The following is a 288,358-nucleotide window of genomic DNA, read 5'->3' on the forward strand; positions in this document are numbered from 1 at the left end:
TGCTATGTTTTAAAAAAAGGTATTCAATGGTGTGCATTTGTTTATTATTATTATTATTATTATTATTATTATTATTATTATTATTATTATTATTATTATTATTATTATTACGGTTAGGCATTTGTAAAGGAACTCTCGGTTGTGCCTGGCACGGGAGTAATTAATTCAGCTGCCTCTGTGTTCTGTCTCCAGAGAACCCAGTGATCAATGGTCTTGTTCAACAGACTGCCTCGCAATGACACATGACGCTTGGGTTTATTTATGACTTTTCAAAATAAAGTCACACAAACGCGTCGTAAAAGAACGGTATTTCATGCAGCGATGGCAAAGGGAAAGGTTCCGGGGTTTTTGTTTTTGTTCTCCTCCAGCATGGGAAACTTTGCACAAAATGCGATCGGATGATATTATGAGAATGCTGTCCTTTTTTGAACCATTTCAAGAAGCCTTAGAACGTTTTCAGAGAATGGAGGCCTGCTGAGAACCTCGTCCAGCGGTAGCGGTTTCCTGCAGCATTGGCGTCGGCTTCAACAACATGGCTGGGTGGCTTGTTCCACGAACTGCAAAGAAATGCCTCTCGTTCTCAGCTTGAAATAAAATGCAGTGACTGTTTCTATACACTGCTCCGCGTTTCACCGCTGACTTTGTCAGTGTCTTTAGGGAATTTGAATACTTGTGTATGTCCTCTTGTGGTCTTTCCGTTCAAGATAAAAAAGGTTTACATCTTTTTATTACAGATCATATTCCTTTAAATCTGAAACCTTCCTGGCTGTTTTTCTTCGGACTCTAGTTTACAAAAAGGCATATATATATATATTTTGCATCATGGTGACCAAAAGTACACAGAATATTACAAGAGGGTCTTAGTCTTTGTATTGTACCAATTTAACAAAACACCCCTTACTTTAAATTATGTGCCTTTAACTTTGCATCCTAACATTGTTTTTTTCTTGTTATTACTCAGATTAACTCCCATTTTATATTTGTAGTTTGTTTTTTTTTTACCTGCAAGTAACATGCTGTGGTTTTCCTACATGAAGTCACTTAATGCTTTCCCAGTTTTAAATTATATGTATATTTTGTGCATTTCCTGCATCTTCAGTAGTCTTTAATAATCCTCCTGGTTTGGTATAATCTGCATATTCTACTTGTTTACCAACTATACCAGATTATAAACATAAAGAAAGACTAAGAGTGTAAATAAACAGTATCATCTATTTCCATCTTCTCCTTAACTGTGCTGAACTTCACCAAACGTCTTTGCAAAAACTATATACACCATATTACATGCTCCTTACGTATAAATTACCTCTGTTGCTTGCTCAAAGAGCATTGAGCTAGTTAAGGAAGATTTACCATTTCTTCAAATTCAGTTCCAATTATTGTTTCTGTAGCCTCATCTTTACACATTATGTTCCGGATTTCACCATTTAAGATTTGATTTAATGGCTAATTGTAGCTTACCCCTAAAACTATTTCCTTTGAATGTTTTTCATGAGTCTGACGCATGAGACGCTTAGTTTATTACGTCCATGCAACTGAATGCTCTTTTTCGTGCATAAAGGTACTGTACATCTCTACTACTGTCATCTCTCCTTCTGTTCGGATCGCGATCGGCGGAGTGCTGTGCCATGTCTCTCTCCATGAGGAAAAAAAAAAACTTTCTGTGATTCCTTTTACGTGCAGCTTCTGTTTCTTCAGTTGCTTTACTAATACTGCTGCATTTAATCATCAATTAATTTCAATTTTGCAGGAAAGGCAGGGCTACTAGATTATTCTCACCAAAGTGAAGACCTTATTTTCGACATGGTTAACAGAAATCTTTTAAGCACGTTGAGAAATGTTAATATTTTAAGTGACTTGAACGTTAGCTTGCCAAGTAGTCATAGTGAGGTGATTAAGACCGCATGGTCCCTAGACCAATAAAGACGGGTACCTGCAGTATATAGGGACATGGAGTGTGCGCTTGCACTATATGCCTGTGTTTGGAGAGAAAATGAAAACGCGAACTAGCCGCGAAGCAGGAGGTTGTGAAAGAAACACGCTTTCCACAGCGAAGACGCTGCCTAGTTCCGCTGAGAATCAGCGGGTTAGCACATTTTCCTGTAGGGGTTTTATAGAATATTACTCAGATTACAGATTCTCTGGTGTTTAAGAAGACCCCTGCAGTTCTGTAGTAAATTGGCCACATTGACGTACGAAAAAAAGATTTGAAATGCACAAATTCAGAACAGCGGGGTTTTTTGAATGGTAGGGCTTGCAGGCAGCCGCAGCCGAGGAATGACAGCTTCAGGACTGTAGTATTGATTGGATAATTATATGGAAATATGATGGCCGATGTCTGCGAGTATGACTTGCTGTTAGAAAGCTGACACAACGCACAGACGCGAAGAGGGGTGAGTTTTTCAAGCAGACCTGCAGATTTCAGAGCGTCACACGTCACCTTTGAACTACTGTATGGTGAAATAACCAGGTACAATAGCAGTTCTTCATCGCCGTGCTCGAATTTTCCAGTCACTGGAAATTTAATTTATAACTTTTATCATTTTGGTAACACCAGAATAGGGTCTGTAATTTAGGAACCCTTATAATCCCTCATACACGAAGAGAATGTTAATACAGTGTGAATAATGTGGTAGTAAATTACCTTTAGTAGCGATTAATTGCATGGTTTTTAACTTGCGTCAGATATTTGTCGATTCTTAATGCTTTATTAATGGCAACTTCATCGATGCAACTGTTTCTTAGGCACGTATAAAATGTGATTTACACTCCCTATAACGTGTTCCCATTTTGTGGGAGTTTAAGTAGTGTTTTAATTTTTAATGTGAAATTAATCATGGGGAGTTTTGTACCTCTTTAACTTTTAAAAATTAAGTTGAGTTTCTAGTTGTGTATTAAAGAGGCGAATTTTTGAGAGCAGGGGATATACGTTCTTCAATGCGCTGTTTTGATCAGAATTTGACTATTATATATGTAGAAATAATTGCCTGCAATATGTTTATCTGAATAGTCAATAACTGATCACGTTTAAAGATCGTTGCCAATTATTTTCTTAAGGAGAACAGTAACTTTTGACTTTTTGGAATGCCAGTCTTCATATTCTTATGATACACATGATCGACATATCTCTTTTGTGTAAACGTGTCGTGAGACGCAAGTTCGTTTTGCCCCCTCCTTTAATTATAAAGTTAAAAGCAATTAAAAAAACTGTCGCTGCCTTTGTCGCTCGATCCGAGTATTCAATCTTACTGCAGCGAATATCTCTTTTGAACACCAGATGGCGATGTAACATCGTCAAATAGTCGCAGCACTGGCGATATGGACTTGACACAGGTCGACGTCTCTACCTGCGGATCTTAGCGCAGGGCAGGGCTTGTGTTTTGCTCAGACTTTAAAATTCGTTCCTTCGTCGTTGTTTAGTGTGTGCGTGTCCCTATTTCTTAAGTTGAATTTAAGTTTCTTTGAAAGCACGTTTAAATGGTAAAACAGATTTTTTTTTCTAATTTTGTCTCCCTTGAAGATTCCAGCGAGGTGCCTTATTAACAAAAGGCAAACAGTGTATTCACTGTTGAATGGTTTCTTAATTTTTTTAATGATGTAATCAGTATGGGAAAGTACACTTGCAAACACACTGATAGGCACCAATGTGGTATGGTGTGTTGTACAATTTAACCCCAAGCAGAAAGAGCCCAAGATCCTCACCTCACCTGGCCCTGAGTGGAGGTTCTCTGGTACCTCTGTTCCCTGTGGCCAGTTCAGGGGTTGGGGTGGCATAGTTGAAATGCATTTCTACCACATTGCTCAGTCCGAGGGAAAAAAAACACTGCAGGAAACAAGCTTTAGCCCTGTGATATTCAAGCTTGGCCCCGAAGGGCTGCCTTCTAAACCTCTTCTGGTTTTATAAGTCGCTTATAAATCACAATGTGTAAAAACCTGGAACCAGTGGTAATACAGGAAAAATTCATTTAACGATTGATTGAACTGAAAGTCATTAAGAGTCTCGGATGGAATTAGACCCCGAGGACACGGCGACCCACGAGACCTGGAATGATCTACAGTAAGCCATTGGTCCGCAGGATATCGCCAAGGTCGTGAATCTGCTGTTTTCCATCCTTCCTGCCAATATTGTACTGTAAAACTCACAATGGGCTCGTTTCCTTGTGTTCTGCAATGCAGATCGCTAGAGAAGGTGTGATGTAATAACTCTGCGCATTTGGCATTCTAATAGGAAAGTGAGATGTTATTACTTTGGCATTCTTCAGTCTAGAGGATGGCATGTGCGGGACCCATCCGCGGGTGGACGGGGCAGCGCTCTGGTGTGCGCTGGGCCGGTGAGCTGGAGAGGCCCGTCACAGGCCTCATCAGCTGGCTCTTCGCTCTGTGTGCGCTGAGAGAAGCCAGACAGGCAGCTCCCCCCCTGAGGACACCTCCCGCACGCTGCCTTCGACACGAGCGCGAGCTGCCGGATTGCTAATCAGGAGCTGGTCTGGACTCCAGCACGGAGGTGGCAGCGCGCCCGCATTCCGACAGCCTGGAGCTCGGGGAGCTCAGGAACCACCCTCAGGCTCCACCGCCGTCGCGGCCTGCTCTTTTCAGCCTGCTCGCGGCCAGGCCGCTGCGCTGGCAGAGACGCTTCGTGTCCTGTGAGGTTAGAAACCAGACGGGGAGCGCTACTGTAGCCGGCGGCTGTATCACCCTGCAGCTCTCAGCTAAGCTCCGCAGCTGTGAGCCTGGTCAGTACCTGGATGGGAGACTCCTGGGAAAGCTAAGGCTGCTGCTGGTAGAGGTGTTAGTGGGACCAGTAGGGGGCGCTCACCCTGTGGCTCGTGTGGGTCCTAATGCCCTAGTATAGTGACAGGGACACTGTACAGTAAAAAGGCGCCGTCCCTTGGATGAGATGTGAACCTAAGGTCCTGACTCACTGTGGTCATTAAAAATCCCAGGGTGTTTATTGAAAAGTGTAGGGGTGTTACCCCGGTGTCCTGGCCTAATTTCCCCCTGGCCTTTACCAATCATGGCCTCCTAATAATCCCCATCTATGAATTGGCCTCATCACTCTGTTCTTCTCCCCACTGATGGCTGATGTGTGGGGAGCATACTGGCACACTCTGGCTGCCGTCACATCATCCAGGTGGGGCTGCACATTGGTGGAGGGGAGTCCCCATTATCTGGAAAACACTGGGAGTGGAGGGTCCAGAAAGGTGCTATATAAGTGTAATGATTATTATTACTTGACACTAAATATCTCTTTTCTTCTGTCAGAAGTGTTGCATGAAGGTGTTCAGTAGTAAGGGTGAGTGAGTCTGGGTGCTACTCCCGCCACACACACATCCTCTTTCTTTTGGTATCGCACTTGAAAAGCGTGTGTGGCACATATGCAGCATGTCTTGGAATCCATCCATCCATTTTCTGACCACTTTATCCAGTACAGCAGTATTGGATACTGCTGGAGCTGGAGCCTGTCCTGGCAAGCAACAAGCAGAAGGCAGGGCGCACTCAGACACACACATGCACACTCACACCAGAGCCAGTTTTCCCAGAAGCCCATGAAGCTACCAGTAGGTCTCCCTGTGGGAGAAAACTGTCACGATCGTCATCCCTCCTCTTAAGGGCGCTCCGACCCTTTCGGATTTTAGTTGATTATGGTCACCTGCCCCGTGTTCAGTCTGCCACTATTTAAGCCTGGCGCTCCTGCTATTCTTGGCTCGGCACTGGGAGATGGACACCGGAAGCCCGCCTACCAGCGGTTCCAGGAGCGACCCGACGGCATCGGCTTCCTCACAGTGTCCTGACCGTCCGAGTCCTGGACTCGGAGCGCCTGACCTCGTTACCTTGGTTTTACTCCTTGTTCCTGTTCCGGATTTTAACTTTGTCTGTCTCGGATGGATCACCCGGTTCCTGGATTCTGGACTACTCGCTGGATTTCCCCCTTTGGACTGTCTGGATTGTTTATCCTTGCCACACCCCCCGAGCACCGGATCACCGCCGTCGCACCCCCCTGTCTGTCAACCCGTCCTAACCCTGATGTCCTTCTCCACTTACTTCCGGATTATACCGTCTGCACAGGGTCCTGAACTACGCTTCGCGGGGAGAACATACAAACGGCACACAATGCTAACCACTGCAACACAGTGCTGCCCTGCACCCTGGACCGTCTGTCCCAATTCAGAATAAAACAGAGCTGTTGGTTACAATTCACACACAAGTTCAAAGTGGGGGGGATTCCTCTTTGATTCTGCGGGAAATAAAAGAGTATTTCCCACATTTGAAGTCTTTCTGACAAATACTTTGGAGTGCATAATTAGAAAATGAAGGGGGAAAGACCCGTTTGTCCATTTCAAATGTTGCTCATTTTGCAGGCTCTTCAATTTAGAAAAATGTGCAAAAAAACAGAAATTCTATCTGTGCCCTGGGAAGCACTTAACTTTGAATGCTGTTCTTTCTCCATAAGGAGCCCTGCATCCTAACATATCCTGTACATTAATCATCCATTTCAGAGGGGTTTTGCAATATCTCCAATTATCATTCCCATTTCATCTTCATTTGGTGAGACGGGCACTGCCTACCAGTAATGACTATGCAAAATAACCAAATGAGAGTCAAAATCCTTACTAAATGTGATTAAAAATAAAGGGGAAAACAGGAACCAGGAAAGCACTATACATATACATGTATCATTAAGTAAAACAGTACTGATAAATGAACAACAGAGATTTTATATCCAAATATGTTCTTCTGCTTCTTCTTTGCTGCTGATGGTGATTATCACTGTATAATAGTACATTAGGTTCAATCTCTAGTAAGACTTTATTCACAAGCTGTGATTAAGTAGAAGCTCCAAGCATTCTTGTGGTAAGAGAGAGGTTTTGATGTCTTTCCTTTCTCTCTTGGTTAGTGCTAAAAGACCCAAGGTTGAAAGATCTAACTAGCTCTCATCACGTGACAGGCAAGAGACCATTTTTAATGAAGTGCGCGAGGAAACACGTTGCTGGATATAAAAATAAAGGCAGTAAATGCTTGCCGGAGATGGCAGCTTTTTTGGATCTTGGATTTGCCATGGGATGTGCCTTTCTCACAGTTAAGACTTCTCACAGTTAAGAGCATTCACACACTTCACTGCTGCATAATCAATTAGAGAAAACTGATGTTTCTGTTTCAAATCAAGCGTGCCGTCAAAGCAATTCCATTCTGTGTCGCTGTACATGTGTATAAAGCCTGTGGCTGTATGTAAGTTCTTTTCAAAAGCATCCCACTCTTGCGTCTACAATGCACACAATTGTTTCTCTCTGTTCCTCCCCCAATTTCTCTCCCAGACAGCCCTGCCAGTCCAATTCCAAGCTTTAATGAGCCCTGAGAAGAAAGAGTGATGAGCGAGATAGGAATCTGTAAACCAGGGAGACAGCAAACTGGGATACTAATCTTGTTAAGCAAATTACTGTAGCTCAGCAGTCCGTCTGATAATCAAGAGCATGAGCATACACATAGTGCCTGAGTTCCTTGCTGTTTAATTGAGAGAAAAGGGTGTTTTTTTATAACATTTCTGGAACCTTCTTGCCCCATTTAAGGGGGAGCTTATGTTGTTCTGTGGTAACCTATTTGAGGCGCTAGTCGGATTTAGGTATTGTACACACACACAGCATCTTGTATTCAGTATCATTTTGGGTGCTACAAGTCTTAAAATTACTATTGTTTCATTTGTGCAGCATGCATTACCAGACAGACTAGATTTCAATCAAAAATGGGTGTTTTGAATAAACATTTCTTCTCATAATATTGTTCAGTCTGTTTCCCACCAACCTGCTGTTTTGCTAAAGAGTGAGGTGGCAGAGCACAGTATACCGTAGGTTTAGAACAGATTGAGGTCCAGTATATTAAGGTTTAAAAACCAGGCTCATGTTCAAGCCCTACAGAAAAAAATAAATGGCCATAAATCATTTCAATTGTAATGAATTAAGCTGCTACTCTCACTCTATTTTCTGCCTCTGTCTTAATTAAAACACAATAGTTCATACTTTTTTATGATTTTGCAAAAGTTTGTTTCCTTTTAGAGAATAAACATCTGTCTCTTACACCACAGGTTTAATGCTGATACTGCACTAGTTCCTGGTTACTGCTGATAGAGGTACAGCTCGTGTGGGAATTTTGTTAGAAATGAGCCAGGTATCTTGTTTTCAGAAATTCCAGTTGAATTCTAAGCAAATGAGAAGGTGAACTTAAAGCTATTTTTCTTTAAATAAGGCAAAATGCAAACAATATGAAAGAAGGCAGGCGTACAGTGTGTGTGTATTGGGAGAGACTGTAGCTGACCACCTCGAATACCAGATCTGCCTGCGTCTCTCTTTGGTTGCCATGGCAGTTACCGTAACAATTTCCCTCTCCACAACAAAGGCCACTGGTGTTCGCAATCAGAGACCGCGTTTTCCTCTTTCCAGCCCTTGAGCATGTTAAAGGGCAGGCTCGGGTTTTCACTCAGCGGTGACTCTGACTGTAAGTTATTTATTAGCCCTGTTTGAGTCGACAGACAAGGCACACTGCAATGTTAATTTATAACGCTGATAAATGAGGTGAAACCTAAAGCGCTCGGCGCTCAGCTGGAAAAGAAAATAGATGTAGCAGAATGATAGCATTCCAGTCATATGGTTTCAAGTACGGAGGGTACTGTATGTATGTGGATTTCATGGCGAGATCATTGAGCTGGCTTGTCCTTCAGGGTAACACCACTGCAATTATAGATACAAGAGCTACACCAGTAAGCATCTGATTATGGGCACCAATGACATTCACTTGCCTAGCCCTGGTCACCAAAATGATGTCATTTTTCTTCTATAAAAATTCTATGATTTTCGTCTAGGCTTTTGTCAAAATCTCGAGCTCGGACCCTGCGGACAAATGCATTCTGTATTGCGGAGGACTATGCACTGCACTTCTGCTGTGATGACTCTCTGTTAGCTCCTGATTTGGAGTAGCAAAATGACTGTAATTAAATAAAAAAATCCAAAATAGTTAACAACAGCCGTAGATTGTGCCATTATGATGCCTAGGATTTAGATTGATGAAAAATTAAGCAGTTACCCATTGCATTTTTATCTTCTTTCACAGCAAAGGTTAGATGCAGTGAGACAGATAACTGTTTTACTCTATCAAGCCTGTGCTCTTATTTATTATGAGATGTGTGTATGCAGTACTAATGACACTGCTACTTATAATTTCAAAATCTGTGTGCAGTGCAGTGCAGCAGTGCAGCTGTCTTCCTGAGCTCCGAGGATGTATTCGTTAATAAGCGTGCAGGGATGATGAGCACACTCAGCGACGTCCCCCGGAGCGGAGCACGGAATCCGCTGCGTGCACATCTCCAAGCACAGAGACTGCTCGGTTTTCACGGCTGCTCTGTTCAGCTGGTAAGAACCCTATTAGCAGCCCTTTAATCCCTAAATCTTTAATTGCTTTACTCCCTTGTGGCTCTGTGACATCACTAATAATTACCAACTGATCTCTGCCTTGCTTTGCGCTGGGTTTGTTTTCCCTCCCAGTCACATTGCTGGGACAGTCTTGCCAGCTTTCCCCCTTTGAAAATGGTAAGGCCACCAACATCCCTTAGTGGCCTGTTCGGAAAACAATTAACAGTCCCGGCTGCCAGTGAAACACCTACAAGAGCATTTTTTTTTCCAGGCGTCAGAGGATAGGTGCAAATTTACCATGTGTGTAGGTGCCTGTTTCTCATGCCTGTAGCTAATGTGCAAGAGCATTAGTACTATTGGGTTAGGGTGTAACTGGAAGATTGTGGTTTAAAATTCCATGTTTTTCTCATGGGTGTGCATGTAAATCGGTTTGGTTAAAATGACTCGGTTAAACTGATAATCTGCCACACCGGAAACGAAAAGGCTGCAGAAAACAGTTTCTCTTTTGTAAAGAGCCCAGTTTTAATCACAAATACAAACCATGTGCTTTTGGAAGAGGTCCTTGGTGTATCCTGTAAACTTGCAGGCTATAAAAACCACAATAACGACCACTGCAGAGAAGAATTTACAGTTTGTCATATAGACACATGACTGCCGACCTCTAATGTTAAATGCTATTAAGGCGTTAATTCATAGAACTCAAGCCAGAACTCAAGCTTTCACCTCTTGTCGAAAAAACGTATACTGGCATAATTAGATCTGTTGGGGGCCACGATCTATATTTTTTTTACGATAAGCCTAGCCTATTTTAAGATGCACCTGAAAATCTTCATTATATATATTTTAGCTCCTACGTGGGGAGCTTACAGGCTGCTCCGTTCCCTTTGACCATGCACAAGCAAGGCGGGCTGGGAACAGCGCCTGAGGGGCGGGACTTGGGGGAACCGGACTGTGAGGCGGCTTCTTCTCTCCTGTGTGTGTGTTATTATAGGTGCAGCGCTGTCCCCACGTGTGTACCTTTCCCCAGTTCTGGTTAATAAATGTTGTTCAACCCCTTTTCCTGAGTCCTACGCCTGCTCCATTCCGTGCCGAACCTCGCGGTCGTTACATTGGTGTCAACAGTGGGATCGGAGAGGAGTTCTGAGCGCGGAGAGACGCCGGTGAACGCAGAGAGAGGCCTGGTGTGCCCCAGCGGGAGCGGCGCAGTGAAAGGCTTGGCACGCGGAGAGAGGCCTGATGGGGAGAGCCCCAGCAGGAGTGGCGCGGCGCGGTGAAAGTCCTGGCACGCAAAGAGAGGACCAGTGCGCGGAGAGCCCCAGCGGGATTGGCGCGGAGAGAGGCCAGGCGCGCGGAGAGTCCCAGCAGCACGCTCAACTCTCAGGTGGGGGCAGTGTAGCGCCCATGTGGGTGCTTAACGTCTGCTTAATTCCCTTTGGTCATGCGCCCCCAGGGCGGGCTGGGAACAGCGCCTGAGGGGCGGGACTGGGGAAAACTGGACTGTATGGGGGGGGGCGTGAGGCTCCCTCTTCTCTCCCGTGTCAGTAGTAGTGCAGTGCTGCAACCCCTGTCCCTGTGTGTACCTTTCCCCGGTTCTGGTTAATAAATGTGTTGTTCAACTCCTTTTCCTGAGTCTTACGCCTGCTCTATTCCGTGCCGAACCCTGCGGTCGTTAAAATATCTTGCCCATAAGCGTGTTTCAACAAGATGCATCACACCACTCCCGCCTACGTAGTCAGCACACGCCTAAGATAAACTGTATTACGGAGGTGACACACAATGTGCACTCAAAACACTTCATTTCAATAAAATAAAAGTAATCCTTAATATGTTTAAATACATATTTAATTAATAAATATTGCACTCATTGACGAGCTACCCTCACGTTGCGACTTGAGAACGAACGCTCTATATACTTTGAAAATGACACCCATATTTACCTGAATCTAACAACAGCTGTAAGTAGATTCTGTGGAGGTAGGATCCGAAATCTACCATCTCTGCCTTCTTCAAAGTGAAGCACGACCGCTAAACCATCATAATCTTGAGCGTTTTGACGTTTTGTGCATGCTCTAATTTAGCCAAGCAACGGCGTTAAGACATTTATTAGACCCCTCTGATTCCGTCTGAATTGGACACAAAAGACGATAATATAACTTTTTACCATAAATTGTGCATTAAAACAACACAGGGGTGCAATAATTATTACTCAATTAAAAAAAACCAATTTGATGCATAAGTAACATCCACTGTTCAAAGAACCATATTTTCACATCTCGGTCTGTTTTGTGCTTGCCGTTGAATAACTGAATTCAGGAAAAAAACGAATAATATTGAAAAATAGTTATATACTTGGACAAAACGAAAGGCACACAATTGATGTACTTCGATGGGTTGGTGGGTTGGCAATAAAAAGAGAGGTTGACTCCAGTCTTCATCTGTATAGACCAGGAGAAACATACAGTCGTTTCTTTATGGGGAGAACACTGTGAACAACACCATTAATTAGCATATTTAAATTAATAAACGCGCCATTACAAACCAGCAGGAGACCCCAAGCAATGAGCCAATACTCTTCATTAGGGTGCCGCAGAAATGGGGCTGAAACTTGAGTTATCTTTTCTAAAATATCTTTTATTCAGCCAGTTTTCCCCCCCTCAGAATTGTCATGATACCAAGCGTTTTTCGGAAACTACGGCATCTAACGAGCCACTAAGGGCGTTCTTCAGGACGTGCAGTAGGTTGATACAGGGTGGCGAGTCAGCTGAGCACCCACTCTCTGTTCTGCAGACCTCCAGACATCAAAGTGACGAAGGACATTCAAGCATCGCAGCATTTCGGACCCTGTAGGGTTAAACGTGTTCCGGGCTCGTAGTTTCCACTGTAACTTGGCAGAAGGCCTGTTACCAGAGACGCAGCCCTCAGACAAGGAAGTCCCGGCTTGACTGGCCAATCAGGGCCCAGCCTCGGGCCGCAAGTCGACCGGCTGAGCCGCGATTGGCTGAAACCGGAGGTAAGGCTGTGGGCTGATGCCTTTCTCATGCATATTCATCACTGGGCTCAGTTACGCGAGTGCCTGTACCGCATTGTCCGTGACTGAGTCCTGGGTCCTCCCTGATGCTATTTAGGCGTATTGTAGCCTTGATAAAGTTCTTTGAAAAATAAAAAAAAAATAGCTGAAATCTGTTCTGGGATACTACACGGAGAACCCAATGTATCACACCCTGAAACACTGAACTGTAAGCTAATTATACATTATTACAGATGTGAATGTGTGTGTGTGCTTGCGACGGCTTAACTAACCTTCATGTTTCCGCTTAGACGGTTTTTAAAATTTGGTTTCTTCACTCGGATCCGGACGTTTTTTAGTTTTTGTTTTTTAAAAAAGGCGTGTGGTGTCTAATCCGTTTCCGAGATGTGTTTTTCAGTCTTTTAATATTTAGCTTTGTAGTTGGCCGCCCAGCACTGCAGGATGTGTGTATGTCTGGCACGAATTTACTTGCCTAACCCACAGCGTTTGAAATGCCTAAATAATATCGCGCTGCTGAGAGATTTACGACCTGAACCCATCATTTGCTGCATAATATTAAAGGGCTAGCTGTTTAAAGATTGCATTTAAGTAATTGCCGATACCTTTCTACATTATACACACAACGTGGGTTAATTGCGAACAGGAGGGTATTGCATCATAGGATCGGTTTAACAAGCGGGGAAAATAGTACAGGCAGACGAGGAAGTGCTGTGTCACACCCAAATATGTAAAACCTTTCTTTACAAAGCCCAGCCGGCACCCAGTGATAGTTACCAGATCCTGTGTGCCTGCACAGAGGAAGGGCTTTCAAGAGTTAAACACGACTAACCCATTCTGTGTTATTTCAGGTCATTGACTGGGATCCGGCTGCAAGCTGCCAAAGGGTACCTGTTTCCCAGGGAGGATAAGGGTTTTGTTTCTAGAGAAGAGACTGAAATTACCGACAAGGCCAAGCCGGACAGCTGGAGCGCCATCGCCTCGTTTCACGTCACCATCACCAGCAGGCAAGCCCGACGCAGCTGTGGAAAAGGAAATATTATCAAGTGGTGATTTTTTTTTTCCCCGTTGGAGGTGGGGGGGCTGACAGAACCAAGAGACAAACGAACTCCACCGTAACCCCCCAAAATTCAACCCCACTAAAGGCGCGATCCGATTGGAGTAAAATAAAATAAAAGCCAAACAGCCGCAGCACAAAATACCCTTCACTGAGTTGTCACATAAATAAAAAAAAAAACCCTACTACAGCGCTGGTTTGAATCCAAGCAGATGATTAAACAGCATTAGCGGAGAGCACTTAAGCGCACAGAGGAAGAACAAAAGGCTAAGGCGCTTATAATCATAGCTGAAGGGCGGCTGCGTGCGGTTCGCGTTGAAGCTGCCTTCCCTATCGCCGGATCAGCTCGTATCCCACAGCGGCTGTCAAGAAGGGTGAAAATAAGCGAATTCCCGTCGAGATGATGCAGATCGCAGATTCCTACAATCAGAAGCACTCGCTGTTCAATGCCATGAACCGGTTCATCGGCGCGGTGAACAACATGGACCAGACTGTGATGGTGCCCAGCCTCCTGAGAGACGTGCCTCTGGAGTACGAGGAGAAGGACGAGGTGAACAACTCCCTCAGGACAGGCAGCCCCGGGGCGGCGGGCTATTTCTCGGACCGGGACATGTACAGCTACTACGTCCTCCTGAAGTCCATCCGGAATGATATCGAGTGGGGGGTCCTGCAGGGGGAGGAGAGGAAAAAGGACAAGCTGGGCGCCTCCGCGCTGGACCTCTCCAGGATCGAGCCCGAGGAAGAGGAGGAGGACCTGCAGAAAATGTTTCACTTCCACCTGAGCGGACTGCACACGGTTCTGTCCAAGCTGACGAGGAAAGCGAACACCCTCACCAACAGATACAAGCAGGAGATAGGCATCGGGAGCTGGGGCCACTAGGCGCCTCAGCCGGCCACCTTTCTGTCTCGCTGGTGCTGCCTGTGAGCCGAACCCAGCAACTGGGTTTGACAAGACGGCGGATGAAGTTCGGTCGAACGGATCAGCAGAGCCCAAGGAAGAAAGGCAGATTAGGGCTTTTTTCGGGGGGTGGTTTGGGTAACCTATTTTTTTTTAAAGCTCCGGAAAGAAAAATAAAGTTGACTTCTTAGGCGTGGGGTTGTTCTGTACTAGTTCGCTTGGTGGAAAGATAGCATCTTGTTTTATGGCTGATTGCACTACCGCTGTTACTGTTTCTGCTAATGTATTTCTTGAAAACGCGAACTGTCTGTATAAAAAAAAAAGTTTAACATTTTACGTTTGTTACGTTGTCTCAGAATTTTATTTAAGCGCCCGGACGCAAAAGTTATTTTATTGTGTTCCCGATACGGGAAGGCAGTGCAATGAAGACTAGTCGAAAGGCGCTCTGACGCACTTTGCGGGCTGTCGTAGCACATGCTGTACCTAACTGAGCACATGAGGCCTCAAATGCAACGCCGATGACTCGTATGGGCCAGTGATGTATAAACTGTATGGAATCAACTGACTATTCTATGTAGCTGTATGGAGTAATGACGGATTCCACGTGGTGTTGTATGTTAAGACAAAAATCTTTATCGTTTTCTTTATTATTTTTTTACATTCTGTAAAGATAATGTACAGAAAATAAAGATTTTTGAATCTCATGTTTACATTGCGAGGATATTGTTCACTGAAAATACTCATATTTCCAGGAAGTTAAGTTTTGTCTAGGTGACTAAGAAAGGGCGAGTCCAACGCAAGGGGCTGAATGAAAATACGGGGATGAATGTGAAAGGTACAGAACTGAAGGAACAACAGAGGCTGCAGGAAACCCGGAATGATTTCGGCAGCTGAATCGCCATTTAAAAATCCCACCGTTTCCTTTGCGGTGTAAATATTTATCAGAGTCACTTCAAATGTGTCCAGAAGGAACTGAACTTTGCTTTGAGTAACGGTTCAGATGGACGCTGAAGTGTACAGGTAAATAAATGTGGCCAAAGACGTTTATGGTCATTGTGGATTTTGAATATTATATAATCATGATGTAAAAAAAATAAAAAGACTAGTTACAAAGATTAATTAGACATCGTTTCAAGGCAGCTGCTTGTATTCATACCAGAAAATAGTTCCAGCAAAATACCTCTGGGTGTGACGTAGGAGGTCATTGAACCTCTATAATAGGATTTTAGCTAAGGGGATGTAAGTTTCCATCATCTAAGGCATTACAGAGTCTTATTAATATTTGGTAGGTTCATGTTTTTATAGGCGGCATAGTGGTGCAAGCTAGGGCTCTGCAGGAGTGCTATCTGCCTGGAGTTTGTATGTTCTCCCTGTGTTTGAATGGGTTTCGTCCAACAGTTCAGAGATGTGCTGGTAGGTTGATTGGCTTCTGGGAAAATTGTCCCTGGTCTGAGTGCCTTGAAATAGACTGGCATCCCCTCCAGGGTGTATCCTGCCTTGCACCCATTGCTTGCCGAAATAGGCTCCGTCCCCCACCCCCACCCCCACCCCCGTGACTCTGTGCTGGATAAAACAGATTAGAAAATGGATGGATGGATGTTTGTGTCGCTCTCTTGAAACACAAAATGCAATTTCCACCTATACGAAAAAACAACAGGAATCGTATGACTCTATTTTTCCCCCTGTGGGGGGTGTGTCTCATTCAGCACATTGTAAGTATTGTGCCTCTGCCATCGGCGAGTGTTTGTCGTGCCTGAACGTCTGCGTCAGGCCTGCTGGAATGACTGAAACTTGAGTGGAATGTTAGTCCCGCAGGAACCCTGACAGGTTCAGCTGGTTTGACCTACCCATTGTCTCAGTGACTTACACTTTCTCACACTCTTTGGCCTGCCTTCTGGCAGGAAAGTTCTGGAAAGTTCTCCTGTCTTGAAAGGAACGTGGCTGGAATTCCACCACAGAAGAAAAGCTCCCCTTAGTCTATTGGGGGAAAATACCTGAATTTGCTTTAGTGAAAGTATGAGTACAGAGGGATAAGAGGATTTGTATAATAAATTGCAACACATTGTACTTACTAATAGGAAAAAGGGGGCAGAATCCCTAGTTTTTAGTTATTTAGAGATCCAACTTTTTTTTAGCTATGTACTGTAGGTGCAGTTTTACTCTGGCCCTACCATCCTTAGTTGTGTTAGATTAGCAGGTTTTGCCAAGCTACTATAATGAGATGGAAGTTCTTCTCTAATCTGTACTTGGCCTTAACTAGTGCTTAATCAGAGGGAGTTTCTGTGTTGTGGCCTGGCCAGTCAGTTCTGGGCAAAGTTACAAACTGCAGTTTCAGCGCTGACACAACTGTCTGACCATCCCAGGAACTCTGTTTCGCGTGTATATTTCTTCACAAGGAGCACCACAGCCCCCTCGGTCTTTTCTCATTTTCTGTAATGGACCAAAGTGGGCACACCTTTCTCTTTTCTGAAAGAATAATCCATATTGACATTGTTACTGCTTCAAAATGCAATACCTGTGGTTTTCAATTAACATGATTACACAACATAAAAAGGCTTATTACATTGGAAAAATAAATGTAAAAAAAGGCCAGAAAGTTTTTAAACACACATATGTCTTTCAAGTAGCAAATTCCCTATTTTGACAGGTTCAATTAAGGAGCTATGGCAGTGTGTTTTGGCTACAAAGCAGCAATCTGTCGCTAAGGATCTGAGCCTTTTGCTGGAAGGTTGCCGGTTCGTATCCCATGGCCAGCAGAGGAATCCTACTCCGTTGGGCCCCTGATCAAGTCCCTTAACCCCTAGTGCTCCAGGGGTGCTGTATAAATGGCAGACCCTGCGTTCTGACCCCAAGCCTCTCTACCTGTCTGTGTGTCTCATGGAGAGCAAGTTGGGGAATGCAAAAAGACACATTTCTAATGCAAGAAATTGTATATGGCCAATACAGTGATCTTATCTGATCTTATCAAGTTGAGCCGCCTTGATGTGGACACCCACCTATGTGCAAGGAACCTCACTTCAGCAGATCGAGAAGTGAGAAACTGTCCACCAATTGAATCAACGGGGAGGAGAGATACATTTAAAGAGCAAGTCCAGAGTGAAATCTAGCCAGGACACCAGGGTTAAAACCCCAACTTTTACTCTTAAGTGTAGAATAAAACCCAATATGTTCAATTGATTGATTGAATATCAATTTTTTTCTCTACCACTTGGATGACTGACCAGTTAAATTATATGCCATTCAAAACAACAGGCCAAAATAATGTGTACACCTTTATGCCCGATCACATATTGATGTATGTCACAATCCATTTATATACGATCACACGAGAAGCAGAAGGATTTAGTTTTTTGAAAGCTACAGCAAATTCTGAAAGATGAAAACATAGCTAGTAGGGGAATAAAAGTTTTTAACGCTTTCATAGTTATAGAATGTCAATGCCAGGATATTGTTAGAATAAATGCTGCTGAGGCAAAGAATGGACAGGAATCCTCCCCCTCCTCTGATTTGGTTAGCTAGATAATATACTTGCATAAATTGAGAATACTACTCAAATTATTCAACTTAAAATTTAATAAAGAATTATTTCACCTTCCAGTCATGCTGTGGATCCCACATGGACTGCTAGTACTCTTGAGCACCCCACGCAGCTGTGGCCAGTGCAGTATAATTGCATTCCTTGCAAATCATAATCTACTCCCATAGTTCAGAAGTTTCCCACTCGAGACCTTGGCATCTGGAATCCAGCAGCTTTTTCTTCCTCTTTAAATTGTCAACAGCTTTAGTCTGTGGAGAAGAGATAAAATGTATCAGTTAAACCTTAATTGGATCAATTTGACACCTCCCCCAGATGAAGAGCTGTTTAAAGCTTAAGGAGACACAGAAAACCTGTGGGACTCCAGACCCTAGGGAGCACAGTTCAGATTTCCTGTAGCATAATACATTATTTGCAAGTTGAAAACTATACACTGTTTTATTTGAGGATTGTTTGTATCCTGGGTCAGGATAGTATTGGACAGAAATATTATTGGCTCACAAGTATTTAAGAGTTTAAATTTCAAAGAAGGGGGACTGAGTGTGAGTTAAACTGTTTTTTCCATGATCATCAGTTTCTAGCACTGTTCTGATTTTAGAAGAATCATGTTGTCTCTCTGAATTACCCTGGAAGGTGACCAACAGGACTGCATCCAGCAGAGTGTCAGCTCCCAAGCCTTCCCAAAGGCTCTTTTTAATGAAAAGCACATTGGCGCCTCCTTAAAATGCAAAGGGAGACTGGCTGGCAGATTCTGCCAGTTTTTCCAGCCCAGGATCACTTTAGCACCCTTTTCAAAGCATTTCAATTCTAAAGGCATTTGGCCACCTCCATAATTGCAATAGTTATTGTGAAGACAGAGGAATGTTAGAGGAAGGAAAATGACATACGTTGTGTCTTGTTTTAGGTTTCTCCAAGGAACTGAAAGTAATGGGTTGTGTTTATCTCATCGTACGTAAGAAGTGGACTGATTCTCCTGTACAGCTGAGCATGCCAACATGCACTACAGCTGGTGTGGGCAGGAGTCTGCTTCAATGTGGTCATTAATCATTGTGCTGCCTTCAGTGCAATGCAATGCTTAGAACGTATATTTCCTCTTGGCCCACAAGCCCACAGTTTTTTAGCAGATGTCACTGAAAAAAAAGTGCAAGATGCTGTGAATATTTTTTTATTTATTTGTTTGTTTGTTTTTTATTACTGACAAACTCTGGCATCGGTATAAGGAAATCTGTCTGCTGCAGTCAAACATTATCCAACCTTCATGTTTTGGCACTGTCATGACTTTAAACAAATACCTTAAACAAATTGTATGATTTAAAAGGTTTTAAAATAATAATTGATAACAATTCCTTACACTTACAGTGCTTTTCTGGACACTCTTAAGTTCTTTATAGGTAATGGGGAATCCCACTACCACCACCAATGTGCAGCCCCAACCTGGATGATGGATGGCAGCCAGTGCACTAGTACATTCATAGATGGGGATTATCAGGAGGCCATGATTAGTAAAGGCTAGGGGGAAACTTGGGCAGGACACCAGGATTATACCCCTATTCTTTTCAAGAAACACCCTGGCATTTTTAATGGCCACAGAAAGCACGGACCTCTGAGACCTTGTCTCATGCGAAGGACGGCGCCTTTTTCCAGTATCGTGTTTCCATCGCTATACTGGGGCATTAAGACCCACACAGAACGCAGAGTGAGAGCCCCTACTGGCCCCACTAACACGTCTTCCAGCAGCAACCTTAGCCATGTAGTGGCCACGCCTGCTGAGCTTCTGTGGGTTGCCAGTTGTGAGTTACAGGGTGATATCGCTGTTGGCTAAAAAAAGAATGACATTTTGATTTCAGTTACCAATAATGCAGAGATAAACAGGACTGTGGTCTCTACAGTTAACCTTTCAACCAAGATTCACAAAAAACTGTTTCGTTTAACTATGTGTTTAACTAATGTTGTTTACCTTATTTTTTTAGAAAACAAGAAGGTTATTATTCCTGTCCAATAAAACTCCCCAATGAAGTGTTTTATATGTACATTCCCAGCTTAAAATAAGTGTATACAGGAAATTGACTTTTTGTGGTGTAAATTTGTCATATTGCAAATCCAGTTTTATTGTGAGCCATATATAGACGAAAGATGCACAGAGTAAAATAATAATAATAAAAATGTTGTTGTCAAATTCCTCTAAAAGGCCATCTGTTAAAATGCATTTCATTCAGCACTCAATTCACTCCACCTTTGTGTTCAGAGATGCATTACCTAGGAATAAATAAGGTGAAAATATGAGGTTATTAGATAATATCCATGCCGAGAATGAGGATTTTAAAAATGGTGAAGGATGGTTTTAAGGCAGAAAGTGAGTATTGAAATCATTACTTCTTTGTGATTCATAAAAACACCCTGAGATTATGATGACCTTTAAAAGATGCAGGGTACATTAAAATAAGTATTAAAAATACTGCTGTATGCATTTTTTTCATATACCGTTTATACTCTCAGCATTACCTTAATGCAGGTTCCATCAGTATTCCACCAATTAAGACAAAACTACAAGTAAAAAGGCAAAAAAGACCAGCTCAAGTCAATGATTTAAGGTCTTACAACAGATCGAACTCTGGCAGCATCTTTATATTTTGTGGAAGAAATGTGTAAACAATCAAATGGTTTATGCATATTACGAAACATACAAAAGCATATGTCTGAGAAGTTGGAATGCAAATCAGCAATGGTTATTATGAAGCAATCTAGTATGCCCAATCTAGTTGCATTCTGTATTTGTTTCTGATCACCACATCATACCAAGGACACTCACAAGTGCCAGAGAAGGACAACAAGATATATCCTGGCTCTGATTTATGAGCTACCTTAACAAATTGAACTATCAAGATGACATTTTAAAGTTTTTTTTCCCCTCTAGAAAAAAAGCTGTTCTGACATCACAAAGGCGTTTCAGTGACTAAGTGGGAAGCAGACAGTTCTGTGAAGGAATCATGGTGGAAAGTGGTTAGCATAGTTGTCTTGCAGCTTTGGGGCTCAGTTCCCAGGGTGCTCTCTCTGCATGGAGTTTGTATGTTCACGTGTGTTTCTGGGGGTTCTGGTTTCCACCCACAGTCAAAACACATACTGGCAGGTTAATTGGCTTCTGAGAAAACTGGCCCTAGTGAGAGTGTGTGTCTGTGTGTCTGTGTCTGTGTGCCCTGGGACAGGCTGGTATCCTGACCAGGATACTGTATATCCCACCTTGTACTCTCTGCCTGCCAGGATAGGCTTCAGCTCCCCCATGATTCCATACTGAATACAGCAGTCAGGAAAGGGATGGACAAATGAATAGTGCTCTGTAGAGCAACAGCCTTTTTTACTTGTCCACATCCAAGTATGGTGTGTTTTCAGTCTCTTCTGATGCAAATCAAGCTGAGACTTGACCAAAGTCTTCAGGACATTTAAATACATGAAAAAAGTTTTAAAACATTTATCCAGTAGAGTGCAGGAGAATAAATGAAAACTAAACAAAAGCGGATTTCTCCTAAGTGGAAACCACTTTCATACAGAATAAGTAAACAGTTTGTTAAGATTCGCCAAAGACCCTGATATTCCTCTTCCATATATGTGTTCTTGTTCAAATTACTCACCTATTGTACATTTTGCTGGATCGTGTTTTAATTGTGCTAATGCAACTGCAGATGTAATGCAGATTGAGCCAAATTTTAAAATTAAATTCTGTCTATGGAGAAGACACTTATCACTGGTGTTTCCTATCTATCTATATACAGTATGAGTAATGAAACAATTCTTTCCTTTCAGCAGATGGTTAGGCTATTCCCCGCTTAAGGAAGTGGTGTTCACCAGTGACATAAGTGAAGCTGAACTCCAGGAACATGAAGATAAGAACAGATGTTCTCACATCTGACACAGACTGGCATTCAAAAGGAAGAGCCCCGAGAGAGGTCAGGCATGAAGGTGAAAGCACAGAGCTTTCAGAAATGTTAAACAGTACCAATGAGCAATGTCCTTCTGCTATTTTTGCTATATGGTGTAGAACTTTTTCTTCATCGAATGTTTACAAAAGTGCATGATCTCTCATTAGTCTTCAGCGTGCTCTTTTCCTGCTTCACTAATGACACTGCTAATGATGTCAGTATTACCACCTTTTAACATGATCTCATAAACTCTTGGGAGGTGAGGAAAGCTAGACCTGTTTAATAAGACATTGGCATACCTCTGAGGAAAATCGTGCTCCTGCTGTAAATAATGCTTGTGTACCTGTAGGTGGCACTCTTCCATCTGAACCATTTCTCCATTTTCAAAACTGCACAGTCCAGGGGGCTCCAGTTCTTGAACCTCAGAGCTGGTGTTTCTTCGAGGTTTCTAGGTCTCTTTATGGACCCAGCACCTGTAGAGATGACAGTTGCTACATTGGTCCGGTTAAACCAACAATGAGCTGATTCTGCTTGTTATGAGCCCATCAGGACTGAAAACCTGTATACACAGATACACTGACTGTCCAGGACCTGGACTGGGGACCCTTGATTTAGTCAAATATGCGGTTCTTGGACCTAGTCCAAAAAGCTGTTGTCTAACTTTGCAGAAAATGGAAAATGCAGGATACAGTATATCTTGGACAGGACAAATCTGTAACAGATCACAAACATATTCACGTACATACATGTACAGGGGACCATTTAGAGATGCCAGTTAATGTAGACAGCATGTCTTTGGACTGTGGAAGTAAAATGTAACATAACACTGGGAAACGTGCCCAAAGGGAGAGGGAGGATATGCAATGTCCTAGATGTTCTACACAAATGCCCCAGTATGTGACTGGGAGATGCCTTTGAATCCTTTTAATCTGACGTTAGACTCAGGTCCTGAGTGCCTGATCGTTAGACAACCAATGGCATCAAATGGCTTCATAAGGTACAATCATAATTTGACTTATTATTAGTTTCATTAGGTCCTCATAATTCCGCACAGTTCCTCCTGTTTTTTTATTATTTATGTGCTTCCTCTCAGTCAGATCATACACAAGCATGCTCTTCAATTTCATAGTTCTGCACAGAATACACAGATCTACATTAAAATCTCTTCCCCTTCTTATATCCTGCCTCCGTCACATATCACTTGTTTATGTGACATTAAGCTCTGGTTGATGGTTGACCTAATTCTTTGAAGCTAAATAGTGACAAAACAGAAATGTTTCAGGTGGGTAGTACAGGTCTGGAACCTGGAGATTTTCACAGTAATGGCATATGGCTTCCCCATTCAGGTGTCAGCCCAGAATTTGGGAGTTTTTTTCGATCCCCTCCTGTCATTTGAGCCCTATCTGAAAAATATCATTTAGTTAAGACCTCTTTTTTATTTTATATATACTGGCCGCATTAGGCTATTTCTGTCAATGTCCAGTGCTGAGTGACTGATTCATGCTGTTATAACATCAAGGCTTGATTTCTACAACTCTTCGATCTTTGGGTTCATAACGCTCTGCTCAGTAAGTTGCAATATGTCTAGAACACTGCAGCCTGGTCACTAACTCACAGCAGACCCTGGCAGGACGTTACTCCTACTCTCAAGTCTCTACTTTGGTTGCCCGTAAAGTCACATATTCAAGATCTTGTTACTGATTTATAAGGCTCTGACTAATCTGGCTGTGTTCATCCCTGAGCTCCTTCATGTCTACACTTGTTTTTAAATCTAAACTTAAAATTAACGTTTTTAATTGAGGCCTGTGCTTGACTGTCTTAAAGTTTGTCTTGTATTATTGTTTATTGTTTTTTATGCATTATGTACATCGTCTTTGGATTTGCAAGTAATAAAATGACTCAAAATTATTATTAATCATACTTTTGTCATTTTAAATCATAACTAGAGTACAAAAAATGAAAGGAAAGCAATAAATATTTTGGTAAGATATTGTTCTGAGTTGTTACCTGTAAGTTAGAGCATGTTTTTTATAAAGCAAGTGTTAAACCGCAGTGATGGGGTAATTTCCTGTTAGATATGTGTTCACGCCAGAAGATTCACCATAAACATCTGTGTACATCAAAGAGCTTCAGAAATATATATATATAATCTAAATGTTACAATGAAAATCATTTTGACTCCAAGCAATTCCTCTTCTGAAACAAAAAAAAATGTTTTTGTATTATTTTGTTTTGAAATAGCGATGACGATGTCTGATTCAGGATCGCTACCTTGAGCAAAGATATTGCAAAAAATAAATTAGCCTACATAATTTAAAAACTGATCTGCGATTTTGTATTCTGCGGTCGCCGTCTTGTAAACATTTTTGTCCTTCTTCACGCGCTGTAGGAAGTGAGTGTATATTGTAGCTACACATGATGAGTGATTCTTACCATGAAAACATTTCAATTAAATTGTAGTTTACCATGGGAAATCAATACTTTACGGTCAGGATGAACAATAGCAGTCGCTGCACTCTGTTTAATACAGATTCTGACGACTACAGATGTGTAAGTACGAACTAAGCATGCTAAAAACTCAATCTTTTAATAGTGTACAAGCACATAACGGGCCGCTTTTCAGATATTTTTTATTTTTCTTACCTATGCAAGTGTAAAACGCCTGCCAGTGTGGATAAAATCTGAATTAGGTTAGTAATATATAAATTATTTCATTTTAAAATATCTTGAATATATATATATAGATATGTCTTGAAGAACAAAAAATGGTGTTCTGAAAACAACGTATAATTGGCCTTAACAGAGAAAAACAATGTATAGCTTTTAAAGTACAGGCTAAAAGGGAAACGTTATAATTCGCATTTTTAGCATAACATCATCTTCAATTCGCGGCAATGAATGTTTAAAATGAGACCGCGAAGTATAACAGTTTTAAATACAGATGTTTGGAAATATGACTTTCTAATCACAGAGCTACATTTTTTACTTACTGTACAGTATACAAATGTTTGTCGAAATCGTCTTAGAACAGATTATGTAGAAAACACTGTACAACACCTTTGTTGTGCATGGGACTTTGATGTAAACAATGTCTCCTTTTCTGATTTATGAACAAGGGTGTTTATCTTCGAAAAAATAGTGTGTAAGCAGTTGATCATTTTTTAAAGCGTCTTTCATGGCAGATTGATCTCGCTGAGGATTTTCTTTGCAAATATTCTTCGAATAAGTTGTTACGCATTTTGCGGTCTCCGAGAAAGGATAATGCACTTTTCATTTAGTCTAATTTCGCTTCCCTAAAATTAAATTTTCTTCCCTTATATTTCTAACGGTCGACCGTCGACATATTATTAGAGGATTATAATGTCAACAAATTGATTTGCATTATCCTTTCTCTTTTGAGTATGCTTTTCTCTCTCTTGTTTTCTGTTGTTTCTACTTTGTGAATTTATGGTTAAAGAAGTCAGGGAGAGGAATGGTGTGTGGTATGACCTGTTAACTAAGACTTTAAACTGAAAACCTAAGTACCAACAGTTATCTATGCTATCATTAACTGTGGCTGAAAAGCTGATCAACATATTTGTATTCTCTCGAATTGACTACTGCAATGCTCTACTCCCTGGGGTATCTAAATCTACTCTGAACAAGCTGCAGTATGTCCAAAATTCAGCAGCCAGAATCCTGACCAGGTCTAGTGCAAGTGTTCACATTACTCCTATCCTGGAGTCCTTGCACTGGCTTCCGGTCAAATTCCGCGTAGACTTTAAAATCCTCATGCTCACCTACAAGGCTTTACATGGCTTGGCACCTCAATACCTGTCTGAACTTTTATCGCCCTACTCCCCACCTCGCAACCTCCGCTCTTCAAATTCTGCCCTCCTTACTGTCCCCCAAGCCCGTCTACATTGTATGGGCGACAGGGCCTTCTCCTGCTATGCCCCCAAGCTCTGGAACTCCTTGCCCAAGGATATTAGAGAGTCACCTTCTCTAAAGTCCTTCAAATCTAGACTCAAAACCTTCTTCAGAAAAGCCTTTACTTAACTGGTTCCATTCTTCACCCCTCTGCTCTTCTTAATACCACCTTCCACGGTCTCCTCTATTGTTATTGTTGTATTGTTGTAATTATAATTGTGTCCTGTCTTGTGAAATCATCTTATTTATTGTTATTGTCATCCTGTAAAGCGCTTTGAGAAGCCACCTTTAAAGGCGCTATATAAAATAAAGTTTTTTTTATTTTTATTATTATTATTATTATTATTATTATTATTATTAGTTATTTAAAGAACAGGAGCATCACTGGGTTGGAATCAAGCATCTGTACAACTGGTCAATGCGCAACAATTATAATACAGCAGGGAAGACAGTAGAGAGCAAGGTTTTACACTGATCTTCGGTCTTTTCAGGTCAGTCACTGCTCAGAGATCCAGATGGTTAAGGTGTGCTGTTAGAGTAGGATTCAAACTTGCAAAAATGTATTGTGGAAAACTGAAAGATTTTAGTAATAGCAACGACAGGATGTAGTTTTAAAAGCTTCTCAAGTTCCCAGATGGCCCCATTTTCTGTAATAGAGGTGGATTCTGCGGGTCATTTATAGGAATTAGATGGGATGCACTAAAGTGCACACAGAAAATATTGAATCACAATACACTGTCACTGAGAGCATTAAGGGTTCCAGGTCTTTGTGCAAGGTGAACTGCATATAATAGCTGCAAGCAGTGATTCTGGGTAGCGCATGTCCTTTTGCTTCCAACTCTTCCACTGTTATCAAAGGCTTTTCATGTTTCTGGCTGTGAACCCTATTCATGACTCTGGTAACATAAAAATGCTCTATGATTCTGTCACCTATACTGTCAAAGCCGAAGATAAAAGATGACGCGCTAGATAAGTTTCAGAAGGGTCACTGCTTTGTGATCTGAAGGCTTGTTCTCGCTTTGAGCTAGCCCTTTCCTTTGGAGAGGTGGTATATCATTTTTAATGCACGAATGACTTATTGTGCATATAAATGAAAAATAAATTATCAAGATTTTGTTTCCTGGGCTGTATAGTAACAGGAATACAGAAACACCCAGATCAGCCTCTGTTGGTGCATCTTGTAAGACTTAGCAAGGTATGCATGAAAATTAAAGAAGAGCCTGTTCCCCATCTGGTAACAGCTCTTCCTTAACTTCAAACACTCGATCATACAATCATAATGGATACAGTAATAAAATCAGCTAAGTCTGGGTAAGCAGTCCTAGCATCAGTCTTTGTAAGTGTTAGGAGCAGCCGGCCACATTCAGATAAAGGCGTCTCATTCTGTTGTTAAACATTCTGTAATGTAGTCTCTCTCAACATTATTCTTTCTCTTCCCTACTGATTCATTCTGACCTGAACACTTCTGCTTTGATGAACAAAGTTTCAGTTTTCTGCCATCACATTTGTAAATGGTAGCAGTGGTGAGTGCAGTGCAAAAGCATTATTGGAATTTTAGATGGGTGGGTGCTCTGGGGATTGAGGTCCTTATTTATTTTACGTTCATGAATTAGGTTTTGTCATTTTCCGATCTTTCCTGTATCTGTCTTCTGTGTTTAAGTATGGTGCAGTAATCCCTTTATTTGTATGGCATATCGTGAACAGTAAACAGCATTAAAACCACCTGTTGGGATTCTTAAATAAGTACTCTTTAAGATTTATGTGACACTTCAGACCCTTGTTACAGTATGTCGTTTTCTTATTAGGGAAATAAAAAACAGGTGTACGCTTTGCAAGGGGAAGAAGGTTTTATGTGCATGGTTGTGATTGTATGAAACAAGCCTGGCCTTGTAACAGGCTACGCTTGATACTTCTTACTTGTAAGCCCATTCTTGTTATCGTACAATTGTGCCACAATCAGCCTAGATAGAAGGCTTTAAACCGTCCTAGTTCAGGAGGGCTTTTAGTTGTCAGACCCCTAGTATTTGTAATTCTAGACGTTGTATGAATGTTGTTTTAATGCTGTTAAATCACAGCTGAGCTGAGCATTCTTTTACTGTTCTAGTAAAGATTTGGAATGAACTGTATTTTTCATTACTTCCAGTGGCTTGTTTTGGATGTTGAATTCTGAAAACAGCAGTTTTACTCTATGCTTTTGAAAAAGAAAAGGTAACATAAAGCAATCTTAACTGCTACTGCTGTGGCATATATAATTTAAGATTTCACAGACGTAGATAGAATTTTAGGCTCCCGTCATATTAAATGTATCTAGCTTAGTAGTTTAATGATGAGTGGAGGTTATGATTGTACAGAGAAAGTGACATTACTGAGCTCTGCAGTTTCTTCAGAAGATGATAATTCTTTAAGGCAACAATGGACGACTCCAGTACTTGATCACTGCAGGAACCTCATGTTTTCTTTGCAACTCAGTGTTTAATTACTTAATTGAATTGACAATGAGGAAAAAACGCAAGTCACCTATTGTTTAAGGTTTTAATTGGTTGCCAATTGAAATATTTAAAACCTGTGGAATCTGATCCTTCAAGAACGGAATTCAATGTGCTTGCTGCATCTAAACATCTGGTGTAAAAGTGTGGTTAGCTGAAGCAATCTATACAATAGTACTAATGTTTGCAAAATATTTTATTTTTATTCTTTTGTGCAAGTGTCTGGGTTGACTGCAAATTAAACACTAGGTTGTCTTCACAACCCTTGTTCCCTGGAGAGGAATGCATTCATCACCAATGGGGAAATGCTTCATTGCAGGCGTTTGCTGAGACAGAGTAGAGATCAGACTGATGGGACCCTGCCAGGTTAGCTAAGGCTCACTCTGCTTTTCCTGGACATGGATTGTGGCGTGGTATCATCTACGTCAGTTCTTAGGCAGAACAGGTGGCCGTCTGAGGGAGAGCCAGAAAATTTGATGACTGCCTTCTTATTCAGGGAACCAGGATGTGAAGGCGACCTAGTGTTCCCTTTCGAGAACGGTATGCAGTCATCACCAATGTGGATAGGCTGTTGTGAACAGGTGGGTGGCTGGCTGCCCAGCCAAATGGGAGGACAGGCCTCAGAGAGGTCCAGAACAGCCCGCAGAACCCGGGTGCCAGTAGGCTGCTGCTGAGAATCCACCACTTCTGAAGCTGTAAAATCTGGCAAACATAGAGTGGTCAGCCAGCATTGCCTCTGTGCAGATCTCCTGCCAGGGGACCCTCCAGCACAGAGGGCCCGTGGTGTGACTTGAATCTTGGTAGAATGTACTTTAGTAGGTCTTGGAGGCAAAAGGCCTCATTCTCCAGGTAGGTGGAATTTCGTCAGCACAGAGGCCTTCTACCGAGTAGCGAGTGCAGTGTGTAGAGTAATTGTGGTGACAGATCAGCCTGGTTCTTCTTCTTACATCTAATGATACCGCCTGCTCTGGGATGACTATTTTCATGTCAGACAAAACTGAGGCCAGCAGCCTGTCTGGTAAAACGCACCAGTTCTAGCAAATGAATGTCAACTGACTGAGCTAGTGCCTACAAGCCAAAACAGTGGCCACAGAGACCTTAGATGTAGCCTTAGGCTTAGATCACCTTGGGGTGGTTGAGGATGGGCCCAACCAGACAACACACGGACATGGATGCCCTCACAGACCTCAGCTGTGGGGATGACGCAAGGCGTCCGTGCCTGAGGACCACGGGTAGCGAAGGCGGTGAGGTTGTTGTGGTGTCCCATCTGAAGTACCATGCCTTTCAGGTGGTTGGGTCGGTGAACAACTGTGGATGACGGTATTCTTGAGGAGGAAGGCTTACCTTGACTGGCTCTGGTTTAGGGCATGTCTGTGTCCTCCTTATTGGAATGCTTACTCCCACTGTGTCAGCTCGGGAGACCGCAGAGGCTGAGCAGTTACAAGTGAGAGAAAATTAAACTCTCTTGTCCAGAAAGGAGCAATTCGTAAGAGGCCCTGGTAATGTCTGCACTGCATGGACATGTACGTGTTCATGTACTTTGGAATTGTTATTTGCGCCATGCACAGTACAGCAGATGACACAGTACACAGTACATAATAATTTAGACGGTACATAACAAAAGCTTCAACAAAGTATGACACCAGGTTCAAGTCTGCACCTGAGGCATTGGCTCCAGAAAGCCCAGGAGCAATTGGGAAACAGGCAAGTTCCCATACAAAGAAGGAAACTGGCTCAAGCAAAACACAGAGCATAAAAAAGAAAGTGTTGAGAATATTTGAGGTCCTCATGAAAGCCTTACACTGTGGAATGAATTGACTTCAGGAAGGTCCCGAGTTTAGAAAGCCTTTGAGTATCTGAGTATCTTCAATAGTTATCGAGTTGTTTGAGGCCAGTGGAAGTTGAAAGGTATTGTTGAGGACTGGTGGAGCTCTTGAGACTGAAAGACCCTGCGAAGCAAGGGGCAAGATCCCGGGAAAAAGAGACCCGCCAGACGAGTAGCGAAAAAGCCTAGGAGGAGGTTCCTGTGTATCTTACCTGAAAGAGTTTAAGGGTAATCTGCAACATGGAAAGGGAGAACAATTCCTCCTCTGTGCAGGGAGGGGTCTTACTGATTAAAGAAGCGATCTAGTAACATTCAGCGAGAAAGCTGACTAGTCAGCAGTGATGCTAAAAATGGCTTAGATTCTACCATCTCGCTGTGACATTGAGGAGAGGAAAGACATACTGTGCCAGCGAAGGTCAATGAAATGGCTCTTCTCCATTGGTGAGCACTGCATTGCATTCCTGATGGAGAACTAGGGTTGAGCTTTATCTTGTTTTTATTCTTGCATGTGTATTTCATAAACAGAACATTTTAGATGATAAATTATTATGTCGTAAAAACATTGTATTTTGCTTTTAGTTTGTGACATTTACTGGCTTTTTCTACTTTTTACATACCGTGTACAAATACTAAAGTCTTTAAACATTGTATCACATCACTTATTATTCATGACCTCTCTTTATTAGAGTGCTGTCATATATTTCTGCAGGTGGTTTCCTTCTCCGGTCAATAGGACTCTCTATTACAAAGGTTGCTGGTATTCAATACATATGCGTGTGTATATAGTTGAGAGATTTGTCATTTTCAATTTCAAGAAATCACATTAGTTTTGTTGAAAATATTTATGAACGATGACTTTGATTGCATCCTTAGGTGACAATAATTGCAGTGAAACGGGCGACGGCAACCTTCTCCTTGATAGGATGGTGAGTTTCCTTTTTTGGTATAGTTTGGGATGTTCTTTACTTTTTAGACTTGAGTAAAACATGTCCTTTTGTGACATTGCACTTAACTGTTGATAAATATATTACAATGAACCCTATTATTAATATGATGTCAACATTCATATAAAAAACATACCTACCAAACATACAAAAAATGTTTTTCATATAAAACCTGGAAGAAATTATTCCATAATATCTACATATACTCCAGTGAAATGGTTAGTTTGCATGAATTTCTGAATGCTGCTTCTACACCTCAAAGTGCACTCCTGCTTGCTTGCTTGCTGAACATTGACCCTTTCCCCATTAACACTTCCTGGATGTCAAGAAACAATAGCCAAAAGCAGACAGATTAAGAAAAGGTCAGGCCGGCAACTTGTTGAAGTGTATAAAATGTTCAAAGTCACTGTCTCTCTCGCATCGATTGTGTTGAGCAGTCTTTTTGTGTTGTGTAACCCAGAATTGCCTGTAAGAAAAACACCTCTGGCAATATGAAAGTTTCATCTTGTCTCCAGCTCTGCAGTGCAGAGTCTTAGCAAGTGTGGAAAATGCACTTGGCAAGGATTCAAAACAAATTTCTCTAGTTCTTAAGTTGTAAAAAGCAAAAAAGAGAGAAATTGAAGGTCCAAAGGAAACTGGCAAGCCTAAAGAGAATACTTCCTAAATATCTGAATCTCGCAATCGAGCTGAATTTTTTCAAGCTGTGCATTGCACAGGAACTGAAGGCTGATTTTGTATTTGCATGGATACCTAGATAATGGGTCTTGAAGCATCCTTTAAATGTATTTTGAATGTCATTGGTTGTTTTTTTTCTCTTTTATTTTTAGCCTTTTCATGCTGTTTGTGATCTGGCTTCTCCGGAGGTACAACTCCTTGGCTCAGGTAAGACCCTGTGTGCACACCACCGTCCTGCTTTGCCAGGCGGGTGCATCTGCACTTCTGTTATTGTTTGGAACCTCTGTTCAATGAAAAAAATGTACTCTGTGAGTAAAATCTTATTTTCCCTCCATTTTTAATTTCACTTTTGAATGAGAAATATCTTTACAGGTATGGTTTTATAAAAGATGTTTCTGCCTTTCACTGAAAAGATCAGGGAAGGAGGTGTGTATATATATGCATGATACAAGTCTTTTTTTCCCATTTATAGAATGAATTGAGAGTCCTTCAGCAAACATAATTAAAATATTGCTGCTGATGCAAGTGATTGAGCATTAACCAAAGTAAGGATAATGAATGGCTTCAAATGTATTTAGGTGGTAGATCTGGGAGCAAATAAACCTTGGAATGAAATCCAGCAGCGGAGGAGTTAAAGGGCTTAGGCAGCTTTTCATCTCACTGTGCTCCACAGATAAATGAAATACTCTGATCGCTTTCAGCCCCTGAAAATGGGCTGTGTGCTTTTTTTTTTTTTCCTGGAGGCATGCAAAAAATATTAATAATATTGGCAGCTTGAGTTGCGCTGCATTTTCCCCGCGAGCCTGGCTGGTTTACAAGAGAGCAGGGAAGAGGGAGGGAGGGAGGTGGGTGGGCAGGGGAGTTGTAATTGCTGCCTCTGCAGAGGCGTGAGAGTGCTTTGAAATCTCATCCCCGGCGCTCTCAGCATTCAGGCCCAGGCTTCCAGCAGCGCGGGGCACATTAAAGACATTTCCCTGCGCTCCCTGAGATTGGCGAGGAGCACTTAATCTTGCGCAGCAGCTTTCGGGTGGCATGGGACTGATAAGAGAGGTGAGCGGAATGCGCTATTGTAGCGGCGTGCGTTTAGGAAGCCGTGAGTCAGCACTGGAGCGCTCATTGTCCTTTGTGCTGCTCCCGCGTGCTCCGCGGCGCCAGGACCGGATAAAAAATTGATTCCCTGACACAGCGGAGAACATGATTTGCTCGTAAGCTTCCTAATCATCCCCATCGAGCCAGGTGGTCTGGAGCGGCGCGCGGCACTGCGGAGAGCCGCAGAGATGACAGGTGCAGGGGCTGATGAACAGCTCGGGCTGCTCAGGCTCATTAGAGCCGCGGGGCTGGGAGCAGGGGCTCGCCCGCCGTAGTCAAACACCGACGACGCCAGGCTGCTTCAGAGACCCAGGCACGAGACCCGCGCGCAGGCCGTGGCTAAGCGCGCCTTCACACCCCCCCGCCCGGGTGGACGAGCCCAGCCGCAAGCGCAGGAGAGCGTCACACGCAGGTCTCGACACCTCAGACCTCAGACGTTCACAGAACCAGAAAGCACAAGGCCGCCTCAGTCCTTCATTACGCCCCGTGACATAACCACACATAAAAGAAAGCTCTATCTCTTCATAGTCTTGAGCACCTAGGTCCTGTGTACCCATAGTCATTTTTATTCAGTTGCTCTCAGAACCTAAATTGCTTGCAAGTCTTTATTCCCAATGTGCGGGAACACATGCACAGCTGGACCACTGTGTTTCTGGCCTTAATTTTCTACCTAATTAGCTTTTAATTAACCCTTTACCTCTGGAATTGTTGATGAAATCTCCCGAGTGTCCCCTGCAGCAGAAATTCTGTTCTGTGATACAGCTCTACTGGAGTCCCTTTCACACACTACACTGCCTTCTGGGTGACTGGAACATATTTAGATTATAATAAATACTTCACACTGAGTTTTGTTTTTTTGCCTGTTGTTTTAAAACCGCATATACAGTCTGAGCCCGCAACAAAACAAATTCACTGGATGACAGCTTTTACTAATGCTGCACTGCTTCCATCACATCATTTTTGTTAAAGCAAGTAACTAAAATTGTTTAAGTTCAAGCACATTTAGTTGAAAAACAATGTTTGACATTATGCTGGAAGATGCTATAAAGATGAGGTTTCTATATTCATGTGAAATTACCTGATTTTCCCTGAGTGACTAAAAAATCAAATAATGGAAATCCCCATGAAAGGATTTAAACAAAACAGGTGACATATATACGTAAGGGCAGTGTAAAAAACCTATTAAACATCTCCGAGACATGACGAACACTCTGAGTGCTTGAAGCCTGACTCTTGAAATCCCCAAATTGCAGAATGGCATCATGATGTTTTCTGCAGGAGCAACGTCTGTGCAGACATAAGACAGACACGTTAAAGTCACGTCAAATGAAAAAATAAATGCTACATCACTACTTAATATCCTCCTTATAACAGCAGTTTTGATTGTGGTTGATTTTTTTATTGAATATGTAGAAAAGTGTAACTTTTTCACTTTTGAGGCTGAACAGTGCGCAGATTGTTTGGATCACACACTGGAACTAAAACTCCTGTGAGGGAGACCTAACACTCCTGTGGTTTACCAATGATTCTGTCCATCTATATGCAGTAACTGCACAAATTTCATTAACGCAGGAGATGTTAGCTTTTGATTGATTCTTTCAGAACTGGCGGTGAAAATGCAAAGCTGCGATTTGACTTCCATCTGGAACAATGACCAGATTTCTGGTACGGAGCGTTATTCAATCTGCATTCTTGACCAGGTCTCCCGGATGAATGCCACTGGGATCCCCTTGTGAAATAATGGTTAAGTGAGTGACATAGCATATCAATTATTTAAAGTAGCGCTGCACTGCATAGCAGCTCATCGGTATGACAGAGAGGTGCTGAGAATTTTCGAATATGCTGAGACAGTGGGTGCAAACTTTCTCTTTCATCAACAAAAGTACTCTTTCCTTCTGCTCTTGATTAACACAACACAATTATATGCATAACCCTATTGCTTGAATAATCATGTGCCCTAAGAAAAGGGCAGCGTGAAGCTGGTGATGAGATAAGCCAGTTCCTTCTCCAATCACACGTCCAAAATTATTAACATCTTGATTATATCAAATTCCAAATATCTGGCCTTCGCATGTAAGTCTGGTGGATGGCAGATATCCTTCTAAGTTGTTTCTCCTCGCCAATATTGTACAATCTGTAAGGATTGATGTAACCCTTTACAACTCCAGTGGCCTTGTCTTTTTAAGCCTCTGTTTCAAACCAGATTGTCAGCCCAGTAACAGACAGCAGCGGTCGGCTTCTCCAATGCTGAGAATGTGTCAGTCCCCTGACTAATGGAAGCACAGCAGGCACCTATCCGCTCCCCTGCTGAGCCCTGCTCCTCACCGCGAGCTCTGTGTGGCTGCTGGCAGGGGGAAGTGAAGATTGCTCCTGCAATGTGTGAGCCACTCGTCCAAGAGTCCCTGCCTTGCACTGCTGCTCTAATTGTATAGGGACTCCCAGTCGAAGGCTGGTGACTGCTATGGCATATGGTTTATCTGCTTGCTTTCGGGGCAGCATGCTTATTACAGTCCTGGCGAAGCTTTGGACGGTGTTCGCCGAGTGTGCTCGTGCATTAGGCTCTGCTTACCACAGTGTGAAACTGAATCTCGCTGTGGCCTTGCCTCTTTGAACCCTGTTTGTGTGCGTCCACGTGCAGATAAATGTAGTATATCTTTTAAATAATACAGACAAAGAAGGACCCCGAAGGAAAACCCGATGTAGTTTGGTGTGTCTCAGCCCCTCACATTTGAAGGAAAGTGAGTTAGCAAGCGTTTCCTTCAAAATTGCATTTGCGAACTGAGTAGGCGAAGAACACAATAAAAATGCTACAGCGGCAAGGAAAGTTTTATATCTGCTTAGTTATTCTAGTGCAGATACTGTATTTTTGTTGGTGGCGATTTAGCACAACCTTTAAATTTAACAGGAATTCTTTTGTCAGCACTCACCGAAATAACATCTAATTTCAAACTGGTCGTTTCACTTGTCTGATAGAGACTGTTTTGTCTTGATGGAGTAGGGCATGTTAAATGCCGATCTGTACATCTCCTTGTACTGGATCTTTATACAGTACAGGGACTCTAGAATGCCCTTAGCGAGGAAAATGTAATTTCTTTATTAAAATTACTGCCTTTTTTTTACTTCCCCATTTATAACGTGTGAAACCAGGTGGGGGATTTTGTTCTGAGAGCCATTTAGAAATTCAGAATTGTATTTGTTAACCACTTCCAAGAGCCAGGTCTGAGCGAATATTATAGATCACTGGAGGATGCCCCCACCTCGCAGGTTTGGTGCTCCGTCGCTCAAGGCTGATCTATCCTCGGTGCCTGCAGATGAAGAATTGCTGTGATAACTGCACTGCCCTTCTGGCGCCAAGGAGCGCTGTGCAATCAGAGGTTGTTTCCAGCAAATACCATGTGACAGCTGGATGCCTTGATAGTGAATAATGGGGTTCAGTTTTGACATGAGGCCTTGGCACCAGGTGTGCCTTTAGTAAATGTTTTGGGAGAACTGTGCGCGCTCCTTCAAACCTCCATTATTTATCGCAGAAAACAAAGAAAAGCTCTTACCACGTCCATTGCGTTTTGCCTTTACAGCTTTGTTCCCATTCCGTGCCTATCTTTCTTAAATTGTTTTTTGAGCTCCGACGCCTATATCTAATCAATGACGGCGCAGAAAACATTAATAATTGGGATATTAGGATGCCCTGCGTAGTTATCGATCGGTTAATAAAGCCTGATAACGTGCTATTTTGATCTACCGCCCCCCTCCCATTGATGTCATTTATCACTGGAGGATTCAGTCTCTGGGGAGAATCAGCTGTGAATCAAACCTGTAATCAATTCTGGCTGGGGCTGCCTCTCTGCGCTGAGGTGCCACGTAATGATTATCTACAGCCTTCCATCAGCCAGCCACTGAGGCAGATTGCCTTGACAGAAGTGGGTAATTCAATTAGCAATGACCTTCCAGTTGCTGGTTGTGTGACCAAGTTACTCTGCGGCTCATTAATGTGATTTGCCAGCAGTAGGACTCTCTGGCTGGGCTTTGCCACCAGGATTCAAATTGCAGTGGATGACTTTTTTTTTTTTCTTTTAGTAATCCCAAAATAGACACGGCCTTTGCTGCAGTCCTTACCCACTCTGGCAGTGACTGTTTTATGAGCTTATAATTGCAAAGGAGATCTGCTGCTCCTCGCTCTGCATTGGTAATTGTGTGGAGACACCATTCAAGCTTATCGGAATTCAGGTTTCATTTTTTTCGTAAGCTCTTTAGCTTTCTACCTCTTATCAGATCATCTTTTCTTTTACTCGGATCCTTTAGCTATCTCTCTTGTTTTATCCTTAGAGTAAGTGCAATTCAGGGGTTCTTTTCACAGGCTTTGAAAAAGAAAAGTTTTTCTCTTAATAATGCACTCCACATCGTCTTTCAGGTGGCAACTGTACAAAGTGCAATAGGAAATAGGGTTGCTGGGAATAGGGTAATTCTGCTGGCAATGGATATGGATTATAGTACTGATGGGTGATGCCTAATGGTGTTTGTGATGCTGGCTTTCTGAAAAAAAAAACTCTAGCCATGTTTTGTCACGTTTCTCTTATGTTAAAACATTTCCAGGTGAATTATATCATTTGCTTCATTAATAAAAGCCTTCTTCTCTAATTCTGCTGATGTGCAATGAAACTTGAACAGCCTTTACTTCACTAACTCATTGAGCTGACATACAGTATAAGGCCCTCTAAACAGATGTGATTAAAATGAATGCCTCTTGTCTTGGGGCAAGAATGCACAAAAAACCCAGAACCATTTACACTGGAAAGGAAAGAGGGAGATGAAAAACCAAAGAAAATTGAAAAGAAAGTTACATAGCGTGCAAAGAGCAAGGGAGAACCAAAGGGAAAAACAAAAAGAAATGATCAGGTCATTAAGTGCAGGTTTACATATATGCTCTATCATCAATTATGATGTTATTGGAATAAGTGAAACATGGCAAACCAGGAATGATGGAGATGCATGTATCACTGCAGTGGATGCATACTGTTCTGGATAGACATGAAAGATTGAAGAGGAGAAGGTGTAATGCTATATATCAAAACTTCTTCAGAATGAATGGTGAAATATGAACCAGAGGACACAAGTAGAAACTATGTGGAAGTACTTTTAATACTGAGAATAGGGAGCACGTTTTTACCCTAAAGGGGTAAGGGAGTCTGGATGGAACAAGATACCCAGCCATGTTGTTGAAGCCATTACAATGTCTTTTTTGAGAAACAGCTGGATGAGGTACTCCAATCAATTAGCAACTAACTGCCAAATGATCATAATGAGCCAAATTGTCTTCCTGTTTTGGTAGTCTTTTTTTTATTTTTTATACAATGTAAATTACATTTTAAACAGTAAACAGTTAGGTAACACTATTCTTTGGGATAGCGAAATGACTGAGCTTAGGTCATGTGAAAACGGCCACAACGAGTTCCCTAAAAATTAGAATTTTCCATTAAAAGAAAGACCTGATGAGAATTAATGCGAGCAGTGGAAGATGGACCGTGCTCCATCTCGGTAATGAAAATTGCATGGTTTCCCTTGGCATGATTGAAAGTTACCCGTGAGATAGAATTGCCTGGGGAATGAGATATCCTGCTTCAGCATCAGCAGTCCAGACCACAGAAACCAGGAAACCAGCTCTGCGAGTGACAGGCCACGTCCCGGAAAGATCAAGGTCGCCAGGACCGACGTGTCCATGTGATCCACCTGGGGAATTGTTCTCAGATGTTCCAGGGAGAAGTAGCCTGCTTGTTACGGAATGACTGTAGCTCACCATGTGCACGAAGATCCGTGTGCTTGGAGGCTGAGTGGGGGTAACATTGACAGCTGAGAGATTTATTTGCTGTCTTTGGGTGGATCATTTTGCCCTTGGCGGTAGTGATGGAAATCAGCGTGTCTGGAGTTATTTTAACTGTTTTATTAAAGCCAAGCAGTGGGGCAGTGCAAATCTGATGATATACGGAGGAATCTCCCTTAATTCCAAGTTTTCCCCGTTCGTTTCCGAATATACGACAGATATGAGAATCTTCTACAGCAGCGACTATGATCAACCAAGGAGTAGCTATGTTGGCTCAGAGTTGCTGAAAAGCTGCTCCACTATACTGCAATATCCAAAATGTTACTCTTATAAAAAAAAAAATATTTGTAGTCCTAGATGAGCATGTCTCTTTTGGGCAGCACTGGTTTCAGCGTTTTTTCCCATGCCCATGTGTTCATGTCCTCCTTTGGCTTTACATTTATTTGGCCTGACCAGTTTCGTGCTTAGGGACTTGGAAAAACAAGAAAGTTTTAAAGTAAAGAAACACCAATCCAGACGGTTACCAGAGCGGCGAGCCTTCTGCCCGCCCTTATGTTTCGGTTGTACGTGAAAAGAGGAAGGAAATGTGTGAGAGACAGTGTGTGTGTCCTTTGCATGTTTGTGCATTTGGGTATAATAATAATAATAATAATTGCTTACACTTATATAGCGCTTTTCTGGACACTCCACTCAAAGCGCTTTACAGGTAATGGGGACTCCCCTCCACCACCACCAATGTGCAGCATCCACCTGGATGATGCGACGGCAGCCATAGTGCGCCAGAACGCTCACCACACATCAGCTATCAGTGGGGAGGAGAGCAGAGTAATGTAGCCAATTCATAGAGGGGGATTATTAGGAGGCCATGATGGGGTAAAGGCCAGGGGGGAAATTTGGGTATGTGCGTTCTTAAAGAGTGCTTCAATAAATGAAGGTTTTCTGGTTTGTGGCCTGATCAGGCAACAGAGATTGCTTCATAAGTGGCTCAGTGGGAAGCTGTTGCTGTACGTAATTGTAGGATTCAGGGCTCCTTGTATGAATGCTGTTTGCTGTGAAGAGAACAGCCTGCGCGCACATCCAGAAGCAGAGAGGGAGTCTCTAAGGGAGAGGGAGAGGGACCGCACCGCACTCGTAGTCATTTAGAGAAGGACAAGGGGGCGAAGGAAGAACACCTTTTAAACCCGCACTCTTGGTCCAGAAAAGCTCCATGTGGCAGGGATATATTAAGGTGCCATCACATCACATCATAGTTGTCCACCAAAAAAAGGAATAGGGTGTAACAGCAAGACCTGGGTTTTGGAGAAGGGTGTTGGCAATGTGATGCATCAAAAAGAGTGAGCTTTCATTTTTCAGATGTGGTTTAGTTGGAAAGCCCAGTTTATATATTTTATTGATGACCCGGTTATATACTGTATTTGATCGAGGAGATGATACAGTTGTGTTCCCTGACCTGAAACCAGGCAGGAGCTTTAAGCCAGATCAGTACTGTTCTGACATCTTTGGGCACATGAAGACAGAGCTCATCATAGCCACTTTTGGCTTTAATAAAACTGGTTAGGTGGCAGTTTAGGACTTAAATTGCCAGAAAAGAAACACACACTAAGCAGTAAAAAGGGTTTTTTGTTATTGAACTTGTATCTTTAAGAAAATCTCAATTCTTTTGTCTTTGATTGGGGCATCTTGTAAAACCAACACTCAATATGTGAATAATTTGGATGGCAAAAATGATGGTTTTATCTGAGTAAATTAAGTTAATTTTCTGCCTAATTAAAGCTGCAAAGCTCTTAAGCATTAATAGTTTTTTTAGCGAGGAAATTGTAGATTTCTCTCATAGAAAAGAGAATTGGTATGTTTGGTGTTCTTAATCTTAAGGTTGGCTGATTTCTGTTGGAGAAGACTGTGGATTTCCCTTAGCAGCTGTAGCTCAGAGCGGACTGGCCTTTTGATCCTGGAGAATTACTAACAGTGCAGCAGAGCATTTAATTTTCCATTCTCTGTGAAACAGCCAAGTTTTTTTAATTCAGCAGTGCTAGATGTACAAGTCAGGGGCCTAGCTTTTAACTGTGTTCAATGGTTAATGTCAGTAGAGAATCGGGCGCTTCTGTGACTCTGAGTTGTCTGGAGGTGTCTGGCACCTGCCGAACTGCAAGTGTGTGTCATGTTGTTGTAAGTACTCGTGTGCGTTTGAAAGTGGGCTTGGATCCTTATGAGGGAGAGAGACTCAGAGACTATTGCTGAGAGAGTAGGAGTGAGCCTTTAAAAACTTGGAGAAGCAGGGGAGGCTTGGAGGTAGGAGATTAACAAAAGTAGCTGCTTAAAATTTAACAATTGTCATTCATAACCTTGTGCTGAATAATGATGGTCTCAGCGCCAGACTTGTTATTGTTTAGAGCTCCTAGAATAACTCAATAACACCTAGAATCTGCTGCTGTGTTCACCCAGGCATTCTTCTGAGGTGTGTTTGTTGAAGAGTCAGAGAGCTGCATTGAAAACTAGTATAACTTTCTGTGTATAGTTTAAAGGGGAAGTCTCAGGCAAACTAAAAATCAAATATAAACACCACCATACCACAAGATTTTCGTGTGCTCTGAAATGTCTCCATAATGCCATACTGCCAGTCTCTAAAATGGCTCGTCACTGTAGCCCTTGGGTCAAGAACAAAGACTTCTCCAGCTCAGTGGTCTCAAACTCAGAACCTGGAGGGCCTTGGGTCTTCTGATTTTATTCCAACCTGAATAATCAATTAAACATTTAACCTATTTTCTAAATGAGACATGTATAGGATTTTTCTTAAAGTGTTTTTTAGTTGAGTACACAGAGTGTTCTCTTCATTAAAGGCACAGTTACCTACATATTTGCCTCTGGTTAGAAGTTTTAGATTTATGCAGGTAATTAAACAGTTTAGACAGGCTAATTAGGAACAAGAACCGGAAGACATGAGACCCACCAGGGACAGGGTCACAGACCCTTGCTCCAGCACAAGGACAGGTACAGGACATGTACTGACACATCACACCCATTACAGGACCTCTGGGCACACTGTGACTTTTGTGTAGAAGCATTCTGGGCTGGGAACATTCAGGAATTTTATTTCTGCTCCCCTGTCCTTGATTGTTAAATACACAATATCTACCTGTAAGGGAGGGGGTTGGTGAATATTGTTACTAGCTATGGTGGGTGACTAGACACAATGGATAACACCTAACTAGTGTCAACATGTCAACATTACCATTGCCTAGAACTTCAAACCATGGGATTACTTAGTTGTGCTGGGTGCCAGACACTGATAAACATAATCTTCTGGTTTATATAATAATAAACTTTATTTTATATAGCGCCTTTAAAGGTGGCTTCTCAAAGTGCTTGGGTACAGTAAATCTTCAAGAGTGTCAGAGGTGTAGGGTAAAAGACACAGGGAGAAGAGGGCAGGCAGAAGGACAGAACACAAAGCGTGTGCCAGTGAGAGTTTCTTGTCCAGATCAACCATACAGACCAGATTGGAGCTGCGTATTTGAACCTTGCTAAGAGAGCTTGCTATTCTGTGTTTTTTAGTTGATTTCCTGAGTGAAGAATCCCTCAGTTAAAAACGTCCCCTTCGGGTTCGTGGGTCTATTTATAGAATAGAGATAGATTCCCATTTATTTTGTGGCATCCGGGTTTGCAGAGAGAGAGTTTTAACAGTAGGTTGTATTCTATTTAGTCTCTGAAGGCGTTACTTGGGAGTTGAATACATGGTAACAGTCTGCGGTTTTCCTGGGTGGTTAGGATGTCATACATCTGGGACGCCTTGTCTGTAAACTTGTACATAAGGTATGTTGTTTGTTACATGTGTGTGCTTTGTAATTTTAAAATAAATATTTGTTTAACCCACTGTGCCTGGATTATTACTCTTTTCATCAAAGATGTGCCAGAGAACAAAGAATTTATGTTCCTCTAGCTATACCAACTAGTGCACGGAAGTATATTCTTGGTAAAACCCTTACAAGTTGAGGGTTGCAACAAATTATTTTACTTGTTGACTGAAGCTGAGGCTGCTACACAACACAGTTTCATCATCCTTTGAACAGTGATATACCAATGCAAGGCCATTTTCTTTGTGAGCAAAAGTGCGTTTAAATTGTAATCATATCATACATCCTCCTTTTGCATTCATTTATTTAACTGAGATTTTTCGGTCCCAAGTGACTTGCATGTGTCCCCATTTGTTATGGGGAGGATATCTTGTGTGAAGTACCTTGCTCAAGGGTACAGCACCAGTTTCCCCACGGGGGATGTGAACCCGCAACCTTCCAGTCGCGATCCCAGAGCCCCTCCCCTCTCCTCCACTTCAGCTGCCATTAGCTGTTTCACATTTTACTTTGATTACCTGGCTTGCAGAGCGCCTTGGCTTTTTTTCTCTGCGTGCTCTCTCTGAGTGTGCCAGGCAGCTTTTGTAAAGCTGCAGCCCTGAGGGAGGCACCAGGTGGGCCAGCGTGTCTTTCCTGTAGCAGTGAAGCACAGTGTGTGTCAGCAGGGCCAGAGGGCAAGAGTGCAGTAATTCCCACTTCACCCTTCCAAAGGCTGAACTTGTTCTTTTCCGGCGACAGCGTTTCATCACCAGCGAGGCGTGCAGGCCTGATGAAAAGCTGATTCCTGTGACTCACAGATCTACCCAATGCGAATACACACTAGACAGCTTTTTTTTTTCCTTGCATTGATGAGCCGTAGGATCTCTGTTTTCTTTGGCAGGGAAAGCATGAATGTTCGTCGTGTTAAAAATGGAGTTGGACACGCACGGTTCGAGGAAGGCCTCCCAGCTGACGCACTTGCAGCGATTTTTGGCAAAGCGCTGTTGTGAGGGGTAACAAGCAGTATAAACAGACACGTTCATGAGAAGAAACTGCAGCCAAATGTGGACAGAAAGATGGGAGGTTTCTTGTTTGGTTCATTTCATATCAAATTAGGACACCTCAACCACAGCGCCATCCGAATTACAATGAAATCTGTTTTCTGTGGTATTTATTATGGAAACACAAAATTTCAGATTCCTTCATGACTGGTTCAGAAGTCTGGAAGACCTCATCTGCTTGGTGCACCCCACTGAAATATCATTCTGGAATATCGCTAGCCAGAGAGGGGTGCTTGCTGAGAGTCTTCAAATAATTTTCTCTGTGAAATTTAGAGTCTCAGTATGACCTCTTCCTCTACCAGAAAATACAGCAGAAGTCAGGGACTTACTAAAAGTGTTTTACATGTCTAAGGCTGGCTACACCTTTATACTTTTTGGCCAGATTAAGGAAAACTATTTGTTTCTAAAAACAGTTTTTAAGATAGTGAAATAATGAAAATGGTCAATTCTGTGAATCGCAGGTTAGAGATTAAAGCTAAATATGATCCGATTTAATTATGGACCAAAACCGAAAAAAACAAAAACAAACAATTTATGAACAAACACGAAAGTCCTTTCTGTAGTTCAGACAAATCCTGTTATCTGAAGTTCAGTGAGTCTCACCTACAGTAAAGTGAGAAGTGAAGTTCTGCTACTTCAGTTTCCGATCAGCAGTGAAATTTCCCAGTTCTGTATTAAAGAAATGTCACTGTACCATATATTACTGTACCACAGGTTTCTGTAAGTAAAGTATGTTAAAAGGACAGTTGCCCTGATTTGTGATGGAGTGGTCCACAAAGAACTGGACTAGCAAGTATGATACATTCAGTATTCAGCATTCACTTTAGAATCAGAATCACTTTATTTGCCAAATACATTTAATGCCAAATAGAAGGAATTTGGTCTGGTGTCACGGTGCAAAAACATAGAATCAATTCAATAATACAAGTACACTTCACACAAAAACATGCACATATCCACAATCATATACACACTACATCCCATATTCATGTGTTTGGTTAAACAGGGTAATGGCCATGGGGATGAAGCTGGTCAGATGCCTGGTGGTTTTGGTTTTGATTGACTGGTAGTGTGTCCCCGAGGCAAGGTTTTGAAACAGATGGTGTCCTGGATGAGAGGAATCTTTTCTGCACATGTCTGAGTTTATACAGGTCTTCAGTAGATGGCAAATGGCAGCCAATGCCTCTCTCCGTACAGCAGACAGTGTGTTGCAATTTGCCTTTAGAGTGAACAGACACATTGCCAAACCAAACATATACAGGAGCTGTGAGAACTCTCTCAATAATTGCTCTATATAAAACTGAATGAGAATGAGCTGGGAAACACTGGGATTTTTCAGTTGATGCAGGAAACAGGTGTGCTTTGTTTGTGATAGTGTTAAAATTTGCATCCCATTTGAGAAGGTTATTCCTAGGATCTTGAAAGACACCACCTTAATCACTAAGACTGTGAGTTTCTAGGTGAATGACACTGAGACTGCAAGTTTTTGTTGACACACCATGCCACCAGACAGTCGAGTTTCCTTCTGTACCTGGTCTCAGTTCAGTTGCTCATTAGACCCAACAGGGTGGTGTCACCTGCAAATTTGAGTAGTTTGACAGTGGCAGAGAGGTTGCTGGAGGTACAGATGTTGGTATACAAGGAGTAAAGTAATGAGGAGAGAACACAGTTTTGAGGTGCTCCGGTGATCACAGATAACCAGTCTGACAAATAAAAGCCAGATATACTGTCTCAGTGCTTTAACATTTTGTAAAGCACTAATCGTGATGAAAAAGTAGTTGGTAGTGGTAGAAATAGAGAAAAAGAGTACAGCACAAACTGAAACAAGGCTGAATTTGAAACCTGTTGCCAAAGTTTCATTTGTGGAAATGTTTAGCTAAAGGTTCCTTTAAGAGCCACACAGTGGTCATTCTCAGTTGATTTTAATAAACTGATATTTCAGTAACGGCTTTTAGGGCACCATAGCTTATTAAAAAAAACGAAAAGGCTGCTGAAAAGCTGTACTGTTGTGGAAGAGTGAGTGACTGGGGCCAGGTCCCCAGTAGCCTTTGTCCTACCGCCTGGCTGTGGGGAGAGTGTCACGGACAGAGACTGGGGAGAGGGAATGAGGCAGAGAGTGGGTGGGAGACCGGCTTAGGGTAGAATTATGTTCTTCACACCATTGTCTCTGCACAGAAAACACATACCAAGGGCAAGAAAGGAATAGTCACTGTAAGTGAGTAATACAGATCCATTCTTTATATGAAGGAAACAGACATTAATGAAGAGAGTACATCAAACTGGTTCTGTATTAGTGAAATTAGTCCAGTTTTCACCCGCAGATTTAAAGATTTTTGATTTGTGTGTGTGAATGTACATCAGCTGTAGCTATTTTGTTATTTCTTTAGTTGTATTAATAACGTTACAGTAAAGAGCTTATTTCGGTTGTAGTCAGATATGAAATCACCCCTATTTTTTAAAAGACTTCTGTGTGTAGCTGGAAGGAGAATTGCTTTTTCCAGGCTTGACAACTAGTGTAATCAGCGTGCTAAGTGGACAGTTCTTTTCACGGCCGTGAAAGAGAGGCCGTGCTGTCTGGTGTCTAAATTTAATTAGTAACAATGAAGGGAAGCTGTTTGTTTTGGAGCACAGCAGCAGTTTTGTCTTGAGCAAACCTCCGTTACTAGGTTACATCACAATCCGTGCGCTCCCCCCAGTTTACTGTAGCGATAGTAAGGTTGAAATAAAGAATACCTGCATAAATTAAATCCACCCTGCCTGACAGGCTGTTAGTCTGACTTTTCCATTTTTGAAGAATAATGAGATGACATTGCTGTGAAAGTTTTTTTTACAAGCTTAAAAAAAACATTAAGCTGCACATTACTGAACCTTGATTTTCCCCGTGGTAGCAGTGAAAGGTGTCCCAGACACTTGTTTGCAAAGAGCCTGTGTGTTATCTTTCACAGCTGCAGGAAGGGAAGGGAATTGCTGTCTTTAAATACTCCCTTCTGCCTTTTTTTACCTTGAGGCAAAAGTCTTGTGAGAGAATACTGTGATGGTAACTTGGATGACTCAAGAAAATGCAGTAAAAGAACATTCTCTGTTTCTTTAAAGTTGTTTCTTTGGGCTGCAAAAAAATCTAGCCAGTGTGATCAGAGAGTGTTTATCTTCTTCTTGTACAGGATGTGAATATCTTACACTAACGGCAGATGCCTTAAATTTTGTCAACTATATTGAGTCCAAATCATTCTGGAGGCCAGCTGGTTGTTACATTGTTTTCACAGGTCTTAACAGATGCAACTGAAATAACTGAAAGAAAATATTTTATTTTTTCAGTCCTTCTGTTTGTGACTCACTGTAAGGGCTGTGTACTGTGCACTGTTAAACTGAAAACTGCTTCATTATCCAGCGCTGTGAGTGTAAACTTTGCTTTCCGTTTTCCCACCTCTGGTGAATAAAATCTTCTCAGAACTAGACTCATGCTGTTTTCTATTTTTATTTGAAGTTTTCTTTTATTGGGTAAACATTACACCTAAAATAATTGAACACACAGCAGCAGTGACTAGTTGGACAGACTGTTAAATCAAAGGCAAACAGACGGCACTTGATATCAATGAAGGTCACCGTTCAGGAGTTTGTTTTTGATAAGATCCTCATCATTCCTATAATAGGATTCAGTTTTGCAATAGTTACAGGCATGTTGAATAGTTTGTGTTGTGATTTTTGGGAAGGTATTTTAATTTTGTGAAACAATACAGATACAGCAGTTTTTCAGTCTTTCCTGGTGTCTTAGATTAGAACTAAGTGAGAGTGTCACTAACCTGCATTTTGTTTGTTGTGTTAGTAAAACAATTTACAGAAACCAGGTGCTCTCAATGATCATCCACTTCTGTCTTTGTGTGCACAGATACATTAGGGAAGAGTGCCTTGTGAGAATGAAAGTTCTCAATAGATCTGTTCTATATTTAAACGGGAGTCATTGACTGTGTATTTATTTTATGTGCATTTTGCAATCATCAAGCAGGCCTTTGACATAAAAGATAAAGTGCTCATAATTTTGCAGTTCTTAAAATTAAAAAATGTGAAAGTCATGCTGAGGTTTTGTTCAGAAAATAATTTGTCTGTTAAGCTATTGTAATTATTGAGCTGATTTTTTTATGATACAACGAGGTTATTACAATACATTTTTGTGTCTTTTTATTGCAAATTTTAAACAGTCATTTTTTTGGAACATATTATAATGGGCAGGTTTCAGTATGCATCTTTTTACCTCCTTAAAATCTACGAGGTAGCTGGGCAGGAGAAAGGCAAAAGAACTGGAAATGTTTGATCACAGTGACTCTCCTGATAAGAGCTGATGTGTGATTTCAGATCAGAAATCACGACTGAAAGTGAGTCTTTTCAATCATGTTTAGGGATCAGAAAAACTGTTAATTTTACTTTGCTCTAGAAACACAAAGAGAAACACAGAGAGGGGCCCTCCGTATGATAGTTACGTTGTAATTTTACAACAAGAAGACGGATAGAGAGAGCTGAACATCAAGACAGAAGAAAGGTAGAGAATTAGTGCTGTAAAAAATTTACAAGTATTGTTTCTGGCAACCAAGAGTTAAACCTTGGTAGAGTGAATTTATTTTTCTTAGTTTTACAAAAAGGAAACCGAATGGAATAAAATAGATTAAAAAATGTTAAAAGAGTAAGCTCTTGCCTCTTGTCTGCAATAACATTTGTTGTCCTCAAGCTGTGGCAGAGAATCGATCTTCATTGATCTCCAAATGCGAGGCGAAACGGACCATCTGCTCGTTTTATAGAGCTGCCTGCTTTAACAGGCCTGCCTGTAGAACAGGTTAGGAGTGCAGGAGTGAAGCGTGTGTAATCATTCTAGGAAATCCTAAGATCCGTCCTGACATGAGGCGAGCCACTTGTTCTGTAAAGAGGCTCCGTTTAAAAAGGAGTTATTCATTTCAAAGGTTTGTCCATGTATTCTGTTGCAACGTGCTGAGAGAGATTTCAAGAGAGATGCTCAAAAATACAAAAAAGTAACTACAAATGACCATATAGACTTGAAATACTCTTTCACTGTGGCCTGAATGAAGTCTGTAGTTTAGAGACTTACTGCTGTATAAGGCCCCTTTTCTGCACACATTTACAAAATCCAGTAGTGAGAATGGCCTGCCGTGCCTGTCCAAGACAATATTAATACATCTGTGTTCATCTCCCTTCTGTATCATCATATGTACTGTATATACACAAATAGTGCTTAGATGCATATGTATCTATACGGTATATACATTACTACAAAATATTCAAAATAATCTGAAAGACTTAATAGTTTTTTGCATTTATTAGTCCAAGGCAAGTAACCATTTAAAGCTGTTTCCCCATTATTAGGGCTTATCAGCATGGTAAAGCTGTACCTTGACAAGTTAAATGGAGCATAATATGGTGGCTTTAATAAAGATAAGTTAGTGATTTAAGAGCAAGCAGAAGTAGAAATAGTTGTGATGTTGTTCCTTTCAGAAGGTTTGGAAATCAATCTGATTCATTTTAGTTTTGTTTGAGATTATGAAACTGACCACCTCTTGCTGGGATCTTCTTTTTTAAATGTCCATTTCTTGCAAATTTCAAAACGTTTTTTGTGATTCTGTGAGTGTAATTCGAACTACTCTGCACGTCCACTGCATGCCTTGAATTGTATTTGTTGGCAAAACCGTCTCGAAGTCGAGAGCCATGTTTCTATCGGATGAAAAGAGATGTATTCACAAGCCAGCTTGTTTACTATGTACAGTAATAAGGCTGCACATGCATGGAAATATTGTCTAATTTGTAATGTAAATTAGAGGTTTTACACCTTACTATGTACTGTACATTTTACTTTCATTGTGGTTTGAAATGCACTTGTCAATACCGATTCTTTCTAATTCCAAAATATATAAATAGCGTTACAGTTCCTCTTTAAAATTAATGTTATTTAAATAATAACACATTGTTGAGTTCTAACAAGATTGCTTTCTTTTCCATTCTGCAGTTTGTCTTTTTTAATGTCCTATATATCTTCTTGAATGTTGTCTTTCGGGTACTTGGTTTGTTCCAGTGAGTTGCTCTCTTTCTTTCAGAAACCCCCATTAGGGAGGTAAAGGTTCTCAACCAAGTGCAAGTTTTCTTCTACAATCACAGGCTCTGTTATATCTCTAGGCAGCTGCGATTCCCTAGGTGGTGATAGACAGTTGGCTGCATACCGCCAAGGATACTCAGCCCGGACAGCGACTTTGACCCCTCTGTCCTCCTGGGTGCTCCTCCCAGCATGCATTGCTGTCAGTGAGGGGTGTGCCTCTCCTCCAGTCAGCACTAAATCTCCAGTGTGAGACTGTGTAGCCTGTGATGTATAAAGTGACCAGTGGCTCAAAAGGGGGCAGTTTGGAGGAGTCAGCTTACATGTTCTCATTCTGGGTATATAATTATACTAAAAATTATTAGTGATGTTTGCACTAGCGTGCCACAGGGCTCATTGTAGGGACACAATATTTAGTGTTTGCACACCTCCATTGTGTCAACTGCTTCTGTACTTTTGGATTGTCTTACAAATACCAAAAATTGTTAAAACAATATTTATTTTAGATTAACTGTGATTAAAAAGAAGTGATGTTACTAGTTTCTCCTGATCATGCTTGTGCAAACTTGGAGACTTATTTTCAGTCCCAGTCTTTTTTTTTCAGCCTTTGTGTGCCATATGTTACGACTATAATTTTAACAATATTGCTCCATTATGAGCTTTTGTCTCTCGGTGTGATGCAGTGCTCTTATTTGTTAGCATTTCTGTGTCCTAAATCATGTTACAGTACAAGCAAAATACGCCAACCTTTTTTAAACTTTAAAGATTAAGTGTTTAAAAGTTTATTTTAAAAAGCAAAGAGGCTGTGATGGTAAATATGTTTTATCTGACCTAGAGTTGAAAACATGTTTTTCTCACATTTGAGAACATTGCATTTTTTATCCATGGAATTGGTTAACAAAATTAGGCATCTGGCAAGTAAGATTACAAAAGTCTGGGAGTCTGACTGCAGTTTGATCAGAGAAATGTTCCTGGGCACAACACCAAAAAGTTCCAGGTGTAGGGTTAAAGCCAGTTCACGTTACTGTAGAGAAAGAGCTGACTAAGTCTTCCTCGTCCCTTAAAAAGGATGAGGCTTACAGAATCACTTATGTCTCCTTTTCAGTGTTTTGCATTGATTTCCTGTTAAATATTGTATTGATTTTCAAATTCTGTTTCTATATTGTTACAAGTATGATGCAGCAGAGGTGTGGCCATTAGACGGGTCGTGTCAAAGACAGAACTCAAGACAAACCACACCTAGATTCAGAGTGTCATATTTTATATTACAAAAAAATATAATAAACGCTCAATCCATGACCTGGGATTTATTTTAGCTTGTCTCACTTGGTCTGCTAAGTAAATCTATCAGACACACGAAAAAGAAAATAAACCACCATATTTCAAAACACAAACATCTTCTAGTCTTCATCCACAGTTGTTTTCCCCTGGCTATCGTCACTATTCAGTTCACTTTCTGTTCTTAGTCCATATTTCCTTATTTGGCATTTTTGTTTTTCTTCCTCCTTTTAAGATCATTTATCTTTCAAGTCCATACAGTTTCCCTTTCCTCTTCAATTCTTAATTTTTCAAACAGTTCATTTACGTTGCCCCATACACCATTTCAGTCTTCAGTGGTTTTTAAGTATTCCACAAGTATTTAAACAAATATAATATATAAATATATAATATTTACAACACAGTGCAGCGATTATGGCTGAACAGCTTCTACTTAGGTTCACAGCGTTTCCTGTTTAGGGACAGGCCACTCACTCTACATTCGCAGTCGGCTTATATTGTCTGGAACATGGTGCTCACCTGTGCCCTTTTCCAGGCATTACGTCATGCCGCCATTTTGTGTGACCGTTTCCTTCCCCGGCCATCTTGGGGCAGTCAGAGGCATTAAAAAATCCATGCCGTAAATATGAAAATAACACCCATCCACTATACAGCCCCTAGTGGCATCACTTTAGGTCTTGAATGGCCTAACTCCAGCTAGCTCCATCCCAGCTAACACCAGTGTACCTGACAGAACTACTTTAAGCCTTCTCTTCTGCCAAGCACTTAACCAAATCTGTTCTGCTGTGCATTCCTAAATGAACTATAAGTTCTGGTGTTGTGCATCATATTTGTAAAACTCTCTCCTTAAGACTGTTGAGAGTCAGAGGTGGGAATTAAAAGAAAGAAGGTTGGATGAGGATTTTAAAGTAGAGTTATTGTAGTAAATGTAATATGGAAGTCACAGTTTTAGTAGCAGGGGATTTTCAATAAGATTTTGATCATCTGCAGTTTGATAGTGTTATGGAAATAAAGGGAAAAGTTCATTATGGAGCATTTGTTCAGAAAACAAATGCTTGATTGTTGCAGGTAACATTCATTACACTCTTTGTTTGCTCAGCCGGATCGCCATGATAGAATGCCAGTTTTAGAAGTAGCTACGGACTATTTAGCCAGACCTGTGTGGAATAAGGAACCTTAAAAATATGTTTTAAAAATAGATCAAGTACACAATTACCTCTAAACAAACTGTTTATTGTTAGAATTGTAAAAATGTTGCGTGGGGAGCCGTGTCAGCATGCATTGGCAGCAAAGGACCATGTAAAGGTTAACGCTGCAAAATAGAAAGGAGAGCAATATTTCAGCTGTAGAGTCTTCTTTAGCCCTCAGTTTTCTGTGTGGAATTAACCTTTACTGGGTCCCTTGTTGTAAAAATGTATTTGCAAAATAGACAGGCTTATCCAGCTTGAACTACAAGTGTAAAATAGGAGAGGAGGTGGAAGCATTGATTCGGGTATTGCTGTATGATACATTTATCCTTTGTGATAAAGCTGCGTATTTCTGGTAAGGGTTGCAGTCGCCTGGAGCCCGTCCCACAAGAGTAAGACCTTGGACATCAGAGTAAGCCAGTCCATCACAGACACACCACCTGACCTAGTTGGTATGACATTGGAAGGTGGGAAGAAACCAGTACACCTCGCAGTAAGCTGTGAATACAGCACACCACAACCACCCCCCCCCACATTAAAATGTTAACTACTTTGTATGCAACTACTTTTTATATGTCAGGATTCATATATTCAATATTTGTATTAAATTTATGTAATACTTCAACATGTTTTTTTATAGGGAATATAAGTAGAACCTCCATACAGAATATACCTCAGACCAGAATCAAACCCTAGTACTTTAGCTGCAATACAAAATTCTCTAATGTCTAATCAAATGTTAAGTTAGATCTGGTAGCCCCTTTTCAGTGGGAGGGTATAACTATATACTCCTGTCTGTAAAAACCCTACAGGGGAGATCACAATGTACATAGCTAGAGTTCATGCTATGTAATATTCATAGTACGAATTTTCCAATATAGTAAGTAATATTAGATTGACAAAATCAGTGTATCATTTCAACAATATAGATGACATTCCTGAAGGTTAGTAAAGTAAAATAGGGGCATACATTTAATTAACAATAGCAATTACCTTGAAACGTCTGGATATTGTTTTAACATTTACAAATCAATATGCCATTTGGAGTATGTGGTCCCTGAAAACAACAGAAACACCAGGAAGTTTGTGCATCGGATTCATCCCAGATGTTATATGATGCGTCTCAAATCATCTGAACGTTTAGAGAGTGGATCCCCTTCCTGCTTGTGTTTGGATTTGCATGGTATTTAGACATTTTGAGTACAGTTTATGGATACCTGGGGTCTCTAAATTCAGCAATAAAACAGCATAAAACTGGCTTCTGATATGTTGGTGCGGCTCCTGATTAAGTGGGATACCTGCAGTGCCATAAAAGGTTGTGAACCCTCAATCTAATAATATGAATTGCACTTTCTTTCCATGGAGCCCTTTTTTAATCAAATAAAACCTAAATTTGGAATGGCAAGACTTGAAGAGAGCTGTTCAGGCAGTGGACCACTCAAATAACATCACCTTAATGGCAAAAACATGTGAATACTGTGCAAGGATCCAACATTTCTTTTGCAAGGGACTATAATGGTCAGAAGGTTTGCGAGTTGGGCCTTCACCAGACAGGTTAGTGGAAACACTTCATGCCACATACAGATAAAATGGAAAATATTCAAGACCACAGTGACTTTTTCCAAAGACAAAGGGCACAAAGGTCACCAAGAGCTCCAGAGTAACATCTAATGATCTCGCTAATGTCAGTGTTCATGCCTCAGCTTTAGGGTAAAGACTGAATGGGAATTCATGTTAGGATCGCCATTGCTCTCTAAAAAGAACCTTTCTTTTGTTCTTTTTGTACCAGAAATCATCAGAATTCTTGAGCAGAATGTCAGACCATCAATTCACCAGCTGAAGTGAGACTTACAGTAAGATCATGATCCGAAACATGCAATCAGATCTACAACAATTGGCTGAAGGTGGAGGAATTTCACATTTTGCGTCAGCTAAGTCAAAGTTCAAAACTAAACCCAATTGAAATGTAATGAAAGGGCTTTCAGCGAGTTGTTTGTGCAGGAAACCTTCAAACGCCATTCGTTTGAGGTAGTTCCATAAGGCCAGAGAGACAGACTAACAGTAACAGGAAGTAGAAGTCATTGCTGCTGAAGGAGGTGCCACCAGTTAACGAATCTACGAGTTCACACAAATGTATTCACACAAGCATATTTACTGTTGGGACATTTTGTTAATCCAAGTACGTCTGATGTCCTTGTATTAATGGTTATCTTCATCTTTTATTAAGACTTGCATGAAGATTTTATTACCTTTTAGGTTTAAAATGTTCAAAAATATGGATTCACTTACTGCTTCTAGGCACTATATACTGTATAAGGAAGGCCAAGCCCATTTATGACTGCTGCCATAGCCTGATGTGATAGAGGTGGATGTGGTAGATTGACTGAGTCCCCATAAGACACTTTTCACCTTCTGAAGTGACAACAGAAGAGACGCTACTCTAGGAGTTTCAAGATACACATTGCAGAATTGGTCTGAGGTCAATGAAACCTGCACTAACCAGATTTCCAATTATCATCTGGAATTAAAATCTAAAATGAAATGGTGCCCAGTCCTGTGCTCTGTCTCTGCAGGGGTTCCTCAATGTCGACATGTACATTTGCATCTGCAGTTGCTGTTCCCAGAAACGCCACTATTTTATTTTTCATTGAAAAACGTCCACAGAGTGCTGTTTCAAGACTAGCGATACACGCATACATTAATTAAAACCATCCTTTTCCAGGAGCAAATTAACACCTGAAGAACAGTGATGACATTGAGTTATTTTTAAATTACCACGCAAACAAATATTACCATATACTGCTGATTCACCCATAACAATTCATAAATCAAATTTCTTAATGAAAGATACATAACATATTGAGAATGCCAAAATGTATGTAATTAACATTGGCTCTGTATTTGGAAGTTTTCAAATCCATTATTGTTTTCAAATCAGAATTTATATCTTCTCTGTCCATTTTTGTAGTCTTTATATTTTAAGTTTATATTGGTATTCTGTTATTTTTTACTTTTATGTTTCAAAGATTTTGCAATTGTATTTTGTATGCAAAGCACTTTGATTTGAATTTGTAAAGAAAAATTGACATGCAAATAAATGTTACACCTGCAGTATTAATCTCATGAAATTCAGGAACGTTCTGCAGTATAATTTGATTAGGAAAGACATTGTGCTTGAGCTGGTTTGATATGATGACAAGTCTGTGGTGACCTTTTCTGCAGTTAATGTCTCAAAGGTCCCTGCTGATAACAGCAGATAACAGGTTGACACTAAACAGTGAGAATCATTGTGCTTTTTCATGCATATGCAGAAAACAACAAAAAGAAAATAGTATTAACCTCGGGGTTTAGTCAAAAGTAAATGTGATCCTTGTAGTGTTCATGATTAGGATATGTACGAAATGGTGATTGCTATTTTTTTCTTTGTTAGAGATCTGTATTACCAGAGTTTTTTTTTAAAAACGATGAAATCAAGAAGGAAACTTCATTCATTCTGAAAGAGAGTGAGAGGAATTTCCCAGTGTAAAAGTTGGGATGACCTTTTATAAGCCATGGAGGCTACAAAATGTCAGCCTTTTAAATACAGGAAGAAGCCATCTGATATTTTTCAGATGCATTTACTGTTTTTCATTTTCTTTTTCTATCAGTTTCTGTCCACATGTGTATGTAGCTGTTTGTTTGGTTATTTGAAGTATGAAGTGTGTGAAATGTTGTTGTGTCTGAAAGGGTTCCTTGTAAGAATAGAAGAAAGGTTACAGATGAGATGAGTTCATCTGGCCTGTTTGTAAGGTAGTAGCTGATCTACACGGAAGTGCATTTAAAGGTGAGAAGACGAAACATGTCTTCACATTAAGGATCGTGGGAGTGTTGAACAAGCATGGTCCTGGCCAAATTTCCCATTGGTCTTTACCAGTCATGGCCTCCTAATAATTCCCATCTATGAATTGGCTTCATCACTCTGTTCTCTTCCCCACTGATAGCTGGTGTGTGGTGAGCGTTCTGGCGCACTATGGCTGCCGTCGCATCATCCAGGTGGGGGTACACACTGGTGATGGTGGAGGGGAGTCCCCATTACCTGTAAAGCGCTTTGAGTGGAGTGTCCAGAAAAGCACTATATAAGTGTAAGGAATTATTATTATTATTGTTATAACTGTGACTGTTACTGTAACTTTGTTGCTTTGTGTAATAATCTCTAGACCTCCTGGCCAACTTCCGCTCGTAAAAGTGTGTATACTTCCCTGTGATGGTAAAAAAAGCCCTCATTATTTTATTTCCAGTTTGACTGTAAATGTCACATTTCATTCCTATGAAAGCCCTTTGTCTTATTTACTTTTCCCCCTCAACTTCTAGTACAAACAGATTTCAGAATATGAATTGCATTGCGGTCATTCTTGTCTCTGGTGCCTCTCAGTAATTTGGTTATAGTCATCTGTGAGCCTAGAGATTGGAGCAGCAGATATGTTGTTATCTAGATAGATTGTCTATCTAGTGCTCTGACAATCCCTATTCTCGTAACTAATGGAGGTGCTGGGAAGTCACAACTAAAACCTCTAAGATCATCTTATTTTGATAATGATAGGCAGTTTATTTTTAAATTTGTAATTTATTTAACTTTTAAAATTTGCATCATTCACTGGGATCTGGATTGAAGGCTGTTCTCCACCCTCTTCCCTTCAGTACGTCAATGTCTTCTGTAGCCAAGAAGCCAGAGTTGCTTTAGATATCAGCTTTGTCTGTGAAAGTTCACCCCAGAAACAAGAGTTATTCCCGTGCATTTTCACTGTTGTAAGCACAATAATGCCATTGTTTGGAACAATACAAATCAGAGGCCTCCTCTTTTTTCCTATAATCAAGTGGGTTCAAGCAAACACCGAGTGGCATAATCATTTGGCCCCAAGACATTTGTCTGGGTTGGAAATAAAGATGCTGATTTGAAAGAGAAATGGCTGTGTGTGGGAGTCTCATCTGTCAGCCATGATTCACGGGAAAGGCTGAAGAGTGCACATTAATTTCTTGGTTAGTAATTTTGATCCAACATCATACATAGCACATGATTGTGAACTTGGCTTTTGCATTGCCAGTAATGAACAAAAAGTAGGAACCCTGAGTTACATAATTGTTTTTTTTCCAGATGTTAAGTATTTGTTTTCTTGGGTAAGAGAGTCTTTGTTACCATGGATAAACAATGCCAAAAATGAGATGGATGTCTTGCACATCTGTATGCTACAGTTCTGCATGCTGCTTTTTTCTCTGGTCTGCTTGCTTTGTGTTTGGCTGGCTGTTGTCGAGCCAGGACACCTGCCTGGTTCAAGAACAGCTGCAGATTTTTTGGGTGAATTTTCTTGATGCTCACTGGTTGGCTCACTTGATTTCTCCTCTCCCCTGCAGAAGATGATCCTGAGTCTGACTGTGGCTGCTTTCTTCGACAGTATCGCCTATGTCATGGTAAGGGCAGCTGCTGCCTTAGCTTGTCGTCTGCCAAATCCTGAACAGTAGGGTGCAATAAACGTGAGCCTCTTTTTGAGCGCTGTTTCCGTTAAGCAGAATAAGTAACAAGCGCAAAGGCCCATGACTGCATTAAAGTTCAGATGTGTGAAAAATAATGCAAGACTGTTTTAAAGGATGATTCCAGTGGTTCTTTCTAAATTAATTATTTACTTTAAAAACGGAACTTGCCCTTTTTAAAAAGGGCAATTCTTTTTATTTATCAGAACTTTTTATTTATCAGAATCTGTTCATATGTAATACTTTGCTCATTTTGGCTTTAGGGTGAGGTTCATCCTGAAGGTGCGTTGTGTGATTTCCAGGCCTGGTGGCTTACTTACTTTGGTGAGTTTGAGTCAGATTTTCCATATTAGAAAAGCATAAAGCATGATGTACACTAACTGCGATTGAGCCATTGACTGATCTACCACAAGTTATGGGTTGCAGGAAGTATATTGCACTAGGATCTGCAATATTTTACGTTATGTGTAGTAACAACAGCATGCATTTTCACCTCAGACTAGAAACTACACAACACTAAATTGCTAACTTATTAAAGCGTGATATTTTGATATATGTCTGTTTATGTCCTCGTTGCCTGCTGGGTACGAAATAAGAAAAACCTGTGAGGCGGCTTGCCTGTTAAGATATGGCGTGAGTTGTCTTTGAAAATGCACGCAGATTGACCAGGTAATCATTGCAGTAGTGTTTTGGCTCGTTGAAGGAGCACTCTGGAAATGCTGCTGGCAGGATGATCACAATCTGAACAATTCAGAGCTCTCACAACAGGGATTCAGCAGTGCTACTTATTGCTACAATGCACCCTGGACTGACCTAGGCCCAGGTACTAATATCACTGGGCATCTTGAAAGATCTGTAAGTCTGATTGCAGTGAGCAGGTGCCCCTATAAAGGTAACATTGCAAACACATCTTGCACATCAGTACAGGAATTAACTCCCCATATGTTGACAAATATTAGTCTGTTTTTTGTCAGTTCTGTGTCAACCGCAGTTTGAGACTTCTGCTCCATCCATTGTTTCAAGTCAATGTCATCCCTTGAATTTGTTCCATTCAGTAATGCTAATTTCAATGCTTTTTTATGGATGGCAGTGTGCAGAAGTGGTTAGGGTTTTGGCCTTGTAAGTGAAAGGTTGTGGTTCCAATCCCTTGTGTGACACTACAGTTGTACCCTTGAACAAAAGTCATCAAAAGAATTGGTCTAGTGTATAACCCAGCTGGATAAATTGATGCTTTGCATAGAAGTGTCAGCCAAATAAACTAGAAAGTGGTATTTTCTACATTTACATGAATTCATACTATATGCAAAAATAAAACCTAATCAGGCTACACTGAGCTTCTGTGAGCCCAGTCAGAGATCAAACTAAATATTTACAGAGTTCACACAGCAAAGACTAAAATAGAATTTTGCTTCAAGGCCAGTGAACTCAAACTCTGAAATCACTGACAAAGTGTCTGTTAGCTTTGTGTGGCTGTGGCACAGATCAGAATGCACAGTCAAGATCTCATGTAGCATTCAAATATCATGCACCAGCATTTCACTTTGCTGAAGGTACCCTCCTGTAGTGCTCACTGAAACACAGAAGTGCTGTCTGGTGCTCAGCTAGAAAACACTGGTGTCTGCACATCTAAGCGTGTCATGTGTTTGAAAATACTGGGAAAGAAGGAGCTGGTGCAGAGGTTTCTGTATTGCTCTGCTTTTTTTTAACAATTGACAGGAAACTAAATATGTGTGTAGTCAGAGGGCTGAAGGTCAAGCTTCTTAGCATCTCACCAGGTTTAAATTAATCACGAAATAGTCGTACTTATTTTAGCCATTCAGTATTTTTAACTCTTAATAAGCCGTCATTGTTGCTTTTTCGCTGATGAGCTTAAGTGTGATACCTCTGACTTGCAGCTCATTTGAGTTTTTTATGCCATACATCAGTCCTGAGGCTGTTCGTACAGAGAGTGCTATTATTTTGCTTGTTTCTCTATCTTGTATTTATTTCAGCTGTAGGTTCACGCTTAAACATGGTAACTGGCTTCTTCTCAAATGTCATCTTGGCATTTTTCATAACCTAGGCTAGGCATTAAAAGGACTTTGTCATTGTTAAATTGTCACTGCCAGTGTTCACACAGGTGTGGGAAAACAATCAAAAAGGCTAACAGTGCCAGGATACAGAAGAAAGTGTTGAAGTCTGTTTTTTATTAACTCGTGTTCACTGTGCCAGTCATTAGCGTCTATGACAGATATACAGTTACAGATGTATTTGCTGCTGATGTGAGCACCAGCTATCATCATCTATTCTTTATGAAGTGACTCAAATTTCATGGTTCGTGGGAATTTAAAGCAGCACTTTGGTTGCTTGGTTTTTTTGTACTGTGTGCACGTGACTTAAAAACGTTAGAAGGGTAAACGACTGGCAAACTGCTCAGTCATGCATGGTGGGAACTAAGATTAGACCACCACATTCTTCCCAGGATCCCATTTTAAAAAAATCTAATTTATGCCACAACTGAAGAAACATTGTGGCTGTCAAGAAGCATGAAAGAGACAGTGTGTTGTAAAGTGTAACTCTGCGCTAGGAATGTGCAGTGTGGTTGTCTGAGGAATTCTGCAGGTCATGCTTAACCTGCTGTGTGGTTGAAACATAAGAAAATAACATTCACAGGCAAAAGGAGGCCTTTTGGACTGTCTAGCCTGTTTGGTAGTTAGTAGTTAATTAATCCACAGATCTTGAAGGAAGCCACGATATCTTAGCTTTTATCATTTCAATTACATTGCCATGTAGCTCTTAGTCCATACTTTCTTTTCTTTTCCCGTTTACAACCGTTTTTTGTGCAATATATGCCAGGGACCTGTGCAATACATTTATATCTATATTTATATCTATATCTATATCTATATTTACATCTATATTTATATTCATATGTGTGATATGATTTTTCTGTGTACTGTTCTGTTCTAGTTTGTTCTTTGTGTGTCCTGACTGTGAGTAACTCTTTAAGTGAACCCCTACTGTACTGATTGTATTGTATGTATTGTACTATTATTATATCATTCGTTACACTGTGGCTGTGCCGTCTGTGTTAAGCTGCTGTTGCACTGCAATTTCCCTCACGGGATCAATAAAGTATCTATCTATCTACACCCCAGAAACCTTTGGGGAAAGAAGTGCCACCTTTTCTTGGTTTTAAATGGACTTTCTGTAGTTTCACGTCGTGCCCTCTGGTTTGTGTTTCACTGGACACTCAGAAGTCCATGGGGTTGACTTTTATCAATGCCTTTGAGGATGATGAACTTTGAGAATGTTCTATTGCTTGTTAGGATAGGCTCTGGCTATGTTCTGTGATCCCGAGTAGGTAGAAGCAGTTAGATTATGGATGGAGAGGTGGAGAAGTTTGTATCAGGTCCTCTGAGGGAAGTGACTACAGGGGTAGTCATTGCAATCCTGAATATACACATCGTGGTCTTTCCTGCCTTATGTGAGTTCAAAATGAATCGCAGGTTTTCATGCTGACTTGTAGGTGTGGAGCCATCTGGCTGAGAAATCACTGTATTTCTAAACTAAAATGACTAAAAAAAGCGCTGCACTATTGAGTGGAACCAGTGCGGCTGAAGTCTATCACAGGGTTAACAGTGCCAGCTGTTGAATGTGGATGACTTGCTTTTATCAAGAGATTGCAAAGTTGTTGATAAGAGATCGTTTTATTGGCCTGCAAATTTCTTTTAATCTGTTTCGAGTTGATTTATAGCTAGAGCACATCAGAGCAGTAGGCTCTAATGATGGAGAGTAACATTTCTTATTACTAAAAATTAAGCCCGTGAGAGGCTATTATCACACAGAATGACTTATCAGCAAAAGGCATTTATCTTTAAGGGTGAGATGCAACAACACTGCCACATTCTAGCCTGATACTCTCATATCTCAGAAGCTAAGCAAGGCTGGGCCTGGTCAGTACTAGGATGGGAGATTTACAAGGAGAACCAGGTTGCTGCTGCAAGTGATACTCTTCCTCTAGACCAAAATTTCTGAGAACCCCCCCCCCCCACTTCTGTGACCCAGGACACTGGGCTATAGAAAGTGGTGCCCTTTAGGTGAGGCGTTAAACTGAGATCCTGACTCCTTGGGCATTATCCTGAAGGATTTTTTTAAAAATCTTTTATATAACACCATGATAATCTTAAATTATTGCAATCATAACATTTGTTAACCTTATGCATGTACTTTCAGTGGGTATGCGAAGCACCAATGATCTTGCTTCTGTAAAAAAGTTATTTTTCTGTGTAATTCTGACATGATGCCTAGACTGCAGGCAGCTACAAACTATGTTTTTGAGAACAGAAAGGAGAGACGGGAAATCTATCCAGCTGCCGGAGAAGGGGGTTTGTGTGGGAATGAGAATTGTGCCTTCTGTTATCTGGCTACGAAGGGAGCTCTGCCAGGGGAAATGGGCAGAGAAAGGAAAAGGAGAGAAAAGCCTTTTCTTCCTCCCATGCTCACCTCTGTAGCCTGGACTCCGATTCTTTTCCCAGGTCTGCTGAAGAGGGGTTACCCTCACCCTTCTGCCTTCAATCCCAAGGCACCTGCAAAAGTGGAAGAGCGTTAACCTCATTGTCCTGGCTAAGTCTCTCTAAAGGCTTGTGCAGACTTTCCCTTTTCTGACTTCTCTGCCTGAACTGCAGTGTAGTGGCGAAGAAGAAGGTGTGTGCAGAGGCTGGTAGCTCATCATGGCAGCTGCGTCTCATCCAGGTGGACTCTGCACAACAGCAGTGCTTGAGGTGGGTCCCCCTCTATTTGGCAACATGCTTAAGGACGTTTGTGGATAGAAGCCCTATATACTGTAAATGTAGGGAATTGCATTTATTGTTACGTTTTCTTCTTCGTCTCATGAGGGGGATTGAACTGAAAAATATTTGGGAAAATGACAGCTACATCCATCCCAAAGAGTCTGGAGCTCCTTCTGGCTTGTGTAACAAAACCTGAAGTTCAGGAAGCCATGAGGAGTTAGCTAGTGACATAGTTCAATTGTTTTTGTCAGATCATACCTTCCCAGAACACTGCTGTGATGCACCAAGGACAGCCTTGATAATAATTATAATTTGCATTTAAATACTGTAGCCCTTTTCATTCCAAAGGATCCCGAAGTACTTTACATACAGAAGGGGACTTACTTCATCCACCACTGAGGTGCCCCCGGCAACAACCACAGCTATTGAGCACAGGCCGTCCCACCACAGAGCATAAAGCTAGAGAAGTGAGGAACTGTTTCACCAGTTGAGAAGAATGGAGGGAGGAACTTCAGATAGTCAGGATTCTATAAACCCACAAGGGAATTAAACCAGGATACAAGCATTAACACAGCCTAGTAGTCAGGTAGTCAGGCAGTCAGGCCCTTGATTTGGTGTCTCATCTGAAGAACGACACCTCCTATAGCACAGTATCCCAACTTGCCATATTGGCTCATTGGTTTGGAAATTTTGGTCCAGAGGGAAGAGTGACGCCTACTGTTCCACTAAGTCTGCTTAGAGCAGCTTAGAGGTCTTTAAACCCTGTACCTATCAGGCCTAACTTTATTTTGCATCTAAGCCTGTCAGAATTAGGCTATGAGCTAGTAATGTTGCTGTCGATGTAAATACAAATTGATCTCTATTTCAGTGATATAGTAATAAAAACGTTTTTACTTTTTGTGATGACTTGGCACAGAAATTCTAGCTCTGTGTAAACTTCTATGGTAGCTCCCAGTGGAGCTCAGTCCTTGCTTACAGTCGTCCGGGAGTTGGGAAGTGTCGTTTTAGAAATCAATGTCCTTGCAACCCTAGTCCTTGCCAAAAAGCGATTATCAGTTAGATCTCTTTTATTCTAAATAAGTAGATTGCTTCTCTTTTTACAGTGTGAATGTTACTAACTTGTACAGAAGAACAAAAACCTGTCTTAACCTTTAGTAACCTGGTGGTAGCTAGGAGACCGCAAGGGAGGAGCTTGTTGTGAAATATTTGTAAGCGGGGAGGGAAAAAAAAATATTGGCGTCTTTTTTTTGTCTTTATTTGCAGTTGCTAAGTGAGCTGTAGACGTGAACGTGCAGACAGTTGTGTTTTACTTGTCACTCTGAACAAAGCTCAGAAGCCTTGATAGATGGAGTAACATAAGCAAGCAGCACGCCAGACCTTTGGCTGGTCGTCCCCTGACTGTTGAGTGTTGCAATTCCACTGTTCTGTTTGCCAAGTGAAAATCGGAGACTACAGGAAAGCTGGGGAAGGTGGGGGAAGCTAAAAGCAGATTCCAGAGGAAATTATTGGAAATCAGCAGTGGCAATGAAATCAAAGTGTCTGGGCCTGCCCGTCTAATGTGGTTGCGATGCATTAAAGCATCGCACCTCAGACCCTGGAGCCAAACTATCCATTTCCTTTAGATCTCAAGGCATCTCCATCTAGTTCAGGTTGCATTTGTGTCACCTTGATTAAGAGGCAGCTATTAGCTTATGCAGCCTCCACCTGTCGCAGTGTAACAAAGCTCAGTAATGCAGGGCAGTAACCCCAGAGGTGGGATGTCAGTGTGATAAAGAATTGAGGAGCTCCTCCATGCACAGTAAAAGGGAACTGTTCGCTATGCAGTGCTTTGTTTGTATAAGTTCATTTTTAAAGCGTGTCTAAGATACAGTGTCATTCCGTTCAAGCTGACTGGAGGTGCCTTTTCGCATTACAGCATGAGCAGCTCAGTGTGTCCGGTAAGACTCTCTTAACCCTTTACCCGCCACTCGAAGAGGGGATTCAAACTCCAGCTACCCTGAGAAAGTATCCAGTCCTACCGTTTCCTGTTTGAAGCCTCTTCTTACCCTGAGTTCAGCAGGTCCAGACATGGAGATTCAAGCTGTCTGGCGAGGCCTTGTGAAAGCTCAGACCTGGATGAGTTGTTTGGATAAGGGTAATAAAATCACTGTTGGATTTAACATGTTGTCATAAAATCTGTAAAAGGCGGGTCTTTATGTAGTAACAGATTCCATTTTTCAAAGAATGCCATTCCCTAAATTGACCACAGCCTCGAATGACGATACATATTAATTTAATACTGTTTTCTGCAATTTACCTGCTATGCAAAGTAATCAATTAATTTTTTTTCCAGAATTAGAAGTTGCAAATCCCATGTCTTGCAGATATTAAATGAGGCAAACAGACACATGTCACATTGTCTATAGAATATGTCTGGTGTTTAAATAAGTTTTAAAAGACCTGTTTTTAGACGCATATGATTATATAACCAGCAATGCTGATTGCTCTTAATAAAAGACAATTTTCCATCTTTATGTTTTATACTGTATCTTAGGTTTTTGTCTAAGGCTCTGAAAAAGTGTTGCTGGGCTTTCTCTCTATTTTGGAAGCCTTTTTTTTGTATTTAATGCTGAGCTGACAGGACTTAAAAAAGATAATACTTAAATCAAATCCCAACAGTGTGATGACAAAAGAGGCAAATTCAAGAAAGCCAGGGCAGAGCTGCTTTGTGAGGAAATAAGATATAATTTCTCCCAGTGAGTTTGTAATTTTCTGGGTGCACCCAGGTAAATTGAGCCACTTAACCCCTTTATGAGAACTATTGCACCTTGCGTAAGGCTTTGTCAGGTTGCACCATTTTTAATCCGTACCTACAGCATTGCCAAAGTTTGACTCACAGATGTCTACAGTCCTAGGTGTGGCAGAATAGCTCTTTGGTTCTAAAGAGGGCAAGACACAACCTGTATTCCTACTGTATTATTAAGAGTTTTGGCGTTGAACTTGTCATTTTTTAAATCAGTTTCAGCTAAATAAATCAGAGCAGTATGATTGGGAATGGAAGAAATGTATACATTCATTCTGGTAACTGTAACATCTCTGAAGATTTCGTTTTTTAAAATCAGTTTCAGCTAAATAAATCAGAGCAGTATGATTGGGAATGGAAGAAATTAAAACACTGAAAAATGTACACTTACAGCTATGGTGTTTATAATGTTTGTTTAAATACTTTTGTTATATTTTTGAAACATGGAGTACTAAAGTAACTTTTACAGCAGCACTTTATTAAATAACAGAGATATTACTATACCTTTTAGTAACAACGTACAACTTGTGTTGTGGTTCCAATTGGAAATATTAACTGAAATATAAATAAACCTGGAAGAATTTACTCATACTTACAAAAACCTAATTACTCATTAACTACAAAGTTAAAATGATATAAACATGAAGGTGTCTTTTTAATAATAAGGTCTCAAAAATAATCATTTAACATTGCACAAGTCAGGTTTATGAAAGTTACGACTTAGGCCTTGCAAAAATGCATCATGATTTATGTTTTTTATGATGTCATAAATCTTGTAAAAACCTGCACTGCGTTTCATTGACTCTTGTACTTTACTTTTAAGGCCTGGAATGAAAAGTAACTTAGGACCACATTCCAACTACAATATACTGCAGTTCAGACCATTCTGATGGTGTCTTATTTTGTGAAACTGATGCATGTGCAGTTTTTTAAACGTAATGTTTTATCCAAAACGTGATCACGTCTAAAGATAGGTTGCAGTAAATGTCAAGAAAACTAAAGAAAAAAACTGAAAGATGTTGATCGCATAAGCATTCAGACCTGTGAACAGCCATTACAGCTAAAAGGCTTTTTAGATAAGGCTCTACCACCTGTGCACCTGTTGCCCATTCTTCTTGACGAATTGGTCTACCTCTCTCAAACAGCAGTATTGAAGTCTTTCCACAGTTTCTCAAAAGGATCCGGGTGAGGACTTTGACTGGGCAACTCAAGGACGTTCACTTTGAAGTCGGGGTGAATTTTTGGCCTAGATTTACGCATTGAGCAGACTGAATCACATTTTCCACTAGTATTTGCCTGTGCTTTGCTCCTTTTATATTTCCTTCACTCCCAGCAAGCTTTCCATTCCCCGCTGAGGAGAAGCCTCCCTCTAGGTGATGCCTAATTGAGGGTGTTGGCTGGATGATGTGCTATGTTGGTTTTGCACCAGATATAAAACTTTGTAATTACACCAGAAAGTTTCAATTCAATCTTCCCTGACCTCGCAACCTTTTGCCACACGATCACTGTATCACTTAAATGTTTTCTTGCAAACTAGATGTGAGATTTGAAATGCATTTGCCACTTAATGGGCTCATCAATATTTTATTACTCATTACTCATCTTAGCCATTGTACTCCAGCTCTTTCCTAGTTATCGTTGGACTCACAGTTGCAGCTGTCTCTCTCCAGTTTCTTGCCCGTTGTTACGAGACTGAAAGGAGAACCCTGTGCAGGTCGGTCTCGAAGAAAATGGAGAAGGCCAACGATTCCAAGAGGGCTAGGCAGAGTCCGTATCCAAAGCAGTCACTAAGAGATTTAGGCTGATCTAGGCAGTGTCTGGGTGGTACCCTCCATTTCTTGACGATTGCCACATGGATATTCAGAGCATTTTTGGTATCCGTTTTCTGCTCTGTGCTTTTCAAAGTCTTTATTTCTGACTTGCTTTGAAAGCTCCTTAGTCTTCATAGTTGAGTCTTTGCTTGAAATGTACTGCCTGACCGAGGAATCTCACAGAAATAGGTGTTTATATTTTGAAATTAATGAGATCAGGTATTATTACACACAAATATATGTGTGGCTTGTAAAGGGGATTTTGTTCTCCTGAATTAATTAAGACTTGCCAGAGCAATCGTATGAAATCATGATTTGTGCATTATTCTTTCATATGAAGTATTTACTTCTATTTTGTGTTGAATGTGTGAAAAAATGTAAGAATTGCATACTTTTGCAAAGGCACTGTACCTGCCAAATTGATTATTATCTCATTCTCATTCCATTTGACAGAAACCTTTTACTTTTAGCTAGTGGAGATCCACCTTCAAATACCAGGCTTGTGCTGTATTTCTCAATTGGCATAATTTGGAATTTATTCTAGGACTAAATCACCTAGTAGTGCTTGACCCAAATCAGTCTCTGCATTGTGTTCTTTCTGCCTCCTAGAATTTTTCTTCAAATACATATGCATAAGTTACACTATTTTATATGCATTAAAACACTTAACTAACCTGGGAGCTAGTGTGAGTGAGTGTTGCGTTTTATTTTTTTAGACACATTCAGTGGTTTTGTAGCATTGGCTGTGGGGTGTTTTTTGCTCTTTTTGTATCGCTTTAGACTCTGGCAGCGATCTGGAATGTGACTGAGATGTTCTGCGCCTCTGTGCTCAGAGGCATCCCCTTTCCCCGTTGCTGTCAGCTGCTGCGCGTCGCAGGCGGTGCCGGCTCTTCCCCGAGCTCGGTCGGCGGTGTCACCGCCGGACCGCGCCGCCTGTGCAGGCAGACGGGTCGGGAGGGGCTGCCTGTCAGAGCTGCTCCCTGCGGTCACAGAGGGCCTTGCCGCTGATAGATGGCTCTGCCTCCCCCTCTCTCGCTGGCAGGCTGGATTTCAGCAGAGCGGGAGACGCAGCTTTTGATGTCTGGACTTTGTCCTTGAAGCCGAGAGATTTAATTTCCTGCTCTGTGTTTGCATGCCCAGGTCTGACAGCGGAGACGCTTTCCCACACTGGGCCAGATGGAAAGAGTGATGGGGGAACCCCTCCCTCCCTCTGTCCTGCCCAGTCCGGGGAGGGGAACTGCTTTCCCAAGTGCGGGTAGTTGTTTCCCCATATAGTGACACATCCTAACTAAACTCCTTACACATCATCTTACCTCAGCTGCACTTATCAGCCACTCCAAGCTTTCTGTTTTCAACAGTCATTAATCATGACATTATTATGACTCCGAGGTACTTAAATACCTGCTTAATCTGCTTGGTTTCTTTAATTAATAGCTGTAGAAGTCCCGCGACTGTGTGATTTTTTTTTTATCGATGTCCCTTTTGCTTGAAGTAGAATGAAAACATCGAAATTCTGTTTTGTTTTCTTATAAAAATGCCCATTTTGCAGCTGGGAACATTCTAGAAACCTAAAAATGCCCCTCTCCACAAAATACCTCCTTTAGAGTAACTCTGTTTTTCACAATTCAGGGTCTCGTAACTCAGGAATAAAGACGGAAAACTGAAAAACTGAGGAAAAGAAAAACTTCTGTGTTTATAGATACTCATTTTTATAAATGAATTTGAGGTGCTAGCAAGCCATGCTGCTTTGGGCAGAAACTTCAAAACAAATATTAGCATTTCTATGCTGAACAGAGAATTGCTGACATGCCACACCAATGAGGAAAAAAGCCTAAACCTGATAAAAAATGCGCCATGGATGCCTAGAACTTGTCTCAACAGCAGTCACGTGCGTGCCTCTTTGTGTCCTAAAAGAACATCTTCAAATTGCTTTATAAGGGATATGTGCCCTGTTCCTGGCTTTGAACCGGTTATTGCATGACAGATTTTCGTCCTGACCTGGAGCCGCGGCGCGGTATCCCAAAAATGCAGGCGTCGCTGCCCGAATCTGAGTAACAGCAGGGGCAGTCAAAGAGCTAGGGCGCCACCAGTGTGGAGCAGTGCTGCTGCTCTCTCGAAGGGTGCCAAGAAGAGCCATCTGAATGAGCGTCGCGGTGAGACAAAGGCTCTCTCTGTGCTGGAGATGAAACACGATATTCAGCATCTCCTTGCACCACTGATGTCATGCACTGTGAGACAGATAAGTGATATCGTTCGTGCCCTTAATGCATGACCACCTAATGCACCCAGCATTACAAGGGCATGGCGGATTTAATGACAGTCTTTAGGCAAATTAGGCTTTGAACGTGGCCACTCTGGCATTTCTTTTAAGTGACTTGGATTGCAATTCACTGAATGTTTAATTGATTTTATGCACTGATGTACAATGAAAAAACGTGCCTCAATTAAAATGCAGTGGTTAATTGCAGGGTGCTTATAAAGTTGCTAAGCTAATTTGAAGCATCCTGCCAAACTGTTCAACAGTGACCCACAGACTTTAGTGTTGGAATGAAAAAATGCTGATTGGTTTTAGGGGTTTGGGTTTTCCTCCAAACTGCCAAAGCCAGAGGCATACGTGAGCATTTGAAAGTATTGTGGCTTTGAAAAGGTTTGAAATTGGAAGTATTTCGGTGTGGATGTCACGAGCCGCTTGTGGCTTCACAGCTCGGAATGATTTAAATTCTGTTAATTTATGTGGCTGCCTTCAAATATATTCACAAAGTGTAGTTAAATGCTGATTTAACAAAGTAAATGTGGGCCTTTCAACATTTATAAATTAAAATGTGAAGAAATATATCAGTACTACTTCTGTTTAAAAATGACATATGTTTCTAAATCTTCAGCGCTCAAATTCTTTCATTCCCTGTCAACATATCGAAAGTTGCGCTGTAAATGTAATTCTCTGTCAGTGTTTTGCTCAGACTGCTAGTTTCTTGAAGCCTCTGGATGTTTATTGAAGCTTCTGGAGGTCATCTCTCTTTGAGCCATTGGGTCATAAACAAGGCTTCACACTGAAGCAGCCCAGTCAGTTCTGCTTATCAGAAGGGAAGAGTCAGACTAATCTGACCATTTCTGGCAAAAGGTTATCAGCCTCCACAACTCTGATGACAGCTCTAAAATATCTGGAAGGTGCCGAATATCCCACCTGGAACTGTGGGGAAGTTGGGATATGAGGGAAGAATGCAATGGGAATAACCTACTGATATACTATTTAATATACATTATTTGGACTCTATAAACTTTGTTTTACATATTTTTTGTTGTTCTTAATATTTAAAGAGCTCCAGACACTATTATCCATCAAAGACTGAGTTGTCACTCAATCCTGCTTTTATGTCTTTTCTGAAACAAAATAGGTTTTCACTGTAATAACTACTGGTAGAAAGCTAAATGTATGCCCAGATATAAGTGAAGGGTAGTAGGATTTCAAAGCTTGTCATCTCTTTTTTTTTACTTCTGGCACATAGCTCAAGCTTGGCTGCAAATAGGCTTTTTTTTGACACTGCAACAACCCCAAGCACACATTGAAGTCTACAGCCTTCAGAAGCACTAGTGTACCTGTGTGGTCTCACAGCTTTCACTTTCAGCAGGAGCAAGAATTGGCCACTCTCAGCTCCAGAAGTTCTCAAGTTCTCATGGTGAAGAAGTGGTCATAAATCCATCCTGGGGCGAGTCTGAGCCTATGGCAGCAGGGAGCACCTCCTCCTCATCAAAGCCAGAAGAAGAGCCGCTGCAGGTTGACAGATTGAGGTGTGAATAAATCTGAACAGTGCATTTAGAAATGCGCGTAAATGAAACTTTGGTACGAGTGAACTTTTTTCCCCATTAATGAGACTGCCACCCAATACCCACTCCACACCTTACGGTTTAAAATTGCCCACTCCAAATGTTCCTACCTGTGAGTCATAGTTTCAAGATCTCACTCTCATCTCCTCCAAGTCAATTTCACAGCACTTCTACAACTCGCAAAACAAGATCTAGGCAGGTGGTCCTCCATTCCCTTGTCAGTTCTGGGTAGAATCAATTCAGTTAAAATGACTGTACTTCCTAAGACTTTTATATCTTTTTGGTCCATTCCAATATTTATTTCAAAGCTTTTTCTTTAATAAGCTCAATCAAATACTTTCACCCTTCAATTGGAATGATAAAACCTCATGCATGTTTAAGACTTTTTTACAAAAATCAAAAAAAGATGGATGTCTTTGTCTAATTTTCCATTTTATTCTTATGCAGCAAATATGAAGAAGTTTTAGTATTGGCATCCAGCTCAACCATTGGCCTTGCCGTGCTCTTCCCTGCCCCTGATTATTGCTCAGTTCACCAAGAACCCCACGGTGTAGCATGCCCTTTGTATTTGGAGGCAGTTTAGGAAGCGGTTTTGCTCTCTATCTCTCTCCTTGCATTCCCCTCTTACTACTAATCATTTGTTTCCCCCTTCCCTCAGTGAGCAGATATTTCTTTACAGGCACAGAAGTGGACGTGTGACAATTCAAGATCTGTTGAAAATAACATTTGAATGTAATTTAACAGCTTAGAAAGAAATTTAATCTACCCCAATCTCCCTTTGCACTACAAGGCACTTGCAGTACATTCCCACTTCCCTTCACCTCCTCCCCGAACTGACATAGATTCTCTTCTTGAACTCTCACCTGATGGCATCCGTTTAATATCTAAGATGTATTCATTATTTCTTTCATTTTTGATGCCTTCTCTCATGTAACTCATCTTGAAACCAAACCCACTCCTTTTATTACTGTTCTTGGTGCACTGCCTGTTAACCTCCCCCTGTCAGTACTATAATCTGGCAGCGTTGCGTTTGCACCGCTGCTTGCAAGGTACCTTATCGGCTTCAACTGGAAGCGAGCAGCTCCTCCCACATTTCTTGTGGATCTGAATCAGAATCACTTTATTTGCCAAGTGCAATTCGTGTACTGAACTAGGAATTTGATCTTGTGTCTTGGCACAAAAACATAGAAACAATTCAGTGATACATGTTGACATCACACGAAGAACATGCACAGGCACCAGTTATATGCACACTACATCCCATATTCATGTGTTTGGTTAAGCAGGGTAATGGCCATGGGGATGAAGCTGGTCAGATGCCTGGTGGTTTTGGTTTTGATTGACTGGTAGTGTGTCCCCGAGGCAAGGTTTTGAAACAGATGGTGTCCTGGATGAGAGGAGTCATTGACAATCTTTCTGCTCACATCTATAGTCTTGAGTTTATACAGGTCTTCAATAGAAAGCAAATGGCAGCCAATGACTGCACAGCGGACAATGCAGTGCAGTTTGCTTCTGAAACGGACAGACGTGTTGCCAAACCAAACAGATACAGATTGTGTGAGAATGCTCTCAATAAAGGCTCTATAAAACTGAATGAGAATGGGTAAGGAAACATTGAGATCTTTCAGTCGATGCAGGAAATACAATCTGGTGAGCCTTCTTTGTGATGCTGATAACATTTGCATCCCATTTGAGGGTGTTAGAGATGGTTATTCCTAGAATTGTGAAAGATTCATACCTCGATACCTACTCCGATCTTTCTAAGGGGATGAGTTTTGGGTTTTTTTCCTAAAGTGATTTCCAGGGTTTTGAGACTGTTGAGCTGAAGCGTGTTGTTAATACACCATGCCGCCAGACGATCCACTTCTGTTCTGTACCTGGTCTCATCTTCGCTGCTGATAAGGCCCACCAGGGTGGTATCATCGGGAAACATGAGCAGTATGACAGTGGGGTCACTGGAGGTCTTGTTATACACCAGTTTTCACAGATAAGCAGTCTGACAAATTCGCAACAGATTGCCTTCTCTTAGGAAGTTGATGATCCACTGGCAGGTGGGGAAGGGAGCAATCAAATGAGACAGTTTGTTGTGAAGGCGTTGAGGGATGACGGTGATCAGAGATTCTTAAGGTAGAGAAAATTAGGAACACACTGAGCACCATCAAGTTTTTTTAAAGCTTGGCAACAATTTCTGAACTATTTTGAGACTTTGAGCCTCCCTCCTACACCCTAGACTTTAATCTGTCACTAATTGGCTACTCAGATGTTACCTGATAGGACTGTCTTTCCATTATTTTTTGCTTCCTGGAGACTGTTAGCATAATTAGTGTTTTGTTATGGTCCCTTTTGTTTTTTTTCTATCTGCCTCTTTCTTTTTTAGTTTTTTGCCTTTTGTGAGGGAAGATTTGGAAGGAAGGTGGGAAGGGAAGGTTGTTGAAAGAAAAATGCATAGTTGTTTACAAGTATAAGAGAAAACAAGTCTAGTTTTGTGACAGGATTTTTCATTATTTGATCAATTATAGTGCGTAGAGTAAATGGTTTAAACTGAAGATGTTTTTTCTTGACTCCAAGTAGGAATGGTGAAGCAGAATAATTGCGTTAGACAATATCTCACACTTTATTTTGTTTTGCAATGTTCTACACATTATGTTTGAATGAAGCTTGTCCTTCTAGTTGATTTTGTAGGCCATAATGAATCAGATTGATGGTGTTAAAACATTTGATTATAAATTGTGCCATACAGATGCTGTTGTTTTTGATTTCCATTTCAGTCCAGGGATGTGTTTCAGCCAAGTCAATATCGGGCTTAATTAAATCATTAAGAGCTCTTGTGTAATGAAAGGCTGTCCTTTAAAGGCTCTCATGTAGGAAAAGAAAGGTAGAATCGTGCTCTACAGTCAGTAAATTTCCATTGCAGATGTTTGGATTTTGTTTTCATTATAATCTCCAAGTAGGACTGACTAAAATATTCCAGATACAACCTGGACATCTCGTGCTTGATGGTGTAAACACGCTTAATGCGGTTATGAGCGCATTATCAAGTTGAACAACCTCGTTAATATTATAAGATGTTCCCTTTCATGTACTCCAGCAAAATCTGTCTTGATTAATTTGAAACCTGTAAAAAGCATCGGGTCTGGCATGAACAAACAGAGAACAAGGCAGGATTACACCTGGCTCAATGGAGGATTTCAGAAATCATCACAATTTATGAAGAAAAGGAAGATATTTTATTGTGGAAGTGTTAGCTTGTGGTTTGTGTTTCCCATTTTAGCGAAGGAATGGTTCTGTAGTTTAAAACAGTCACCATGCACGGCAGACCACCAGCACACAGTCTTTGCTTTCCCAGAGCTTCTCTTCCTTGTGTTACTGCAGGCCGTACAGGGAGGTATGACAGATAAAACAAACAAGTCGAGAGCAGGCGGAATGGTGGTTAGACCGCTGCCTTTCACATCTAAGATCTTGAAATAATTTAAAATAATTTCCCCTGACGTTATGACTTCGCGCACAATTTATTACCCTCTTCCATAAAAAGGCTGTCAAAATAATTTGTTTGAAAACTGGTGAAATGGGTCTGTAAGTGCTTGCATTTTCACAGTCTTGCCTCATTCTGATTTCTTTTCACGTATATCTTTGTAAGTGGGAGGGATCTCTCAGAATTTCATCATTAGGCGCTCATGTGAATAGGCCTGTGTGCACTGTTTGATGATCTCATCAGACCAGATCTTCATTATTCTGGATAAGCTTAATCAGCAGAGACTACCGAGTTGCTCAGTCCTAGATGCTGTAGCTTTCTGCCTGGCCGTACCTACCCACTCATTTGGGATTTCTGTAGTTGTGAGAAGAGAGTAAGCCCAGCTCTTGTTTTTTAACCTATGAGATAATATATTTTAACCTATGAGCAGGAATTTTTATTGGTCCACAAATAATCCTCACACTTTGTTTATGGTTGACTGATAATCTTTAATGCTCATACCCTACAGCAACGTACCATTTGTGATGTAGGCCTGTGTTTTTCTTCTGTTTAGAATAGTACTTCCCATTGAAATAAGCTCTTCTCATTTTTCATCTCGACAGCAGCATTACCGCTATGCAGTCTGACCATCAGATCTCATAAGCTTACCAAGGCTAGGTCTGCTGTGATTGAGATTGGAGACCTCTAAGAAAAACCAGGTTACTGCTGTACTGCTTACCTGGACCAGTAGGGGGCGCTCTTCCCACTGGACCAGACTTTTCCAAAACAGCAACCCAACTGGCTAGGAATAGTAAACATAAATTCAAGTCACATTAGTGTTTTTGAAGGTACCCAGCCACGGCAGCTACATCAAAGTCCTTTGTGCTCATTGTTGAAGTTACAGTACGTAGACAGACATCAACCCGACAGTTCTCAAGGCGATTCCTTCTGATGTTTTGATTGAGTTCATGTGGCTAAAGCCTTGTTCACAGCATGTGTCAGGGCTCAGTGTTCCAGTACTGAGAGCCCTGCCAGGTCACAGTATTCAGTCTCACTTCACTTAAAGACACCACGATCTGATAACGTTACTGCCACAGCTGTCTGACTTGAAAACTGTCTTGACAGCATTGTCGTTGCAGGATAAGGCTATATATTGCATTTTGGCCTTTCTGGAGTCAATGTGATTTGTATGTTTTGCAGAAAGTTGTTGGATTTCCGAGAGTGATGGTTAAAGGTGGTGTCAAGTAAAGTAAAGCGTGCATTTCACTGTTTGTGTGTTCAGCAAGCCGGGCCTTGAATGCCTGATCAAGTAGGCATAGTCAAGCGATCTTGCTTTTACCTGAGCAATCTTCTTGTTTGTGAAGGTGTGCTCCTCACCTCCTGAGCATCTCTGTGACCTACATAGTAAAATGACCTTGCAGTACTTCTCCCGAGAGTAATGTATGTTGTAGACTTCACAGGCGTCTCCTGTGGTGTAGTAAAACCCAAACTGGGGAAATTGTAGCACTTACTATATACCGTAATCTTGTAGCATATTCTGTATAAGTAACCTGTTCCAAAATGCTACATGTTACATTAGAAAATCTCCAAAAGCTTGAACTTCTCAGCACAGGTAGCGAAACCTGACCAGCAGCAACAAAACCTCCATCAGTCTCTCAACACTGATGGGTAGGAGATGGATCATTCATGGATAATACCCATGTAGTACCTATCAACTGGAAAATTTCCCATGTCGTGCCCATCCATAAGAAGGGTCATAGAACTGAACCAAGTAATTATAGACCAATAAGTCTGACTTGTATTACATGTAAGGTTATGGAAACAATTAGAACTAAATTAAAGGATCACCTATATGGGAATCAGATACAAGAGAAGGGAATATCACCATGAATATAAAATGTAGGTCTTGCCAGACCATCACATAACAGTTTTTAAACAAAAAACAACAGGAATGGATACATTTTAGAAGGCTTTTGATAAATCTGATCATAAATGTTTCTTTTTAAAGCCACAGCTGGTAATTCAGAGAAACAGGTTTTTAGATTGAGAATTATGTATTAAATAGAAAACAGAGAGTACTGATAAGGGGTGAAGACACCCCATTAAATAAAAAAATGTGTGTGGATCCTTTTGTAACTTCACAAAATGGAATACTCAGTACTTCCGCAAGGCATTGTATAGGAATGTTGAAAAGGCCACGGTTGACTATAATTATGGGAAGCACGGCTGCGAAGAAGAGACTTCACTGCCTGAAAGATGGGTGTGTTTGGCAGAAGCTCCAGACACAAAGATATTTCTTTTATTAGCTTGCTGATGTTTCAAGATCAGCAGTGTATAAGGTGACGTCAGCACGGAAATCCAAGGGAAAGACACCATCAGCAAAGGGAAACAGTGGGGTGGAAGCTAGGATCCTGATATCCGTGCATTAATTCAAAGTGCAAGGTCAAACGTTCGAGCAGTTGCAGATCAACCTGGAGCACAAGCATCCAGTCTCATCAAACATGGCCTGCGGATAGTTCCACAGAATGGGATGTCATAGTGGGGTTGCAGTGCACGTTTTGCGGGTCTGTTGGTACAAGGAGCAAGGGCAGTGGACTACCCAATAGGGGAAAAATAACACTTGTCAGATTAGTCATCCTTCACCAAGTGCTCGTGAAACAGATGAGTACATGTGTGGCGACAACCTAAAGAACTCTACCACCCTGATGGTTTGGCTCCAACAGGGAAGGTTTGTGGTGGTTTTGTAATGTTTTAAGAGGCATTTTCCTGGAATCATTTTGTTGTACTCATTGTGTGCAAAGGTAAGGTCAATGCTAATCACTAACTTATGGTACTGAGTGATGGTCTTCCAGAATGACAACCTCCCCTCTGCCCCCCCCACACAGAGCACGTGGTCATCCGATGGTCTAATGAGCCTGACACTGATGTTATTCATATGTCATGGCTTTCACAGTCACCAGACTTGAACCAATTCGGACATTTATGGGATGTTCTGGAACAAAGCCTAAGATGGCAATATCCATCTATATCAAACAGGCATGTGTTGTGATGTACCATATCCCTCCTGCAGAATTTCAGATGCTTGTAGACTCTATGACAGGGATTATACAGGCTGGACTAGCCACATGTGTTGGTCCAGCACCCTGCTAAGTGACCTTACATTTATATTTCCATTTTTCTATTCATTTCATGGAATAGAAATTTAACAATTTCATGCAATTTAAACTGAAAACAGGAGGCACTGTTATGAGAGTATGGAGCAGTATCCTGGCTTGTTTCAAGAAACAGTTGGATGGGCTTCTCAATGAGCTACTAATTACCAAACAGACTAGACTGGCTGAATGAGCATATCTTCTCTGAAACTATTCTTATGACAAGCAGATTTTGTTGGAGGTAAGGAGATTTAAATATTCCTCCTCATTCAGTTCAAGATCTGTCTGAACTCGTTTTTTTCTCCCTGCCCCACTGCAGTGTGTAAGTGTCACTTTGATCATATCTTCCACAAAGTCATGTGTGACTGATGCGATGTCTTTATCCATTATATCTTGTCGGTGGGTCATACAGTGGTGGATGAATAAATCACCAGCGTGATCTTTCAGGCAATTTGAAATGCTTTCACGTTCAGCTAGCATTACAGATGTCCTGTCCGATGCAGATCCCACAGTTTTCTCTACAGGGTTCTTCTGTTTTTCATTTTCCAAACATCCAACGAGGTCTGCATTCAGATTTCCAGCATTACGGTGCTCAGCTATTTCAATTAAGCTTCACAACTTTATTCAGCATCCATTATATCAATAAGCTGACTCCAACCATTATACTCTCATCACACTTTGTTAACAAAGGGACATTTTAGTGTACCTTTAACAGTTTCACTGTAAAGGGAGTCACTTACATTATGGATGTTTCTTGCCACAGTGCTGGCACTGCAGGGACATGTTTTTTGGAATTTGGGTCACTTTTTTAGCAGTTTCTTTGAAGATGCCTTCTGTAAGTGGTTGTTTGGGTTTTGCTGAACTGTAGCAAGGCAAAGATCATCCTGCGCATCCCTGACATTCTGGTTTCAGAAGGGCAGTTACTAATTTTTACTGTTTTCTTTGGCCTGCTCAATGAACTTGTCCTTCTCCGCACTCAACACACTTGAATTCTTAAATATTGTTGTGCATCACTTCCTAGAATGGTGACATGACACAGCTGACTTGGTCACATCTATCACACTCCATTAAAGTATCCGATGCTCTTATCAGCATAAATTATCCCCTTTTCTTTTTCCAAATTCAGTGCTGTGTTAGGTGTGTGTTTTTCTCTAGTGGAATTAGAGGGAAATTCATGTGCGGCAGTGAATAGACCAAACGCTTTGTCTGATTGGATAACAAAGCCTCAGGTTAAGTGTCATCCAGGTTCTGCAGTAACCATAGTGACTGTTGATTCTTGATTTAAGTAGAGGCCAGATCTAGTCTGTTCACATCGGAGTATAGATAAGTCACACACTACACTGTAATATAAATGTTTCTTGAAATCTCAATATCAGACCCCCACATTTTTACCTTAGACATGTTCTGGCCCCTGGTGACCGGGGATGCTGTGTTGTAGGGAGGGGACCTTCCTCAGATGAGACTTTAAAATGAGGTCCTGGTTACCTGGTCAGTACAGATCCCATAGTACTGTTTACAAGGGATGTGTTAACCCTGGTGCCTTGGCTTTGTACAGTCTGGCCTGTCTCAATTTCTACCTTAATTCAGTTTGTGAAGCAATTTCTCACTTCCTCTGACTGTGTAGTGACCTGCTGTGCGCCATTGGGCTGTGCGCTTGCAGTGTGTGGTGAGTGAATTAGGTCATCCTCTGTATGTGAGGCCCATTAGGAGGCACAACAATAAACAAATGCCAGAAATTATTAGTAGTAACTATTCAAATTAATTAATTTGTGGAAGGGTTCATGTATTAAAAAAAATGTAATGGATTTCCTTGTCAGTGTGATTACTGTGATTGCCTTGTCCACTAGGACACTCTCCCAGCCTAGCTGACTCTGTAAGGAGTTAGTGTGCCTCACATCCTGAAGTCCAGACAAATTCCTTTCCCAGCTGGTGAGTAATTAGTATAACGAGTGCCTGCTAGACCCTTAAGAGGGAACCAGCCCTAGAGCACTTTCTGGGTTCTTATCAAATAAGACATACACTGTAGTCATACTGCTAGGGGATTTGAAGTTCAGTGGACAAGATCACAGCTGTTTTTAGGGCAGGCAAAGACTTTAGCCGTAGTTCAGCCAGTGACGCTGCAAGGAATCCCCTGAAAACCGCTCTGCAGATTAGTGGGGGCTCACTCCTGATCTGTTCCGAGTAGGGGTTTTGAAGGAAGTTAAGAAAAAGGCTCAGCATGTTATGAGACTGCTACCTCCACTAACCTCACTTGATTGAGCGATTGCGTGATTGTTATCCTTGAAACCTACCAGCCATCAACTAAATTATTCAGTGAGCCAGCACAGGAGATTTCAGTGTGTGACCTGCAGCAAGAAAACAACATGCAGCTGATGCATTGCCTCTCTTCACATCGGCTACAGATGTGGTGCTGCATTCGGGCCTTTAACAGTAGAACAAGCACATGGAAATGATTGTGTAAAAATCCCCTTCTTATACAAATATTTAATTTCACAAATAAACCCTCTCAGTCTGTGCTGTATAGGCCAATAGTGCCTCTAGACACTTCTGGTCTCCCACTGCCTGTTTGGAATACGTTCAGTAAACATTTCTGAGATTTTGTATCCCAGCAGGGAATTTGTAGCTAAATTAAGACCTTTAATTTGGGATAGCTGGCTTGTCATTTGTAGTCTTTGCGTGTTTTAAGAGACACCGCTTTTCTACATTTATATTTTAGCACCTCTTCTAAAAAGGGCATTTTAAATGTGTGAAAATACAAACAGTAGACCAAACATTGTGCGGATATACTCTGGCCAATGTTTTGTTTCGGTTGCACAAATGCATTTAGTTGAAAATAGACCATAGACAACAAGCTGGTGTTGAATTTTCCAGCATGATAAAACAAGATAAATTCAATATTGTCTAATGAAAAAGGAAGACTTCAGACTGAGGGGGGGTTTATTTGATTAAAAGACAAGGACATCTTTCCCTAGCAATCCCTGAGCTGGCTACTAACTGCCTTTGCGCTTGTTTCTCCGTAATGAACTGTGACATGTGGAAGGTCAGGCTGGCATGTTGGGTTGAACAGTAAACACAGCATTTGTGTGGTTAAGAAGCGGAACACCACCGTCACACGGAGTCTGCATTCAGCTGCAGAGGGGAAGCACCACACACACACACACTCGCTTTCATTCACACGCGGCTCCTCTTTAGAGAAACAACATCACGTCTTCCATGCACATAGCACAGTGGCTGCGACTGGATGTCGTACATTGGGAGAAATAATAAGAAAGCCGAGCAGCGAGTGTTTCTAGTTTGTAAATGGAGCTGGACCGGAATGTACCTGCAATCGAGCTGTTAATTGTATTTCAACATATCATTTTAATGACACACTTGAAATTGTCCATTTTTAAAGTTGAATTCCCCCCCCCACGCATCCCTGCAAAAAAAATCATCTCTTGTATTGCTATGCCAGCTACTACAGTATATCATGTCATAAATCACAAATATGCTCACGACTTCCTCCTTTATCCTAGGCTCTGCCTGTCCTGGATACAAGCAGAGGTTATTAGATGCTGAAAAGAGAAGAAAAGAAACACAACGCTGTTGAAACGTTGTGTTTCTTTTTTTCTCTTTTCAGCATGGAATAAGCCTTTACTTGTTCCTTTGCAGCCTAAGCATGTTGACGCAGCTGCCTACTTGAGTTTATTAGATGGTAAATTGTATTTAGATGTGCAGACGACCTTTAATAATGATCTGCATGCAAGGCTGCTTATAAAGCTAAAAGGTGAAGGATACAAAGGCAATGTACAGGATGAAGAAGACTGAAAAGTGGTTAAAGTATTGAAAATGGAGCGTTGGAGTTATTGGAGTGCCACAGGGTTCTGTTTTAGGCCTGCTGTTGTTCCTTAGCGACATCAATGATCTTGATTCTAAGATGTTTAGAAAACTACTTCAGAAAAACAAGAAAGATGCCAAAGGTGCTATATTACAAAGTAAACTCTTGACTTATTATTTGTCCAGGCATTGTGAGAAAATGATTACAAAAGTAACAGAATCCAAGGCTGAAAAATGGAAAGTGTAGAATTTCAAGTTATGTTAACAATGTTGGCTGCTGTACTACAATGCTAAATAGGCTTCACTGTTTTAAACAATAAACATTTTGGGTCTAAAAGCTGAGAGGAGCTGATCCTCGTCAGCCCTATTTGGGGACTTAATAGAAGTATTCAAAATCTTTAAAGGTATATTCAGGGTTAACTCAGCGGATTTACTTAAACTTGGCAATGAAAAAAGAACATGAGAACTCACTTCGAAGCTACAAGGAAAGTACTTGGAACTGAGAATGGTGGGTGGGTGTTTGCCAAACCTGATTCTCTGGGACCATCAGGAAAAGTCTGGATGAGATCCACAGGTTGTTACGCTACCTGTCACCAAATAATCTCAGTGCCTCAGATGGTCCTTTCTGGTTTATAAACTTCTTGGGCCTCTTTGGCAACTACTTTTGTGAGTTCACATACAGGTGTGTATTCCACACTATGAAGGACATGCTCCGTGCTGGTCTGACATCACGAACCCTCAGTGAAATACAGCAACTGACTGTGCTTTTCAGTTGCGCCTGCCCAACAGACAGTGTCAGCTTCAGTAGTCAGCCCTTCTTCTGTTTCTACCTTGTAATGTTTTTCTTTGTTTTCTTCACAGACTGGTGCGCCCTGGCCTGGGTTTGCCTCATCACGCTGAACCTCTACCTAAACTTAGTGAGGGAGATGAGAACGGAAAAGCTTGAAGTGTAAGTGTTTACAGCCCTGAGGACGGGCTGCAGCGGCTCAGTGTTTTTGGCAGCGTGTGATTCTGAGTTTGTTAGTTTGTTAGGGTGCGGCCTTGCTTAAGGCTGTCAGTCTGAATTGAACTCATGGTTCCATTGCGGTGCTTGTCAGGATATGTCCAAGGAAGTCTTCACCATCATTGGTCACGTGTGCAAGATGTTTGTGGAAGCGCAAGAAGTTTCAATGTTGCATTTAATTTTCGCCTAATAATCAATCAAGCATCAAACAAAGATGCTGTCGAAAATGTGTCATTCTCTCCTAAAACAATATAATTTGTTAATTTGTCAGTTGTCAAGTCTGAGAGTTCTCTTCCTGAAGACACGTCTATTCTATTTTCTATTTATTGTCTGAATTTCCTTTTTATGTATCTGAATGTTTCCTTTCGATATTTTCATCTGCCTTCTTTCGTTTTTATTTGGATGTGGGAGGTTGGTTAGCTCAGGGGTTATACACTGCTCTCTATCCTCATTCCTAGTGCTGGCACAGGGCTATCTGGCTTGACCAGACCTTGCCAAGCCAATAATGAAATGTGTTCCTGAGCTTTTCTTGAACACAGCCGAAGTCAGATGTTCTTGCCCTGTGTTTACATGATGCAGAGGACATAGTATTGTACAGGAAAAATCCTGGCAATCAGTGCTTACTTACTGCTATTTTTATTTCATGTTTCATAAGTGACTAGATTGTTACCAGAGGATTCTAAGACATGACTCAATTTTAATATTGTTCTTAAAATTGTGGGAGGGAAATGTATGTATAAATTAAGCATTGCTATGGAGTATAATTACAGTATGCAGAAAACTTTTAATGCTGATAAATTGTTCACAGTTCTTGCCGCATGGACACTTAATCTGTGTTACGGATTTGATCAAGAGAGTTATTTCAAAGTATTTTATGAACAATTTATTTAATAGGATATAGATAGGAATAGTAATTTAGTCAGCACAAAAAATAACAATCTCTAAAATCTCATCCTGTGTTTGCCAATCCCAGTGACTTTACAGAATCAAATTGGTCATCCTTAATTACACAGTTAAGTGTTTTGTGTTTTTCATCAACTTGAATTTTACTTGCGGATTAAATAAAAGCACCAGCTTAAGTGACCAGAGGATGATAATGGAGTATTTACAATGAAATAAATTTGTTTTTTGTGGTAATGTTTCACCAAAATACCTTATACTTTGTGAAACTCTTGCTACATAAAAATGCAAGAGCATTAATATATTTGCATAACAATGGATCAGTTAAAACTAGCTCTGACTTTGCATAAAGCATTAATTATGTTGTGATGTTATTTGTGGAGTACCACTGGGATCTGTACGAGGACCACAGCTGATCTTCTGTCAGCTGATTTCTGTCAGTGATTTAGATTCTAGTATAGTAAGTAAACAAGTCAAGTTTGCAGATCATACCACATTAGGAGGATTGGCAAACACTGGAGAAGCAGCAAATGAAATTAAAATACATTTGGATAAAATTCAACTGGGCTGCACCTTGCAAATGATGTACAATGTAGGCAGTTGCATAGTTTTGCATGCAGGCAGCAAAAACATAATCTAGGAAAAAACTGAGATAGAAGAGGCCACTTATGAAAAGACTTACTGTAGGTGCTTATGTTGACAATGTGGGGAAGAAATAAAAAGCCAGCAAAATATTAGGCAATACTGTATAGTGTAAAATCAAGGAATGTTATTAAAAAATTGCATAATATCCGTGTAAGACCACATTTAGAATACTGTGTATAATTGTGATCACTTAAAAGATATTTCAGCTCTGGAATCAGTCCAGACAGGAGCAACCAGATACTTTCCTGGCTTAAAGAAATGACAGAGAGACGGAGAAAGAAATGAACCTTTTTCATCTTGAACAGAGAAGACCATGTGGAGACCTGCTTCACTGGGTTCACTATATCAGTGCCTTTGAGGCTTTTGAATTCCTGTATCAGGTCCCATCTTAGTCTCCTGTGTTCAAAAGTTCAGGGGGCTTCTTTCAACCTGTCAGTGTAGGACATTGCCTCAACCCCAGAATGTATCCAGCAGTGGAAACCCCTCTTTATGGCCTGCCTGGCCAGCAGTGAAAATGGCCTGTTTCATTGACATGCAATAGGTGAAGTGTGCACAGCACCAATCCTGGAAGACCACTGTGTCTGTAGTTGTATTTCCAGTTGAGCTCTTAGCTGTCTGATTGGACTAATTTCTATCTTAACCGGACCAATTTAACGCCTTTCCCAGCTCTAGATATAGTTGCTGGACGTATATAGATACCTATAAATACAGCAGGATTATAGCCCCTGTGGAGTTGCTCTCTGCTGTTTTTCTTATTTACATGCTTTGTTGAGTAGTTAAATAGCCCTGGAAGCTGCAGGGTTACAAGAATGAATGCAGTTTATCAATAATGTGAGACGTTTCCACGGTATAAACATAAGCATTTTCTGAGTACTTGAAAAATCCAGCTTTAATGTAAAGGTTAAATAAAGTGCTTGAATGTGCAGTGTTTCTTCTGGTGTGGTGTGTTTACTGCATGTGAGTGTTGGGAAAAGGTCCGATAGTTTGTATAAGTGTGAACCTTGCGATGGTGCTAAGAGGGCAGTCTGAGCTTTATAAGAATTCAAGTTCGAGCTACATAATAGCTGCCATATCACCCTGCAACTCACAACTGGCAACCCACTGAACCTAAGCAGGTGTGAGCCTGGTCAGTACCTGGATGGGAGACCTCCTGGGAAAGACTAAGGTTGCTGCTGGAAGAGGTGTTAGTGGGGCCAGCAGGGGGCGCTCACCCTGTGGTCCATGTGGGTCCTAATGCCCCAGTATAGTGATGGGGACACTATACTGTAAACAGGCGCCGTCCTTCGGATGAGACGTAAAACCGAGGTCCTGACTCTCTGTGGTCATTAAAAATCCCAGGGCGCTTCTCGAAAAGAGTAGGGGTGTAACCTAATTTCCAATTGGCCCTTACTAATCATGGCCTCCTAATAATCCCCCTCTATGAATTGGCTACATTACTCTGCTCTCCTCCCCACTGATAGCTGATGTGTGGTGAGCGTTCTGGCGCACTATGGCTGCCGTCGCATCATCCAGGTGGATGCTGCACATTGGTGGTGGTGGAGGGGAGTCCCCATTACCTGTAAAGCGCTTTGAGTGGAGTGTCCAAAAAAGCGCTATATAAGTGTAAGCAATTATTATTATAATTATTATTATAATAGGGAAAGAATTTGACAAGTAAAACAACAGAAAAAAAAACACTTTCTTCAATTCTTTTTGTGCCGAGTTTGCTGCACGTCCTCCATTAAAAGGTACTCTTTCTGGAAGTGATGTCAAAGTGCTTTTTGATAAGTTAATGATCTACTTTATAATTACTTGACTGGTGTGAGGGGGGGTTCCGTTCAGTGCCAGAGATAATGCAGAGTCATCAAGGAGCCGCAGAAGCCCTGACTCAGCCTTCGCATGCTCTGTTGAGTCATTAAAGAGCAGGTAATTCAGAAGATAACTGGAGCTCCGCTGTCTTTTGACCCCTCAGTTAGATCTTGCCTTGATTTTCATTAACCCACAAAAGAAGCAGAGGAGTGTTAAACCCATCTGGCTGTGCAGCTAGTTGACGTCTTCTGTTCCATTTTCTTTCCTTTTTTGAAAAAATAAGGAAGAAGGCAGTCTAGAGGTGACTTTTCCTTGTTAGGCAAACAGCCTGGAGGTCTTAATATCTCTGCAGTTTTCTAAAAAAAAAACGTATGACATTGCAAAGGTCGGGTTTTTGGGTTAACTTCAATAATTTCCTGTCCTCCAGGTTCCTCAATTACACATGCAATTATGTTTAAAACGTATTTGCTGCAACATTAAGCATTGAGGTATGGCAGTAATTTGACGCAGTGTTTTCCGTTGATTTCATTGACACAGAATTCAGTTTGGAGGTGGGTGCCAGTTGCTGCGTTGTCTCAGATGATTTTGATCAGACCCAAACGGAGCTGCCTAATAGCACAATAGGCTTGTTGAGAATTTAATAGATTGTTAAAGTGGTGATTGGGGTTAACAGTACAGATGCGTGTGGAGTTTGCATCGCGCCTCTCACCTTCAGGTGCCAGGCGGTTTTGTGCTATCTTATTGCACAGAGAGCCAATATCAGTATGTCCTTTGTTTAATCTGGATAGCTGCCAAGGTGTTGCCTATCAGAGGCCCTGTGCTGCAGCAAAAGCCATACAGGATGATAGAATCTTAGGCCCTGGCTTGGGAACTGTCTTGGGTTTGGTGCCAGAAGGCTGTGAGCCAAACCTTATAAGGAAAGAAGGCTGTTTTAACAGAATGCCTGGCTGCAAAATTGTTTGCTGGACCGATTGTTCCTGGTCATTGGGGAATCCTAGCACATTCACAGCTAGCCTTCAATGTCTCTGTACCTCGGGCTGTGCAGTACAAAACAGACGCCCTGCTTAAGCACTGTTCCTCTTAATGCTTTCACTTCACTCCGTGTTATGGGTAACCAGAATGCAGCAAATTGCACACTATGGATGGAGTGAAAATGTATTCTTAACATGTCGATGATATTTTCTGTATTTTTGTTAAGAGCTTGATTTGCATTGCTGCATTGCTTTGTTTATTACAGTATTGCAGAATCCCTTGATAGATGGCTGCTTACAGACCATACAGCTTTGTGAAGTCATTGTTTTTTAACAGGAATGGTGTTACGATCTGTTAACAACACTTTGAGGTTTTACTGTTCTTATTTGTAAGTAACTCTAAATGCCTTTAATGGTAGATATATTTTTACAGAAAAAAAATAGCTCTTGGACAGAGCAGCAATTTGTTTCTGTTTTCACCACGAAACTCCTAGCAATAATCACTTCTTTATCACTTTTACAATATAATGCATGTTAGGTATCCTTTTAATGTGAATAGCCAAGTCATCCAAATAAAGAACTAATACTTCAATAACTTCAGAAATATTTAAAATTCTGTTTATTTTGTGAGTTGTATATTTACTTTTTAATGCATTTAAGTAAAATGGAATGTATTAGCTGTTCTAAAACAAGATTTCAGCAGGGTGCTTTACAGTGGCTCTCAGCTGTGCGTTATTGTGAGCCTCACTGGTTTACCATTAAAACCCTTTGAGTTCTGCCCTGAACAAAACAATTCCATATGTTGGTTTTGAATGCTCTTTGCACCACGGTGAAAGGACTGTCATTAACATCGAAATGCTGCCACACAGAGACTGGCCCCCGGTTCCTTTTCTTTTCTTCTTCCTTTTTTCAGGCTGCGTTTGCAATAAGCTGTGCCAGTCTGCTTCTGTTCAGAGAATCTCTCAGCTGTGCGTCGGTGTAGGATCAAACGCTCTGTGTCAGCGCTTAGCCTCCTGTGCAAATCACAGGACTGGAGATGCTTGGGCTCATGACGGCACTGTGCTGGCTGAGCCCCACGCAGTTTAAAAAAAAAAACATTTTTAGTCCTATTGTGACCCAGAGCGTTTCCCAGCCAGGCCCCTCCTTGTAATGAGCACCACATGGAATTCCACCATCAGATTCTCCCCTGCTCGTGCTGAGCTCTCCCACTACCGTTCACACAGGGCTGGGCGGGCTCGACTCCGCGTGCCCATGCCGTGAACACCTGAAGATTATTAATTATTTTAATTAAAACATCTTTAAAAATGAATAAAGGAATACAAGTCACATTTAAAAAGTGCTGGCAGGGTTCGTCGTAATGCTTTATGCTGCCAAATGGTGATAAATTGTTTTGCTGCTGCTCGATTTTTGTTTTGTTTTTTACCCTGCACACCAATCAGCTTTCGCGTGGGGATGTGGAAAGAGCTTGGTTTGGTTTAAAAAAAAAAAGTGAAAGCTGTTTGAGCTGGCCACATGTTCGCTCAGGTCCAGTGCTGGGCTCGTCTGTTCTCAGCTTTCTTAGCTTGCACCTGACTAGAACGGGTTTTGGCATTCTCCTAAAAACAGTGAAACTCAATTTGGCTGCTAAAGATTGGGAACAAGCAGCAAAATAAATCATGTTCTCCACCTTATAACCCCTAAACCACTTTGGTCATTATTGTCTGTCCGGTAACCTGAGTCTGAAGTCATCAATCTGCAGAGTCAGGTGTGTTGTATATCCTCTGTTACTAACAAAAGTGCGCATTAATGATGTGTCATTTCCTCAGATTTCGAGGGGAAAAAGGGTAATTTCTAAGTGCACTGCCACACAGGCCCTTCTGGGGCAGAAACAGGTTTTTCTGTGTGTTAAACAGTGATCCTGAGAACAGTAGAACAGATGCCTTCAGTTCAGAGCTCTCAGGAGACATTGTTTGGGATTAAGTGTGAAACAGCAGTATGACATAGTTCGGATCTTAAATTGATATCTTACTATGTGGAACAGTTAAAAAAGAACATTGTTTTCAAGGACATGTTAATAAAAAGAAAATAATTACCCAGTGTCTTCCCTTTTCCTTCAGTTCCACTTAAAATGCATCAGCCGTACAGATACACTGAAGTCCTGCAGTTATTCATTTTATTTATGGACACATAAATGTTTCTTTGGACGTCAGTGACATCAACCACTTAGTCACAGTATATGCAGAGTAGTATAGAATGCAATAAAACTAATAATGGGTTGAGACGTATTCTGAGGGAAGTCGTCCGCCGAACGCCAGCGTGTTGTGGTTTGAAGCACTGAAACGCTAGTGGGGAGAAAGATGCGCGCTGTGCTGGTTGAGCTTGCCGAGCTGTGTGGGAGAGAAAGGTATAACCCGCAGTCCCACTGAGGCCGGCAGACGCGCGTTTCGGATCGTCTCGTGGCCCCTGCTGCTTATTTATACAGAGGCAATCGCGGCTCTCCTGGAAACAGCTGCATTTCCAATTTCACTCGGGAGATTCGTCAGCTGGCAAGGGCTCCTGTCGGGAGATAATGTCTGATTATTTTTTCAGCTTCTCTGTGGCGCTGGGTCAGTGGTGTACAGGGCAGCCTCAGCCGGGATTCTCCGATAGTTCAGGGGCGAAAAAAAGTGTTAAATATCACTGCACCGATGTACAAAACAGCTGTGGTGTGGTTGCTTTAAATAAAAAAATATCAATCGACTAGTCTGCTTGTGATACAGATGACAAACTACGGCACTTCAAATGTTTTGCGCTGTAACATTGTCATTTCTGTCCGACTGAGATGTTTTTTATAGGAATACAACACTGACCAGGATGAGGAAGAAACGCTTGTTCAGATTAATGTGGTTGTCTCCCCTCAAATCGCACACTGTGGGGGTGCTGGCTGGGGGCCTTCAGGGAAGGGGCACGCTTTGTATTCCTTTGTAAAAGAGAGGACACTCTTTTTTCAGGGCGCTGGAAGGCAGCTCAGCGAGCGCCAATTCAGCCTCTCTCTAGCTCTACTTTTGACAGAAAGGTCTTACCTTAAATGATCACTAGTGCCGTCAGCAGCTAGCTTTAGCAGAGCAGCAGCTTGTGACTGTCTGTCAGCAGTAGGTTGTTTGTATTGGGCTTGTGACAGCTTTAAAAAGCAGCGTGCAGCAGCAGCAGCAGCTACAGAATTAACAGCTCCTCTGTGTGCATCTGTTACCAGAGGCCATTTTTAAAAAGAGGCCGTAGCTAAAACAGATGTTTGTGCGTCCTAAGTGAGAGTCTGTGCAACCTGGTGGCTGTGATCTGTGTCACTGCGTCTGGGTTAGCAGTCTTTGCAGTGTGCCGCAGCTCGCTACAGCAGCAATTACAGAACCAGGAGAGAGTTGCTTGAGGACATGTTTTGTACAAAGCGTGCCCCTCACACGGCTTGCAAAACAGGAAATGCTTTTTCTGTGTTGCCTGCGTTTTCGAAACCACAAGAAGAGGTTCACTCCTCCTTTAAAAAGCAGGTTTCTTTTTTTCTTGTCTCTGCTTTCGGTCAACTGGGGACATTCTCCGTCCGTTGCTATAGCGGGAGGTTGTTTTGGATGCAAAACAAATTTAAAAGATGATGAGGCTCTTTGTGCGTTGGCTTGTTCCTACACAAAGTTCATGTGGCTGGGAAATTCAGTAATAGCTACTTAAAGAAAACTTCACGTGTCGCCTTCAGGTGGTTCCGTCAGTCTGAAAGGAAGACTAAAATTAAGCTTAAGCTGAGACCTTCGCTTCAGGAAAAATCTAGAGGCCTTCACTGAATGACACTGCGGCTCCACAGATGTTAATGAGTCATGACATGCTTGCTGGAATGGGATGCGGAAAAGTAGAACATTTTAAAGGAGGTTGCTCACAGAAAAATTTAGCTTCGGTGTGTATGCAGGACTGGAGTATGAAGTGGCTTGATCTACTTCCGATCAATGTTCCCTTTGAAGTGATGTATTGATCTGAAATAAAACAGACAGCATAATGGTTAGATAAGTCTGAAGTCCCGTCTTTATCGACAGGCTGTGTGTGAGGTGCACAATCTGGCCCCTTTCCTTTTGCTCTGACAGTACCTCATTCCCCCGCATCTTTTCCTGAAGGCGCTTTGTGACTCATAATTTGCTTAGGGTGGGGCAGCGTAAAAAGGAAATTCTGCACAAAAACCCAGCGCAACTGGACAATGGGCCTTTGTTTTTCCCAGCGTGCATCTGAGCACAAAGCGCGCGGGGGCCTATTTGCTCGTGCAGCAGAACCACTTTTGTTCCAGGAGGCCGGCTGCTGTCGGCCCTGGCGGGGCCGGCCAGCCCCCTCGGCGTTCGCCTGAAGCGAAGGAAGCTGCCGGAGCTGAAAGGTGCGATTTGATGTTTTCCTTCCTTCGGCGAGGAGCCAGTCCCCGTCTACGCCCCGCACCGCTAGTGTAACACAAGCAGATTACAGGAAAGAGAACTGCTCTTTGTGTTTAAGCTTCCCTTGGTAGCTGCACGTTCATTCACCAGTAATTTCAAATCCCTTCCAATCGCTGCGTTCAGATCTGCGCGGCACAGTTGGAGACGCAGTGCCGTGGTGCCCTTGGGTACCCCTCTCGGCAGGAGCATCCTGTCTCCCTGCGCTGTCTCGTTTCTTCAAGAGGCTTTGAGAGACCTCCTGCAGAGAAGCTGTAGTTATTGGCAGGATAGGCAGGGGGGGCTACTGTAGCGTCGTATGTTGTAGAGCTTAACTCAATAAGGATGCACTGTTTTTTTACTAGTATTACATTAATACTCGTCCTGTTTTCACCCGTGCATTGGCTTATCTGTGCTCCTCTGCATGTGTGTGTAATGTATCCATCTATATTTTCAAAGAACTGTTATGACAAAACCCGCAACCATTTTATTTTTTTTTACATTTGGTTTCATTCTAATGCCTTATACGCACAGCCACAGTGTGCCAGCAGATAACATATTTCACAAAGCCATGGGTTTCTTGTTGTTGTGCAGGATGTTAGAGTGCTACATAAAACCCATTTACAGTGACAGCTTCCCAAAAATGCTTCTTTTCTGATTTATAATAAAAATGAGACCATCTGTTAAATGAATAACTGAAGATGATGAAATTACACCTGCCTGCAAAGCCCCCTTCATCTACTGCCTCAAGCTCCCTGAAGATTAATGATTATGTGTGTTCGTTCCAGTGGCTCTACAAGGGAGTATTGTGTGGTATCAGAAACAGGTGACACACCGGAGGATTGGGAAACACGAGAGTGCAAATGCTAATGGGTTTTATTGCCACACTGCACTCCTGCGCGCACACTTCACACACACACACAGGGGAGTTAGGGAATTGTTGGAAACATGTGGAAAAGGGCTTGAGGTAGAGAGGATCAGGGTGAAAACCGTACTAAAGCAACACAAAAACGTCTTCCTTTTATTTTATTGCCACACTGCACTCCCGTGCGCACACTTCGCACACAACGCACACAAGGGGGAGTTAAGGAATTGTTGGAAGCACGTGGGAACGGGCCTGAGGTAAAGAGCATGAGGGTAAAAACCGTGCCAAGGCAGCACGAAGTTCACATCCCCTTCCCTCTTGTTGGTGCGCAGAGGTGTAAAGCACACAGCGCGCTGCGAGAGAGCAGAGTGGTGAAAACATTCTGCTCTGTGCCGACGGGGTGCTGGCCTGGTGTTTTGTGCTTTCCCTGCGGCGGTGGCTGCTCTGTGAACACTGTGGCTCCGCTGTCGCGTACCACCGCTGAGGACAGACTCAAAATGGGTCATTTTCCGCAGAAGTTCTGCCCGTCCCCCATATCTCTTGATCTTGCCGACGGTTTCTGAATTTGTTTACGGCTCAATAGCGGCGGGATGAGGAAAGGAAAGGGGGGAAATGACAAGAGTAAACCAGCAGTGAGGTGTCCTTTCAGTCGCCTCTGCTTCTCAAAGCACACCTTACGGGGAGGCCATTGTATATGAGCGGAGCTCGTCTTGCGATGTGCCCAAACACACTTCTCAAGCCATATGGCAAAGTTTCAGGTGTAGATTCATATGTCTGCCGGAAGCTCAACGCAAACAGCACATTTTTGTGACATGACAGTTTTCCATTTAATAATTGTTGTTTTGCTGATCTTGCTGTTTTAGTAATTCAGTAATTGAACTTGAGGTTTATGCACTGATGTAGAAAATCATACAAGAGCACTCTCCACAATTCATTGGTTTACCTACAATCATCTGACTTTGATTTAAATTCAGTAGAAAAATTGAAATGTGTTTGAAATTACTGTGTTTTTAGGTGACATTTTCTCGTATGAGTGTTGTAGGAAAATGTCTGTATTACACGGTAGCTGCATTTTCCCACCCGGCCATGCTTTACACGGTAGTATTGTACTTCTGTGAAATCAGATGCTCCTGCTGGATGGTTAGATGTGTTCTGACAATTAGTGTGCGCCAAAACCATCTGACTAACTCACCAGCATCACATTCTCGAAGAAATGGTTCATGATTTTATTAAATGGAAGACTGTCATGGCACAAAAATGTGCTGTTTGTGTTGAACTTTCAGTAGAAGTAATAATTGCTCCTACAGTACCTCTGGATCCAGAAAACAAATGTTTAGTTTTTTTTACTAACAAGCAAAAGTAGAAGAAAAGAATTGAAGAAAATCTTTTGTTAGGTCTTTCAGAATTCTTCCAAATTCTCAATTAAATTGACATATCCCCTTTTCTGGGAAAAGTGTTCTTTGTAGTTTTAAAGCCCACACTGATCAGATTTAGGTTTTAGATTTAGGAAAGATGAGAGAGAAAGACACAGCTGTAAGCATGAAGCTAGAATACCACATTCTGTTATGAGTGAGTAGCGCAAATAGCCACTTTAAAAGAGCTGTCTGATTGAGAGAAAATATTTCACTTTCGGTTTTGAGCCATTTAACTAATCACTTTTCTCTCCAGTGGACAGAGAAGCTCTCGTTTTCTTGTAATGCACTAATATTATGATATGCCAAGGCGCCCAGTTTATGACTCTTCCAGTCAATTCCAGTGAAGAATTTTGTTACGACCAGCTCCTTAATTATACACCTGACATGTCGTAAAATAAACGCAACAGGGAAGGTATTTTTAGGCACTGCAGTTGAAGAAATTAAAGAGTGATGTGGTGAATGGGCCTATTGTGTTCTGCACCTACCTAGACGCATCGCTGTTGGGATTAATCTTTGGAGCAGTTACTTTAAACAAAACACCAAAAGGAAGAATGTAGAAAAAGACAAAATTTGCTGATAACATCACAGGAGTTGTTCAGATTTCCTAGAACCGGAGCACTGCTGGCTGACATGCAAATTGATTGTCTTCAGAGTGCTGCTGAGGGTAGTTATCTGGTCGATACTGAACTTCATTGGAAGGGAGATATTGATACATGCTGCTAATAGCACTGCAGAGTACACACGCGTACCGCAGGCCCTGTACCTACACGCTTATCCTCAGTGCCGGGTAAGCCCCCAAAATACTGGCCGATGCATTCCTCTTTCTGGTGTGTGGGCTGGACCTTTAAACTCTGATCCACAAGTTTGTCTGTTAAGTATTTTCTACGGGCAATTTCACACAAAACATACCAGAGGAATACAATGGTTTACATTAGTGCCGAGTTCAAATTACACTCCTGCAAGTGTAACCCGGTTTGCAGTTCGCAGAGGTGCAGTGCCAGGCTGATGAAAATGTAAAGGTTTAGGTAAGAGAAAAAGACTGAAGGGGCAACAGGAAGCACCCGTCCTACATTTTCACGATGTTCTGTCCTACACTCCGGATGTGAGGTTAGGTTGGGATCCTTCCTTCAAAACATCTGTATTTTTTCTCAAAACAGGAACTGCCCTCGATTTCTGTAGTGGTCTCCAAAGAACTGAAAGGCCTAAAGGGCTGAGCTGGCCCTTCTATGATATAGCTGTAAGATAGGCAATGCAAACAGGGTTGCAAAGGTTTCATACAGTTAACAAATCCACACTTTCAGTTTGTTTCTTTGCAGTCCGTCCAGATATGGAGACAGCCACAAAAAGTGTTGAGTGTGCACATTTAACAAATATGGTTATAAAAGGCATTTGGAGCGTTTTGTCTTGTTTAGTATTCGATTTAAAACTGGACCTCTGGTTTAGCTTGTAAACGTAGAGATGCTATGGGAATCAGATAATGTGGCATGTGTAAGGCGACTGTAATGTTAATTCAAAGGGCTCACTTCAGGCAATGATTTCAATTATACACCTCTACCAGAAGGAGAGGATAGCATACTGCAGGTAGCTTGCAGAACAGAGCACAGATTTATTCAGCTGAGGCTCTTGGGAGCCTTAGAATCTCCATAATAATGTCGCAGATAAATCAACTAATTTGTGAAGGCAGCCACAGCAAAGATTTTCTGCAAAATCTAAAATGGATGGAATAAATCAAGTGCTGGAGGGGAAGAAAAGCTGGCTTTCCTCTCCCAAATTGTGCACTATGGTGTCCGTTTGTGCGGGGGGCCCGTTTCGCCTCAGCCGGCCTTCATCAGCCAGGCCTTGCTTTGTCCTGGCTCTGCACATGGCCGTTTCAGCGGCCGGCCCCGCAGGGGGCTGGCGGGCTTTGCCCTTCCCCGGCGGTGCGCTCATACAGGCTTCAGCATCTGCCCGCGCACTCGCCCGGCTCGCCAGCCCGCCCTCCCCGGGGCGGCCTACAGGCAGCGCGCGCCGCTTCCCGAAGGCTGGAGGCCCTGCATACGGCGGCGGCTCATTAATCCGCTGATCCACTCCGGACCCCGTCATCTCCTCGGAGGAGCGCGGGCCACATTGATTTCCTGACAACCTTCAGTTTTCACATAGCACTTAGAGTGTGGCAGCTCTGGCAGCTGCTAATTTCTGTATTTACAAGGCCAAGCAGAGTAACGCGGGGGGCGGATCGCAGTCAGGGAGCTGCAGAGCTACCGTTTCTCGATTGGCCTCTCTTCTGCAGGCGTTCTGCACCTGGGGCTGCTTTGAAAAGGTGCGCACTTACAGGGACACATTTAACGGCAACATCTCATTTGTTTCTGAATGCGGTGAAAGAGAAAGCAGTCGTACGGGCGTTCCGCATGCTGAAAAGTGGCTCAATCTCAATGCCCTTGAAAGATTCATGTTCAGGATCTAAACATTACACTATATCAAATATCTCCATATGCCTGTCAACGTGGCACTGCATTTTAAGCAGGAGCTTTGCTCCTGGTGTATTTTTAATGATATGAGCACTTGATTAGATCAGTTTTGTCTTTGTATTTGGACAATTTTATTTCAAGGTTTTATGACCAGAATAACCTGAAATAACGGGGCACACCAACACTCGACTTTATTTTCAGCCCACTTTGAGTCTGACCCGATGACTGAACAACAGTATCTCCAAAACCCGCGACGCTTGTGTTCGGTGGACATTGACAATGCGATGGGACATGATGACTTGGGAAACATTGAGAGGCTCCTACTCAAAGCCCGCGAGACCCACTTATTTCTTATTTTGGTAGGCCCATAATCTGCTGCAGTTCTTAAGTAATATTATTTGTTAAGCAAGAAAAAAAGGCCTTGTAAGCAGATAGAAAGGGACCGTTACTGTTTTGTCTTTCTGCACAAATGTGTATTTTAAGCGGCAGATGTGTTGATTGCAACAGCCTTTTAAGCACTGTGTAACACTGGCTGATACAGTGCCCTTTTCACATAATGTGCTTGCATCGTCGTTTACAGTCCTTTAATGAATGGGTGTCATCCATTAAGTAATAATGTAAATAAGGCATTGAAGGGCAAACTACACGGCCACGAGGACTAAGGATGGCAACATTCTGCCAGTAAGGAGATGCTGCTTAAGAGGCCAACTTGCTGTGCCAGGAATCCATTTTCTTTTATATGGGAAGATACAAAATGCAGACATTTTTACAGGATATTATGGGTCATTTTTACAGGATATTACTGTGATAACATTGTATAATCACGATCACTGTATATATAGTCATGATTTCGCCTGATTACATGATATGAAGTTAAAGCACCGCTCACCAGAAAAAACAGTTCCAAGTTGTACTTATGGATGATCGAGAGATGTTTAACTGATGGGCATCTGGAGATGCAAAATACGAGGGCCAGATGTTAAAACCAAACCAGCCACATCTGGAACTTTGTTCTAAACTCTGTTTTGCTTGGATTGTTTTAAATGGCCAGTTAAGATGCAGAAATATGTTAAATGTGAAACATGTCTTTGAAAATCAAAACATACATTGTAAAGTAATTATTGTTTAACCACCTGCACCCAACAACCAATAAGAATATAGCTTTTTTTAAAAGATAGGTTTATCCCATGCTGAAAAGAGAAGAGAGAAAACACAATGTTTCGGCTGTGAAGCCTTCTTCAGGTGTGTGTTTCCTCTTTTCTTTTCAGCATGGAATAAACCTATTACTTGTTCCTTTGCAGCCTACGCATGCTGACGCAGCTACCCACCTGAACTACTTTTTTTTTAAAGATGCCCGTTAAAATTGGCTGATTAATATCAAAGAACATATCACATGTTGAACTGGTAGCTGGGGGCAGATAATCCTTTAGTGAATGATTTAAGGAATCTAAAGCTGGATTGATCATTTCATTGTGAAAATGAAAAAAAATACTATTTTTTAAAAATTGGAAAATGAAGAAAGTCAGCCTCAAAAGGTCTGAAGCCTACAGGACAGCTCTTGAAAAGTACTGAATTATTCCATTTTTGTGCATGACGAGTAACTAGCTAGAAATGGATGGGTATGTTTTTTGCAGCCTGCTGATGGAACATGTTTGACTGTCAGATTTATTTTAACCTTATTAGATGTTATTTAATGAAGTGGTCAAAATGCACATAGTACATTCTCCATTTTGAGGTTATGTTGAAGTTTGTTATTTGAAGTTATAAATAATAGAAATTGCAACCCTATTTTTTGTTCAATTTGTCCATGGAATGCAGCCACAAAACTTTTTTTACTTAAATAATTGAAAATACCACAATTGTACCTCATCTTTCACAATTTTTCACGTAGACAGTCTGCGTTTAGTGTTTTGTAGATTTGATTAAAGATTTAGTTTCTAGTGCCAGAGAGTTTTTTTGGGCAAATAAAAATTCATATTTAAATTTCAGTGAACTAAAAGCAGGGCAAGTGCTCTTGACAAATAAAGGCCTTATTAATAAACTATTCACCACATTGATTTCTGCTGTAGCAGTGTGCAGTGCAATAACAGTGCCACTCCTATTTTGTTTTTTTTTTCCAGCATTTAAAGCAGTTGCATCTAAAAAAGCGCAAAAGCTCAGTTCGTTTTATGCGGGACCTGCATACGAAAGCTGGGGAAATGAAGCTGTTTTTTTAATGCATGTTAAAATATGACGCTACAAGTTTGAAAAACAAACAAGCCCTGCACGGACAGAGTCAGGGAGGGATGACGGGGCTGACCCGTGCACACGAAGCCCGGCGGGTGTTTGGGCAGAACGATCGCACTGGTCACCGCAGTGAGAAGCGCCGACAGGGTCACGAGTCTGACGCCACGGATCAGCTGTGGGGCTTCAGCTCGAGGCACGATGAAGTTCCGAAGGGCGGCGGGCTGCCGGGAAGCAGGTTGTGTGATTGCTCACTTGCCCCGCCTGCGCGCCGCGAGGGTCGGAGACTTCCTGCAGACAGCAGGCCCGGGGCTGCGCTCGGCCGGGCTGCGGAGTGTGGGAGGCCCGCAGAGCCCCCGGGGCTGATTTCTGAGCCTGGAGCTCTGCCAAGCTCCTCTCCACGGGGCCTCGCTCCGCGCTGCCCCCTCGGTTCCACTCGGGCGAGCGCGGCAGCTGATTTTTATTTGTTCCCAGCCCTGACGCGGGCATGTCAGGCTCTCCCGCGCCGCGGAGCAGTGGAGGGATCATTAGGAGATCACTCTTTCTTCACATGGCTGCAGGGGCAGTCACTTCCTATCAGCCAACTGTTCGCTTTTATAAATAGCACTCGAGCGCCACAGGAAACGCACTGGGTGAAGATGCATGCAAAGCTTTAAACCCTCTGTCACACAATTCTTCAGCCATTCTAAAGGAAGATGAACTAGGGTCTGGTGACAAACGTTTCAACGTCTTTCCCCATCAGTCTCAAGCAAAGAAGACATGCACAGTGACAGGAGTTTTTAGATGTGGTGCGGTTAAGTGCAAGGTCATGGTCAGCTACTGCTGACCTTATGGATGAGGACTTGGCTTTAATTGTGCATTCATCTGAAAGAAAGGCTGGTGACTGTATGAAATGAAAGGACAGCAAACTGGCTTCACACAAGTCAAACTGTAAACAGGGAATGATTTCCCAGAAGATACCAGATTAAGTTGTCTCTACCCATACTCGGCAGTATTCGTAAAATAAAATCTGTAACTCTGTACCCTATGCATTATCGGTATATGGTGAGTCAGTCTACAACAGGGAAACAAATCTTAGCTGAGGAATGTAAGTGTGGACTTTACATGTGTGATTCTTTGAGCTTTCCAATTTCTGTCTGCATTCGCAAGAGTAGGACTGTGTAAGCAATGGTAGACAGAGTAACTACCTGTGCTTAAAGCTGTGAGCCTTGTGTGAAAAGCATAAAAATCTCCAGTTCATCACCACAGTTGGGCAGATTTTTATCCAGGATCTACTTATGTCTGAGTTACTAGCATACAGAGAATGGGCAATTAAAACGTCTATAGGATAGAACAGTAAACCAAGCTGTGTATCGTGGTTCAGCTGCCAGCACTGTGCATTACTGTCAGATGGCATCAGGGAAGCCGAAGACAACTACCACAATTTGAAGATTTGAACGTGCACACAGTGCTTTGTGTGCATTCTGTGCATGACTGAGCAATTTAAATCTGCCTTTGGTAGTATGCACCCCTTATACAGCACACACCCTTAGATAAAATGCGTCATAAAGCATACCATGAGGGGCAGAACTCCTTATTTATTTTCATGTATGAAAACTCTTGTCTAAATAACACTTGTGTATAAGGCACATCCTGTGCACAGAATGCTTAAATTCCTGTAAAATGGAAAAGGACGCACATTCAAATCTTCAAATTATGATTTTGTAGTACATCAGTATTTTGCATGTGCTTCTTTATGACACCTGTCACTTGTTTTCCAAACAGCCTTGAATACACACAGAAATTTGAACACTCTTATTTTGTGTCAGTAGTCTCACAGCAGGTGACACAGTGAGACGTCGGCACTGCCACCTCACAGCTCGTGGGTCTTTCGTTCTTTTCCAGCCTGCAGCATTCACTGTGTGGAGTTCTCCCCCCGTATGTCTTGGTTTTCACCAAGTATTCTAGTTTCCTGCCCCCTTCCAAAGTCACGCTGGCTAGGTAAATTGGTGTCTCGCAATTGTCCCTGTGTGTGTGAGAGCACATGCGCTGCATGATGGATTGGCTTTATGTCCAGGCTGTATTTTCACCTTGTGTCATATGCTTCAAGCGTAAGGTTTGTTTGCCTTGACCCTTATCAGGAATGGATGCGTGATAACATGGCGAAGGTTATTTAATGGGCACTTACGTGTGACACAGTCATTTAGAGATAGAAACGGATTTTTAAGAACGAGACCAATGGTATCTACAAGCGAATCCCTGGTCGTATAGAATGGATTAAAAAACTTCACCTTGTAATCTTGCTCACCCTTTCCGCTACGCAAAGTACATGGGAAAAACAGGAAAAAGTGTTCCAGAGTTCAAAGCGGATTGCCTTCGTCAAATGGCACATGTGCGTGTGGGGGGCTGTTTTTTTTTTGTGTGTGTGTGTGTCTTTTCTCAAGTTGAAAGTCGACCGCCGCCCGCGTTGTTGTAGGGCGGACAAGGACGGAGAGGGAAGGGCCCGTTACCTGTGAGGAGGAACTGCGACTGCGAGAGGCAGAGCTGGCACGCTCCAGGATGAGCAGCGGCAGGCAGAATCCGAGACGCTTTCTTGCCTTCAGGGCTGAAAATAATTTCTCCTGGGATGTTTCGGCTCATGCTCTAATGCCTTCAAAAGAGCGAAGGCAAATCCGTGCTGCATGAAAGACAAGACTATAGCAGAGCTCTGGCTCATTCTCTCTCTGTGCCTGTCGGCCTGTCTGAGTAATGATGGGGTGTGATGTGGACCTTCATTTCCTGACACTAGCTCCTGAGTTGGAACGTGCCTGCTCTCTTTAATTCAAGAGCGGAGCTTGGCCGCTTTTCTCACTGAATCAAAAACCAGCCTGATTGCCTTCTAATAAAAGGGATCTGTCCCTTAAAGAATATCGCTTCATTTTCATTGTTGCAGCATATCTGAATGGGTAGTTTTCAGCAGAATTTGTTGTGCGCATATATGCAGTAGCCTTTTTGGATAACTGGCATATTGCATATGCTTTTTTTCCCTGGGACATTATTTAATTCCAAACAAAATGATGCTTTGGGATATCACAAGGAGACGCTCTGGATGTACATCTTTTGCACATAAAAGGATGGCTGGAAAATCAATCTGACAATCTGTGAAGACTGAAAAGGTATTTCAAGCAGAATCAGGCTTGTGTGCAGTTGCAAGAGTGCTTCAGCCACTGCCTCCACTAACGAGGATATTTCCTGTCAGTAATTTAACGATAAAAAGCACTAGGTGCAGCGTTTATGGAGCCCGTGTCATATTGTCTCATAAATGAATTCGCAGTTAATCTCCTCATCCTTTTTATACTGATTCTTTTCTCTTTTTTTTTGTTCCAGAAAGTACCATCTCGCTGCCTGGGGGGTGCCCTGCTTGATGTCGAGTCTTCCCCTTTTCGGAGGGTACTATGGCCCAGCTGGCGCTTGGTGGTAAGTATCTAATCATGGATTTTAATATCATGCTAATTCCTTTGGCCAAACGTATTTGCAGGATGCGATAAAAAGGGAGCTTCTGGCGCCAGTAGCAGGGATGCATTGAGGGTGAAAGCTGCTTTCCGGTGATGGAGAGCAGATTACTCCCAGCCCGTGGCCCAGCCTGCCTCGCTGCCCGTTGGGCTCGCTTAAGCAGGAGACGCAAGCAGCGCCGTATCTGTACAGGGTGTTTACCTGCCTGTTTCTGTCACTCCCGCACAGGCCTGACAGAAGTAGCGCAGATCCTGATGAAAGTTGCCAGACCAGCTGTGAGACAATGTGGGTCCTTTGTCACCATCACTCTCTCAGTCCCCCAGACAACGGCGTTCCCACTCAGGAACGGAACGATTTGACTTTATGATTTGGAAGGGTTCTGTTTTCAAGCCAGTAAACAGAACAATAGGGTGAGGTTCATTACAGTAATGCCCGCTGAACGAGGCCTCGCAGCAGGAGAGTATGGTAAAAAAAAGAAGCTTTCGACAGTCTTCTCTCAGCTCTTACTGACAGTTGACGTCTCATCACATCTCACATGCTGTTGCCTGCTGTAATTGCGATTATCGAATATTTCTAATGCAGGGCACTTCTTTCATTTCCACATTAGACGGCCTGACCAGTGGTTACTCTGCTTATAGCAGCTAAAGGCCCTTTGGAATGCCGCTGCTGTTGCACAGATTTGTGTTCTATTTAAGTTGTTTTTAAATCAATTGTGTGACTGTACCCTACTTCCTCTACGCTTTCCTTCTGCCTTTTTGTCCTCGTGCCATTTGCTGCTGTTGTCTTGGCTTCCTCGCGAATGAAAGATGGTGTCGAGCGTTGCCCCTCTGACCCAGCTGGCCTGTTCTCGTCTAGACAACAATCAGACCTCTGGAATTCTCCTCGAACCCCAGGTGGAAAGAGAGTAAAATAATTGACGCTCACTATTTGAGTAACGGAAGCCGGGGAGAGAGATTGCGGAGATCATAAACGCAGTCATATGGAGCAGTATAACGCAGTGCAGCTGGACGGGGATGTAGCCAGCAGGAAATTACTAGTTGCTGCCAGACTGAGGTGCCCTGGTACTGCCACTGTCGTGCCACTGCCTAGAATTGATAGGGTGCCAGTTGTTCCGTTTCTCTGCTCACCACGTGCCCCTGGCAAGTCCTATGAAATATAGGCAATCAACGCTAGCTGTCCCTTTGCTCGAGGCCTCAAGGACTTCCCTTGACAAACGACGGGCAGTGCTGGAACAGTACGCTTTGAAGCCGTGAACCAAATCTGTCCTGCTGCTGGGATGTACACGCCACTCCGCAGCCTACTCTGTCTAAGTCACATTGGGCTGAAATTATGGTGTCTCTGTCTCCGAGGTGCCTTTCGGAGCAGCAGCCTAAGCCGGCGCATCGTGAGGTGTGTGCGCTGAGCTGTGTCTCTGCACAGCCTCCGTTCTGGTTGCAGAGCTACTTGCTGCTGCAGAGGTCCTGAAGTGCTACACCCATCCCACGATATTACTACATCTTATTTTTGTGCAGTTTACATGCTTTTTTGTGCAGTTTATATGCTGTACTTCCCATGAGCAATCTTATACTCTTAGGCTGTCTGTCACAATGTCATCCAGAGATTCCATTCATCAGATGATGGGGGATATCCAGCAGGACACTGAAATTAGGGGACACTTCTCTGTCTTGTAAATTTGATCTTCAGCATTGGGGCTTTTTCACAGCCTTAGAAAAGTGCAGGTAGTTAGATCCATGGGTGCTGCACATACTGAAGATAGAGATTTTGTTGATAGGCAAATGAAATGATTTAATTTTTACCCACATTGCCATCAGCAATTCTCAGCATTGCATTTGTCACGACTGATCATATATTGTTATCTGTAGAAAATGACCCTCACCTTTCTCACATACTATTTCTGACGATTTTAGTGCTCAGCAAGCATATGAAACGATTTAGTTCATTTTTGAACAGGTAGACAAAGACTTAAACAGATGGACACGTTTTCCCTTGTGACATTTGAGTTTGTGTCTCCGTAACAGAAATAAATGCACTTCCTTGCTTGAATTGTATTAGTTCTACCATTATGCTTTTTCCTCCTTTATGATATTGGGATAGGTTAGACAGGTGAGTTTCCAAATCCACGTCCATGGAGAGGGAAGCAAGCAGATGTTACATTCTTCACACTGCAGTGTGAAAGATCAGCCCTTCAGATAAAGAGGCCTAGCTCTGCCAAAGTTTCATCTGTTATTTCTATTGGTCTGTTAGAGCTGTCTGTTTGATTTAATCCTGGTACGCTGGCATCATGTCACACACCTGAAGAAATTCTGGTTATTCCATGAGGCTGTCCAGATTTCTGATTCTGTTGTTCCCCCTTACATATTGTTTAGGCCTCATAAACCCATGAAGACGTGATGTGTGGATGAAAGACAGATGTCTGGAAAACATGGCACCTCTCCTAACAGGAAACTCTTCTTTCTCAGCTATTTCTAATGAGGGTGATTAATTGCAGCTCAATCTGAGCTTCCTGTCTTCACCTTCTTTTTTTCCACGTAGGTTATCGTTCTGCAGTGCAGACGTGTGGTAGCTGCTGCAGGCGAATCTGCTGGACCTCAGGGCCAAAAGAAAGACCTTAGCTTCCACTCTCTATATTTAATCAAGTTAGAGGTTTCATACAAACCCTTAGAAGCCGCTTCTGTTTAAAACTGGAACTTGAATATCACCAACCTGTTTCCCGGGATCACGTGCTGTAAATTTTGCCCCTGAACAACCAAACCATTTAAGTCTTCACATTAACCTTAAGAAAATAAGAACAGTTAAAACTAGACCCATCTGGCCTGTTTATTAGCTATCAGTTAATTGATCTTTATTAATTGTCCATCTTTAACAACATGGCTGGGTAGTTTGTTCCATACTCCCACAACCCTTAGGGGAAAGACGTGCTTCCTATTCCCAGTCTCTTATGTTTCCATGCCTTTTCCCACTCTGCCCTCAGCAGCACTCAGCCAGTTGGTGTGGCGACCCAGTCACAGCCACAGTGCCATGGCTTGGGCTCGAACCCGTGACAGCCAGATCATCCAGCTCAACCTGCGCCTTTACCATTGGAACCCTAAAGAAGTCCCCAGAGATTAATTTTAAGTGCTAAGGGAAAATAGTAGGGCAGAAAGCATTTTAGGGTTAGGGTTAGGGTGCTGTAACCCACAAGACATTTTTAAACTTCTCCATTAATTGCTTGTAGGTCTAAATATCGAAAATCAGTGCTATATATGACTGCTTATGGCCAACTGGTTTAAGGTAGTTTTTTAATCTTCCTGAGTTCCTGGGCAAACAAATTCAAATAACAGGAAGGAAAGGCTTAGTAGAATAGATCTAGGATCTTCAAGAGGCCTGAGCTAAACTTGTGCTACAGAGTGTACCTCAGTGGTTTTTCATTTCCATCTCACCACACTGTTTGGATTGTTTCGGAGGTTCTTGTGACATGATCTCTTATAGCAGCGGGTTCCTGTTTGTCCCAGCCTTGAACATCCACAGTAGGAATGAAAACAAAGTTCTTGAGGAACACCACTGCCTGTGCTGCCTATACCACAGGTCATAGGCTCCTAGATCTGTCTGTACAAGTCTTGACTTCCTGAGCTATTGCTTTCAGGTTGGATTGATCACCACAGTACTAACAGGTGTGCAGTTAATACTATGTTCCGAGCAGGGTTGTGGGCCTGTAGATGTGCTAAAAATTTGACCGAAGCAAATGCATTAATAAGGGAAAATCTATCTAAGCATGGTTGTTGATTTAACATGTGGTTTATACAGCTAACTTTAAGCTTTACGAGGGGCCCTTTGGCAGCCACACGTTTCTCTGGATTCTTTGACAGTTTATGTGCTGTGTGATAGTGCACAATGAGCAAATAAAGTAGCTCACCTCCTTGCCTCACCACATTCACGCTGCATCAGTCACCTGTTTTTATAAATTATGGTAGAAAAATTTTATGCTTACACCAGAAAATCTCGATGAGGCTAAGTACAGCCAGCCTGCTCACCCTCCCCTCCTCTGAGAGAAGGCATGACTCCGAGGAGCCCTACTTTTTGACAAGAGGGCCGTCACTCTGGTGTATTAATAGCTTCAGCTGTGCCCTAATTCCCAGTATAGTAAAAGAATTCTTCTTTCTTTCCAGCTGGATTACAGACGATCACGTAGCCTGGAGATTTGGCATGTAAGTACACTCGAACCCTGGGATCAAAGCCCACAGCCCGCCTTGGGGAGCAGGGCTCAGTCCTCGAGGATGGTGGCGTGCCTTGAGAAAGCATCCCGCCGCTGTAAATACCTTCAGTTAGCGGGAGTGTCAGAGTGCAGCCACACAGATGAGATCAGCTCTAAGTGTGCGGAGTAAAGAATTCCTACATCTTGTTAGGTAATGGGAAAGAGGCCCCACGCTGGCGATCAGATCTGAGCCCTTTGTACTGGGGCTGGACTTCCAAGACATGGGCCATGTTGCTGAAAGATTGTATTTACGAGCTTGTTTCTGTTCATTTGAAAAGTTGTGTTTACCTACAGGTGGATAGCTTGATCACGAACATGTCTGAAAAAAAGCCAGTATAGTTTAAAAGCGTGTTCCTGTGTGCGCTGGGAGCAAGCTGTTTCAGAAAGACATGTAAAGCTCAGTTGTCTGTGTACTGCCTCAATGTTTTGGGTTGCAAAAACTGTAGTGTTTCAGGCCAGTTTTGCACATCTGGTGCTTATTACAGTACAGTTGCATATTCACTGTGGGTTGATCTGGGTTGTTTCTGTCACTACTGATTTTAGCACTTCTTTTTTTTTTGGCAATAATGCCTTTCCAGGAAAGCTGTGGAGAATCTTTTAATAGAGATCCTGGTCTGTATCGAATGCTTTTGACGGACAAGTTCAGGAGACCACAATTAAACAAGTAAATTCTCCCTAAGAAGCCAAGTGTTGCCAGACTTCTAGAATATACCTCTGCTTTCATCGCTCCTATTGTGTGCTTTGCCATGGGCCGAATTTTTTCCTGTATGCCCTCACAAGTAGGTGGAACCGTGGTTGTGCTAAGCTGTCAAAGTTATCCATCTTTAAGAGAAGAGGAGCTATGTGTCTTACCTTATGGACATCAAGGGTCTTAATGACGTAATTGCACCCGAACTGAAGCAGATTCTTCTTCAAAGCAAGTCTAGTTCCACGCATGACTGTATTTTAAATTCAGTAGGATTTGGACATTTTATTTTGGTGGAATATGTGGTTACAGCTCCTCTTTCAATCTACACTTATGTTATCTTCAAAAGGACCGGGTTTATATAAAACGTTAATATTCTCATCTTTTTTGTATAGTGGAAAACATACTAAATATTTTATTACTCACACAGAGAGAAACAAGTGTATTGTAACTCCAGTCCCAGTGGTTGGAACTCTGAGAGAGAAAACGAAATACCTTTCGGGGCCCTTGTGTTTTTCTTTTCTTCGTGCTTTTTTTTTCTTGTCCTGAATGTTGTGTGTTGCTCAGCATTCCACTGGGAGAACTATACGTCTGTGGTCTGAGAAAAGGAAGATGTGTGTGAATTGACCTTAGCTTAGAATGCATTTGCCAGTATAGCAGCTTAACACTGTCTGCTGCCCACTTCTCTCTCTCTGGAGGCCTGTGTGGAAAAGGCGCAGGAAAGACATTGCTTTTCCTCTCTGAGTTTCTTCATCCTTTAGGTTTCTCAGTGTGTGAAGGGCAATGTATGAAAAAAAACAGAAACACTCCCCATTTTTCTCCTAAAGTTGTCACAATTGAGGAAAAGGCATTTGATAGCTAAGTGCACATGAAAAATGATGCCTGGATTGTGTGTATGTGTGTCCGCACATTTCTGTGAGAATATACACTATATATATTAAAGTGTCTTTGTAAAGGGCACAATTTGAAGTGAATCTTTTAAACACTGTATCCAAATAGTATTTCATTTTCCTGTTATGGTAATAGTCTGTTTTCACATTTATCCCACATGATGATCGTTAGAGACTCCCTTGTAAACATAACAAAATACTTACATATTTGTTGGGCCTTAGAAACCTAGAATCACAGAAGGTGAGTGGTGCTTTCAGAGGTCTCTGCTGTATCCATGAATAAGGGCACATGCATTTAGCAGCGACTTACAAAAGCAGTTGCCTTGGGACAATAAAGGCTCTAGTCTCTGATGGAAAGCCCCTTGCCCTTCTCCGATATTCAGCTTGTTGATGTGTGGCATGGCAGGCGTAAGCTCTATCCAGGAGCAGTACATCAGTCCCCGGTGACAGCGGAACCTCTCCTACACGCAGTCCCTGTTGTAGAAGGCTGTGGGAGTGGCTTCTGTTTCATATTGCTCCTTAACACTGTCAGTGTCGTTTGATCTGCCTAGCGGTGTTGCGCTGATCCACTGTGCTGTGGGAAGCAGGAACAAGACTAAGCCTAGAAGCAGGCGTGTTATTTCAATAGGACCACTGTGCTATGCACCATCATGAGAGGTGATGTTGCAATGTCAGATGCTGACGTTGGGACTGTATAAAAGCCACGTGGAATTTATTTCGCGGTTAAAAACAACCATCTTAAAATTAGCTGCATTGCCTGTTGAAATCACATATTATTGAATCTTCGTTTTGGTCGCAGTTGATCCAGAAAAATAAAGCCAATTAGCAGGTTTAAACAAATTCTCTTTTGTCTGTGTAAAACTTTCATTTACGTCAGCCGGGTCTTTGAAATTAATATACCCTCGCTCGTGTCTTCTGGACACGAATTAGTAGTAGAAGGAAGAAGGCAAAAAATCAAGCCTTACAGCTTGTGAAACGGGGGCAAAATTCACTCTTCAGCTGGGAGCGCGTAAAAGATTCCGCTGAGTTTAATTGAATCCAGCACTTCATTTTTCACGCCGCGGCCTTTCACGAGGAGCACAGCTCATCCCTTCTCTGTGCCAGTCTGGAAGGCTAGCGGACGATGAGAGAGCTTGGAGTGCAGCACAGCCTCAGCTGAGGGCTGCCAAGGGCTGCCAAAGGCGGGTGATCTGTGTGTTAACCTGACTGTGGGGGAGCGCTGTGGGGAGGGACGCAGACAGATGAGAGGCTTTGGAACAGCTTTCCCCCCCTGCCAGAGCAGCGTTCCCTGCCACATCAAAAGCCGCGGAATGTATTAGTGCCGGGCTCTGCGCTTGCCTGATTCCCACAGCCCCCTCCCTTGTAAGCTCTGTCACACTCTGCTGCTCGCAGTCCCATTGATCAGTCTGCCTCTGCCATTGCCAGGGTGTGATTGCATTGAGCTGGGGAAGTTTGCACCGCTACAGTAGGTGTGTTCGCCTCCCAGAGAAAAAAAAAGGGGGCCGTTGATCTCCATTAACCAAATTGCTCTTGACCAAGATTGGATGGGGAAAAGTTTTCAGCCCCGTGCTATACACATTGGTGCAGCTACCTTTGTTGAGGAACAATAGAGTCTAATCCTGCGCTTTATTGCTTTGGAAGCCTTGCAGCTGTGCCCCTGGGTTTGAGCAAATATTAAAATCTGTCTGCCAAGTTGGCATTGTCTTTGTGGGCACCGACTGGAGCTGCTAGTTCCAAAGGAGTAGGCGTCATTTTCACTGTTAGTCTGGAGGCCTGGTGCAGATAAGCTGACAAGCGCATAATGAAGCAGTTGTTCTTTCTTAAGATAAATGCAGCCCGAATGTTTTTCAAAATGGAAAAGGGGAAAAGAAAAAAAATAATATTCACATCAAAGGGATGTATTTTCTGTGCGGTTAATAAGCAAATTCAAGTTTTACTTTTTTTCTCACCATGCGGTTTCACACAGAGGAAATAAGGTGAAGATCTCCCTTCTTTTTCTTTATTTTTTCGTTAGTTTCATTTTCAAGGACATCGATTTTATTTGTTCTGATTCTTTCAGCCCTTTTTGTTGTCCCCTCCTTTAAAATGAATGTCTCCTTTGCATAATCAGCTCTTTACCTTAAATAGACAGGATACATTCACTTGCTGTACATATCAGGCTTGTGAAGCCAGACCTAGTGTGCCTGTGGGTCCTGTAACGAGATTCTTTCAGCCTTATATTCACATTCAGTATGAATTTGTAACAATACTACATTGTAAATCTTTACCACTAAGTGACCCTTAACAGCTGAAGTATGATATTTGCTCACCACTTACGATAAACATATTCGAAGAGACGACACAGAGTAGATATATGATATGGAATTTTGGATTGGAACTTGTAGTGGTGTGCTTTTGTTTGATGCTGTTTTCTGAGTCTATTGGTACATTAGAAGAACAGTGTCTTTTTTTTCCGACATCCTCCGTCTCTATCTGCCTTCATTCCCCTGTCATTTGCAGGTGTAGTTCAGCAACATTTTTCTTCTTGGCATTCAATATGATTTCATTACCACTGGTGCACTAAATGTCTTGCAGCCTGATCAATGAGCTTTAGTAGCCTGCAGTCCTGTGGTCGTAGATTCTTTTTAAACAGCACTAGCTGTGTGCAGCTTCTGTTCCATGCAAGCTTGTTTGAGAGCTTAGTATAGATTCAATTTGGACAGTTTAGAAAAAAATTCCTTCTGTCTTATCGCTCTTTATAGTGAGTACCTCCATCTCCAGTCTGTCTTGATGAGCAATGGAGAACATCTGAGCTCCATTCGTTTAGAACTAATGTATTTCTCAGTTTTTAAACTCCTAATGCACTGGCTCCATTGCATATGTAATTGCTTCATCCTAATGAAGCGTGATTCAATCGTCCTTCGCCCTGATGTTCAATATAAGTTATCGAGCTTGAGTAGTTTTCAGTTGTTTTCCCCTCAAAATTTTAACATTCCCTCAATGTGGGCAAGTGCAAACACTCAAAAATGAAAAATGTATTTTATCCTTGTGCTTTATAAAACAAGACAAAGTTAGGAGTCCACCCATGTGAAGAAGTGTACACATCGCTACCCTTTTTAAAAGCAAACTCAAAATATAAGTTTTAACTAGCGGTGTATGTCTAGGTGACTTCTCATTTAATTGTAGTTGCTCAACAGATATTTTGGATATAGTTTAAAAACATTACAAGCCAACAGTTAGCATGGTTCTGAACAAAAAGATGCAGGTGGTATATCCCTAAATTTTTGCCAGATTGCAGAAAAGGACGTGAAGGTATTGGTGCCTGGGTCTGCTGGACACAGTTCTGCCGCCTGCCACTGAAAGGAATATTCCGCAGCGGCCTGCTGTTTCTGCTCCTTTTATTTGACAGGGTATTACTGACTGGAAAAATCATCAGTAAAAGCTTAGCTGTAGCTGTTTGCCACCGGAATGAGATGCTATCTTAGTGCTAAAGAGCTCGGCCTTTTTATAAACAGAACACCGGTCCTTCATGCTTTAGGAGCTACCTTGCTCAAGCTCCGCGGCCTGTTTCCATAGCGCTTAAAGGATACAGGAGTGTGCTCTCCAATGATGGAGATTAGGTAAGGGATTAAGGTTTGACGTGATCTGTGAATCTTCATTAAGTCTAATTACATCAATAGAGAATGAGGATTAGGAGGCAGACAGCGTGAGGGAAACTCTTGCGTGCGGCATTAGATTGGGAGATACAGCTCCGTTAGCCGGGTGTAGCAGCAGACGGTTGGAAATGAACCCAGCCCTCTGTAATTTTGAGAATTTATGCAGTAGATTCCAGGCTCCACTGCTCTTATTTTGTTCTGGACAGCCTTACAAACCACACCAGTCAGTTTGCCTTTTGTAAGAGAGACAGGAATGTGGGTTTCAAAAATGAAATGTGTGGATGAAGTAAAAATGAAAAGGAGCAGATTGGCCCGAGACTGAAATGATGCTTTTAAGCAGTTTAACTGTTTTCCCCCGCCATTATTTTGCGCGCTGCTTGCAGCAGCTTTTTATATCAGCCTTGTGCTCTGAAAGACCCTGCACAGACGACACATGTTGCTACTGTTACTAGCTTCCAGCGGGGTGCTGCATCCTTTTTCTGCCTGATTGACAGCCAGCCGATAGGCGCTGCATCAAACAGACGCTGAATACGAAACTGAGTTTGCAAAGATCGGAAGGGGCTCAGCCTGTTGCATTTTAGAAAAGAACGTGTCCTACCTACAGCTGCTGTAATCCTGTTTCTTTGTAAGCACTTGCCTGCAGCAACCTGCACAATCAAGCGCCTGTTTAACAGGATTTAGACTGATCAGGGGTGTTAAAAGAGTTCCCTGACAAGGTGTATGTCTTTGTTGGATCTGAAACCTATAGAGATTTTTCACTCCCTTGATTACTAGCAGTTGTTTTTTTTTTTTTTTGGCCGTCTTCAGAGCTCCTCACCACACGAATCCACGTCCCTGGTTCTTCTTCGACTAACCAAAGCCTGTGGTCAAGTGTCGCATGGAGTATGATATTGTACATAAACCGTATACATTTCTGCCACTAGAAATTTAATTTTTGAAAGATTGCTGCCTGGATGGGGAGCCCAGGGGACACATACCAGACACTCCATGGCTTCTCTTTAAAAATGAGCAGTTCCTGCACTCATACCTCAGGTGTTAGAGCAGCATGTCTAAGTTTTCATGTTGATTTATTGTAGTGAAATATGCATATTTAGTCTGAGGCAACTTTGCTTCCAACCAGAAATGTTTGTAGCAATATAATTGGGAAATATATCGAATTAAAGTTGCAAGAAAAGGAAATAAAGGGTTGTTTATGTTTTTTCCTGTCTAGCCAGTTGCTCTTTAGACCTGCAGACTGGAGCCCTGACCCTCAGCAGTGTTAGACTGCCTGAGCAGCGTGACATTCTTCAGCTCCAGCTGAAACTCTGCCACCTGTACATCTGGTATTTCAGCTAGAGGCAAACGAAGCGTGGCTGCAGACTGAAATATTTACACAGGGCAGTGCTTCTGAGCAGGATCGACTGCAGGGGTGTCCAGTCCTGGTCCTGGAGGGCTGGTCTGTCTGCAGGTTTTCTAGGGCTCTTGAAAACAGCAGCACCTGAAGAGTTCAAGTAATTCAAGTAGGACGCTGCGTCAGCATGCGTAGGCTGCAAAGGAACAAGTAGAGGTTTATTCCATGCTGAAAAGAGAAGAAAAGAAACACAATGTTTCGGCTGTGGGGCCTTCTCCAGGTGTGAAGAAGAAGAAGGCTCCACAGCTGAAACATTGTGTTTCTTTTCTTCTCTTTTTAGCATGTTAAGAGCTGTGCTGGACTGAAAACCAGCAGACACACTGGCCGTCCGGGATCAGGATCGGACACCCCTGTGGTGCGCATTTTAAACACCATAGAATTCCACATTTTTAAAATGTTATTTTAAGATAGTACTTGTGCTGTTTTTAGTTCACATGTTTCAACAGTGTCAACAAATGTCACACTATACCGCCACACATGGCTGCCAGATGACTGTTCGTTTGACTTGACCATGTATTTGCCTCTGCTGGTACAGAAATAACAGCTGTCCCAGTGCCTGTCCCCACAGAGCAAATACTTGTATAACATGTTCGGAGAAAACTTTGGAGTGGCAGCACTTGTCACTGTGTCTGTAGCACTGGCAGTAAGTGTGTCTCTCTGAGATTAGGAACACTCTTCCTTATGGTTTGCTGTCACTGTGAGTAACCTTGCTGTCAGATTCCTTTGTATTTATCCATTTTTGTAGAGTGACTACTTCGAGATACTTTGAGGTGCCTTCACCACTAGAGTTTCAGTGATTTCAGTCACTGCTTCTCTATTGTTCTTTGTGGAATTAATGCAAGAATAGGGACAAGGGGCAATGTCGTACTTGGAGGCAGAGCTGTCTCACGTAGTAAAACCATCCCACCTTGTCATTAATTAGAGGAAGAGCACATGGCCTGCTCACTGCTCCCCCACATAATCTGTTGTCACTGATAAGATTTGCTAGAATATGGCAATTATTTGCATGAAAGAATTCGTTTTAGATACCAAGGAATTTAGATGTTTTAGAGCCAGAAAATTGGCTCCGCGTTGTTTACACCACCTGAATTCCCTATCACTGTTTTATCCATTTAGTTGTTTTCGAACCACCTTATCCATTACAGGATCTAGGAGGAGCTGGAGCCTATCCTGGCAAGAAAAGAAATAAGACAGCATACCCCAGTCCAACATAGGGCACACATGACCTGTTCACTGCACGCATTCATACCAGGGCCAGTTTTCTTCCCAGAACCCAATTAACCTACCAGTATGTTTTCTGACTTCGGATGAGACTGGGACACCCAGAGGAAACCCACACAAACCTGGGAAGAACTTACATACTCCATTAAAATAGCACCCCAGGCACTGAACCCAGGATCCCAGCATCGTAAAACAGCAATGCTAAATACTGTTTAATGCTAAAAAACAGTCTTGCCCATCACTGTTTTATATTTTCTCCAAATATTTTTTTAACTATTTGAATTGACTAGCAATAAATGAGCTGTATCATATTACACTCTTAAGAAAGCTTACAGTTTTGGGAAGCAGTCATTTTGTCATAGAATGAATGATTTTGGTCATTTTAAGTTCAGACACACAGATATAGGGACAGATACTGTACCTCTTTGGAAATGTTCAGTTTTCACTGAGGCCAAAAAGGATACTCCTTTATAAATTAATGGGGAGAGCAGGCGTCGGCAACACCCAAGGAGACACCTGCCCTGGTGTCTCTCTGGCCTTCTGTCTCGCACCTTGTTATGCCAGAACAGGAGCTTTGGCCGAAGAAATCGCATAACTGTCTTCAAGAATTTTTTTGCGGCCTAACTCGTTGATTTAGCAGGAATTTACCACAAGGCAGGTGTCATAGCTAACGTATATGAAATATGCCGATTTCATATTGGCTAGTTTGGTATTGCAAGAATTCACCAGCCGCTGAAACCTTTATCTTTGGGTACATCTGTCTCAGCTCACAAAGGAAGCAGGATCAGCGTTCTCAGCTTTGTCCGTAGTACAGACGATTAATCCATGTCAGGGGGCTACAGTTCATTTCAGCTCAGATCAGCAGTGTAGTTTAAAGAGGGGAACAAGCCCAACCGACAGAATTCCTGCGTCGTCATTGCTCAAATTGGAAAGCTAAAATGACTTAAATTACTTAAAAGCTGAGAATTAAACACTAGGCTGTTCAGGCTTACCCTGAACGCTTTTCCTTTGCAAAGCAGTGGAAAAAAAGACTAAATGACAGATCATTATCATGCTAATGAAGGCACTTTGTAACTCCTGCTCATTATTGCCCTACACATTAATGGTTCACGAAATAAAATTTGAAGGCATTTATTATACTTTACAGGCTAGTTAAGCATGTGTTCTTGATTGTTTCTTCCTTTTCAATTTCTTTTTTTGTTGTTGCTATTTTCTTCACATACCTTGCTGATACTGTTGCACATCATATTCTCAGTAATTCTTTGTAACTAATGTAGATGTATTCGGTATTATCGAAATAGGTTTGTCATACACAGTCATTCCCTTTGAGTGAGTAGTGAGGAACATGCAATAAAAATACTGCACCTAACAGTCAGAGCCCATGGGAGGTTCCTGTGATAGAGTCCTTCATCCATCCATTTTCAATAACCACTTAGTCAAATGCAAGTTTCCAGTGAGCCAAAGGCCACACCTAGAGGCATATCGTGCAAAGCTGGCTAGACCATGTATAGGACACCAGTCCTTCACAGAGGACACAGAAGAGGGACAATAATAGAATATCAGCCTGGGTTTAGAGTATAGGGGAAAACCCTTGTACCCTGTTAGAGAACATGCAAACTCCAAACAAAAAGGTAGTCCAAGTCAGATTTCAGGCCAGAACCCAAGAGATAGCAGCACTCACCACCAAGCTGACGTGAGCTGATTGTAAAATTATTTTCAAGTTTAGAACAGAGGTACAGTTTGATTCATTCTGAATGACCCGTCTTTCTGTTTCTCCATTTTTTCCAGAGTCTGTATTAGGCCATGTCTTTTACATTCCTCCAAAACTACTTCTCAGGACTTTCAGGGTAGAAACAGGCTTATTTTGTGTTAAATGTATTGTGTTTTGTTGCGAGGCTTAAGGTTTCAATTCATTTGCATTTTATGTTTGACTCTAAAGAAAAGCCTTTCAACTGAAAAGGGGACAATGGTGCAAGGAAACCCCATTTTACTCACTGTGCAGTAGGTAGTACAGTCCTGGAATAGAATTCAGTGCTCAGGTAAGTGAGCAAGCCCTGTTCAGGTTCACAGTATTAATGACTGGAAGAGGGTCTTTGTCTTGTGAGTTTGTGCTTCCCGCTGATGTGAAGCAAGTTTGTTATCAGCGCTGCACTTTAGGAGTTTATCTGTGTCCTTGCTCCTGGTGCAGTGTGCTTGTTTTATAACTACTCTTTACCGCATTCCCAGCCAGCTGATAGTGTTGGAGTATCACAGAAGCCATGACCAGACAACAGCCTGACAGCAATAAACCCTGTGCAGACCCTCGTTGGCAAAACACAGGGTGCTATCTGAGATCTGTGGAGCTCATGTATTTTTATGGCTAATATTTCACCTGCTGCCGCCTTATCTGTGAAACACAAGAACCTGTGGACATGGACCTGGCTTGTTTGTTATTAAGAGACTGCTGAGGGAATGAGTGCTGTTTCTTCTCTTAATAGTTATTCCAGGGGCTTGACTGCTTTTCATACTGCAGAAAATCTGCTCTGCAAACCTCCTGCAGGGTCCTTCTGACTTGTCATTTTTATTTTTAGGTAGTGTTCAGGTTGTGATCAGCGGCTTTCACCAACTGTTTTTTTTTGTGAAAAGTTGTGAAACCTGTAGTTTTTTCTGAATATTTTTTGTAATGAGCATCCCTTAATTGAACCTTTTAATTTAGATGCAGGACAACTGCTCAGCTATCTCTTTCTTCTCATGTTCATGTAGCTTTCCTAAGAAATGAGCAAAGAATTACCAAAAAATAAGTGGTATATTCTGCTTTTTTCCTCCTGAATGATAAATTTAAACTTTGATATTTTTATGTGGAGGAGACAAAATGAAGATGAATGTGAAATAAATTGTACAGGTAGAAATAACATACTCGCTGTAAGTGTGATGGGGAATTAGAACAGTTGACTACATAGCGTCATTACAGAGAGTTAACATCAGCGAAAAGGAATTTAATATTTCTTAAAGAGTACCAGTGTTTATGGATATCATGAGAGTGTGCACTGGTGTGTCCCTCTCTCTTAAGACTCAATAAAGAGTGCAGTGTGGGGCTGGTCTGTACAGGCCTTTCATTTGTCAGAGTGCAGGGCATGTTGCCCAGACTTTCTGCTCTAGTCCCTGTACTTATAGGGCACACAAGTCGTAGGAAGTCCTCTTATGCCTGGCTCTGAAATGAAACAGGGCTGCCATAAGTTTAGTTGTCCTTTCCAGCGTTTTGCTTAATTACAGTTGCAGTTACTCACTCTGACATGTGCTTAACCTCAGCTGCTATTACTGATGTGACCAAAGCAATGTCTGTGAATGTCTTATCGTTGTAGGCAATTAGAATTGGCCACAACTCAGTTCTTGGTAGTAGTTTGGGATGCATCACAGTACATTTTGCGCTGTTTTGGACTGTCACAGAACAGTCATCTCTTTCTCTGCAGGAATGCTGACTAGATACTGTATCTTTAGTATAGATAGCGGTTGATGTTGCAGTGTTTGGTCTGATGGCTTTTTCCTCTGTTGATCTTTGAGTCATTTCAAACTCCCACAGGTTCAGAAGGAGTTCACCTAGTTTTGCTTTTTCTGTGTACGTGAAAGACAAGAAAACCTTCTATATTCTTCTGCATCCCCAGACAAATCAGGCTTTGCAAGTTATATTTACACTTTTGTTCATTTTATGTGCAATAGAAGTTTGTTTCCTATACAGTTAATTGTCAGTGTAGTGTAGTCAGTTCACTGATATGTTTTGTAAATGTGAATGAGAGTTTAGTTACTTTTTTCCCCATTATCTTAAGAGGTGCAAAATGTTTTTGCTTGGTCAATTGTAGGAATCATTGTCCTTGTTTATTGGCTGATGATACAATTCTGCAATGTTTCTTTTTGCCTGTTTCCTTGCAGATGGTATATCCCTTTGTTCACCCTCATCTTCCTGATGATGTGCTGCAATGTCCGCATCATCTATGTGGCCAATAAAAGGGTGAGCTGACTAAATTATACAATTATTAGTGTGAAAGTGAAAAGTAGTGTATGTATGATACAAGGCACTTCTAAAAAATGTAGGTGTACCCATGGATGATTTCTGACTCCTTCATGTTTTATTTACATTAACTGCAAAAGCACCACAATGACTTACACAGGCATACCAAATCAGAGATGTGTACCAAGGTAAATGGCAAAATATGTCTTGCTATTTGGAAGGACGGTTGATTTTGTGCTTCTAACGAAAGCTTTCACATTAGGCAGAGGAAAATGACACTTAATGGTTCCTTGCATTTGTGTAGCATTTTTCATCACAAAGAGTCCCAGAGCACTCAACATATAAAAGGGAGCACACTTCATCCACCACTGAAGGGCAGCAGCCATTAGGCATCAGCACATCAGGTGGAGAAGTGAAAAAAAAACGTCACCAGTTGAATTTAGCCAGCCTATCCAGGGAATAACCCTTCTAATCTTACAGACAGTGCAGTGCGATCTTTAAAGACTTACAGTAGTTGTCAGCATATTGTCTTAACATCTCATTCAAATCTCATCTATCACAGTGTACTTGTCCTTCTACCATACTGGGCCTTTGGTTTGGAAGTTCTGGTCCAGAGGGAACAGTACCTCTCCTGCTTCACCAACACTACTCACAGCAGCTACATGAATATTAAGTAGAGGTCTCCCATCCCAGTACTAACCAGGAATTGGTTAGTTTCTGAGATCTGACAAGACCTGGCTCTAAAGTAGGAATGCTGGAGTAAAAAAAAAAAGCTATTCAGAGCATGGGGCTAACTGATTTAGTAAATATGATTACAGTAGGCCTAATGAATGAAAGAATTTCAGGGTGGTGATTCTCAATGTGTCTGGTATGTGCATTCGTGTGAGAAGGAAATTTGCTACAGTGATTTCCACCATGTGATCGAGACTCTGCTGCACCAGTGTGCTGGAATCTGGTCGCACCCAGTTACTCGTTGCTACGACCGTGAACGTACCTTGGATTGTGACTTCCCCGATGCGGCAGTAACACTAAACCACTGATAACCACTCTACAAAGATCTGATCTATCCTGCTTGACATCCTGTAACCTGCTGGAGCTGAGAAACCAAAAAAGCATCTGGACTGTTTCCAGATAGCTCGAGCATTTAAGATTTGACACCCCAGTGGAGTTCAAACTGAGTAGGGAGGATGTGGCACATTCACAGCATACTTTAAAAAAAAACAGGATGATGCCGAGGTCTCAGGAGAACAGCCTGAGGAGGAACTAAAGGAGAAATGGATGGCTTAGATTACCCCGCAGTGCTTGGGAATAGGGCTTCATCTCTGTCCAGAGTCCAGACCCTACTAGTTTGTAATTATTTTTATTTGTAGAGGAAAGAGAGTTAAAAAATGGCATTTCCCTATTTAGCAGTGGAAAAAAACATGGAGGCCCCTCTGTAGCAGATTTAATAGGAGAAATCTAGTAACAGTATAAGTGTTTCATCTTTGGTGCTTTATTTCTCCGTCACATTTTTGTCCATGGTGATGATGGTCGACTTTCGTTTTCCCAGGGAAGTAAAAATGGTAGAACGAGACCCCTTCGTGATTTCAAACATTCACCAAAACTAATGCTTAAAGAAAATATGACTTAATTAGGTGGCAAGTTTTTTATTTCTATTTTAAAATACGACAGAAGAAAAGCTAAAACAATGAATCCATGCGTGCATGTTTGTCGAGAACCTCCTCCAGACACCATGTGAAAATGTAAGCATGGATGTGCCAACAGTAGCTTCTTCTCCTTACCGGACATCCACTTAGTACCTCATTTTTATACTCAAAACATGTTACTGCTTCCTTGACGTGGCCCAATCCAATAGCAAGGATGTTTAGGAGACCTAGACTAAACATATTTATTAAGAAAGGCTTTACACCTGAAAAAGGTCATCTTTTTCTGCTTGTCCTGGTACTGCGGAGTCACATGGACCAGTCACATGGTGGCAAAGTCAGCCAGTTGCTGAATCCTGTAACTTTGACATGGAAACAGTGTCATGCACTCGCCACCTGAGTTCACAGATTACTTGCCAGATTAAATTGATCAGAAACCTACTTTCCTTCCAATTCGCTATGAAACGAATGGTTCTAGGTTACCAATAAAAACCCAACTGTTAGGAAAAAGTAAAGCATCTTGCTGCCTGTTGGGTTTTGAGTGTGCTCAGGACTTCTGCACATGAGACTGGTGAACAATAGCAACTGCCACTAACCCTCTCCCCGTCAGTTCTTACTGTTTAATTAATATTTACTTTTGTTCCGGTATGATCTTTGTGCACAGCAAGAGTTAACGGCGCCTTGATATTTGTGCATTGTCATGTGGCTTGCTATAAAAGATGAAATATTAAATACGCATTAAATTAAAATGATAGTGGGTATTTACTGTACCCAGGGAATACCGACAGGATTACATAAGAAAGAAAGAACATTTCACTGGAAGTGCTCAGAGATACTGTATTAACTAGTTTCTTTGTGGAATGTAGTCAGAGAGGTTGGGGAGCTGAAAGACAGGTTTTCTTCAACTTTTATCTTGGGGCCTTAGGTCTCGCCCTCAAATACCTCATATTTGTCAAGATCTTTTTGTCTGATCGAGACTGCTTTTTTTTGTCTTGCTCTTCTTACACTCTGTATTGTGACAGATAAAAGCTGTTGCTGTCCAGAGAGTTCTAGTCTGCATCAGACTGTAAAGCACAGTAAATCTGTTCCTAATTGAGCAAAGTAGTTTTAAAATTGCTCCTCAGCTGTGTAAAGTGAGAGACTTACCTTGTCAAAAGTGTTTCTTCAGAGAAGATTGTAGATTGTTCCAACTTTCATTTTGCCATCTTTTATCAGTTGAATTTAGCATCTGTTCTTCCATGCCCTGGAAGAATAAAATGAGCACTTATTCAAATATTTCACACAGGGCACCCACCTAGACTGTTGTACTAGATGTGGTACCCTATTTATGTGTATATATATGACTCAGGACGTTTTATTCTGCCATGATATAGTAATAAGGATGAATACATTTCTATAGAATGAATAAATTGCAAGAGGATCCACTACACCTGTCTAAGTGGCACATTGTACCTGTAATTCCATATTCTGCATTCTATACACTATTATTAATATTCGTCCATCCATTTTCTAACTGCTTTATGCAATACAATGTTGCAGGGGAGCCAGAACCTATCCCAGCAAGCAAGACGCACAAAGCAGGATGCACCCTGGATGGGACGCCAGTCCATCACAGGGCACTCACAGACATAAACTCACACACTCACACCAGGGCCAGTCTTCTCAGAAGCCAATTAACCAACTAGTATGTCTTTGATCTGTGGGAGGAAAACTGGAGCAAATGGAGGAAACCCACACAAACATGAGGAGAACATATACGCTCCATGCACATAGCGCCCCCAGTCTGGAACTTGAACCCAGGACCCCAGCTCTGAAAGGCAGCGATGCTAACCACAGCGACACCGCACCACCCTATACTGTATTATTCAAATATTTCCAGCCAGCAGCCATATCACCCTGCAACTCACAACTGGCAACCCACTGAAGCTCAGCAGGTGTGAGCCTGGTCAGTACCTGGATGGGAGACCTCCTGGGAAAAACTAAGGTTGCTGCTGGAAGAGGTGTTAGTGGGGCCAGCAGGGGGCGCTCACCCTGTGGTCCATGTGGGTCCTAATGCCCCAGTATAGTGATGGGGACACTATACTGTAAACAGGCGCCGTCCTTCGGATGAGACGTAAAACCGAGGTCCTGACTCTCTGTGGTCATTAAAAATCCCAGGGCGTTTCTCGAAAAGAGTAGGGGTGTACCCCGGTGTCCTGGCCAAATTTCCCATTGGCCCTTACTAATCATGGCCTCCTAATAATCCCCATCTATGAATTGGCTACATTACTCTGCTCTCCTCCCCACTGATAGCTGGTGTGTGGTGAGCGTTCTGGCGCACTATGGCTGCCGTCGCATCATCCAGGTGGGGCTGCACATTGGTGGGGGTGCAGGGGAGTCCCCATTACCTGTAAAGCGCTTTGAGTGGAGTGTCCAGAAAAGCGCTATATAAGTGTAAGCAATTATTATTATTATTATTATTATTTAATTTATGGTCTGGTACCATATTGGCATTAAGTTGGGGTTTTTCTACAGTGTTTCCAATTCTAATTCAAGTGACAGTGGAGGAAAATGGAGAACCAGCTTTCCACATTCTTTTGATGCAGTCTGGATCATACCTTACTGCTGAATTCCAAGCATTGTGATCACAAAGGTATAATTAAAGTAAGGTGCAATTTTCTGTTCAGCACTACAAAATATTTTTTAATGAATTAGTGGCATGAACAGGCAACAAACACGCCTAACCCGGTTGTGTAACCTTCCGAAAAAATGGGGGGTTGCACTTTTAACACTTCAGATTTATAAAGACATTTTATCAGTGAAGCGCCTGCACTCTGGTTTATGGTCCTAAGCATAACAAGGGGTAGAGCTGCTTACCCCATGACATCATTTGTTATACGCATTCTTCACACAGGATGTTGTTTGTGTAATTAATGTAATTCCCAGAATGCTGGAGAGAACTGAAAATAATCCAGAACCCCATAACTGAGTGGCATGTAACTCATCTCCCAGTTTAGAGCTAGAGTGTGCTGTAAAGGGTGGAATAAACAGAATAGATTGATGGTCTGTGTTGATTAACCAGACTCTTTCCATTTGCGCAGTCAGAGCCTCATAACTCATTCACTGCTCTGCCTTCTGAATTATGTGCTCCCGTGGTACTCAGGGAATAAATATGATATTTATGAAGAGCTCATCCCTTATCTCTGTAAAGATACAGCCTGCCGCACATGAAAGAATTTTTGAAGCATCAAAAAAAAAGGGGAGTCTTCCTCTAGATCGAATATCTTTTGATGTGTCCGTGGCAGGCTTTTGTGCGTCCAGGTCCCGGCCAGTTTGTAAAGGGAAAGGTGCCGTTTAGGCTCGTGGCTGAGCTGCGGGAAGCAGATTTGTGCTGGGCGGGCGAGCAGACGGGCATGTTGTAGTTCCTGCCTTGAACTGAACCTGACACCACAAAGGCCAAATTTCTCCCTGCACGGAATTTAATTCTTAACAGCATGGCTCTAGGGCACGATTACTGTTTGCACCATGGTAACCCTAGCAAGGCTGAAGACGTGAGAGATTGTTCTCTTTTGTTTCCGTTAGTATGTGGGGTCATTTACATGCTCCCTCGTCTCTCGTGGTCTTTTGTTTTGCTGGAATAGAAACAGAGACACTTTCGTGTTCTTTGACCATCTTTAAACCTTGGAGCGCATAGGCAGGAGAAATACGTTTTCAACCTGGATTAATAAGACCTAACAAAGCGCATCCTATACAGTGCCTTACTTGGCGTTCCTTTCATTGTTAGGATTTAGCCAAAAGATGATAATTATTAAAATAAAGGCCGTCCAGTCCACAGGCTGGGAAGGGAGGTGAATTTCACTTCTTCCACACCCAGGCAGCAGTGAGGGCGACCGAATGCACCTTTTCCAGCACAAAATGTAATACACCCAAACTGTCAAGCCTTGGGATTCATTGGCTTGGCGTTTGAGCTGTAAAATATAATTATTTCATGAAGGAATGAGTAAAGGTTAATCCACCAACGCTGAAAAGTAGAAAGAAAAAATATTATTTCTGCTGTTGAGCTAGAGCCACACCTGCAGAAGCCACTACTCTTCAACTAAGGGCAGGATTACCATTTACCCTTTCCTCTGAAGACAACGTCCACTGACCCTCTCCCTACACGAACGTCTTGGAAGGGTTCGTAACAGCGCTGCCTTTGAAGAGTGTATTCAGCAATGCCATTGCATTACCTATGACCTGTGTTTTCACTGTTGTTATACAGTTATTAGCAGGTGAGATTTAAACCGTTGAGCACGTCTCTTTAGCGAGGAAAACGTGTTTTTGTTTCGGACGTGGTTTTCGTGCACGGCGCTAGAAGACGAATTGTAGTGTCCTGCGCTAAAAAGGAGAACCTTAGTCTGAAGGGGAACAAAGTGCGAGTGTTAAAAAGCGTGGTGCAGTGTAGCGCTTCAGAGGCTGCTAACGTTTGCTGAGGGAGCTGTTAAGCCTGCTGTCTCGCTGTCAGGAGAGAGCCATATTTGCTGCTGCTACAGCGAAGTTACTGGCTCCTGGCTTAATTGGTGAGCTGTAATTCGCCAGCGCTCTGGCACCGACCGCTGCTGAGCAACGATTTTCTTTTTTTCCCCCCTTTTCTTTTTTTTGGGGTCTAATTGGTGGACAGCGGCGGCCCTTAATGGAAGCAGTCTCTCTTGAAGGGTTTCCGCTGCCTGTACAATCAATCTCCCCAGCTGCGCCTCTGCTCTCTGGAGTTTCTGAAAGCCCTTTTTGTAATAATAGATTGCTGTGGGTTACATAAACCCTGCCTCCCGCTGAGTCAGCCCTCTTCACATGCGCTGACAAATTGATGCTTTTCTTGAAAAGCCGCGTGGGGAGCCGCCGGAGAGCGCTGTGGGGTTTTCATTTCCCCACCGGGCCGCGGCGGCGGCTGCTGCTGCTGGCGGCTCTGCCGCTGACATCTCCCCGCGGCGGGAGCGAGCCGGGCTGGGCCTCCGCGGGCGCAGAGCGGGGCTGCGAGGGCGAAAGGCTCTTGCTCCGTGCTCTGCGCGCTGTGCTCTGTGGCAGCAGGCAGGGAGCCGCTTTCCCTTTCCAGACCTGGGCTCCTGCCCGTCACACAAATAGCGTCATGTGATTTGAACGATTTTTTTTTCATATTTCACCGGACCGATGTTTCTAATCATTTACCCTTGCGTACGTGGTTTAGCGCGAATGCAGCGGCATATGTGAACTGCTGAAAAGTGGTGGGTGATTTTAGAAGTGGCTTTTTGACTACAGATCTGGCTGTGGCCTTGTTGAAAGGCAGGCGTCCCGGCCAGAGGGCATCCTGATATACGCGTATTGTCTGCGACCCTGTGGTGGACCAAGCGGTGCTTGAAAATTGATAGATATTAAGAGTGAGAGAACAGTTCAACATCTGCCCTGGTCGTTGGGTTTGGTTTCTCTAACCGTTTCAGAACTACCGAGAAGCATTCTGCACATTGCGTATACTTTTAACTCTGCGAGCGTTAAGTGAGACATCTCTGAATAACATCACGAATATAGGTATTTTGCCGATGAAAAAGAAACCGCGTAACTCTTCAAGTAAACACTGAAGACTGGTGTTTTTTAAAATCTTGCCATTGTAGACGGTGTGCAAATCACCCGCTACCGGGGAATCACCGGAGTTAGAATATACTTTCAGAATGACTCGTTGAGGTCGTTACCGTCCACATTGTACAGAAAACAATGCAGGATTGTCATCTGGCACTTATGTCAGCTTTTTTTCGAATACTTGTAACAGGAACTTGTTACCGGAGAACATAATTCAGCAGACTTCCTCAGATAACTATAAAACACATCAAATCTATTGTCACCTCTTTATCCACTTTCATTGTTGTTTTGTTTGTTAATAATCATTAATTAGTAATGCAGACGGCATTATCCATGTTGATTAACTGAATCTGAAAATGCAGAAACATTGAATTGTATTTATGCATCATAATCTTTACATAATAAAATCTATAGGAAACGTCACAATGTAAGGATCTGCAGTTCAGGTAATAGTGGTGTATTTACAAAGGTTCAGTATAATCACAATACAACTCATGTTCCTCAAGGCTGTGGATTAAATTAATGGAATACAGTTCATTCATAACATACTGTATATAGAATTAAGCAAGATATCTCCACTTCTTTAAACCTACTACATTCACATATTGAACTGTCTTGGTATTATTTCAACATTACTTATATGCTATTTGCACATATGCTATAAACCATTGAATCAAGCATGAAGAATTGGGAATTGTGCACATAATCTACATGTTGCATGAAGCATGATGAATCCTCAATGTGTTTACAGAATTGAATCTGGATCAAGGCAGAACTTAAAACTACCTTCAGATTTGTTGTTGCTCCTCCTGTGAGGTGAATAGATATCGATCACCCTTTTATTTGCTATAACTCCCTTTGCAACAGTTTTCCACTTAGGCCCTTTACAGAGTTCTATAATTATAGATATCATACAGCAACAGTTGACCATGTGGGAACTGAGGAGAGAAAAAAAACGCAAGCTTCCAAATCAAGAAACCTCTGGGGGTCACAGGCCTGGTGGTTACCTCGCTGGCCATGACTTAATGGTTCATTAATCAACACTACATAATGCACAGTCTCTGCAAAGTTAAGGTTATGAGGAAGGTATAATGTAAGAAAGGTTTGCTCTTCGTATCTATGCAACTATAACCTGTTAGAAGGCAGTAGAGACCCATCAAGTCAGCCATGATTCTCCGATATGACACAAAAGGACTTATTCATTTGCAGAGCTCTTCTACACCTTTGTGGATTAGATCCAAGATGTTTCTGTAGCATTTAACCAAGGCTGGCAATAGCTGACCTATCCAGACTGCACACTGTCATCTGGTAAATCCAAAATAATATGCACAGTCCTTTGCACGCTCTCTGGCTGATGTCCACCATGGTTTATTTTTCTGAAGTTCTTTATCCATAAACAAATCCATTGCGTCTTCATTTGAGGCTTCCCCCAAAAATAATTGTTTTCTCTTAAACTAGTCCAAAGTGTGCACTTTCAAGACCAGTGGTATGTGCATACTATACATTAATTCAAACCATCTTCATCCAGGAGCACATGAACTCCTAAAAAGCAAGGATAACACAGATATATCTTTTTTCAAATTCCCACGCAGACATGGCAAAAAGTCCAGAGCTTCTACCAATCGTTAATATATTCATCCATCAAAATAAATTCATTAATCAGATTAGCATGATTTTTTAATAAGGAAGTACACGCAGCAACCTATTGAGAATGCCAGAATCGATGCATTGTTAATTAACATTGACACTACCTTTTGAAAATCCTTCCCTTAGCCTTTAATTAATGAATGATTATTTACTGATGCTGGTCCTTGCCATATTAAAATGAGCACCTCTAGATATAACTGTCTGATCTTTCCACACCACATTCACACATTCCTGATATGATTTTCCAAACCATGCTTGCAGTCACAGATGGTCTTGACATGTTGTTGTATGTTATATTTTTATGTCATGGTAATTATCTGAGAGCAGAGCCCTGTCCTATTAAATTGTTTCCTGCTACTAATCTAATGTAATGCGGTCTAAACTTTACTCTTGTTACAGAATTATCTTGCTCTTTCCAGTGGATTAAAAGATAAGTAGCTGTAGAAATAAAAGTAAGTGTATTGCTTTGTGCCTTCCTGAAAACCTTTTTTTATTTTTTGTAAATTTCAGAAGGCTAATTTAGACATTATAATTACAGATAAATAATTGCAATTTAAAGCCAATCATTTGCTATCATAAAAATGTTTTTAGTGTATTGTTATCGTTTCCCTGATTATTACAATTACTTAATTTCTAGAATTTATTCAAATCAAACTATTGGCAATGAAAACATAATCTGACCAGAAAAATGTTTCTATATTTGTTATAAAAAACATTGTGAAAATGTGCATCAAGGATGAAGGTGTTAAAGATTCGTTCAACTTGATAGCATTAATCTGAAATGTTAAAAAAAGATGATGATTGCCTTACATCTCCAGTGCAGTCTTTTATCATATCAGTTAGTATGATTTATACTCTGTTGAGTGAAAAAACAGTCTTCCTGAAGTACAATTCACAGAAAGAAGAAAAAAGGAAATCTGTGCCCTTTGCAGACAGTGGTTGTTCAGCACAGCACACTGCACATGACTAATGAACCTCAGAGCACTGCAGGCAGCCCTAATTAGCTGTGCACAGTCGGAAGGCCTTACTCTTGAAGGAGTGAAATAGCCTCAGTGTTAATAATGTCCAGGAACAACATTCTGCACAGAAAAGAAAGAACATTTTGTAAGGTAGCTGAGCTCTCCAAGAATGCTTTCTCTGAAGCAGAAAGGCAGAAGGGCATTTCGAACCAGGGCAGGCAGCGGATGGAAAGGGGCGCAGCTGTCCCCCGCCTGTGTTCGTGTGTGTGTGTATCTCAACTCTGACCCTCTGGGAACTGGCTCTCCGAATCTCAGCCCGCAGAAAAAGAGAGGCGCCAGCAGACATTGTTCTCCTTTGTCAGTAGTGTTTGTCTGGCTACCCGTCTTTTAAAAAATAAATGTGACATTCAAGTCTAGATGACCAGGCTTGCTTTTTAAAAAAAAAATGTAGTTCAAAGTGAGAGGACCTTGCAGACACTGGAATACCTGTTGAAGTGAGGTGGAACTTTCTCTGTGTTCTGCTCATCTTTCTGAGGTGTGTATTGCAAAAAAAATCATATTTGATTTCAGATATTTCATACGCAGCAGTCCGCAGTCTTAGGATACACTTCCAGCTGATACTCTAGGTTAGGTGGAAAAACGTCTGAAGTAAACTGTGGTTGAAGGAACTCGACACAAAAATGCTTCTTTTCTGTGCTACTGCAGAGATGTCTTTGACACGTTCAAGGTTTTGGTTGTTTGGTTAAGTGTCAGCACAGTGCTGCCAGACCTTCAGTGCACTTTCTTCAGCGACGTTTGTGGTCTGTGATTGCAGGGAACAGCGAACACAGCAGTGTTGCAGACCTCATTGTTTGGTGCTTTACCTCTTTGTGACAGAGAATGGCTGGAGTTTAACCTCATTTCTCAAAGCTTTTAGTTCCAGGTCTGCCAGTGAGGGGAAAAAAAAAACAACCAAAGAGGTCGTAATGCTTCATCTCCAGCAGCTTTCTTTTTTTTTCCCTGCGTAGTCTTTGATCCCAGCAGTACAAAAAAAGACAAGAAAGCCCATTGAGCACCGCATTACCTGTGCCAACAGAGGCCTCCTGCCTCCCCTTGGCCCTCCCTCTCCTTGTCTCCCCTCGCCGAAGTCCGACCCCCGTGTTAAACTTCAGTTCTCCTTCAGTGTCGCTTTTTCCTTTCAAGGCTCACAGAGGGAACAATGGACCGGGTTCCTAGTTAATCCTCCGCCGTGGCCCGGCCCTGCCTCTTCCCCGTTGTACAGCCAGAGTAGTGGGAGCCACTATACTGCAGTGTGGAAGCCCATTGAGGATTAAAGGGTTTTCCGGCAGCGTGAGGAAATGTCGATGGTTTCATCAGTTAACCAGTTTCGACTTGGCACGCGCGATGATTGCATAAATTAACAGCTTCCGTTAACAGGGAACGCAGTGCTGTGGCTGTCCAATTATCATTTGTACTAATCCTCCGGCGAAATGAGCGCCGGGGGCTGGGAAGATCCGAGCCCTTTGACGAGTGGGTTTCCACCCGTGTTCTTGAGCCGGTGTGCAGTCGGCACGGAGGAGTTGGTACGGTATAGGCTCTCTTGAGGTCAGCGTCTTGTTGAACTGGAATTAGAGAACCAGTTTCATCTCTCCTTTTATTACTGCCCGGGTATGATGTCTCTGCAGAGGCTGCCTGTTGTGCAGAGTCAGTGCCAGCTCCAGCAGTTCCCGCTGAATACAAATAATGTAATTAAATTAATTTGCTCTGTAGAGTACCTGCTTTTTAATAGCGCTTCAGAACTCATTAAATTAACATACTGCAGCGTCAGTTAGGCACGCTTTCAAATGGGAATCGAACTTTCACTGCTCATTTGACCACAAGGTCCTACATTCTGAGACCTGATCTAATTTGACAGCTAATATTGACCTGTGTGCAGAGGCAATTAAAATCTGGAGGCCTGGCCTTTTTTTTTTTCCTTTTTCTTTCTCCTTCCTTGGAGAAATCCGAACCTGTCTGAAGGCTGCGTCTTTGCGTGGACAGCAGGATAAGGTCTTGCCATCGAAAAAACACAAAAATGCTCTGTAACACTGCAGTCCATTTGTGTATTCAACTGTGATTTTTCTGTAATTCAGTGCCCAAGACAGCGGTTTGTGCAGTAAGGTATTCTTACCTTGTATATCGGAGGTTTCTTACAAAACTGGACATAAACATGGTCTGTCGGCAAATCATTTTTGGTTGAAATCAGTTTGGAAGTAAAAAGATCAGATTTTTCACTTATATTGTCTCTAGCAGTTTTGACAGTGTGAACAATATTAACTCTTCTACAGCTCATAACAGATTTCCTATTTAAGCATTTTGAAACATTGTGTATATCATTTCCCTCATGATTTGTATCCACGGGAAGTCAAGACACTACACACAGTGCTTTCTTCTCTCGGCGTCTGGAATAATGCTCCTTTCTGGTTGGTTTTTCTATCAAGTCTTGGCTGTTAACTCTTTCAGTTGGCATTGATTAGGAAATTTTTATTTTAACAAGAACTGCCCCTTGAGAAAAAAATGAAGCGAAAATTAGGATTTGGTATTCTAAGGGCTTATGATTGCGTGGTGGGAGTAGTGCGTGAAAAAGCTCCATATGTTTGGAACTGAGGTACATCTGTAGGAGGAAATTAAAAAAACTATGTGTTTTGCTGTTTCAGTCCTTATTGCATTTTCACTTACCATGTCATTTTCCACACAGATTTCCTTTTTCTTGCACTATTTGCCATCCTGCTTTGCCACAAATAGCCTGTAGGAACTTTTCCCTTTGATCTTCGATTAAAATGTGTGAAGAGTTTAGCAGCATCGCGAGGAGTGGAGCTTATAATGCTGCCCCAGTGATTCAACAGCATTATGAAACCAACATTTGCTTACACTGCACACTTTCTCAGAAGCCTCTTCAGAGGCTGTGTTTTATTCCAGAACTCTGTTAAACATTACAAGGAGAGACTAAACCTTCACACAGAACACAAAGAAGATATTCTTAAAGAAAACTTCCTTCCATCCATTTTCTAACCACTATATCCAATACAGGGTCTTGGGGGAGGTGGAGTCAACCCCAGCAAACAACGGGCACAAGGCACAGACACGGGACGTCAGTCCATCGCGTGACACACACACAAACATGCACACACTCACACCAGGAACAGTTTCCCCAGAAGCCAATTATGTCTTTTGGCTGTAGGAGAAACTGGAGTACCTGAAGCAAACCCATGCGACTGAGGAGAACATACAAACTCCACACAGACAGCACCCCAGATGCAGAATTGAACCCAGGGCTACAGGGCAGCAGTGCTAGTCGCTGCACTGCCCCTTGTAGGAAGACATTAAGAAAATTTGAATAATAGATTCTTTTTACACTAATTATTTTCTGCTTGGCTTTAAAATGCTTTAATAGCAACATTTTTAATAATATCGCCTATATTTTAAAAAAACGCAGTTCTTAATGGAAGACTGCAGCTTTAAAGCAGTTAAATCTTTGAACGTTTTTTAGAGCTTATTGTTCTCTATTTCTTAGGTGCAGTCCTGGTCTGGAACATTCAACCCAGAGAGAGAGAGATGGAAGGTAAGTCATCTTTTCCATTACTTACCAGGAGCCTGTCTAGCAATTAGCCTCAAGGCAGTGGGTTTTCAGGGCTAAGAGAGCGGTATATTGCTCATTTTCATATCTCCATCTCTGTGCCAGACTTCCAGTGCATTCTCAGAAAGGCCAAATCCTGTCCCACCCCTTTCCTTTATAATAAGAAAAGACATTTTCTAATTGGAGTCATGACATTTTTTAATCACAATGCAGTAAGAGCAATTTAACTGATCTGTGTTACTCTCTCATCTGATTGTGTATCTGTCATGTGGATTATTTGTATATATTCACCTATCTGGCTGAGGAAAGGTGGACTGGAGGTATGTGGGTGTATGTACTAATTATGGGCGTAGATATGGTAGATGCCGAGGATGCCTGTACTAGTACAGGAAACAAAGGGAAGAGGAGGCTTCCATCAGCATCCAGACCAGTTGTTGGGAGATTAGCAATCAGTGCGTGCAAATACAATCCATAAGTCCTTGTTAAACTAGTCTGTCAGTTTACCAGTGAACTTCTGATAAGTCACTAATTTTGGAGACCTTATTATAACCAGTAGCAGGGAAGCTCCGGTTGATTTTTGTGCTCTGTGAAATTCCTGTTGAAAGATAATACTGTAGCCTGTGTTGGTTGTGGGCAAGGCCAGCAGTCAGCAGCAGCAGACAGCATGAAAGAGTAATTGTCTTTTAATAGTCACACTGTGGGAGCCCCTTGCTCTTAACACCATTGAAGAGGAGACACCGTAGATAAAAGGTCACCGTGCCATTAACCTTCAGCGTGGTTCTCCAGCTGCACAAATCTGAGAATGTATTTCCTAAGCTTGGCTGATGTTTCTCTATTTCTTGAAGTTTTTAAAGACAGTTTATATTTGCTAATTGACTTGTACACTCCTGGGCATTTGCACATGTGACACAAACACAAGATTGTGCAATTTTAGAATTTCTAGGACATAGCTGTGTCAAACACAAGTGCCCCTCGAAGCACTCTGTTCTTGTTTTTACAACTGGACAGAATTCTGCCAAAAGGCAACATGTACTGCAGGTACGTGCAACCAGTCCCTTTTGATTGAAGAATGAAATATATTGACACTTAAACCAAATAAAAATGATGTATACATCTTGACATTCAGAAGGTGTGAGGAAAAAAATAAGTATTCCTCCCAAATTTTCTGTATCATCATTAAAAGACGGGGAGCCACAGTAGCACAGTTGCTGATGAATTTTAGTGGCATTTTTCACAATTAATCCTGTAGTTTGATAGATATAAAGATTCCTTATTCATGAGCACTCCACTTATGCATAAGTAGCACGTGTTCCTGGATATTTTTCTAGAAATTATTGAGGATACATTTTTTTTATGGGGGAACAAGTTGAGTTTTTGGAGAATGGTTATATACCGCACTGTCCAGGGCACTGGCAGCAAGCCTGAGCGTTCCCTCGTCTGCAGGTGCTCAAGTTGAATACTTGTGCAGTGCAGAGGTGGGCCCAGCAGGGGATTGCAGAAGGCTGAAACACTTGACCCAGGTGGTTGGCTTGATCAGGGTGTCGGCCACGTCTGTCGGGAAACCCAGGCAGGAAAGCAACAGAGCGTTCCAGGGAACCGGCTGTTGGCATTTTAGTGCGCGCTCAGGCACTTAAGCTGTTAAAGAAGGAAGTAGCGGGCTGATGCTTTGTACGTTTCTCAGCAAGGGTAGTTTAAAAGTAATCGCTGCTCCATTTTGCACTGCATCCATCTACTGTACGTAGCAGTCCTCGTAACACGGACTGAGTTGGAGTTCAGCGCCGGAGAGGCCTGAGCGTTTGATGTGTGTCGACAGCCATACGCTTTTCATGTGTTCTGAGGAACAGCTGCCGTGTGTCCGCAGGCTGACGGCGCCTTTGAAGGGAACAGGTGCGTGCCACTGTTTGTGAGCTCTGCCTCCACCCTTCGTTCTTTGATATCACAGAGCCTTTTTGAAAAGGCTGAACCTCGCAGATATTCATCAGCCAGCATTGTGCCATGAGGGTACTTTATATTAATGTTGACAGAGGGGGTGACCTTTTATTTCTAAGGGAGAGATATGAGAAAACTTAACCCCATCAAGACCTTGAGACAGGCAAGTATGTGGAAGAGGGAGGCAGGCTGGTACAAAGTAAAAGACCGGTCATGTTGTCCATTTTGCCTCTGGTTTTTAAGATTGAACCTGGGCTGATTTTGTCTAACTAACAGCCACCGAGACCAAAATAAAATTCCATCTCCTTAGGAATGGTGCAGTTTCACTCCCTACCCCCGGCCTCTTAGAACTCTCCCTGAAGATACTGAAAGCAGAGCTGCTGAAAGATTCAGCACTGGTTTCTCTCGTGGAAACAGGAGACCCCTGATGAGCGCTTTTTACGAAAGTGTTTTTCCAAGGCAGTTTGAACGCCACCCCCTAGCCACGGTGCTCTTCAGTGACAAGAATATTCCCTGGAAATGCTGATCAATACAGAGGGCAGGAGTGACAGGCAGCTAGGTGTAATAAAGTAAAGAACAGGATGAGCTGGTGTCATGGGGGGATGAATATTAGATGTGGAATAGGTAAGAGAAACAACGGATGTTGTTCAGTTTGCATGAGTATTAATGTAACATAAGTAAGTGCTGCAGAAGCATTTGTCTGAGGTATGTCAGCCATATTAAATGATCTGGCTCCATGCAGTATGCAGAATCGCCTCTTAAGAACATAAGATTGGTTATAAGTAAGAGGAGCCCGTTTGGTCCACCCAGCCTGTTTGGTAGCTAGTACCAAACTATTATTGATCCAAGGATCTCATCCAGCTATTAAGCATTCAAGGCGATAAGATCAAATGTTTGCATTTTTCAGAACTGTATACATTTTATCTTCGGTAATGAAGAATTTGCCATTTGTTGTTGGGTCTTGCAGGTAAGGAAGCTAAGGGAGTAAGTAAAAATCACACGCTCCTTCCTGGTCTGGAGTTTCGGACTCCCTTTCTTTCCCCCACATATGCCCAGTAAAAACAAGGCCCTTGTTAACTGTAGTGCCATGTCACTGCTGGTAGACCTATGTCTCACGTATTGCAAAATCAATTGCTTTATTGATCGCTCACTAATTAGAATAAAAAGAATACAAGCAGAGAATATCGGGCTGTACGCAGGACACAATACATTCCAGGAATTAAGCTGGTAATGAGACTAGCAGGGGAAAAGGCTGTAATTGGAGGGCACTGTATAGAGGCAGGCAGGGAGGTGAGAGGCAGTCTGCTGCTCTGCAAGAGATGAGCGAAGTGCAGCTCCTCGCTCTGTGTTTATTTGAATAATGAGGGACTTTAATTTGACTGTAGCCCACTCACAGCTCCCCTGCTCAGCACTGAGGGTGGGACTCTAATTGCCTGCTTGTGTGCAGAGTGTGCAGGTTCTGCCTGGCTGAGCTGAATTCCGATAGTTCCCCTGGTATTTTGTATTTGCAGCCTGGCCATTTCTCTTACCAAGCTGGGCGTTCCTGAAATGCACGGTGCATCCTTTGTCTTTCCTTCCGGGAGTTTTGTCATCCAGGCTTTAGCTTTCATTTTCTTGTAGTGGCATTAAACATGACTAAACGTACCCCCGACGTTTCTTCCGATTCTCCCAACCCCAAGGAACAAAGCCCGGCTCGCATCTGTGATAGAGGTCAGCACCATTTAGAACTGCAGCAAAAACATCTGGAGTGGAATTTTTCTCATTCGTTTGGATGGTCATGTTTTCAGTTGATGTCCTGGATGACACCGCTTAGGGTTCCTTTAAGAAGAGGTGAAGGATGACAGACATTCCTAGTGCCTCATTTTGAAGACTGATAAAATCATTGAGACACAGAAAATATAGTTGAATTCTCCTTCCTGTGTTGTAGTTTGGAATCATACTCTCCCAGTAGCAGCTGTTCAGCAATGGAAATATGTGTGGGCTGGACCCTCGTTAGACGAATCCCATTTTCGCATTCCTTAAAAACACAAATTGGTTTGGTCCCAAAGTGGGATGTCCTTGTCTGCACTAACAGAGGGATGGTCCGCTGAGTTCCCGCGGTGCGTGTTCGAGTGTTTCATTGCTTTCATCGTGCTTAATACAATCTTCACAGGCAGTGCAGAGGGCAGCAGGGTTGTCTAATTGCATGTCAAAGTGCTTTGGTGGTTTGGCTGCATTTCCAATTGGTTACAAAGTTTATGTTAATGCTGCCCCTAAGTGGTAAATGTAATTATTGCACACCATATTGGAGCTGCAGACAACATTGGTAATGAAGAAATTAAGTGGCGCTTTGCAGATCAAAATACAAAATACTCCCTTTTCTCTCCTCCGATCAGTAGAGCGAGCTTCTAAGCCTGCAAATTCCCAAATCGAGGATCAAATGAAACCTTTACGACAAAGCTTTTTGAGTCAGTGCAGAAACTCTTCTTTTTTTTTTATTGTGGTGCCCTAGTCATGCAAAAGGAACCAATCTCACAGAGCGTACAGCTGTCTGTTAATGGCTTGTTGGCTAGTGTCTCACAGAAATTAAATTCTACAGGCTTGACACCGGCTGTCAGCATTGGAACATGGCTCCATTTGATACCGTGCAGGTAACAAGTCTTTGTCAGGCAGATAATGGTTGTGTTTCTTTTGTTACCCCTGTGTTAATATGTATTGTTCATTCCACATGCAGTTGTTTGACTTAAAATGCACCTTTTACCTTCCTGCCAGGGCACTTGTACTTAGGAGGGACAGGTCTTGCAGTGCAGCACACTGTCTAGGATTTTACAAATCCTCTGCTTGCCTGGTAAAGTTGTCAAGATGGAAACAGGGTGGTAGTTTGAAAGAACATGTCATGCTTTTTGCTGGACTGTAGGAGCACTGCCTGGAATTGCTCTTGCTGAAAGATATGCCCTTTTGTATGTGCCTGTGCGCAGTAAGCTTTAGGGAGGCGCTGCGTGTCTAGACTGAGACAGAAAATCAAGGTACTGTCTTCCTGTGGATTTTAGAGATGCCAGTGTGCTTGTCAGAGCTGAGCAGAGTGTTAAGATCTTGTGGCGACATCCCACACTATACTGAATAAGGTGTGGAATTCTTAACTGGCAATCAGTAAGGAGTAAAAAAAGCATCATTTTTTATCTTGCTGGTGATTATCGTTTAAAAACTCCATCTGATTCTAAGAGAAATAATTCTACCCTTACTGGCAGTTAAGGGCTTATTACAGTCAACGTATCATTCCTTTAATGTTTTATGTCAAACCTAAATATCCTTTTCTTCCATTTCATTTAAATTTTCTCTGTTACCAAGGATAATTTCATGAGCTGGTAAGGAAAACTTAAATGTGAATAGAGAAACATTTTTTTCATTTTAATTCACGAAAAGATGCATTCCATCTTTCTCAAAATCTTGTGCATCGTGGAGATTGTCCTTGGTGTTTCTGTCTGAGTTTAGCTCCAAGATTTTACCTTACTGAAAATTTGTATGTCTCTGAGCTGTAAACGTCTGTTGAAGTCAAATATATGTTGGTGCCCTAGTATTTTTTAATTATTTTCTTGAAAGAATCTGATCATTTGATTAATGCGTAGTTCATCTTCCATATGTTGTTGTATCTGAGGGTGTTTTGATGGTGTGTGAGCCAGCCTTTGATTAGCAGTCTGATTGTTTCCCTTCGAGGTTCTGCTCTCTTACTGTACTGGCTCCGCTGTCTTTGAGTGCTGATCTGTAGGAAACCTGTGTGCCCCTGAATCTCAGCACAATCAGCCTGTCTTTGTAATTCTCTGCTTTTATCCATCTGCAGTGTAGCGCTTATGAGCTAAGGACCAGTGTTCGCACAGCACTAACAGGATCTTTTGATGGACTGAAATAACAGTAGTCATTGCAGTATTACACTGAACTCAGAGCTGCTCTAGTGAAGCATTTGACCAGCGCATTCAGTTTAAGTATTGAAAACAGAAATGTTGTAAATTCATAAACGTGCAAGTCTGATTTTACTGCACATTCATGTAGTGTAGTGGCAGAGCCTAGTACTGGAAATGGTCTGAGTGTTGGGCTTTGAGAGAGTGAAAAATCACTGCACCAATATTGACCAGATCTGGCATGTTATTAACCTTTGACGGTCTTTTTAACGTCAGTTGTACAGCAATAAAAAATAGAAGGAATCTGTTTGTTTCAGGTAGGGGTAAAATATAAATTGGATTAAGCAAAGCTTGAAAGTAGCCTATAGCTTTTTGCTGCTTTCCCCAATAAAGGTCTCCTTTTCTCCACATCAGCAAGTATTATTAGAAAAAAAAACTAAATACAACTGTACCCGGGTCTACTAGTATACACACAGACCTCTCACACAGCTCACCCAGTTACAGTCTTAGAACTAACAAGCTTTCCAAAGACGCCAATTGGATCTGTTAATTAAGAAGTAGTTCAGTTCTATAGCAGATTGTATGAGGTACAGAAATGGACACAGTGGGCCATTTTAGCTCAAGGTTTCAATACCCTCTCTTCAATATACATCAATATCCCAATAATATGTGGTTCACATTTCGAACTGTGGTTTAAGGCAAGCACAGTAAACATAATCCAATGGTAAGAATAACAGTACGCATTAATTACACAACTGCAGTTTTTGTAAGTTTAATTTAGACAACTTCTGGCTCTTAGTCAAAGCCGGCCTGCTTGCCGTCTTAAAAAATACACATGGTGTCATGAATTGGAAACACTTGAAATAACATTGATTCTAAAACTAGTACATTCTAAGTGCAGAAATTTGAGTGTTGCTTCTTTTTGATTAATGTCTGTAAACCCCTCATCTAAATTAACAAAAAGAAAACTGACTCTTGGTTGCGACGTTTCTTATCTGGTAGAAAAAAAAAGAGCTTCAAACTGTGCAAAGCCAATCTTTGAGGGAGTGGGCTTTTTGGAAATAAGCATGTATGCAGCACCTCAGTGGGCTACACTGTATAAATATCATCAAACAGTAATAAGAGTAATAATAATCCTTGGGAATATTTGCATAGAGAAAAATTAGCATTTGGCTTCAGAGCGCAGGCAGCAGTGTGCAAGATAAGATTATTCGCTGCACACGCCGGGAAATGTATTCAGGCACAGTGGAGTAGAGCTCTGCCAGGGAATACTAATGTCAGGCCTCGCAAGGACTCCAGGTCTTGGGCAGGTGATGGAGACAGTGCTGTTTCCCATTTTGATCACCCTGAGGGATCAGGATGTGATGGATCTGCAGGGCTTTCTAATCACAGCTTAATAGCTTAAATACCACTTTTTAATGAAACCTTACAGGTCTGTGTACAGTGTTTCGGCCCTCCTTCTTTAGTGTTTTTTTTTCCCCCATCGCTGGAGCAAAATGCTTCCTTGCCTGCTCCTCCTGTTTGTTCCAGGTTTGACACGAAGGTAATAAAAAATGATTCAAGGTAGCGTCCCGCGACAATATCAGGCTGAGCTGAGGTTAGACAGCCTGAGATTTTTTTCCTGCTGTTTTAGTTTTGTGAAGTCCTGCCTAGAGCAGAAGGCACGCAGATCAGACGCGTTGACAGTTGGGTACAAGTGGGCTCTCTGGGGGCGTTCCAATCAGCAACAGGTCCCCTGAGCGACTGCCACAGCCGAGGAGGCTGAAGGCAGGAAGTGGAAAGCACAACTCAGGTAACCAGCAAGTCATGACGGCTCCGGCCCACAGAGCGGTCGGTGTGCAGCATTGTGACAAAGGAACAGACACATTAAACTTGACAAACCGCTAAAGCCTTCAGCGCGGCCCAGCTGTTTCCACATTAGCGGTGCACCGGGAGCCACACAGTGGGCCGGCTGGCTTGCTCTGACCTGTTTCTCTGTTCTTGTGTAATTCGGGTTGTTCATGTGATGTGCCGAGCGGTGTCAGCCCTCCCACGTTAATAAAGAATGGCACCTTTCTGGGCTGTCTTATCAGAGGCGGTCAAGGCCAGGGTTCTCACAGAACCCTTGTGATAGCGGAAGCGTGTTGAACTACTTGCCAGAGTTACAGAGGGAGACTTGATGGTGGGGTGCTTCTGGACACCAATACACCTCCTGGGAGGCCAGGGCAATGGCCAGCTGAGCATCTTTGCTTAACGCTGATGAACAGAATCAAATTCACTTCACCGTGTGGACTGCATCCTGCTCTTTTGGGACCCATCAAGTTAAGACGGTGACAGGACCTAAAGCAGAATCCAGGCATAGCAGCAGTTCTTGAATAAACTCATTTTCCATTCAGAGTACTGTGAGGCGCCATGAGATTCCAGTCCCATTCATATGGGAGGTGCGGTGGCTCTGTGGCAAGGATCTGTGCCTGTGGCTGGAAGGTTGCCGGTTCGTATCCCGCGGCCGGCAGAGGAATCCTACTGCGTTGGCCCCCTGAGCAAGGCCCTTATCCCCAACCGCTCCGGGGGCACCGTATAAATGGCAGACCCTGTGCTCTGACCCCAATCTCCTCTCTCTGTCTGTGTGTCTCATGGAGAGCAAGTTGGGGGTATGCGAAATGACAAATAAAGTCTAATACAAGAAATTATATATGGCCAATAAAGTGATCTTATCCTATCTTGCATTATGGCTGGTGCTCCCTGTCAGTCGGCCTGCGTGCAGCCGGAGGGGTGCAGGGCGCTGTGCCTGCGCTGGAGATGGCTTCTGAGCTCTGTCTGCAGAACACAGGTGGTTAAGCGCAGCTGTGATGCATTCGCTTAGGCGTGTTATCTTTAGAGCTCGCGGTTCGCTGCTGTTGAATCTAAATTATTTTAATTGGGTTGCCAACCCATCAGTGATGTATTCATCAGAACCAGGTCAAACGCTTCTTTTTTTTTGTCGGAAAGAAAGGGTTTAATTTTACCCTATTCACTTCTGGAATACGAGGACGATAAAAAGACCCTTTTTTTTAAAGGTAGTATAAAATGAATTCCCATCCCGTATTTATGTCAGGCTTGGCTTGATGACGTTCTTGTTGGGAGACGTCGCTGGCGCACTGAGAACTCCTTGGCTGGCTGATGGGGAAGGTAATCTGATTCCCTGGGGTCTGATTAGAGACTTGCTAGATTTCCCCCTTCACCACTCTGGTTCAGTCCAGGGTCTCTGGAGAAACTCTGTGACAGCAAGTTGACAGTTTTACTTTAGCCTGATTTTTAAAACTTAATTGTCCACTCCAAGGGTACTTGTGTCCCGATGGCATTGGTTCGGAGACAGAACGGGAATAAAAATAGTTTTAAAAACTTTTGGCGTGTGCATCCTTGAATAAAGAGCAATTAAGACTATTAAGTATATATCTGCCTATTGTTAAACATCCATGACTCCGGTGAAAAGGCATATCTGCATTATGACCCTTAGCAACATTTCATCAATTAATATGTATTAGTACTGTCTTCTGTTTAGAGGATTTGAAGTGACGGTTCTTGTTTAGCCTGATATTGCTGTGAAACCTTTGCTTCCAGCGCTTTATTAAAACACAGCAAATCTAAAATAAGCAAATAAATTCAAAACGTTCTTATTTATTCTTTTATCAGTGCCATTCTAGGGAAATTATGGAAAACTATTTCTCTATCTTAATTAAACTACAGTTTGTGATTGAAAATAGATTAATCATGACTGGAAGCTCCCGGGTCCCCGTGTGAAGATGACAAAAACATTTGTAACGTCGCAGAGAAGGGAAAATGTTCTCGCGCTGTGTGAGATTTTGTTCAGACCTTTCAACAGCCCTAGAATTGATGCTGCTGGTGCTGTCGGTGAAGCGTAATGCATTTCCATGGAGTCTGTTTTCCTTCTAACTGCCAGATTAGGAGGAATTATGCGTCTCAGACGTTTTAAAGAAAATGAGAACAGGAGATGAGTGTCTGTAAAGGCCCATGCGCCAGCCAGGGCTCTGCAAATCCTGACATTAACACAGAACAGCGAGGTCTCGTCACAAAGCCAGTGGGACAGACAGCTTTGATAGATAGTAATCTAATGCCTGCCTTTATGACTGTAGTTATTAAAGAATGTCAGCAGCCAGGGTTTTTAATTGATTATCTCATTTTCTTCTGAAGGGAGTGTGCTCTTAGAGACCTTGAGATGTGATGGTGGTGAATGGAGTCCTGTCAGACCACTTTATGTGCTGACCAGGGATTGCACAGGTGAGTCAGAGTTTAGATTGGAGCATTCCCTGTGCTGGGAAGAGCAGAAGAAATCCTTCCCCCACTCCAGGACGTTCTCTTTTTAACCAAACGGACTCACCCGGAGGCCTATCTGAACTGCTAATTGGATTGGCTAACCCAGGTGGAATGGACAGAAACCGAGGAATGACTTTAAGACACATGCACAGAGGTTTTTGTTTTAAAGGCAAATTTAAAGCATTGCTTGAATATATGTGATACATATATACCTATATATATATATCTTTAAATTTAGAAAAGTAAATGCAGATCTCATAACCTGAAATTCCTGATTTGAAGACTTTTGACGGGCTAAAGAGATTAAGCTCTTTCTTGAGTACCTCTAGGCCTTGAGGTGTGAACTGTGCGCGCTATAAAACCTGATAGCTATGTTTTAGCGCATTTTATCAAATGCTTTTCAAATTGTAAGCGTCAGTTGAAATCGAGTCAGTGCTGTGAGATATGCGTGGAGCGATGTCTGTAGCTCCCAGTGGTTTTTAATACACAGCTGCAGCCTGAAGGCGTTTTGCCACCTCGTCCTCGCTCTGAAAGGGGAGCTTGCTGGGGAGCCGCTGTAAGGAGCCGGCCTGCCTGGAATCAAAACAGGAATTTCCCCCCACAGAAAACGGCGACAGCAGCAACCAAAAGCTGAAGAAAATCTGTGCCCGCACACGGGCGCGCCGCGTGTGGCAATGATTCAGTCGGCAAGCGAGCAGCCGCTCACACACACCGCCCCAGAAACTCCTCCCTGTAGAAACCGAGAGGTGACGAAAAAGCGAAGCTGTGGGCGCTTGCGAAACTGCTGCTGCCTGCTGTGGTTTCTCTCTCTGCCTGTGCCTGCGACGCGACCGAGGCTGACGCCGAAGAGTACTGACATTCACAGCATTCGCAGGCTGCCACATCGGTTATCAGCCCCATCAATCGCGGGGCTGTGACACCGCCTTGCCTGAGCTACTCCCGAGGGAGGCTCTGTCTCTGCGGCTCCCCCCTACCGACCCCCCCCCCCCAGCTGGTTCCCGGCTCTCCAGGGCTCTCTCTCCTGGGAGGCCGAGAGACGCAGCTGCGCCTGGGTGCCTTTCGCCGAGCCGGTCAATCCCAGCGCGCACCAGGGTCAGGGAGAGGGCACGGAGAGCGCCCCCCCAGGGACCACAGCACTGCGGAGGAAAAAAAAACACACTGAAGACCAAAGCGGTGCTTCATTTTTTGTGTGTGTATCTGTTGGGTTTGTTGTTTCAGAAATCCATTCTCTTTTTTAGTCGTTTAATTACAGAGCATACGCAGAGTCTAGCAGGATTTTTTCCTTTTTTTTTTTCTAATGGCTTTTCTCTCAGACAGTTCTGAAGATGATTAATTGAACCAGTCATACACTGATTGTGTGCTAAGTAATAAATAATACACGCATAACGAAAATACCTGGATGTAAAATACAAACAAGTAATGAAACTTTTGTATTTGCCAATGGCATAGAATTGGGCTTTTACGGTATTATTTTTTGTATTGAACCGCTGGTTATCCCCTCGCGCCTCCTCATGTGATGGAGCTCTGAGGGCTGGGCTCTCTCAGTGGTGCTGCTTTTTATCAGATTGCAATACAGGTCTGCAGCACATACTGCATAATTCCGATTGAGCCTTGTTTTTATTTCCGTTTTCAGATTGCATGCACCCTAACGTGAGCGTGAATTAATACCTGCTTTTAAAATGTCAGGCCGCTTGTACAGAAAGGTGACCTAGCTTCAAGCGGTTGAGGGATAGTGTTTTTCAGCCCCCTCGTTCGGGAGAGAAATAATGGCCTGTCTGTGTTCTCACACTGTATGAAGACGTCACGCCTCTGAGCAGAACGTAGCCGGCGAAGGCCTCTCTGGCTTGAAGGGGCCAGTGACCTCTCCGAGGGGGAAGGCAGCAGCCCCTCACACTGCTCTGAAAGCAGCCCCCTTGAAGAGGCCGCGATATCGGCACAGGGATCTCTCTTATCTCTCTCCATTGTGTGTGGAGGAGACAAACACAAAGACAGGAGAATAATGCCCTTCTTTTGCATGCAAGCTCCAAGCCTGTGTTATCGTTCGACTTTCACTCCTGTGGCTGACGGTATTGACAAAGTAAATAAATAAGTAAATCCGCGCGCATTCGCATCTGTGAAAGCCTTGCTGGAACAGCCACAAAAGGACAGCACAACCCGCCTCTGATATGTGGGGCTGGTGCAGTGCAAATCACAGTGCGATCACTACCGATTTAAGCAGCGTGCTTTATTTCAGCAACCATTAGGGACAACCGCTATACTTAGAAGAGCCCGGAGTCTCTGAATTGCCTCTGTAGAAGAAGTGGGGGAAAAGATCTTGCTCTTTCTCATCAAATATTCTAGCTGCATGTACAGAAGGCAACCCATAAGCAATCCACAGACATCCCTTATTTCCATAATATGCTTGATAGCTGTTTTGCTTTTGTTTTCTGTAAAGTAAAATGAAGCAGGGAAGAAGGAATGTGAAAGCATTCAGATTTGAAATTTCATTCAAAGGGTGGCTGTGTGTACCTTTTAAACCATGATATTTCGAAAATTACTTTTCATGATGAATCTTGACAGCTTTTCTATTTATTCATAGGGCTGTATCCCCTTTCTTGTGTTACATTAGTCACATTTCTGCATATGGGAAGTTCTGATAGTTTAGGGAATATATAAAAATATCAAACCAAAAATATGTTTTTTTTTTCCAGTACCGAGAAATAGCATTTGGCAGATCCTTAAAGTTAACAGTATCCTTAAACGCACCATGTTGTGCATAGAGGAATCTTTTAAAATACTTCAAGAATGGAAGGTGTAAAGAAGCTAAGTCTTCCATCCACTTTTTTCCATCTGGAATTTGCAGTGTAACAAAGTGGTGCTTAGACTGAGTTATTTCAATACAACATACTGAAATATTTTGTCACTCCTAAGAGAACCCAGAATATTGTACTCTCAGTTTTATGTAACGCAGATCTAACGCTGCACGCTTGCATGGAAAACACAAAGATGTTAGGAATGCAGACCCAGATCAGAAATGGAAATAGTAATATCTTAGTCTTCAGTGCAGAGTGTGGTGTGTCTTGTCCTTCTGAGTGTTGGCCCTTCTGTCTCCTGAACATGCCAAGTGTGAACACCATGGCTGCGTACTTACTGTAGATCCTCTAGCTTTCTGCTGTTCCAGACTGGAGAATGAGTGAAGTGATTAGATTCATTAATGTGCCCATTACAGAGTCCTTCAAATGTGCCCTGAGTAATTACCATTTCATTACACTCAAGAGAAGAGCACAGGACCTTTGACGTGAAAAGTCGGAATTTAGAAAAAGAACTTGGTGCTTCTGAAGAGTGCCAGAATATTTGTTAGAGGAGCTGTAAATCTGTGATGAAGCCTACATTATGTGGTAGTATATGCAGGAGAGTCTTTGCAGATCTGTCGAGACACACTTGCTTGGGCACCATATACATTTGATACTGAATCTACAGAGGGCATTTTCTACAGTGTCAGCAATTCTGCTAGTCAAGATGTCTTCTCATCCTTACTGAGTAGTAATTATATATATGAAGCACAGCAGCATCTATTTGGTTACTAATACAGAGTGAAGTTATAAATGTGAAATAACTGTTGAAACATGTCCTTTTTTTCTAATTTAAGGAGAAAAAAATGCTTCCTGTCCATTTATCCATTATCCATTATCCTGTCCTATTAAAGTATTTTCTTTCACACATCAAGAACAACCTTGGCAACTTAGCTTCGGACTTGTGGAGCTGTTGCAATCCCGCAGTCATTTCGTTATTAAGGTTTAGACTTTTTTGACTGTTTTTTTAAAAAGTCGACTATCGGAGTGGTACATCCCCCCGCTGACAGTACCACAAGCCTGCGAAGGTGTCTGGGAGGCCACAGGGGTCACAGTGTCTCTGGGGGCCAAGAGGCTCCGGCCGACCAATCCCAACACGTCCCTTGGCCGCATTCAGCCAATCGCACACCGCCGCTCGGAAAGTCAGTCTGCTCGTGACCTCGAAGCGGCAGTGCCTGGATCCTGGAGCTCACACCGAGCTTGAAGGGGACGCCTGTACCGGTCGAGCCGCTGGGGAGCTTTAAACAGAGCCCAGGACGTGGTTTTTATTTTGTTGTTCTTAGTTTGCTTTAAGGTGATCCCTGTTGCTGGGGCAGGGCAGCTTTAGCTTTACTGTTGAAAGCCCACAGACACAAATAGGCATGCAGGCGTTATTGACTCCTGCTCCCTCGCAGACACGCTGGCGGCCTGCTGTTTCCATGAGGATGACCCTGTTATCACATTGCTTCCAGGGAGGCCGTTCCGCGACACAAAGGCCCCATATCTCTTCTGTGTGCCTGACACATTATTATTATTATTCCTGGGCAGACAGACAAAGGCAGGCTGGGCTCGAACGTCCACTGGCTTTTTCTCTCGTTGTTGATGTTTAATTTCATCATAATCTTGTGCTGGTGTGCAGCGCTGTTGGCGTTGTATGTGTTGTGCTGTTGCTAAACTGTGAGTGAGGTGCCCCACGGTGTGCACGCTGGGCTGCTGTGCTGTGGCTTTGTCCTCTGCGCTCCGTCGGCGTGCCCTGACGCGCTTCTGACCGATCGCCGGCAGTGCGTCTTCACTGACTGCCCTAGAGATAACGTCAGGCCCCAGTGACCACTGGCTCATTTCTAGCATCATTTCCTGCCCAGGTCTTGGCTACAGTCCAACAGGATTAGTCAGGAGGGACCAAAAAAGCAACTCTAGTTCTCCTAATCATAAGCACACAGCCTTGTAGTAGCAGTTATTGGAATGTGAAAGAGAAATGAGAATTTTGTGAGGCGAAGTTTTCCACGTCTTCAATCTGCTCTGCTTTTTTAATTACCAACAGAGGTTTTACCAAGAGGTTCAGTTGGTGAGGAAGAAAAGAATTATGAGAGCTTATTCTCTGATTAGAGCAGTGCACTGCCTAATCTTCTGAACAGCTGTTTGGAGCAAGTGCAAGAATGGTATTTGCATTATCTAATAAAATAAGAGTCCTGGATTCCTTGTAAAGTACTGTTTGACTTTCACTTCCATCTTTGTACACATCGATTAGGTCAGCATAATAGGGACATAAATAACCTAAGTGAAAGAAGTGATCTCCATTTATTTGTATAGACAGTTGAAGTCCTGCATCTGGGCTAAACGTGTTATTGCACGCTATTTTCTGTTTTTCTCTAAAAAATGACCAACAAGGTACAAGATGGCTAGGACGCGTCATCTAGGATGTTCTGCGCGTTGTAAAAATGTTGCTGTTTTTTTTTTTACTTTACAGTTTGTCAGTGTGAACGTTAGTGTGTGTGAGAGCATGCACCTCCCCTTTATAATTACTTCCCCGAGTGGTGGGAAGGGTTGAGGAGGACGTGGTGTACAGCAGTCAGCGTCAGCAGCAGGAAAGCCGATTCCCTGTGTCTGCGCTGCTTCTCCAGATCAGGACAATAGCGGCGGCGGCAGCGCTGGCCTCTGACAGCCACGGGTTATTGCACTTCCTGAGCCGACAGCGCTCTCTCGGAGGAGCTTAATCTAAATCCTGGAAGTCAGATGCCCACCCACTGGCTGCGCCTGCCACCTGATTGTTGCTTTAGCTGGGGAATGGTTGTGACGCGCTGTGTCATCCCAAGATTTAATGAAAGGCCCCGCAGTGGATGTTTAAAGTCTCTGAAGAAGTGTAATTTCGCTTCGTGGTTCTGGGGTGATTTCCTTCCCTGCATTTCTTTCATTTTGCTTCGAGGTGGAGAGTAACAAACACTGCAACCTGAAGCTGTTTCCCTGTTTTTTTCTCATAGGGTTTCAAAACCGATTTAGAGCTCCCAAATAAAGCCCTTTCTAAGATAACAGACTCACAGGAAGTTGAGCTGCGAGAGCAGCATAAAATATGTAGCTCAGTGCAATACTGTGCATGACTTTGGAGGGCTGAAAGTAGGAAACAAGTGCAGTTTGTTTGTGTGCGTTCGATGGAATGGCTCATTTTCTTGCGGAAGAGTTCAAGGAGAAATGAGGCGCTATTACCACACTCGTCTGGCTCAATATGAGGGATAAGCGTTCAGTGGTTTGGCTTACTGACAGATAAACACGTCTCATCTCCTGGGGGAAGTGCCTGTAAAGGAAAAACAAAATCCTCTTTTTTCATCCTGCTTGTGCTCCTCCACTTCAGGACCTGTCTGCACCTGCCTTTTGGCAGCCAGCTGATAGCCGTCTGGGTTCAACCAGCCTCGATCCCAGGGACCCGGGGTCAGTAAAAGGACTTTTACTCAGGAGGCTGGTGGTGTAAATGTTGATCTGGGGCTGCTGTGTCAAGGGGCAGTTGTACCCTTAGAATGACAAAGTGAATCAATCCATGGTATCTGGACCTTTTGAAAGTATTCCATGTTGTTTATGCAAATGGGAGTACTACTTGTAGATGACATGCAGAGGCATTTTAAGACCTCTGCGCTTATCAAAACTGGATACAGGAAGGATTTGAGCTCCCATCATGTGGACAGAGGTAGAGTGAATACAAAGACAGACATGCAAGTGCTCATTACTATATGTACTTTTTTTTCCTTTTAGAGCCCAGAGTTGAAAGGTAACGTCTGTCTATTCTTAGTACCTGTTGTTAAAATGACAGCCTTTCGGTTGCTAATTGAACTTTAAGGACTTTAAGCTGCATTAATTACAACGGCAGACACTTTCATCCGAAGCGACTTTCGTTTGTTGCTTGTATTTACACAGCTGGAGTGCTTTGCCCGTGGGAAGAACAGTAGTGTTGACCATCTGGGATTTGAACCCTAAACCTTCCAGCTGCAGACGTCAGTCCAGACCCCTGATCGCTCCTCCACATTGCTGCCAACCAGCATGATCTGGGGTTTGTCTTTGATGGCCATCTCTCCCCACCCCCGGGCCTGTGTGACCCCCCCGACTGACATTCCCAGGATGCACTGGGGAGTCTGTGCTGTACCTTGTGAGACATTGTTGAGGGCTGGAAACGCACGATCGCTCATGCCCCCTCCCTGCCAGCAGGAGGCAGCGCAGAGCAAAACTGTGGGGTTTGTAGTTAGTTGGCAGTTGAAACGTGCTCAACAGCTGTTTTCTGACACTCCACACACCTGCAGGTTACCAATCAATCCAGAAGGGTAAATACACACAGGAATTGCGTGGGCAGGGCTACAGGTCAACCTCCAGTGTGACTAATGTTCCTTTGCTACTCGCTGCAGAGAATAACAGCTCAGACTCGGATAAGTGTCCTTTTCAAGATGCAGCCCTGAAGAGTACCCTTTGATTCTTCAATTAAACACCTAAGAAACTCATATCCTTCTCATCTTACTTCCTTCTATGTATTCATAGATTTACCGCACCCTGGAAATTAATTTCATAATTTCAGCTCTAAATATGCAAAATGTATCCTTCTAGTCATTTTTCTTTTTTATGGTTGAATAATAAAACTCTAGGGTGTCAGCTAATCTGGAGCCATAATTTTTAACTGCAGGTAGGAAACGGTGGTGCAAGGCTCTCAGTGATTGAAAAAACAATGGCACACCAGGGGGCCTTTCTGAGCTGTTTATTTATTTCTTTTTTTTAAGGCCACCAGTGTGCCTGGCTGGCTTTAATACGTGCCCTCATAAAAGGAAATGGAAAGCAGCCTTCAGTCTGCAGCACAGAGTGGAGAGGAGAGAGGCCGGCTGAGTGCTCTGAACGCAATCAATAATTCAGAGCTGTGTGGTTCCTCGCCCACAAGAGTGCTCAGTGCCTCTCAGACGTTCGGAAACTGAATGTCCTCTCCTTCAGCCATGTCATTCCAAACACGTGGTGAAGTGTGTGCATAAAATCTGCGAGGTCAACCCCTCCCTTCCCCCCTTCCTCGTTTGAAACGCAGGAGCAGGAAGGTGCATTGGGAATTTCAGTAAAGAGGCTGAACTGCAGGACCGCGTCTTGTACTGTTGTCTTGCCAGACTGGAATCCTCAGGACTTTCAATCACCGGCGACTGGAGATGGCAGCTCACTCATGCCCCCTCCCTGCCAGCAGGAGGCAGCATGGAGCTAAACGGCAGGGTTTGTAGTTCGCTGCAGTTGGAACATGCCCAGCAGCTGTTTTCTGAGACCGCACGCACCTGCAATTAGGGAGGTGCAGAGACTCCAGTCTCCACAGGCCTCCTTTACCATTATTTTTTTTTAAGTCAGTAACGATCTGTTTGACATATAGCAGCCGTTGACTGAATCTGCTCCAATTATGTTAGTCATAACCGACCTGCCTTCTGCAGAAACTAAAAACAACTGCCCTGCAACTAGTGCGATGTCTATGACTGCTTTCTGTAGGTAATGTAATCACCTGAGTTACTTGTGAAGAGTCTTGTTCTGTGTGGCGTACCTGCTACTCTCTAGGGTTTAAAAAGACAATCACGGAAAGGTGACTAGACAGCAGGCACTCTGTGAATTTCACGTTGCTATGTATGTATGCATGTTTTGGGGGCAATTAATGAATAGAGAGGTGGGAAAGTTTTTAATACTCTGCTACCTAAGTGTTTAAATTTCAGTTTTCTTCCTGTGTGCTGTTTGATGTACTCCCAGGGTTTGAATTCTAAGTAAAAAGGGTAAAAAATAATCTTAGCGAGGCGGATATGCCGTCTGCTTTCTCTGATACTCCTTGTTGTAACCAGCCACCTTCATGGATATCTGTATGAGTGGCAGGCAAGTACACATAGGCACATATACAAACAGTGAGACGGGTGTTTCATTCATAGATATGCAGTTATAGTTGAATATTCATCTGTGCTTTGTTGTGGTACTTATCACCCCAGCACAGTGTGTATATGTATGTATAAATCAATCTGGAGAATATGAAGATTATACTTACTGTACAGACATTCTGCCTGACTGTAGTTATGGGTATGATTCAAGCACAGGGGCGGTGAGGCAGAAATGAGATATTGAGGGGTGTTACAGGTTATTAAAACAAAGCATTCCTGGTGTCAAACCCGTTGGATTAATGGCCAGTCTATGTCTTATATTCATATTCTTAATCATCCTGGTAATGTATAAGAATATTTTGATGGATATTTTCTCCACTTTAATTAAGAAAAAAGGCTTGTGTCAAAGTTTTGTGGTTTTTTTTTTCCTGTGTCTAACCAAATGACGCGGTGGTCAGTGTTTCTCTCATGCCGATATAAATTGGAAAGGACCGGTTCGTTTCTTATGCAAACCTTGTGCTACGCGGTGCAGCAGAAACTAAAAAAAAAGGGCAGTACAGATCTTGCATGATATGCACTTTGCAAACTAAATCAATTGATTGGTCCGAAAGACGTTACGATTAATTGCTGGTTAACAAAATCCCGCGTGTTCCGTTTGATGCAAAAATTGAACAGTCGTCACAAGTTTGCAGAAAATCGGGACTTGTACTGCTCAGTTTCTTTTTCGGGGTTCGAGCTGTGGAATTTGCGCTCCCTGTGCTGCGGGTTTTTTTTTCTTCATTATTACTTTTTTTTTTGTACTGAACAAAGGGAATAGTTTTGCAAAAGCCTGTCAGTGTTTGATGTGCTGCTTCACCTCCACGGCGCTCCGCTGAGTGATCTCCTCGGAGCCTTTCCCAGCCCTATTAATAATGAATGTGCTGGCTGTAGGGGATCTGCGGCTACCGGGTGGAGCTTTCTCTGGGGCGGCCGCTGCGCTCCTAATTGGCAGAGTGTTTGTGTGTCTGTGTCTGCTGCCGCGCGTGTGTGTGGTGTGCGGCGAGGGGGGCTTTATTTTTCATTCTTTTTTTACGAGCGTCTGTTTGGATCTGTGTATGTTTGTGCGTGTAGGGTCTCTCGGCGCGGGCTGCAGTTTCGTACGCGTCAGAATGTATGGCTATTTCTGTATGCGTTTCGGCAGCTGCTTCTTGCCTGTACAGACTTGGAAAACGAGACATTTCAAGGGCGAAAGATTTTACCAGATGTGCCAAAGATGCTTGAATCCGGGTTTTTCCATCCTTTGGCTTTTTGTGTTGCTTTCGTTGACGTTCAGAGAAACAAGTAACGCCAAAACGCCACACCTATTTGAGAATATAGCTTTGGTTTTCAAATGGCTATAACAGCATCTTTGTGAATTCGCTTAGGAGACGTTGATACAGGTTTATCACAGGCATTTCACGTCTTTCAGAAGACAAGAGCGCATTGAAGAGACTCCCACACACTGTTCGGGATCTCCTAATGGCCTCGCAGTAACAGCCTTTTACAAAAAAACACTGCGCTCAACACGTGTGGCTGACTGTTTAGAGCAGACACCGATATTTCTAATGGGTGCATTACGTACGGTCTCCCTCTTTTAAAATCATTTATATTAATGAAAAAAATTATCAACTCAGAAATATCCCAGTTCTCAACAGCCCCACTGTTAAAAACAACAGCAAATATGAACAACTGTTATTGTTTGATAAAGCCCTCAGGAGTTGTGTATAGATTGTGTATTCACTGATCCCTCATGCTCTCGAGTTCTGAATTGCTGTCTTTCTTCCAATCGAGCAGGCTGTCAGCATGGCTGGGGCAGTGCCTAGCGGTGCCCATCAGTAGCGAGAGGTGACAGTTTCTTGTTTCTACAGGTCTCGCTGGCAGAGGAAATCAAGCCCTTGAAGTGGTATCCATCAGTGTATTTGCTGGTGTCTCTCTTCCCCCTCATTAACAGGTAAGGCCTGAACATGTCTGCCTCGTTCCATTTACCCAAGACACGCACGTCTTCCACACTCGTTTTCCAGCGGGCCTTAAAATAACGGCGTTGAGTTATTCGTTCCTGTAGTCTGCCGGCTTATGCCTTTCGCCCCCCTCTGCCAAGATTGTATTTATTGCAGTTCAAAGATTGCAGCCGGGTGGAGAGAAAAGCAGTTGCAAATGTGGATTGTGTAGATGCACTAGCCTGTTGTTTCCATGCTGTTTTTTTGTTTAAGCTTTTCTGGGGGCTCTCATCCTCATGTGCCAACGTGACATTTTCTTAACAGTCCAGCGCTGCCTTCAGTGGCAAGTCTGCATGTGGGATTCACAATTTTCCAAAGCAGCACCAAAGCTCAGAGAGTCGAGGGGTGTTTCCTCAAAGCGAGCGCCATCACACATACCTCCTTCAGCTGCCTGGCTGGTTCCTCTTCAGTCGGAGCACACTCTGTCTTTAGGAACAGGCTTTTGTCTGTGAAAGGAAGCAAGGATTTTTATCTTTTCTCTTCATTAATGCTGTGTGTGTGTTTTTTTTTTGCTGTGTTATTGCCCATAGAGCATGTTAATAATGTTTCCCCAAATCCTCTTCTTGCTGCTTTGATGATTTTTTTTTATGCATTTGACTTTCCTGGCCGAGCCCAGTACGTTAGCACCGTCAGGCATTGCTTATTATGTGGAGCCTAATTCCCAGGCAAGATCCTCCAAGGCTGAGGTCTAGGTAAGGTATCTGCTCTGTTGTGATTGCCGCATTGAGTGCCTGGCCAAGGGGCTGCCTGTTTTTGAATATTAATAGTTCTTAGCATGCACAGTGCCGCCTCACTTCCCCCCAGGGAGTTTGAGTGACAAGATGAAGGGTAACTAAGTGATTAGCTCCAGTGGCTCACTATTTATAGGCAAATGTTAATCTGGACTTGGGTCAATTGCAGGGTCGCAGCTCCCCAAAGCCCCTGGCTGAGTCCCACAGCCGCCCGGCCACCTCACTCCACATCGCTGGCTCCTCGGCCCCTGCAGTCTGAGGGGCCGTTCCAGGGACCTGCCATTTCCTGAGCACGTCAGCCGCAAACAGGAGGCACAGCAAAAGACGCCAAGTCGAGTGGCGCGCTATGTAATTCCTAGCACAAGGGATTTAATCCAATCGCGCTCTCAGTGTCTGTATTATTCATTCAGGCTGCTATTAATAAGATGAGTCCGGGCCGTGGAACTGTCCGACTGGCTGCGCAGAAAAATCATTGCATTTGATTTTTCCCCTTGAGGACGCTACCGATTTGTACCAGAAAGGGCCGACGCGGACTACACAGGCATGCACAAGCAGCAAGAAGAACACACACACGCTCACAGGCAGTAAGCAGCCTGCGCTGATGTACAGACATATGACACTCTCTGCACAGATTGCGTTCTCCAACACGCAAGGCCCGCTCTGTTACAGCACACTTTTTCCGATATGCACAGACACGTCCTCCTCCGTACTGTGGTGCAGACGCTCCCCACAGACACCGTTTGACATTTGTGAATTCTTCTAGAGCCCCAAACGTTTTCCTTCGTTTGTTTCTATTACACTTGGGGGGGGCAGTTGGTTTGTTTTTGCATTGCGGGGGGGGGGATTTGAATCCATCGCCTTCCATTATATACATCTGATTCCGTCATTGAAAACGAAACGAAGCGAGAACCTCTCGTCACTAAACACCCGCCTCGCTTGGCAGGAAAGTGTACATTAAAAGAATTGCCGTCCTCCACTCCTGACACGGGCCTCTCAAAGACCTCGCTCTGGTAGGTGTTTCCTGTCTTTCCTGTCAAAGTGAGAGCTTTCAGGAGCTCAGCGTGAGTGACGGACGAGCCCACGCACACACACACATCCGCAGGTTCGCTCGCACAGTGCGCAGACAGGCAGCACGCACCCACAGAAAAAGGCCACTTGTTCCTGGTAGCGCTGCACTCGGAGCTGGGAAACTGAATTTGATCAGAAGGAGCAGAGGATGCAGTGCTAATTCCTCCAATCAGCTGCTGCTGCCTCTTTAATTTCACAATCCCAGCCAGAGCAGGAATTCTAAAGAACAGCGGGGGCTCCTAACAGGCTGAAAATTAACTGTGTAGCACCACCGTCCTTCAGAGAGAGTGCGAGAAAGCAGGGCCAGTTTCGCTTTTCCTCCTCTCTTCTGAATCTGCCCTTTGGTGACGGTGCCATGAGGCACTTCAGAGAGCGGGCACACATTAGAAATGGTGGCAGGTGCCACACACAGAATTGGCAGGCTTTTGCTCGGCTGTTGTCCCGTGCTGCACAAGAAGAAAGTCTGTTCTGCTCCGGGGCTGAGACTGACAGATCTCTACCCTGTGCTAGTAGTCACTGTAAAGATCTGGAGGGCGTGCATTGCTGTAAAGCCAAGTTGTAAATCGGAGGTCGAGTCTTGTAACTCGTTTTTTTCAGGTCACCCTGTTAAAAACAGAAGCTTGAGTGAAGTCTCGGCCTCTAAGTTGCTCAAAATATAAATATTGTGCTGTAATCTCGTTTTATGATTTTTGCATTTTAGTCACTCTCCACTAAAGTACATATACACGGTATAGAATATTGAGTTTTCTTTGATGGGCATTTTTTGCTTTTGAGCGGATCAGACCTCTACAGTGCAAAACTGATGTAGCTTTCAGAACCTCACCATGCTCACAGGAATCGCTCTCTGTGGGAGTTTTCTGAATGTGTTGTCGTATCCCTGTTGTTACTCTCAGTGTTTTGTGTAAGTCTTTTCATAGTTAAAAACCTTGTAGCGTCTGAATTAGACTTAACTGTTCACTCAAAAATTACTGGTTTTAGGGTGTTTACAGTTCTGTCTTTAAATCTGTTGGAAATGTCTTCAAGTCAGAAAGTTAGATTTTGGTCATCTTAAAAATGTGTGGCACTTTAAGTTACAGACAGTACTTGCGTGTTGGTACTTTTGTTACAAATCCACGAATATGCGGCAGGAACAGAAGATTATATTTAATTAATTATCCAACAGTTTTTGCTGCAGTGATTTGCTGAGTCTTTTCAGTTCACTTCTTAGAGCCTTTCAGTTGCATGATAAAGTGTTTGAAATAGCAAAAGCCTGCAGGAAAGCCAGCGACATACAGGAAATGCACTCAGTCAACCCTGGGACACACATTACTCTCCTTCCAGTCCAGGAAGTCTTTTCATGCCTCTAATGAGGCGTTCATGGTGTGTGATTTTCAGACCCAGTTCTCGTGCTGTAGCTGCAGCTTTTGCCAGACGGGGGGCTTAGCTGGAATTCAGTGGTCGGGACTTGTCCATCACCCCTCCACAATGATCAAATTTGGCATACTTTATTAGCAGTGTTCGAATTGTCCTTCATGAAGCAAATTCTGTTTGTAATACCATGGCCTTCTTACTTGTACAGTGCACCTTGGAGTCCTCTTGATAAAGTCCCCTTTGTAGCGTATCCGTCTGCCTTTGTCCTATACGTTAGCCTCTCCTTACTTGTGCTGCAGTCATTTAGTGTCTTCACTGTTTGTGGCTCTCGTATGTGCTTTGTGTATCTGTACTTAAGCAAAGGATGGCTTGCTTTTAGATGGATATGCATTTTAAAATGAAATGGAACATTACCTCAGAGTCAGGTCTGATAACAAGAGGAGGCCATACATCAGGCCTTCTAGCTCTTTTGGGCCTCAATCACTTGGCTGGGAAGACTGTTCCAGACACCCTCATTTCTTTAGTAAAATAATCTAGTCAAATAATTTCCTATTCCCGGTTCCAAACAATTCCATTTTCGATTTCACTGGTGACTCTGTGTCCCTGATATGGAATGTGAAACAGTCCCCTGGATGAACCATAGCTTTGGATCTTCCTCCAATCAAATCTCCCGTCTCTTGTCTTTATTCTAGACTGAAGAGGCTTAGTTCCTTTAAGATTTCTGTATATGATAATCCCCTGAGACCAGAAATCTCATTTCTGAATCTCAGAAATCATTCCTGTTCTCCTTTTCGGGCTATAATATCCCTTTTGTGTTATGGTGACGAGAACTGAACACAATATTCTTGTTATAGTGTATTTTAAAGCTTGAGTCTAGTAAGTAAATGAAACATTTTTGCATACTTTTGTATAGACACACGTCCGTGAGTACTGTACCTTCAGCAGCTGTGGATCACCCATGCAGTATGTACAGTGCATCCTACTTCCAGTTTGAATCGCCCTGCACTTTCACCCATCTATCCATCCTTCCACTTTCTAAACCATTTTATCCAGTACAGGGTCGCAGGGGAGCTGGAGCCTATCCTGGCAAGCTACAGGTGCAGGCTGGGCTACACCCTGGAGAGGACACACAAAGATACACACACTCGCACCAGGGCCAATTTGCCCAGAGGCCAATTAACTTGCCAGTATGTCTTTAGACTGTGCAAGATAACCACGCTGATAGCACCCCAGGTCTGGAGTTGAGCCCAGGGTCCCAGCAATGCTCACCACAGCTCCAGCCCACTTTGCACTTAATGTTCAGTGTCGTTTGCAACGTGCCTGCTCAGTCACTAACTTTAAGGCTTTGCTAATTCCCATTCCCCTGTGTCTGTGTTTGCCACTGGCCTTGTTTCTGTATCATCTATAGATTTAATCCCAGCTGGTTAGTGACATGAACTGGGCTCGAACCTGCAGTCACTGAGCTCAGCCTGCTCTTGTGCCACTCAAATGAGAGGTCCAGGATGTTTTTGCTTAACTATAGCAAATGTAACAGTTACATATTTTAGGAAGATATTTTTAGGAGTTTAAAAATCCTTTTTAAGATTAAATACATCACTGGATTAAAGGAAGCAGTGCTTATTGTTTTTTTTCTTTGATAATAGTTTGCATGCTATAATGGATGCAGAACCAAACGTTTCAAATTGTCACATAACAAATAAGCTTGAGTAGCATGTGACGTTCTGTTCATTCAGTTGATTTGTTCACACGTTTCCTTTAAGCAGCCAATAAAAAGACAAGGGCAAATTTCACCATCACGAAACTTGCGAGACAGAGCCTGGCATCGGTTATTTAAGCAATCATGACTCATGTTCTGAGCTTCACATCACTAAAAGTGTTCATCTTCCTTTATGAAACAGCAAACTTCTGGTCTCCACACCCCTAGTTAAATATGGATCACTGCATTTTAATTTGATCTTGAACACGCTAGCCGTTCCCTTTCTGTGGAATTTCCTTAAATGAAGCGTTAAATAGACACCTAGCCCTTGTGCCATATGGTTCGAAGCCCCACAGGCCACCTTGCGCAGGCTGAGGTCCTGTTCCAGGGTCCCTGCGGGAGCTGGCGATCTCTCTGCGAGTCTCTCTCTCTCTCGGGGGCCCCTTCGCCTCGTCTCCTAATGAAGGACAATTTACAGGCCAGCTGCACAGGCAGCCACTCAACCTGAGAGCACTTACACTCACGTCACGCCAGTCCTGGCCTGACACTGAACCCACAGCCTCCCCAGCCAAGCTCTGCCTACGCTAATGTCTCTCAGACCTTAGGCTGACATATCCAGTTTTCGAAATATAAAGCCCTGATTGCTCTTTTTTTCCAGTCAATAGACCTTCTTGTTTAAAAAAAATCACATAAAAATGAATTGACTTCCCTCCTCAATCTCCTCTTTCTCTCTCTCTTTTCTCTTTCGCCGTCTGCCTCGCGATCACATCGAGTTTCAGGCCTCCCAAGCATGTAAAGCAGTTGTCACAGCCCCGCAGTTCTGTTTGCGTGCCATTCGGGTGCACCAAAGGTCAGCTCTCATCAAGAGCACTGGGGGATTATTTTCACAGTAATTTAGATGCAGAAAGCTCTTCTAAACAGGGCTTATGGAGAGGATGAAGAGCCGGGGCTGTGCAGCGATGAGACTGAGCGCCGAGCACAGACACAGGCGCGCGCGCTCTCACACACTGACAAACACATGCAAATTCAATACCAGCTGTTGGTCGCATGGAGAGAAAATGCTTCGGTTTTTTTTCCCTCTGACTGCCTTCCCCCCCCCAGCCCCAGCTACCCACCTACTGTGACAGCTGTTCATTACATTGTTTCGTTGGGCGAGGATTTGGGATTAACCCGTGCGCGGACTCGCTCACCCCCCCCCCCCCCCCCCACACACACACACACACACCCATGACTCCCCCCTCTGCTGCTGCTGCGCAAGCTTGGACTCGGGGCTTGACTCTCTCTGCCGTGACATTGTCCCACGGGGTTTCAGAGCTGGCAGGGCTTCAGCGCTGAAGCGCCAGGCTAATGCAAGTCAGAAAGTGCTTCAGAAACTGGCACGATCGCAGAGGTGAGAGACATACTGCAGTCTGTTTTGATCTAAACAGCAGGAGATCTAAATCCTGCCGCCCAACGATTGCATATTAATCTCTGCGGTGTTGCTCCCTAAAGGGGAATTACTTTGCTCATATTCCTTGGTTTTAGCTTATTAGCAGTTGCGAGCAACTGAAGTTCGTTTAAAAGCAGACAAATCTATAGTCTCTCTCTAAAGTCTAGGAGTAAGAAAACTCCTGAAGGTCACCTGATTCTTTTCCCCGAGGCCCAGTAGCTGTACTGATTTTTGTCTTCCCCTCACTTGCCTTTCTTTCATTGATCTCTTTAATCACCTAATTATTTCATTCTAACTTAAGGATCTTAATGCTTTCTACTCTTTAACCAGAGGAGCATTTAAGATTCACTCTTAATACTAAAAGATGAAGTTTACTAACAAACAACTACCTTCCTCAGGGCTATTAAAATACTAAATGGCTGGAGCTTTGAACCGCAGAATCAGCACGGACAAGGACAGTTTAATTGAATGGCTTTTATAAAAAATAATTGTGAGTATTTTTCTCCTTTTAGAAAAAAAAATGCTAATATCTCTTTGAAGTGGTAGGCTTTGTGAATTCCCCTTTCATCTGGTAACAACCGTTTGCGTGTCAGTTCTCTTCTTTTTGCCCCCTAGATTGTCTCTTTTTTTTGCCACACGTTGTCTCTTGGGTTCGTTACAAGAGCAGATTCCCCGGCGTTCCGAGATCTCTCCAGACCTGTGGGAGCGTTTCTGCTCATTTCGGGTTGCGCTTTACTCTGGCTGGTCATCGCAGGGCCTGTTCGAGCACGCTGGCTGTAAAACCCAGGGCCAGCCAGACCGGTAGGCTGCCTCACCAAGGGGATTTTTTTTTTTTAAACCAGAAGCCTGAAGCACAGTCAGTGCAGAAGATCTTGCGCTTTTCAGAAGATAATTTCTCGGCAAGGCTGTGAAAAATGAGGAACGGAGGCTCTGAGTGCTAGTAATTATTCATCTCACAAAGCTAGGAAGGATCGCAAACAGGTTGGGGGTGGGGGGAAACGGTTTCCATTAACACTCATCTCCCTCACTTTGCTGTTCGTACGGTTCTCCCTCTGCCTTTCCTTTCTGTTTCCTCCTCTCTCACGCTGTCTGTCGGCCGAGACCTCAAATATCATTTTCACTGTAGGTGCAGACCCTCAGCCATGCAGTGATTTTCATCACAGCCCCTTAGAACATAATAGCTACTGCTGCTATTGACATGGCCATGAAGACATTTTACAATACGGGTGCATTAAGGAGACCCATGTTTCTTTAGAAGCCAGCTGTTATTTTGTGCTGTTAATGGCATTATCTTGCGAATGTTTTTTTTTTCTATTTTGTTTTCCTTTTATGTCAGTTTTTTTTTAATCAAGACTACCACATTTATAATTCCACTTCTTTGAAATTCTTCAAATACAGATTTAGCTTTAAGAACAAGGCCATACAGCAAGTGATATTTAGTCATTCTGGAAACCCGTCTCTCTGTGCCTGCAGCAAACTCTAGCATTAAAAATGTCAGCACTGTCATTTATGGGCTCTTGAGAGTTCTTTTTTTTTCAGTTTCTCAGATGTTATGAACAATCGTAATCCTACCTGTGCCTTTTTTTACAGGAAGCCCACCCTACCTTAGCCAAGACCAAAATGATAACATTTGTGGAGTTTTATTGGTCAGTCATGGGACTTTTACAGAAGAGGAGTGTGTATAATACAATGCACTTGGGAGTCAAATACAAGCAGCTCATGAAAAATTAAAGCAAACATGACAAATTATAACACATGGCGGGGTGTAAAACGACAGGCAGGCATTAACATATTATGTGTAGGAAGGAAGCAGAAGGGTTGTGGTCAGCTACAAATAGAATTAACTGCGCTGTTTGAGTTGTAACAATTAAAACAAAATGTAACCGTGATTGCATTAGAGATGACAAACAGTTAAGAGGAGAAAGTAATGGTAATTCTTCACCAGGTGCAACGAGCTTGTTCACGTTTTCAGGGTAATGGTAGCAGAAAAATGAAAGGACGATGCAAAGCAAATCCTGAAAATGAAATGTAGAAGCTCAGGGGTGAGGTAGCATATATTTTCTGGTTCAAAGGTTTTTTGATGTTAATTACAAAGGGGCTGTCAAGAATTAGTTGGTCGGATTCTCTTTCTCTGACAAAGCGAAGCTCTTGTCTTGCAGTACATGCCCATAGCAAGCTTCAGCGATTCCGGGTCTCTCCTACCTTTCAGCAGAAGATGGCCGAAACGCTGTCTCGTGTTTCTGCGACAGTGCCTAGTGGTCTTCCTGTCCAGGGCTCCTCTCTTCCCTGTGTCCCCTTTGGTTAATTTGTTTTAAGGAGCAAGGGAGAGAGGGTATGCAAAGACGGGCACGTGCTTCAACCCCTCATCGGCACCGGATACTCTGATTAATAATGGATGTATTGTCTATATTTAGAAGCAGTCTGACAAGAATGCTGGGCTTTTAAGTGATTTGGCATTTGCCTGTGATATCGCACGCCACTGCTGTCTTCTGCAGCTGAACCCCGCGCATACCAGCCACCTCTCTGTGTTGTGTACACAGCCGATCTCTTTATCTCTCCCACTGCTGGTATTAATAAATTATACCAGCCTCACAACACTCTGGTTCACAGTCTCTCGCAGGCTCCTTCATTTAAATATTCATCGTCCTGGCTGCACTGTTAGTCTTAGTCTGCGTGTGGCGTGCCGTAACTTCCTTAAAGATTCTGTTTAACAGATTAGACATGCAAAAATCTGTTCTTTTTATCTACGGGGTGCCTGACACGTGAAGGAAAGTTGTCTCATTTTTAGTAACTGGGTGTTTTTGCTTTCACGTATTCAAAGACCTGTTAGCATCCTTGCTTCGCTAATGTGAAACACAGTTTGTTGTACTCTGCGTATCGATGCATATACTTCCATCCCCCGGTTTAAAGCTGTGCAGAATGAGCTCAGGCGGTGTTCTGCAAGTGAAAGCCAAAAAATTAAGGGTGGGTACCAAGACTCCTTGGTTACTGTGAGTGATAGTATTTTCCATATTTGTAGATATGAATCTTAATAGGCCTCTAAGATTGTACCTCTAAAGACACTCCTGCATTATTTATTGATGATAAAATATTTGATATTAAGTGGTACTTCTAATACACTCCAGAAGAAATGAATGAAGCCAGGAATAAATAAGGGAATTAGTTGGGAATGATTGGGAACTTTTTTAGAAAAAAACTAAAACATTATTTTCATAATGTAGGCAGACTCTGTATTTGCGCCCGTGGATAGATTGGAATAAGGGTAAATATACAGATAATCCCTTCCAGTAGGACTGGAAGGTTTCTAGGAAGAAAGCCCAGTTTCGGAAGCTTTGTTGCTCTTATGTAACGAAGCGAACACAAGCCTGTGTACGTGTAACCACTGCGGTCACGGCCACGAGGGAGGGATTCACGGACTGCAAGCGCCGGGGTCAGACCTCGGCGAGTGTGACCGCTGTTTTCGACGGCCGGCGTCCGTCTTCCTCCCTGGCATTCCTGAAGCGAAAAGGTGGGGAATATCATTTCTTACATGAGCCGGCCTTCTTTTGCTTCTTTTTTTCCCCGTGCGTTATCAGCAGCAGAAGTAATCGCCCCTGCAATAATACCTTACACGAGTGGAATTCTTTTCTGTAATCCTGCGCTCCTCATTGTGTGTCCGGTCTTCCTACTGATTGGGCACTAATCCCATTGGTTCCTGTCAGCTCCAGCGAGGTACTCCTTCTCAGACGCTTAGTAACCAAACAGCTATGCGCGCCGGCCACTTAGTATTTGTGTGTGTGTGAGGGGGGAGTGTGCGCGCCTCGGTGTGTGCGTGTTAGCGCAAACACTCCGAAGCTGACAGAGCCTTTCCAGTGCCGCAGCTTTAGAAACTAAAGAGAGACTGAAAGCCAGTGTTTCCAGCAGCCTCTGAAATAATTTATGCCATGTTCCAATCACACACAGATGTTCCTTGGGAATGAGGGGAGAGAGTTGATGGGGGGGCGGCCGCAGCAAAAAGGGGGGGGGGGAGAGAAGGGAAAACAGAGCTGGACGGAGGACATGCGGGCCGTGTGATAAATTTCTCGTTGTCAGCCTTCGCTTGGACAGCCGCCTGTCAGCGCTGACCCCACAGCGACCCCAGCTTTGCTGATCAAAGGGGATTATGGTGCAGACTGCAGCGCTGCGAGTGTCGTCAGGCAGCCTTGGCTGCCCCTGTGTTGTTAGTTCAATCCAGCTGTGTTTGCAGTGTGGCTGAGGGCGGCGGCGCGGGTCTGATCTCAGGCCCCAGACGCTCACGGAGAAAGGGGAATTCGGGCCCTCTCGCGCACTCCGGAGCGCCCACCCCACCCGGCCCCCTCCCCTCCCTCTGACACGCACGGGAGCGAGAGGCGGCAGTCACTCAGCGCTGTCTGTGCGGCGAGATCAGGGGAGGAAAGGAAGGCTTAGGGCAGCCTTAGTAGAGTGGAGAGATAAGCAGACGGACAGGCTGAGCGTCAGTGAGGCTGGGGAGGTGGTGACAAAGCGCTGGGGATTAGCAGGGCCGGAGGCTCGCTGTGGGAGCTGAACAGAAGCATGAGACTCTGATGCCTAGGGCGACTCGGGAGGCGAGGCACAATATCAGAGGGTTTAATGCTAGACTGGAAGGCCTTTTACTCTCGTCTTACTTTTTTTATTTAGTTTAGTTTAGAGAGAATCAGCATTTTAAATCCCCCTTACTATTGTTTTTTTTTTTTCCGTGCGCTGTTTTTTTTTTTTGGGGCGGCGGGGGAACGGCGTGCTACTTATGTGAGAGGTGGGGAAAAGGCACTCCGGGAGAGAAAAAAAAATAAGAGTATTGTAAAAAAAAAAACAAAACGGAGCGAATCGCTTCAAGAGGCGTGAGAGGAGGCTCGTTCAAAGCGCTGCCGTGGAGCGTGGCGGCGGAATGCACGGAGGATTACCGTGCAGCTAGGGGCAGTCTGCTCATCCCAGCCAAACAGTTTGAAGAGCTGCTTCCCCTAGAGGCGAGCTCGCGTTATTTTGAAAACAAAACCCTCGTTTTTAATAGGTTAAAGCACAGAAGCCAAGGCCGTCAAAAAAAAAAAACATTAAAAGGGCTAGCATGAAAACATTCGTGAATTGTAATGAAGTGAGTGGATTTCCTTAATAAAATGTTTCGTCTGTGCCAGAGGGCAGCGTAGGCTAATAAGAAACGAGTTTATTGAAAACCGGGAGTGCAGGTAAACATTTGATAAAATCAGCAGCAGGGTATATCACGTAGTGGCGTTCTCTGTCACGCAAATGCACGAAATGCAAAAGAGGACGAGGGTGAAATTTAAAGTGGAAGAAAACGGGTAACGTGTGCGAGTTACGTGGCGTGGGGGTACGTCTGGGGAGACAGAGGTGAGAATGACTTTAATACGTCAGGAGACTTCTTCCCGTTCTCTCAGACTGGAGCTCCGAGCCCGTGTATTTATAAGCACGGATAGCGCTCTCTGGAGACCCTGCGCAACACTGAAGACGTCGACAGAGCTATCTCCAAATTGCCTGTTTTATATTTAGTTTTCATTCTGAAACCAGGCTAGAGCAAGGTTACGGCTGTTGACATACGTAATATAAAATCGCAAGCGTTGTTTAGACTCCAGCCCACCAAAAGCACAGTGACCGGGGCTGAGTGTGCAGTTCCTGCCCCCACGACAAGGGATTGGGCTTTCCAAGTGCTGGGAACTGACAGGATTTAAGCTCTCCCCTGTCGCAGTGGCACTGGGACTGGAGCTGATAGAGACAGATAACGCTAACGCGCGTTGTAAAACTCCTATTGCCGCCTGCGGGATGTGAGGGGAGGGAGGGAGGGTGACGTGCGATGTCTTGGGCTGTCTGTAAATGAGGGTATTGAGTTTCTCAGCTGCCTGGCGAAGGTCTGTGATCCGAAGCGCAGAGGAGATGAGAGAGAGAGAAAGAGACGGTGGCGGAGCAGGGCCCGAGGGAGTGGCACCGTTAATGGGGAAAGTGTGCGCGATGCGAGAAGGCCCGGGTTGAGCTCTGAGCCGAGGCGCGTATCGAATAGCGCCGCGACCTCCTGCAGCAGGAATCTGACACTCCCAGCCCTCTGCTTACCGCAGCTTAACCCTCACCCTCCCACCGGCAGCCTGCCTACAGCACAGACGCAGGAAGCAGCCTCCGTCAGAGCACAAGAGCACACAAAAGGCAAATGAGAGGGAAAAAAAAACATTCCGGGGCGTCCGTGGAATCGGTTTCATTTGTATACTTGTCCACAGTAAATAATTAAGAGTTACCAGTCCATCCGTCTTCTATAATTGTCATCGTAGTGTCTTGCTGTGCAAGTCTTAACGCAGTAATTGATTTTCAGCTTTTCTTTAATGAAAGCAGCTCCACTTGTGCAGCGCAGCCAAGGGAAAAGAAGAAAAATGTTCAAGCTCCCCTTTCTACCACAGAAGGGTTTCGGGATGAATAATAATTTCTGGAGGGCGTCTGGCATTGTCTCCCAGACCCAGGTTTAGTCTGTATTTGAGAACAGCAGCGCTTGCCAACTTCACTAATCAGCGCGGTCCGATAAGAGCCAGCATCCGTCACTAGCTTCCCCCGGTTAACTTCCTCTTTCGTCCCCTATCAAGCGCAGTCTCTCCTTAAAGGAGCGGGGAGAGATCGCGTTTGCCTTGTAGAGACGACATACAGGTTGCCATTGGGCTCGGTGCCGTCGGGGCGGCATTTGGCTGGTCCTTTATCAGTACTTCCTTTTCGTTATGAATGTTGTTTTTGTTCAAGAAACCTCGGTTAGCTACGTGTCTAAATACAATAATCCGCGATATCAATCGCAGCCGACAACCTCAGGCTGGAGGGGGAAAGTGTTTTTTTTCTCATTTGGCTTTTTCTTTAGGGTGGGTGATTATTTTAGGGCGGGTGGTGATCTGTTTTTTTTTTTGTTCTCCGTTCTTGCTTGTCCTCTGTATTTCGTATTAATTCTTGCACGAACTGATGAGTTTGGCCAGTAAGACAATTACGGCCCTCACTGATGTGTTTCGGTGCCTCTGTGACAATGCCGCGTGTTGTGTGATGCTCTGCGAAGCAGCCAGTGAAAAGGGCTTTTCAAATGGCTTTTGTTTTTGTTCTCACATATAACTGAGAAGCCTTTCCTAGTTGCAGCTGTACCCGAGGAAAGGAATAATGTTTGTGATTATTTTTTTTCCCAGCTTGGAGTCACGACAGAATAATAAGTAGGCCTCTTTGTTTTTGTGTTTTATTGCGCTGATTGTGTGTTCGGAAGAGCACAGCAGATTGATCGGGAGGCTCTTGGTAAAACAGGAACATTGCTCTGAAAGAAAATAACAAGGGATTCGTAATTCCACAGATTATCACCCCTCTTTAGTGAAACGCGATAGACATCTTTATTCATTTTGTGTCACCACTTTTAAGGAGTGGTTTGCTGTAACGCAAGGTTTCTTTAAACCTCGTCCTGGATTTTGTTCCAAGGGAGCTCTTTACTAAGTGATATCCTGAGGAGTTTTTCTCTCAGATATGAACATTGGGGATTTTAAGACTCTTTCAAAATGCGCTAGTTAAAAGGCGACTTCCGGAATGTCTATCTGAGCCGAAAACAATTTGAAGAATTCACATTTATCCTATCCTTAATTAATCCTTAATTAACTACCATCTTAATTAAGGGTTCAGCCGTGTGATTTAGAGTTTGGCTGGAAGGAAAACTAACCAGTCCACAGGACCAGGATGGATAGCCCCTGCCATAGCGCTGGATACCAAAGCAACAGCTCAGTTTGTAGTGGCTCAGAAGAGTTTGGATTTTGAAACTGAAGGAAATGCGTTTCAGAAATATTTTTGCCAGGGCTCGGCTTCTGCAACTGTAGCGGAGCTAGTTCGGACCAGGTGACGTCAGAGCCCTCCCTGAGTGTAGCAGGGACCTCAGCCGCCTGGGCTGGGGACGGTCTCCTTTAGCTCATGCAGCTGGTTCCCTGTTGCGTGACGCCGGAGACCCGGGTTCGCGCCCCTGGTGTTGCACAACGAACCGGCGGGGAGGAGTGGCGAGGGCCCGGGCCCTGTGCGGAACCACGACGGTCACACAACCTTGCAGCTTTTATCGTTGATGACATTTTGTTTTTGGAAGGGGTTTGTTGTGGCTCTTGACATTTTGACTTGGTTGATGGAATAAGCAGGAACAAGCAGTCTTGTTGTGCTGTAAATCCCTTGAATTTGTGGTCTTCTTCTCCCTCTTCCTCCGCGCCCTTCCAAACCGTCGCACAGGTCCACCTGACTCTCGGCGCTGACATGTAGGTCTGGTCCAGGAAGGCCTGGATCCTAGTCGGCTTTGGGTGTTGCAGGTGTAAAGCTCGAGTTTCTCCATCCTTCCCAGCTTCTACTGAAAGGCTTTGCCTCCACGCAGACGTTAGCTGTCCGTTGTCTTCTCCTGCTGTCTGCCTGTCCTCTCCGTTCCTCTAGTGATTCCTCCCCAGTCCAGTGGATCGCCAGCGCCATCGCAACTCTCGGTTCCCCCCAGCGTATCCCATTGATTCCTTCGGAAGTATCGCTGAGGACTCGGTTCAGCGGGCTGGCACCAGCCCCTGTCGTTTTTTTTCTCTTGTTATGACAAAGCTCCCGTTCCAGGCAAACAGGAAGCAGGAGCGCGGATTTGTTAGTCTGCTCTGTGACTGCGCCTGCTTCCCAGCCTCCAGACACGCAGGAGAGGGGAGAGGATGTTTCTGTGCTCTTGATGTATTTTGTTTTTAATAAGAAGTGAAACAAATCCGAGCAGCAGCTGGCACGGTTAATTCTTTCCGAGATGCTCCTCACTAGGCATTGAGGACTGGCAGCAGGCCCTCTGCCAGCATTCCAGTCCACTCCAATCCCTTCACATTTTTACGGGTGATGTTGAATGTGTAAATGCTTCCATGTAGTTTTCCATTTCTGATTTTCACCAAGTATTTCCAGTGTGAGACATTTGCCCATGCAGTCGGTTTCAGGGTTGTAAATCTTCGAATTATTAAGAACCTCTCGATATTTCTTTCCACTTTTCTTTCTGAACTGGGGTGGGATTTGTATCCTTATAAACATAAGTAATAATGGCACTAATAAATGACATGCAGCACTGAGATTGTTTGCAACATTTCTGCTTTTCTTGTTCCCTGATTCGATTCCCTAGGTTCAGTTTCTAATATGTAAGAAACTCCACAAGAAAAATCAATGAAAAATTGAGAATTAGTCATGAAAATTTCCTTCATGCGTCCTTTGTCATGTTTCTCAAGATCTGCTCATACAGTGCGCCTTAGATTTTACACTGACACCACATTATTTAAGAAAGCTTTCTGGGACATAGCTGGAGCTGTGCTAAAATACACTTTCCTATGAGCCCCCACACTGCGTTGTGAAACACCCCATTCATCCCCCCTGACCAGAGTCAGCCAAGCTCAGACTGAGAGATAAATCAAGCCCCAGGTAGGGTGGCTAGCCAAGTGTCTCCTTAATTTGTCCTCCCAAGCTGTTAGATCGACTCAGAAAGACGAGAAGGGCTGAGACAGTAACGCATCCCACTGTCCTTTTAAAGCTGCTGCTCATTTCAAGAGCCCAAGCCAGGAATGTGTCACGCTGGACTTTTCCACAAGCCATAATAGTCTCTTAAACGCTGATATAAAGTGTCCTTCGCTGTGAAGTGATGCAGGTTATTAAGCAGGAAGCGCAGGAAGGCAATGTGTTTAACAGACCCTCCTCGCGGCCACAGGCGCCCAAGGCAGGGGAAGAGCTATGTAGGTCAGCTCAGCGTTTCTGCATCCCCTCAAAATGCTGTCGGTATGAATGCGTTTACTCGGAAACGACCGAAGGACAGAGCCCCGGGAGTTTCTCCTTGCTCTTTGAAGGCTGCCTCTCTTCCCGTGCCAGAGTGCTGACTGCGATGAGGGGGGCTGATGGCGGGGGAGCAGGGGGCGGCGGTGCTTCTGCTCGTAGCCGCACACCTGCTGTCTGACGTTCACCTGGGCCGCCTGCGCCCAGACTCCTGCTCGAGGCCTGCTTTCCCGAGGCTTTTCCCCTCCTGTTCATACAAAACTGTTTGGGTACCGTTTCTCCCCCGCCCATAAAACCGTGATGCAGAAACCGACCCTGTTATTCAGTCCTTAACAATCTAAGGTTGATGCAAGTCGAGCAAGAATGCAGCAATATGTTTCCACACGCAGAAATGCGGTGTTGAAATCCGAAGAAGGCTGATGAGTTTCAATAGTAAACTTGTCAGCAGAGCAAAACTAGCTTGTTCCAGACTCCCCACAATCCACTGAGTACAAGAGGTGCCCCCTTTTCACGGTTTGAAATGAGCTTTCCGCTCGTGTCCAGATCCCACATGATGTTTGTTTTTTTTGTTGATTCTTTATTCCTTTGATAAAATCTTCTTGTTTTTTTTGTATGTACGGAATATAATTTTATACGACTTCCCCTTGCCACTATTGTCTCACCCTCAGTAGCAGAATTCTGTCTTGTTTAAAAATGACTCTGACGAGAGAGAGAGAGAGGCTCGGCCTACAGTCTGCCTGGTGCCACTGGGGGCCCTACCTGGAGTGAATGCACAGCTCCTTGCTGGCAGGAGGCCACGGTACAAGTGGCTCCAATTAGTAACGTCGCAGGCAGCCTAGCACACAGGCCATCTCTTTAACAGCAATCACTCCAAGACAGACTCGAGGCACCTAGGAAGGGCATTAACTGTTGCGTGTGTTCTGTTTCCTTGTCGTGCTCCTGTTTATACCCTCAGCTGTGGGTTAGAGGTTTTGTCGTCTCAGAATGTGGGCCAGGCTCATGGCGAAGTGCGCCTCGCAGTCCGCAAAACGCCTTGTCGTGCTGGCAGTGTTTCTGGGATGCTGCGCACTGTACACTAGTATTGATAAAGGTGGTCTTCTGACAACGGCGGTGGCCCTTTCTGGTTTGGAGCGCCTTCTGTTTAGGCTTCAGTGCGGAGGACTGTTCAGAAAGGAAACGTTCGGTGTCTTCATTGATTTGAAAGGGAAAGAGTGCAGATAAAACATGGATTTGAGAACATGCTATAAATTCTTAGATGTGTCAGTAAAATAGGTGAATTTGGATGTAAGAGTAGGAAAGTAGTTGCTGTCTATTATGCAAAAGTTTTGCATATTTAATGGCATTAACCCACGGGTAGACTACTTGGTTGCAGTTAAGAGCATTAACCTAATTACTCCCGGTAGCTTCCTGCTAGTTCTTCGGTGCTGAGCTGTGCTGCTTTGCGATGAGCCGCGTGGTGAAACCCGCTCTCTGTTTATCTCCCCAGGCTGCACAACGCCCTCTACCCCGAGCAGCCCGTCTTCGCCCTGACGTTCCTGCATGTGCTCTCCGCGCCCCTGCACGGCCTGGCCAACTCGTTTGTTTTCGGCCTTGATAAGGACACCTGGGGCCAGCTCAGCTTCACAGGCATTCAGGTACAGCTGTCGGCGAGGAGAACAGCCCCCACCCCACCCCCCCGGCTCGTCTCCGGAGCTCAGGCAGGCTTCCCGCTGTTCCCACGCTGAACATGAGAGAGCGGGATAAAATACAAGAAGGCCATCTTGCCAAGGTTTGCACAGCTAGCGAGCGTTTCAGCCAGGAACTTTATCTGGCATGTGGAGACAAAAAATGCAGTAGGTTGTGATAAAGTCTTGGCAGTGAAAGGGGCTCAGGAAGAGCTGGCCGGCTTGAATGCAGCCATGCGGCACTGACACAGGCACAGGCAGGCAGTCACGGGAAAACGCACAGTCAGAAACTGCCTTTTTACATCGCTCAGGGCTGAGTGGGTTATTGATTTTTTTTTCTGCCCTTTTTTTTTTTTAGGAGCAGGGGCTGTTTTCTTGCTAAGCAGGGCGAACCACAAAATAAATTTAGAAGTCATAACAGCTCATAAAATAACAGTGCCTCGCAGTGCAAGTGGAAGGCAGGCGGTCAGGTGGTTTCGACCTGAAGCTGTAGGGAGCCCTCGAGTCCCGGTTTCAGATTTCAGACGCAGACCTTGACTTTCCTGCGGTTCCCCCACCCCCGGGGGGAGGGCTTTTTCTGTTCCAGGCCGAACACCTGCAGACGGCATGCTTTCCCAGCGGCTGGACAGCGCAGGAGAAGAAAACCTGTTTCAAAACCTGCCCAGCGCCACCTGCCATTAACAGGGCAAGGAGACGTGCTTTTCGGCTGTGTCGCCAGATAATGAGGACGGGCATTAGCCTGTATCAGGTCACGCGCTCCCATCCAGTCTTCTCCCCGTCTTGCTCGTCTCAGCTTTGCCTTTGCGCTTGCCAGTGTAATCAAAACCCTCTCAGCATGAAACTATTCTAATATTATCGTAACTATTCCGTGCAGATCCACAGATAAGGAGGCAGCCTGATAAATGTGTTGGTCTGTAATGCAGCATGTCCTAGACAGGAAAGGCTGGGAAATTGTTTCCCAGAGATTAGCGACGGCAGGCCTGTAGAATCAGATTTGCTGGAGAGGAGCTGGTAAAGTGCATGTAGCTTACAGCTCTAATCCCAGTCATTTGCTCTCTTGTATTTACATTGATCCACTTCTTTTAAGTTCCCCAGCTGTCAATCTTCACAGCTGCTTCTTCTTCTTCTTTTTTTTAAACTTTAATTATCCAGAAGTTTTAACATCAATCCTTTCAAGCTGTTCAGTTCTTACTCGTCCCACTTGAAATGATATGGTAGGATCCTTTGCTTTTTGACCTGTAAATCAGCTGAGTCTTAAACCTTGGGATGGTTTCGTTTAGCAATATGTATGACCATATGCCACCCAACGTCTTCATCTAAAGACGACGAGGAGCACTTGGCCTCCTTCTTTTGTTGTGATCAAAAGGCTGAACTAGGATTTCAGCAGCGTTTTTTTTTTAGAACAAGATTGAATGATTAGACCTAACAGTGTCCTTTACTTAGGAGCGCTCCCTCTGTGTTGAGAATGCAAAGGCTCTGTCAGCGATTTTCATTCCTTACAGAATGGAGTTCTTCTGAAAGGCTTTAAAATAATTGAACTTTTCATTTTTTTTTTCAGCCCAGAACCGCGGAAGAGACATTTGTGGAATTTCAAATGTTAAAGACTATCAATTCTCTCAACGCGCGTTGCAATTAGAATTATTTGAGCCCAGGAACCTTTTCAGCATTTGAAAGGTTGTTGTTTTTTTTTCTCGGCATTTGAATGTAGAGTTATCGGAATGTTTGTTAAAAATCTGATTCGTGAGTGAGCTCATGCTCGTGCTCACCAACAGTTTCATCCAGAGGGAAGAGTGTTACAGTAGAAAGGGTTTTATTTACCTTCAAAGGGCACGTTTCAGGCTTCTGTTCAACTGTTGTGCAGACATTTCAGCCATTAAATAGCTATATTTAACATGCATTACCCCAAACATACAGGAGGTGCAGCACAATAGCTGGTTATTACATGTGCTGAGCGGTAAATTGCAGGTGCCCTTAATGGCGGCGGTGGAGGCCGTGTTTGCTGTGAAGGCTCTCTCTGTAGAGCAGCAGAGCTGGGGAGGCGTGTGGAGCTCGGTGACCTTTATCAGAAATGTCAGCAGAGATTGTCTCTGATTAATGCGGATTTATGTAAAGTGGACACGTTCTTAAGGGGAGGGAGGTACATTGAAGTCCAGACACGAGCGAGCTGTTACCTTCTGCCCGCGTGTGGGGCTGGAGATGCTGCTTGCTCTTGCTTCATATTGCGGTTGTGTGCGACCTCAATGCAGAAAGCAGCTCTTTCACTTCAACTTGGAGAGCCACGTCAGTGTGCCTGCTCCAGTTTTTTAGACAAATGCACAGTGTCTCTGCAGGAGTGACCCCCCAGTTTAATGGCCAATGACATTGAGACATTGGAGGTGGTATCAGGTGGTGATGAAGAGACTCAGTTCCATTTCATTCAATTAAAACATCCCCTATTATATTGCTAATTAGTAGAGCAGCTCTTGTGAAGCTTAAGGATGAAGGAGATACAAAACATAATTAGAACTATTTTAGTGTTATCGTCTAACACACTATGATAGCTGGCATGTACGTGTGTGCTCTGTGACTAACAGGCAGTTGCTGTTTATCCTGGCAGCGTTCATGCCATTTCCCTGCTGCCCACACAAATAAGGTATCACATCTAGGGGCTGCTGTGAGGAACATTCCACATCAGCTCGAAGAGTTTCTCTTGGCTTCGCTTGTCTTTGATATTGATCAGTGCTCGCTGTACAACGTGCTCTTTATGCTCAGTTATTTTCTCTCCGAGCTGCTCAGCTCAGACAGCTTGGAAACGCTATCCCTTTTCTTGTCTGCATGAGAGGAGAGGAGAGGAAAGGCACGTCGGCTCAGCGAGCACAAAGTTTTTTCTGAGGTGCCTGAAGAATCGGAAACATTCATCCGATCCGTGTAACACACAGCCTGTCATTTTACGCTCTCACCCTGCGTTACATTCTCGGGTGCTGGCAATATTAAACCCAGAAACGCTGTTCAGGCAGCGCCATGATCAAGGAGGTGGAATCATGTGTGGCATCCACCTGCGTTCAGATCCGGAAAGGCGGGGTACAAAAAAAAAAAGAACGACACGAAGCAGCCGAATTCACGCGGGAGGTTTCCACCTGAGCGCGCCGGGGAGCGTGTCGGTGGGAAGTAGGTTGCGGGGACTGCGCCGCCACAGGAGGCTCCGGTGGGGCAGAGCGGAGGCGCGGTGACCCCGGGGTGACCCTGCCTGTTTTCCCTGTTTCCCCTGCAGCTGGCCCTGCGCTCACGCTTCTGCGACAGGACGCAGATCCGGGAGTACCACCCGGGGGCGGTGCGCTACGCGCCCGCGGAGGAGGGCGGCTTCTCCGACTCGGACGACGACACCACCGTGCTCTTCTACTCTCCGGACATGACCCTGAAGGACAGGGGTCCCTGAGGAGGCCGGGACCGCGGCGCCTCCCAGCCGGAGGAGAGAGAAAGAGATGGGGGGGGGGGGGGAGGGAGAGAGAGAGAGGGAGGAAGTGGCCTGTGCAGAGGAGCGCACAGGAGGACAGCCAGGGAGACACTGGAGATGAGCTGTCAGCCTCCATTATTAATTCCCAGCTCTTAATATTTAATGTCATAAAACTGCAGCTCCCCACGCTGCCGAGGAGTCATCAGACATGCAGAGGACATATCAAGCTGAATTCCAGAGACGGGAGGGGGTGAGAGCAGAGGAGAAGGCAAGAGAAAAGTGCAATGCCCACAGCCCGCAGAGGCTGGGAAGAACCTGTTCAATTCAGCAGTGTTTTTTACTTTACATGGTATTTGTTGTTTTTGTATTGGCTTGGAAAGCTACCCTTATGTATTATGGTGTACATTCTTAGGTTTTTTTGTGGCATGTACATAAACACAATCCTGCTTCCTTATAAGCATTTTTATGTCGACGTGTCCTTTTCTGTTTGTCGCTTGACTGACTCGCTGCCGTGGCGGGGCAGGAGTTCAGTCCCCACCGCCGAGACGGGCTTCCTCAGTGGAAAGGCGGCTCACCTTGCCCGGAGTCGCCCGGACGGGCTGTCGGGAGGGGTGATTGACAAGCGGCGCCCCGGGGTGCTGCCCTGAGGAGCCGGAGTGAGCGTGGGCGGGGACCGGCGGCAGCGCAGGGCCCCCTGAAGCCCCCGTATACATCCCTCGGCAGAACAAGCGTCCCCGGCGGCGGTGTCCTCAGGGCATCAGATGATCGCTGGGCCGTTTGATCAGCACTCCCAGCCCCTGGGCGGCTGAGCGGCGCTGCTGTCCGGCCCTGACAGTCTCGGTGCAGGATCCTCTCATGTCTCCGGGAGCTGTCTTCCACACCGGCCAGCCAAGACTAAAAGTATTAATAATCTCCCCCCCGCACCCACACACACACACACTCTCCGGGATGAGGGGGGTCGTTCATTCACCCCGAAAATAAAAAGAACAGTCCGTTGAAGTTTGGCGGGGTTTTTTTGTGGGTCGTGTTGTTATGCCTTTACAAGAGAAGTTTTCCACAAACTGTTGGGGAAAATGTATCTCGTGTGTGCATGTATACTGTAGCTGTTTTGTCTTTTTTTTAAACTATTGTTCCCGACGCAAGATGGCAGTCTGAAGTGAAGCCGTGCTTCCAGCAGTCCCGTCTCCCTCCTCACACCTCATTACGTTCCTAATTTACACATAACGCTTTCACACGCCAGTCCATTACTCATTCGTGGAGAACTGATTGAGTTAAAAACGCCTGAGCCAGCAGCCCTGCCTCGTACGCGGCGCTGCTGCCGGCTCCGGGCGCCGCCAGGGAAGGGAAAGGCTCTCGTTCAGCGAGTGGGATCGCTGGACCTGCTCGGAGGCCGCCGTTCCTCCCCGAGCCCGGCAACGTCCCTTTCGTCTTCCGGAGAACAAGATAAACGCGTTTCCCCTTATCTGTACCCCCACTCTCTTAGCATGTTTATGGGGATGCCAGCCCAGGTTTGTTTCCGTGTCTAAGACCACCTCATGATGAGAACAAAGAAATACAAAACAGCTGGTAACACGGGTACAGATTAATGCAGATTTCACCTTTCTTGGGATGCGACTTCAACCACCGCGGGTAACACCGGAATGCGCCTCAAATACTGTATAAGCGTGTGTAACAACATGGTTTTCTTGTCTTAACTGTGTATCATGATACCTGATCGTTCTCAAGTTTGCATGGCGAACAAACAACAACTATTTTGTCATTTGATTTCTTTCATTTCGTTTGGGCGGGCAATAAACGAACAGAGGTGTTTGTACAACAGTTTCCATGGTTTCAGGTCATACTTGAAGAAGCTGAGGTACTGTGGGCTACTTTTCTTTCGGCCAGCGCCTTCCCCTGCCCTCCTCAGCCTAACCCTTTAATAACAGAATCCCCCCGCCCAAATCTCTCCAATCACGGGGATTTTCATATGCACTAAGATATAATTAACGTTGTATAAGAACCGCGGTGCACGTGAATAATCGAATCTCTCCCTGTCATATGGAGAGAATTATTTCTCCCGTATCGCCGCATGTGCTGTAATTGGATACAATTTAACATTTGCAGCCCCTGGCATGCGGGCGCGCTCAGTGCCTGCCACAAACTGGCCTCGCTACGGAATTATTTTTCAGGGCTCGTAAAAAAGAAGACGCACGCCCTCCCATGATAAAAGGATTCATGTGGTGGGGGGGGGGGGATTGGCGTCAGCTGTTGGGAATTAGCCCGGACCTGGTGCATTACAGGTTAAAAGACAACAACTGGCAGTGACAGCGCAGCAGGAAAAGAATTTTAAATGGAAGCCCACAGCTGGCCAGATATGAAAGACGTGCAGACTGAGCAGGAAGCATTAAATTTAATGCTTTCAGGGGGTTTGTCTGCGATCGTGCAAGCCTCTCGGCTCTGGCTGGTGGAGCTTGTGGGCGACGGGGCAGCCTTGTAAACTTCCTCTTAAACAACAGGAACTGCTCGTTAGCGAGGGCACGGCAGAGCCGGCTCTCTGGGCTGGAAGCAGGGCAGGGCAGGGCAGGGCAGGCCAGGGCAGGCCCGGCGGGGGGACCCGGGTTTGCCGCACGGGATCCGACAGCTCCCGGGTCAAGTCACCATTAGACGTTGCGACAGCAGTGTGAAACAAAGGGGGCTGTTTTTTTCCTTTGCCTTTTTTTTCCCCTGGTTGCTCTGTCCAAACAGAATATGCAAAGCATGTGGGTCGTACAAGTGCCAGCGCAGTAGTATGTGTGTGTACAGCTTTGCATATTGGCAGAGAGACTGAGTTGCCTTCAGAGCGGCGCAACCATCGGCAGGCGGTTTCCTCTTCTCAGGCCGTCTCCCGTGTGGGAAGAGCCAGATTTCTGTTACTGTGGACGCTGCCTTCCGAGTCCGAGCTAAGCGTTCATACAGGAATCATCTAAGCTCCTTACAGCAGGAACTTACAGAGTATTTAATCTTGTTCTGCAGTGAGCAGCAAAAAAAAATCTTCAAGGTCAGTTCGATTGTGCTGTTTAACTCTCATTTGTTTTGTTCAGCTCATTTTCCCCTCAAACCTAATTTTTTTTGCAGCGAGAAAGAACGGTCATATATCTGCCGGGAAAAAAAACGCACAAAGCACCTATTTCGGCAAGACGAGGTTTGGTCTTTTCTTCTAGAACACACAGCAGTGTCTTTTTTTTTTGCTTATGTCTTTATTTTATCAAGGCTCACAAGCATTGTCAAAGAATCAGAATTCTGACAGACATTTCTAAAAATGTCCCGGATTGCAAATTGTTTTTGAATTTGCAGCTGGTGGGACAGAGGCCGCGGTAGCATTCTATGTGAGATGTGTTCTGTTTCGGCTTTTGTTTCGTTCAGCAGGAAAACCGCCTTATCAGCCAACAAAGCAGCCTGGAAGCTGACATCCTGGCCCCCTGTCTTTATCCCTCCGTGACTTGGAACTCGGTGTCAGGAGAGAGAATGAAGGTGTCTTTGACTTCTGTGACGGGGGATGCCTCAGCACCGCTCCACATGATAGATGTGGTGCGAGCTTGCATCCTGCAGACTAGCCCTGCTGTTTGGGCCGAGAAAAGAAAAATCACCCCCCGAGAGAGCAGCTCTGGGCCACAGCCCCGTGGAGGGAGTGTGTAGGAGGCAGGGGGCTACTGCAGAGGTTTAATATCGGAGTTCCCCAGCGTGCACCGCCAGCCTCCCCACAACCGCCCGGCAACACAGACGCGCTCGCCTATACATATTTCATTCCCCTGCTCCTCATTATGCGTCTCTGCTTTCAATAGATTTGAAGCGCTCTCCCCGTTTATATCTGCTAACCATCCTGAGAGCGTGTGTCGGTGTGTGTGTGTGCGCGTCTGAGTGAGAGCGGAAGAGAATGTCTCGCTACGAGAGCCTAGCGCGGTGTGTGTGTGTGTGCGTGCGTGTGCTCCTACATTAAACCTGTAATCTCCAGCCTTACAGCACCCAGGGGGCAGATAGCACTTGTGAAGGCCAGGCTGTGTGGTTGGGACCAATAATGAGCAACACGCAGCACTTACTGCAGGAAGGAATCCAGCCACAGTCCTGGGTGTGGAAACCTTTTTGAGTGAGATGGGATTGTTCAATTATTTACATAAGCGTACATGTTTTGTTTGGTGCAAATGAATGCATCGAGAGCATGTCAAATATGCTCTCTACAGCGGAGTGTGGTGTCTGCGTTTGAATGCTAAAATTAACGCTCTTTTCCTCCCCTCCCTTCCCCCACACAGCGATCCCTTTATTTACTTAGCAATCATTTGCCTGACATGGAAATCTCGTCTTCAGGGCTTTCATTCTAATATCGGACTTTTTCTTGGTGGCGTTGACACCTACATCTCGCATCCTGTTCGTCTCCGTCCGTATTGAAAGTTGGCGTTTCTTTGTGTGTGTGTGAGGTGGGGGAGAGAGAAGGGGCCTTTCAGAACACAAGCGTTCAGACGGCTCCTCGCTCCGTTCCCGCTGATGGAGCGGAGCGTGCCGATCTCGGCGAGCAGGGTCAAGTGCCCGGGTCAGGGGTTATACACAGAATACGTGGAAGAGAGCTGAAATTCCTCACCAGACCTCGCCCGTTGCAGAGAGCAACCTCACCGCGCAGCAGGCAGCCTCACAGGTTCTGTGAAACAGGCTCGGGACGAGGAAGCAGCTGTGAGGCTAGGACTCCAGAAACAAGTCTTCCCTGTGCTTGATAATTGTGGTGCGTTCTCTTGTTTATGTTTTTCCAGATCTGCAGCCCGGGAGGCGGGGGAGCCAGCAATGTCTGAGTACTGTCATCATCTGTCTCCCAGGCCAAAGCAAACAACATGCCCGAAATACAGGCTGACCTCACTTCCCCTGCAGGCCCTGGGCTGCCTCTTGAAGCAGTTTCTCCCTCCGGAGAGACAGGCTGCCCATTAACTCGCAAACAGACCGGTAGCTCTGCTCCCTGACGTGCAGGGGCAGCTGCTTTCTGTTTGACTTTGTCACCGCGGCGTTGAAGATGAAGGTTTGAGGAGATTTCGGAACAAATAACACTTAAGGCTGTTTTCCAGCGCCTTTCCTAAAAACAGGTGGGGCCAGGGCTGTTATTTTTAGGGAACACAAATGCCTGGGAAGTTAAACATGCTTATACACAGTGTGCCTGTTTCAGAAATGACTTTCTGGTCTTCTTCTAGAAAATCCTGTTCTATTCCGACAAATACTTTTCATTTCCTGTTGATATCGGATTTTAAGCCTGTTAACTATTGTCCATGGCTCCAAAGAAGAGCCCATTGCACCCGTCTAGCTCATTTGATTGCTACTAGCTCAGTCAGTGGTGCGCATTTCCAACCCTGGAGGGCCTCGGTGTCTGTAGGTTTTCATTTCACCTCTCCCTTAATGACCTAAATGACTAATTATTAGCTTAATTGCACCAATTTCACGCTTTTCAATGGTCTTGACGATGGCGTAAAGACTGCTGATGATTTAAAGAGACCTTGAAGATCTGCTGAGCTCCGGCCCTGGAGGTGTGGAGTCATGCACCTGTGATCTCGGTGATCTAAGGATCTCATTCAGCCCTTTCTTGAAAGCTGCCAGGTTATCAAATTTGACAGCCTGGCTGGGGTAGCTTGTACCAAACTCCCACAAGCTTTAGTGTAAAAAAAGGCCTTCCTGTTCTCCTTTTAAAAAGCGATTCTCCATAGTTTCTACTTTTGTCCTCTGGCTAATGTTTCACTGATCCACTGGGCTGACTTTGTCAGTACCTTTGAAGATTTTGAATACTTGAATGAGCTCCTCTGTTTTTTTTTTCCCAATTCAAGTCTGAAAAGATTCAGTTCTTTCAGCCTGTCAGAGCAGGACATTCCTTTAAGCCTATGAATGTTATCGGTTGCTATTCCACGTACTTATTTCAAAGCATCAATTCCTTTTTTGTAACAATTATTGTGATCTATTTTATAATGAGGTCTTACTAGTGCATTGCACAATTGCTACATCATTTAACTTTAATTATGTTCTATGTATCCTAACATTATGTTTGCCTTTGTATTCCGTCCACATGTAGCCTTGAAGCTGTGCACAATGTGTCATCATAAACACCTAAATATTTTTCAGAAGTAGGTTCTTCAAACTGTTTCCCACTGTAGTTTGTTTCTGTGACCAGGATACAACACTGCAGTTGTCGACATTAAGTGTCATCTGCCCAGTGTTTGCCCATCTAAATCAATGTGAATTTCCTTCAAAGGGTTTTTCAGCATAGGCATATCCTCCTATATTGATATAATCTGCAAACATGATGGGTTTACTAACTATACCAGACTCTAGAACATTGGTATAAATGAAAAAGATGTGGTCCTAACACAGGTCCTTGTGGGACTCCACTGGCATCCCTCACTTCTCTGCCATCCAACCATTTATCGGTTCTCAGTTTAGAAATGTATAGAAATGCCTCAAAAAGACATTACTTTGAAAACCTGCTGCCAGCAATTTAAGAATTGATCTTCCATTAGCCTTATGAAGAAATAAGGATATCTCTGAACTTGCAGTCCCTCCTATATGTGTATGTTGGTAAAGAAAGTGGCTGAGAGCTGTAAAAAGTCAGCCAGGATTTCCCTAAAACTATGTCGGATAACAAGTATTTATTTGCACAGTCTGTTGTTTGTACAGTGATGATTTCATTTCATAACTTTGGTTGACTATGTTGTTAACATCCTGTTTGTGTTATGATTTCTTATGCCTTTTGTTGACTGCAATTGTGTAATTCTGGGTCACACCGGTTCTTTTTCTACCCAGCCTGCTACTTAATTCTGTATGCCATTTCTTTGAAGGAGATTATTGATTACAGACTTTGCCACACTTCCAGCACTTTTATGTCCACCTATGGCTTGAAATGTCTGATTTCTCAAAAGCTGCAATCACAGCCTTGAAGACTCCATGGAAACTTCAGTTCCATTAGCAAAATTTCCCATTAGGGAATGCAAATGAGGTCAGGCTTTTCATCAACACGGGAAGGACTTGAAAGAAACGATTTTTAGGTAATTCTTTTTTTGGATTGCTAAATAAAAAATGGAGAGAAAAAAAAATGCATAATGGATATCTTTCCGGAAAATCGGGGCCTCTCAGAAGCTTATGGGTACACGTAAACGCACACCAGCAAGAACAGTTGCTGAAGCCCTGTCTGTTTTTCTTCCTACTTTAGAAACGTGATGATCTGGTCAGTATTCGCCACCCCAGACAGCAGCTGCCGGCTCTCGGAGTGCTGTAATTCATTCACCCTGACCGCAGAGTCGGCTTGAAAACCGCAGAGAGCGAGGGGCTGCGAGGCTCGTGATGACCGGAGGAGAAGTGAGAAATGCAGGATGTGCTGGCGACTCTCCTGAGCTCAGCAGTGTGAAGGTGTTTATAAGCAGAGCCTCGGAAAGCCGCCGCCCCCAGCCTGTGCACGCTAGAACTGGCAAGAAGGGGAGGAAAATTGGATTTGCCTTAACTGTGCGAATTAATAAGTGCTAAAAAACTCATTTTGGAGAGGTGGATTCAAAAACAGCGATAGAACAAAAAGCAGTAATAGCCATGCACATACAATACTTACCTACATGCACATATTGATGCATTTTTAAATAGATGGAAAAATTGAGCCTAAGGCCAGATTGGTAAAATGCGCGTTCTAAAGGTCCGCTGGAAAAGTCTTTTCAATGTTTTTTGCTTGCAATTCTCTTTACAAATGAGCATTTCTACCAGGTCACCAACCGATAAAGCCAGAAGAATTTCCTTTGATCAAGGACAACGGCAGCCTTTCATAACCAAAACTTTTTTTTTTTGTTTTGCGGCAGACCGTTATTACAGGGCCAGCGAATGTACAAGATAGGATGTTTCACATCCTCGGGATATGCTGGATGTGTGCGAGAATGGAAGGGAATGGCTGGAGTTCGAGATTTAACTTGAAACACCAAGGGTGCGTTCGGAGTCGCGGCTACCATTAGGATCAAATCCCACTACACGACTGAGCCACGCTGGACGAAAGCCAGCAGCAAGCTTTCATTTCTTCTCTTGTTTTTTTCCCCCAATGACAGATGTAGAAAACATCGCTGTACTTTTCTTTTTCTCGGGGGGGGGGGCAGGACTCCCCCAGCTCTGACGGCCGCAGCCCTCGGAGGCGGTGGCTGGCGTTTTCTGTGTGGATTGTTCCAAGCGATCCGTAACGATCTGCAGGTGGATCGCTCTGATTAATGACGGCTGCTCGAGGCGCCATTGCGTGCAAAGCACTTCCTGCAATCGGAGCTGCCAGAATAGGTCTCCAGCTCCCGCTATCTGGCTCCGCCTGAGACGGTGCCAGAGCTTTCATTCCAGCCTTTGGCAGCGCAGGCTTTAGAGCAGTCGCTCCGAGTGTCTGATTCTAGGAACAGATGGCGGGATCATTGTTACCTCCCAGAGAGTGCGACTCCCACACAAGTCAAGTGTATGTGTATGCGGTGCTGTTTTCTCTCTCTCCGAGTTTCAAATGCGCGCTAGACTATGCTAGAGATCTGGTGCAGATTTCTTTTGATTCGGCGGATTTTTCAAGCGCTGCTCGGCTAATCTCCTGTATTGAAGCTGTTGGTTTTTTTTTGGGGGGGGAGAAAAACGGAGAATCACGATCCCTGCCGGGGTCAGTCGGCCTTTCGGCCTGAAGCTTTTTGAAGCCTTATCAGCCATGAGGAGGAAGGTGTAGAGGTTAGACCTTTAGACTGGGACACAATCTCTGCCTGTTGGTGTGTTGGCTTAGCAGGGCTGTTTGTGCTTGTTCATTTTTAAAGATCATAAATTGTATTTATAGTTCTTTTCCCCTCCATATCTCATAATACAGGGACAGAGAACTGGGGCTGAGATTAAAGCATTTTAGCAGCAGGTGGCACTGTTCGCCATGCGAAACTCCAATGAAAAGCAGGAGAAGTAGAAAGAGAGCTCCAAGCAGTTAAGCTCACTTCAAAGAGTGTGGATGACGTTAATTTCAGTTACAAGGCTGCTGGCTGCCTATCACCCAAAGTTGTTCCAGATGTGTACTCAGATCTGTCCAACATGCTTAATCAAGGCACTACTGGTGACTAAAAGGTCTTAAATTACATTAATAATACCAATAATACAATTTCTAAGGCTTTTAAGAAACCATCAGGCATTTCTTAAAAGAGTCTTAAAAGCGTTAACAGTCACAGAGTCTGTAATGGAATCGGGCAGTGAGCCCCTCAGACATGGTATCGCACAGCAGAAGGCTCTGGTGCTCTTTGTGGATCCTGGTTTTCAACAGACTAGCAAGGACCAGGACTGAATCAGCAGCTCACTGATTAAGGGCTGGGCTATACTCATGCAATACGTCCTTCGGATAATCTGTTATAGCTTCATATTTGAACAGGAAAAACCCTAAAGTCCACTTTAAATTTCATCAGCAGCCAGGGCAATGTGCAGAGCACAGGAGCTGCATGCTGGCGCAGAGTACTTTTAATTAGGCCACGAGCTGCAGGCCAGTGTGAGATATCCGCTGTGCTTCAAGAAAATATTTTTTTCGTGTATCGAAGAGCTACTTTTAGGAATGGCCAGCAAGTACATTACAGCCATTACCGGACTTGTTTCAATTTGAACAGGTCAGATTTATTTGGCCCTGTTTTGTCCTTCCCGCTTTGGAAAGCCCTGGAGATCAGTGGCTTTGCTCCGGTCATGCTGTCAGGACTGCTGCATTCTTCCCCATGGTCCAGTCCCTGCCCAGCCATTACAAACAGAGGGAAGGAACATAGTTCTGCTTTGCTAGCCCCTGAGTATGGTTGAAGCCAGTGCTCCGGCATTTGTGTTTTCCCATCCAAGATCAACAGCTCTGCGCGGCCAGGTCTTTAAAGCAGCAATATCCCACATCCCTGCCTCTCCTTCCACAGAGTGCTCTGCTATAACACAGCGAACCCCTGGAGACCCTTACTTTTTGATCTTCTTTGCATTGCGGAATAAGGCAGCCCATTCAGGCGAGCTCCCTGGCTAAAAAGCAGAAATTACCGGCAAACACCTACTCTCCATTCAGGATTGCCGGAACTCAGAGACGCTGTGAATGGCCTCCCCTGAATTAATCAGTTTAGAGGTTATTTAATCCACTGGAGACCATTTTTCTTGCCCTTAAACTGGAAATGTGCGTGTCTGTTGCAGTCCTTCATGAGCAGCATTCCCCCAGACAGCTGCAATAAAAGTAGCCCCCCCTCCTCACACACACACTCCCCCCCTCCTCCATTATGAATTACAGCTCTGACAGATGTGTCTTAGCCCTGCGCAGCCGGTAAAGCTTCTCTGCTCTCCGAGGCTCGGGGACTGTCAGATTTTACCCCTGTGGTCTGCTGCCTTCAATGTCAATGGTAATAGATAAGGAGGGGATTAACCATCGGTACAATGGATCTGACTGGGAAAGAATAATTAGCTTGAGCTAATGTCATTTAATTGTTTATTAATTAAGCAAATGCTGTTTTTTCCTAAATCCCCGTATGACTTTCCTAGGGCTCTGACGAACGAACAACAACAACAAAAAAAAAAAAAAAAAAAAGACTACTTGCTCTCAGAAACTTTTCGTCGTCTTCTGTTTGTTTGGTATCGCTCAAGAGGAATAACAGTAGGGCTGTGGAGGACAGGGGACGTGTTTGTGCTGCGATACGGTTGCACTTCATAACGTGCGTCAGAGTAAACTCTTTGTTGGTTAAAATTCAGCCATTGTCTTCGTAGATTTTGCTGATTTCGGTAGGTTTCGAATAGTTCAATAGTTCTGAGCTGAAACAAAAAAAATCGTAGTTTTCCTTTGAAAGTCTCTTTGTGATGTCTTACTTATCTCTCTCGTGGCTACCATGGCAACCAGGAGTGTGTCGAACAGGTGATGTCTGTAGTTTAACTTTTTTTCCCCAAGTGGTGTTCTCTACAGCCTTTAACGTGTCAGAGTCAGATCGGCGACTAACATTAGGATGCCCGTAATGAAAAGGTCCCCCTGAAATAGAATCGGCTGTCGCAACATAAAAATGTAATTGTACGGGAGACGCAGCATTTAACAGTCACATAAGCTAAGGACTTTCTGTTGTGCTACAAATGAATGTTGTAAATTGCAGTTAGTGACATGTTAATGACTTCACGGGCTTTGACAATTAAATAATGAAGCTTAAATTGAGCGAGACAGAGCTGGAGTACTATGTCGGGGTTGTATGTGTGTGATTTCCACAAGTAAGCAACCACCCTGTTTTTTTTTTTCCAAGACTCTGTTCGTGTGTGCGTGCAAATGTGGACAATGCTTTGCACAACCTTTGATCATTAGGAGAGAATGCACTCTTTCCCGGAGCGGCAATAAAATTTGCAATAACAGTGGAGCAATGGGCAATAAAAACGTGAATCTGTATTGAAATAAGCCATGTTAACCAATGCGATTTTTTTTTTTAAAGAACGGGAGTCCTATGTCGTTTGTCCGTGCCTGTATGTCTGTGTATGTGAAAGTGACTCTCGTGGTGCACTCAGTGGGATCAGTAAAAATACTGCGCGAAGTTGTGGCTGTCAGAGTCTGCTCCCTGAATTCTGTCGCCGGGGCTCAGTAGTCCTTATCAACCTCACTGACTCGCAGAAGTGCATCCTAGCAGACGGCGCAGCCCTGTCTGTGCACGCAAGTACGTACAGTATGTGTGGATGCTTATTAACAATGCATTGAGGGGCCCTAACAGATTGCCTTTCCGTGATTTCATCCAGCACAAATGCGTGCGGTGAAGAGCGTAGCCTCCGAACGGGCGCTGAAGATCCTGTTTACACGGCCCTTCCTGTGGCTTCTCCTTCGTGTTCCCAGCGAGGCGAGAACACGCCGCGCAGCCGGCCGCTGTAGAGCTTTATCTCGCCGGCTGCAGGGAGGAGGAAGTGGAGCCGGGGGCACCAGTGCCGCAGCGCCCGGGCCAAATTACTACCTTCAGCCAGGGCCGGGCGGCAGCATCTGGGCCTTTTAATTTGAGGAAGGAAGTGAAAGCACTGCCGATTTAACAAGAGGCTCTGGGAGCAGTCTGGCTGCAGAGAGGGTGGCTTCTGGAAGCTGCGGACATCTGTTTTTCCAGAACGAAAGGCCACAACCCCCTCCTCCCCCGCTCCCCCCAGACACGCACTCGCGCGCGCGCGCACACACACACACTTTAGGCTCAGCATAAAGAGCTCTGCAGCTCTAAAGTGTCAAGAGGTTTTCTTATCATGTTTTCTCTTTTTTGGGGGGTCTTGGTCCATCTTCTGATCTTCCACTTGTCAGCGGTGTGAGAAGAGATTGTTTTTGTCCCTTTTTGAGCACTTCTGCCCTCTTTATAGGCGTGGCTACTGGAGACTGGACTCATGATGATGAGTGTGAGGGGGGGCTCTGCTCTGAAGGCAGGAGGTCTGGCAGGCAGGATGATAGCGTGAAGCAGAGCTTAGGGCTCTGGGCCTCTTTTCCCAGCCAGGTTGCTGTTGTACCCCCTGAGCTAAGCGGTTCACGAGAAATGCTGCTGTAAAAAACCCTTCTGTAAAAGTTGGTTCTCTCTAGTGCATCACTGTAAATGAAAATTGTTTTCTTGATTGACTCGTTGGGTGAAATCAAAAGTTGCAATTAAAAAAAAAGTGATGGAAATGGCCCTGCACCACCTGTGTCTTTGAGATGGGAGTGCGCCCCACATTTTGACACCACACCTCGCCTTTCACCCCACTGCCTGCCCAGTGCTGTCCGCTTTGCAGATTAAAAGAGGCACCCAGAAATACGTCGCTGAAGCTACACTCGTGTGTTTACATGGGGGGGGAAATGAAGCTTAAGGCGGTGATGAAACGGAGCCTGTTGTTGGAGCTGGTAGGTGATGTTTGGATTCCTCCTGGGTGTCGACATGCATTGATCAGCTCGTGTAAACACTCGGTGCAGACAGCCCTGGGGGACCCCTGACCCAGGCACAGCACAGGACTCACCTGACTGGCTGCAGCACACACACACGCACGCACGCACGCACGCTCACACACACACACACAGTCTGAACTGCCCTATCAGCTCACCAGGGAAGAAATCCATCAAGCCACAAGCCCCGTTTAAAGTTGTTACGGATGGCCGGTGTGGCTTACTGTGATGATCATTCTCCGGGAAATGTCAATTTTTTTAGAAGAAAACAAAACAGGTTTGGACGGCTAACGTGCAGTGAGTTCATCTGGTGTGATCCTGGCTTGGACGGGGTTAACCTTAGAATGCAGGCTGAAATGCTAGACAGACATTAATCATCGTGAAGCACTCTGACAGCAGTAATGCAGGAAGCATTGAGGCTATACCAGGAATACCTAAGTTGTATCAGCAGAAGAAGGAATTTGGAACACAAGCTGTTATTACCAAGTCAAATCTTTATCTTCAGCATGGCGCTTCACACATGCCAAGTCTGATACATAAATAGGACATACAGAGCCAGTTCCTGTTCCCATGCCTTTGTTAGCAAACTTGCAGACCATCTGTTTTCTGTGCCACAACCACTGCAAAGGTGAGTGATCAGCTTCGCTATCATCTCTGCGCACTTTAGCCAAGCTGATCCGGGGGCTAATCGATACTCTCTCCCTCTCCGGGGGAGCAGGGAAAAGGCCCTGCAGGCCGCTGCCGGCCGTGGCGAGTGCTTCGCAAGCGCCTGTAACTAACCGGAGGTCGCATCTGGTCCACGGACATTAAAGAGCCCCAGACATTTGTCTTTGACAAAGCTACCCCCTTTTCTTTCTCGTCTGTCACGGCCAAATCAAATGCAGGTTTATGAAAATGAAGCGTATCTACAGCCTGCTGTCCCCGGATAGAGCCTGCTTCGTGTCCTCTTGCGCCGCCGGAGTCCGCGGCTGTAAGACGGTTGTTTGCGCCGGCAGAGCGAGGGCTTCCGTGTGAAAATGGAAGCGGAGGTTTGGCTTATTTTCCCACCCAGTCCCTAGCACGCCGTTAAGTGCCCTGTCACCCCCAGAAACGACAGGGGGGAGGGGGCTAATTCATTGTTCAATGTGACATTGAGCGGGCCCGATTTAGATTATGAATCAGACCAGTTTGGTCCTTCAAAAGCATCAGTCGTTCTTCCTTACACCACAGGGGACCCGAAAAGATTTCTGGATTCAGCACTTGCAGCAGTACCAGTGGGGAAAAAAGCAAGTTCATCTCCTACCAAACCACGCTCGGTGACCTAGGCAACATGATACTGAGCAACAGCTCCTAACCTCTTTCGTCTAGAATTCCCTTCTTTTCACATCTTGGAACTCAATGTTGATACGCAGGGTCCCTAAGTTCACATTCCCTCCACATGTTGCTATCTCTCGCTGTTGACCTCCAGTTAGAGGAAGATTTTTCTGCAAATAAATCGCTATCTGTTGAGCCTAAATAGTGAGAAAGAAACCAGCGTCTCTGTCAGGGCGCTACGGGTGTATTATGCACGTCCACTGAGCCGCAAGGCAGCGATAGTATCAGCTGTGTGAGTGTGATTGAGGAGAGGCTGTGAACTCGAAGCCGTTGACAAGCAAATACCACGTCCCTCTAGGCAAGAGTAGAGCCTTGCACGGCTGCTTCTGCGCTTCGTGTTTCCCAAAGCAAAACGAAAACAGAGCGCCTGTTTACTTTGATCTGCGAGATATTCGTTTTCAATATCCTGTATGAGGGTGCTGTCCGGGCTTTGATGGTGGCCAATCTGACGTCATCGTTGCATCACAATCCAGAGAGACTTACGCCCTCAGACAAGACGCTTTCAATTCATTATTCATAAAACGCTGTAGAAAAGACGCTTTCAAAAAAAAACCGGAAGAAAACGTAATCTTGACAGTTAAGACAGAACTGTATTTTTGGTATGACGTTTCTCAAACCTAAAACATCCTTAAAAAAGCTATTTGCATTAAACATTTCCAAACAGCATACCTCAAAGTCTTGCTTATAATAAAGCATTACGTTTTTTATATAATTCTGCCTTAATTCGTGCTCTCCAAAAAGCTTTCCTGTGCCGTGTACTATGGAAAACAAGTCTGTTTTTAGTCACAACACGTTTCTCTCTGGGATCTTACCGTGCTGTACTGCTACAGCGGAGTAGGACTTTTCTGCGCTTCGTTTTCTGTAAATAGTTCTGTTCCAGAAACAGTGTGAAGGTCATCGTATACTCTGCCCAGCAGGCGCTGTTTTGCATGTTCACCTGCTATCAGGTCACCGGGAGCGCACAGTTGCTCCAGTGTGCAGGTGTATACCAGGTGTACTGTGCTTATCGCAACAGAGGGACCGAGAGACAGGACAGAAAACAGGGAGAAGTCAAATACTTCCTGTCAAAAAGGTATACAGCCACACTAGTCATCTGGAAATCTAGAAATCTGGAAAGCATCTTGAATCCTCCTAATTAAGCAAATGATGGATTCAATTAATATTAGCTGGAGTGAAAACCAGATGACATTCTGGCTCCATTGGTGGCATCCAAACTGTTGATCAATTTCCTGGAACCACGCATGAAATTGTACTTAAAATGTGCTGAGAAAATGTTTTTTTTTTTGTTAAATCTTCTAAAGTAATCATTAAAACGTTTAGAAATATGTGGGAGTTAGTCCTCTTTCCTGCACTAGAAGGCTAAGAAGGATTTCAGAGGTATTTATAAACACAAAATGCAAACGTAACAGCAAAGCCATAAATATAGATGTCCAGCGCGTATGCCCACTTTTCCTTTCAGAAGTTCTGTAATAAAAATTGGAAGGATGCTTAATCTGTGAATAGATAAATCCAAAATGGTGTGATAATTTCTGTGGGTGAATATATAATACATATACACACAATGGGCATTAACACACGTATGTATTTTTTTCCATAATAAAGGTGTTGAGGCAGGATGCAACTCTTATCTCGGGCCCTGCCGATGATCTCGGTAATTACTGTGTGCATACTTGACAGAGTGGAGACTACAGAAGGGAGCAGTGAAGGAAAATCTGTGCACTTCCACATTTCTAAAAAATTTAACCATTAAAAATAAATAAGTAGGTCTGTCAAAGGAATTAATCTCATTAAGAGGGTGGGGTCGGCAGCGCTGAAGAGCAGGTTTAATGAAGCTGTCAGAGACACCCGTCATCTCCCCTCATTACACGCTGTCCTTGGGAGCCGCCGGTCTGAGCCTTTTAATGAAGGTGCTTTTAATGGGGTTGGATGTAGTTTGGAGCTAAAGCACAGTAATAGCACTATATCAGGGATTGTGTTAGCAGGCCTTTAATGAGACCGGAGAATGTTCATGATGTGTGCAAAAAAAATGGAGAGAGGAGGGAGGGAGATTAAGCGCTTCAAACTTCTCAGCGAAGAGACGGAGGAGTGCGATCCCTCAGGAGCTCACAGAAGAAAGTTCGGTTCCGGTCCCACAGTCTCCTGTGATGGCGGGAACACACTTTCGCTTCTTCCAGTCAGACGCTGTGAACGGGCTCTTCACTTAGGACGTTTTCACCCGACCTTCGAACCTTCGTTTCTTGGTCATGAGACCACAAAAACAAAACAAAAGTGGTTTGAAAAAGACACGTTCCCCTCGGAGAACGCCAGAGAAAGTACCTGCCCGACCTTGGGGTGCCTCCGAGGTCAAAGGCGTTCAGGCGGCGGCTGTTAAATCATTCATCTCTGAAACTGAACCAAAAACTCAGATTAGTTCCAGATTCCCGCACGAAGAGACTTGTTTTTTAAACCTCGGAAATGCCTGTTTGATACGGAATCCGCAGTGAAATATGAAAATAATACAATACTTACAAATGTGAATTGCACTGACAAAGAAATAGCTCCGCTATCGCCGTTTCGACCGTAAAGAGAAAGCGGGCTGTACATTCACGTTGCCTGGACAGCTGGGAATGTTAGAAATCCGTGAATGCCTTCGCAGTAGGTGTGTTGAAGAGGAGAATTATTCATGCTGCACTGTGAATAGCTATTATGAGGCAGATAGTAAAATTATAGGACACAAAGTAATAACCCCATCCTAAAATCTCCATAAACCATACAGTGTAACCCTGCCAATAAGTCTGTTTCGATGTTCTGACCTACTACCAGCAAGGAGAACCGGGTCTTTTCGGTTTAGAAGCTGGCGTGCTGGAGATGACCCCCAGGACTGCTTTCTGGTCATTGAACACAGAAACACCGTATGCAACCGTGATGCAATACGTGATGTGATCAGTTCAGTTGCTCAGCCGTTTCAAAAGTCTTCTTTTCCTGCTCTTTGATTACTTCCTTGAGGTTCGCCTACTGGTTCAAGCACTGTATTAGTACACCGGACTTTTTTTTAATACGGTGATGTTCCCTTCAAGTTGTTCTGGACGGGTCCGCAAATCCCATGCTCTGGTGTTCGACATAAACCGCGTTGATCTCAGCGGCGACGCTTAAACAGAAACATACACGTTCTTACCATTTCCCGGCGTGAGACACCCCGTTTATAACCTACCCTAATCACGAAAGAAACACGACTAAAACGTTATTTTTCAACAGGTCTGACAACACGTCGCTGAAATAAATCGGCTCGGCGTGCCCCGGTGAAAAAGCTTTTCTCATAAAGCACATTACCGAACTGTATAATGGCTTTATTAAACCATATGTCACTGTTGTATTTCCGTGCGCGTACGGGGTATGAACAGAGAAATGCAGAAATCCCGTTCTCGCTTAAAACAAACAAAAAAAAAGAAAACGCGGCTTTGAAGTTCTGAGGTTTTAAACCCTCAGTTTTCGTTTCGTGCGGATCTCCTGCTGCCGGGTATTTTAATTGATTGAACTCCCCTTGACCGCGTGATCTTCAATACTCTTCCCTCCGAGCCACGCTGCGCTGCCGGGCGCCACTCTCACCCACCCCCCCAGTTTACACGAAACAGTGCGGTGTTTGAACACCGAGGCGATAAACAAAGCCGTTGTTTTGTTTTTCATGGGACTTGGTCCTTAAAGGTTTGCTTTGGCCTGAAGCCAAGCCTCTTGGCCATCACATCCCGATCTCGCTCGAACCGTCCCGAGTGAGCTTTCACCAAGACAAACAGTCGTGCCTTGGGCTGTTCTCCAAACACAAGCTCACCAGAACGCCACGGCGCTTTCCTTGTACTCCGTGCGTCACGTTCCGAGGCTTTGTGTGCTATAACTTCGGAATATTTTAAACGCTATTTATACTCAATCGCGTTTTTGCCATAATGTCTTTTGTTATAACCTCGGCTGAAGCTGGCGAGTGGGTTTCTGCTCTTCAAAGGCATATTATTCAGTTTTTAAAACCAACTTGAGATGTTGCTGGCGCGCCGTGATCCACTCCTGTTGAACTTCGCTTTCAAGCTTTTAAAGCGTTTCAGCGAACCGGTCTTTATCTATTTGTCAGTTCGATAAAAGTTACCGAAAACAAAGCAAACGTTGCGAAACGCCTTGAGTAAAGACTGGGGAGAATGTGTCAATTCCTTTGTTTTCCTCTCCACTTCCCTTCAGCCGGATAATTATACTGAACAAACTTTACGGATATTTCAGGTGTTCCGCGAACACGCAGGCTCACTGGGTGGTCGCCAGGAAAAGGAGGCAGAACAAAACTATAGAGTCGTCGAGGTGCTGTTTACGTGAATTTCTCAGCGTTTTCGCTCACCGAACAGTAACCACCTCGATCTCTTCTGCATCGATTCGTCTTTCCACTCGGAAACCTCGTCTGTTCGGATCACGTCTAGTTCACCCCGAATACTAGATACTTCAATATATCGCCCCGGGATACTTTTTTACTTCTTTAACCACTTCCATCCTCAGTTGTGAAAGTAGTTATTGATAGGGGACACCGCTTTTATCGCCGGGCGTAAACCGCCTTGAGCTCAGGCGTAAAACGATGCTTCATCTATAATCTATTTTAAGCGGAGACAGTGGCTCGGGCAGCGCATCCCAGGGAGCCCGGCAACGCATCGGGGTCAGGCTGTGTTACAGCACAAGTGGTCGTACACCTGCCAAATAAGGTATCGCCAGATTTAATGGGGTTTCAGATTTTGTTTCCAGCTCGTTACAATGAAGTCAAAAGTTGACACAGCTTCGAGCTGGCCCGTTTGACCGTCACTTCTGCCCGCGCTGTGACTCTCGCTCATTTTGCAATGCAATACATTTCCACTTGAAAACAGGAAAACAACTCCTTAAAATATTCCATTCCCGAGTCTCCTTGAACGGTTTTACTATATATATGAGTTTGAGTTTCAAATAATTGAGTTTCTCTCAAAGTTTTGGTGGTTTTTTAATCTGAAAACGCGATTGTCTCAAGATAATACCCTTTTTATACCCTTGCCAAACAGAACGTGTCAACGTTTCCTTTTTTATCACACTGTTTAAGCGCCTCAGCAGAAAAATGCGCAGTCCTGTAGCCTTCCACAGAGCAGATTACTGTGTCTGTGTAGGTGGCATTCAGATGTACACTTTCACACGACAGAAGCAGTAGATAGACATAGCCCCACAATTCGGCAGCGAGAGAAATCGTTTTGTTTGTAAAATGAACTTATTTGCATCGTTTTGCATAGGCTGCTGGTGAACCCCTGCTTAACAACAGTGCTGAGTCGTTATACTTCAGCAGACTAAAACTGTGAAAGGATTAAATCGTGCAAATTAAATAGTGCTTTAACCTCGGTATGACGCTGGAGCCGTGAATCCCAGGATGTTGCGAGGGCTTACGTCGAACATCAAATAAAATGGAGCGAAATTCATTAGGCGCTTATGAATCCGGCGCTGTCTCCATGATGCAGAAATTATCAGCGCGCGACAAAGCCAACAAAGAGTTTTATATATAGCGCAGACACCCTGCTCGTGCCAATTAGGGGACAGCTGTTTTCTACCACTTAAAGACACAGGCATGTGGTGGAGGCAAGGGGAGGGCTGTCGTGTGTTTTCTGTTGCAGGCCTCCTGTACAATATGGATGATCAGGTTCGCCTTTCACGGTGTGTGTGTGTGCAGGCAGGAATTACTTCTCAGCCTGAACTGTGAACTTTCCTTCAGCGAAGGCCGTCTGGGTTTCACATGCACGGGGTATAAGAGGAGCCACAGTATTTAAGGCGGGTGACCAACGATTGAGTTTCTTTAAGGAGGCGACACCGTTGTGATATACAGTATATTATGACGAATACGCCCCTGCGCATAACAGGAAGGGCTGAGGAAGGTCTTCTTTAGCTCTGCCGGCAAGACGCCTGTTGAGCGACGCCGGCGACCCGGGTTCGAGCCCACGCGGTGAGGACACAAGCCCGAGAACCCGAGTTCGCTACAATATTAACGGTGGCCACTGTTCATCAGAACTGAGAATGAAACGCGTGACACAACCGCAGAGAACCAAACGGGGTCATCTGCTTATATATAAAAAAATAAATAACCTCAAACAAATAAACTCAAGCGACCCCAAAACATCTGTGATGAAACCCTGATTTGGTCAAACTGAAAAAGCTTCCCTTCAAAGCGTAGCACGTAACCAGGCGTGCTACTGTCAAATGTATTTTAGCTGTTGTAAAATAAAGACAATCGAAGCAACATTTAAATGATTCAAATGGCAATTAATCCCAATTGAACATTCAGGAGCGTCCTTGATTTCCCGGATTGCAAAGAAGAACATTTTCTTGCACCTGCTGCACGGAAGATGCTGGAGCTCATCTATTGTGCTCGATCGGGCCGACCTTCATTTTATCAAAAGCGTATCTGGCTGTGTTCTAAGGTACCCGTGCTTTCGTTTCCGGGAAAGACTGCGGATTTACTCGTGAAACGAATCGCACAGTGGGCTGTCTGAAGTGCCATTGTGTTGTTTTCAACAGGGCCAGGTGGGCGCCGACCTGGGTTCGAGGAAGTCGGGGCTTACACTGGTTATGCCGTCTCTCCCTTGGATTAATAAAATAGCGCAGCATCACTGAGCCCCGGCGTTGTCTTTCTCATCTCACAGGGGGGATTGATCAGCACCCTGCACTGTGCCTTCTGAGGCGCCTGTTCATCCGGTAATTGGTGATTGGTAATCCTACAATCATTAGCGGAGGTTTCACGACGCGCTGTCCCCGCGAAAGCATTTGTTTTATTTTTAATGTGTTTAATATGTCATTATTAACAAGTATTCCCCGTACCACCCCCCAGCTCCCTGGCAGAACCGCAGCCAGGATGTCGTTTCCCCCGTCTTCTCCAAATGCAAACTAATCTCGGCTGTGAATCTGTATCCCATTAAGCCGGGCTGCCGTAAGGGGCATTAGGCTGCTAAATATCAATATCCTCCGCAGGCTCTTCTCCCGAATCCCGGCCGAGGAAGTAAGCCGCGTGAGGCTGGAAATATCCCAAGTGTGGAGCTAAGAGCAACAGGGAGAAATAGACTTGACGCCGTAGCTAGTGGCGGCGTTTACCTTTGCGATCCTTGATCCGGTTTTCCACGGATCGTTATAATTTTTTTTTTTGTCACTTGGTGTGTCCAGGGCTGTTTAACTAGGGCAGAACGCCGTAGGTTTTTATAGGCGTTTTTAAATCGGCGGCTACTTAAGACGCGCTAAGCAAATTATTAGTTAATTTACGTAACGTACCTAAGGCTGATCACCAAGGAATTCGAAGACTACCACAGAGCACCCCTAATCTAAACAGTAATTAACTCCGTTTTGAAGACTACATTTACGGCCTATTTTTCGCGGGAGAAAAAAAAATCTTCAGTGCTTCAGTTTCTAACAACATATAGCATACTTCTTTTTTGTCGCAGGAAAAGAAAAGGGCAAAATTATGGGGGAAAACAACCCACGCAATGTCTAACCATTCTTAATAACACCGTCTTAAACCAAGGCAGTTATAGAGAGCAATGCGTTATTTCCGTGAGAGGAAACACGTTCAGCTCATTTGTTATGTGATAAGATTAGAATCCATGTCTTCATCCATCACGCTTTACTGAACTAAACCAAGGTCAGTGTTGTGGGGGAGCAGAAACACTTTTAAAGCGCACAGCCATGATTCGTTTACCTAGGTGACTCTCTTCCAGTCCCGGGTCTCCAGACAAATTCCCCAGTACAGCGACGGGAGGGCACTGCTGAAGGAGGTGCCTTCCTTAGGAAGAGAAACGCTCTGATCGCCTGGTCTTTGAAGATCCAAGGCCCATCTCTTAAGAGAAGGGGTGTAAACAGGTGTGCTGGTTGCAGTTCTAATCTGGGTTGGGCAATCTGACCTCCGCTTGCACAGTCAGGCCCTCCTGATGTTCCGTTTCAGTTTGACTAGTGACGCCATTTCCCACCCCTCGGATCTGCCATAAACTGGGTCCGCCGGCGCATAACGCGCGGGCTGCCTCGTGTCACACAGGTGTGTTCCCCTCCAGTGACGGGTAACGTCCTTCCGGTTCCGTATGTCAGGCGCTTTGGGATCCTATAAGATACATTTGGTTATATAATAATAATTAATAATTATAATAATTGCTTACACTTATATAGCGCTTTTCTGGACACTCCACTCAAAGCGCTTTACAGGTAATGGGGACTCCCCTCCTCCACCACCACCAGTGTACAGCATCCACCTGGATGATGCGACGGCAGCCATAGTGCGCCAGAACGCTCACCACACATCAGCTATCAGTGGGGAGGAGAGCAGAGTAATGAAGCCAATTCATAGAGGGGGATTATTAGGAGGCCATGATTAGTAAGGGCCAATTGGAAATTTGGCCAGGACACCGGGGTCAGTAAAATATAGATGGAACTATTGTTATACCACACAGACACGACCACCAATTTGGTTTTAAACTCAAAACGGTACATTCGCCAGTTTTGTTATGGTTTCACTTTACTGTTTTATTCGCTCTGCTATCGCCAGTTTTTTTTTAACGTTATACTTCGCCTTCGCTCACATTAACCTGGGGGCAATACCGTGCATTATCGCAAGAAACACTTCCCTTATTTACTATGCCAAATCGCCACTTTAACCCAATACTGCATCGTAGTATAAAAGATGCTACAGTGTACGACGTATAGGGAAAATGTGTGATGTTAGCGTGGCAGTTCACCAGGGTAAACGTTAATAGGGATGAGTAATAGGTTCCATGCTGAAAAGAGAAGAAAAAACACGTTTCGACTGTAGAGCCTTCTTCGAGTGTACACTATTTAAATATACAAACCTAAATGCATTAAATACGGTGTAAGATGATTTGATATCAACTCCTCAGATCAACAGTTAAATAACCAAAAAGAGCCTTCTAAAGGGTGATCTGAAGAAACGTGTTTTATTTTTCTTGTCCAGACCAGCTCTGTGGTCTTTGAGCGTCTGTCTTCATCCTTCAGTTTGATAAATGCCATTCAGTCTCCCTGTAGGTATAGCAATATCGCATTCTCCATGTGTAATATGCATTTACTCCTCCAGCATGATGGTGTAACCTATATTATAATACAGCTCTGCACTATATGTGTATAGCAACTTAAATTATTTGTTTACTGACTTTTGCAGGAGTGTATCTTGTCGCGAGTTTCTAGCTTCTAGAAAGGACGATGTGGGACCCGCGTGTTCTAACCCCGAGATTTGCCGTCAATTAGTCAGAGCTGCAGCTCCGAGTCGTCTCCTCATTTTCAGGATCTAGGTGTAAAGCGGTGGGGTTCCTTATTTTAACAGCTGTGTTCAATCCAACATGCCGGCTCCCTTCAGCTCGCTCATTGTTAACCAAAGCTGTTTGATTTAAAAAAAAACGGTGTAACTCTCCCGCTAACGTCTACAAATGTGAAACCTCAGCCTGTCAAAGCATTAGGAATGAAAACAAATGATCCCCGTCGGGGGCGTGGACGGGAGTTCGTGTGAGAGCTAGGCCTGCATGTTTTCTTTTGTGGGACGAGCAGGAAGACGGTGAATGCAGCACGACAGTGCTCCGATTAAATGAATCGGCAGGCGGCTGTGCTTCGCCTCCTCTAAATTACTGTCACCTCTATGGCCCCGTTGGTTAATTAACGCGGTCTTTGTTCAACGGAGGACTTTTTCATGACCGTGCTCCGACATTCTAAAAGCTTTCTCTGGTTTAGCGGCGATGCAACGTCTGACTGGGGGCAGAATTGATCATTGCAGTAGCAGTGGCAGTTAGGAATGCTGCTTCGCAGCTCCTGTTTCTCCAGTTTGATCCTGGACTGAATCCAGCGTGGGTTTCCTCCTGGTGCTCCCGTTTGCTGGCAGTCTGAAAGGGTGTTGCTAAATCGTATGATATTGTCCTGAGGTACGGCGATGTCCCGTTCGGGGTGTAAAGCACTCTGTGCTTTCAAGACAAGCACAAACCTGCTGACACCTTGGCCAGGAATAAGCAGCGTTCTGGGAATGGATGGATGGCTGGTTTCACTTGTGGCACGGGAAGACCTTGGCCGCACTGATTTATTGGTGTTTCTGAAAGGGGGGAGTATTGACTCAGTGCTGTTTTCGTTTCACCACTGACAAAAGATCATTGTCGAAGCACTCATCCGGCATCTTCCAAGAACGCCTGCCCATGCCTTGCTCTCCATCGTTGTAGCCCCTGGATTAAGACGCAGTTGTCTGGCCACCAGAAAAAAGTCTGAGAATTGTTTTTTTTTTTAATTGGCCAAAGCCCAGGTCTAACAATTTCTCCAAAATCTACTGGACCTTATCCCAGATTACTCTTCCAATCATTGCAATTAAACCCTTTAATGAACTCTGCAGCATGGCTTGCCAGTGTCCCTCTGTTATGGAAGAAGCATGCTCTGTGCACAAGAAGCTGTGTTTATTAACCAAGGATCCCCAGGCCTGGTCCTGCAGGTTAGAGTTCCAGTTGAGCTCTGTGTTACACAGTTGAACCACTAACCAAAGATTCATTTGAGTTGTCTGTTTGCAGCTTTTCAACATGTCAAAGGTTGCCTTTTAGCGATTGTTTTTCACAACTAAAATAAAATCCCAAACCTCCAAGGAGAGGTAAACAACTTGCAAATATTGCAATCAAGTAATTTGTTAGATCTGTTTTTCTTAGGTGATTAAGCTGGGCTGCACTGAACACCAGGAGGTATGTGAGTCTGCTGGACCAGGACTGAGAACCCCTGTACTAAGGCAACACTGTATATATTTCATCAAATGGACTTTGCCATAGACAGGTGTTCTCAATCCTGATCCGCGGGATTAACTTGTGTCTCCAGATTTTCATTCCAATTTAATCACCCTTCATCACCTACACATAATTCATCTCCTTGCTTGTTTAGACTTTTTTTATGCACTCAGTTTCAAAAATACTCAAGTATATTATTTCCCAGAACTTCCACCTATACAATACCACCTCAATTGCAAATTAATGGTTCACTGCATTCCAGCAAGAAAGCTCTTAATGTGTGATCAATGAATGCTGAGCAGTGAAAATGATATTGTAGGAAACACTACCACAGTGTTTTTTTCCTTCTGCATAAGTCAAACTGGTTAGGTTTTAGCTAAAACGCCCAAAGAGGGGAATTAAGAAAGTCAGGAATTGGCACAGGCGTGTTGCCAATGACCAGCCACATACAACTTATTAAAAGCTGAAAGAAAATGTAAAAACACACCTAAGGTAGAACACTGATATACCAATCTACCTGTGATTTTGAGGTGGCTCTGTGGCTAAGGATCTGCACCTGTGGCTGGAAGGTTGCCGGTTCAAATCTAATGGCCCGCAGAGGAATCCGACTCCGTCGGGCCCCTGAGCAAGGCCCTTCACCCCAACTGCTCCAGGGGCACTGCATAAATGGTTGACCCTGCACTCTGACCCCAAGCTTCTCTCCTTGTCTGTGTGTCTCATGGAGAGCACATCTGGGGTATGACAAATTCCTAATACAACAAGTTGTATGGCCAATAAAGTTATAAAGAACACCACGACATCCCAGGACCAAAATTGAGACGCACTGCTATAGACTCCCAGTCAGGGGTCAGTTTGAGAACGGGAAAAATTCTGTCGAGGCGAGACAAGCATTTAAAATATCAAGTAATAGGTTTATTCCGTGCTGAAAAGAGAAGAAAGAAAACACAACGTTTCGGCTGTGGAACCTTCTTCGGGTGTAAGAGTATAACCATTTGAAACACTTGTAAACCCAGCTCATCTAAAACAACAAATATTGAGAAATTTTTAAAATATCATATTTTAGGATTGACGATCTTTTTGTTTAGTCTGTAGGGCTTCGTTTGCTCCGAAGACGCGATTAGTTCCCTGTTTTAAATAAAATATTGCTGTACGATTTAAATCCAAGTCGTCATAATTTACAAAGATAAATGACCTTAAGAGGTCTGTAAGATTAAAATGCGGATTAAACCTTTTAAGGTTTCTCGGTAGATCTTATTCAAATCACTTACGTTTTCTCTGTTGGGGTTTATTGTTGCAGTTGTAGCTGTACTAGTGCAGTAATCTCCCTGCTCAGTTCACTGAGGTCGCTCACGGGTATTTCTGATTATTATCAGTGTAATATTTGTCAGTTCACCGCCAAACTGCGCAACTCAGAAAATATCTGACAAATCCGAAACGTCATATGCCTTATCGACAACAAAAACATACTGAGCGTCCAAACTCCACCGAAGCAAAGCTCCGTGAAATCCTATAGGCTCCTTTTGATCCTCTCCCAGTTTTTTTAAGTTTGTCATCAGTTTGTGATTAAACAGCGTCGCTTTTTTTAATCAAAGCTTGCCTAATGAATGACCATTAATATTAATACACGGTGAAACGTACTTAATATTTTATTTATTGCGTATGAATTGTTTTAAATAAAGCAAATGAGGCATTCAATGAATTTGGAGCGCATCGCAGCGAATTTCCATTAATCAAAGATTAGTTTGCATTGTTTTACCGTAGTTCCTCGATGTAGCCTATAGAAAAAGAGATAAGTAATAATTTGAAACAATTGGGATCACACTTGTAAAGCCAGCTTATCTAAAACCAAGAGCTTCAAAAAATGTTCAGAAATGTTTGTTGCGTGTTTTTTTTTTATTGCCTCCACAAGCTCAGACATCACGTGAAGCTGCTGCCGTTGCAAGCTGTTATCGTCCAGTTTCTAACCGCTTTATCCAAAACAGGGCAAGCGCCGCGCGTAAGCCTGGGTAAACCAGGGACGGGAAGCCAACGGATCAGAGGGCGCGCACTCACACCAGGGCCGTCTGAACCACCAGCACGTCTTTGGACTGTGGAAGAAATGCGAATTTCACAGTCCAGAACAGGCTACCTGGAGGCAGATTGCAGCTCACGCCTGGGCCACAGCGTTAAGAGGCAGCAATGTTAACCACTGTACCACCGTGTCGCCCCAAATGTACATATAATCCCCTGAATGAAACAGCTCGGAACTTGGCAGTAGCGTCAAGTCAGGACGGCTTTCCGCTGATAAAGAATCCATTGATCTGGAGCGCACTGCAGACATCCTTCCAACGAGACAAGCACCGTTTCCTTATGGAACCGTGTAATCCGAAGGGAGAAAATGTATAAATGTTTTTTAAAAAAAATATTCGGACGCCTACAGACCACATTTCGATTACAGCACTAGAAAGTGCAATTCGTTTGTTTTTTTTCTTTGACGGGGCTACGCCTGCGTGTACGCCCGGTGCTAATTACGGCACACCCATTAGTCTTATTTGCTGCGTAAATATAGGACGTTAATCTATCAGAGCATTAATTGTCAAAGTTCGGGGTCAGCGGAGGTCAAGCCACGCTTTACTGTGTAACATCACGAGAAGCCCGTTATTGAACAGCAAAGCAAATCTTTTTACCGACCCCCCCCTCCCTCTTCTGCCCCCCCTTTAGAGCCACTTACAGCAGTTAACCCAAATCTAATTACGCCTCAAGTGGCCATTACATTGCCCAGCAGGACAGGGAAAGTTATTCATACCGCAGGCTTCGAGATTCCCTTTTGAGGCTTCGATGATTGAAACACACCGCCCGCCTGGCAATAAATAGGGTTATGGAACAGTAATTTTGCGTCGTGTGGCGAGCAAGAACTATAGACTATCCGCATTTACCCGGAATGAAGCAAAGCAGGCTCCTGGCAGCTTTGTGATAAAACTCCCAACCCTGACGCCTTGCTTTGTGTCTGTGTAATGCCAAGGGAGAGTTCACTTAATAGGAAGCGATATGAAGGTCTTCTCAAATTAACACCACTATTCTCATTTCTCCCAAAACTATGCTATGCTGTACTGAGGTTTGAAAAGAGAGCTAAATTGTAGACAGATGACTTAAAAAAAGTTTGCTTGGGTCGACATTTTTTGCCTTGTAACATATAAAAATAGTTTTTTTTTCCATGTAAATAATAGATACTTTGTTTTATCTTATACACAAGGTAGCTAATGCAATTCCCCGGTGTTGGGATCTGGCACAGACACGATATTTATTCAGTCTCCGTGACCTCACAGTTAATGACCTGAAGTGCAAAGCTAACGTGGAGCTGGCAGATATCTCAGCGTTCCCAAAAACAAAAGCCTTTTCCGACAAGTGATTCAACTCCCAGTCTAATTTGTTAATGATGCCTTCAGGCTTTTCTCAAGAATAAGGAAATGAACAACCGCGCGGAAGCAGAAAAGGACGCTTTTAAACGAAAGTATGTTTTCGTGTTTCCGTAAACCCCCGCTTGTGAAAGGACAACAGAGTCCACTTTTGCTGTATTGTCACATGCTACGTTTTTTGTATCGGCAAATTAACTGCAAATGCAAATATCTAGAATTGTTGTATATTATTATAAACACCGTGAATGGTCGAGAGAACTATCCTATACCTTTATACTTCATATAAGGAAAGCCCCGGGGATCGATTTATAGGAAGTGACCCTTCTTGTTAAAAAGCCTCTCGACGACCGGGATATTACAACGCAGCACGAATACCATGGCATATTTAGGTGTCATTAAAAATAAACGACACCATTGGTTGTTAAAACAAAAACTGGATTTTATTTCCATTTGAACAAAACTCATTATAGCTCAATACATTCCATGTGGAAAAAAGGGCGTCTTTTATCAAGTCGGTGACGTCGAAGAATAACGTTCCACTCGGTCTTCAACGGGTTTCAGGTTCAGCTCCTGAAAACGGATGACACTTCCTTTAAATCCCCCACCGCTACTTCCAGAACTTCGTGCAGACAAAAGCAGTATTTATGACACTTAGGAATTCAATTAGAAATGCTGTCTGTCCGAGGAGCGCGTACAAATCGGTCTGTGCATATGATGCCAGTTTCCACAGCTGTTCAAACTGTAATGTCCGGCGAAGACGAATCGTTTTCAACTGCTAACGGTGCTGCTCAGACTCCGTACTCGGGGACTCCCGCTGTTTTTCCTCGAGGCTGGAAAGGGAAAGCACAGTACGGTGCATTTTTTTTGTGACAAGGCAGTTTATTCATTGATGCCAGCTATAATAAACCCCCGCAGCTGCGTAATATGTCAGCGTGTCTGTCGCTCGGCTAAATTCGGTTCTCTCAGCTTCGCGGCCTAGTGGGGTTTCGAAACCCGTTTCCAAAGGTAAAGGACTTCAGGCTCTGCGGCTCCTCACATACGATCAACAGCCGCGACCATCGTGGAAGCGTTTCGAGGTATAGTGTTACAGTTCTGTGAAAACTGAACAGGTTCAACTCAACGGCTTTTCTTCTTTCATACATACGTAGAGAGGGACGGAGAGAAAGAAGCTGAGGTATCTTTTTAGCCTTGTGTGTTTATATGAAAGGAACTCGAGAGCGGGATTCTTATGGTTGCGCACAACATGTTTGCTTAATGCGAGAACCGATCTTCTAAAGCCTACCCATGAATATTCATGGTGATCAAGATCACCCAGTTCTAAAAACTTCTTATTTGTTCAGATTATTAAAGGACTTACCAAGAGCTCTTTCAAAGTTCAGCCACACTCCGAAGATAAGTATGGTTGTGAATTTTTTAAGCACGTTTCAAAATGGGAAAAAAACACTAGCATACACAGTAGGAAACATATTCTCTTATGGTTTTATTGCCATTTATTTTAAAGGAACTTTTCTGTAAAATATAAATACAAATGAAGGGGTATTTTTTTAATTACAAAGTTTAAACACGTCTCCAAAAACGATAAACACACCAGTCAGAAACAGTTAACTGCAGTCATCACCCTGTTATGTACAAGTTCAAGCATGTTTCCTGCCAAACAGCTTATAACATTTTAGTATTTTTTAAACTTCTTTAATATTTTACAAAAAAACATGAAAAAATATTTTAGATTTTTCATCTTTAAATAAGAGATAAAAGTAAAAACTGAGTTTGAACACAGGTACAAAAAGAACTGCTCCTGAAGGCTGAGCTTTATGAGGAAACAAATGCAGGAGGGCGTCTGGTTGCTATGGATACGAACTCCATATTTAAGAAAACTTTCTTTCAAACAATATTCGTTCACCTGACCAAGGCAGGTAAGTCTGTAAACAAATAATGAAGTGCACTGTTTAAGATAAAATAAAATATAAAAGCGTCTCCCACTGTAGTCACATGGAAGCTCACATGACCTTTGAAAAGTGAGCACCATTCTTTAAAATCAGTGCCTATTTCTCTCTTTTTACATTGGGTTCATATTTAAAAGACCAGTTGTGGAAAATGCTGACTTCTTTGAGGGACAACAGAAAAAGAAATAGGCAGTATATAAAATAATAAAAACACACAAAAGGAAATATTTATATATATTTATATATTTATAAAAATAAAATAAAAATAAAAAGGTAATAGTTAAATTAAAAAGTCCTTCTGAAGGGAACTGGAATTATCTCCCGACAGTCCGGGCAATGGGATTTTCCCATGTTCCCTGCTGAGTCCAGTCTGCGCTTTACTCCAGTATGTACACTATGTACAGGCACGACGGGCGCTCTCCTGTGGGGAGTCCAGTGTGAGGGTCCGAGAGGTCACGACCTCCCATGCGAGGACAGGGGGTCCCAGCGGGTGTCCAGGCACTCCAGGGAGGAGCCCAGCAGCGCCACCAGCTCCGCCGTGAACTCCACCAGGTCCAGCAGCTCCTTGCTGTCGGGCACGAAGCCCTCCAGCTCCTCGGGGCAGGAGAAGAGCTGGCTGAGGGAGGCCTGCTTGTAGAACTCGGCCTCGGCGATGGTGGCCACCTCGATGTGGGAGAAGGCGGCGCGGAAGGCGCGCGCGGTCATCTTCAGCCGCTTCAGTACGTCCGAGAGCAGGAGCCAGTTCCGAGGGCTGCAGAGAGAGAGAGCACCGGCCATTAGATCACGCCACTGATCGACGTCTTTCAAGAGCACCTTCACAGCGGGTGTAAAGGCCCAACGCGGAAAAAGCAGCAGTGTGATTCAACCGCATCTCCGTCCCGCGGCCAGCTGATAACCGCCAACACCAGGACAGAGCCAAGCCGCTCGCTGAGCCCTGCCTGAGCGATTTCAGCGTTGAGCAAGAGAGCCGGACCCGATCGGGGGGGAAACAACTGAGCGCCTCCTTCCTCCAAAAAATGACAACGGCGCACATCACCCATCCGACGCGTTGGCAGGCTCGCCGCGAGTGCGACGCATGAGCCCTGCCGGTGCGACGCGAGGAGAAACGAGCAAGAATCAGGCAATCGCCCCTCCAGCGATGGAGAGCTATTAATACTCGGCAGTGGCAGCCTGCTCAGGGTGGAGTAGGCACTGGAGAGCACATGCCTGCTAAAGAGTGTGGGTGGGAAAAAGACAATGGGAGTTCTTTAAGTGGATTAAACATGCGTTTGGGGTTTTTTTTTTTTCGGATGATGAGAGGTGATTGATGCAGAGCGCTGAGGCTGGGTTCGCTGGGTGAGTGAGTAAGACAGTGTAGGAGGCAATTAGCTCTGTCTGGTTTTGTTTAGCTTACACGCAGAGCGCACGTCTTTCGCTGGCTGCGCTAAAGCCTAGCGGCACCCCGTCCTGCCTTTCAGAGCTGCTCTTATTTAGGAGGATCGAGCTGACAGGGAGAGAAGTGTTCCAGCAGTTGAGCCCCTGCGACATAAATTATTTCCACCCAGACAACCTCCGTGACAACTCCCAGCACGCTGCCAACTAATGACCTATAGCCCCAGGTGAGACGTATTACTTTATCAATACTCCAGTAATAATGATCCTGGGTTTGGCCATTTAATTAAAAGCTCTGCATAAGGGTGGATCCAAAACCAAGACTGGGAGTCTGGTGACTAGTAATTACTAGTCGTGTAAGAGAACATTTAACTCAGGTAGAATGTTCCAGTGTTATTTTAGATTCAGTTTATCACAAAGCATGGAGTTTTTAGTCCATTCGCCAGCAGAATATTACAATTCCCAAGTGTTTTTTTAAAGCTAGGGCTGTGATTAGTCTGTAAAAGCAGGCATGAGGTGGCTGAAAAGACAGTTTGGCAACACTCAACAGATCTGTCGAACAGCAAAAGGGTTGAGGCCTCTTTAATTTATTCCCATATACTTAAAGGACAGGTAACTTGTTTAAAAACAACATTCAAATTGGCTTGCAAATACTATAGCCAATACCCAGTCCTATAAGTAGGCGACCGTGTTCTGGAACTCTGTATTCAGGAAGAATGGCACGGCAGCGCTGTCAGGCTGACACGTTAAACAAGTCGGGAGGAGGGTACTGAGCAGCTGGCCGGAGACATGGCACAGGATCGCCCCTTACCCCTGGGAGACGGAGACTTGAATGTTGTAGCAGGGCAGGAGAGGGCGGTCGGAAAACTCGAACTCGAAGACGTCTCTCTGCTCCTCCTCGGTCTCGCCGGGCCCGGGCGGGTTGGCCAGGATGTCGAAGGCGGCCGCGTCCTCTGCTGGCTCTGGAGAAACAAGAGCGCGGACAACTCACAACCGGATTCCTGTCTGTTCGCGCCACTCTTTCACCGTTTAAGTTTCCTAGGCCGTACTCCCCACGGCTCGTGAGGGGCTCTCCGTCAGCTGGATGAGCCGCAGATCCGGGAGGCGTATTCCTCATGGGATTCGCTGCTGTCCCTTTTACATAAACAGTGCAGTGGCCCATGAGCCGAATGCACTTGCACCATGTTTAATTGCCAGGTGTTCCCCTCAAGTTAGTTGCTACACTCCGTAAATGAGAGTTTCCTGAATAATTCAAATGCAGACGGTTCCTGGCAGGGCTTGCTATGCACTTCAGAGATCAGTGAAAAAAAACCCTTTCTGGCACAAATGAGTTATGTGCTGCATCATTGTCTATTTATTGGTTTAAATTTCCCACAAGATATTTACGCCTTCATTTGGAGGGATTAAACATATCAAGATTTATAGCTGGGGAAAAAAAAAGCACAGTATTGCAGCGTCCAGAGACGCTCAAGTTCACAAGAGTTAAAAAAAAAAAGGCTCTGGGAGGGGATGTGTTCGTTCCCGAGCCCGGAAAGCTCGTTTTTTTCCTCGTTTCTGCTCGCAGAGGATAAAGATATTTCTCAGGTTAATGTGGACTGCATTTCCCTCCTGGGAGGGGACTTTTCCACTTGGTAATGCGTGAGACAGACAGCCCCGTGCCAGCCCAGGAGCTGCGTCATGTGAGAGCTGTAATTGTGCCTCCGGAGCTGGAGAATGAGGCAGGAGATCGACTGCGCAGCGGGAGGCAGGCAGCACGGGCGGGCCGCGCCATTCACGAGAGCTCCTCGAGCTTAAGCAGTGCTCAAGGAACATGTTTGAGAGAGCACGAGCAAAAAAAAAAACCCCCAAATACCGCAGCTTTTGGATTACACTGTTGGGGAGATAAATCCATTTAAGAAATCGAATGCATACTGTTATAGAAATTGTCCAGAAAGATGAGGATTGTACCTTTATTCCAAAGAATTAAGGGGGGAAAAAAATCATATAATGCAATTAAAATGCTGGGACTAAGATTTGGTTTGGGGCTTTCTCTTGAACTTTTCCAAAATGGTGTCCTACGGTAACACAATAAACTTTTGTCATCAAGGCAAAAAAATGATGTGTTTCAATGGACGTTACAAGCTGAAAAACACAACTGGTCTGCTCTTATTTGTTAACGTATGTATTAAAGTGGAATTTAAAGCACAGGGTGACAGAGAGGGGCAGAGGAATAGAAAAGGAAGGGTACAGTAGCACAGATGTATGCGGTCTTTGGATTAATGTAAGCTGAATGCAAGTAAATCAGAGGTCTTGTGTGTTAAAGCCCCCTACAGTCCCGGCCAGAGAAGTCTAGTATCCGTGAAAAGGCTCCATTAGAGTCTGCCCACAGGGGAGTTCCATGCTGTTTCTGGCTTTCCGGTGGATAGTAGCTCCGCACGGCCAGCGCTATCCTGCGGCAGTGTTTACGGAACAGCGCGGGTAGACTCACCGCAGACGGAGCTGCCGTAGAAATCCCAGTACAGGCCGGGGTCGTCTTCGCCGCGCCCCTGGAGGTCAGCGAAGTAATCTGTGGAGACGGCAGGAAAGAGCAGCGTTTCAGTGACCGAGCCAGGCCGCCTGCCCGCCCTCCCCCCCCTTCAAATCTCCGCACGGCTCTGCAGAGGTCAGAGCCAGACGCACCAGACCGCGCAGCGCGAGCGAGGACAGGGCTTAACGCTTTGACAGCTGCTCCCCGGCAGCCCCGCGTCTGCCTGCTAACCCTGCCTCCAGTACCCTGGAAGAACGGGGAATCTGCCCACACTCGCTTTTTTCGTCGCGTTTTGGTTTTTTTCCCCACGATGCCCTGTTAATGCAGATACGGTGAATTCACCTCCATTAACAGCAGACAGGGAACTGTCGGACATTTTCTGGGGCCCCGCATTCCTATTTTGCGTTTGGGACCCCCTCCTAACGTTTTACCACACCCGTTTTATTTTCCGACTCCATCCACCGAACGCGCAACCGCCGCGGTCAAATCGGCGTCTCCGGGACAGCGATGACAAAGTGACTTGGCGGGACCCCGAGCGCTGAAGGAGTTGACAGATTTTCATGGTCGTTTTCCTCAGCAGTGTCATTACTGCCAGACTGCAGGCTCTGCCCGCGACACACATGCCTCATTACTGTTGTATCCCACCTCTAAGCTGAACAGCACGGATTAAACGAGCGGAGGGAAAGAGGTGTATGAGGTGACCGGGGGAGGAGGAGGAGGGGGGGTTGAGTTGAGCCCAGGAGCAGCATGAAAGAGTCGCCATGGGGATAAGGAGTGGTGGGGGGGATTCATGCAATAGAAACCTGCAGGCCTACTGCTTTCCCATGGGGATTATCAAGCACCATCACGACTATCAAGGCCGCAATATCATTTGAAACACTTCCGAGAAAACCTTCACCGCTGCTAATAAGAAAAATCCAAGCGTGCGCGCCAGACACAATGGCATCAGAAGTGCCAAGCGCCTGCAGGAGCAAATCGCAGCACCATTATAAATAAGTAATCAAAAGTACAGAGTTAAATTGGTCAGGACTGTGTGGTCCAGACCCTCAAAGGCACTGTCAAGCGTTCTCTAAAACACCGACCAGGACACCAGCGGAAACAACATCAGATAAAACCGAACAGAGGAGGCTCTTCTTTACATAAAGGGGGGTGGGAGTGTGGAACAGGTAACCCATGCTGTTAAAGCCAAACCTCAGACTGAGCCATGAGCTTGTTTGCAACGCTGGTGTGGTCGTTCAGATGTAGTTTGTGGTTTTGAGTTATTGAGAACAATGGGAGCTCTCAGGGGTATGGGTGCACATAGGCTGCACCCGAGGCTGAACTGCGCCGAGAAAGAGGATGAAGGTGCACTTTAATTAGGGATAATAATAGGGGAATGGGTGAAGAGCACTTAAAGCACAGATCTGTACCCACATTTCCATTCGAATGTACAGCAGGTTGTGGCAGACATGACAGCAAAAGGGCTTGAAAGGAGTTCACAGAGGGTGCCGAGAATCATAAGCGCTTCATCAAAAAGCCTCCACCTCAATCATGTCAGTGGCACAGAAAGCAGGACGGGAAAAAGCTAAAACCATCAACTTTAAAGGCAAAGGAATTCATTCCCACCGGCCCCCGCTTTCCCTACCACCATGGTGACACTGCGTGTTTACGGCTCATGAAATGGGCTGGGGACTTTTCTTCCACAGCCCGCAAAGATGCTGGATGTATAAATGTGTCAGGGAAGATATCCGCTATTTGAACTTGAAACCTGGCTATACCTATCCATAATCTGAATCGCCAAAGCCCACCCCCTCAGAAACCATACCGCAACACTAGCAGACAAACAATATCACTCGTCCTTAAAAGGGTGAAAAAGGGAGAGAGTGGAGGGGAAGAGAGAGTAGCTTGATTGTGTATCTTGTTGTTCCCTGTAGCTACGGCAACCAGAGCGCAGGAAGCTAGCATTTTAAATGCTAAGTAGGAAATAATGATTAAAGAACGAATGGAATGAGAGTCCTAATTGTAGGCACGGGCTCTCGTGCTGCCTGGTGTTAGCGTTTTGTTTGTCTCCTCTGACTGATTTCGCTGCCTCCGCCCGCTCGAGCGGCCCAATGTAGGTCAGGCAAGCAGAGCGGCGATCTCTTCTGCGTGCTCACCGCCGCTGAGGAGACTGGAGGGCCGAGGCCGCACCTCGGCAGCCCTCTTCACACTCGCCAAGCAGGCCGGCCTTTCCCGAGGCCCCCGGAGAGCACTGGACCGCACAGGAGCCGCCAGCTCTCCGGCACCCACGGGCACAGGCACAGCCCCGCTACGGGGCGCCCCCAGAGGTTTCCCCTCCCACAACCTGCAGAGCTACAGACGGACGAAGGCTGAGCCCCCGAAAGACGGAGGGAGGGGTTTTCAGTTTGTCATCTGGAGACGTTTGCTGAGAAGCACTTTCCTGTTGCCATGGATGACTCACTCCTCATTAGACGACAACGGAAGAAGGGGACATGGGAGCTATTATCAAGGGCTGAAGACCGGGACCTTCTGGAATCCAAAGGCTAAACGGACAACCTCTGTCCTTAAATGACAGCGACCCAAGACTGATGGTTCACGTGTCCAATTCGGCAAATACATTTAGAGGAAAAAACGATACATGGTGTTGTTTTTCCTCCTAAGCCCATCTTAACAACAAAAATATGTTGATGTCTGACTCTCTAAAAACAACCGGTCTCTTAGTGCTCCCAGTGCTCTATGACGCTGTGCTCTCCGCTGTTGTCTGAGTAATGCCTCAGACAGGAGACCAAAGCAAAAACAAAATACCACAGCCTTACGAAACTCTCCTTCCATCACAAAGCAGCACGGGTTTCCCTCCCAACATGCAGGAATTCAGAAAGGCTTGCAGGTAAGGTTCACAGTAGGCAAATATTTCCAGTCCTGACTGAAAGGGCCAAATTAAACACTTCTATCCCACTAGGCAGGGTTAGAAAGGGAAACTGCAACAGCAAAATCCTATCCACATTTTGTTCTGGATTTACATGGGTAGAGAAACAATTTGTGTTTCTCGCCAACAAGTAGAGTACAAGGTGCTTTACACTTTAATGTATATAAGGAAAGATATTCAACCACTGCATTTAATCCCTCTTGTTTTAAAATACACCGGATTATATTGGAGAATTTTCTACGCAATACATTAATTACGCAAACACCTTGGGGAGAAAAACACCTCTGACCACAGTTATCCTAAAACTTAAGGCTGGGGACTCATTTATGATTAAAAGGCATGCACACTTGTATAGTCACGTATGATGCCTCTTTTTTTTTACCAGGGAAGAAAAAATTCAAAATTTGAAAACACTCCAGTGAGGCTCTGGCACAATGTAGCCACTGTTCCAGTTATGAAAGGGATAAATTTAGAAAACGTGTTCGTGAAAACAAACGGGGAAAAAAAAAGAAGGAATTTCCCCTCGGCAGTCGTCACTGCTCAGAGACGCTTGGTGGTTGGAATACGTTTGCTCGGATTAGAAGGTCGCCGATGAACCCAACCAGGTGGGGCGAGCCGAGCCAGGAATCGGGAACAGGTCCTGGAGCACGAATCGCGCAGGCAGGCTGCGCTCCTGTCTGTCTGGGAGGTAATTGGGTCCCTACTTGTTAGGCGAGAAAGAGACAGGTGCTACTGGCAGCATCAGTCCACCGGAGCTCAGCTTGTGAAATTAAACCGCGTGTCTAAGCCACCGAGTGGCACAGGAACACGTTTCTGCCGCAGGGTGAGACTGATTAATATAGCTCTGGGCTGATAGAAAGAGAGGGGAGGGGGGAGGTGGAGGGCACAGCGAACTGAAACCTGAACGAAGGAACAGAACACACACAAAAGGCCCGGGACTCCTCAACATTTGCTTCCTCTGATGTTCTCTCTCTTCTTCCAGTCTTTTATTCGTACACTACTCGATACGGCCAGGTCTTCATTGTCCTGTAACTGTTTCTCGTGCCACAATGACTAGAATCCCTCTGGGGCCCGGAAGAGAGCCCCTGTGCTCAGACCAACGACGATGGTGCTCACTAAACACAGCATGACAACCCCTGAAGTCATTCCTTCAACCGCCTGCAAACCCTTGTTTTGATTCCAAGGAGCAAGGCCTTCAATCCCACTACCATACAGGACCTTTCACTTACTACTTAAAACACAACCACCACAGAGCGCTTTTCACTTTAAAAAGCGGCCTGCCTGTTTGGAAACTAACAAAAACACAGCAAAATCAAACACCCAGACACAAACACATCCTGCTCCCTCAGGGTACAGGAGTTCAGTTGCCCAATACCATGAGAACTTTTTTTCTGAAATAAATACACACCAGCGCTGCTAAGCAACCCAAAACACTGGCAAACGCAAGCGAGAGGCCGGGCAATTTTTCAAGAGGTAACGGCGCTTTCCGAGGGCTGCTGCCGCCCCCGGTCCATTCCGCGCGGCGACAGACCGAGTCGGATCCCAACACGGAGCCGCAGAGCCCGAGCAGCAGGTCTTACCTGAGAGGAAGGCCTCCATGAGCTCGCTGTGGGTCATTTTGAGCACGCTGCGGCCGGAGTACGTCGCCAGCGTCGGATCGGCCCCATAGGAGAGCAGCAGCCGCACGGTGTCCAGATGATCGTTCTCCACCGCGTCATGGAGCGGCCTAGAGAGACGCAGACACTGGGGGTTACGCAGGGTTCACGGCATCCTGTTCGGAATCTGGGGGTCCCCGGGAGCATCGGCCACGGTTTTCATTGGGGGCGCCTCCAAAGCAAATCAGCGCGTTCCCCTGACAGGTCAGCCCCGCGGCGCACGGAGATACATCAGCTTGTCAAGGAACACAGCTGTGCAGCAGATTGCCAGGAAGATCCGCCTGGTCAGACACTAAAGACCGCACGCAGCTGGGGCGCAGGCTGCCAGTCGGCACGCGGAAAGACTCCCGCGCCTGAATTCTCGGATTCCGTCAGGAACGACGGCGGAATCCGAAAACCCCCCCCCCAAAAAAAACCCTGCAATTCACAGGATCGGACCCCAGGAGGGCTCAGGGGAGCGGTTTCTGCCGAATCGCATTTTTGCCTGTTTGGAATCAAAGCAGCAGCCAGTCACGCAGTCCCATCCCAGTGTCCGATAGGGGATTCGCTGTGCGCCAGACAAACGCAACAAATGGCTTTCATTACTGGATGCTGGAGGAGATTTTGGCTGCTTGCTGAGGCACCACCCCCGGAATGATTTGTGTTCAGACTTTTCCATTTAATTTTGTCGTGAAGGCAAGCCAGCTTCTGAAAATCAGACCTACCGTCCATAACTGGCTGGCGAAACAGAATTTCAAAGTGTAGGCACACATCTGCTATCACCTGTTCAAAAATCCGAAAATCTAAATCAACTAAAAAAAACCCCACAAAAGATCAAAATGTGAAATCTTCATCTCTAGAAAATCCCTTAAAATGCGGAATGAAGCCTGCAAGCTGCTTTGAATAACGGCAGAAAGCCCGGAGAAGAGTGACAAGATGATTAGGGGTACAGGCTCTCTGCCGATTTCTTTTTGATTTCTGCAAATGAACTGGAAGTTTCAAGGGTTATTATTTATTAATCACTGGAAAAAAAAATGACTAAAGTTTTTTTTTTCCAGCAGTTTTCACGTTAATGATCTTTAATACATTTCAGTGATGACAACAGCTTCAGCCAAACCCCCCCTCCACCACCACCACCACCACCACCAAGCTGCAGGCAACTCTCTAATTAGCTTACATTTAAATAACAGACCTCCGATTTCAAAGCCGTGTATTGACGTTCACCCATAATTTGCAAACATGCAATTACAGGAGCTTCAGTAATACTGAAAGGGACAGACCTTGGTAACACAACGGGTTAGTGACAGGAAGGCGTGATTAGACGCAGTGCCTTTTAGGACGCGCGGAGGCTGGGGGACGGCTCCCTCCCAGCTGGCGCCCTGCGGGTTTGTGTGGGAGAGAAGTGGCAGCGTACCTCGTGCCGTCCTGGGCGCTGCAGTTGACGTCGGCGCCGTGCTCCAGGAGGTGCTGGACGATGCTGAACCAGCCCCGGGCGCAGGCCTCGTGCAGCGCGCAGTACCCGGCGTTGTCACGGTGATTCACGTCGCACACCTTGTTTTCCAGGCAGTACAGCACCACTTCCTGCAGAGAAGGGAAACAGGGGCCGAAAAGGACGTTAACAGCTGTGCGCCGGAACGGGAACCAAGTCTTCTGAGGCATTAGAAAAGGACGCAGGATGACCGCCTTTGTCAACCTGATCAGTGCGCGAGGGCCCGGCGCACTTTCAGACTTGCCCAGTGCCACTGCGCTCGGCTTTCACCGCTCCAAAACAATCTTGGCAATTAAGCGACTTGGGGACTGAATTCTCAGCTGGCTGTTAAAGGAGGACTGCAGCATTCCTTTATTACATTAAAATGCTCACACAACACGCATCAGCGCTGCCATCAGTCACAAGGCTATCACAAGAACAAGCATTCAACTCTTTGACATCCCTGTTAACGCCAAGACTGACCGTCTCCCGGTGGTTTAAGAGAGAAAATAGTTTGTATTCTAAAAACAGGGGAGAAAAAGAGGGAGGCCTAATGAACAATCATGTTAATGGCTTGTACTAAACCCACGCCCCTCCAAAATCAAGATGAGATTTATTGGGGGGTTTTGGGTAGAGGACAATGCAGACGGACAGAACGCCTTGATAATTGGTTTAATGTGCGGGATCAGAAGGTCATCCCCACTCTGCCTTTTAAGTTGACAGAAACAGAAATGAGCAATGTAGCTACATTTAATATCCCAGGATTCAGGCAGAAAACATCTCATTTGAACTTGCGCAATCTTTTTCGAATTTCTATTTCTATGCAAATTTGGCAGTCTCGGTCAGAGCTTTCGTAATTTTCTCCTCTTCTTCGCAAATTGGGAAACTGGGAACACCTCAATCCAATCTGTCAACAATGGTCAAATTAATATTTTGGACATCTGGAATATAAATCTACTCCCTGCAAAACACTAGGTTTCAATCAGCTCGGCCTCAGACGGCGTCCCTGCGACACGAACTGGAGAATCGATTTCTCTTTATCGCGGTGGTTTCTCCGCAGAAAAAAGGCCATAAAACATAAGCAAGATGGGTGGCTGAACTTAAAATAGTCATGTGCATTTGCCCAAAAGGATAGGATCGCTGTGTAGTTCTCCCAAGTACAGTAATTTTTGTGAAAACAAAATCTATACTTGGTCTGTTCTCAGAGGAGTGCCTCTGGGTTGATGCAAGCACACAGCAATGGAAGTTACGCATTTTATGACATTCTAGACATTGATAATCACATTTGATAACAGAGGTAATAGATCATTAGGGAGTTGGAGCGTTTCGGAGTTAAATCCTAGCGGAATTAAAATTAAAGCGCTGATTAAAAAGTGGTAAACACATCTAATGGAAGTGGACGCGTTTTTCAGAACCCAGATTACACAATTAATGGCTGATGCGTCTAACTGGGATAGCAAGTCTTGACAGGTAGAGGCTGTGGCGGGGGGGTTGGGGGGGGGGTGCTGAGGAAGGAGATGAAAATCATCAGAAGCAGAAGTCATTTAGTTGATTCATGGTTGATTTCTGTGCAGATGAGAAGCAGCATGTCCTGGGAGCTTTAAAAGCTTCGCTTGAAACAAAATAATGCAATTTTTTTTAGCCAAAAGAAATGCCACTTAATGGCCTGCGAAACATTCGGGAAAAGAGGTACTTGAGACGCGACAACAATTCTTTGATTTGAAGCTTGTAAACCTACACAAAAAAAAAAAGGAGCCTCCTTTCAACTCTGCAGCTGGTTAATTTGCCATGACTCGAGTTTGTCACCACTGACTCCTTCATTAGCAGAATAATCCACTGTTACACAAGAAGTCACTTTGCTTTTCACTGGGGTATAAAACCATTTCCCCTGGAAGATTTTTTTCCCCTGAAGCTCTTACAACTCCCCCACAGTACCTCCAGAACTGTTAAGACTGTAAATCCTGTCCGTTATCAAACGCCTGGTAATCGCGCCGCGGACACGGACACTCATTCATCCAAACGTTGAGAGAAACGCCACTTGCCGGAAGAACTCAGGAGGGGCCCCCGTTCGAACTCGAAAGGAGCGAACCCAAAACGCACGCCGGCCCTCTCCGCTCTGGGCGGCTGGACGAACTTCGAGGACGGGCAGCGGAACACTCTGCTCCTCCGGCACGTATTCAAATAAGTGAAGCCCACACCCATTCACATCTACACTGCTTCACCGCGTGCTGCTTCTGGATTCTGCCGGCATGGGGATTGGTATCTAGGATACAGCATGAAGCAGCAACATCACCGGGGCCTGCGCTAACCAGGCTAACGCGGATGGCAGCAGACACTAATGAGCCCTCTGTCCGAGGCATGAAAATACCCCCGGGTCACATGACTGCGAGGCTGGCCTGCCCAGTAGCCACTTACTGCTTCCTGGCAGGCAGAGGGGGAGGGGGAGGGGGAGGTTAGAGACGTCGGGAGAGATGGATCTGCCCAACACGCTCGTAGAGCATTTTTAATTAATCCTTTCTGTAAATAAGAAACGAAATCACGGCGGGGGCCTCGTTCCCACTGTTGTGTACTGGCAGAATCCTATCCTTCTCCGGAAAGCACCGGACAACCGCTCACGAGCGCTGTCCACTTGGAAGGGATTTCGACCGGTCCGAGTTTTCCGCTAGCCCCGGGAATAATGCTTTGGAACACGCCAGGATTTTAACCAGCCAGGGCTTAGCATGGCATTAAGCCGAAAATTAAAGCTGTTTAATAGCTTGAGGAGGGCACAGGCGCTTATTGATAGCTGTATATCTCTGGCCGTTGCTGGTGTCTCCACGGTGGAAGCAGACATCTCCGCCTCCCTTTTAATCTCCCTCTCTGGAGTACTTGTCTGTGCCGTACACAATCAATGAATCAAAATGAGTCCAGCAGTCAGATATTTAACCCTCTGAGGAAAGCCACTCCCCCCCGCAATGTTTCTAAAGTCAACCTCATAAGGAAAATGTATTTTATCGCACCATAGCCACCCCAGATAGGTTTTTCTTTTTTAAAGTCCACAGCACGGAGTCAAGATGCCAAATCTTTGCTGAAACGCCGAGAAAGATAAGTGTGCGCACAGCAGGTCGTACACAGTCCCGATGTTTCTTCCTGGTATTTGTGTCTGTCCGGGGTACACAAATTCGCATGTGAAAATCCCACAATGCAGACAAAAAGAGGACTCCAAATGAATAGCCGTTAGGGGTAATTCAGGCTTTTGTGCTGAGCTTTATGAGCTGCACTTAAGCTTGCCTGAGATGTACGGTATCTAATTAAGCTCAGGTGGGGCTAATTAAGCTCCCTGTAAAGGCTGAAGCAGCTCTTCTTTCCCGCGAGGGCGACGTTCACCCGTTGCGCTGCGCTGCCTTGTGTGCCCTTGCCCACCGAGAGCGGAGCCGGGGACCGCGGGCCTGGCGCCGTCACCGTGCTGAAGCCCGCCGGCAGGGTTGAGCCTCCAAAGAGAAGACCCGCTGCCCCCCTCCCAAGTGACGTGCCAGGTTCCAGGCCGCCCCGCGGCTGCGCCAATTAAAAACGCAATTTGTTGTTTTTTTAAATAATAATCATAAAAAAAAAACAACACTCGAGGTCTACGCATCTTCCTCCCCGTGCCTTCGTTGAGATGCAAATCCGAGGCGATCTGGATTCCCCCCGACTGGGGTTGCGAGGGGGGCGCTGAGGAGAGGCAGCGGATCGGGACGCGGATCTGTTAATTGAAACAGAGCTCCTCGCGCTCGCCTTCAGTCAGCCAGCCAGCGAGTCGGAGCGGTGAGACCGAGAGGTTTGCGCTGCTTGGGAAGTGTATCATTACACTACAGCAGGCATTTCCACTGACAGCTCTCCGAGACAGGACTAGACTTGAGGGGATGGAGGAGGAGGAGGAGGAGGGGGGGGGGGGGGAGTGGGAAAAGAGGAGGGGGGGGGTGTTTCTGGCTAAGAGGCTGTGCAGTTCCCAAGGAGCACAGCCGAAGCCGGCTGTACCTGGGGGCTCTTCACTCGGCTCCCAGCTCCCAGACGAGATGCGAAGGAATTCTGCGCGCTGCCTCGACAGCAGTTCGCACCGCTGTGCAGTCCTGGGCTGGAGAGACGAGAGGCTCTCTCTCTCTCGCTCGCTCGCTTTGGCAGCTCTTCGCTTCTGGGTTATTAACAGGGCTGCCAGTAACCACAGCAGGTAACTCCGAGACCAGAAGCAAACCATGAAGACTTAATTTGCGACTCCCCTCATTAACATTTTAAACACAGCGACGGCGGGCTTTAAACCACGGCGAGCGCAGACTTTCATGTGCGGCGACAAGCGTCGCGGAAACTAAATTAACATGAAGAACGCAGAGGGTCTGAGGGACGAGGAGTGATGGGGACATTGCGAGAGAGTGTGTGTGCGTGGGGGAAGAGGGGCTGTTAAGTGTTCGTGAAACACTCTGTAGCGGCTGACAAATCCCAACTTATTCCATCCAGAAGTAAACCAGACGCCACCACCGGTATCGGCGCGGCCTCTTGCTTCTGACTGGATTGACTGCTCGAGTTGAGGTGACGGACCAGCACCCTCTCCCATGGCCATGCCAGCCTGAACCAGGCCGGCGGGAACACGAGGGGAGGAGAGTTTCTCCCTCCTGACATCGTGCGACGTCCCCTCTTCTCTGCACGGCTGCTGTGGCATCGAGACACTCCCAGCCGCGCAATACCGCGCAGAGCCCTTCCCATTCACAAAAACAAAAGCTGAAATGATGAACGCCGCAATTCGGCAAAAAGAACACCGCTTCTCAAATTTTTCTTCTTACCAATGCGGCTGAATGTTTTATGATACCTGCCATCGCCGTTTGTGCAGGTTCAACTGTTTCCCTGAAGCAGAAAATTGCAATTTGCTTTAAGACAAAGGCGAGAAGCGAGCGGCCTATTTTTATACAGCCTGTGTATATATAGACGGAAAACAATCAAACCTAAAAAAAGCCCCCCTCCCACCACCACCACCACTACCACACACCAAAAAAAACAAACTCTTCCAGCTGCCGTTGCGTTAACAAAGAGTGATTCACAAGCAGCAGTGCTCTCTAGACAGGTGCTGACCAAACCACAGCGTGGAGAGAAACCAAGCCCCAGAGCTCCTGTGGCTGAAGCTTGCGAATTCCGACCAGGGACACGTCTGGAATCTTCCAAAAGACCTGCGCTCACCCGGATGTGGGCGGCCGGATGGTTTCGGCCACTCTTAAGTTCTTGTGCCTCACTTTTGTGTTCCACAAGAGCCACGCTTCTTCTTAAAAAAAAAAACCCCATGAGTGATGTAAAATGATATTTTCTGAAGAGGATTTCAGATTGCTCCAGACAGCTCGCTTATGGAGCCTAAAAATAAACTCCAACGCGCTGGAGTTCTATTTTGCAAGCCCAAGTTGGGTTTTTTTTCCCCTCTTTGTGCGTTCATATCTCGCTGTGCTTCACATGAAGCCTCAGGGAGCTGTTGGGGGCTTATCACACACAGGCAGTTAGGAAGGCACTTCCTGTCTGAATCCAACTGAAATAAAGGGAGACTACAAAAACAAGGTACTGACCACTAACAAAACTTCCCCTTCAATCGCGCCATACCGCGGGGCTTCGGCGGCTGGCCACCAGAACATTAAACAACAGGAAGAGATAATGAAAAGGAAAGGCTTTACAGACTGGATGACCTCATGACTGAAATGATAAAAAAAAAGAGGGCTCTGACCCTCTCCTTCTTTGAAAGTGCTGTACGGTACACATCACCGACTCAAGTGGAGAATTTAAAGGGAGAGATGGCACGGCCACTCCTAAACACGGTAAACAGGACCTGGCCCAGTCTCGCGCCAGTCTCTCATTGACGTCAGACCTGCACAGCTAAGCAGCCGAGAAACACGGGTTGAGCCGGCCCCCCGTCCTCTTGTCTCGGGGGGGGAGTAAGTTCAAAGGTTCACGCGCAAACACAAAAAGGCCGTGCCTCTGATAGACACGCGGAATAAAGAAAAACTGCGCCTGCCACTACAGCGCTCGCAGCGTAACGCCCTCAAAGCGAGGGGGCAGAGACAACCGGGCAGGAGAACAAGCGGCCTGTATCTTGCCGTGACGGGTCCGCGGCCGCGAGATGCGTCTCCTCCAGCAGGAATAAAACGGGCTGTGTGTGTGTGCGGCGCGCGCTCTCCCTGGCTCCCTGCGCGGCCCGTACGGTGATCTCTGACTGACACGGCCTTCTCCAGGAGTGTGGCACCAATTAAGGCCGCCTGACGCAAGGGCCATTTCACAAAGCAGGGTCCTGGTACAGGCAGGCAGCTAATGGCCTAAAACAGCACCTATTTAGCACCTTCCCCACAAAGCACCATCACCGAGAAGATTAATTAAGCCCTGGATGCCAGAGAGCACTTGTCGGATAACTGATTGAGCTTTAATGGCAAAGAGCAATTTCGACTGAAAGCAGAATTTCCGAGGGGGGGGGGACTGTGTTACCTCCACCCCCACTCAACACATCACCATCACGACGCTCAAGTCGGATCTCGGCAGAAGGGAGCGGAACAGGCGAGACAAAGGCCGCGCCACGGAGAAGGAGAAGGGAAACGCGGAGACGAGAGGAGGGGGGGGGAGAAAAAGGAATAAAAAAAAAACCTTGAGAGGCTCTCTTTTCGGAGGTTAATTTAGAGAAGTCTTTTTTTGTCACAGGAGGCAGAGTGACTTAATGAACTAAGGCAGCGGCAGAGGGAAGGAGGGGAAAGAGGAGGGAGGGGGTGTTAATTTTCTCAGTGATAGAGCACTGTGTGTGTGTGTGCGCGCACGTGTGTGTGTGTGTACGCGGGGGGAGGTGGAAGAAGTAAACCTCCGAGAGAGAGAGAGACGGGAGGGGAGCCGGGTGGCGTGCGTGCGTGTGTGTGTGCGTGTGTGTGTGCTGTGAGGCAGCGCAGACGGCGGTGCGATGCAGAGGCCGGGCGGCCCTGCCCAGGCTGTCCCGGTAAACAGAGCCTCATCGGAGCGGCCCGGCTCTCTGACGCGCAGCAGCTGCTCTGCTCCACACTCGCACCGCGGCAGCTGGCTCCGACCGGGAGAGAGGGGCGGGGGTAGGAGCGGAGGGGAGGAGGAGGACGAGGGGGGGAAGGGGCAGGCGGCTTTGAAAAGCCCTTTGAAACACTACATTAATTTTAGTTTTCATCCGTGATGTTTTCAGTCATAATTTCCCAGCTCCTGTTAAATACAGGTTGCTGTTTATTGTCGTTAACGTCATTTCAAGACGCCCCCCCTCTCCCCCCTCGGGGGGGGTGGGGTGGGGGGAGAGCGGGTCTGATCCGGGGCCAGTCACCTTGGCCGACTGCGAGTCTCCCAGCCTGCACCTGTACCGGCCACCTCCGATCACCAGGCCGGCGAACGCACACCTCGCACAGGGGCTGGAGACGAGGGGGGGCACATTTTTTCACTCCCGTTTGAACTTGAACGCGGCGGTTCGGTCTTGTCCGGACTACTTTACACGCGCGCACACACAGTCGCTGGAGAGGTAAATTCCTGTTTAGGGGGGGAACACTGTTCTGAGGAGCTGGGTGCCGAGAGGATCACGCCGGGGTTTAGGATGCCGCCCTCGGGTGAGAAACCCCCGCGGCACTCGGATGGCAGAACCCGCCGTTCCTCCAGGAACCCACCTGGTTCCTGGAGGCACAGTACGTCCCCGTCGGGGATAAGGTACTGAAAAGGAAGGTGGGGGGGAGGGAAAACCCTGCGTAGAAACCAATAAACGCGCCGGACTAGGTTCAGACAGAAGGAGCAAACTACCATTAAGATAAATTTAGACTTTTGCCCTTTACTTTAGCCTCTCGAGCTCTTTTATTTATGGAGCATGAACCTTCTGCGAGCGTCTGCCTGCAACGGTAATTGTTCATTTCCTGTGTTGCACGTTGGGCTTTTCGCAAACCCCTGCCGTAACTAATCCACAGCGTCATTAATCTGTAGAAAAATGAGACAGGGAAGATGTTGTGCAGCGTGCTCTGCAGACCGTCGATAGCTTTCGCCGGGGGAGAAGACACTCGAGCCCGCGGCGGGGCTCGGAAGGGGTTAAGGGCTGCCTGGGATTAACGCGGAGAAGTGATATTTTCCAGCGTGTGTGCTAAGCGCTTGCTCCGTGCCTGTCGGGGACGCTAACATGTCACACTGGGCCTGGCGGAGAATTAATGAAGTGCGAGGGGGCAGAGCGAGTGCAGCCAGCCGCTCCACGGTGAAGGAGGAAGTGGGTGCCACCAACGACAATCTGAGTCACAAAGAAAGAGGAAGAGCAGATTTAAGGAGAGAGGGGAAAGCGGACGGACGGGGTGTGTGGTGGTGGTGGGGGGGGGGTGAGGGGAGCTTGCTAGCAAACGAGGGAGAGAGAAAAGCAAAGCCGCTTACCTCGTAACCCAGACGGGCAGCTCTTTGTAGCAGCGTCTCGCCGGCATTCTTATTCACAATCAGCCTTCGCGCTTCAGGTGGCATGGGCCGGCTCGTGGGGGTCTCCGCAGGGGGGTTCCCGACGGGCGGCGGCAGCAGCAGCAGCAGCGAGGTGGGGGTCTGGGGCGCAGCTGGGGAGCCCGCGGGGTTGCAGCTTTTGACGGGAGAGGACTCGTAGTCCGAGACGGACGCCGACCTCTTCCTGGTGGACCTCTTCAGGCTGACCTGTTCGTGGAAAGGGAACGCGGACTTAAAACTTCCACCCGCTGTTTCGGGCCAAAGAAGTCGGACGTTTTTGTGTGCAGCCGTCGAATCTGTCACTCTGAATATCGCAAAGTGACAAGTCATCATAATGAATTTATTTGACGCAAGAGAACACCTCTTATTTCAAGTAAAAGACGCTTAAATAAAGTAAAAGTAAAACCTAAAATCATTTTTTCTACTCAACTGGAAGCTACAATAAAAATAAAAACAACCAATTGAGCACAGCCCATTCCTGGCACTCTGTGAGGCTGGGGTTATCATCTCTGCTGGTCTAAAGATGAAAGTGAAGATGTGCTAATTATTCACAGCCACAAGTTCAGAAAGCTACCCTGTGCTGGAAGCCCATAGGCACAGCATACGTAATTAAATGTCACTGCTCTTCACCAAGAGGAGAAGCATAAAAATATGAGCCACTCCGCACACTTACTTAGATCTATGCAGTTCTGGTGCTGCAGCGCTATGGTGTTCAGCTAAGCCATGCAGATGTGTCCCAGCAGGGCTACAGCACGAGGCAGTCCTCTGTAAATGCTCTGGCCTAATGAATATAGATCCGTGGGACCATAAAGAGGCGTTTTAATAACCTTTCAGACAGACGAGCGTGTTTTGATTGTTACAGCTGTAGGAGAGGCTATACACAAGGGGAAAATCGTCTTCCCATTTATTTTGTTTTTCAGGTTCAGTTCAGATATTAAATCCAGGAATGTTCCTATTACTGCAGGAGAAGAGGCGTCTTTCAGCGATACTGCTGATGTCCAGAGAAGTTCAACGGGAAACATGCTCGGCGAGAGAAAGCTCTCCGAAGAGGAACGGGTCTGCAGCGCTGGCTGCTGGGTCAGGACAGCTGTCTGCCCTCCCCTGTGGAATAACGTGGCAAACCAGCTGTCAGCACTGCGAGGCCAGGTCAGCCTGGCTGGGGTGACTCAGAGCCGCTTCGAAAAACAGAACAGTTCTCAAGGCGCTTCCTCCCTCTGTCTACCGAGAAACCCCATGTCATCGCCCGAGCAAAAAAAAAATCCCAGTACAGTACAGGAAGTCCCTGACTTACAAACGGGATGTGTTCCAAAAACTCGTTTTCAAGACGGGTGTTTTGAACTCGGAATGCAGTTTCCCATAGAAACACTGTTACAAATGGTGGTCAGGTTCCCAGGCCAGCCTACAAAAGCCCGTTTAACCCATAACGGCGTTGGAAACCTGATTTGAACCGCAGGTGTGCTCCGTTGAAAACGCTGGACATCGGGAGCTCTCCTTAATGCGGGACGTCTAATTTCACTTTGAAAACGCATGGCTTTCCTTTTCCGTGGATGCAGGTGTTCAACTAGCACTGCTCTCGCACTTAACGTTCACGATTGAGGTCTTTTTCAAAATCTTTTTGGATCACAAACGGGAGGCGCGCGCTGCTTTCACTCGGAAGGCAGCGAACAAGCAACTCATTAGCACGAGGTTCGCCACTCCGCTGCCAGCAGCTCCCGAGAGCGACCACATGCTCGCAAGCGCTGGCTGGCGCCCGAGCGATTACAAATCGTTGCTTACGGAGCTCCGATCACTCGCGTGGCTTGTTCGGAACTCGGGGAGCACATCTTCCCTCATCCCCCCCCATTCCTTGTGTGCTCCATGTTTTTATTAGCATGGAGAAAAGGGGGAAAAGCCGTGCCGATTAAGGTACTGCTTTCCAGATGACTTTCGAGTGCAATTCCAGATGTGGCTCTCCAGACAGCGGTGCTGTGGGTTTGCGCCACTGCTTGGAATCTTTTAGGAGTTTAAGTGAGACTTAAACGCTGCACGTCCGTTCCAAGTAACCTCCAGCTTCCCGGAACCTGCTGCCTGCCCGGTTTTTGAAGCACAGAACATGCTGCCTGCAACATTAAAAAGAATGGAAAAAAAAACCCCTTCCGACTGCCTACCTTCTGTTCCACTGGGCTTTCCAGATCGGCGCTTTCCTCTGCCGTCTGGGATGCCCTTCTCCTGTCCCTCAGGCTGATGTGCTTGGTCTTGCACTGCCTCTTGCCCTTGGGCTTCTCCAGGTCCGAGTGCCTCCGCAGCCAGGGGGTCGTCTCGGCGTCCTTCCCGGAGCCGGGAGACGGCGGTCCCAGCCCGCTGGCCTTCCGATGTTCCTTGAGTCGCTGCCTCTTGTCCGAGAGTCGGGTCGCCGCCGCCAGGGGGGGCTTTCTGGAGACCGCCGCGTCCGGGGGGGGCGAGTCCAGGCAGTCCGTGTGCGGGGAGGTCACAGGAGGAACAGGCAGACCTTTGCATAAAAACACAGCAGAGTGGCGCGTTAACACCTAGCCCTCGCGACTCGGCGCTTTAATGGAGATGGTAAGCCTTCCTGCAGCTCTCTAGATCCAGGGCTGCACTCGTCACCCCAGCAGCACAGCCCAACAGGACCTGGAGCCCCGTCATCACACGTATCCCACCGAGACCACTCAGGCAGCAAGAACCAAGCCCCAGCGTGGAAGAGCAGCACGCACCCGGTCCAAGTCTCATTCTGAGCTGAAGCACGTGACTGCCGACCGGGACACGGGACAGCTCTTGATGTTCATATCGGCTATGAAGGTTTTTGTTGTGCACGTAAATGTGGTTTCGCAGATTAAAAAAAAAAAACAAAACAGGCGTGATGTTCTCGGAGCCGGAGCAGAACTGAATTCCTCCGCTTCTCCGACAAAGACAGAACGATAAGAAAGCAAAATAAGACGCTGCACAGCCGCGGCCGGGAGAATGCTGGGACCTCACTGGGCTAGTCTTGACTATTTCAGACCCACACTGCCTCAAACGGAACGCGCCATTAACCGTGAAGGAATGACACGAAAGGGTTAACCGAGCTTCCGTCGGCTATGGTAATCCAGCTCCCTGAAACGTTTAAGGCAGGCCTTTCATGAAACGCAGTCTCGAGTTTTTCACCCCCTCTAGCTGCTAAATAATTTATTGGGATGTGCTTAGAAGCAAGTGTGCTTCCAAGAGAAGGAAGGCTGACAGCAGGGACAGCAAGTGGGGTTCACTGGAGATGCGAAGGTGCCTTTTACACTTGTTTGCTCACACAGACATGCACAGAGCCCCGCGAATGCAATTCCGCATTTTCAAACCAAAGGAAAGACACACAGACGTACACAAGAAGCAGCAATAACCAGCCCCACAACCCACTCTGACTCCACCACCCAGGCAACAAGAGACAGATCACAGAAGTGGACAACACTGCTTTTTTTCCTGAAAAAGCAAGGCACAGTTCAGTACGAATGTACTTGCTTTTCATGTGCCTTTCTACAGTGCAGCCCCGGTCTGTGGAAACCTGCCTTTGGTATGGGGCTTGTACACGAGGTGTCCAAGACTCCCAATATAGAAAGGGAAAAACTCCCTAGGGTGCAGTATACATCGCAGTATAAGCTTGAGTAAAATGCATCCTTTCTTGAATAAGGCTAATTAATGCCCTACCCCATATGCCTCCAGGGAAAGTAGTTAAAGGATCATTTTCTTCCGCTTTCACATGCAGAATGGTCACAAGCTGTTCGCTGTATCCATACTGTATCTTAAACGACCCACATACCAGTACCAGAGACTGAGGCAGTGTCTGAGGGTTAGGGTGTGACTGAAAGTGGATTAAAGACTGTGAGATACCGTCTTGGGGTCAAGTGTTTGCCACACTGCGATGTTGAGAATCACACTGCATTAAAAGCGCGGTTTAGCATTTGTACACAATCCAGGGGAAAAATAAAATTAAGATTGAGCTAGAAGGCAAGCTCGTCTCACCACTGGGGCACGGCTGGGCAGGAGGTGAAAGAACTGGGAACAAAGCGCGTCTTTTCACTACTAAAGTCCTAAGTATCTGCGTACTGAGCTACATTTCCTTTCCACCCATTGAAATCATTAATGCACTTACAGCCATATTTTAGCGGCAACATCTGGTGAAAATTACCTTCCCATTAGCGTGCAACACAGAATAAATCTGATTTATCGCTCCAAAGTACCGGCATATGTAACTACGAATGCACTTCAACATTAGGAGGCAGGAGACTTCGTAGGTTACTTTTTGGGCGATTAATCTCCCCCCCCATCGAGGATTGAAAAAAAAAAAACCTTCAAAAGCCAGGCCTGTTCCACGTAATCCCTCTGGCCCTGCAGAGAGAAATGCCAAGAAGCCACAGAGATACCTGGAAGGCATCCTGTTGATGCTTCTCAGACATCAGCTATTTGTACGCGTCTCAGATCTCACGCCTCATTATTCTGTGGCATGTGTTGTCTGAGCTGTGCCCCTGATAAGACAGAAGGGTGTGACTAGTCTGCCCGGCAGTCAGTCCTCCAGCTACCAGCGCGTCTCGGCAAAAGCACAGAGATGAGGAAGCTTTTTTCCTCGCGTACAAACGAGGGAGGAACTCTAGGACGGGCAAGAGGAGAAAAGCAAGGAGAAGCCAGCTCCATTTCGCAACTGACACCATCCAGGCCGTTATGCGTCTAGGACCCCTGTCTGATTCGGGTTTTCTTCCTAGGGTTCAGCACCATAATCCGCATTTGGGGATATCTCCTAAAATACCCACCTCTGGTGGTGCGGCAAAGGTAAAGGAACTCCGTTGCTTTTTCCGACTGCTGCAGGACGTAGCTCTGGCAGCGCTTTGCTCACTAGAGAAAGAGCGAATCGAACCCCCCCCCACCCCGAAGAGAAGGAAAAGATATTCAGTCGGGGGGAGTCTGCTCTCGGAAATCTGCCTATGCAAAGGAGGCGAGGCTACCCCTAACTGCGTGAAAAGGAAACGATTGGTCACACCACTTCCCCTTTCGGGTGGAAAACACCTAACACGGTCTCCCGCTTCTTGTGGACGGCCTTGTTCCCCATTCAGAGAAAGCAGCCCGGCAGAAACTGTACTCGAGAGAAGAAAAAAAAAAACTTAAGGCTCTGCGGGAGACCACACCATCGTCCTCTCTGTAGGGAGGGAGAGGTCGGCCCTTTCGCGTGTGGATAACGAGAAGGTAGGAGTACGCCCGCACACAAGCCGATGAGGAAAGCGCTTAAAAGTAAACACCTCCCAGCTTCACCGCCGGGCTCTATCATCATTAACGAAGAGACCTTTCCAGGCGTCCCCCCTCCACTCACATTAAAAATCTGCATCGCTCTGCATGCACATAAATCAAGCTTCGGACAAAAAAAAACAAAGGAAGAAGGGAAAAAAAAAAAAACGCGCCCAAACAACAGCGGCCTGGCCAGCGTACCTTGTTCAATGTCACTTTTACAGAGAGGCTCTTCAGACCAGCTTCTATTGACTTTGCCCTCTGACCTCTTCTTGGTGGGCTTTTCTTCCACCAAGCTGCCTTTGACCTTTCTGTCCCGTGCCGTGACCTCTGGCGGGCAGGGCTCGGCTGGGTCCTTCCTGCCGTGCGGCGGGGGCGGGGGCGGGGGCGGGGCGGCCGCGAGGACCGACCTCTGGGGCGAGACCTGCTGCTCCCAGAGCTGCCGGAGCTCCTGCAGGGGGCGCTGCTTGCGGAGCCGCAGGCCGGTCAGCTCGATACACACTTTGAGGTTTTTCACTTGCTTACAAGAGGAATCTTCCAAGAGGTGTTCAGAAGAAGGGTTGGTAATTTCCTTCTCGGGCCAGTCATCTAAAGAGACAACTTGGATTAATGGAGAACACACACCCTCCATGCCGAGACAGATCCTCAATACTCTAAACAGCAGCTCTCGCGTTTTTCCTCTGCCTGTGTACGGGGGTGGGGGGGAGTTTTTCCCTTCAGTATCTTTCAAAGCACCATGCAGACAGACATCTAACACAACGGAAAAGCTCTTTTTTTTTCTCTCTCTTTTGCAAGGCTGAGGGAAAGAAACACCGTCTCTTTAACCCTTAAGTGCCAGACGGGACCGTCTTCAAACGGGGGTCGGCTTCTCGGTTTCTGATCGCTGCGCGGCACGGAGATTTCTTTTTTTGGCCCTCTGAAGGCATCAAAGCCAAATAAACGGAGCACAGCTAATTATCTTGGCTCAGGCACATTTGCAGAGAAGAAACGGATTGATAAAAACCAGCCTGAGGGCACTGCTGGGGTTAAATTAATTGCAAACTAAACGTTTCTGGGTGGGGGGGGGGGGGGAGGAATTCCCCTATCACGGAAAATGAAAAGTGAAGCGCCACTGAAATTTCTTACAGGGGTTTCGTTACACAGAGTGCAAGAAGTGAGGCAGCTTGCGCTCTGACAGGGCAGACGACGCAGCACGACACAAAAAACCCCACTACAGGTGCATGCATGCATTTCAAGGGAGGGGGCTAGAATGAAACATGGCTATCAAAAGGTATTAAACTGTGAAGCGATATATTTAAGCACAACCAGAACCCTTCCACACATCAGGGTCTGGTGTAACAAACCTCTATGACAAGAGGGATATTGTCACGTTAATGGGACGGACTCCACGACAATCCCTGCCCCTGACTTGCCGAACACTTCTGCGACGTCATGGTGATAAAACACGCCCACACAAAGGCCAGCTGGCTTTGTCCCGAGTCCCGAGTCTAGAGGAGTGTCTGTTCCGACTCGCCTGGCAGAGCAGGCTGGCAGCTTCCTAAAATCCCGCGACCCACTGCGCCTGGCGTGTGCGCCGAGAGCTGATCTGTGACTTTTATTTCTCTCTCTCTCTCTCCCCCCCTCCTTTGGAAACGGAACGGTGCAAAAAAAAAAAGTCAAAGCAGAAGCCGAGGGGCAAAAAAAAAAAAACCCAAAACATGAGACACAAACAAAAACTGAAAAGAAGAAGCTGGATTCGTGTAACAAAGCAGCGCAGGATAGAGGGCAGCGCCCTTCCTCAGAAGAAGGAAGACGCCCTGCGAGTTGTGTTCTTTTGGGGGCGGTGGGGGTTTGTTACCGGCCCGCCAGCGCGGCGGAGGTCCGGACAATGAGGGCGTGAGGCAGGGGGCGGACTGCGGAGGACAACGGGGGCTCTTACCTGCCAGCATCCTCTTTCTCTTCCCCCTGGCGGCGGCGGTGGTGCGATCCTCCTCCTCCTCTTCCTCCTCCTCCTCCTCCTCCGCTGCGCTCTCGCCCGAAACCCCCTCCCTGCTGTGCTTGCGTTTCCTGGCGGGCGCAGGTGGGGCGGCCGGGCGGATGTGCTCCCCCGCCCGTCTCTCCTGCCCGTCAGCCGAGCGCGAGCAGGGGAACTGCTCCTCACAGGGCGGGGCGGCACCCCTCTTCTCTCCCTGCGGCCCCCCATCCTCCTCCCCCCTCTCCGCGCCGGAGCCCTGGAGGACAGCGCTCTTGTGGTTCCCAGACACAGGCGGGACACCTAGACAGGCCCGGGAAAGAGGGGGAAAAAAGAGAAAGAAGTAAACCTCCTGCTTCCAGTTTTTCACCTCCGGCGACGCTCGGCTTTACTTCGCTAAGAAAAAAAGAGTCATAAATCGCCTGGAGTTAAGAAATGCAGAACTGGTTTAACAGGCCGTAACAAACAGAATCCCCAAGTCCCTTCGCCTGCAACGTGAGGTTTCGCACTCAGACCAGAAACTGGCCGGGTCCTTGAGGAGCAGAGCAAAATCAATTCAGACGGACCCGCAGACAGACCCACGCGATTTGGCTAGCCTGTCCCAGGGCCACACCGACTGCAACGTGAACGTCTGTCTGAAGGCCCGAGGCTTCCGCACGATACTTGGTTCTGAAAGTGCGTGGTTTTTAACGAGTCCTGCGCATCGCGTGCCGCGTCCGGAACGGCCGAGCAACTTTGTCGCGCGTTAAGAAGCTCACTGATCCGGCACGGCCCCTTCTGAGGAAAGACGGCTTTGCTTTGGCGTCTGCAGAACACGGGCTTCGAAACTACAGGCTGCCGTTCGCGGCTGAACCCGAAGAAATGAACGGCAGGCAAGACGGGGGGCAGGCTGACACCTGGGGAGAGGAAGCCGAGACCTTTGCTACAGGATGTGAGGTCATTTCCTGCGCAGGTCAGGCCTCAACCAATGAGGATGTAAGGTTGTCAGGCGTGCTCCTTTCTTAGGTAATCTTTTCCTAGCTGTCTTTATTAGCCTTTCAAGATGGGCCTTAAGGTCCAACAAAGGTCCAAAAAACAGTTCAGTCCGAACAGTGGTCGGTTCTGGTTTTCTCAGTAGTTGGTTTTTGTGTGCCGAAGCACAAGCCACCAGCTCTGCCCTTTAATCCTTCCCTCCAGGCTGTTGTGGGAGGCACCACGCTGAAGGGGTGACCCCTGGCGGTTGACAGTGGCGCACTGTGATATTTGCCTCAAAAAGAACGTGCTCCCTTCTTTGCCCTGGGCGGCCATGTGAGCTTCGCAGATGTGATGCAGCCCCACTGCCAGTGGTTTAAATCACTTGATCTGCGAACAACAATCATATGACTCATGACACATGCATCCCATAATTTATCCCCATGTTTGTGCTATGGCAACTCTCCACAGAAGGATCGCCATGGCAACCCTGTCCACTTCACCCATAGCAACCGAGCCGGCGTCACCATTCACTTAAAATGTCCAATGATTGCCAGACATGGAAGAAGAATAACAAGGTCACCAAGGGGTCAAACTTGCTTTGCATTCGTTGTCAAACTCCCCCCCCTCAGCTACAAAGTTTTGCTGCACACAATCCACACACTGCCTGGACAGGAACAATGAAACATGTTCTTCTTTAGAGTATATTCACCAAAGCGCACAGCTTTAACACGACTAGTGAGATTTCACTTTAAATTTCCGCTACTTTCCAAAAAGTGAAACTTATTAAATTTATGTAACTCAAACAAAAGGTCCCTATGGAAGCAAAAAGACATCTAAAGGCTTCTATAAATGTTTTACACCTGTTTTTTTTTGTCTTATTTTCTACATCATCTGAGTACTGCGGGAATTTCTAAACCAGCTCCTATTGTAGTCTCTGCCCTTGCTAGGTATCTTGTAAATCTGCACCTCTCGACGTTGCAATTCAACAGACCATTCAAATAATACATCATGTATTCAAATAGATTATATTCAAAACATAGACAGTAGGAGGAGGTTTCAACAGCTTGGTTTTTGTTTTTTTGCTTACGTCTTAACTACGTGACGAATTTAGATAGCTTTTTGCAAGGGAAAAAAAAGTCACGGCTGATAATACGCTGATAAACTTGGGTAGACCCAGAACTTGTGTCAAGTCTGTAGGTGACTAACGCGATAACGGACACCGATACAAGGGAAAACAAAACGCCAGCCACCAACACACACGAGAAGGGGGCGAGGAGCATATTGGAGACAAACGCGATCCGAATTCATTTCATATACTAGCCCACACCCTGGTCTCGCCCATCCTACAACAACAAGCAAAGGCTTTCAGCGACTGAACTCGGGGTTACGGCTTCTCAACAATGACGGCCTCTGTGTGGGCACCATCTACCGCGGACCTCCTCCCAGTTCGAGACCGCTCTCCCCGAGCAGCTGCGCCGCAGGTCCACCCGGACACCAGGCCGGCCCCGCCGCCGCTCACAGCTCGCAGAGCGGCCGAGAGCCTGGCCTTTCAGCCGGGGCGCTCCACCGTGACTGGGGGGAGAGGGCTAGGACAATTTCTCGGCATGCCAGCCCTCACGTTGCCCAAGCTTGGACACAACAGGCAGTCTTTTATGTGCTATTAAAAGGCGCTTTTACCACACACAAAAAAAAAATAATCAAGAGTTTAATCAGCCTGCGCTGTTTTCACGCTATGATGAACCGCCTGGAGAAGCACGCCTGCGTGTTTCAAAGCGCAAAAAAAAAAACTGAAAGAAGTGAGCTCTCCCCCTCTCTTTCTTCTTCAGTTTTTTTTTTTGCAGAAGGCACGAGTGGAAATGTTTGCCAACACCTTCTCTCTTCTGGTCCACTAAGCAGATGATAGACCGAGCGCTTGACGCGCGGAGGGGGGGGGGAGGCGGGGGGCGGGGTCGCGGCTTCGCCTGGCGGCCGGAAGCGCTGCGCTGTGTCACTTACCGTCCCGCGCGGGCTCCTCGCGGAGGACAGCGCAGCCGTGCTGGGCGGCCTGCTCTCTGGCCTCCCCGGCGCTCTCGCCGGGCTGGCCGTCTGCCAGGTCTTTTCCCGTCGCACCGCTCCCCTCCTTCTCCTTCAGTTCCAGCTCAGAGAAGCGCATCATTGCACGCTACAAGCATACATAAAACGGCCGTGAAAAAAAAACACTACACGCCGAGCTCTTAGGCAAGCTGGCTGTTCTTTCCTGGCTAAGCCTCTCCATAGTACTTTAGTTTTACATCGCAAAATCTCTAAAGGCAAATGAAAAGAAGCAGCATTTCACATGACAGCAACAGTTACACCAAGAAAAAAAAACCTTTTCACTTTCATTCCATGCTCTCTCGGTTCTAGCTCAGCTCTTCTTTTTTCCCCCGGAAATATACAATTTCTTAAATATGGCTAGCCTCTTTTATAGAAGTAAAAACAAAAAAGCAAAACTCCCTCCTGAGACTGACTTCAATCAACTGCATTAACCCTCTGCGAAACCATAATAAACCAGCAGCATTTTAATATTTAAATTTGTAATAAGAAATTTAAAGAACTGACCTCACAGTTAGCAGCAGGTTGACTTAAATTACTGTCCTCTTGTGATAAGACTTCCATCTAAGTAATTAAAATGGGTGCTCAATAGATCTTTCAATCATTTCAATCATAATGACACATCTTTAACATACAACAGCATACACCTTAGCCCTATTAAGACAGAATATTTCAGACACACGCAATTAATGAGCCTAAAACAAAACTACACATTTCTTACATCTAGTATGACTACAGACAGTTAGGGTTCTGCTTTTAGGCACCCTGTATCTAAGAGGAGCCTGCATCAAGAAGCAGCTAGAATATGAAGCATCATTCGTGTTTTTTTTTGCTTTGTAAAAAGATAGAAGCCCATCTCTGGTAATAGATCCGTAGGGCGGCAGATGCATATTTTAAATACTAAAGAAAATAAATCTTTGATAGTTTTGTGCATAGGCTCTTCACATGCAAGCAAAAAAATACAAGACGTAGTATGAAACACTTCTGTGGTACATTTAAAAGTCTCTTCTACTGTATTTGAGCGTCTCGCGTCTGCCCAGGTAAACTACTAGAAAAGCACACCAACTGATGTTCAGACAGCTAGCATTTGCAGGCTGGCGAGCCCTTGCAGGGAATCTTGGGATTCGGACTGGATCGGGGGGAATGCGCCTACAGTTTGGACTACACGGTGCACAACGTAACAGGGCCACTGCCCAGACCTGGCCATCCCTAGTACAGGGTAGTCCGAAGTGGGCTTGCACAGGCTGATCTGGGGGGTGCCCTCTTGCCTGCCCCCCTCCAGGGGTATAAGCCCACAGGGCCAGGAGGGGCGCGCTGGGCGGCACGGAGACAGGCCCGGTGTTGCGTTAGCCCCTTTTGCCCCCCCTCCTGACTGACAGAACTCCCGCTTGGCGAAAGCTGCTCAACCGCAGCGCGCAGCAGCGGGGGAGGTGAGCTGATGCCAGCCAAGAGGATGTGAGGACTTGGCACGACTCCGCTTGCTGGCTGATCTGCAGGCACCACCAGCTACCTGCTCAGGGTCAGACTGCAGGAGCTGCTTTCTTCCCCCCCCCTTCAAGATCGGGCTTTTCTGAACATCACTTGGGTAGAATGGTAATGCCAGACACAGGCTTTTACTCATCATGCGTTCAGCACACAGAGAGGAAGAAAAGCCAAGTCACCTCTTCTGGGATAGGCTCTATAAGCCTGACCCCCCTCCCCAACCAACTACAATTTTTTCTCAGTTTCTTAAAATATAATACAATTATTTTTGGGTTAATTAATTGAGGGGTCCAGGGCAGAATAAAGGGCTTCAGGAACAGGAGTCAATGTCTCAGCTAGAAGACAGAACTAAGAATAGAATGTCTTTTTTCCCCAGAGCCGTGAGGGATATTGAAGCCATGTGATTATGGCATTACCAAGACAGGACCTCGGGTGTCAAGACAGACACTTGGTCCACAAAGCATTTTGCGACTGTATTGCACAAAGCATTCCAGTGAGTAAACAGTGCAGAGCCCTGCTCCTCCTTCCCCCTCTCCCCTGCCAAGGCCCGCTGCTCACCTGCAGGGCGCGCTGCTCCCGGCTCAGCTTGCTGGAGTCCGCGTACAGCTCGGTGGTGACGCACTTGAACCGGTCGCCCACGTAGCCGGACGAGTTGGCGATCCTTTTGGCCAGGTTGGACTTCTTGGGCCTGGAGGAGCTGTGGCTGTCCTCCTCCCCCTCCTCCTCCTCCTCTTGGGTCTCCACGTCCTCGTCCTTCCCCGCCTCCAGGGGCCGGGGGGCCCCGGGGCCCTGCCTCTCGCCTTTGAGCCCGGCCTCCTCCCCGGCCCTGTCCCCCGAGGTCCTGGCGCAGCGCAGCGTCTGCTGCTCCAGCAGTTCAGGGAGCGGGCAGGGCTGAGCGGGACTCCTCCGAGCCGGATCCTGCCTGGCAGGGAGGAATTCCCCACAGGGGCCATGATCCTGGAGCTTAGGAGGGCTACAGATCTCTGGCTGTCTCTCAGAATCGGCTGGCCTCGGAGCAAAAGTCTGATTTGAAAGAAGGAGCTGCTTCAGCTCGGGTTCTTTCCCTTCCCCGCTGCCCATCCTGCTGCCCTCACAGTCACCGCCGCCAAGGTGCCTCGGGGCGTCTCCTTTCCTGGAGATGGGGAAACAGTGTTTCGTGGTCAGGGAGCCTCCATCCGCGTCGTCCTGGAGCAAGTCAATGCAGACGATCTTCTCCTTGTCCATCGCCGGCGGCTTGCTCGGTGGTTTCGAACCCTGGCTAAGCCCCCTTTCGGCTTCCTTCTCTGGCTTGCAAACGGGATCGGCAGCTTCCATCGCGGGGCGGCTTTTGGGAACGGGCTCCTCGTTATGCCTGGGGCGATCCTGGGACCGGGACCTCCGCTCAAGCCTCTCGCTGGGTTTTGGGTCTAGAGTCAGGGGTGTCATCAGAGGATGGACCATCTCCTGAGAGTCATGGTAAGTGAGGAATTCCCGATGGCTGGATGACAGGCCGTAAGGGAGTCCGTGCTTCGGGGCCAAGTGGGCCGGGTAGAGGCTGCCACTGCCCAGCAGTACTGGATGTGGGTAAACGGGGCCTTTCGCTGCCAGAGGTAAGTGAGGAAGGGGCAGGCCCTCCGAGTACGACATATACCTGTTGGCATAAGCTAAGCTTGGAGGGAGGAAGGCCTCATTCTGTGGTAAATACAGGGGGGTTGTGGCGGGCCCATTGTCAAGATGCTGCTGCTGTGGTTTATGGGTAATGTCCTGGGTCTCCACTCTCTTGGGTGGCTTTGAGGCTTTTTGCCCAGAAGATGACTGGCTGCCAGCGTGGCTGGCTGGAGTAACTTTTTCTGGAAGGTTGGGATTTGCCTTGGGCCATTCACCGTTGACATTGGGAGAGGGGGAGGCAGAAGCTGGGCGACCCAAACCAGGTACCAAGGTGGGGGCAGGATTAGCAGCGGGGCTGTTGTTGGACTCCCCAATTCTGGGGCAGGAGGAACTACGCTGCTGGTGCATCACACGTTCCAGAGTCTTGTTCTTGATCACGGGGGGGGCGATGTTTTGGCTGGACTCAGGGGTAAGAGGGGTGTGGCCTGGCACAACCCAGGAGGAGTGTAAATTGCTGATTATTTCGGGCCTGTCGGGAGGTTTGGAAGAAGTGCCCACTGCAGAGAAGGACGGGGAGTCTTTGAGAAGATCCCGGCTGGGCAGCCCATACCGAGCTGTCGGGGACTGCCCCAGTTTGGCCATGCCTTCCAGTTTGGGGGAAAATCCATTGGGAGGGGCTCCAAAGCTTGCTATTTTGGCAGACAAATCCAAAGGCTTATCTGCCGGATCTTTGGTAGGGGCCTGGCTCGGTTGCTTCTCCGAGACAGTCTTACAGGGGGACTTGCTAGCTTTCCTCTCCCCTCCTCCACTTCTGTGCTCAGCTGACCCCTCCCGGGCTTTCGGCTTCTGGCCGGCCGGACGAGCCGGAGAAGGGTGCTCCGGGGCCAAGCCAGCCATGAAGGGGAAAGGAAGAGACACCGACTGGGAGGAGGAGGAGGAGGAAGAGGAACAAGAGGAGGAGGAAGAGGAAGTGGGAGGGCCTCTGGGTAGTGGCTTCTGGAAGTCCGGCGGACTTTCCATATGGCTGTGCGGAGGCGGCGCAGAGGGCTGATGGAGGCGGGGGGCTGTGCGCGGCGACTGCATTAGAAGGACGGAAGCCGAGTCCACCGAGTGGCCGCTGCTGCCACTGTTACTGCTGCTGCTCGGCCCCTTGCTGGAGGGCGCGCGGCTCTGCTTGCTGCTGCTGTGCTGCCGATCGCTGTGGGACTGATGATGCGCCTGCTGCTGCTGCTGCTGCTGCTGGGGCTGCTGCTGGTGGAGCTGCTGCCCGAAAGCGGACGGCTCGTGGTGGATCCTGGGGCCGATGCTCTGCATGCTCTTCTCCTGGCAGTGGACCAGCGGAGAGAGACTGGGGGCAACGGTGGCGGTGGGGATCCTCATGGGAGGTGCCAGCGAAGCGGTGATGGGGGAAGGAGGGTAAGGGGGCAGGTACAGAAATCGCTCGCTGCCCCCAGCGCTGCCGCCACCAGCACACACCGATTGATAGGCCAACGGCTGGGGTAAGTAAGGGGAATGCTGGGACATAAAAGAGGCCTTGTACATGCTAAGGGCATACTTTGTGGAATCCAGGAAAGGGTAGACTCCTGCCTCTGGGTAAGGGCTGGGGACCCAGGGGAGTCGTAAGTAACTTGTGCTGCCATTCAGGCCCAGTTCAGATTGCTTATCGGCAGGCCCCACCCGGCGGTCCAACCCCAGGGCCTCTGCCCCACCCCCAGGAACCATCATTGGTTTCTGCAGCCCAGGGGGCGGGCTCTTGTATAAGGTGCCGTAGCCATTGGGGTGCTTCCTGTTCTCCAGTGTGACCTCAGCGGGTTTGTAGTGCAGCTCCGGAATGCGATCGCTGACGTAGCCCAGAGGCATGCTGGATCCCTCCCTGGCCTTGTCCGCTGACAGCGCTCGGATGCCAGGGTACACCATCCCGCCGTGCACCCGAAGGCTCTCGCGCATCAGCGCGTTCCGGTCCATGCTGAGGGCCGCCAGAGTGTTCATCCTGCAGGCGGCGCCCGCGTCCACCTGCGGCAGGGAGCAGAGCAACACGGGCGGTCAGACGCAGGGCGGCGGCAGAGCCGGAGAGGAGGCCAGCGCCAATTTAACAGGGTGTGTGCGCCTCCCACACGGTTCTACTGGGGGTTCATGACAGACCGTTTTTTTTTTTAAAGATGCTGCCAGCCAAGCAACACAGTTGAGCGAAGAATCGGAGGCGGCTGTTTAGACTGACAACAGGCGATAAGCCACGACACTGCTTTCATGTCAAACTGAGTGAATGACAGGAGCTGGGCGCACAGACCCAGTAAATGTGACCCCCAGACCTTGCAATCAGCCCTACGTCAGACAAAACAGAGTCTCTTAAAAGGACACAATCCAGTTTACAATGTCCAGGAAGTGAAACAGGGCATTGATTTTAGCAAAAAGGACCTGCTTTAAATACATCGGGGGCCCTCTCTTCCGACACAACGGTGTGGCTATCTAAAATATGCAGAAATTCACCAGTTAATAAGAAATGTTAATGTTTGGATGTTTCAGCGGTGTGTTTAATTCCTTTTTAAGAGTACTGCAAGTTCTTTATACATTCAAAATGCCCAAAGGCTATAATTCAACAAAGATCTATTACGTTGCTCTCTGCGCTGTCCTCTTTTTCTGCCGCATATAAAACAGAACTGCATGTACAGAAACAACAGATAAATCAATATATACACATATTTTAGAAGCTTATTTTCCAGGACCACCTAGTCCACACAAGCAAAAGAAAATGGTTGTGAGAAGAAAGTGTTGCTTATGCTGAAGATAGTTTTGCTCTTTGCCAGAAGCTACTCAATAGTCATCCACAAAAGCTCTCTTTCCACGGAGGAAAAAAAAAAGAGAATAAAATTAAAGTTCTTACCATGCTGGGTGTAATGTGATTCTCTTCTCTTAATTCCAACCTATTTTTCTGGGGTTCCCCATCAGCTACAGGGACTTTCCTGCAAACAGTAAAATCTGCGTTAAGAGGCGAGAATCATAAGGCTGAATCTGTGGCTCTTGTCGTGCAAAACACCGCTAGGAAGATTAAAAATGTCCTGATGGCCCGTTGCGTTTCATAATCAAATCCACACATCCACATTACTTCTAGTAACAGAATTTAATCAAAATTATTATTCTAATATTGTTTTAATTATGTTCATTAACACTACCTCAAGGCCAGAGACGGAATTGTCATGCCTGTTCAAATGGACGTCTGAATATCTTATTTAGTATCAATAAATCATGTTGCCATTGAAAGCACACAAGTGGGTGCAATACGTAATGTAACATAATGCATCAGAACATCCAGTACCGTCTGGTCAGGTGCAGACGCACCTTTCAGAGCTTCTGCTTCACAGATACCATTTTCCAAACTGAAGGCCTGCTTCTGACCACCAAACCAAAAAGTCCCAAAGAAAAAGGGCCTGACAGGCCAGTTTGCGCAGGATCGAGTGTGTGCGTGCACTATACACTGCCCCATTCAAATGTTCATTTACATCAGCTTTCACACGAAAAGAAAATCGGAAGGACTCGCTGCTTGGAGTTCTCCGACTACTCTGCGATCTTGCTGCGGTCTCCAACGTGTTTGCTCCAAGCAGAGATGAAAGAGCTCTGCCCCCAACGTCCTCTACCCCTTGAAAGCACTAAAAAAAAAAAACCCTTGTAATTTCATACAAGGAACGGCTCGCATCAATCTGCCCAGGCACCGTACGCGCAGAAACACCGAGCGCCTGTGCACTGCGACGTGCTCGCTGCTACATAACGCGATCACTCCATTTTCCCCGACTGGTTGCAGCACTCCAGTGCGGGAACATCACATCTGCGCCTCTCCAGGGCCGTGCACTGGGACTTGTTATCACAGAATGAATGCACTGATAAGAAATACCTCGGCGGCAGATCTCATAATCCTGGGGCTAAAATGGCTGTCATCTGCCAGAAGGAAATTTTCATCATTACACACAAGAGCCAGATGCAATCACCTAGCGCTGCCTTTCAGCCCACGGCTGGGAAATGACATAATAGGAGCCGTCGTTAGGCTGCTATATGATGCTTCTCTTATTGATGTGTTTACGGGCCCAGGATTTCAATAATGCAGACCCAGCCTTATCTTTAGATAGCAGTGCTGCCACTGCAGGACGGGTGGACAGGAAGCAGACCGTGGCTTCCACACCACCAAACCAGAGAGGGGCTCCACCCCCTCTCACAAATAAGGTCAGCAGGGCCCGGCTACCGTCGGGCTCTCTGGCATCAAACCCCCACTGAACGCCCCCTTCCTCCCTCTGCGCTGGAGTGCTGTGGATCGGCCTGCTGTTCCCACCACCCCCCCGGAGGTGAGCCTCTCATTGTGGAGAAGCGTTCCCCAGCCTCAATAACACTTCTCCTCCGTGGTCTCCTTGACCCTCCGCATTCAGCGTGCCAGCGAGGGAGAAGATTATATGCTTCAAATCTTCACGTGTCATTTGGGGTTCGGAGGGAGGGGGGGTGATCCCTCCCTTCAAAGCATTAGAGAGGCCCCCTTGAATCAAAACGAATTTTTGCTGTATTCGGAGGAAGGGTGAGAGGGGGCGTTTAACCACTACCTATTTAAGAGCATTTTAACGAAGGCAAGATTTTACGATTAGATTTTTTTTTTTTTGCAAAGTCGTCACTCCTACTGGATAAAAATTTAATGACTTCCTCCGAATGGTTACAGGGTAAGGCATTGCAGCAAATCATCTGTCATATAATTGTCTGTCTGGAATACTGAGCACTGCTACATCCCTCATCAGAACACCCCAGCTGCTGGATATTAAAACGAAAGGGGGGGGTGGAGAGAGAGTGCAGGCTTATGAGATCACCTTACTTGTGGAGTTGCAAGGCCAGAGCAGATAACGCTATCTGTGCCTAACTAGCCAAGGAGAACGTGCGTTTCAAAGAAAAAAAAAGCATTATTGAGGGCGGGCGGCATCTTAGTTCTAGGGTCCGTTTTGCCTGGGAAATTAAATAACAGAAACTACCTGAAAACACGAGAAGATCGTCACAAGTTCTGCTCAATATGCACCACATTGTAGAAAATACCCCCAGCAGACTCAAGCAAACTTCCCACCCATGTCTGGGTTTTTTTTTCCCCAGGGGTTTTAGAACTATTCAAAGGTTAAGTCAGCTGAATGAGCTACAGCGAGTCCGATTTTTTGGGCCTATTGTTTTTGGGAAGACTCTGTAAAGGACACCATGCAGGATCACAGCTACCTATCTGAATGCATGGGAAGACAGGGGTAAAAGGCGGCACTCCAGGAGATAAATGCATCAGCTCCATTGCTTTCTCAAAACACGATGCATCTATTTCGGGTGGGAGGGGGGGGGGGAGGGACCCCACTGGGATTTGTGAGCTCGTCCGGTTTTAAACGCGTCTACAAAATTTCCCTTTCCCCACAAGCACCAGTCCCAGCCCATCGGCTTGGGGCCTGCGCCGGGCGCAATCTTCCCAGATCCAAATGCCCCGCGACTCTCGGGACGAGCTGACCGACGTCGCGGCGCTGGCCGCGTCTGAACGCCGCTAGGACGGCCCCAGCCCCTCCTGGGAAGGATTTCTGCCAAGGGATGCGGCAGATTTGGCTGTTCAAGGGGTTAATCCGACAGCTCGAGCGCTGACCCACAAAGCAAAGGCAGATCAAAAAAAAAAAAAAAAAGAGGCAGCAACTGATCCTGCATAGAGCTGTACGCCGCCTCTGCATGCTAACGGAGCAGAAAAATCTTTTTGAATCCAGGCATTTCCTCTCCTACGGCTCCAACAGACAGGCTTGGCTCCAAGAGTGAAGCGCTGTAAAAAGACGGGATTCACAAAGCACTGAACTTTACAGGCACCAGCCACCATGCCTCCACATGCCAAGCCAAACTGGGGAATTTGTAAAGTCTCCGTCACAAAACTGCAGAGGATTTCTAATCACCAGAGGCTATTATCTGATTGGTTGTCATTGTCGGTTTAAGTGAGTGAGTGAGTGTGTGTGTGTGGAGGGGAGAGGGAGCGCGAGGTGGAAAAACAAGGAACGCAGTCCTTGTGGGAAAAGGATGTGCCTGTTCTGGAAAGCTGTTCCGCCGCTGCCGCCGCTACTGGCGGCTTTAAATCCCAGCATGCCACTTTTATTGCGCCGGCCTCGGGTCCATCAATCTCCTGCTCCTGGAGACGTTCCCATCCCTGTGAGGGCTCTGGCTCGAGCGCTGGCCCAGCCCGGAGGGGACTGAACCCTCGCTCTCCTCCGTCCGCAAGCTGTCGCTGCGGCGGAGGCAGGGGCGAGCGGCGGGCGGGGGGGGGGACGGGGGGGCCCGAGAAACTGCTCTTGTATTCGCCCGCCCACACCCTGTCCTCCTAGTAAGGTCACCCCTTTTGTCCTTGCTTCGCTACCGCTTGCGATTCAGCAGGCGACGAGCCCGGGCGTACTGCAGGCCTGCTCGATCTCAGCATTTTAATTCCGCCTCGCTGCAGCTAATCGCAGGTGAGGGCTCTGGAAACCTGCGCTCGGCTGAGGTGCTGCTCTCCCGCTCCCTGATATCTGTCAATGGATCCCAGCGCAGTGAGGACAAAGGACAAAGTTCAGCCACACCACCCCGGGTGTTGCACAACAATCAGGGCAGAAGCAACAACTACAGCGGCTCTCGGTGTCCAGTTCCTCTCAGGCCAACCCCCCCCCCCCCGATTACTCAAGGGGGCTTTGGCAAGTCTGTACCCTGGTGTGGTATCAAACAAGCTTCCAGTAAAAGAGACCCATCGACTCCAGACAGCCAGCGGACGGCAATGCAAAACAGGGAGGCCTGTTCAGGTTCAGTCCCATTTCATATCAAAGCTATATTAAGAATTGTGCAAAGAGTAAGAGACTGGGTGAATACTGAAGCAAATGTTTATCGGTTCCTTAACAGCAGTATAGCAGCCTTAAAGACGTCATGTCTCCATGAGAAAGTGAGAACAATCATGCATTGCTGCAGTGATCACGGGTCACTGTTTCCCGTTCTGAACGAGGGTCTGCACCCAGACAGACTAATTTAACTCTTCACTTCCTGTTTCTGTGGGGGGTGAAAAAGAACCTCTCTTCCTGCGCCCTCTGGGACTTTCTGTGTGAAGCTGTGCTTGGATTCTCCCAACGTTCTGTTAATATTAAAGTTCATAATCTGGACTTCAAGATCAGATTTGATTACACGGGCTGACCAACTGCAAAAACCGCATTGAGTGCGATCCGTACAGCAGGTGGTGTACCCCTGGATCCAGAACCCAACCCAACCCAACTGGCAGCACCAAAACATAGATGCTACATGTGAACAGTTTAACAGACATTTCACAGATGACCTGAAGAAAAAAAAAAGCACATTCCTACATCTAGAAGGCATCTTCTAGTACTTGAGAACTGTGCCACTGTAACTGAACTCTTTAACTTGCCAGCCCTCCAATCCACTTCAATACAGCACTTTGATGCAGCTAGCTCCTTAATTGTTATATCGATTTCCAATTATCAATTAACTCATTAAGAAACTGGTTGCAGCAAAATCCTGTAATGGAAGGGTCAAGTTATGTTGCACTGCGCTGTACTGCATACTACGGAGAATACAGTCTTCAATGTATCGATAGCTAGGCTAGTGACATTGCTTTCTCAACAGCTATAGAGTTCACCTCAAGGATTACTTTTTGTTGTGCGTTTGTTGTACGAAACATTTTTAAAAAGCAGAGCAAGGAACACACGGACGCACACAGACAGTGGACAAGCAGAAGTACAGAGGAATACAGGAGGGGACAGGGGACAGGGAGGGAGACGGCTCACTAACCTTTCTTCATTAATTCCACACATGCGGACCCTCTCATTGCTCACCCAGTTGTGAATTGTTCCATACAGGGGTGTTGCGGAGAGCATAATGTCCCCTTAAGTGCGGTCGATTTTATTCCGAGGTTGGCTCCTGTAAAAAAAAAAAAGAGACCGACACAATCTGTGAGATTCGCTGCCCAGACTTGAGGATACAGCCGCCTGCTTCAGGCTCATCGTTGATGCTGCGTCCTTGGGCAGCACCAAGCTCAGCTGGCACGTCAACGCCGAGGAGGTACCCCATCGTGACGCAACAAACTCAAAGCGGCCGGGGGTCACCGGAGATGTCCCTTCCTCTTCTGCGCACGCAAAGCACATGAAACCTCCCTCCATTTCATCCATCTCTGCACAAACGCTAAGAGCTGGGCGAGGGAAAGAGAGGGGGTGTGGAATATGGCTCAGAGAGAGGTTTTAGCACTTACCCATTTCAATGAGCGTGTGTTTAGGACTACTTATCTCCATTTGTCATCATGGGGTCACAACCTCACCCATTAAAACCATCATCTGGAGCGGGCCAAGATTCTGACACCTGCCAATCCATTTTTAGGTTGGTCCATATATAGTATGCTCCTGACAATGCTGGCTTCTGTTCTCTCTGGCATAAGTGTGCATGTACTGTAAATGATTTTACAGCACTTGTAAAACTTTGCACTTTGGGCACGACATTTGCTCGTGTAACTCAATCCCCCCCTGCCAATTTTAGCTTTTAAAGTACAGGTGACTGTCTTTATTTTTACCTGAATAAGACAGCCTACATTTTGTTTTTAATTTGCACTTCATGGTAGATAACCCCTTTTTTGTTTTCAGATCTTATTGGTTGCTGCCAATGCAACTTGCTGGTCTCCAGCCTCACTGCTTTTAAAGCGCTCCCAAGGAGAGCAACGCGTTCAAGAAAAACGAAGAACACCCAGCTCACTTTGCACTGGCAGCTATAGAACCGAACCCTACACAGTGGATCTAGGCTATACTGAAAGACAGGGTTATTTTAGTGGGGAAAAAAACGAAGGTTGGAACCAAAACTAGCTGCTTTTCTAACCAGCCGGCTAGGTCTTTAACACGGTTATGGCTACAAAATACGCGCTCGGGAGCTCTGTAGTCATTCGTTTAAGGCCACGCGAGTTTTTGAACGATTAACGGGGTATGTCACATTAGACGTGGTCGTTCGGGTGCCAGAAAATGCGTGGGGAATGGAACAGCGAGATGAGATTAATCTGACACACACCGGCCATCACGGCTCAGCATAGCAGAGGCACGGACACCCGGGCTCCGCTCCTCCACTTCCAGCTGACACCTCATTTGGAGCGGACGTTTCATTAATCATCGCCTTGACGCGCGGGGCGCGGGCTGCCTTGTTACAGCGGGCTCAAGGTGAGGACGCGCTCCTCCACGGGCGACATCAACCCGCGCGGAGGCTGCGTCCGAACAGGCGCCATAGCGTTGAGGGACTGCCCCAGATACCGTCTTTCTTTTCTCACGCCGTTTCAATTGTACCCCAACACCTGGGGTACGAGAAGTAAACCTGCTCTGTGGAAACGGAGCTTAATGGCTGTAATTAATATATGGTGGGGGAGACGCGGGACTGGTCGAAGAGCAGTAAGTGGAGGGGTTGCTCAATTCATCGAGAGATATCCCTCATCAAAACCGGTATTGGATTTAAGTACTTGCTTGCCTTTGATCCTTATACATGTCTCGCCATCAACAACGATACATAACCGATTATAATAATTAATAACCCCCCCACACACACCCACCTTCTCCCTCAGATTACATATTACACAAATTCGACTCTGCATATTGGGGCATATCGGAAACGATGAACTTACTTGGATATCCCACTAGACAACCACATGTTTCTCTAAAAAAAAAGCTTACTGACCTACATTACACCTTAACTCGTTCAGCTGGAGCGGTACCGGCTGACAGGACCTTCAGCCGGAACCCCGCCTCAGCCGCGCCACGAGCTCGGTGGCAGCTTTATTGATGCATGGTTTACCCTTCCTCGTGCTTCAAATTCTTTCAAACTGATTTATAGTTTCCTGAAGCTATCGCCGAGACACGCAATAACACTCAGGTGCATCCCTGACGGGAAGCGCCACGCCGCGCACCTTTGAACGCAGCCGAGGCGGTGTGTACACAACTGTGCGGAACTCGGCGCAGCCGGTCCGCACCCTTCCACTGGGCTAAAAATAGTTTGTTCAACAAACAAATTAAATGGTTCTTCATCACGAACGTTTGGCACTGTGACTAACAGTAGGCAGCGCTTAGCGTGGAAACCTCTGTTTGGGTGAAACCAGAATATAATCACTTTTTAATTATAACAAGCGGTGGGTTCCTCGGCTAGGCGCGACGAGCCTTTTGCAGAACACCCCCCAGGACAATCAAAACCAACGTTAAATGAAACGATAAATGACATTTCACGACATGGCCATTTAAACTCTTAAGAGTGTTGGAAGGGTTTCAAAACACTTTAAAAGGGTAATCAAAAACAGAATACCTAAAACTGCGTCTACAAAATTCGAATGCAACTTAAGTCCTAGTGTTACTCCTCAACACCACGTTGTTTTGTAACAAGGAAATATTGTAAATACGGAATAATAAGGGTGCTTTCAAATATTTTGACCAACATTCGCATGCGTGTTTTAAATTTAACCCAAATAACAGTTGTGATATGAAAAAAAGTAAGATTTAAGTGGGGGGAATGGTTAGTTTTCGCTTTTGGTTTCTGGCGGCTACGGTATAGAGGTGTTAATGGACTCCGTGCTGTCCCACGTCCCCCCAAAAATGGACGATTAATTAACAAGACTGTTCAAATATAAATTCAACGCGTTTAACGCCGAAGCACGAGCAATAAGTAAATGCTTAGCGCAGAGCTGATGTATGGTGAGTACCCCAAAGCAAGCCGGCTGAATTTTCATTTCGCTTCCTCATCTTTGTAGCTAGTTACAAGTTTATCGCCCCGATGAACTTCGTCTGAACTGTTTCAAAGTGGAGGTCTGTTGTACAAACAGCGGCGCCACTGATAATTTTCCTGCAACCAGACTGCAGCTCGCCGGCCTCTATCTCTCTTGATCAGCGGAGGCAACAGTGTCATAAATCTCTAGATGAGGGGGGGAAAAGAATAGAGAAGAGGGGGGAGTATCCGAGTACGGTCATTTTCTGAAATGTGCCACGGTACGTGTGTGCAGCTCCTGCTTCATTTCCCTGGGACCTCTGGACTTAAACCCTCGCCGTCGCAGGCAGCTAATAACTCACTGTGTGCGCGTTCGCGACACCCCTCCTTCCACCCAAAGCCTCAGTTCTCGCCTCCCCGCCGGGATTTGAGCGCGGGTGGGGTGCGGCAGGGAGCGAGCAGACCTCAGGCATAACTCCACGCGTTGTGTGTACGGACACGTTTATTAAATTTACAGGCAAGTCATCCCACAACTGCAATCTCACGCCGAGGCATTCGGTTTTACGATCGTTATCTGTATAACGCTGCGACTCCGGGACGCTGTCGTTATACAGACGCACAATAATCGTTAAACCCTCTTTTTCCATCACCTCATTCGATGTTGGGCTGCTGTAACCATCCGAGGGCAGGGGGACTTGCGTTGCATCAAACATCCATAAAACCGCACGGAAAACATGCTCAGGTAATCAACCCCCAGAACCTGTTCCCCGTGAAGGGAATATAGTTTTAATAAGACCCCCTACCACACGCGTACAGAAACGCTTAAAACATCGAATCTGCGCAGAACATATAAAATTGACAAATTGATGTGGCACTTTGGAATTAGTCCAATTAAAGGATGCACAGAAATATGGAACTACATTATAATTATATGTATTACCGACGTGATTAATTGCGTAATTATAACCAGGCAGCTGCAAGCTTGTAGCAACCGGACTGGGGCTACACCACCTCTTCCACGAAAGGCGCCGAGAATCGTAACCGTGGAGCGAAACTCCGAAAGAGTTAACGTTACTCTTGCAGGCTACTATATCCACTCCTAATCGCACAGGGCAAGGTCAACACGCCGTGAGTGATATTCATCAGGACTGAGGGCAATGACGACCAGTTCTTGTGGGGTTTATCTCGTCAGCGGAGGGGGTGCCAGTTCTGTACACATTTTTAATCAGCCGCCCGGCCGGCTCCCAAGGTGCGGAGCTTGGCACCCACGATGTGAGAATTCCTCTTAACAGGAGCGGAGGGGGGGGCGAGAGAAGTCAGCTGTATCAGCTCGGGAGCTCCGTTTTGGCGCCCTCTCGCTTTCTGTCTCTGGCAGATTGCCAGCTGTATCTAGCGCTCCCAGTCTCTTAAAGCTGCAGGATGGCAGTTTTAATTTATGCATATACCCGAGAAAAAAAAAAAAGACTTAACCCGGCTTTAGAAACACAGCAGAGTGGGCTCAAGGCTATAAAATGTTGAAACTGGCGTATTTAGTTATTAACAGGTGAAATAAGGACGATATGCCAAAAATTAAAAAAAAAAGCCTGCAGTGGGATAAAGCACTTTTAGCCTGTTTCGTGAAAAATCCGGATCTAGCCGTGGATGACTGGAGCTGCCTGTTAATAGCGATAAACAATGCCTCTCACGGCACTTTCAAATCACACTGCATCGTTAAGTACGTGAATGCTCACCTACCAGCCGCGCCGCTAAGAGCTCAACCTGTTCAGAGAGACCCTTGGTAAGAGCTCGACGCTCAGACGGGCAGATAGCCGGTACTTTCCGTCGGGACAAGGGTACACCAGCTACTGAAACCGCCCCAAGGGCTGTTTGCTGGAGTTACAAGCTGAGACCGATCAAAGCATCTAGACGCCTAAACCCTCTTGCGTCAGCAACTTCAATTTCCCTTAAAAATCAATTAAGGCCAACAAAAACAGGTAGCCCACGAGGAGGGGGAGAATTTAAGCATTAGGCTAATTCGAAACCTTTTAGCAAAATGGCCGAACGCGTAGATCGTTACCCGAACCTTTAAATAGCTTTTTGATTACAGCTAGAGCGACTGAGCTTTGTATTCGACTGCTTCAATGCCTGACATCGGACTCGTGAAGGTTACGCTCTTTATGGCCTTTGAACACAGCTTTATCAGACACGCAGGGAGAGGACGAAAATCCGGATTTAAATCTGGGGGGGTTCTACACATATAATACCGAACGAAATCTGCAGCAGAGCAAAAGCTACCAGCACACCACATATCCTGCAGAATATATCATGTACAATGCACAGCACTAATGCAGCACAAGGGGAAAAAAATTAATTACATTTTCCCATTTCGCAGTGCTCCCGTAGAGCGCCGTCACAGGGGAAAGCGCACCCACCGCCACACTGCTGCCGGTGGTGGCGGCTTTGAACAATCTGGTCTCTTGAGGATCGTGGAGAGCGGCGCTCTGTATGAAAGGCGCCTGTGAAAGACAACCTGACAAACTCCAGAGCGAGCTAGGCGCAGAACTGCGCGTGTAAACCAGGCGGAAACAAAGAGGCGCAAGTCGCCATACACAAGCTCTCCCCGCGCTGTCGCTCTCCTTCCGATGTCACAAACAACGTGACTGTGCTCAGCGTGCCGCATTTTGATTTCGGGCTATTATATCCTAATTTCCAATCAAGAACAAAGAAGTTACAGTGGGCGAACGTAACACGGTATAAAAAAAAATTATTCCCTCAGCCCTCTCTCCCACGGATATTTTCTGGCCTCCATTATAATACAACCGTGGTGTCGTGCTAGATTTCGAAGTTGCTCTTAAAGGGGGCCAACCTCTGTACCACACCGCTGGCCCGTGAACAATCGGCGCACACAGCCCCATCCAGATCGTTTTGATAGCGCGGAGTCCGCCGGCCCCCTGGCTCCCCCAGTTCCGTGCGGATTGAGAACCGGGCTCGACTCGTCAAACAGACGCCCGCACGCAAGCCCGCAGACCCTCACTTCACACCTCAAGCGCTCGGAGCTCTGACAACAAGCAGAGGGGTGAAAAATGCTTTCCTTTTTTTCCGAAAACCAAGCAATTAGCTGAGGGCTTTTTATGACTTCACCGATTTTTTTCGTGTGACTTCGGCGGTGGCGAAGTTATTCTGGGAACCTCCATAAGGATATTCACCTCGTTACGTTGATTTATGCGTTCTGCTTAATGATCTCCATTAATCAAAATTAAAAAACAATTTACATTAAACAAATTATAGGGTTAATAACACCAGACTCGCAGAATGGCAGTCTGGAGATTCCTTTAAACCGTCTTCAACAGTTCGGCATCGATTCTCTGACATATCTCGCAAAACTATTATTTATGCCCTAAAACGCAAGTAGCTGCCGCAGCAGAGCTCCAGGCTCTGGAGATCGACCCTTTACAACACCACATGACCTGTTTCTGGAGCGACACGCGGCGAAGCCCCAGCTTCGACGCACTTTAAAAAGTAAAGGTTAAGAGATGAGCGGAACCGGCTCTGGTGAGCTTGTTGATAGGAACGCAGACACGATAGAACAGACTGGGTTCCAGGGACTCGCTGAACACTGGCGTCACGGCAGCCTTTGTCCGCGTCAAACACATAATTTGACATCGGAGCACAGGCTAGGCTGTGGATAAAATGGCCAGTGTCCGTCCTTCTACAAAGCAACTCTCCTGCTCTCTCTCTCACTCTCTCAGACGCGCGCTCGCAGCCTCTTTCCGTCTCCCTCTCTCTCCCACGCAGACAGGCTCCGGCGTATCGGAGACAGACTGTCCGCGCCATTTTAAAAGAGACGAGACTCCGCAGCCACAGACTGAAGCCGGAACAGCCAGAGAAGTGGTGGGGGCGTCACGGGAGTTTCACGTCGTGCAGAAACGAAATTTTAACCCGAGATAAGCGGGGGAGAGAAGGGGGGAAAAAAAACGCCCGGGCTAACGCGGGCGAAGACTTTGGTGTGACTCAGAGAGGGGTGAGGCGCTGCTCGGTCACTTTTAGGTGGTCAGGACAGGAACATTTCCAACCCACTAGACTACCCCCAGAGGGAGCAGACTGGAATAAGACTGCGCCCACGTGTTAGTCAAATACATCGGAACGTGAGGGAGCAATGTTCAGCGGCACGTCGCCACACAGTCTCTATGCTGAATCGGGCAGCTGAACTGCACACAGACCCCAGCGGACACGAGGGGACGGATCAAAAGCGGGGTTTATGCGTGTTATTTTTTTTTTAAAAAAAAGCTTTTTTTGTGGGCCCTGTAGAGACGCACCTACCCTATTTCTCATCTTGAGTTTTGCGAAACCCCCAAACAGTTTACGAAACGGCAAGCCGAGCTACAAACTGCACAGAGGGGAAGTAAGGACTGCCTGCCTTAAAGGCAAAATGCCAACAAGAAAAGTGTCATCAAAAAAAAAGAGAGAGAGGGGGGCCGCGGGCTATTCAGCAGAGACGTTAGCGGATAGGCCTATTGATCACAGAGGAGTTGGTTTTGCATAATTGCGACTGACAGGGGCTGTGTTTCCCACATTGACGGCGCAACAGCTTTGAGGGGGCTGATCGATTAGCTACAATCCCTCCCCTCCCCTCTCCTATCTGAATGGAAGCAAACCCCGGGGATTCAAAAGAGCTCATTATACCGCGAATGGACGCGCAGCCAGAAAACCAACCCCCCCCACCACCACAACCGGCCTTTCTTTCTCCCGTCCACGGTACTTGTATTCCACACTCTGTAGCTCGAACAATAACGAGGCCAGATCTTAAAGGAGCGAAAACAGCAATAGGTAATTTCCCCCCATACAAGCCGAGCTCTGTAAAAGGCTGTTTAAGCCTATTAGTCAAAACGAAACATTTACAGATCAGACTTGTTCAAAGATCTGCCCTGAAAACTTCGGGAGCCACGTTTTAGTTTGTGCGTGTATGACAAGAATTTATGAGAAAAGGGGACACTGGTGATCTTGATGTAGCTTGGATCTATATACAGAATTTCCTTATCCTCAGCTGTAATGATGAGTAACGGCAGGCTTTGTTTCTAAATTTAAAACTCAATGGAAACGTCACGGCATTATATGGGGTAAAATGCAGCAGCAGCACAGAAGCCGGCTGCACAGTCGATACAGCTGGCTTTACTTAAGATTAATTGACACCTCCTCTAATACAATTAACTTTACCTACCCAATGGATCTCTGTGGCTTTCACACCTACGAGTAGTGTTTAAAGGCATTAAACACATTCGCATTACTTTAAAATCAGACTTGGCGGCTCCTCACCCAAAAGCGAGTCTCTTAACATGTTTTGCGCAGAACAGCAAACAATTTCGCCACCCGTCGACCTTCATTTTCGGAGAAAATGTCCATCACACGCCTTCCGATCCCCAGAGTCACACTCAGCACGGGGATTATCAGTAGGCACCGACGAACGGTGGTCCTTTGTCTTTCTAGCCAGGTCGGACTAGATCAGAGGCGAAAAAATCAGGCCTACAGTTATGTATTCCGTGGGACACCCCTATTGAAGGTATAACAGCGCAATGTCAAGAAAACAGTCCATTAGGATGCGAGAGATATACACGTGGTCTTTATTCCTACAACTGCGACCTACACCGGCTAGGTTGCAGAACACACGATGGTATTTGAGTTCATTTGACGACGGAGTTCCAGGGTTTTTATTCACCCTGTTATGCCCACTTTACATTCTCTACAAGTGTGATAAAGTACAGTACTCCGGCACACAAGGATTTCATTTCAAAAGATCACTTGCCGATTTGACTACAATACGGTTTTCTTTCTCACAGCAATTTCCAGAATTCCAGTTTTCTTTCGTGGTTCCCCGCCAGACTGCTGAGTAAATTACTAGACCTTAGAGGGTCCGGCTCAACTCACGTGCTCACAAATACCTTCTTATTTTGCGAACCTAATTAAAGGCATATTTAGAAAGCGCTGTTCTCCACGACAAAAAGAATTGACACATCTTCGCACGTGTCCTTAAAAAAAACAACTGAACAGTTCCGATTTGTCGTTTTAAATACAGAACGTCACGTTGTTCCACTTCGGGAACCAAGCGCATCTTCGGAAACCGTGGACACAAAGCGAGCTGAGGAGGCCCCCCCCCCAACCTGTTCCTATACAATACATCCTCCTAACAAAAGCGAGGTGGCACGGAGATCATGGGAAAGAGACACTCCGGATCACCCGTTTCAAGCGTGGCCGTACGTGCAGCCCCACACTGCAAAGAAAAGAACTGTGGTACGACGAGCTTCTATTTTAATTACACTAAAGCAAAAGTACCTGCAGCCGCGTCCTTTCAGCGGCCGGGACTTGTTAATGTTACTGCCTTCGCCTGGGGCGAAGCTAGCAGAGCGAACGAGGGTGCCACGGAAAACAGATACGTGTGTGATGCAGATTTGAAGCCATTCCCCTGTGAAACAGTTGGACTAGAACACCTGCGCTGGCTGGGTAGCGAGCGACCGGGCGCGACTTTAACGTCTGTGGTGACCGAAGCACGACAGGCTGGCTGTCCAGGCACGCAGTTCCGCGGGACTGTCAAATCCAGAGAAGTACGTCGTCGTCAGGTACACACAAATCCACTTAGATGCCGCCGGCGTTGGCGTTAGGAATTCGAAATATTTGTAAATTGTTTGGAAAACAAAGTTGAGGAAGTAAACATGACTTTTAATGAAAGGTTCTCCCACTACAAACGAAGGCAGCGACCAACTCTTGCGCTCGTTTCGGCTCGCTGCTCTTAGCTCGCTTAATAAGCAATGCTTAGTCACAGGGCTGCACATCAACACAGTTAAGGAAGGCGATGCATACAAGCAAACAGCAATTAAACTGTCCCGAAGCGCTTACTTTCTTAGATTTCATTTTTTTTTTGGGTGGTGGGGGGGGGGGGGTTGTTCAATAAAAACGTAGACACAATACCGAGACCTCATTAACAACGTTTGTCTAAAATTACTCCGAACCAATCAAAAGATAAATTAATCCCGAGAGAACAAGCGTTGCCATGCATACACCGTAAGCTCCGCATATAGGCTACATCTCATTGCTGAAAGGGACACGTCTGAAAAAAAAAAGAGAGAAAAATCCATTCAAATTAACACTGGGGCGGCTGTATCAACCCCGTGCTTAGGTGAAGTGCAAGCTCTATAATAAAGGCATTGTGTGACTGCAGGAGGGGGGAGCGGAGAGGCGCGCGGACAACCCGCGCCTCAACAGCTGTCGCATTATTCGCGCTGCCTGTAAACAGGCTTCGCCGTTCTCCCCTCGCCACAGAGCGAGAGAGCTAGACGGACAATCCTCCACGACTCGGACCGCAGGCTAACAACAGCAGCATTGTGCGACCCGTGCTGGGGCCGGAGAATCTGCCGCTGCAGCTGGACTCTTGAACTCATTCCAGCCCGATGGAAGAGGAAAAAAAATAAAATAAAGCTGTACATAAAGTTCTAGCGTTTTACAAGGGGGGGCCAATATACCGACTCGTGGGCAATTCCTACACGTTGTCCACATAGAAGCCGGCGTGAAGCATGCGCCACGGCCTTGCTCAACACCGCGGACCCTGCGCTCTTTCCCTTTCGGCACAACACGTCATCGGGGTCAGCGAACAGCTATCGACCCCCTACACCGCCTTCGGATCGAGGGAGACGTTTTATTAGACATCTGTTGCACCCAACGGTCTCCTCGAACAAAGCAGGCCCTCTTAACCCATCAGCACACACAACAAATCAAAAACGGGACGGTGCACGTAGGTCTTCGAGCAGTTCGGCAGGGCCGGCCTTCGCACACCTGAAGAATCGCTCTACGGCTGGGACGTCAACCTTCTCCCTGTCGCGGCGGACTGACCCGCTTCTGCTCCAGCCTAGCCTGCGGCACTGACTGTTCGACCCGCTTCGGGCTATGCAGGAACATCACTCAAAGACAGCAGGTCGTTCTATGGGAAAGAGCGCAAGAATCCTCCTGGCAACGGGAACACCCAGAACCCCCACCTCGTTGCACCTTTTTCCAAGTCGGATACCTCCAAACGTCGATTGACGTCCTTGCAACTATTCATAGTTAATTTGGTTACAAACGACAGGGGGGTCGGAGCGGCCCGCCTAACCCATTTGGTATTTAGTAGCTAACCCGAAGATCTATCTCATCATGCCGTTTCAGGAAAGACGCCAGGGTATCGGCTTCATGCGTGCCTGCGGCTGGGACTGACTGGCAAACAAACAGGAGACCCCCATCTTGGCAGGAGATTGAAAATCATGACTTTCTTAGTGCGTCTGTCGTCCGTAGGCGTTCGGTAAATACAATAACATTTCTAAACTTCATGACGTGTCTAGCTGCATCTGTGTTACTGGGCCTCTGGCGCTCAAGAATAAGATAATATCGAAGTGTCAGCGACTTCACTCAAACTCGAAGTCCTAACAGAAGACTTCCACGCAGCTATTAAAATAATCGAGCCGTGCTGAAAACCCCACCACGCTTCCAATACACATCCGACAGTTACAGCCCCCTGCTGTATTTGTGAATCAATATCTGTTTAATATTTGCAAAATAAGCCAGATGTTTGGCACATGTGCTGAGCTAAACTAGGAGATTTGTATTATTAGAAATAACAGTAAGCAGTTTTTCCCCGAAAAATCCTTGAAAGGATTAGGAGCGGTGCGGAGACGACGCTGTTTACACTTCACCCTAGATCGCTCGAATTCGGACTAGGAAAATAAGAAGCACGCTGCAGGGAAAAAATAAATAAATAAAAAGAAGCTGCCTTGAGTGAATGAAAATGTTTTATTTGACGACATCACGTGTCAGAACCTTTGAAAATAACATCCACCGCTCTCCAACCTCGCGGAGAACCTGACGACCTGCGTCAAAAAAAAAAAAGGCGCAGGGTGCTGTTTCCCAGGCGAAACGATTTGCTCCGAGGGTAAAAATGCAGCGTTAAGAAAACAATGCTAGCGTAGGCAGTAACACGTTCTTGTGAGAGCGCAGCGATCCGTGCACCGCGGAGCTCCTGCAGCACAAAGGCTTTCTGAGGCGGAGAAAAGAGCTCTCCTGTTTCAGCGCTGCCGTCCCCCGGGAGGCTGGGACGGAGTGCAACTTCAATCAAACCATGACTTCTCCTCTGAGAGCCAGCTATGAAACCCGATCTCGCCAGCTCACGGCCATACTTTTGCCTTTTATTCTCACACACACACACACATTTTCTACCTCTTTATACTAGGCCACGTAGCTCAGCACCTTCTCCGCTGCGAACAGCAGGCGACCGCTGAGGAAGGCTGCTTTGCGGTCGCTGTTCCTGAGCGGGTCCCCGCAACGTGCGTTGAGTTGCAGCTCCAGGAAAGAAACCTGATTCGGATGTAAATCCCAGGCCGGGCCAGGTGTTTATTTCAGGGAGATAAGGTGACGGTGAATTATTGTAACCACGCACGCAAGCAAGCCCGGGCGACATGACGATCCGTGGACATCGAAAATAATAAGCAGTGTCCGAAGTACGAGAGGTCATTCTCGTACTTAACCCCTCCCGACCGCTTTGTGTCGGCCGTCCATTTTGAGATTTGGTCCAAACCGGACGAACATGAAATTGTTCGGAAGGGACACTTGGTCCGATGGTCTCAAAACACACTTGAAATGGCAACTCAAATTTTGTACCTCGCGTGTAAACGCTGAAGAAATTGCATTTGGTCCTATTTAAATTGGGGCGCTACAAAGGCACGTAAACGACTCACTAAGTCAAGGTTTCAACCGTCTATGCAGATGAATAAAGCAACATTAACAGGGGTGACAACTTGCCTGGGGTTTTGAGACGGTCGGCTGAGTTAACGATCACTTGATGCTGGCCCGGTTTTTGCTCATGACAGTTTCATGTTATTAAAATGTATAACTTGAGAGATGTCACAATTCGTGGAGCTCCCATAATAGTCGATAATCGAATAGCCAAAACAGCCTAAATCCAGCTCGCTAGCCCCTCCTTTCACCCACCAAGACGCTTGGAGTCCTGTCATTAGATTCCGGCTTCAACTCGTCCTTGAGAAAAAGATATCAACGATCTTGATCAGCCCTTCCACATTGCCCCGTATTAGTACAGAGTTTATGTACCCACTTTGCCTATGTCTGTGTTTGAGCACTGGCTTTTCATTCCGGTTTCCAATACACTCAACTGAAACCATTCCTTATTCAAGTCCAATATCGCCGTTCACACGCATTTTTAGAAAGACAACATCGATGCTCTGTTCGCTACCGTCAATGTTTAATTCAGGAAAAATACTACAAAAGCGCTAAAACCCCATGCAAGGTTCCTGAAAAAAAAATACGAATATTTAATGCTTGTTAACTGAGCACCGGGGTGAGTAGGACCAGCCCCCTGTGCGAGACGTGTTGAGCCTCGGGTGTTCCGTGTTTAGCTTTCAATCGTGTCATCTGGCGTCTGTCTCTACAGCCCGACGGCCGAACGCCTAGGCTAAGAGTCGCATCCCGAAAACAGATCGCAGAAAGCTGATAGTACTTAAATACTAACCCGGGGTGAAACAGTAGCTTTTAATGCTTAGAATTTGTCTAGTAAAAATTACATTAAAAGTGAGGTTTTCTCTCCGCGGCTACTTATATACCCAGGTCGTTTTAGGACTTCCGCGCCGATGACGCACCCTGATGACACTTTGATGTACTAACGTACACCCCCGGTTTGTTTATATGGCTGTAGCTGGCCTGCTGATGAAAGGGCGATGTCATCACAAAGAGACTTTAATTGGATGGTATGCACCTACACCTAGTCATCTAAATTCCTGTCTGGTAAATAAGACGTTTTCCTGCGGCGCAACTATTCTTTTGGACTCCGCTAGAAGATGGTTGGTTGACGCAGAGTCGGCCTGTGTGTGTTTATGCCGCACCGCTTCGGCAGAGGAACACGAACAAATGCATTCAGATTGAATGTACGAAGGCAAAACGTTTGGCTTCATTATATAACATGATACTTTCATACATTACTACAAATATGCATCAACAACGCACAGAACTCAGTCCCTGAAAATAAACGAGCGTAACACCCCATTAATTCCAAACTCAAATAGCATTTAAACTTCGCACTTACGAAGATTTAAAGAAGACGTTCAGGTTTATAGATAAAGGAGGCTACCAGCTCATAAATTAACCTCCAAACACAACAAGAAAAAAAATGATAGTGATTATTATGTGTTTAACGTTAGAAAAACAATCCCACAATGTATACAACATAGGCTTATTCATGTTTTCGCGAAACCCCTCTCGCGCAACCGAATCAGACTTTCCGTGTGATTTTCAGGTTTGTGCATTTGAGCACCTTTTATCATTAAACTCTTACTTCAACGATGACTGTGTTTTCTACCGGTGTTGGATTAAACTGTGTTCTAAAACAACTGAAGAAACAGTCACAAAACATTCTCGAACTGAATTCCAAATCACCCCATTCTTTCAACATTGCCACTTAAAAGTATTCACCTGGATGTGCAATGTGTTTAGTGTTCGTAAAGAGAACGGAGTCAGTGCACCGCCGACATTAAGAAATATAAATGAAAAGAGGTACCACAGCTCACTAATTCATGCAAGAAGCGGAGCAAAAGTCCCGATAACGTTTCGTTGCATTTATGGTAACCTGTAATTCCGAATCGCCACATCTGTGCGTTTTCGGGACGCGAAGCTGAATGTTACACTACAGAAAAACACTGCTTCACAAAGGTCACAGTTACATCGCCCAATCACACCCTTCATTAGCGCAAACACCACCACCGTCTACGCAGCTCGTCTCCCTAAATCTAAGGCTAAGATTACATCAGTGCAAAGGCGACGTATTGTAGGCCAAGGAGTTACTGCACCGCAACCCAGTTGTTCAAAATGACAGGATCCAACGTTACACCTTCCACTGGAGAGATTAACTACTACTGCCAAGTACTCAACGCTTCAAAGTTGCTCGTGTTCCCAAAGGAATTGCAAAAAAAAGTGGAATAAATCCTAAGAATTAGATATAATGCTTCTTTTTTTTTTTTACCAAAACAGGGCACTTCGGATCCGAGCAGATACGATCTGCTAATGCGAGCATTCGCAATGCTCTATGAATAGCAACCGAGCAATTTATGTATTGCTGGAAGTGTTGCAGAGTGTCCACAGTCCAAAGCGGTTTCTCAAGTTCACCCGGGATATTTAAACATTCTTGGGTTTCCTTTAAAGTGCCGAAGGCTCCACACCGCGTCTTAAGCCAGCTAAGCTGCAATCCGCTAATGAAGAGCAGACGGCAACTCGTGCCTCGCGGCATTCCAGCAAAAATACGAGCGCGTTCGCTCTGATCGCGGCTCTAATTGCTCTGCACGGGCCGAGCCACGCTCTCCCTCCCTGCAATGTCGTCGTTTTTCAACTTGGTCGAAATAAAAATAAAAAAACCGGCCCCCAGCACACGAAAAACGGGAACTGTACTTTAAACCAAGCCATCGATAGACAGTTACTGCATTAGTCAGAAAACATGCTGTCCAAAAGCCCTTTGGCCCCTTATACTGTAATCTATGAGGAACAATACGTTCTATGCACCTCTGAAAATAAGTCTCATTCAAATAACCACATTTATACACAGTACAACTTTATATAAAATAAGAAGCATACGATCACCTTCCTTGGGGACAAAAAAGTTATTTAAAGGACTCAAGATTCAAAACTTCGTTATACACTCTTCTGAGATGCTGAACCATCCTTCTACAAAGACCATCTCATTCTGGGGAGTGGGGCGTCTTCTCAAACCTCCGATTTGTTTCCAACAAATACATCTGAATTATTCCAGCTGAGAGTTTTGGATCTTTATGCAGCCAGAAGGTGAAGTCTGGACCAATAGGTCTTGCCCCACAGAGACTACCACGCTGGATTTAAATGTGTTTGTACCTTTCTGCAGTTGACATACTCTAAATTTTCCCCAACAACTGAGAATATCACCCTAACCAAACAAAGTAAACCTCTTCCGTGCTAAACTGCTCAAGAAGGGCTCATGAGGAGTTTAAATTGTCAACTGACTCACGCACGGTCTCTGATTAGATCCAGATAAACTGCGCCAAACTCCTTTGACCACAATCCAGTTCTTGAATGCGTTTTAGTCTCCTTGCCCTTAACAGTGCTTTTCGTGCTACACCACCTCCTTTAAATCTTCATTTCAAAAGCTACCTTCACACTGCAGATAGCTGGATGACACCTGAGCCCTCTGCCAGCTCTTCTGACAAACCAGCGCTCGTCATCTCCCTGTTCCTGAAGGATATTACCTTCAAGTATTGCTCATCCTTGTTAGCTGCTTTTGGGGTCATCCAGTCTGGGGTTCATCAATTATAGATGATGTTTCTCTGCTCCGTGCATGTTGGCTATGCTTCAGATACCACACCTCAGAAACTAGAGTGCTCGGGGTTTTCACTCAACGTCTTTCTCTTCGCTATGCAAAAAAATCTGTTCTATTGCTGCCTGAAAGCCTAGAAATGTTCAAATCGGTTCACCCAGATTAAGCTTTATTTCACTGCCACACCAAAGCAGCCTTTCAGCTGTCGAGTGGAATATGGATGCAAAGAGGAACAAATTCTGCTAATGACCAGAAACGCCCACCAATGAGTCATCAATTAGACTTGATTGGTAGATGTGATGGATTGTGTACTATTACACTTCTCACATAGAGTTTACCTTGAGATGTTGTGATTACACATACATTTGAAGATGATCAATGGCAATTAAAGACTGCTTAACGACAAGTTATTTTCACACAAAAGAAAACGCTGTTAAAGTTATGAGAAAACACACTAGTGAAGGCTTTGAGTATATTTTGAATGCTCGTAATATATCGTAACTCCTGCCCATGCCTAAGTCTCTTGTACAGCAGCGTATCTATTACATACACCCATCATGTTATTTCATATAACAATGCTAAGCATTTTCCAAACTATAGCTCCTGGATTTAAATCTCCAACTATAAATCAACATTAATATTCTGAATCCTTTAAACGACAACAATCGCTCCTCATATGAAATCTAGACACCTGACAATTGCAAAGGAATGTGGTAAAAGCCGCCAATTATCCATCTTTTTCTACCCTTCGCCATACTTTAAACCATCATGGGGAAAAGCCAACTACAGTGATGAATTCTTAATGTAAACCTCTTCAATAATGAAAATGAGCTGCCAGCAGCCGTAATGCACAGAGTTTAAAGCTTACGCCCACTTAAGAAGGGTAGATTTGGGGTTATCTTCGGTGGCGGTGGAATTTATTTTACCGTTTCTGTTAATTACGAGGAGCACGGCTGCACACGCCAGCTCTGCGCAGACGGGGCCAATTCAAATCTCGCCACGGCGGCTCTTTGGGATTGTCTCGATAACAGGGTTAGATCCTACCCGTTTCGTGTACCCATCAGAAAGTCTTAGATGGCCCTGGTTATGATCCCACGAGTCGCCCTGCGCACGAAACCACCCTCAACTTCAGATCCTGTTTACATCATGGGCACGCGAGGCAGACCGCGAACAGCAGGACTGGTCCGACCCGGCGGGGACGCGAGGTTACCGCCGCGCGCGCCGAGGAGACCCCACGACACTCGCAACTCCGACGCCAAGATGAAGTGGCGGTGAATCGCAACGCGGAAACGGACGAAAGAACGTTCTTTCCCCCCCCGAGATGATTGCGCTTAAACAGGAGCACATTTCACACTCAGTCTGCTCGTGTGAACACCTTACGCCTAAAAAAAAAAAAACAGCTTCCAAATCGGAAGCTTTCGACGCCACGAGAGCCGATCAGAAGCCGCAAGAGTCTGGCTTCCCGGAACTCAGTCTCACACCGAGGACAGAGCGACAGAGCGCCGGACACCGCGCACTGTGGAGCGGATCCTTTGAGCGCGATCGCACGGGCTGTGGTCCTACGTGCTCAGAACAAAGCCGTGCGCGCCGTCTGTTCGGATTTATTTCGAGACAGACCAGAGATGGTACTAAAAGTAAATCCCCCCCCTGGCACGAGCGGGGGATTCGGGGCCAGCTGAGCGGTCGGGGGCTTCTAGAAAACAGCTCTGGTTTCAGACGTCTTTTCACGATTTTGAAGGAGGCGACACAAATATATGCGTCTCTTGAAGCGGGCCGCGCGTTCAGGTCGCGCACGAAACCGTTTAGCCGATTCCCCTGAATTCTTACCGCGTAGACGATTTCAACGCGAGCACATGTTATGTATAGTTTTTAAACAAGTAATAGGAATTAATCGCCGTTGTCTTCCATCCCGTCCGAGTGCTTCCTGTCGTGTGCTATTCACTAGGCTACGACCCACGAAGCGCGGCGCGGAACACAGCCCGAGGTGAATACCAAGTTATAATTAATTAACATAATTAAGATGGATTACACAGAACTCTATACAGCCGGACGTCTGATTTCAGACACAGAAGGAGAACCGTATTTGCCGTTAAGGCTGAGGTCACGCAAAGCTAGCGAAGCCTCGAGACGACAAAACTATCTTTCTTTTGAAAGTTCCCCCCTTTTCGATTCGCGGCCTCCGAGACGAACAGAGATCGGGCAAACCGGCTACAGCGACAGTCATTTTTAAACTTTCCTAACTCATTCTCTCCTTCAGCGACCTGTGAAGTCTTTCACTTTGATCTTCACGCGATTTCTTGTTTTCGCAGCCAGTCTAGTGTGTTCCCCCGCGCACACACACACACAAGTTTGTGTCGCTTCGGCTCCGAGATCCCAAGCGCTTGTCTAGACCAATCGATCATAACACAGACTAAAAATGCATGACAAATAGCTGTCTTTTATTATCGTTCAGAAGCCCGGCGAAAACGCAGTTGAATCCATCCGAAAAAAAATCCCAAATCAGTCTAACACTTGCAGCTCTTCAGTGTTCACGGACACCTGGGCATATACATTCACACACTAAATACTATTTTAACAGCACCTTCTACGTCTTAAAACACTCCAGAGTTTCATATGTTAATCTACCCCATTACTTCATGCAGGCTCCGCTAAAACGCCAACAAACGACACAGCACTGTTTTATATTTCAATTGATCGCTGGAAGCCCGAACGTGAGAAAGCTCTTTGTCCGCGAGCTGGCTTGCTAAAGGTAAACAGAGACCCTTCAATCCCATTGAAGGTGCTGGATAACTAATGAGCTGGAAAACGCATTGATCCGGAGAGTACTTCCTAATTAACGCTCGGTCGCTGACCCTGGAAAAGAGTGAAAACCGCCTAAAACGCAATCGGTGATAAAAAGTAATATCTGTATAAAATAAACCCAATACGGACAGAGCACAAGGGGTTCTTCTCAATGAGGCTTAACATGCAAACAAAAAAAAACTCGATCGAAAACACGAGTTAATCTTGGGCGGTGTTGCATGCCCGTTTTCCATTTCCGTGAACTGTAAAAAAAAAGAAGGGGGGGGGGGGTGGAGGGGTCGGGAACATTTTAAGACTGTTAATCTATCCGCGAAGCACGGCGAGTTAAATCAGATCAGACGCGTCAGAAAGTAATTTGTAGCAGTCTGGTTCACACCTGCACGAGCCTATCTGCGGTCTATAAGCGCGCGGAGGGGAGGGGTGTGAGCGAGAACACAACATATATAGCTCTCCAGAAGGTTTCAGTCTCTGCCGCAGTCTCTATCCTGTCTCTCCGGCTCGTAACGAGCACCTCTCTTCACCCCCCGAGACACGTCTCCTCACCGCACACGCACGCAGACCGACACCGCGGGGATGCCCTCCGACTGCGTCGAGCCGCACGATTATTTATGAACTAGGCTACCATAAACCTGGGCGAGGCTCTTTTTCTGTAACGCCGGCGGCTTCATCTCGGGGCAAAACGTAACTTAGATGTGACCGGGGCGAAACGGGCCGGAGGGGCGGATCGTTCCCAAGTTCTGGGGCAGAGGAAAAGCCGCGTGAGGTTCTCTCGGCGTTTCATTACAGCTCCGTGTCAACTTTCGAGTCGGACATTTCGTTTTCTCCTCTCTCCGGGCTACTGTCCCTATGCGCTACCAGGACTGTAAAAAAAAAATCGGTTCGGCAGCCGGGAAGCCCCTGTCACGACGCTAACAAATGATTCATTATTGACATTAAGGTTTGCACCCGTTCAGGGGCGAAATGATTAAAATCCAGCCGGAGTAATTCATCAACCGTCCGCAATTACCCTGGCGAAACATCCCAAGACCACCCGTCTCGCTATCGCTTTTTGTTGTTCTGTTCCGCGCGATAACAAGCAATATAAACGTGTTAAATCGGACTCCACCAGACGCTAAACATAAATTTTACTCAGACCTACTGCCGAAGCGAATTCTCCACGACTTCCAACACTTAACAAATCCGATATGACCAGGAATCCCGCTACGTCTGAGAAAATCCGCCAGTTTTCCTCTTGGCCGTTGTTCACGGGGTTTTTAATGCGTTCTGCTGCGTAGGTCACTGTACATGCAAACATCTGATTTCGCCCAGCAAAGTGGCAAAAATAAAACGAACCAGGACAGAAACATGTCTACAGCCCAAGCCGCTTAATGCTAAAACACATCGTCTTACCTGCGTGATAACCGAGAGACTGAATTCCGTACAGAATCCGATCCCGTCTTGGTTTTTAAGTTGTTGTTGTTTTTTTTCCCCCTCGTAACTTTTAGGCTTCGAAAATTCAAAGGAGACACGATCCACTAGCTTAGTTTCACAGTAGCGCAAACATCCAAGTCAAAAACTCAAACTCATTCAGCCCAGCGTCTTGCAGAAGGAAACGAGACGGGCTGCCCTTCAGAAAAGCTGTTGCTGTAGTTTGATCGCAATCGACCGATCTCCGGTGTCGGGGAACAGAAGGAATTAAGGCTCCCAAGGTGCTTTAAATTTTCCCCTCTCTTGCGCTCTCGGTCAGGCTTTTCAGAATACTTTTTTTTGTAGTGATCCAGAGAGTCACGGTAGATTTCCAGTTGGAAGAAAACTGCACAAAATTCAAGGAATATACATACATCCTCAGTATTTACAGCGATTAATTTTTAAGATCCAAACGTTAAAGGCGCGGGTATTCCTCGGAACGAAAGCGAACTTGGGATTTTCGCGTCTTACACCCGGGTACAGGTGGCGACGGTCCGCGGACTCTGGCAATTAATACAGCCCACTGATGCCTCACAACGCCATGTTGGGTCTACCGCACTCGCTGAACACGCCGCTTCGGAGCGTAGTAGTTACCCTCTCCTCTTACACGACATCCCTCTTTTTTCGGAAGCTGTGTTCATTTCACACCTCTTCTCTTCTCGACTCTTCTTTAGGGTTCTTTTCTTTTAAAAAAAATGTTTCGTCCTTGCTTTTCTCTCCTCTCTCTCTCGCTCGCTCTCAACAGTTCCCTTTTCTGGCTCTGCAGCACCAGACACCAGCTGCTGCTCTCTCCGTGCGTGCAGCGGAGACTGAGCGCTGAGAGCTCCTCGCTCCCACTCACAGACTCTACCCAGAAGGCCAGTCGGGGAACCGCAATTACCATAAACCTCCAGCAAACTTACTTCGCTCGACGGCCGTGTAAAACAAAACCAGGGAGTCTACTCGCGTTCATTCCCCTGACTGCGCCGTGTGCTTGCTTATTACAAGACGCAAGGCTGCTGCTTCGCTTTCATTATTCCTGGCTTTTGTTTCCCCCTCGTCACAGATTAATTTAAAGCCAAGTGAGAGAGGCGGGGGGGGAGGTGACGACGTATGCTTCGTTTCTAAAACTTTCTCCCCGCTAAACCTTCCGCGGCAATTTTTTTTTTTGATACAGCAGTGAAATCAGAGGGACTGAATGTTGCGCGGCGGCGAAGGTCTTTAGGTGAATTTGTCATCGAATATCGGGTGAAATCATGTTATGCGACACGCTTAAACCTTCCTGAATCGTCCCACTGCTAGCGATTCTGCTGTGGTCCTGGCTCTGGCCGAGCGCAAGCGCCGCGTGGAGCGGACTTTATTCATTCTTTACTTACCTTTGCTTAAAGTCTTTTGCCTATTTAATGTCTGCACAAGCTCCCTGCATTTTATTTCAAAGGAAATACAGTTTGGGCTATAATATGTTTCTAAGTTGTTTTTTTTTTAAGTAGTCAAACATTACATACAGATAAATAAAAAAAATTCGGTCATTACCAAAATCCATTGGGTCTTTTATTTTTACTTTTTTACTTGATTTTGTGACACCCCCGTGTTAAATATATGATTCTCTGCGTTCAGATATGGACAATGATTTTTTTAGTGAAAAAAAATGTTAAAAATACGATAAATGTTGGTTTTTTTAAAAAAAAAACTACATTGCAGACCAGTTCTACAGAACATAGTGCATTCAAAATCTGCTTGTGGCTCAAAGCTGGACCGAACGGACTACCAGTGTAGGCAACCTGCTCTGCAGTAGTGGGAGGTGGGTCAATGTGTTATAGAAGAACGTAGTTAAAAGGGTTTGATGTACAAGGCCTGTATGCGGCTTTTCAATAGAAATCTATTTAAGTTCGGCGCGTCCCTCCTCGGACTGTTTTGGCCAGTGAATGCTTCTTTTCCGCTCGGCCACAGAAGATATCAGCGGGCTGTCGTCACCCGCAGGTCTTTCTCCGCAGGGCCAGGCTGGGGTTCGGTCTCTCGGGGTCTCCCCCCAGCAGCAGCCCAGGCAACGCAGAGGCCTGCGCGAGGCAGCAGACACGGGCCTGCGGCAGCAACACACCCTTCCTGCTTCGTGACCTGCCTCCACCCTCCATCACACCGACTGAGCCCCCAGAACGAGGACGCATTGATCTTGTCCTGTGGGTGCTTCTGTGGTGCTTCCTTGACTTTCGTTCTAGTCACTCCAGGACAGCAAATCATCCATGTCTCCCTGTTGTCACACAGGCACAAAAGACGACTGGCTTCTCACAGAACATTTCTACATCCCTCTGATGGTGAGGACCCGGAGAATGGAAAGGCTTTTAATGCCACCTATCTTGAGGAGAATTTGGATATATCCAGCCGGCCAGTGTTCTGAACAACTGCCAAAACACTTGCACGAGAGTTGTCTGCCTCTGATGCTACCTCCTCTGTATTTTTTAAAAGATCCGCCAATTTTAAGATCACAATCAAACCTTTGTGTCGTTATCCGTGCAAATGGCAAAAATAAAGAAAAGCAACCACATACTTCCCAGGACTTAAGGGAATGAACGTCTTAGACTGACAGGCTGAAGGAACTGAACCCTTTTAGTCGTGAACATAGATGACTACGAGAGAACTTGACACAAGTGTTCAAAATCTTCAGAGACACGGACAACCCCAACCCAGCAGGTTTATTCAGAATGAACACAAACTATGTAGAACTTAAAACCAAGAATGGGTGGCCCTTCTTTACTCAAAGAGTTGCAGGAGCATGGAACAAGCTACTCAGTCATAATGTTGAAGCTGATAGTGTAGTTTCTATGAAGTAACAGCTTGATCTTTGAGATCCTTGGATACATTAACGACTAAGCACTGAACAAGCTAAATGGGCCACATGGCCTCCTCTCATTTAGTACTTGTCTTCTGACACGAGCCAACCACAGTAACCTTGTCTCATGAGGATCATGAGGTACAGATGCCCATTGCAGCTGCTGAGTTTCCAAGGGCTCCGATGCCACCTGTTTGTCCATTAATGTCAGAGGTTCTATCATCTTCTTTAATTAATCAGTAATTGTGTGTGTTTAGGGGTTGGGGATGTCCTTCTTGAAGCTAGGACAGAAGACCTTGGTCCAAAGGGATCCAAAAATATAAAGTCCATAAAATGTCATATTTCAGTCAGTTAAACCACACTATAAACTTATAAATCCCCTCTGTGATTCACTTCATACCCGACACAATCAATCAGCTGATCTGCATTGAAAAGAATGGAGAATGGTTCTATGCTACTAATTTGACATCGTTCGCTTCAGTCCGGCAAGACTGTACACAATGTAAAACAAGCCAAAAAAGTGGCCATTTAAATGGTTCGTGTTTTTTTTTTAACTTAGTCCTAAACAAGAAGAATATTTTGAATCCCTGGGAGCTTAAGGGGGGTCATCATTTGTCTCTCATACAAAGTTTGAGCACTGCTAGCGTGTGCTGCTCATAGACCACAATGGACAACATCACACAGCGATCCTTTCAGAACAGAGTGACCAGCTGTTGAACAAACAATTTTGTTTTCTCCTGCGAATTAAAAATTGGACCAGCAGCTTGGCTTACTCGTTCACTTGCATGCTACAAGAGCCAACGCGTTAGAAGAAATCGACGTGGAAAAGAGATATGAGGGAAACAGGTTCAACTTTAAAGTATTGTAGAAAACAGCCAATTCGCCTTAGAGAGAGCGCCGGAACAGCTGAAAATGTCGTGCAGAAATCAGGCTGTTGCTTCCCAGTTTGGAGCAGCACCACACTTCGCTAAGCCTGTGGGAGATTCAAACTCCGCCGGTGCTTGTGCAGGGCACACAAAATAAGCGAGGATTTCCCATTTTTAAGAGTCACGGCGACTTCCCGAAAACCCGCGGGGACGCGCCTGCTTTTCCGAAACAGATCGCTGTAAGCCCTCACCCACCTTTCATTCAAATCCCCAACGGCTCGATTCTGTCACGGGCAAGTACTGAAAATGCTGTACTCAGCGCTGAGGCTGCCAAGTCTGTTTTTGGTCGTCTGAGTTTGCATATCCATGAACAAAAATAAGACAGGTCTGAAGAAGCTATTCTCTAAATCGTATTTGCGATGCGGTTGGTTGTTTTGTTTTTGTTTTTTACCTACCAGCAAGCTGTGAAAGACCCGTATCTCCTGCGCTGTATAGCATAGTATAGTACATATATAGTATAGTACATATATAGTATAGGATAATTGCGCACACACACTCCTGTTGTAATAGGATTGCCTGTAGTCTGACTGACAGCCCCCCCCCCGCCGGGAGTTGACCCGGGGGTCAGACCACTGTGCACCGCGTTTAGCGCGCGAAGCTGGACCGTAAACAACAACAACAACAAAAAAGCTGAAATACCTGTGTGGTAAGGACATTCTTCTTTGTTTCGCATGCATTTATTGGGACAAAACGGGTTTCTCGATTTTTCATTGAAGAGCTCACACGTTAACAGTCAGTAGTACACCAGACGGGGAAAGCACAAGTTTCAAGTAAGCCAGCAGGTATTAACAAGGGGTGGGTGAATATAGTTTAAGGGTAAACTTCTCCTTAATGTAAACGATCACATTTACATTGAACTGTTCGCTTTTCAAGGATTGACCCTTCTATCAGGGGATGCCTCTTGTAATAACTTTAAATATGGATACCCTGAAATGTCCATCGCCCACACAATCGGTGTACAAACAGGGCGAAAACGATATTTGAATGACAATAAACATCTAATAATAGATAAAAATATATATATAATATCATAAATCAACAATAATAAATGGCGACTACGACATTTTACTACAGTCTGGTTATGTTCAGTCACTACTTTAAAGCCATTGGTTAGAGTCCATCTTGAGCCGACGTCTGTGTGGAGTTCGCATGGTCCGTCTGTGAGCGTTTGCACTCGGTGATCTCGTTTCCTACTGTTAGCCATAAAATGGCAAACATTACTGGTATTTCTTATTTTTCCCTCCTTTCCGCGTGTGCGCAACACAATGTATAGGTGTGTCTTGTCCTGGTTGTCTACCCTCTGTTGAACTATGCTGTTACTGAAGTTGGATGATTGTGAAATGTTATAACCAATCGTACTTGCGAATTACATAGAGCCAACCGACAAAAGCCATTTCTCTTCGGATTTACACGCTGTCAGGTTAATTTTTCTTCAGTCATTTTTAAATTTACATTGATTTATATAATCATAAATCTATATAAATATATGCGCACAAATCAGAAAACTCATAGCAAAAAGATTGATAACGGTGGGTTCTAAACGCTGTGTGTCTTGTCTCCCGGTTCTGGTGTTCTTAGAAACCGTATGGCAAACGTTACCTGCACAGAATATTGGATTGTTCAGAGTTTTTATAGGATTTTTTTTTCCCACACAGTAACATTTGGCAGTAGACCCGGTGAAGGGTCACAGCGAGAACCCCTAGTTCGTTAAAGAGATTCGACAATTCCCTGAAATTCACGTCCACGTGTGTCGTCGCGTTGCTTTTCCAGCTTCTACCTTCACGGCCTTCCACGTTGTGTTATCACGATATGGCGTGTCGAGCAAGCAGCGAAACTTTTTTTTTCTTGCTTCTGTTTTGAAGTCGTATTGTTTCTGAGAACCACATCCTTTTTCCCCTCAGCGAGTAGCGAGTGAGGGCACATGAAACAGCTCACGTCACCGAACTATAATTAGTGATGGAGAGAAACCCCCTACAGGGGAGTATCTCAGGGAAGCGGCCAGCCCCTCGTCACCCCGTGCCTCCGCGCGCGCTCCCTCGGCGATCGCCTCGCCAAGCGAGCTGGCCGGCTGCGGCCGTGGGTGCCAGCCGCCAACTTCTCGCCGTACCCATCACTGTAGTTAATCGGGTGCGTGTGTGTGTGTTTGTGCGTGTGCGCTTCCGAGAATGACAAAAAGAACACCGAACGGCACGTGCGCCGCAGGCTACGCGGAGCCGAAAGTTTCCGCCCCGAGAGCCGCCGTGCCCAGAGGCTCCGGAGGCCGAGGCAGAAAGCGGCTCTGTGCGGCTTTCGACACTCCTGTTCGCCGCTGCCGCCGGCTCCCCCCGTCCCTCGGGTCTCCCCCTGATCTCCCTGCTTGCTACGCGACTGCGAGGAGACCGATGACCATGAAAGATGGCGATGTTCTCCCCCTCCCCCACCCTTTCTCCCGAGTCTCTGCCACTTCCTGAGACGGATCTCTCATTCACTCCGGTCCGGTTGCGAGCCGCCTGCGTTACAGGGGGGAACTGAGCACGATCCCGGAGCTGAGATAGCCAAGTCTGCGATCTCTGGGTTGTCACCTTTTTTAAATCAAATACACACTACTAGTTGTTTACAAACGCACGGCTTACTTTATGCCTTAAACATGCCTCTTTGTCTAAGTGTGTTTTTGAATGTAGACACGGCCAAGCGGCTTCCAGAAGAGTGCAGTTTGTACTCCGTGTCTTGTCTTGGGGAAGAGTTTAAGAGACCGTGGCGTGGTTGTTTTGTGTTAATTCGGTCAGATTCTTTGTTGATTCCTCAGAAGACTAACGTCGAAACGTCACTTGCGAGGAACAAAAAAGTATAAATAAACGCGATGATATGAGATATGGTGTTAAAAGGTAAGGCATAACGAGGCATATAACCCCAATACCAGCACGGAGTCTTCTGTAACCGCAGTGTTGACTGCCTTTATACTGTCGGGCGAGCTATTTTTAAACCGAGTGCTTTGTTTGGAATTCCTAAAAGCCAGCTGGGGATGATATTGAAAGTGGATTGTCTAAGTGCACAATCACTCCCCGCTCTCCGCGCCGAACCGAGAATGGCAGTGGGTGTGTGTGGGCGAGCTCGCGTGTGTGTATGTGTGTACGGCTGTTTGTCTGTTGGAAGGGAGTGTGTGTGTGTGTGTTGGTGGGGGTCGTCTCATTCTTCTCGAGGGCGGAGTAACAGCGCAAGAGGAGACTCCCCGGGAACTTGATATACTTGGTGAAGTGTTATTCGCAGCGCGTGACCTTGGTGCGAGCAGCGCGGGGAGCCGGCGAGCGTCCAGCGGAGCCTGCCTCTTGCGCGAGCTCAGCTGACGAGCTGTCTGAAGCGGTCTTTTAAAGCGGAGTTAATCGTTTGAGGCAGCGGCGTTATTCCTGCGAGCTGAAGATCAACTGTTAATCTCCGATGAGGCCTGCGAAGGGTTGGGGAAGTGTGCGAGTCAGGAGGGAAACTGAACGCCCCGGCGGTTCCCCACGGGAGCACCGACCCTTTGTTATCTCGGTGCGAGTCGCAATTCCCCAAAACGTCACGTCCCGGGCGGCCGCAGTACGGGAGAGGTTAAGAACGGACATTCGCCCCAAAGGCTCGTGTAACGATTAACAGAACGGCTTACAATTAGGAAAGCCACTCATTTAAGCACTTTGTCGTGTGTGTAACACCGCTGCATTGCACGGAAACAGGCCTTCGCCACAAGAGTGGTTATCGTTTTCTTTCAGGAGCTCCTACTTAAACACCAGTGTGAGTGTGCATTAGTCATTGTCATAACACGGGTAAAGACATGACTCACGGTCTTTCGGTGGCATTCATTATCAAAATTAAAACGCATGTGCCTGATTCCAATAAATGATTTCTCGCCCCGGATTTACGATGTGGAATATATTCCACTTAAAGAATACATTTGCAGAATCACGTGGCTCGTAAAAGCCGTGAATGGGCACAGTCCTCCTGTCCTCCTGTCCTCAGCGCGGGTAACGATTCTCTCTCACCTATTAGGCTCCAGGTGGAAGAACCTGCCGCCAGGGTAGAGGCCAGCACTCTTGAGTGAGACCTGCTTGGCGATACTCTGCCACAGGGGACTTTTGTAACATTTAAACAGATCCTCGTTTTCACTCTACTTTTGTAATGTGTAATTTAGTTTTACTCTCGGTTTTACTGGATCCGCTTTTACCTTATTTCTATTTACTACCGTTCTGCGTATTCCTGCGTGTGCTCGAGATCATCCGAAAAGCCCTAATAAAGTTAGATGATGATGATGATGATGATGATGATGATGGTGATTAGCGGTAGTATTTATATAATAGTTCAAGTAGGCAGCTGCGTCAGCATGCGTAGGCTGCAAAGGAACAAGTCAAAGGTTTATTCCGTGCTGAAAAGAGAAGAGATCAGACACAACGTTTCGACTGCGGAGCCTTCTTCGGGTGTGTATTTATATAATATAATTTTAGAATTATATATGTAGTAGAAGGCTTGGTATACCCTAAACCCCTCTCTGAACGTCAGGAGTCACAACAGCGAAGACGAGGACATGAAGACGCAGAGGATTCCGCCTTGAAATAGCCTCTCAATCTAAAGCGAAACTCATATTTTGATAACTGACACTGGGGTCTAATTGGCCGTTGGCCTTCTGATACGTACGTATACTTAGGCGGACAAAATGTCATCCTGTCGTTAATAACCTTCCTTATGAGTAATCAGTTACAGTTAAATACATGACTACACATGAGTTCTGTGTTTTTATGTTCGTATTGAAATGTTTTAAGTTCCCTGTGTCTGTTGAAGGATCCTAGAACGCAAACCAAGTTGTTTCATTCTTCCACATTTCCTAAACGCTGGTGCGTCTTTAAATAGCTGGACAGCCTATCGGCTGAGCGGAACAACGCTGTCCCGGACTCTGGTGCCGCAGTTCAAGGACAGAGGAGAACAGCACGCAAGTGACTAATCAGAAGTGGAAATCTCCCTCACGCCTGTACAACTGACATACGTAAACAGAAACCTTAAGTTGGAAAGAACTCTTTGTTTGTTCGCGCACTATTTACACTGGCAGAAGAAAAAAACCGCAGTCAATTCTTCAGTGAAGTCGCAGCTGCCTTGTGCAGGAGCGCAAACAGTTTATACACTGCGTGGAAAAAAAGGATTGCGCCACATTCCCAGAAAACAATCTTCCCGATGGAGGCCTGGAAGGCATTTTACTGAGAAGCTTCGTGCTTGTCGCCGACAGCTGATTCGCCTTCATCGTCCAACGTCCCGCCGGGCCATGACTGAGCTCTGATAAAATCTGAATCTTTCCATCTTTGCTTTGCAACTGGCAGTGTAAATACGGGTGCCATGTTCCGTGTAAACACACTGTTCTCTCTGGATATACGACCGTTGTCGTAGACAGGCAGAAGTGCATCCTGTAGAATATTGATTTATCAGACAGGGGCCGTATATCTCTGTAGCACGTTACCAGATGGGGCCATCCAGCGCCTCACGTCCCATCCCACAGCACAATGAGAAGTTTATTTGTTCAAACAGAAAATCATTTTTGTGAAAAACCAAGAGGCGAGAACAGGCACTATGCTGGAACAGTTCTCTTTTGCACAATGTCCTGACGGGTCAGTGAGAATTTGCTCATCTGCAGTGCACCTGTACACAAGGCCCCCGTCTGAGAGGTGCAAGAATCCTGAACTGCTCCCTACTGAAACAAAGACAGTTGACTGTGGGGCAGGTCTCTCGCTGTCGAAGTTACGGAGCGGCGTGCCTCTCACTTAATGCCATGTGTCATTTCCAACAATTCCTGTTGTTATCTCCACAGATTCGTTTCTGAAGGTCCATGTGGAAATACAGGTCCGTTCAGTTAGTGCACGCCTCTACACCGCATGCCTTTCAACTCCTCTCGATCCAGAGCTCGGCAAGAGACCCTCCCAGTCTGCACCACTGCCCCTGTACTACCTCAGTTAAATCAGGTAAGAGGATTAATATAGCAGTTCAGGGCCTCATTTTGTTCTAGTATTCAGCAATAGAGTGGATCGCAAGGGGTGCTTACGCCGTATATTTGTTGTGTTATCACTCTGCTAACGTTCTGCAGTGGAATACCCGCGGCCTTTGCAGATTCACCTTCCAGAGCTGCAGGGTAACCTTGCAGCCTCTTCAAAGCTCAGGCCGTCCTGCGAATCCCCTGTTAGTGACAGGGTTGCCTTCTGATCGAGCCTTCCCCTGGCCTTACATAGGTCTCATTTTCATGTCGCTATTTATATCTGGGACGGTGTCTGTTTTCTTGCGTCAAGCCTGCCCCGGTCTCTTGCCAGCTGACGTGACTTAAGCTTGCTCGCTCTGTGGCCATGACTGAGGACTCGTTTGTTAGCGAATTAGAACTGGAAAGAGACGCTCGGCCGTGCAACTGCAGGGTCGCCCGCGGTGTCTGTTTAAGGCCTCCCGATTCGCAGCAGCCAGCCCTGCGCTTCCCAGTCCTGCGCTTCCCTGTCTTGTCTTGCTGGAGCCCTGGGACGGCACACGGCGGGGAATGAGGAAGTGCAGGCAGTCTGCTCCAGTCCCCCCACTCATTTCACACCACAGCCCCATGCTGGCGGATCAGCACGGACTGCAGGGGCAGCAGGCCACTCCCGCGGAGCCCTCACACCCCCTCTCTTCAGGGAGGCGGGTCACGGTGAGCTGGTCTAAATCATCTCGCCTTTGTTTTGGCTTTTTACAGCCAATAATAATCAATAATCCTAATTCCTTACACTTATATAGCGCTTTCCTGGATGGTCCACTCAAAGTGCCTTACAGCTAATGGGGACTCCCTTCCACCACCAATGTGCAGCTTCACTTGGATGATGCAGACATTACTCTCACCCCACACCAGCTCTCAGTGGGGAGGAGAGCAGAGTGATGAAGCCACTTCATAGATGGGGATTATGAGGAGGCCTCGATTGGTAAAGGTCAATGGGATATTTGGCCAGGACACCAGGGTTACACCGCTACTCTTTTGGAGTACTGCCCTGGGATTTTTAATGACTAGAGAGAGTCAGGACCTCGGTCCTAAGACTCATTCAAAGGATGGTGCCTTTTGGGCACCTGCAGGGTGATGGAGCTGCGGGCCAATCTGCTGTAAAGCACTGGGTTTCAGAACCTGTCATTTTGAAACATGGTCTTCCTGCAGTGTAGTGGTTAGCTGCCTCGCACCGCGGGGGCGCCATCAGAATGGAGTCTGCACGTTCTCCCTGGGTTTGTATGGGATTCCCCCTTCCAGTCTCCTCCCACAGCCCAAAGACATGCTGGTAGGTTCACTGGTTTCTGGGACAACTGGCCCTGGTTTGAGTGTGCCTCAACTTGAGTGTCTGAGGCTCGAGTGGCATGGGCTAGTGTGTGCCCTCTGCCAGACTGGTGTCCCGTTCAGGGTGTGTCCTGGCTTGTGCCCGTTCCTGACCAGGATAGGATCCAGCTCCTCGGCAACTCTGTACTGGAAAAAGAGCTCAGAAAGTGAATGGAGGATCTTCCTGTTCAGACCAAGATGGCCTCCTAATTTACTGTTACGTCTCACATGTGAAATTGCGCGTGTAAGGTGTGCAGCGGCTCACAAGGAGAGTTCAATCCTGGGCTCACAGAAGACCCCTCCCCCACTCCTCAGACAGGAGGTGAACTCCGCTGTGCCAACAGACTGGATATCCGACGGTGGGAGAATTCAATGCTCTCTGGGTTCCTAGAGGATTAAGCCACTGTAAGAGGCTCAGCTGAGCTCCCGCTCTCTTATTTAAAAAAAAAAAATGTTTCTGTGCTCAACACTAAACTCGGCCGGTATCACCCTTGGAAAAACAGGATTGGGAGCGTCAACACTGGAGCTCCTGCACGGAACAGAGTGACCATCTGACCTGCGCTGCTTCTCGGATTTCACTCTGCTTCTGTGCAAAACCTGGCAGGCATCATCCGCCCTGATTTACAAATTCAGCTTTAAGAAATTCTGTTCCTGTGTAAAGCAGGATGGCCTGTCAGTGTGTCGGTGTGATGCATTATTGCACATTGCTTTGCGACAGTGTTTAAAACACGCATTAGCCTGGAAGCCACTGGCAGTTGGGGCTGTTATTGCCACTGTCATCATCATTATTTCAGAAGGATCTCCTTCTATACGCGCAACAGCAGCCTCATAGCCAGCAGTCTGTTCACGTACGTGTAGCACTGCCATCTACACAAGCAACACTGCTTTTGCGCTGTCGAGAGCAGCAGCAGATGTGGATCTCCGAAGAATTCAAAAAAAGTGAACGTGGTTGCGTGTAGCCTGTTTCCTTCCAAGTGATTGGGTGTGTGTAACTCCACTGCGAATGCCTAAAATTAGACCACGGAACGGATGCAGTTGAAAGACAAGAGCTAAGTTGTGGTTGTACGTGATCTAGTGTGCGAAAGGACTTTCAAGTACGCTTGGGCTTACTCGTTTTCAAACTGGTGCGTATCGACGTTTCAGTTCTCAGAAGATGGACTTTCTGCCGACGCGAATTCTTCGTATAAATGAAATGGTGTTTCGGGAATAGCTCACCCTCCAAAAAAGGGTTTCTCGGCAAGTTTTAAAATGATCTCCGTTCATTGTTATAGCCGTGGGCAAGCTCATGGGAAAGCACGTTACTGAGGTAAAATACAGTACATCTGCAATGGTGACCATAAGCAGTCTCTGCTTTAAAATAAGTGCACACGGAAATAGCACACTGGACGTGGAATGAGCTCTCGTCACATAAAAAAAACACGTCTTCTGACACAGAATCGGGCGCAGCGGTATGTCTCCGGGGAAGTCAGAACTGTGAAATGGGTGCCGGGTCTATAGCTTGAGAAGTAACCGCAGATCTGGATTCCTCACTGACACTGTCACGGTTTTTCACGCTTTCCCCCAGTCCAAGGCAAAAACGTCGAAAAAATAAAACCCAACTGTGGTTGTAGAACTGAGCGCGAGTAAATCAAACTGGTGTTCGTGTAGTGCGGCAGGTTCCTAGCTCCCAAGCTGCCGAGGGCCCGGAGCTGGAGAACGATTGGAGATTTTATTAATCTGGCTAAGAGCTCGGGGACTGATCTTGATTTAATAGGTCCGCAAAGCGCCGAGGCAGGCAGGCATGAATGAATACGAATGCTGCGTCTGTTCCAGCGAGCGGATTAGCAAAACAGCAGGCGAAAAAACACGAAACCTGCAGCAAGGCGAGGTCACGGAGCGCGGAATCTAACGTTGTGAGATTTACTATAATGACTGCGCGAAGCGGTGCAGTTTACAGCAAGTCAGACCGAAAGACGCGTGGGCAAGAAAATGTAGACAGAAAGTAAGTAGAAAAGATGGGGGACGATAAGTCTTCAGATCTTTGCACAACCGTTTGAGTTTACTGGAATTTATGCATGTATGCAAAAAACAGGCTGCAAAGCAAGCCAGCTCTTAAAAAGTACCCCCACCCCTCCACAAAAAAAGAAAAAAGCAACCACCGAGCTACTTGAAGAATGCACGTGTTGTGTGAGTGTAAGCGCTCAAGGAGGAAATATATATTTAAACCGCACGATGTTCCAGATTTTTTATTACGTTTTTTTTCCTCCAAAAAATCACGTTAGACCTGTTTTCCCTTTTTAATTTCACTAACGGTTGGTGCGTATAAATAAAATAATAATAAATCTTTAAAAACGGCTTTACTGTGATTTGCATGTGTCCCTTTTTTTAGATGTTGTCTTGGGCAAACACAGCTACCAACACGCAGATAATCTTAAGTGTTTGCAATAGTTAAAGGAAGAGAGGACAGGGCATCGACTAAAGCAGCCGGGACGTGGAAACTGAAGCCCATTGATCTGCTGCTGTTGCTGCGCGTGGACGCGCGAGGACTGTGTCTTCGGAAGACTTTCTGAAAACTGCCCGTTGGTAATCATTTTCGTATGCGCAGAAACCCCCGGCACGCAGAGCTGCGGTCACAGTCTCTGTTTCATAATATCCCTGTCCTCCAGCGCGCAGCCAAAGCCCTTCCAGAGAACTTTGAGAATCTGGAAATATCACAGTCTTGTACAAACTCGTCTGGAGGCACACAACCGAGCCGCGTCCATTCCAGAGAACAGTCCCTAAAAACCACTAAGTACGGGTTGTGTCAAGTCATGACCCTTCAGAATGCTACTGGCGATGCTGCTAATATCCTCGTAATACCCGAGAACGAGAAACATCATCAATGCAATAAATCTCGCAAGCACAGAGGCGTCTTGAATTGCACGACATTTAACCACAGCACTCTGGAGCAGAACAACAAAAAAAGTCTTTGTCTTCGCGAGAACGACGCCTCCGTGGTCACCTCGGTTCCTGGCCACGTGAGAGCCCCTCCCCACACGGAATCGCTACATTTTCAGCGTTGGCTGAGCGCTGGTCCCAGTTGACTGCACGGCACCTTTGTGTGGGAACGACGTTAAACCCCAGTCCCGCGTGTCGGTGGCGGGTCGTGAGCGTGTGCGTTCAGGGCCCGTGTCTGGGGGCGCTCGGGAACTGTCCGGACCGCGGAGCCCTGAGAGGAGTCGACTCGTTCACAGCACTTGTATTTTCCGTGCTAGAGACATTTCATGCTGCTAAGATCAGGCCATTTTTTTCCCTATTCCATACGCTACACCGTGCTACTGATCTCACCGCACATGAATGGGATGTTGTTTGGTTGTGTTGGGTTTTTTTTTACCGTTTTTGAACACGCTTTTGAAAACAGTATTTCATAATTGCTGCAACAAAGAAGTCAACAGGCATCTGTTCTTGTTGCAGCTGAGGAGAGACTCGGAGATTAACATTCCGCGCGGTGCTTAACGTTAAAGGAAACGGGAAGGATTTGCCTTCGTGTTAAAAGGGAGGCGGTCTATTGTGAGCCGCCCTTGCAAGACACTTGCCTTTTTCCCCCCAACACAGAAGTTCGGAATCCAACATGAAATCTTGCTCTGGATGCGATATCGTTTTCGCAATCTATATTTCCATATCTATCGTACCGCAGAACGAAAGCCCCAAGGGACAGCATACTGTATACGGGAAACGTTTATGTCCTAACCTGTGTGTAACTTTTATTTCGATCAGCTTCTTTGGTTTGTCAAAAGGACTGGCGAGTTTACATATTTCCCGGGTCTCAGACGCGAGTGGCTTTTGCGTTCATTTAAAAACACGTGGAAGCAGGCCAGGGTGCAGCTGGAGGTTACAGTGTTTACGCGGCGCATTACACTCAGAAACCACCGTCAGGTTTGCTCCCCGCCGTCTGCACATCAATGCGGGGCGAGGAAATTCTCCCTTTCGGACAGGGAGGAGGAGGGGGAGAGGGAGCGTCGAGGGGGCGTCGGGGGCACGACTCTGTCAAAGGCGATTTATCTCGCAGCAGCCGCGCAGTCTCTGGCCCTCACTTCGCTCTGAATAACAATAGCAGAGATCAGCAGCTTTTCAGGCGCTTAGCGGAATGAATAGGTTTGCGGAAGACGCCAGCGCTCTGCTCCACCGGGCAGGTCTCGTGATGCCTTCCGCGCTCTTCACGATCAAGCCGGCTGATATTCCTCTCTCGGCTGCACTGTATCATAAAGTACAAACACAGAAGCCTATTCGCACGCACAATCTCCATAATTACCCGTCCACTTGACCCTTTCCTGCGTAAGCAGCTCTGAACGCACACACGCAGGCGAGCGTGCGAGCGACCACACACACACACAGACTCACGCACGCACATAAATCCTTTTTTTTCGTCCGCTTTGCTGACAGCCGTGTGCTTTGCAGCACAAGTTTTTCAATCCGCCGGGCTCCCAACGCCAGTTACTTCGGGATCGTCACACGATCCACACGAGTTCCGTAGGTTTTTCAACGTTTCAACCTTTCAATTATATAATTCTTTACCATCATGCTGGATGGGTCGTTTCATATACTTAATGGAGGTTATTCATGTTAAAGGTATGTGCTTAATGATTAAGAGCCTTTGTGAGATCGAGTCCCACCTTGCTCAAGAGCACGACACGACGCAGGCGAGCGCCCCGGGCAAGCGTGCAGCGCCGGCGGCTCGAGCTCGTCAGCGCTGCTGACCTCATTCCGCGCGCGGAGCGAGCTGCTGTCTGGGGCCAGCGGCGCGGGGCACGTCGCCAGCTGCACCCGGGCGGGCGCGGATGTCGCTGTCCCGTGACCGTGTCTTAAAAGTGAACCTAAAAAAATCAATTCATGTTTTGATTGAGCGGTGTTACTCGTATTGTTCACCATTTTGCCCCTCATAATGGCCCGGATAGTTAACGTCTTCGAGGCTTGCACCGCTGTACTCGCTGGGCGAGGGGGCCGGGGCTGGGGAAGTTACTGATTAAACGCTTTATAAAGCGTTCGTTGAGGCAGCGTTTTTCTTTTCATCAATAACGTCTACATTCTTCTCTTTCAATGAGTACAAACCCAGCCTTTTAAACGTGATCTCATCGCGCTTAGTTTAGTTTTTCTTCGAGAATCACATTGCTAACTCCGCCTTATCAATTATTTAAGCGATGTGGCCACCGAGCGGTGCGAAACACGGAGCTTAACGTTTTGCTCTGCGTCTTCTTCATTCGTCTCGTTTCTTGAGCTCGTTCCAGTTTCCGGCACGATGTGACGAGACTAGTTTCAGCGGATTTCCCCCGCTCTTGCCGATAGCCCTCCTGCTGAAAACAACCGAAACCCAGAAATGAGAACGTCTAACAGACTTTCTCCAGACGGCTGTCTGGCTCCGACTTCTCTTGCCGCTCGTCTTCCCCGGATAACGTTTGGGTCAAACTGGGCTGTTGTGAGGCGGAGTGTGAGCGGGCCCGGGTGAGAGCACAAAGATGTTCCTGCATAAAATGAGCACACCGCTGGGATCATTTAAAAGTCTCCTCCCACACGGCGAAGGGCTAAATTTGATTTAATACTCTCTCTACACCGGTGCACTGTCAGAACACATCGCGTCTTGGAGCAGGTGTGACTCACGCCATACAATCTGTGTTGCATACTCCCTACCGAAAAAAAAACAGTTGTTCTACCACTGACTGGTGCAGAATATGTGCTAATCTAGTGCTGTTAGGCATTACTCAGGTGGCGCTTTAGCAGACGCCTATTAACACTAATCACAGATCACCTAATATCACCCCAGCGGAGAAGCCTGCTCCACTAACGACGACCCGTGAAAGCTATCGTGTGCCATAAACGCAAATACTGCAAGGTTGAACAACATCCTTTAGGAGACGTTACGGCATTAAGAGGACTGTTTTCGTGTCGTCGTTCACGTACACAAACGAACGGAGCGAAATGTATGTATATATAATCAAATCTATTTTAATTCGCCAGTCCTTTCCAAACTTAATCTCAACAGAAGCATAATCCTAGGAAATCTTCCGCACAAGGTTGTGAAATATTTAAATCGCTTATTATGATGAAATCCACGCTCCTGTTTAAAAGTCCAGAGGGAAAGTACAATTACTATGGCACTGAAAGAATCGGAGTCCCGTGGTAATAATTCTGTGGAAAATGTTGCTGGAAATGATTGAGAGGGTGTTGCCTGTCTCTTGAGCCTAAATGCCCGAAGGTGATTTATACATTTCTAAGCAGGCAGCGCGTCGAAGTCGTTAGCTGCGCTAAATCAAGGGAAGAAATATATGCAGCGTCCACCCATAGCGAATACATCTCATCTCATCACGCTGCCTGCATTTTAAAAAAAAAATAATCCCACGACGTGATACATATAAACAGATATTTTAAAAATACATTTTTTTCTCTGCGAGAAGACGCAAGCCCCTCGGATCGTGACTGCGTCTCCCGCAACTGATCGATTTCTTTCTGCCTTGTTTTAAGACACCCGGCGGGGTCACCGCCCGAGCATCGTCCTGTCTCATCCGCAAACTGAATGAACGAGCAGAACAAATCTACCTTTTCAACTTTTCGAGACAGTTGGGCATTTCGAGGTGTTTTTTTTACAAACCGCCTGCATGCCCGCATGCATTTTAATAATCATTGTGAAGTGTTAACCCAAACGTTTCAGGGTATACCCACCGCATTAAAACATTAAAAAATGGGGGGTGTCGTTCTTCGTCAAGTGATTCAATTCAAGTGATATTTGCAGATCAATCCTGTCTGCTGTGTAGGTATCTTCACCCACAGCACGTACTGTATACAGAAACTAAGTTTGTTTTTGTACACTTTAACTTTATGAGTTCAGCAAGGATTATCTCGTCTTGGCTATTACGTAACGCTTAGAGAAAACATCTTTCACTTAATGTGCATTCCTTTTATCACTGTACCTCTGGTTTTATGGGAAAAACAAGAGGAAAACATTTCTTTAACCAAACTGAAGAGCGATTTCGTCATCTGCCACTACTGTCTTGCCAGATAGGTGACATGTTGTAAATCGAGCGTCTTCTGTCTTAAGATTTTGTTTCCTGATAAGAACTCTCTTCATTAATATTTGAAAAGTCTAGAATCAGGTTGATCATCCTAATCCATTTTGTGACCGTCCCTCCTATCGGGAATTGGTAACATCAATACCTTTTCATTTTCTCCGCCTTTGTTGTCTCCGGGTGTCCGTTTCCCGCGCTTGAACCCCGGTTGGTCATGGGTCCAGTTCAAGCGAAGTGAAAACGGACCCACAGAGCGTTTCCCTCAGTCAGAAGAGCAGTGTGCGGGAGAGTGGGTACGGCAAACTGGTTTCGTCGACCAGCTGAGAAAGTCTCCTCACTCTCTTCTAACGACCGAATTGTACACCGAGGACAGACCACCCCTCTACGGAGCACACGGGCCCATTGCGTGTCAAAACATCTCGAATTGTTCTGCCGGTTTCTGAGGTCCTTACTGTTATTATATCTTACGGGAAAGATCAGGCTTGGTGTCTGGAACATAAATTCACCGAATAACCCGAAGGGAAGTCCATTTCGCAGTAGGGTCTCAATGTTTTTTTGTTTTGTTTTTTTAAGACGGGAGGCGGTTTTGACAGAGTGCCACCCTGCCGTTGTTGTTCAGGGGAAAACAGTTCAGCCTCCTACGTCAGCTCAAGCCCTAAAAGATAAAGTTCCTCGTGAAGGTTCCCGCATTTCCACTATCACTTGACCAGTCCTGTTATCTCCCTGTAAACACTGCTCGCTGTTGAAACAGATGACCTGGGCGAGGAACTGCTGATTGCAAAACGCTCAACCCAGCTGATCTGTAGGGACGCTCTGCGCGTGTTCGTGAAAAAAAAAACACCCCAGGATTTGTTGTGTAAGCTAAAAGCTGTACACAGCGCAGATGATTACACACGTGATTGTTTACGGTGCAAACAATAAATTCGATCAATGGGAGGCTAATCATGGTTCGTCTGGCTATCGTAGCCGTATGTAACACATATCATTCAAGAAATACGGTGAACCACACGATGTGCGTTTCTCTGCGGGGCCGTCCTCGTTAAGCTGCCGCGTGTTCTTCGCGGTACTGACACGCAGGGGGGACCGGGCGCATGTTGTCGGTCCCAGACGAAGGGGTTAGAGCCCGATGCTGCTTTCACCAATTACACGCGAAGGAAAGTCTGACTTTTGCACGTCGCGTGGGAACACATTTCAGCCACGGGATCTTCGTCTGCATCTCATTTCTACAGAACTCCCCCCCTACCGGTAGCCTCTTAACTATGCTTTACGGTCTGTTTGCCCCCTGCGCCTTTATTTCGTTCCCCACCATTACAAACTGTAATCATTGTACAGAAGCAGAAGCGTGGTATTTCGACACCGGTTTTACGCCCGTGGGTGTTCCTCGTTCGCCTCGCGCGGTGTTTCCAGCTCTTCGCGGCCACGAGACTTGAGAACACAGGACATATTCGAGAGACGAAAGCGGACCTCAGCCGAGCCCGAGTCTGCGCCGCTGCCCAAGTCCGAATTCCGCTCCTCTTCATTTTCGCCACCTCTGAAAGCGACCCAGAGCAGGGAACCCCCAATGTTTTAATGTTTTTGAAGTAAAGGGGTATTTGCAGACTATTTCGAAATGCAAAAATATGAAAGCGGTGCGAACATTGTTTTTTAATTTGTTTCATCTTTTTTCATAACTTGAATTGATGTAGTAGTATGTACCCCTGACGATATTTTTGTTTGGAATTGTTATATGTACTCTTGTTTGTATTGTAATGTTCTTTTGTTAAGCATAAATAAAATTAAAAAAATGTTTTCATGTTTTTCCATCCTTCTCTTTGTGCTTCGTCAATAGGCGGATTTCACTTTGAGCCTTGAACACGTATTAGGCTACGAGTCTAGAAGTCTACCGTTTTATTACAAAACAGTCTTCGTTGGAAAATCCCAAATTGTCACAGCAAGCGATGAAGTTAAAAGTGCTTGATAAGCAGCACTTCTGTTGGGGCCGTGTTTTAGATCAAACGACTGAAGCGTCAGCGAATTCAGAGCACGTACAGCAGATCCAGATCGTGTCAATCCCGGCTCTTTAATTAACATGAATAAACATTCAAATCAGAATTCAGCAGGTCGCATTGAGTATCCTTTGGTGGAGTGGAGAATAAAATAAAACCTTCTCACAGAAACAAGTCTGGTTCTAGACGAATTATTCGCAAAGCATCCACTATTGCATTAATAGCATTGAATAATGTAATAATTCTATGTATTGAACTTACCTCGTGTATATTTGGCAGTCTTAAAGAACAGTAAACCATTCCTGAAACTTTCGATCCCAGGACTTCTGTATCTCGCCCGGATGATGAGCGGCACACGTTCGGCGGCCTCTGACTCTAAAATGGACGAACACGGACACAGAAGGTTTGGCCTGTAGCCTTCCTGAATGCCCAACTAAGAAGCCCGCTATTATTTTTTGTAGTTCGTGGCAATAATTGCAACATATTTTGTATTTACACAAAACACCTCGACAGTTTCACGCGTGTCATTAAAGAAAAGCACGAGCCCCGTGACGCAGCTCAGGAACCTGCAGAGCCGTGGGCCTGTCCTAACACAGCGATTGACTGCACTGCTGGCCGTACCGTCTCACACATTTTATTATTAGGAGTAGAATCTTGCCAATTATCCCCATTGTCCAACCTGTCACGCCCTTTCTTAGTTTGAACTACCTGAAGTCCCCCCCTTAATTTAATCGGCGAAGCAATTTCTCTCCACCTGATCAGTCAGAGACGGGTGAAGAGGTTCGCCTCCTATAGGTTATAAGCTATATATATATAGTTATTTTATGCTAAACGCCTTTAGAATATTTGGGATGAAAATCGGTATATAAACATGTGATTAAGGAACAACAATGTCGGGTTTTTTTTTCCCAATCAACCACAGCAACCGCACTGAAAAAGTGCCCCCTGTCTCATATGTTAATTAACACCCACTCGCTTTGGTCACCTGCAGTCCTTGCTGGACCGTTGAAACCAAAAGATCTACTCAAACCCCCACAGCGAAGTCCTCTCGACGAAGAAATGGGGCTTCGCAGAGGAGGTTTCGATATTACCAGCGAGCACTTATTGTTATGCAAAGCATTTGCTTGCAAGAGTGAAGCTGAAATAATTTATTAAGACTCCAACTATCAGAACGATCACTTCCAGGCCTGTTGCGATCCCAGCTGGTGCTGGAAACTGACGTCACCCGAGGGAGCGGTTTCCTGGAGGCTGACGGGAAGGAGCCGTAACTGATATATGCCTGTGCAGAACAGGTGACGACGCAGCACCTCCTGGATGCCATGACAAGCGATTCGTTTTGTTATGAGTTGGTACCTCTTCAGCACGCCTGCGTCTTGTTTGTTCCAGTGAGAACCATTTTCTTCCAGGCAGTCAGCTGGGGAGACTCGCGGTTAGTGCAGGGCAGTCTGAGAACCGTATCGGTTCCTCACAGGCTCCTCTCCGCGGGAATTCACACTTCTGTGGCCAATGGCCAAAAGCCATTTTTAATCTCATGGCCATTTGGAACCAAAGTACATCTGGTTTCGACCAACTGCCTAGTGGACAGAGATCGATACCGGCATACCATCAACACGGTTAACATAATAAATAATCTCCGTGACCACCGTTGCACTGTGTGATGCAATGTGAGTTTGTTGAGATTAAATAACAGAAACATCTCACTGTCGCGCGTCGCCCGTCATTTGAGATTCATTCATCGGTGTCACGGAAATAAACGATCCATTTTCTTTTTTTCCTGCAGAAGAGACATGGACATGCGTGACTGGCATCGGAATGAATTAAACTGTTTGTTTTAAGGCTTGTTGGCAGAGTCTTGAAAACTTTGGAAACTCGTAACAGAGGGCAGACACTGGTCGAGACGCAGGCGTCTATAATAACCGAGTGGCTCTCGCCTCAGTCCGAAACGAATCGGTTTCTCTACCAAGCCCGTTCCGGAGAGCGCGTGGCGCTCTGGTGACTTCTGTACTACAGTAACGCGTTGTGGTTCTTGAGCTGCCAGCTGCTGAAAACTCTGTAATTAAGTCTGTCTTCTGGAAACTAAGCAATCAGCATTGCGGGAGAGTTGTTCTGCCTTTTTTTTCCACTTCCCCGTCTGCGCGTGTGTGGGAGCATGCTTTCAACTCTCACTGTGGAGCCCAAGACATCGTAAACGCTCGTCTCTTTTTCGCCTCGCCTACCCGTTTATTTCAGTAGCTGTCATTCTGCTCTGCGCCCCGCTTCGGTTCACCTTTATGAGTAGCTTATCGGCGGCGTGTTTCTAATGATCACGCAGCATCTAATTTTCTTAGGTTTTGTAACTGGATAGAAAAAGATTCTACTTGCGCTGTACGTTTGTTGTTGCTGTTGTTGTTGTTGTTGTTGTTGTTGTTGTTTTCAGGGGAAAAAATCGGCATAGCTGATAATCAGAAAGACGAATGATCGGACCGCATTTGGTATGTGTGTAGTACTGGGCACCGTGCATCGTGTGACGAGACTGCTGGCCGTATCTTTGAGTGGACGCTGGGGCCTCTCTTGAAGTCAGCCGGCGTCTGCACAGGACGGCTGCGCCTCGGAGGGTTGTTCGCTGCCTCGCCTTCCGCGCAGTTGCGAGGGGTCATGTGCTGCTGCACTGCTGGAGTACTCCTGGCAGTGTTTAGCGTGTTCCCCGTGCATGTACTAAGAGAAAAGAAACTGTTTTATTTTCTCGTTACCACGGCCCAAAGTAGATATCGCAAAATCAGACTCGCAGAAGTAAACTGATGCCGGAGTTTGCGGAGACATCATGTGCGCTTCGGAACAACAGCTCCGACATTCCAAGAACTGTCGGGAAACATTCGCGTGTCGCCCTCGCCCTTACCGTGCCTGTGGACTACACATGAGTAAACAGACATCCAGATTTAGAAAGAAAACGTTCTGGGAGGCCAGAGTACAATTATACCATGCCTTGGGGATAGAACTGTCGTGGTTTCACAACTTGTGACCGAGATCCCAGTCCTGCTCTGTGGGATTTCAGCCCAACACAGGCGCAGAAACGTGTTGGGGAATCCCGACATAGCGCTCCACCAGAGCCCTTGACGGGGATCCGTCTCCGGTACCCCACACGGGGACGGGCTGCTATTCATGTGCCAGAACAGGAGCAGGATTGGGAGTTGTCGGTTTCTGAGAAATTGTGAACTGAACCAGGAACGTGGTTGAAATAAGATCTAAACAAAGAAACGGAAGAGGCCAGAAATAGCTGAGTGTGTTCGGTGTCTTCCCATTTGTAAGTCATTAGAGTGTGATCACAGCAGCGCAGCTAAGGTTTTGGGAGAGGTGTTTGCAACCCAGGTCTACTGACGCTTCTGTTTTTGAAGTGCAAAACTGACTGGTGTCTCTGATCTGAGTTTTATTCATTTTTCAAAGAGAAACGTTCGAAGGAAACAGTCCGTTGATCCAGCTTTCTGTTATGACTTACAAAACAAACCCACTACCAACCAAGGAGTTCAAGAAAGAGTGCAACATCAAATTACCATTTACTGTTTTTTTCCAATACCATACCAAGCATCTTGATATATTGCCATTTAATAGTCATTATTGATGCTACACCGGAGAATCTTTACTTTTCATTCTCCTGGTTGGAGGTTGGTATTTAATTTTTGGTTAAGGGATGTTAAACTGAAACTTTCAGGTCTTTGTGCTGTGTTTCATTGAATATGAATGCAGTACTTCATTTAACAATGAACATTGTATGTCCAAAAAGGAAATTGAGACCTATCACACTTATCTCACATGTTCAGTAGAATTTGTATATGTTGCATTGATAACTTAAACAGAGACAAAACTGAGTCCTTCGTTCTCGCCGTCTTTATACATCAGTTTATTCATGAGGTGAACACATAGAAAAACAATAAATGGAACTATTTTGCTACAGTTTACCTAACCATACAAATAAACCATGTTAATCAAATCTTAACGAGTGTGTTTTCTACATTTTATTATAAAGAAATGACTGAGGGGTGAAAGATAAGCATCTCCTAACTGCCAAGGCTGAGTTAAGGGCCTGTGAGGCTTGACTGGAGAGCTTCAGCTGGAACTGGGAGTCCGCTATTGGAAGTGTTTGTGTGTGTATATATACTGTATAAGGTGAGCTGTGTGGAAGTCATGTACACAATGCAGTTGCTGTTTATGGTCCCACAGCACAAAAATAAACAACATTCTTGTTTACACAAAAAACATATCATGGTTGGTTTAAGATGGAGACTTAAAGTGTTCTTTCTAGACCAACACTAATTATATTTCTACAGCACGGCAAATATTAATATAATCTTGGCTTTTCGATAAAATACAAATCTCAATCCACGTGTTCCCTTCCTAGGGTACTATCTGTGTGGAGTTTGCATGTTTTCCTTGTGTCCATGCGAGCTTCCTCTCCATGCTCTGGTTTCCTCCCACAGTCCAAAGGCATACTGACATGTTAACTGGCTCCTGGGGAAATTGGGTCCAGTGTGAGTGTGTGTATGGATTTGTATCCGTGTGTGTCTTGTGATGGACCGGTGTTGCTTGAAGGGACAGGCTCCAGCTGCCCTGGAACTCTGAACTGGACAAAGCCTTTCGGAAATGGCTGGATGGAATTACGTGATGTGCACAACATTTAGTCTTATGCACTACTTTTTCCTTGAAAGGTTTAGAAACGCAAGGACCTGTCTACTGCCCAGAAATCCCCTGCATTTATTTATGTTGGTTCAAGATATCAAAATAGTAGGTTTGGTAAATCAAGGCACTTTTCTTTCAGAAAGCAGGCCTACAGTGTCCCTGTCTGGATTAACTTCATTTTTGTTATAGTTTGTTTCCTTCCATAAGGGTTTCTTAACATAGCATACGATACTTTGCCAGGTGTGCCCTTTGGACAATGTGGCCCAGCTCCTTCTTCGATTGAAAAGGTAAACAGCATCAAACAGCTGTAATTAGGGTCACCTGTAGACACGATTTGCTCTTTGCAGCTGTGATATCCTCTGTCTTCACCAGGGAAGAATATAAAGAATTTAACCACAGTTTGCAGCCCATTTGTATTTCTCAAGATCGTTGCTGTCGGTACCTCTGCAGACATCTGTCATGCTGCCTGCGCTATTGCCAGCTGAGACTTTTCACACAAGTAAGTTTTTTTTTTGTATCTGCTGTTGTTGAATAAACATTCAGTTGAGGCCTTCATGCGAAATTGCATTTCACCTTCCGCCTTCTTCAGCTGCACGTCATCGTACATCAGAATACACAGTAAACTCAAATCCTGCACATTGAAATGGTTTCTTTTTGGTATATTCACAATTGAAATGAACATTTATCATCACTTACAGGGGATTCAGATTTAGTGACTTAATATTTGCCTATGCAGTGCAGCCATAGTATACTCTGTACACTAGTGGTCTTTGGAATTATCATTGTTATGCTGCCTCATTCTGAGCACCTTTTGAAAATGTGTCAGAAATACTATTACATATTGTTCTAAATCTGCTTTGTTCTGTACATAGGGG

The 288,358-nt window shown here is 45.2% G+C and overlaps 3 protein-coding genes and 4 long non-coding RNA genes across 17 annotated transcripts; 2 read left to right on the forward strand and 5 right to left on the reverse strand.

Moving 5' to 3' along the window:
- The first annotated feature begins 12,455 nt into the window (after positions 1-12,455).
- LOC102692507 (mid1-interacting protein 1-B) lies at positions 12,456-15,082 on the forward strand. The gene is made up of 2 exons (XM_015363999.2): positions 12,456-12,634; positions 13,275-15,082. Exon 2 carries the CDS (start codon positions 13,881-13,883, stop codon positions 14,358-14,360), a length of 480 nt encoding a protein of 159 aa, XP_015219485.1. The 5' UTR covers positions 12,456-12,634; positions 13,275-13,880; the 3' UTR covers positions 14,361-15,082.
- Positions 15,083-17,932: 2,850 nt separating this feature from the next.
- LOC107079520 (uncharacterized) lies at positions 17,933-22,295 on the reverse strand. Its single transcript, XR_001480463.2, has 2 exons — positions 22,127-22,295; positions 17,933-18,164 (listed from the first exon to the last, which is right to left on the reverse strand). It is a non-coding gene; the product is annotated as an uncharacterized lncRNA (long non-coding RNA).
- A 1,918-nt stretch (positions 22,296-24,213) lies between these two features.
- On the forward strand, positions 24,214-173,066 carry LOC102692777 (uncharacterized). Of its 6 annotated transcripts, none has more exons than XM_015364383.2 (13): positions 24,214-24,377; positions 30,921-30,973; positions 31,819-31,873; positions 57,403-57,459; positions 57,783-57,843; positions 81,990-82,077; positions 101,122-101,211; positions 105,393-105,431; positions 117,206-117,284; positions 130,631-130,678; positions 151,342-151,424; positions 168,996-169,143; positions 172,424-173,066. In XM_015364383.2, exons 1-13 carry the CDS (start codon positions 24,294-24,296, stop codon positions 172,586-172,588), a joined length of 1,050 nt encoding a protein of 349 aa, XP_015219869.1. In that variant the 5' UTR covers positions 24,214-24,293; the 3' UTR covers positions 172,589-173,066. The 6 variants fall into 6 exon arrangements, with proteins under 6 accessions (XP_015219869.1, XP_069034969.1, XP_015219871.1 ...); XM_015364384.2 differs by lacking the exon at positions 24,214-24,377 and adding an exon at positions 24,399-24,517; XM_069178868.1 differs by lacking the exon at positions 57,783-57,843.
- LOC107079521 (uncharacterized) lies at positions 88,596-91,048 on the reverse strand. Its single transcript, XR_001480464.2, has 3 exons — positions 90,938-91,048; positions 90,314-90,406; positions 88,596-88,970 (listed from the first exon to the last, which is right to left on the reverse strand). It is a non-coding gene; the product is annotated as an uncharacterized lncRNA (long non-coding RNA).
- LOC138223123 (uncharacterized) lies at positions 148,315-160,110 on the reverse strand. The gene is made up of 2 exons (XR_011181629.1): positions 159,947-160,110; positions 148,315-151,916 (listed from the first exon to the last, which is right to left on the reverse strand). It is a non-coding gene; the product is annotated as an uncharacterized lncRNA (long non-coding RNA).
- Positions 173,067-187,385: 14,319 nt separating the features above from the next.
- Positions 187,386-198,904, reverse strand: LOC107079481 (uncharacterized). 2 transcript variants are annotated; one of them, XR_001480418.2, is made up of 3 exons: positions 198,826-198,904; positions 189,324-194,907; positions 187,386-189,203 (listed from the first exon to the last, which is right to left on the reverse strand). It is a non-coding gene; the product is annotated as an uncharacterized lncRNA (long non-coding RNA). The 2 variants fall into 2 exon arrangements; XR_011181670.1 differs by having other exon boundaries at positions 187,386-194,907.
- A 3,509-nt stretch (positions 198,905-202,413) lies between these two features.
- On the reverse strand, positions 202,414-263,773 carry bcor (BCL6 corepressor). 5 transcript variants are annotated; one of them, XM_069179202.1, is made up of 15 exons: positions 262,741-263,773; positions 242,289-242,417; positions 237,379-237,457; positions 233,469-236,510; positions 231,936-231,992; positions 231,354-231,519; positions 228,372-228,707; positions 226,979-227,041; positions 223,363-223,703; positions 221,159-221,422; positions 212,726-212,892; positions 211,258-211,403; positions 206,734-206,811; positions 205,078-205,228; positions 202,414-203,646 (listed from the first exon to the last, which is right to left on the reverse strand). In XM_069179202.1, exons 2-15 carry the CDS (start codon positions 242,372-242,374, stop codon positions 203,349-203,351), a joined length of 5,274 nt encoding a protein of 1,757 aa, XP_069035303.1. In that variant the 5' UTR covers positions 242,375-242,417; positions 262,741-263,773; the 3' UTR covers positions 202,414-203,348. The 5 variants fall into 5 exon arrangements, with proteins under 5 accessions (XP_069035303.1, XP_015219725.2, XP_015219726.2 ...); XM_015364239.2 differs by having other exon boundaries at positions 226,655-227,041; XM_015364240.2 differs by lacking the exon at positions 262,741-263,773 and adding an exon at positions 242,746-248,432 and having other exon boundaries at positions 226,655-227,041.
- Between the last annotated feature and the right edge of the window lie 24,585 nt (positions 263,774-288,358).

The sequence above is a fragment of the Lepisosteus oculatus genome, chromosome 15, assembly GCF_040954835.1.
Source record: "Lepisosteus oculatus isolate fLepOcu1 chromosome 15, fLepOcu1.hap2, whole genome shotgun sequence".
NCBI classification, from domain to species: Eukaryota; Metazoa; Chordata; class Actinopteri; order Semionotiformes; family Lepisosteidae; genus Lepisosteus; species Lepisosteus oculatus.

What these genes read in the sequence shown, in the direction of transcription:
- LOC102692777 (XM_015364383.2), top strand. Translation starts at nt 24,294, where the DNA reads ATGGGAAATCAATACTTTACGGTCAGGATGAACAATAGCAGTCGCTGC. An exon ending in GTAGCCTGGAGATTTGGCAT is followed by an intron (nt 105,432 to 117,205) that starts GTAAGTACACTC and finishes GTTTCCTTGCAG; the next exon opens with ATGGTATATCCCTTTGTTCA. An exon ending in CAGAGAGAGAGAGATGGAAG is followed by an intron (nt 130,679 to 151,341) that starts GTAAGTCATCTT and finishes TTGTTTCTACAG; the next exon opens with GTCTCGCTGGCAGAGGAAAT.
- bcor (XM_015364239.2), bottom strand. Translation starts at nt 242,374, where the DNA reads ATGCTCTCCGCAACACCCCTGTATGGAACAATTCACAACTGGGTGAGC. An exon ending in AACCTGCTGCTAACTGTGAG is followed by an intron (nt 231,520 to 231,935) that starts GTCAGTTCTTTA and finishes GTATGCTTGTAG; the next exon opens with CGTGCAATGATGCGCTTCTC. An exon ending in GAGAAAGAGGATGCTGGCAG is followed by an intron (nt 227,042 to 228,371) that starts GTAAGAGCCCCC and finishes TTGTCTCTTTAG; the next exon opens with ATGACTGGCCCGAGAAGGAA.
- LOC102692507 (XM_015363999.2), top strand. Translation starts at nt 13,881, where the DNA reads ATGATGCAGATCGCAGATTCCTACAATCAGAAGCACTCGCTGTTCAAT.